The 284,286-nt window shown below is 48.6% G+C and overlaps 4 protein-coding genes across 9 annotated transcripts; all 4 read left to right on the forward strand.

Annotated features, from left to right (window-relative positions):
• Positions 1-14,185: 14,185 nt before the first annotated feature.
• TNIK (TRAF2 and NCK interacting kinase) lies at positions 14,186-179,675 on the forward strand. 5 transcript variants are annotated; one of them, XM_082320395.1, is made up of 32 exons: positions 14,186-14,400; positions 42,507-42,572; positions 101,778-101,834; positions 106,674-106,799; positions 115,061-115,171; positions 117,264-117,354; positions 118,718-118,848; positions 123,153-123,207; positions 124,041-124,119; positions 128,297-128,472; positions 130,136-130,202; positions 131,047-131,251; positions 140,187-140,297; positions 140,788-140,874; positions 142,034-142,234; positions 146,438-146,602; positions 148,411-148,650; positions 150,975-151,081; positions 153,794-153,957; positions 155,303-155,400; positions 159,677-159,861; positions 162,803-162,929; positions 165,153-165,317; positions 168,774-168,888; positions 169,451-169,621; positions 169,918-170,061; positions 171,607-171,741; positions 172,006-172,106; positions 173,609-173,758; positions 174,998-175,157; positions 176,014-176,153; positions 178,133-179,675. In XM_082320395.1, the coding sequence occupies exons 1-32, from the start codon at positions 14,344-14,346 to the stop codon at positions 178,214-178,216; spliced, it is 4,071 nt and encodes a 1,356-aa protein (XP_082176521.1). In that variant the 5' UTR covers positions 14,186-14,343; the 3' UTR covers positions 178,217-179,675. The 5 variants fall into 5 exon arrangements, with proteins under 5 accessions (XP_082176521.1, XP_082176522.1, XP_082176524.1 ...); XM_082320396.1 differs by having other exon boundaries at positions 140,190-140,297; XM_082320398.1 differs by lacking the exon at positions 165,153-165,317.
• A 5,967-nt stretch (positions 179,676-185,642) lies between these two features.
• On the forward strand, positions 185,643-195,761 carry SLC2A2 (solute carrier family 2 member 2; the record flags this gene model as incomplete). The annotated part of the gene is made up of 11 exons (XM_082319007.1): positions 185,643-185,675; positions 186,276-186,371; positions 186,893-187,167; positions 187,670-187,794; positions 188,557-188,672; positions 189,872-190,034; positions 190,900-191,087; positions 192,195-192,299; positions 194,180-194,281; positions 195,138-195,341; positions 195,549-195,761. The coding sequence occupies 11 exons, from the start codon at positions 185,643-185,645 to the stop codon at positions 195,759-195,761; spliced, it is 1,620 nt and encodes a 539-aa protein (XP_082175133.1).
• An 8,343-nt stretch (positions 195,762-204,104) lies between these two features.
• EIF5A2 (eukaryotic translation initiation factor 5A2) lies at positions 204,105-213,572 on the forward strand. 2 transcript variants are annotated; one of them, XM_082319890.1, is made up of 6 exons: positions 204,105-204,122; positions 204,365-204,555; positions 206,186-206,290; positions 207,888-208,019; positions 208,698-208,788; positions 213,487-213,572. In XM_082319890.1, exons 2-5 carry the CDS (start codon positions 204,391-204,393, stop codon positions 208,755-208,757), a joined length of 462 nt encoding a protein of 153 aa, XP_082176016.1. In that variant the 5' UTR covers positions 204,105-204,122; positions 204,365-204,390; the 3' UTR covers positions 208,758-208,788; positions 213,487-213,572. The 2 variants fall into 2 exon arrangements, with proteins under 2 accessions (XP_082176016.1, XP_082176017.1); XM_082319891.1 differs by lacking the exon at positions 213,487-213,572 and having other exon boundaries at positions 208,698-208,804.
• On the forward strand, positions 213,140-215,142 carry RPL22L1 (ribosomal protein L22 like 1). The gene is made up of 4 exons (XM_082319892.1): positions 213,140-213,174; positions 213,487-213,579; positions 213,984-214,105; positions 214,892-215,142. Exons 1-4 carry the CDS (start codon positions 213,166-213,168, stop codon positions 215,034-215,036), a joined length of 369 nt encoding a protein of 122 aa, XP_082176018.1. The 5' UTR covers positions 213,140-213,165; the 3' UTR covers positions 215,037-215,142.
• The last annotated feature ends 69,144 nt before the right edge of the window (positions 215,143-284,286 follow it).

Genomic DNA, 284,286 nt, shown 5'->3' on the forward strand with positions numbered 1-284,286 from the left:
TTGCTGGGGAGAAGAGACCGACCCCCACCTGGCTCCAGCCTCCTTTCAGGCAGTTGTAGAGAGCGATGAGGGCTCCCCTCAGCCTCCTCTTCTCCAGACCAAATCAACCCCAGCTCCCTCAGCCGCTCCTCCCCAGCCTTGTGCTCCAGACCCTTCACCAGCTTCGTTGCCCTTCTCTGGACACGCTCCAGCACCTCGATGTCCTTCTTGTAGTGAGGAGCCCAAAGCTGAACACGGCATTTGAGGTGCGGCCTCACCAGTGCCCAGTACAGGGGCACCATCACCGCCCTGGTCCTGCTGGCCACACTATTCCTGATACAAGCCAGGATGCCATCGGCCCTCTTGGCCACCTGAGCACACTGCTGGCTCATGTTCAGGCGGCTGTCAACCAGCACCCCCAGGTCCTTTTCCTCCAGGCAGCTCTCCAGCCACTCCTCCCCACGCCTGTAGCGTTGCATGGGGTTGTTGTGACCCAAGTGCAGGACCCGGCACTGAGCCTTGTTGACCCTCACACAGTTGGCCCTGGCCCATCGATCCAGCCTGGCCAGGTCCCTCTGCAGGCCTTCCTGCCCTCCAGCAGATCGACACTCCCACCCAACTTGGTGCCAACTTATCCCACAAAACAGGCAGAAAAGTATTTATGTTCTCTTCTCTGGGTTGCCTTCTTTATTTCATTCTTTACCAACCAAGCATACATTAAAGGACTCCAACCAAGCCTCAGTAGACTCACAGGCTGGCACGTGCAGGTTGTACATCCAAGGCAGAAATGGGAAAAGTATCCTTCAGGAGAGGACTCGGTGTGTTTGCCCAGCATTTTTTAATTCCAACTTGGAAGATGAGTCTGAGACTTCAGATTTTGGGGTCTTTTTACACTTTAGGATTTCATTTTTCAGACATGCTTCCTCTTGAAATAGATAAATGGTTCATGACAAAGTATAAAGCACTGTAACTTCATAAATATGACCTAGATACTGTATACAGAATTAGTAGGCATAGTTAATGGCTTGCTTTATACAGAAAAGCCCCATTTTGGCCAGTGTCGGACGTGGAACAGGGGAACTCTGGAAACGAAGGCAGCTGTAGCCACAAGCCACAGACCAGCACAGTACAGCAGCTGGAGGATGTTTGGCCTCGGGTGTCTCGTGTCCTCTACATGGAAAATCCCAGGTGAACCCCATCTGTGTGTTAGGATTGTGTATTGACCAGCACATACTGACTGGAAAGGGTATAGCAGATAGTGGTAAGAGAATTACATCATCTGGATGTAACCTGGGCATTTAATTACATGTAGAAATTTAAGCTATGTTTCCTTGGGGCCACACTAAAATGTGATTTCACTGATAGATCACTTAAATAACATTCAACCTAACTCCTCTCGTGCCTGCCACAGCCCGAGGAGAGCAGCCACCCTGCTGAGGCGAGTGTAGGGATGCTGTGCCAGCAGAGTAGGGATGCTGGGCTAAACTGAACTGCAGCCTACAGCCCCCTGGGGACCGCGTGTGGGATTCAAGTGCCCGTCTCTGCACCTGCTAGGACTCGACTTCCAATTTGGGTTAAACTTGCCATTGAGACAACGTTGGCTGCAGCTGGGGACACGTTGGGGACCTGGAGCCCTGCAATGCAGGAGCTCGGAGGACTTTTCCCGGGGCGCAGCTCCCCAGGTTGGTGGGGAGCCCCTGCTCCGCCTCGTCCTCTCCATCCCAGCCCTCGCCTGCGGCGCTGCCCAGGGGATGTAGATGGAGATCTCGGATGGAGGTGGCACCCGGAGGGACAAGCTGGAGGCCTGATGCTGCCCAGCAGAGACGCACAGGGCTCAGCAGCGATGCATCCCCAAGACGAGCTGGTGCATAGCGATGGATTAAACTCGTCTGACAAATCATTGCTGGAGAGAGATGCTTTTCGGTGCATCCAACTCCTCCCTGAAAACAAGGGCCGGTCCTCTAGAGGGTGCTGCGGGCTTAATGTGCTCACCCAAGAGAAAGATGGGTGCTCGCTTTACCGGCACCCCGGGGTGCTGGGTCCTGCCGTGCCTGCAGGACCCTACAGCCACAGCTCTGTGGGGAGGAGGTCGCAGCTACGGCACATAACCCCGTCAGGCTCCCTCCTCCACCGTGCCCCGACTCCCGTGGGAGCCCGGCCCTTCCTCTCCCAAAAAGATGCCACCCCCGTGGGGTGCACCCCCAAATGTGGCCTTGGCTGGCTGCACCAAAGACAGGCTGCTGCGGGGGCTCGCAGGCCAGCCCTTCCCTCCGAACGCTGTCACTGAGCCATTTTAAAATGAAATACCGTGTATACCTTGCCTGTTTGGGCTTACGTACATTCCCTGCCTAAAATGTGACTCCCAGAAGGCTGTATTAGCTCTCCAGCGACTCGCTGCAATTTATATCTCCACTTTGTTTCCTTGCAGACCGTATCTGTATGACATCAATTGTACTGGCTAAGAATGCTTACAAACCTGTTTCCTGCTGCAGGATGATCACATTATACACGATTACACACTCTAGGAATTTCTCCTGCGATCCAGCTGGGTGCGGGCTGGAGTGGCAGAGGAGCCGGAGCGTGTGTGGAATAATGAATCGTTCATTCAAACCTCCGTGCTGGCTTCAAGCTCTTGGGTTGTGCGAGCGTGTGGTGAGCTGCTCTAGCTGCTTATTACCCTAAAAAAAAAGCCTGAATCATCTAAATCATTTCAAATTTGGTTTCCACTGTGTCTGTATGCTTTCTGTGTCTTGCCATTTCATTATTAATATTTTTACCATATCAGAAAGGTTTATGAAGAATTTATTCAAAATGTCTCAGCAGGAGAAGTCTCCCTGCGCCGAGACGTGCTGTTTCAAACAGAGACTTTCTCAGCAGAAGCAAAATCCAGTTGTCCATGTCGACAATGTTCCTGTCCTCAGAACAGACTCAGACCAGTACCGCTTGTCCTGTGTTACTGGTGGTGATGGCAGCAGCACCAGCACTATTACGCATGTGCATTGCAGGACTGTGGTGCACCTCTCCAGGATCCCGGGCTGCTAAGGGACCTAAATCCACAGCATTTCCCTGCCCTGGAAATCTGACAGCCTTATGTAGGACAGAGCAGAGTGGAAACATGGATATGCTATTTGTCCTTGTGATGGGTAGGGTTCTCACGTGAGGCATTTTTTTCTATAAAGTAAACTGATGCTTTTCTTTGACCCGCTGTTGGATCCCTCTAGCAAAACCTGTGTTGTAGTGTCGTGTGAAGGACACTGCCTCGTGCACGGAGATGGTGAAACCCCTGTGAGGCACAGCAGGCAGCGGAGCACGAAGCCCATCAGGCCACGCTGACCGTCCCTGCAGTGCTGGGGCTGCAGCGTGGCGCGTTGCAACACCCTGCAAAACCAAACCTCCACCTTCCTCCTCCTCTTCCTCTTCCTGGCTGAGACGTGCCAGAAGCAGCTCTCCTGCCCTGCACTGCTCGCTTTGGCCTGGCGAAGCAGCCCCCTGCATGGCACCACATCAACCACTTCCCTGAAATCCAGCTATATTTTATTCACTGTTTCATCATTATCTGCCAGCTCAAAAGGCTGGAGCATATTTGTTAGCTAAAGATTTCCTTTTAGGGAGCTGGTGGCAGATTATCCTGGCTGTTTCTAACGATGTGTAATCTAAGCTGTCACCCATATTTCCAATATTTTACTTCTGGTAAGGCTACAGCAAGGCTGGAATGGAGCCGAGGTAGCAGGGAGCCCTCCTCACGCAGGATGGGATGCTCTCTTCGACCTGGGACCTCACGGATCACATCACCTCCACCCTCAGCTCACCTGAACTTGCCTTTAGTTTCTTCAGCCCTCCCAAGGATCATATTCTACTGCTTCCCTAGGGCTACAACTTTCAGTTGTTTATTTATTTTTAAATAAGAACTAAAAGTCGCGTATAGACATGCTGTTCCAGGATCTGCAAAGGTGCCGTATATAGTGAGAGTTGGGACAAAAATCAAGCACGCTGTCTCCGTCCCCTCCCCACAGTAACACCCAGACATGCCGCTTGGAGGAACCGTCCTTTCTGAACGGGCTCGGGCACTCTCCTTTTGTTCATAAATCTGCAAAAAAAAAAAATTAATATGAGATTTACTGGTACACAGGCTTTTTGCTAGTTTTCTGATTTCATCGTCCAGCTGTGTTTAGCAGGTGCCCAGCATCTTGTTGATAAAATTGGACATCTTCCAGTGCTATGTGAGATAATGTCACTCTGACCCTCTGTGCTTTTTCTTTCTGATGAAACGGCTACTGCTGTTGGTGGTTTCACTATGTTTAATCTGAACTCGGTATTAGGCTGACACGCTCGTTGTGCTCCCAAATTGCTTAATCTGCAATGTCAGGACCTGAAACAAAACACAGGCAATACTGGTAAGGGCAAACGTGGCTGTTTTGCACGCCTGGAAGAAACTGTTGTCTTACAGTTCTCTTACAGGTTTTTTTCATTATTCTTAATGGGTAATTTCAGGTCAGCTGCATCTCAGCTCTTACACTAGTACATGTTAGAGACAGAAAAGAAAGGAAAAACACAGCTGAAAGAGGGCCTGCGTGTTTCAGGAGCTCAAGTCCTATTCTCCAAAAGCAACCTTGGCTTTTGGCAGCCTAATTGCCATTGACTAGCAGTCAGGCTAGCTCTTAATGCTCAGTTTTGCTGAGGAAAAGGCTAATTCCTTTTCAGCAAACAGCCTGTGTCAGCTACGGCGCTTGCAAAACTCATACTTTGCTGTACATGTCATTTGGTGCTTCTGGGAGCGTGATTGCTCATAAAGTGCTAAATCCCCCACCTGCCTACGTAGCGGATAGTGGATTTTTCTGTTAGGATATGTCTAACTTGCTTCTTAAGATATTGTGTAAAGCACTGAAATCTTCTTTAACAGCTAAATAATCCAGAGAATTTTTGCAGAGAGGTCTCTTGCAGGGCTGTCGGCACCTCCCCTCCATGCATTTTGGCGAGGTGCTGCGATACGGAGGGGATTTATCCCTCTGGAGACATCTGCAGCTTGCTGTGGTCTTAAGGCTTGGGGATTTCACTAACAAACTTGAGCAATGAGTGTCTTTGGTTAGGTCCTGCCACTGATGACCAGCTGAAATCAGTCAAGCATTGCTTGTAGGAGATGAGCTTTAGTATTTAATCCTATGAATATTTCTTTCCGACTGACACTTGGGTCCTACTGATGTCTCTCCAGGTGGAAAGCTCCAGATGAATACCTATTTATTCACCCCCATTTGGGATGTGGAGGTGGTGGAGGGGGAGCAGGGCACATGGGATGGGGGAGCAAGGCGAGGGGCAGGGGCCGGAGGCGGCAGGGCAGGAGGGACTGGCGATGGGACCAGGGTGGGCAGCACTGGTGGGTTCACTGCATCTACCCACCATGTGCCAAGCGACCTCCGGACGATGCTGCTCACCACAGAATCCAGCTCAGCGTCTTCAAAATATCTCCACTGCACATCACTCTGGGTTGTCATCCCCGTCCGGCTTGTCTCACCGCCTCAGCCACCTCTGTGTCCCCCTGTTTACCTCCCCCTGCAGTGACAGCCCGAATGTGTGCCCTTAGCGGTCGCTCTGCACTTCTTCAGGGCAGACTCAGTCCATTCCCTCCTTCAGCAGTCAAGGCACACATGCAGATTTTTCCCTCTTCATTTTACTGATGTATTGGCTATTTTACAGCAACACCTCCTGACTTTATTTCATGCCGTGACTGGGCTGTCATTTATCGCAGGTAAGGGAAATTGCATGTTTTCAGCTCTCAGGACTCTTTCTCTTCCCGTTATTATTTCTTCATTGAGTGCATAGTGGATGTGTTATTAAAAGTCAAGTGGCCTGGAATGGATGGCAAGAAATGAATCCGTTTGGGAAGTATCCTCAGTTTCCCTCACGTTGCTGCCGCACCCTTCTCGCCAACCTTTCTTTCATGCGATGTAGCCAGGGCCCTCTCTCACTGAGATGGCAGAGCAGAGCCAGAGTGGGAGGACATGGGATGGGGCCAACAGCTGCTGTGTGCAGTCCGGTCCCGCTGCGGGTCCCAGCTCGCCCCACGTGGCAGCAGGACAGACTTCCCACCCCGGCGGCATTGCACAGCCCATCTCACAGCCAGCTGCGCTCACCCTCTGTCCATGCACAGGCCCATGGCGGAGGGGGACAACAGGACACAACTCAGCGCAATTCGGTTTGGTAAAGCAGGACATGGAGGTGGACCGAGACGCCAGCTCAATTTTACAGCCCCCTTGATGCGCACCAGGGAGGAGGACGCTTGCTGTCAAAACAGGTTTGATCTCATCCAGTAGACAAGGGCACAAAAATATCTCCTGCCTTTGCCACTGTCCCAAAGTTTTCAGAAGGCTCCTCAGCAGAGGCTGGTTTAGAAAAGCACCAGTAGTAGTGCAGTGTATGGACAAACACTGCGTTAACACAACAGTATCAAAAAAGTGGTCCTACCTCCAAACTCAACTATAAACTAGACATTTCAATGATGCAAACTTGACGTGACTTTTCAAAATGTTTTCTGTGAACAGAGCAAGGAGAGAAGCTCCCGGTGAACTGGTGTCTCAGCTCTCCGGAGCCTTGCACTGGACGTGGCTGGAGCACCGCTTTGACGGTGTCAGACAGTAACGATGGACAAAGAAGGCACTCTCCAGTTGCCGTCATCTGTGGTGCGTCTCTTCCCACTCATCAACGCGTGCTTTCAAGGGATTGATCTTGTAACCATTGGGGGGGCAAAGCTCCCGGTAACCTCTGGCAAGCTACAGTACTGCCAGTGCCAGGAGCCACAAACTGACAACCACAAACTTCTGAACCCCCCAGATTCACTAAGTATATAGTGTCACTTTTAAAAGTCTCTCTAACACGCGGGCTGCTTTGAGCCTGTAGGGGCCAGAATTTCAAAGGAAATTTTCCAGTTCATCCTTCCCACTCCAGCACTGGTGCACAGGGGAATTCAGGCTCGGTCACGTCTTTGTCATTTGGGGTTGATCTACCTTTCTTGCCAAGGTTTTTCTGACTCTCCTATTTAGTTCCCTGCTGATGGCTTCCTTGTTGTAACCTACGCGTCAGAGCCCAGACTGCGGGCGCAGTCTGGGCAGGGTTTCCCCCGGCTCCGAGGACTGGCCCACTCTTTTCTGCTCTCTTAACTGAAGATGGAGTCATTCCACTGAACATGCAGCACGCCTTTCATAGACATTTTCAAAACCACCTAGTTTCCTGCCTGGTGTTTTGGTAGTTTCTCAGAAATCACGTGTTGACACTAAAATCATCAACTTGTCTAAATATACCTGTTTTCTTTTGTTCTGTATATCCCTGAGCTGAACCAAGTGTTGACCATGCTTTTCCCATCCTGGATGTCACTTCATTTCCAGGTCTCTGCTGACCAGTGGGATGTTGCACAACTAGGTGACCCCTTCTCCCTTCTTCATGGGTTTGCCTCCTAGGACTACCTGACGCTTGTGTTTCAAGGACTTTTCCCCTGCTTTTAATAACTCAGAGTCCTGCTTGTCTGTCTTTGTGGCTTTCTGGAGGTATTTCTTGGTGGCGTGGTGTAATCTTCACGGCCCTTGAGGGTGTTAGCCACCCTTTTGTGCTACGTTTGCAGTTGCATTAACAGCATTAGTCATTAGGCCAAATGGCAGTGGTGAGGACGTGGCCATATTGGCCAGGGCTCTTGTCTGGCTCTTCACCTTTTCGGAGACTTTTCCATCTGTAGGTGATGTTAATGCCTTTAGCTGGGATTCGTAGGAGCGAAGGCTGTTGCATATTGCAGGCTGAAAAATGCCTTCTGAGGGTCACAAAACTGACGTTGAAGGAATTCTGCTGTTTCTGCAGAGTCTTCTGATGAGCTGTAAATCAGAGTATCTAAACTCTACAGGATCTCCTGGGCCTGAAGTCAGCCTTCACCCACTTCCCTGCCATGCAGCAGCATGCTGCAGAAGACCTTCCATACATAAAATCCAGACCCAAGCAGCTCCTTTCTGAGATGGTGAAGCAGTATTTTTGGGTGCTCTGATGATGATTTCATCTTTCAGCAAGTCAGAAAGTCCCTTGCTTTTGAAATTCTCCATCCATTTCATAAAAGTGCAGCATGTCTTGCCTTCCGTGAACATTTGGGTTAGCTTTTTTAAGCTTTTCCCTGTTATGACAGGACCTAGAAACCCTTTTTTTTTTTTTTTTTTTAAACCATTTTCATCTAATTCCAGGAAGAGTGCTTTCATACACTGCCACATCTCCGTGAAGGCATGAGGAAGTAAACACCTCTGAGCAAAGCCTCCCCAGAAAGGCAGCAGCAGTTGGCTCAAACCCTGTCTTCCTACTCAGGCACTAACACTTTAAGCACCACTCAGACGATTACTTTAAGTTGCTTTAAGTACCTCCAGTTGTTTTCTGACTCGCTTCTGCTTTGGTCATTGATGATGAGTGGGAAGCCTGAAATATCAGACTTGGAAAGTCTGTTCTGTGGTTTCACTTTTTTTTTTTTCTTTTGCCTATAAAAGACTTTTGCCTTTTGCAGGGCAAAATGATAAGTATTCAACATGCTTGCAAAAAGGCAGAAGCACAGTGCCTTTGTGGCTCTACCTTCTTTGCAGAACAACACATCTCACAAGCCATGGTGAAGACACCGATCGTTAAAAATAAATTAAAATCTGGAAAAAAGATACGTGCCAAGGAGGTTTTGTACCTGGATTGCCTCCAATCTCACAGGTCTCTGAACACCCTGTATGTTTGGCCACCGCCAAAGCCCTGTGGGACCTTTGTTGTCAGCACCTTTGCTAACTGCAATGCGCAGTTCCAGTTTTGTAACGCCTTTCCCGAGGAGAGATGTCGAACCCTACCCACACCTCAGGAGAGATTATCATTAAAAAAAAAACAAAACCAACCTCACTGTTCCTGAAATGTGTCTTAATTAACTCTCAGCAATTTGCATTTGACAAAAGATAGAGCCAGTTTCTCTTGTTCTACTGATTTATGCTTAATGCCAGATGGGGGTGGCTTCGGGTCAGGTGTTTCCCAGGCCTGGGGCTGCCTTTGGTCTGCAAGACAAGCCAAAAAAGAAGAGGGAAAGAGAAAGTCTAAATACTGGTTGTCTTAGGGTAGCTCAGCTCCAGACTGATCAGCATAAAAAACATATTGGGATGCTAAATAGTTTTGATAAAAGGCACTTGAAAAATGGAGCAGATGTTCCGCCCCGTGGACAGGGTTGTAAAGCAGGTATTTATGGGCAGAGGTCCCAGAGGACTTCCCTGCTGTGGCAGGTGGGTTCTGGAGAACGTCTCTGATCCAGCAGCTCCCGCGTTCCGGACCTTACGCTTACTGATGTTATCCCTGAGATCTCGGCAAAGAAAGGAGGAATTAGTATTCCTCTGTGGGAACGTGGTTTGCTGGGGGCAAGGCTGCATTAAGTTTTCTGCAAGCAGGGCAAAAATGGGATTTTGATTGGTTTCTAAACAGCCAGAATTGGCACATTTTAAATGACTATAAAAGACTTGACACCCTCCTGAAGAGCAGGGCTGCCCTTTGTTGTTTGTTTTTGTTTTTCTTCGCAGAAGAGGCACAAAGGAAAGAGGTTAATTGAGAAAACAAAGTTGTACATCGCTAGTGTGGCATGCTCTCAAATAGCGACATGGAAATGTATCGCCCAAATCAACAAGGCGTCAGGCCTCCGATGCTACAGCCGGGCTGATGGGAGACCAACAAAGGCATCAACGCCTGCTTGCATCTGCTGGGGAGGCACACACGTTATTGCGTACAGTTCTGCTTTACCTAAAAATTGCAACTTTTCATTTAAATTTTAGTATTCTAGTAAATAATACAGCAGCGCTTCAAAGGGCGCGGGCGCTTGCTACCCTGGAAAAGCCTCCTTTAACTCATGCGAGTCAGCTAGCCGGTCTGATCTACATAAACCAGAGAAGGGCACAGCAAGCAGTCCTGCTTCTTTTAGCACCTTGCTGGCCTTGCTGGGGGAGTGCTTCGAGGCCGTTGTCCCCTTGGTGACTTTGGCCCGTGGTGGCAGCCCTCAAGAGAAGGCAAATGCAACTGCAGCGGAAGGGGCATAAAGGAAACACAGTGCTGGCCCTCAGTGCCAAATATTTTGGGGAAGAACAGCAGCTTGGAGGGGTGCTGTGGGCGAGCTAAGCTCCTGGATGTGTACCATCCACCCTCTCTTTCTCTGCAGTGCCCCAGGACTTCGCTATTTAAATGCACCCTACTGTTCCCCGGGTATGAATCTGTGGAGGTAGGGTTTTTTTCCAAAGAGCCTTGCTGATTTTCCATTTTCTCCCCCATTGCGGTGATTACAGGGTTTTGTAGTTGAACAATGCTTAAGTGAGGGAGCGATTAACTATTTACAGGTTTTTTTTTTTAATATAGCTATAGGAAAAATCCTGGCAGCAGGGTTCACACACAGTCCTGCTCAGCTCCAAGGATGCGATGGAAAAACACTTCTCTCCCTGGAGAGGAGAAGAGCCCGTGTCAGCAAAAGGATGAGCAATCAGTAAGTGATAATGAATCAGTTAAAGTGCATTTGAGAAGATCAATAGATGCAGGTTAGGACACATGTAGCCATTCATTTCTGAGTGTCTTTTAACACAGCTGCATGTTATCATGTTAGCTTAAAACCCAATTATTATGCGTTTAATACAGTATTAATTTTTCAGCATCCTCCATTCAATTTGGGCAGAGTCCTTTAACTACTGCATTACACGGGCAAACACTGGGGTAAACCAGCCTGGACGTCGGGAACCAGAGAAATTACGCTGATGCCAGCCGTGGAGCCGAGTGGTCACAGAATTATTGGGAACAAGCGACCCACATGAGCTGGCGGAAAAAAATCATGCGACAGGGCCCAAAACAGGGCCTAAATGTGCTTTCTGGTTTGCTTCATTCCTTTTCTCACTCAGCTTTTGGAGAATGATCCAAAGCCCGAAGCACCTGAGGCCCTTGCAAACCAGCTGAGGCCTCATGTGTCGTTTAGATTTACTCATTCTGCATATACCCTCTCATGATATAATTAACAGTGATGTCACTGTTAGATAATTAAATGTAGTTTTATACAGAGGTCAAATGACCTGGATAGTTTATATGTGAGCCGATGCCCTTCAATGAATAAATCAAAAATACTGACGCTGACATTAGCCCCCCCACGGCCAACAGCCGAGCTTCGGTTCGTTAAGGTGCTCGCTGCTCACCGGGGCTGACCAAGGCTGGGCACTGCCACTCGGTAGGAAAACATGATATTTTCACATTTCTCCACCTTCCGATTGGGGATGAAATGGCAAAAAACCCGACGACTTGTCACAAAATGCTCCCAGCTTCTGCAGCAGTAGAAATGCCAGGTACGGAGCTGATGAGAGACACGGGCAGCCGAGCTAGGAGGGGATGTGCTCTTCTTCCATGGCTCTTGCTTCACGAAGGATGGGATGTGGCAGCTTAATGCCGTCGTTCGGCTCGGCAGCGCCATGCCCACGCTGCAGCTCACGTATAGCCGTGCCAGCGCTGCGACGCAGCCAGGAGCACGGGGCGCTCTGCGGTGAGACACAGCGGGGTCCAGCCGCCATTCCCGGGCGGGCCCCGCCAGGTGGAAACACAATTTCACGCTGAACTGACTCACAGCAAAATATTTTGGGCTGATTCAACTAGTTCTGTTTCGGGCCATAGTGATTCCAACTGCAAAATTTTGTTTAGATGCTTGAGGCAGAAAAACAGTCTACAGAAAGGCACAGATATACACCTGCTTGTAAAAAAAAAAATAAAGTAACACCTTGGAAACTGCATTTTCTACAGAAAAAGCTTCCTGTAGAGAATGATCTGCCCAGCTGTGGCTGTGGATGTCCTCCTGCAGCCTGCCCGGGCACCGGTACAGCCTGCACAGCAGCCCCAGCACCTCGGGCGGTCACGGCGCACGTGCCTCCCTGCCGAGAGCGCTCCTTTCCCCCGAGCAGCCTGCGAAGGACAGCCCTCCTTGGGATTTTCCTTTCACCTCCCGCTATCACGTTATGCATTTCTTATGTCAGCGATAACAGAAGGGTCCTCTACATTTTTACCATCTTGATAGACAGTGGATAGATCGTAATTAAATCACACTTTATCTTGGGATTTCTCATTCATGCTGAGGAGCAGGGCAATCCATCTATTTGCAGGATTGGGAGTATATTATTTATTTTTAAAAATCCTTATGCGTTTCATGAATAATCCCGTGTATTCTTGGGTGGAAAGCACATTAGAACAAGGCAGTGTCCTCTCTCATCCTGTTTGTTCTTCCCCTCTCTCCCCGAGAACAATGGAAGCAGGAGGAAGTCTCGCATTGGTCTGTTACCAGTTTCCAGGCAGTTTTGCTTCCAGCTTCCCAACTACGAGCAAAACATTGCAATACCTAGGTTTGAACAGACACAGACAATATCTGGTTTAAAAAAAACACCCCAGCACCACTAAATAGTCAGGAGGGTGCTCAGAGGCAACGAGACGGTCCCTGGTGTTTATTTGATTGAGTTTAGCATTTTGATCAAATTTTGAGGACTCGCGACTACGCGAGATATCGAGGAGTGATGATTTGTGGTTTGGGAAAAGGGGATAAATCCAGGCAGGCTGCCGTCCCCGCGGGCGCTGCGCAGCCCTGCGCGTCTCACCCGCGGCAGGCGCCTTCCGCTACCTGCCGCTTCAGCAGTTCATTACAAAAATAATAATAAAAAAATCACATTCTGCTGCGCCCTCGCAGCCCCGCGAGCCGAAACGCCGGCGCTGCCGCTCCCGTCCCCAGCCCCCAGCAGCCCTGCTGCCATCGGGACTAATAACGCTACTAAGGCAGCGATGCAGTCGCTCCGCTGCGGGCTATCCGGCGAGCGGAGGGCGGAGGCAACTGCGGCCCCGACTTCTGCAACCGCCTCGTCGGATCCTGTTGCTCCTGGGGAGGTTTCGGCAGCTCCTTTCTGGCCTTTTGTCCGTCTGTCCATCCCAGTCCAGCCCGGAGAGGCTGCACCTCCGGCACCAGCTACAGCACGCAGCCTCCCCACGACCGCATGATTGTTTGTAATACAATTTTGTATTTTTTTTTTTTTTTAAGCACATCTCCAACCAGAAAGCGTAAGAAAATCCCATCCGCCTGCCAATTGACTCATGTGTAGGGTTTCCGCTTCCCAGATCTGCATATTGTAAGCTCCTGACACAAGTTGATGTTGTAAGTACAGCTTCCATACGGTTCTCTCAAAGGCAACAGATTTTTTTATACATATATATTTATATATGGCACCTGGTTTGGCAGAAACCACATCCGAAAAAGGGAAATAAGGAAAACAGTAAAAGCTGAATCTACCTAGCTATTGCTGGCTTTGGAAGGGTTTTGGGCAATTCCAGAGGAAGCATAAATCTCTTATTCTTCCTCAGGAATGGCATAGGAGTCGATAGGGCTGGGATGGCTCCCGAGTGCCCAGGGAAGAAGCCACAAAACCAGATCTGGCATCTGGATCCAGCTGGACAAGGGCCACTCCTCGACCCGAGCATCCCCAGGTGCGCGGAGCAGACGGATGGCCGCTCCTTTGGCCCAAGCAAGACCAGGCCCTAGCGCTTCCCCGCACCCCGGCCTGGCCGAATTCGGGTTCGGCACCTGAAATTCGGCAACTTTTGCCACCGGATTTGACGGGCACAACTGCTCTGGCGCTGGGGTGGGGATCCAGGGAGCCTGGATTTTTCTGCCCGCGGTTTGTCGTGGGGGGGTGTGTGTCTATGTGCTGAATAAACCCGTCGGTGGGGCTTTGCGGTGAGGCGCGGCGGGGCGGGGAGCCCGCGGGAGACACTGCGGTTCTCACAGGCGTTCTCCTCGCTGCGCGACCCCTCGCCCCCAACCACCGCACCCCTCCGCAGGGTCCGGATGCCAGGAGCAAGCGGCCCGTGTGTGTGTGTGTGTGTGTGTGTGTGTGTGTCCCCGCGGGTGCCCGCGGGCCACCCCGGCTGCGGCGGCCGAGCCCCCGGCCGCCCTGAGGCAGCGCTGAGGGAGCGCCGCGGGGCGGGAAGGACGCGGGGGGGGGGGAATGCTCTGCCCGCCCCCCGCCCGCCCCCGCCCCCTGGCGGCGGGGCCCGGCGCCGCCCCCTCCCCGCGCCCTGACAGACAGCTCCGGCGGCGCGCTCGGCCGGGGAGGCGGCGATGCGATGCGGCGCCGCCGCCGCCATCCCGGCGCAGCCCGCGGCGTGCCCTGCCTGCCGGCAGCCCGCGGCCGCCCCTAGCCGCGCTGCGGGCGGAGGGGAAGCGGCAGGGGCAGGGGCGGCGGCGGCTTCTCCTTCCCGGCGCCCCGCATGAGGAGAGGCGTTAAATAGCGCCAGCGCCGCGGCGGCCGCCGCCACTGCCCGCTCGGTGGCGGCGGAAACATGGCGAGCGACTCCCCGGCGCGGAGCCTGGACGAGATCGACCTCTCGGCGCTGCGGGTGAGGCGCGGCTCGGGGCCCCGGGGGGGATGCGGGAGCGGCCCACCCCCCCCATCCATCCGTCCGTCTGTCCGTCCATCCATCCATCCATCCATCCCGGGGAGGAGGGGGGGGGCGCGGGGGCCGTGTGTGTGCATGCGTGGATGTATGTGTATGTGCACGCATGTAAATACCGAGATACAACCGTGTGCGTGCCTGTAGCCGTGTGTACGCATGTGTGTATGTATATATCTATAGATCATCCCTCTCTGCTGCGTGCCTGCGCGCAGGTCCCCCGGCGCGGCCGCGCAGGTGTGTGCACACACGCACGCCCCAGCCCCTGCGCGCCCCTGCCCGCGGCGGGGCCGCGGCTGCCCGGCCCCTCCGGGGACCCCGGGCATCGCCCCGGGCCGCCCCCCCCTGCAGCCGGGACCGCGGCGGGGCCCCCCCCGAGCCCCGCGTGTGGGCGCTCGCACGCCCCTGCGGCACGGACGGACGGACGGACGGATGGGGACCGCCGAGCCGGGGGCTGCTCGCCAGGCCCCGCTTTTCCACACCGGCACGGACCCCGCGGCGTTTGCATGCCCCTCCCGCCGTGCCCCTTCGCTCCGTCTCCTCCTCACCCCCCTTGGAAATGAAGCTCATCATGTACCCTTGAAATGTCGGGCTCCTCAAACGTGTCAGCCTCTGCGTGGGCTGGGGCCTGACGTCCCCCCCCGGTCTATTTTTCTTGTAACTTTCTTCCTTTTTCCCCCCCTTTCTTCATCCTTTTGGTCGTAAGGAACAGCTAGTTGGTACGGAGCGTGGGGAGGCATTTAGAGAAGCAGCATTTATTGGGGAGGCAACAGCGAGGCTGCTTCTCTCAACCTGCTGGCATAGATAAATAAATAAAATTAAGCAGAATCCGCTGAAGACTTGCACAAGTGTATTTTTAGAGATATTATTTGCTTCAGTGCAAAAAAAAAAAAAAAGAGAAAGAAGTCTATCTTTATTCACTTGCCCTACTTTCTTCCTGGTGAGTTTCTGGTTGATTAATAGTGTAAATGATTGCTCAGCAATACACCCTGTAGACGAGATTGGAGCGGGGGAACCATCCAGCTTAAAAACAGACCTGGAGCTCTTGTTTCCCCTGCTAGCTGGAAGGTGCCTTGGGAGAGAGGGTGCTGAAGCTGGTGGAGTTAATCCAGGAAAGCAGCATCATTTGTGGGGGGGAGGCCTCTCCTTCTCCCCACCGCCTGAAAATAAGATTTCTTTTTTTTTTTTAACATCTGCATTAGGAAGTTCATTTGAACTAGGGCAATATTTCTTTTTAAAACAGTATCCACACATGCTTAGTTGTTTGTTTTTTTTTTTTTTTTTTTTTTCTGTGTTTGTGGCTTTTTAATAGCAATGCACACCAGATACAGTCAGCGTTTTGTTTTCGCTTTAGGAGGAAATGTATATTCCCTCCATCCCCCTGAGACCCACCACCAGCGCCTGGTCTGTGAGCGGAGCGGTGCTGGATGTTTCAGGGTAACTGGAGACAAGGGGACCTGAAACCCCGACCGATGGGGGGGTGGGAGTGCAAAGCCGCATCCCCCTGCCCAGCCGTGTCCCCCTGCCCAGCAGTGGCTGCTCCGGCAGGACCCCGGGGACTGCAGGGGGGCTCCTGCCGCTTGGGCCTCTGCCCATTCTCAAGGGGAGAGACCTGCTACGGCGCTTTCCTGTAAATGATGAGAGATGTGTTGGTTTGTAAGTGAGACGGGAATAGGAGCTTAATTTGCCAAGGAATAGATCTTCTTCTAAACTAAGCTCTTTTAGCACTTAGAATAATTGTTAAAGGTCATAAATTCAGCAGATAGGGCAAGAAGCGTGAATCATTCCACGGGGTCTGAATCAGAAATCAATAGTAAATTTGCTGCCTGAGCACAAAGCATGGCAGGGAGGAGTAATTCCCCAAGCCTTGCAAAATTTCATTTATTAGAAAAGAAGTGTCACATTGCTGCGGGTTTGTAGATGAGTCTGGATGGAGGAGCCATTGCTCTTGTGCCTACGTGTTTGAAGGGGTGAGGGATGGCTGTGTGAAACGCTGGGAGCAGGTAGTGACTCAAAATCTGGCAGAGGGGATGATTTGTTCCCAGCAGTGGGGAAAGGAAACGCTTGGGCCGCTTATCTCCAAGTTTGAGTCACCGAAATGTTCCAGGAGGCTGGGTTTTATGAACAAGAAGCAAATGCATATATAAAAGGTGGACCTTTGACTGCCGGTTTGCCCTGTCCTTTGCTTTGGCTTCCCTACTTCTGTCACAAGGGAGGAAGGTGGATTTGCAGGACGAGAGCGTGCTGTCGAAGGCTGCGCACGGCTTGGCACAAGCAGAACCCTGCACACCGTCATGCATTTCAGCTTGCCTCTGCCCGCTAGCTTACAGGGAAGGATTTGTAGAGCCGGGCTGAAAGGTAACATAGGAGGTAGCAGGCGCTTCTGGTTTTGCCACACTAGAGTTTATCTTGGCCACGCAGTTGAGCTCCACCGCAGCAGTGCATCTGCTTGACGTGCTGGCGGCTGGGCCAGGAACAAAGCACTGAATTCTGATTAAAATGCACGGCCTGGTGCATCGAGTAAGCACACTTCGGGCTCTCTCCTGCCTTCTTTGCGACGTGTTTCTATCCATCATTGTGCACCGTGCTCATTGCCATGGTACCCAAGTGTCCCCGTGTTGGTGCAGAGGGCAGGGTCAAGCCTTCAACCTCAGAAGGATTCTTAAAATGGAGATCTTCTGGTGGTGGTGCTGGTAATGAGTATTGTTAATGTTGCAGAAAACTGTAATTTAAAATGATGAGGCCATTGAACAGGTAGTGCTGCATATTATACTGACAAGGGGATAAGATAAACTACATTATAATGTTCTTTTGTATGGGTTGGGAGATATTTTTGCTAGTCCACTCAGCATGTTTAATAGCCGACTGACCTGGCAGTGCTATTAGCAGAATAATGATTAACACAGGGATTTGCACAGGCTGTTGACAGGCGTGTTTGAGAAGCAGATTTTTGCAATAAAAGGAGAATGAGCATGAGGAGGGATGCAGTGGGCTATGCTCTCTGGTGGTAAATGCACAGCTGAATCCAATAGGAGAGCAAGCAGAAAGATGGGGCTGGGTTTTGGGGTTTTTTCCACCCTTTTTTTTTTTTTTTTTTTTTTTTTTGTCTCAGCAAATGCAAGAGCTTGTCATCTCTTGCTGAAGGCAGTGGCCTTGATCCTTCTAAAATATTCAGGTCAATAGCTTTTCCTCTGCTGCATCCATCTGCAGGGACGGGCCTCTGGCTGATGTACCGGCGATGGCAGTGGGCTCTTCTGCAGTAGCTGCCACAGCTGGAGGCATTTGGGACGCTTTGCAAGGTGTGTGGGAGGTGATAAAAGCTCTCTGGGAGGAAAACCGTTCTCGGGGAGCTGATAACACCCGGGGTGGGACCGGCTTGGGGCAAGGAGCCCCCCTGCTCACAGCTGCTCCTTGTCTGCTTGGCGAGGGGCTCGCTCTGGGCTCGGGTCCCAGCTGAAGGCTGGGGGCTTGAAAGGCTCACCTGGGTTGTAGGGCTTGGCTAAGGGCTTCCTGCAAGCCTGGGAATTTAGAAAGAGCCTTTTTTGGGGAAGGAGTAATTGTTTCCTTCTTGTACCTGGATGTTGCTTTTGTTTTGAACTCATTAACAAAACCCAAGCTTTTGTTATTTACTTTCGCAAAGTGCTGACTCTGCACTCTCTGGAAACTGGATCCTAAAATCGTTAGTTGTTTTAGAAATGCCTGGCCTTTAATGCTCAGGCTTGGAGAGGAGACGGCACAGAATTAAGGAGCCAGTGGGTATTAGCTGTTGCTGGGAAGAATTGGATGAAACCCAAAAATGTCACTACTCTTCCTTTAGCTTTGCTTTGTAGAGAAGTGAAGTTTCGGTGGCCATTTGTTTGCATTAGTTGATCATTGTCATTGAAGATAAAAGCTCTCATATTAAAAAAAAAAAAGAAAAACCCAAACCAAATAAACATACTGGCTTTGTCCTGTTTCCAGAACTTCATCAGTTTATGGCATATTTCAGCATCATTAAAGATTTAGGAGAAGTTCTAATGGGGGATAAGCACTGCAAGCTACCACTCAGGAGCATTATCCTGGCAAAGTTATGTTATGTTTCTTCTTCCAGCACCTTTTAAAAAACTCTGTAGCTCGACAGAATTTGGGCAGCTTTTGCAAAGGTCACCTTCTTCCTAAATAGAAAGAGGAACAAATTTGACTAGAGATGACTTCTGGAGATTAAAAAAAGACATGAAAAGCTTATTTATTTGTGCTGTGTTTTACATAATATGCTACCATGCAAAATTTGGGATGTATCTTCAATAAATGTATATATATAGCTGCAGTTCCTGAGGACGGACGCTGTTGGGGGTCTTCCATCAGGGACTTCATCTGTCCTCTTCTGGTGTGATTCAGTGCATGTGTAAGCTATGGACCGTGGCTGTGTCCATGTACTTTGTATATTTTTGAGCCTTTTTTTTCTTAACCATAAAACCTTGGCAGCACAATACTGGTCTCTGAATCATCCCAAAGGGATGACAATGTCCAACTCTAAGCCTTTTTTTTTTTCTGCATCTCTCTTCCATTCCTTGAGCCAGGAGTGCTGATAGTGGTGCAAACACTTATCTTCTACATGTGCATGTGTATTCTTGTGTGTGTGCTCATGAAAAGTTACAACAGAAACAAGGCTGTCTTCTGTCTAATCTTTCTGCGTGGTTTATTTTTTTCTTTTTTTCACCTTTTGGAGTTGTGCAGCCCAGGTGCTGCTCTTCTGCAGTTCTCCACGTCTCCTTCAGCGCTGGTGCTGTGGTTGTTCTTCCTCATCTTTGGACTTCTTCCACAAGGTGTTTATGGCGCTTTTAAAGGCATGGAGAGTCTCTCTGTTCTCAGTAGTGTTCCTGTGCTGGTCAGCTGTAAGAATTACTAATTTGGAGTGAATTTGTAGCGAAACATGTGCTTGAACAGGTTGATGTTGGAGCACAGGCGTTTTGTGGAATTGAGGTTTGAAGTGATTAAGTATTTGATTGGTGTGTATATTTAAAATAAAGCATCTGAATTTTAATCCATGCAAGAAGTAGTTAGAGGAGGCTTTTATCCTTGCTACGTGAAGGTAGTTTTTATCTGCCAGGCTCTAGTTAATGTAGTGGTACAGTTTGCACGGGGTGAGGCGGGAAATGGTTTCCATTTGATCTGTATGTAAATCTCCAGAAATGAATTACTCGGCTAAGGAAGAGGTGTCCTTGGAAGTCATCATTCACGTGGGGCCAGGTCACACGAAAGCTGCTGTCACCTCCTGGGCTCGGGCTCCGAGCTGCTCTCCGCAAACCCTTGCCTGACTCCTTCTAATGCACCCCCAGTCACTTTGCAAGGGTAATTATAGACATCAGCGGGAGTTCTCTGCCTCTGACCTGCAGACCAAGGACGGAGTATTGATCCCTGTCTCATTTCTTCATGCCTCAAATATAAATGGGGAGAATCCTGTTAGATTTCCCATGCTTCCCCCGGTAAAAAGTTACAAACAGGCAGAAGGGTGCATGGTGTGGAGGAACAGCATCGGTAAAAGCTGTCGTGCCTTGGGGTGGGGCAGATGGTGTTGAGGGTTCAAGACCTACCTCCTGAAGGCAGCTTCTCACCCAGGGTACCCGGGCAGGATACGTGCCATTTCCCCTCTTGCTGCCAGCTGCAAAGAGACCAGGAGCGTTGCGGGGTGATGCACAGACCCACGGCAGAGCTGTGCTGGGAGCTGGCACCGCTCCTCCTCCGGGGCTTTGGCTGGCTCTTCCTCCCCGCTGACAGCAGTTTTGGCCCTGGCTGCTCTGTGGGTGCCCTGCTCACCTGCGGGAAGCGTGGAACCTCCATCACACGAGGTTTGCTTTTGCTGATGCTCAGGCTTCTTCTTCGTTACCTTTCACACAGCCATTAAAGCAAGCTGCGGGTCGAAAACTACTAGCCTCGGTCATTGATAGCTCCATTAAATGAGAGGTTGTATTTCCCACTTATAAAGCCAGCAGGTTTGATTTCCTTCCCCCCCCCAGCCCCTCCTCCTGTCCCCTTTTGTTGCTTTGAACTGTGGCTGCACATTGAAACCGATGGGCTGTCTGCTCTGGGCTCAGGAAAACAATTTATGTAAGCAAGATTTGATGTTCTTCATGTAAATCGCTTATGATTTCTAAAGGAGGATTGTCTAACGAACACGGTCCCTGGGAAACTGAGACTCCCCCTCTCTCGGCGTTCCCCCTCCGCGGTGGTTTCAAGATGAGCTCTGCGAGGGCCAAGCATACCCCTCCCGCAGAGGGACGAGGATGCTCGGCACACAGGGCCCAGCCCTGGGGTGCTCCTGCACTGGCTTGTTAGTGAAAGGAGAGGAAAGCCACCAAGGTTGGGAAACACTGATAAGAAGTTTAGTTGGAACTCAGTTATATCTCTCTGCACGCCTGATTTTATTTTGTAATGGCAAATCAGAAAACCTTCCTCCCCTTTGATCAAGCATGTTGCTTTTCCACGTTAATTTTCTGCGGTGCTTGCCAGAAGTTCAAGGTGGTGTGTTGGTAGCAAATGATGGATGATTGTAATCAGGCGGGCAGCACTGGAGTATCCAGATACGCCTGGCGTTGCTGAGAACCGATGTTTCCTCCTTCCATCGTAGGTGAGCAAACAGCGTGTGCTGCCCCGAGCTCGGCTGCCGAGTTACCCCGCGTGCAGCAGAAGGCATGCACTTTGCTCTGCTGCAGATAACCAACTCTCCTCTGCTGCAGAAACCCTATTAGATATTAATGGCTTTGTGCAAACACCACCCTCTTGCCTGTAAGTGAGACCTGAGCGGTTCGCATGGCCCCGTCCTTCCTACATACACACTCAGGCTGAAAACAGCCGTGGCCTCTGGCGAGCGCAGTAGCTGCTTAGTTTGTGCAGCGGGCTGTGAACAGTGAGTTGCCCTTCTGAGTAAAGCCTTAGCAATCTGAGTTTAACATCCTCTTGGTTTTAAGCGCTGTCGCTGCAGCGAGGGTGGGTGGATGTGTGTCTGTTCTTGTGAGTGCACGTGTGGTTTCCAGCTTCGCAGTACGTGAAACCTTTTGTTACAGTTTTTGCTTGCTTCCTCCGGCAATGGTATTTCAGAGTGCAAAATGAAATAACTTGTTTCGCTCTCCTGAAAGCAACGCTTCTGAGAAGCCAAGGATATTGCATAGGATGCGTATTCCTTTAGAAACTAACAAAGAATCAAAAATTTAATTTAGGTGGCTGACACTTTCCCCCGCTTTTAAAAATTCTCTTTGCTCCTAATTTTGAAACTCAGCAGGAAAAAGCCTCCTGCCAGCTGAGTCATGTGTTTAGTGCATGACAGAAGTGGCTGTTTGGGACCGTGCCCTTAATCTGCTGGATGGAGACTTTAGGATGCATTGGAGGCGGTAGAGCCTTTGCCGAGGAAGAGATCGCACAGCTTGAATCTAATAAAATGTGTCTAATAACGGCTGTAGCATGCTAGAGAAATACAAGAGATCAAAGCTTCGGAGGCATTTATTTTCATAATTTGTGGGTCAGATCCCTGCAGGACTAATTGGGTGCTGTTTGATGTCCAGGCAGCAGTAGAAATCTCCCTGTAAATCGGAATATATTTGCCTCTTCCTTTCTCTTTTGTACACAAGCATAAAAGCTTGGTATGATTTTGAGATAAACTGGCAAAGGCGAAGGTACAGATCTTCTCCCTACCTCGCTGCCATCTTTCTTAGATGTATTAACACGATGGGCCATATAGCTGATACAGCGACCAAAACAACTGCATTTACCCAGTAGCTGGTGGTCCTTCTAATGTTGGTGCTCCAGAAGCACTAAACCTGCAGGTTATTGCCTACTGCGCTTCTGCTCCCCAAAGCATGAACCGAGATGAAACCAGAGAAGGAGTTTTGATGGTGCAGTTCGTAGGACCTCTCTGGTTGTGGCTCACTAGTCGTGATACCCAGGTGGTATCTCAGCTTTGCAGGTGGTCACCCCCGAAACACAGCAAGTCAGGAATGCTGTCTGCTTTGTGGGGGCACTTACAAAGTTCTTTTATATATATATATATATATATATATATATATATATATATATAAAAATAAAAAATATAAAATATATAAATATATATAAAAGAAATATATATAAAATATAAATGTAAAAGATATATGTATATATAATATAAATATATATTTATATATATAAAAAAATAAGTGTGGATCTAACTGTTCCCTCCTGAGTGGATTAGGACAGCATGGTGGGCTAGTGTGCCTGTGAATGGCACAGCCTGTGTCCTTGTACCTGGCACATAGACCTTCTTCAAAACACAGGCCAAAATTTTCCAAGCTACCCACCTAAATGGGAGATGCTGAATTAGGCATAGACCTGTTCTCGCATGTGAAACCTGGCTGGAAAGGAAGGGACAGTGTCCTTAAACTTGGTTTTTGTGTTGTATCCTCCCACTAAATACTCACGGTAGGTGCTCATGGGGGGCTTCTCTTGTGTGTCTGCGGATGCCACCATTTTGGGAGGAAAGAAAGATGGGTGTGCAAAGAAATTGTGTTCCTGGAGCAACACCAGAGGCCGAGGCAACAAAATTAAAAGGGCTTTAAATGCATTTTCTGGCTATGCAGACAGGCTGTCTTCACTGCAATAAATCTTCAGCCTTTACGTATTGATTAGCTTCAGTAAATAGTGTGATGACTCTGCTCTTCCCATTGCTATTCTGTGGGGATTGGTGTGTTAGTATGGCTGAAGAGGCTGTAATAGCTAAATGGGATTCCAGTAGTGAGAGCGGTTTACAAATGCTCTCCAAAGTGAACCTCGCAGCCAGTGTGACTGTGTTTGACTGCTATAAATATAAACAGAAAGTGTTCCACTGGTGACCGGGCTGGTAATGGCCGTGTTTTCTAATGGGAAAAACCATGTTCCCCAAGCCAGGCGCCCTGCAGTGACTGTGCCCTGCCCTGGCAGGGATGCTGTCTTCTCCTGGTTCACCGGTTGGGGAGCTGTGATGGGTACGTTGTGTGTGGGGTGAGTGAAGGGAGCAGGAATGATGGGGAGAGGCTGGCGTCACGTTGAAATGTGGGGCTGCTTGGCTAGAAAATGGAAATGGCTGAAAATGCCTCCTTTTCTACCCGCCCTGCTGATGGCTTGTAATAGTTTCTTCAGTATTCATGTGTAGCTGGGCATAGTTCAAAGTGATTTTGTTTGTTGGGCTTTGCCGTGGCTCTTGGGGGCAATGATGTGGTGTGGCAGCCTGGAGGAGGTTGTGTATGAGCACTGGGCAAGCCCCAGATCCTTGGAAAATCATCACGGTAAAGTATGAACAGAGCAGGAAGGTGGCAGGGGCAGCAGCTTGTTATCCCTGTGGAGCAGCACTGGGAGGAGGGATGGAGAGCTGCTTTAGATATTAGATGCCATAGCTGAAAACCCATCCAGAAGACATCCCACTGGCATGCCCAGGTTTTGTGACAACCTGTAACTATACTGTGGTGGAAAAGCTCTTCCAGAGGCAGTTTGGGCCATGAAGTGAAATCCCAGGTTGCTCCGGAGACAGTGGATGGAAAGATAGGATGGAGCAGATGTAAAATTTGCATAACAATATACCTTTAATTCAACCTGAAGGAAATAATTGAAGACTAGTTGTCGCTTATGATGGTGACCTCTGCCAAGATGACTCACGCTGCAATATAATATGAGTCACTTGTTAATGATGGCCTGTTAAGAAGAAAGTGCCAAATCCCCGTAACTTCTTCATTGTGTGATATAAAAGCCAGGATGAAGAAGGGTGTTCAGGATATTGTTGCCTAAAAATAGCTGATACTTAAGAGCACTGAAGCACCTTTACTTGGCTCTGGGGGACTCTAGCATGAAAAGGCAAAGGCCCTGAGCAGGAATACTACTTCTTTGGCCTCGGTTTGAGAGAGCCACACGACACACTTTGTACCTCTCCTCCCCAGCCTTCTGTGTTGACGTGATGTTGCCCAAGGGTGGGGACCCTGATAGCTTTCCTTCCTGCCAGACAGCTCCACTGGCCCGAGGGCAAGTGCCTGTTCATGGGAGGGAGGTGGGTAAGTGGTGAGTTTTGCAGCGAGCATGGAAAGCTGTGGCCAACTTTGCAACGGCTGCCCGGCAAGGGCTTAGCACGAGGAGTGAGGTCTTGGGAGCAGCCTGGCTCCCGGGGGGAAGCAGGAAGGTGGGAACAAGATCCTCCATGGCAATGCCCCTGGGGTGCCACTGATGGGGAGCCCTGGGCTGGAGACCTGCAGATGGGGGGCTGGGGGAGAGAGAGGCGAAGAGCTAACAGTCTGGCCATGTCGTCCCCTGCAGTGAGGGCTTTGCCAGGCACAACCTCTCTGTGAACTCCTCGCCTCTGACATCTGCCAAATGGGTGCAGGATGAGAAGTTTTTATGGCTGTAAGGAACCTGTGCTGCTCCTGCAGCAATTGGCTTGAGCACTCACTTGTTAATCATCTGCTAGCCATCTTAAATGCTTCCTTGTATTGAATGAGCGTTTTTCCTCCATAAATGAGGTTTTGCAATCCACAGAAGAAAGCGAGAGCCTGGTGTGAAGGTGCTTGTGACCAGGGGCAGGAGCTCACCAAGATGCGATAGGTGGACCAGCTCCTGGGCTCAGCCTGGGGGTCGGTGCCCCAGGCACGCTCTTCCCTGCCCTTCCACGTAGCAGGGGGGCGAGAGGAAGGTACGGCAGTGGAGCACCGTGCTCCTGGGAAAGGGTTTCTGACTTGTCAAAAGCCTGATGATTTTGTCTGTGGTCATGAAATCCTGTGAAGTCCTGACACCAGGAGTTGACTTGAGAGGGGGGTATTTTTTCCTAGATGTCATAATTGTAGAGAAGCATGGAAATAAGGCCTTCCTAAAAGGTCATAATCCAGAGGGCAAATAGAAGACTCCAAGTAGTTTATTGAAAATTCAGAAGAATAAATGATGATAAATGTGAGGCCTTGCTTTCTGTCTTCCCAGAGTGATGCACCACAACAGCCAGAGATCCCTGGGCTGCTTCTGCCATGCTTTCATTTTTTGGGTGAGAAGCTGTCTAATTCCACCGTCCCACACTGCTGCCACGTGCTTCAAGGTGTATCTTGCCCTCTGGACCTTGCCTGTTAGCAGTCCAGACCGGACCACCAGGTCCTGCTGCCTTACGCAGCACCGGTGTGGTCCTCAAGGAGACAGGAGGGTGGTGGTGAAGGGCTATGGAGGAAGGTTGAGGCTTGAGGAGATGAGAAGGGGTGGACCTGAAGAAGGAAAGCTTTGCACCCAGATGTTGCTGTCAAGGCAATCTGAGGCGACCAAAGGACATTGAATGTATGAGTGGTTGCATTGCAGAAGATTGATGTGTGGTACCTTAGGAATAGATCTCTCTGAGGGATGGAGGAACATCTCTTCCTGAAAAGAAACAGCCAGCACAGTGGGACCCAAATCTTCTACACGTCTTCATTTTGTCTCGCTCCTTTGATAATTATCATCCTCTTTAGCAAGTTCCCACCATTAGCGTAGCGGTCCTGCTGCTGTGGCAGCTCTCGGGAGCTCTCATCGTGCCTCTCTCTTCAGCGCCAGAGGGGACCCACAGTAAGGAAGTTTTTTACTCTTTGGTAGAGCAAACCAGTGCTGGGTGTCAGCTCCTCCTGGGGTGATCTCCAGACTGGCCCTTAGACCTGGGGGTGCCCCGAGAGGACCATCGTTTCTTTGCCATGAGTGGAGTTGGGGTTGCTGAGGTGGGGTAGAGCACTACAGGCTGAAGGGTGGCTGGGCTGCCTCTCCATCATGTCTCACACGTGTTGAGGCCTGGGAAGGCCAAATGTCCTGTACATGGAGACCTGCGCTTCCAAGGTGTACCGGCTCCCATCCTCTGAGAAGCGGGTGGAGTAAAAGCATTATGCTTTTGAATAGGCAAAGCCTTTATCATGTGGTTCAAAGGGAGGGATGCCTTGTAGGTGGACAGACCATACCCTTCCGCCCCCCCCCCCCCCCCCCCCCCAACCCAAACACGAAGCTGTGTGGTTGACAAGGGAGATGTTGGCATAAGTTAAAAGCTGGAGTCGCTTTCTCAAGACCCTTTCACAATAAGTTGTGGTTTTGCTTTTGCTGGTTGATGTGACCTCTTCCGTGCTGTTGGTGTAAAGCAAAGTGCCTGCACAGAGGAAGCGTCCTCGAGAGAAGATGCAAGAGCCCTGCTCATTATCAGAAATGAGTAAAACTGCTCCAAGCTAATCTGGCTGCCTAAAAATAGAAGTGGTGGTAGGGGGAGGGACCGTCTTCTGTGTTCGTTTGCCCTTGATTTTCATGACATTTTGCTGCTCCATATTATGTGTCTTGTAGGGGAGACTGTGTGTCCTGGTCACACTGGAGCAATTCACGAGAGCACATGCTCGTGTCAAAATCCATCGGGAAGGAGGGCTGAGAAGCTTGTTCAGGGTTTAGCAGTTAACTTGCAAAGTGCCGTTATTCAGGTTTATTCCCTCATTCTCGTGTTCCTCGCAGGTTCGCAGCCTTTCCCAGGTCTGAAGAAGTGACATGACTGGCGGCGAGGCTGTGGGGTGGGATGGATCCCTGGTGCTGCGAGGTGGCGGGAGCAGGGGGCATCCGTCGTGTGTGCACCTTGCCAAAGAGAGTCATGCCTCAGTTGAGGGTTGCAGCATCTACTTTGCAGTTAAGGGGGGGAAAAAAAAAAAGAAAAAAATCACTTATGAGACTTAATTGCTGTGTTATTGTTATTCAGCATTTAAAACCCAAGTTTCATAACTGCCTTGTGATATCAGCATTTATATTCTTTGTGAGTATTATGCAAGCAGCTCACCTTGTGATCATGAAATACTGAAATGTGCTTTCTAATGCTCACCCTCTGTTTCTCAATGACTCCATAAAACCTCTTCTGCTTTCCATTAATTATGGAACAATAGGACATTTTTCTCTTTTCTTTTAAAAAGAGCTAATCCTTTTTTTTTTTTTCTTTTTCTTCAAGTTCTTGGGCCAGCTGCTCCTCTGAGACATTTCTGTTCCATGTAGCTAGACCAGAGTGGACATACCGTTGGTCCATCACTGCACTGTCTTTTGCCACTCGGGTTTATGGACCCATCTGGGAGCAAAGGTCTTGCTGTGTTGGAGCGGTCCCAGCTGGTGCAGTGGCTGTTGTTGGCACTGGTGCGGTTGATGTCTGTGTTTTGGGTTTGTGCTGGAAACAGTGTTGATAATACAGGGATGTTTTCGTTCCTGCTGAGCAGTGCTGACACAGAGTCAAGGCCTTTTCTGCTCCTCACCCCACCCCACCAGCGAGCAGCCTGGGGGCACAAGGAGCTGGGAGGGGACACGGTTGGGACAGCTGACCCCAACCCAAAGGGATGTTCCATGCCGTATGGCATCATGCTCAGCACATAAAGCTGGGGGAAGAAGGAGGAAGGGAGGGACGTTTGGAGTGATGGCGTTTGTCTTCCCAAGTAACCATTATGCATTATGGAGCTCTGCTTCCCTAGAGATGGCTGAACACCTACCTGCCCATGGGAAGTAGGGAACGAATTCCTTGCTCTGCTTTGCTTGCATGTGTGTGGCTTTTGCTTTACCTATTAAACTGTGTCTTTATCTCAACCCATGAGTTTTCTCACTTTTACTCTTCCAGTTCTCTCCCCCGTCCCACCAGGGGAGGGTGAGCAAGTGGCTGTGTGGGGCTTAGTTGCTGTCTGGGGTTAAACCACAACATGGGGTCTCTGGATGCTTTGCTGGAAGAATCTCATGTGATTTCCTTGACTTGTAGAGACCCAGAATTTAATCTCTTCTCTGAGTCTTCTCAAAAAGAAAGGAATTGTTGGATTTTTTTTTTTTCTTCCTTGCAGAGGGAAAGGATTAAAATTTCTCTCTAAGCACAGGTGTGGAGTGCAGTGCGGTTCAGTTTGCCTGAATACCCTGAAGAGGATGCGTCTCCAGGCTCCGTGGCCAGTGGTGCTTCTCCACTCTTTCATACTTCGCTTTACATACACATCCGGAGATTCGTAACTCTTTTCAGATGCTAATGAGGAGTGTATAGATAAGATCCCCTGTGAGGAAAGGAATGCTAGGATAGGCTCATAGCAGGGGAAATCAAGGTGAGGAGGGGTCAAGTGTCTTCTCTAGATTCACTTACAGGCGATGCGGCCCTGGCAGAGTTGGGAGGAGAAGTCAAACCCTCTGACCTCTTGTCCTGTGCTTTAGCCATTAAGCTACGCTCTCCTAAGATTAGATAATGTGGTTTTGGTGTCTGCAAGACTTGATGAGCAAATTCCTTTGAATAAATGCTTTTCTTGTATACTCGCCAACACAGAGTGAGACTGGGGACATGAGGGAAGGGAAATAACTTGCAGGTGTCAATTTTCAGGAGGGAAATCAGATGGGGAGATAATACCCAACAGGTTAGACTTCTTGGACGAACTCGGTGAGGATCACATCCTGCATCTCTGCTTTAGAGTAAGGGATGTGGGGAAGCCAAGGTGCGACTGTGCTGCTGGCAGCCTGCCATGGGTTTCAGTATTACTGAACAATCTGGATCTCTGGCAATGGTGAGACGTGGTGCTGGAGTTTGTTTGGGCCATGGGAGAGATGCTAAAGTTAACGGGGTTAACTTTATGTCTGAATGTTGGGGTTCTTGATGGGTCTGGTTACAGAACTCTGAATTTTCTCACAGTGTGGATTGTAGTAGCACGGTACTCGCTGTCACCCCGACCAAAAACTCCCATCTTGGCTTCAGGGCACTTGCAATCTGGGGAAACACTGATAGCTGAACTGGTTTCCCAGCGTAATGAAATACTCCTTTCCAATACGTCAGGTCTTCAGAGAAGGAAAGGATTACAAGGGCATCTTGGTCTTGTAGTAATTTGTCTTCCTCACCGTAGCCTGGGGCTGTAAGGTGGACGAGAGCTCAGCTGAGCACGCACCGCCATTGCTTACAATAAAACTGCTGCAGCTGCCCTCCCCTCTGACCAGAAGAGACGGTGATGGGCCAGCCGGGTCTGCTGGGGGGGTGAGGTGATGCTGGGTGCTGCAGACAGCTCTCTGAGGATTTAGGGTGGCCGGGCAGAGTTGGTTGTGCTATTCGTTTTACTTTCTGAGACAGTGTGTTGTTGCTGAAACTCTTGCATGGATTTGATTTCTGGTTATGAGCACCCTTATCTGTTTCTGTAGCCATTAGCTCTTTGTCTTGCCCACGTGGGAAGCTGTAAGTTACTTCATGCGATAAGGCTTCTCTTATCAGCTCTGACGTTTATTGTCTAGAATTCAAATTATTCTAGGAGCTATAAAAAAGGGGATGGAGCCTGAGAATTACAGCTGAGAAGTTGTGTTCCTCTTCCCTGTGCAGACCAGAGAGATGGAAATGGAAAGTATGAGTCTCTCCATGCATCAAACTGGGGCTGAGTTCTTGGTCATGCATCATGTCTAGAAAGAAGCACGTGTCCTGGTATTTCTTTTCCTTTCCTTCCTTACTTTGTGCAGCATCATCAAAACACTCCTTTTGGCCTTTTAAACTCATCAGCCTGCTTGTGAAATGTTCAGAAAAGCTTGGGCTGAGTTTGCATCACTGGCAGTGGGTTGCATCCTTTCGGAGCGGCTTTGATCTTGCTTACTCGTGCTGAGTAATTTACACTCCTCTCACACGAGCAGCAGCTTCAATGGATATGCCGCCCTCTGAGAGTCTGGCCCTTGCAAGCTCTCTCAGTTTCTCCTAATGGTAAGCATTTAAATGGTATTAAAGCTGCTTATCCGAGTCTCGTGCTTTTTTAGAGTCATTAACACCTCTGCAAAGAAAGTGTAAAACTCTAGTAAGTCAGCTGGTGGCACTTTGCAATGGTTTGAATGGTTACCCGGAATGCGGGGAACAGAGGGGGTTGAGGATGGGTGCTGGTGGCGACTGCAGTGCCCATGGGTGGGGAGCTGGTGCTCCCATGCACGGTGGGGATCGCCCTCGGGAGGGGGTGTTCTCCTTCGGCCGGGGGTCAGGGATCCCTTCTGGGTGTCAGATCTGGCACCTCAGGTTTATATTGGTGGATCTCCATCCCCCCGTGATTCCCCAGGGGTCCGAAATGCCCGTCTCGCCATGTTTGCTCTATGTAGTTTAATGGCACGTTTTAAGTGATGTTAGCAATTTTCTTTTAAAGGTTCTGTGCTATTCTGTTACCTTTACAAGGAGACATTGATGTTGAAGGGTGATCTCACCATCAAGTCATCCAAAACCAAATGAAGCCGGCTGTGTTGTTCACCTTGAACGTTGTCCTGTGCAGCAACAGTGCCACAACGGTTTGATCTTCCTCGTGGCCGCTGAGAGGTCCCACTCTTGCTCTCGTCCCTTGCTCTGTTGAGCCAGTTGAGCTCTACACTGAATAACGGGAAATTATCATGACTAACCTTATGCTGGTAGAAAAACTAATAGAGGTGAATAATAGCACAAGAAACATGGAAATCAACATTTTTCTCCTTGGAGGCTGTAGATGTAATCCACTTAATATTCTGTGGAACGCAAGATTAATTTTCTTCAGCATAATGTATGTGAGGGCTTTTCTTTTTGGTTTGCTGGCAGAGGCATTGCTGCATTGCTAAAGCTGAGGGCAGGGGATCGGGGGGAGGGGGGAAGATGCTGACCCAACTTCCAGAGGATTCAGGAACAGTGAAATCTGGCTAGAGAAGATTAAACTTCTCCCTCGCTGGCAGGACTTTCCTGCAAGAAGTGTGGCTGGGACTGGGTGTCTCGCACTGGGATGGCCCCTGTTGTGTTTGCTCATCAGGCTTTGCTGCGTGATAGGGTATCTTTCCACTCTCTGGATATCTAAAATATTGGTGAATAGATCTGATTTGCTTGGACTGTGTGCGGAGGCTCTCCTGGTGGGCTCCCAGCACCGAGCCGGCGTCTGCGGCGTATGGAAACCAGCTCCCGCCTTGCGCTTGTCCTCCTTCGCAGCATACCTTTGCCGTGATTTAGACTTGCAAAGCTTTGTAGAGGTTCCTTTAAAATAATAATAATAAATCAAAACCCCTGTTCTTTTTCTTTCACAGAATGGAAAGAATGCAGTGACTTGCCAAGCTTAAAGAGGAGTAGATACAGCAGAAATAAATAAATTGAGCCCATTTATTTTAAGTTGATTAATCTGATATGTTCATAGTTTTCTAAAATAAAATCTAGCCCTGGAGGGTTTAGCAAATCAAACAACAATAACGGCAATTAATTTAGAAGCAGTTACGAATGTTTCCCATCCCCTTTTCGCATCCCTACACCCACATGATTAATCTCACCACTTACGACTGTGGGCCAAATCCTGCTTGGGGACGTGCAGTTGTCTCTCTTTGGGTTGGAGAGGGTGGACCTGAGCTTCCTCCGCGCCCAGGCATGGGGAAGGACCGTGGGCAGGGGTGCCATGGGCAGCTGGCGGCTGCTGGGCTCCTGGGGCACCTTGTGCCTGCAGGAGGGCTTGGTCTGCTGCTGGGTGGGATTTCTCTGTTGAAAATCCGAGTGCTATGGACTTCTCCACCTCCTTTGTTTTCCCATTGTGTACTGGTCTTCAGCAGGCTGGTGGTCTGTGGTCTTACAGGGCTTACTTTGCTGCTGTGTGCATGGTGTGTTAATGTTTCCAGCCTGCTTGTGAGAGCTAATAAATAAAACCGGAGCTCTAGCAAGAGCGTTTTGCTAGGCAGAGGCCAGATAATGTCACAGCTGGCTCCAGGGACCGGAGCTAGCAGAGAGCTCCCAAGGCAGGAGGTGTCACAGGGCTGTAATTTGATGGGGAGCTCAACCGATCCTGTAAAGCAAAAGGCGGTGGTTGGATTTACGGGGCATCATGGTGACTTGCAAAGCAAAACCAGTGCATCTTCCTAGGATGCCTGTGTGAGAAAGGGCCCTCTGCTTTGTCTTGGCTGAAGTGCTATCGTAATGCATATATCAAATGAACTAAACTAAATAATCCTTGCCCCCCACGCCAAGTCTAGTAACTTGGGGCATTGGGATTTGAAATAAAAAGCATATTCCTGAATTTACAAGAGTGTTTCACAATGTAAGAAGCCACCAAGAAATACAGAAGTCTTGCTATGGGAAATACTTTACGACCTGGCAAAAAATTATTGCAAATCATTTCAGCGACTGTGGATTGGCTCTGACTTTCAGACCGTTTTTTTGGCATGCATCAGGCAGGAGCTTGCTTTTTGCTGCAGGACCTTGTTTCCCCCCCCAGTTTAAGTGAGCGTCTGTCAAGACCAAACCTTCAGACTCCCTGCCGAGTCTGGCATTACTCAAGGCAGCCTGTGAAATGTAGGAAAAAGGTGAGAAACCTTCCCTCCCCCTTCCCCACAACTTGTTAACTCTTGGGTGAGAAAGGTCTTTCCAGATACGCAACATGCACATTAACATGTATTTGATATTCTTTTAAATAATTTTGCTGCTTTGTCAAGACAATTCTATGAAAAAATGTGTTTATAATGCACAGTTTAGGGAGCTCGTTGAGTATAGTTGTGTTTTTTTACAGTCTACTGGCTGCATCTTGCAGAGTTCCGCAACTAGTTGAATGCTCAATAATTCGATGTAATTTGCTCCCTGTTTTGTCCTTTTTTGAAACTATTGCTATGGAGAGTTATCTGATCCTCTCCTGCTAACCAGCCCTTGCAGAACCAACCGTAAGGAGCTGATGAAGAGTGATGGGCAGAGGGTAAACTCTTTGAAAAGCGCTAAACCAGCAGATAACTGCATCTCCAGATGATGTGTGAAAATTGGACCGGTGTGAGAAACTCAACTGAATCCAGCAGGAAGGTGATATTTCTCCAGGCACGTATATAGGGACTCTGCCTGGTTTCCAACAGAATATTAAAAAGCAATGGCAATCACTTTAAACTGGGATGTGGTGATTTCTGATGGGCAAGGCTCTCCACCCACGTTGTCTCTCTTAAGGCCAACGCCTAACTCCGGCTCCTGCTCTGTCCAGATGGCATGGAGGGTTCCCAGCAGCTCCACAAGACCAAGCCCTCCCAAGTGCCATATCTTTGGCTGTACCGCTCATCTGCTGCTGCGGGGTGAACGTGAATGGTCACAGCTCTGGCCCGGAGGCCTTTGCAGCTCTCCCTTGGCTTTACGTCTCTCTGAGGCTCCTTGGCGTGCATGCGTACGTGCCCAGTCTGCGTGTTGGTTGTTGCACAGCTCCCTGTTGTTGAAGGCTGTAGTCTGTAGGTTGTTGGTGCTGCAATTACACAACCGTTTCACTCCTGTCAACTTTTCCCTGGTCAGCTCAGCCCACGTCCTCAACCGTAACTGAAAAACAGACATAGAGTTGCAAAACCATCCTACTTTTAAAAAGCAAAGGGTTTTAAGATTGCCTTGCTTTTTTTGCTCCTAAATGCATCTGTAAGTGAGGCGTTCTCCCATTTTAAGGCATTCCTCTGGCCACAACTCTCACTACAAGGAAGGAGCAAGGCTGTCTTGTCTTGCCAAAGGCAATCCCAGATGGCTGTCCTCAGCAGCCTCCTGTGAGGGCTGCAGAAGCTGGGATGTCCAGTCTGCAGTGACTTGGAGAGGTGCAGGCTGGCTTCTGAGCCGTCACCCCTGCAGACATCCACAGACCAAACCACAGATGTGGCCTGCTGTTGGAGACTGAAGCTCTGCCTGGATGTGAGAGAGGGCTCTCTGCTTTCGGTGTGAGCTTGGCAGCAACCTTGCTTTTCAAAGTGTGCCTCTAGGAGTGGTGTGTTAAGAGGCTGTAGTTCCCAAAACAGCTGCTTTGGTAAGTAATTAAACCAGCTCCCCTGAGACCCCATAAACCTTTGACAGCATTTACTAGTAGGTAGCAATTTCAGCTTGATGCAAACATTTGCTGGCCAAGGTGAAACTCTTTATTTCTCAGAGGGATGAGATCTAAACATTTAGGAATAATATCTTATTGGTCTGAAACTGCAGATAAGTGACTATCAGTGAGGAGAGCGTCCAGCTGCTGTGCTCTAATTGATGTCTGCATCCGAAGAAGTGTGGTACAATACTAGTAGTGACTTTAGATCTTCTGGGGACTATAGATATGATTTATAATTGGCACTGTAGCTTTTTAGAGACACTGAGCTTAGCCAAGCCTTTTATATATTGTCCTGTTGAAGTTGTGTGCTTAAATTAGGCATATGTTGAAGTGGCTGATTGTACTAAGGCTGCATTCATCTAACACGGCGTTGAAAACCTCAGGGTTCACTTAGCAGTAGTGCTTTTGCTGGTGCTTCTGGACTGATTGACTTCTAACTCTTCTAGATGAACAGTCTTCTGTGAACTGAAGGAGGGCTTATCATACAACTGCAAACAATTCGTGGAGTCCCTCCTGGGGATCTAGGGGATGTACTGTAGAGCTTTAAAAATGAGAGAGGATTGTCTGATTTGGAAGGAGTCCAACTTCAGAGGAAGAATAAGTAGAATTGTATTGTCTTAAGGGTTATCGAATATCTCAGTCAGCATCTTCTTACCATGGTGAGACTCATGGAGGCCAGATGTTGATCTTCATTAGCTTCAAGTCAAAACTCATTGCCTCTTGCTTGAGTGACATCAGGATGAGACGGAGTCACCTTGTTGCTAGTGATGCTTAGGTCAGGCTTTTGAAGGAATGGGGCCGAGGCTTGGACCCTTCTTGTATTGATTAGTGTAAGTGTGTAGTTTGTGGATGGCTTTTCCTTAGACTGGGCTGCTCCAGCATGCTCTGTTGGGGAAGGTTAGCTTTATGTGTGTCAGTGCAGTCATGGCTGTCCTCTCCCGGCATCGCTACTGCATCTGTGGGACCCACTGTCTGCAGTGGTACAAATGCATCATTTTGGTTTGGAAAATCTTTGTTTCCAGGTCTGTATGCATTCCTTACTGGCTTGGAGCTCCCATGTTTCATATCTGTGGAGGGTGTACAGAATGGCTGCTTTATCTATTGACATGGTAGGAAGGAGAAACTAGGTCAGAAGAACTCTGATTTTGTGTATGCAGGTGCTAGTCTGTGAGCAGGGAATCTGGAAGAGGTCAATATATTGTAGCTTCAGTGGCTTGGCCTCAGCAGGACCAAGTGGGACTGGACTGCGTATGTGCGTGGGTTTTTTTTACTTTTCTTCCTTCAGTAGTGGTGTTGGCTATACCTTTGCTGGCTGGTGGCTACAAATCCCCACTTGCGTCTTAAATTGAACAGGTTATAGTTGAAGAAGTAATCCAGCTTTATTAAGTGAAAAGCCCAATATGGTGATTAGTTCTTATTTAATTTTGCTGTTGCCAAACTATAAGAACGTCTTAACATTTTGGAAAGGAAAGAGGTGCACGTGTGGTGACTGGAGCTTTACTGCAGCAAGAAGCTAGGGAGAGGGGTGCTGGAGACGCAGGAGAGTTGATTTATGGTTTGGGAAGAGGAGATGGGCAGAGCACAGAAGTGGCTCTCAGGGGCTGGAGGAACGGCTCCTTGTGAGATGCTGATGAGGAATGGTTCAAATAGGTTTGTAAACAGGCTTCTCTCAGCTGTCAAGTGGAGAAATTTTTCTCCTGTTAATAACTTAGCCTTGACAACAGTTTTTCTTATGCTGTATAGGAGTGTTGTTTCTTGACTAACATCTTCATTTAAGATACGGAGCTGGGTGTTTGGGGGTGAGGGAGGACAAACTGCTTCTTCAAAATGAAAACAAAACCCTCGACGAGTTCCTTATTACTCTTCCAAGTAGAGCAGCTTGTATTGCTTGAGTAGGCAGGAGGTGCAGTGGTAGATGGCATTGATGATAGCTTGTCTTGTGAGTCTCTGGATGGGTGGGCGAAGGAGGGGAAAAGTAGCAAAGCTAGGAGGAGAAGACGTGAGATTAAGCAATCCCCGTGAGGGCTGAATAGCACCTAGTAGTCCAGCGTGGTTCTGCTTCATTACTTGGCTTATAACTGAAGGAAAATATCTCAAAAATACCCATTGTCCTGGTTTTGGCAGCCTGTTGAGGTGTTTTTTGCACTGCTTTAATTAATGGGCAGGCTTAGGGTTCTGTCTGTGTGATGGGAAGGCAGTGTTTGAAGCTCAAAAAGGTAATGTCCCCAACCTCTTTTTCTGGAAGTTCCCAGTAGCTCGATCAATATCTTGTTGCCTTGGCCTCTGCCTTCTTGCTTTGCTTGCTGTTGTCTGCAGCTCTATTAGCAATCCTCTCCTGGCTTGTGCAGTCCATCTTCATATTACTCACAGGGCTGTTAACTACAACTGCCTTGGAGATGGAGACAACTAGTTGATTACTAAAAAGCAACTGTGTCTTCAAACCCCTCTGTTTTTCTGCGAACCACGTGCCATTTGGGGTAGCTTCCCCAAGGTGATCTGGACCTTGTTTTGTCAAATCATACAAGTGCTTCAATTCCTGCTGTAGAAGCCAGTGTAAAAAGTATGGCAAAATGGGTGAGTTGACGTGTCTTCAGAAGGAATAGCAGTTGACTTTGTAGAGCTTGAGGTTACTTGGGCCCTGATGCTTGGGAGATAGGCATGGCTGTCTGCAGAGCTTCTGACTTTGCTAACATGAAGGATGCCTTCACAGAGCGTGGCCCGGTTTGGGCATTTGGCCTTGGGAAACAGAATCTGGGCAAGTATATAGCATGTGAACTAAGGGCTTGATCCTTATAGTCGTTCCTCATAGTGACGTTTTGCATAATCAGAAATACCTTACCCTGATCACATTTTTACGTATTGAACTGTACTGCTGAAGGGCTTTTCTGTCTCCTGTATTCCTCGCAAAGCCTTTCTCACACTCTGAATTAATGATCTTCCTCTCCTGGTTGGAGCTTGGTGGGGTTAGAAGACTCGACTTTCCCCAGCCGGTTGTGTATGTACGCTACATCTCAAGACAACCACTTGTGTTGAGAGTGCTGCCCGCTGCCATCATGCCGAGCTGTGTGATGCTGGGTGGGATTACGGCTCTCCTGTGCTGTCTGCGTGCCATGGCATTGCCATTAATTTACAGGAGCCGAGTGTTTGGGAAGAATGACCCTTTGGTGCTTCCCAGTGCCAAAATCTCTCCTTGTGACTGCCAGGACTTGTCTAAGCAGAGGCACCTGCGCGCAGGCAGGGCTCACTGGGTCTGGTGTTGAGGGTCGTGAGTAAATGGCTTTGTAAGCCTGCTTTGGTTCTTAAGGATGCCTGATCAGTTTAATGGGATCTCCTGTTGAGGTTGTTTTATTACGGAGCTGTAAGGCAGAGGCTCATAAAATCCTGATGTTTGGGAACGTTAGTTGCACGGGCTTTAATCTCTTAGTGGAGATAAAAAAAAAAAACCCCTCTCCTAGTGCCATGGAGTTGCTTTAGCTAACTAGTGCCTGGGGATGCTCCTCTGTTACTGACCCATAACTGTGTGCTGCCTCCAGTTATTCAGTGTGTTTTCCTTCTCTGGGGTTATAACATTTGCTTAACGACTGGTTATCTCCATGATTTTTGGCTGGAAGTTGTCATTAGCTGCTCAGAATTGGGGGACTAAGTGCACAATGATTATAGAGGCTCTGATCTCTCATTTCCCCTCCTGTGCATTCACAGCAATTGTGGTTTAATTGGTGTGCCCCTCGGTTCCCCCAAGCATCTCTCCACTGTCTCCTCGTGTAACCCTTTCTGTTACATACCTTTTGTGTGGGCTGGAAGGGAGAAAAATGAGGATTCTTCAAGGAAAACAAGCAAGTTTGGTGTACAGACTGCGCATAAATGCTTCTTGTGTTTGGGGACTTGCATGGCCATATTTAAGGGCAACTAACTGGTGATGTACTAACTCAGTGGTCCCCGTAGCCAACACTGATACACACTTGCAGCCCTCAACCCTTAGCTGACTTAACCCTGGATATGGATATTATGCTCTAAATAGTCTCTTCAAGGGAAGTGTTGGCTCTTTTGTGCCTTGGACTCGTTGAGGCGTCGTGATGTAGGTGAGGACGTCTTTCAGCTTTAGTTCTGCGGGGTCTGGGTTAGGCGGAGCGGAGCGGTTTTAACCAGGAGCGTGCTCCTGCTGCGAGCCCCGCTGCTGCGTGCTCCACGCCGATAAGTCCTTCAAAAGAGATGCCTGTTTTATTGCTGAAATTTGGGTACATCCTGCTTTATCATCCACATACAGAAGTCCTTTTTCTGATAATGCAGCAGTTTTAAATATACTGTTTATCGAAATAAAGTGGGCTTTTTTTCCCCCCCCATGATACTGCTGGAAAAGATAATGCTCTTGCCTTGTTCTGTGTCTCAGACTGGTTTTAGCCACTGAGACTTTAGTACCGCGGATTTTCCTGGGAGGTGGGTGAGGAGCATAACAATTTCCCACTTGAATTTGAGCCTGTCCTGGCTGCAGCTGTGGAAGTAGGGCCAGATCCTGGCACGGGAGAGCTCGGGTGCCAGCCCGTCCCTGGCCAGAGGACCACCGGGTCTGCGCGGCCCTTGCCACAGGTGCCACTATGTAAAACATTTCTCATCCCATGAGCAGCTGAAAGATCCTCTTGTTGAGTGTTTCATTGCTCTATGAAGAGCCCCATCCTTGAGTTTGCTCCTGTGCCTTCTGGCACAAATCCCGAGTAACTCGTCCTCCTCAACGAGGCTTTGTGTGCCGTGGTGGGCGAGCGGCCGTGCTGGGGCCAGCGGCACCTTCATATGGAGGAAGGGCTCTCAGGGGAGCCCTGGTGCTACTACAACCGTGCAAATCTTTTTCTGCCTGAAGCTAATGTAGAGCTGAAAATTATTTGTGAGTTTGTCTTAAATACTGGTTCTTCCCCCCCCAGTGCATCTTCTTTTCCTAAACTAACAGATCACCTCAATTTTTTCCTTTTATTTATGGGCTTGTTATTTAGTCCGGATGTTTTCAGTTAAAAAAATAAAATAAATGCAGTTTGTGGAGACAGTCTGGGGCGTGGGAAGAGGCGGCTGCCGTAGCAGGAGGGTCACAGCCGCGCCGACCGCGCGTCCCCCCTCGATGGGGAAGAGGGCATCGGCAGGAGGTGGTCGGTGCCAGGCTGGAAGCAGCTGCCTGTAATGAGCTTTGAGGCCACCTCCAGCCAAGTGTAACGCAGCACGCTGCTGTCAGCCCTGATCTGCAGCGCAGGCTATATTTGGTCTGAGATTACTCCCTGCTTGGCCTGGATTGGTCCCCATCAGGGCTCTGCAGGGTGGATTTCTTTTCCCCTGGCTAACGTAAAAGCCCCCATACAGCGTGCCTCTGTATTTTCCTCCCTCGCTGCCCGCTCCAGCCTGCCCGAGCTGCTGTTGCTGCTCTCTGGTACCCTCCTGAAGCATCTCAACTGGGGCTTTGCAGGGTGCCCGGTGTAGGATGTCCTCCCCAGTACCAGGGACAGCCTGTTCCCCAGCAGCCATTAAGATGCAAAGCTCTTCTCCACGTAAGAGCCAGTCCAGGAGTGGAAAGAGGGATCTTTTTTTTTCCCCTCTGCTTGCCCCATCCTCTGCTGTGTGTTTTCTGGAAAGGCTGTTAACAACACATTACTCCTGGGCACAAAGAGTGGCTGTTGGGGAGCAGCGTTGTCCCTCCGACTGCCTGCGGCATGGGCCGAGGAGGGCAGCGTGGCTGGGAGGAGAGATCAGCTCGCTGCCGGCGCATTGCCGGCATTCCCGGCGTGTTGCCATGGCTGTGCTGCGATGGGGCGGCTTGTGCCAGCAGTCAGGGGAGAAGTGTCACTCAGCGCCGCGCTGCGAGATGCCCGGTTACCTTGGCGATGCTTCTGGAAGAACGTGGAGAGGAAACGGGATGGAGGGGGGACCTGCAGCAGAGAAATTGCTCGGTGGGTGGGAGCTGGAGCGGGAGCTGTGGGCGGTGGGAGCGGTGGGGGAAAGCCCTCCTGGTGCACGAGCTGCCCTGGGCTCGCACAAAGCTGCCCCGGCCAAAGCGGGGTGGTGGCAGCGGCGGCAGGCACGGGGCTGGTGGGTCTGCAACCGAGTGATGGATGGACTCGGGCGAACCTGGTGGAACCGCACCACGCCTGACGTTTGCACGCGCGAGAGGAGTGAGACGTGACCTGGAATGGTGGGAGGGGGTACTCTTTGGTTTGAGGATTTGTGGAAAGAGGTTGGAAAACATCTTGTGAAGAACAGTTCTCTTTATCAGAAATGGCCAGCTGCTTCCCTGGATGTTTCTCCAAACCTCCTGATCATCTGCCCCAGGCACAGCTTTCTTCTCCCTTAATCTCCTAGTGAATATTCAAAAATAGATATACTTGTAGCACTGGAAAAGCTTCTTCCAGAGCTGTTTCAGCACTGCAGAGAATAACCCTTAGGAAAGAAACTCAAAAAATAAGCAGCAGCTGCTGCCATGTTTCCCCCCTCCTTTCTCACCCAGTTTGTGGAAACCCAGCGTACCACTGGTTCCCTTTCCCATCCATTCGTGGCATTTCCCTACCTGGTACCAAGGCAGTAAAGCCACGAGACGTCTGCACCCGGCCGAGATGCTGGGTGCTAGAAACCTGTGGTGCCGTAGCTTCACCCGTGTTGCCCAGGTGTCCAGTTGAAGGTTTGTTGGGGTATATTTGCATCAAGGCAGACGTGTCTTCAGCGATCTCCAAGCCTTCTTCCAGAGCAGCTTCCCTGCCCTTTGCTGCAGATGGTACCACCAAAGGCTGAGCTTGGGCTCCCAGGGCCTTCCCGCACGGCAGCCCGAGGAGGCGGCATGTACAATGGAGAAACAGGCAGAAGCGGGATTCGGCATTTCTAAATGTATGGGGTGATCAGAGGGATCGCTGTGACCCTGGCATGGAGGTGTGCCGAACCCCAGCAGGTATGCGGCAGCGCACGTCCTGGGCTGGGCAGAAAGGTGCCCAAGTCACATCAAGGCTTGGACTAATTGACTTGCGGTGTTATTAATGTGTTGAACCTTGCTTCTCAGCTCCTCACAAAGACCCAGTGTTTGACTTTTGGACCCAGAAATCATTTTGAACTGATGTAGGCTTTGTAATGAATGAAACCTCTATGTCCGTACCACGGTGGTGGGTGTCCCTCTCCCGTCTCCCAAGGAGTGCTGCTGGCTGATCCTCCTTTGCCTGTTAATCGACCCGTCTGTATCCTCTCGGATCGCAACTGGCAGCCCTTTGCTCGCTGGGACACCGAGTTGTTCAGTAGCTCAAGTGACTCAAAACCCAGCAGGGAGGCTGGCGGTGCGGTGGGTGCTGGGGTCACCCGTGCCGTGGGTGGGTGGGTGCTGGGAGACCCCCGGGGTGCTGGGAAGCCTCTGTATCCGCCAGCTTCCAGCGGGATCGCGCTATCCGAAATTGGAGTGATGAGTATGGGAGAAGGAGGAGGAGCAGAAAAGTATAAATAAAGCTTCTGGAAGGGGAAAACCCACCAAGAGGAGAAAATAGCAGCGCTGGTTTATTCTTTCCCCACCCTCCCTCGTACCTCTTGGCTTGTATCGTCTTTTCACTGTGCCGGCGGGTGCGCTCCGGCTCTGCACGCGTGTGCGCTTGTGTGCGACTGCCCTTCCCCCAGCTGGGCACACACCGGGCGGACGGGGGGTCTGGGGACGGGTTTTGGTGCTTCGGTGTCACCTTCCAAATCCTTGTGTCCTCACATAGCGCTGCCCTAGATCTGCTCATCTCAGTTGACAAACCAGAACGTCCATGGCCAGGATGCACCAAACCAAAAATGACATTTAGGCCAGGTAACACTAATGCTGCTGACCTCAGGAATAAACCCTGTTTTAAGCCCCAAAGTGACATCCCACCAGTTAGCTTGTTTTATTCCAAAGCTGATGCATAAGAAAACCTAAGTTTTAATAGCAAAAAAACTGCTCTTGCATTTAAAACATACACTGAGCGTTCACAATTCAAGCAGATGACAGTCCGACGGGCCGGGGCTGGCTCACAGGCACCAGCGTGGTATCTCGCAGCCCAGATGCTGGAGGTGGGCAGCGCTGGGCAGAGCCGTGCTGCCAGCGGTGCTGCGGCTGCCTGCGCCGGCGGGGCTGCCACCAGGCAGGGCTGCCACCGGGCAGTGCCACGCTTCTCATCCTCACTGTACTGCTAATCCCTGGGCAGCCTGAAAAGCTTAAAACACTCAAAACGTTTGTCAGTGAAATGCTAATCTTTGTTGAATGTTTCTTTTTGCAGAAACCTGTAAGTATTGCTTATTAAATACATCTTTCTTTTTTTCTTCCTTTTCTCCTAGGATCCTGCAGGAATCTTTGAACTGGTGGAGCTTGTTGGCAATGGTACCTACGGGCAGGTCTATAAGGTAAGGGCTCTGCCCGAAGTGATCCCGTTTGCCTTGGCCATGTGTTGAACATGGCGCATCCCAGCACATCATCTTGGCTAAGTTTGACCTGTTTCAGGCCTGACAAGAAGCCTTGCTGAACTCCGGCTTTTTGGTCTTGTGTGCAAGTACCGTGTAGCACCCAGAGCTCTTATAATAAGCAATTCATATTAGTTCTGAAACTGTCACTAAAAAATAAATCGCCCTTTTTTTTTTTCTCTCCCCCCAGTTGCTTTTTATTGATTATATGATGAGAAGGGAGTGAAAAGTCTGCACTTTAATAGATAAATCTTGATCTCTTCTAAGAGCTGAGTTTATGGCTGCAATAGGCTGCCAAATGAGTTTGCTACAGTCTAGTGCTCTGCTCGCACGCAGGCTGCCTGCCACCCTTTCTACCGGCAGAAACCTGCTGCAGGAGAAAAAACACAACAGTCAATAGGCTTGCTTTAAATTTCTGTAAACATCTGGAAGCAGCTCTCCAGATGAGCATAGTGAGGGGGCTGTGGAGAACAGAATTTTAAACCCATGAACTTCTTTACCAGAATGTTTAAAATGTCTACCCTTGCTAAATTACATCACCTGTCCCAAACACCTCTTAGCTTGGGGGATTTCCCGAATTTGGCGTCTTGGTGGGGTTTTTCTGTGGCTGGTTCTTGTGTGGTTGGAGAGGGATTCAATTATTTCAAAGTCTGAATTTATCTGCACTTAGTATATTGGTGGGGAGATTGCACGGTTGCATGAGGAGTTCTCCAAATATTTCGGGTATGCTGGGAGACAATAGCTCCCCTGGGCCCCATTCTCCAAAAACTTCTGTATGCGTGGGCATAAGTTCTGTATATCTGTGTACTCGTGTGTGTGTGCGTGTGTGTGTGTGCACGCAGGGATCCTGTTTACCTGTCATGCCCATATTCTTTTTTGACTGTAGAAAATAATATATTCGTGTGCTCTGACTTGGTTGCTTGGAAGGCACAGCTCTTGCCTGTCACGCAGTAAAAGACAGCGAGCTGCCCCTGCTGAAGAGAAGAGAAAGGTGCTTAAAAAGCTACCTGTCAGGAAATATTTGTTCTGAATTCTGGTTTCCCCATCCTCCCGCTGCTGTAGGCTAATCCCGTCAGTATGAGAATCGAGGGATTGAAGTGAACCGAAGATGAACTGGAACTTCTGGAGTTTCAAATGTGTGAATTTTTGAACTGGAATAAGTTTAAAAAAAAAAAAAAAAAAAAAAAAAAAAAACACAACAAAAACAAAACAAAACAAAACAAAAAAAAGCCAACAAAAAACCAAAAACAAAACCAAAAAAAAAAACAACAAAGGAAAAAAAAAAACCCCACACCAAAACTGTTCTTATATTCTCGGTTATATTCCAGGGAACCTTCCGTCTGGTATTGGTTGTTTTTCCACCATGCGCTCCCTCCCTGCCATGGGAGCTCCCTTCTGAACTGTTTTTCTTCTCAGCTGCTAAAATAATGGTAGAGGGTGACCTAATTTTAACTGGTGCATATTTCTAACAATCAGTGGAAACTATGCGCCTTTAACGGCCTTTTGAAAGCGTCATGTTTTTGTGGAGAGCAGAAAAGGGAAATACGCTGGCTGGTGCTGGCGCTGCTGATTGGGTTTCCTCTTGCTGTGTTGGATTCTTTCGGTGCGTCTGTGTGTTACCTCAAAGGGGGGAAAAACCACCCAGAAACATCCACGTGTGGGCTTGCTGGGAGGTGAACATTTCTGTGTTCCCTTTTACTGCTGCTGTACAAGAAAAAACCCTCCTCTTAACTGTTTCCAACTTGCTGGAGTAATTGGATTGTCCTCGGTGTGATTCACTTGGTACCGGTGCCAGACGGGATGGTGATGGGGTGGGGAACACTGCTGTCCAAACCAAATTAGTAAGTATTGAGGTATGAGTTCAGGCTAAGACTGACTTCAGAGCTTGCTTAAACTGAAGTCTTGGAGTAGCACCCACTCTGTAAACAAAAGGAGACTTTGATATAAAGCATACACGACTGTGTATGGTGTCCCACCCTAAAACCTAGCGGGGAAATAAGATCTCTGCGAGTCTTTTCCTCCAGATACCACCGCTGTATTTATCTGTTGCAGCAAAACAAGTGGATCAACTTTCACGACACACAGACCTTCTGGCTCCCTTCTAAAACAGCCCTTAGAAGTGGTCCATACCTAGGAGCAGTGTCCTCTGTAATTAGATGCTTGTTCCACTGCCGTTTCAAACCCTTCTCAGCTGGGGCTGGGGTTTTCCCACCCCTCTGTGCTGGTGCTACCCGATGTGCACCATCGCTGTCCTCTGAGAGGCTGTGCATGCCTCTAGTTATATTTTTAGATGTGGAAGGAGTAATTCATTGTGGTGCCTGCTCTGGTGCTGGCTTCCTAGCCTGGGCTTTGCAGGTCCAACCCCTGTGCTCTCTGCCAGGTTATCTGGTGAGCATCACCTCCCCTTCACTGGTCCCTCTCCGAAGCAAGCAGAGCAGCTCTCCCATTGGGAAGAGGCAGAAGTGAGATGCTTATTGCAGGCAGCGGAGAGCATCTTATGTTTGCGTGCTGCAAGACTGTCGAAACAGGACTGTAGCCCTGATGTTTCCCCCAGAAAACCTGACTTAGCAGCCAGCTCTAACGCAAAATGGCATGCGCGTATTTGTGTTGGAGACTACAGGTGTCCTGGTGGTAACCAGCTGGGCTGCACAGGACCTGGAGGGACACGTGCAAGGTGCAAACCTCCCATTGATCCCATGGGATAAAGTGCATGGTTGTGTTGTTCTGGCGACTGAATGATATCGCAGCCTGACAGCGTGGGGAGCCTGAGGAAAGTCTGGTAGTACCACAGTAACAGGAGCCATCAGAGAGCAGTGGTTCATGGAGCCAACCTCAAGATCTGGTGTGTTGGAGAGGTTGGGGAGCCCCTGCCACAGCACATGCCTTCTCCTTGCTTGTAGGAGAAAAGAGCTATTGGCCAAGTACGGTGCACGTTAAGAGCTCCCAAAGGGAGTGCACCCTTCTGCCGAAGCACAGGCACCGGGATGAAGCTCGCTGCCAAGTTGCTTTGATCTTGCTTTCTGGGTCATGATTTGAAGATCCCTTTCAGGTGGTACACAATGCTTCTGGAAATCAAAGCCTTGTTCTCTGAGGCTTGTGCTCAGAGGCAAAGGTAACTTGTTTGGATTGATCTCTGTATTTTCAAGTAAAAGCCTTTTTTTTTTTTGCTCAGGACTGCAGGTTAAAACATCGTTGTGGTGCTTCCCAGCTCTGGCCATACCCCAGGGACACCTGAACGCTGCAGGAGCCCTCAGCAGCGACCTGCTCTGCTCGCTCTCCTCTAACCCCAACCGCAAGCTCTTCACTCTGGATAATTGCAGAGAGGAATAACATTCCTCGTTCGCTGCTTGACAATGTCTTGTGAATAGCTTGATTTTTATTTTAATGAGGGACCGCACTGGTGATGGTTTATCTCTCTAATTGAATCGGAAGCTTTTCTTTATTTTCTAATAATCCCGCATCTAATGTTACAGATTGTGAACTCTTTTTGATAAAAGACTGAGAGCTTGCTAGCTCCTGTGCCAGACCTTGTTGCAGTAGGGGATTTTTGTGTACTTGGATTTTCTCTTTTTTTTTTTTTTTTTTTTTATTTAAGGTGTTTAAAGAAATCGCTAACAGGAATACAATGAGTTGGACTTGGGGAATTGAGCCATTGCCTCAGTGTTTTTTAGCAGGTAGCTGATGGCTGAAAGCAAAACTGTAAACGTAAAAATCACTAAGACCCTTTAGAGCATTATCTAAAGTATGAGGAAACGCTGCTTTTATGTTCCAGAACATTATTATTACTGCTTATCTCTACTTTGCATTAGAGAGCAAGCAAAAAGTCCTTAAAATACTGTGTATGCTTAGATTGCCTGGATAAATCACAGCACCAGGGCCGCAACTGCTGGTGTGTCAAACACCAATAAATCCGTGGGTTGGAAGTAGAAGGACAGTAGGTTACTCAGAAATACCTTTCCAACAGATCGTTACAAAGCTGGGGGAAGACATGCAGCGGGCTCCTTATTGTACACTGAATAGGTTAAAAACCGAAGCAATCCCCTGGTGTTTTTAGAGCTGCTTAGCCATGGGCGTTCACACGCCGGCCCATGCACAGTGTCGCCAAAGCAGAATTTTGATGCAAGCCTTTACAGTAGTGAAAAAAACCAGCAGTAAACAGGTCAGATGGTAACCTTTGCTTCTTTCATCTTGTGCAGTTTTACAACATCTAACAGGGAAATAAATGATGTTGAGATTACATACTCACGTGCTTCTTCCCAACCATGCCAGGAGGACAACGGTCATTAATGCCAAGTGCTGCTTTGCCGAGTGCCCTGGGGATGCAGCTCTCCATTTACAGCTTTAGCAAGGCTTTATTTTACAGGGTACAAGATACAGTACTGTGGGCTAACTCCATAACTGCACAATAACTATTGATTGTTTAATTAGCTGGTAAATGCCATATAATCGCTAAGCCATTACGCAGCATTATTCTGCGCTCTCATTTAGAGCGTGTGGGATCTGCGAGCTGCAAGTCTCAGACCTGTGGCTCCCCAGGGAGCTCCTCCATCATCATCATCATCATCACAGGATGGGGCAGAGCAGGGGTCACCCCCCGGGAGCCACCTCGGGGTGCCACCAGCTGCCCCCAGGCAGGGCACCTGGCCACGGGCTGTCCCTCTCCCCTGCCAGCACAAGTCAGGCAGCCATTTGAAGAGGGCAGGGTTTTTGCAACGTCTGGGGTGCAATACATGGGGGAAAAGGCTGGAGAAATGCATCCCAAGGTCTTTTGTCAGGGTTTAGTTATTTATTACCCAGCTGGCACTTGCCAGAAGCCAGGACTGATCCACTTAGAGGCAAACCCCCCAGGTTTGACTCAGATGAAGATGTTGAGGTGTGTGGGTATGAGACAGTGAATAAAGCATTTGAAATCCACGGTCGCCTGTTGCTGGAGAGCTGGGAGCAGCAGGGCTGCTGGGACGCTTTGGTCCCTGAGTCAAACCCCTGAGAATGTCTCGGGCACAAGCCTGTTCTTGGTGACATTGTCCTGGAGTTTGCAGATGCCAAAGGAGGAGGGATAACGCGTGTCCTGCCCTCCTGGGTGCTGCTCGTGTGCTCCCCTGCACAGCAGCATCCTTCCTCGTGGCACCCCTGGGCATCCCACCGCTGCAGGCTGGTGGGGTAGCGGGTGAATATGCTAAAAAAAGGCTTTTAGAAGACTTTTTTTTCTTTCTTTTACATTTTTTTTTGGAGGGGAGGTATGAGAAAATAACTAATGTGCAGTCTGTGCCATGTTTAGCCTGCCTGAGGTCTGGCTCAGCCTGGCTGCTGCTGATCAAGCGCTGGGCCATTGCATCAGCCCTGGTAAGAAGAGAGACTCTGCAGGTTCCTGGGTCATTATTAGCAGTTCAGATAATTAGCCTGAGTCAAAAATGACATTAATTGTTTTTAATAATCAGTTATTTTATTGTCTCTCTTTCTGAAAGGCTGGTGGTCAATAGTTTGATAATTAATCACTGTTGCTTTTAGCCATGTGGAAGTCATTACCATGCTGCACACAATTAATATTTCCTGGGGATTGTTGCTGTAAAGAATTAATCTTAGTTTACATACACAGCTTTTATAGCTGAAGACTGACTGTTGGGCCTTGCTTGAGAGATGGGGCTGAATGCGTGCAAACCACGTGCGCTGCCTGCAGAGCGGGTCACGCTGCTGGCCACCCCGCGTCCAAACACCCGTCCTGCGGTGGTGGCTGCTGTGTGGTGGTCCTGAGCAGAGGGCACCTGGTGCTCGCTGTCACGGGAATTCAGAGCTCCATGGTCCTGCCATCTAAACAAACAGCTCTAACCCTAGATAGCCAGCTATTGCATTTGAAGGTGCATTGTAAGCATTTCCCTTTTCCCACCTTCTTGTTGTTTATAAAATGAACTGCGGTGTTGTGAGGCTGGGTGTGATGAGCCAGATAGGTTCTTCTAGCGTCGTATCCTTGGCTTTGGGTCCTTCTTTTTGGTTTCAGACTCTTCAGAGATTGCTTTTGCTGCATGGCAGGGCAGGCTGAGCGTAACCGCATGCGCCTGTATGTGTAAAGCCATCCCTCATCACAGTCTGATGGTCGCTGCGGACTGAGGCAAACACGAGGGGCTGGTACCTTCTGCTTTGGGTCGCTCCTCGGCTTTGCCCGTGATCTGGTGGTGTGCTAAGAGCCTGCTCCATAGGGCTGAGACAGAGAAGCACTGTGCCTCTGCCCCACTGGGGCAGCAAAGCAGTTAACCAGCGCCGAGCTGACCTGCCCCAGCCAGGGCTCTTCTTTCCACTGGGATGGTTTTGGTGGTGGCTGGGACCACTCACATCCACGTCCAGATACGGACCCGCGTGGGTGGGCACCGGCCGCCCGGCATCTTCAAGGTCGCATAAGGGCTGTGCGAGTGTGAATGGATTTACGAGACTTGCAAGCTGCTTCATAATCCTTCCGTATTACAAACACAGTATTAAATATTAAGCCATTGTTTCCGCTGGGATGGCTCCCTGTGCCGGCAGAGAGGATGGCGGTGCTGCCCTGCGAGGATGCTCGCCGGGGCGGGGGTCTCTGCTGCTCCCATAGGCACCGGCTCACGCTGGTGCTGGGCTTTTTATCAGCTCTTATTGGGTCGTGGGAAGGGGCTGGGCTGGCGCACTGGTATGTGATAACGCGTGCTGGCTTTATCAGAAGGAAAATGGGCAACCTCAATTTATCAGCTTCCCTATGATGTTAAAATATCTCTAGAAGAGAAGGTCCTTTCCTTGCTGACTCAAATGGGGGGGTGTATTTCTGAAATGGGGGCTTGTTTTTGCCATGCAGGCAAGGAAGTCTTAACTGGAAAATGCTTAAAATGATGTTTCTTTTTTTTTTTTTTTTTTTTAAAAAAAAAAAAGGCAAAAAAGCAAAAAAAAAAAAAAAAAAAGCTTTGTTACCAGAGCAACTAGTACATCTTGTGCTGCTTCATTTCTCTGAAACACAGAGAGAGCCCTCAGCCCTCCCTCCCTCCCCCCAAGAAACCAGCCCACACACACCTACGCACCAATATGTCACATTAACTTCGCTGCTTTCTGAATAATATAAGGGAAAGGTGCTTTTTACATTTCAATCCTATAGAACACAGGTTATAAAAGGTGATTAAAAATGTTCCTGTATTGTCTCCCTTTTAATCTCTATTCCCTTCCTCCCCCTCCCCCGGAGTTTGCAATGGGAAGGGGCAAGGTGAAGGTCAGGAGCAGATTAATGCATCTGTGAAGTGGCATTTGTCCACTCTCCCTTGTGTTGCTGGATGCTCTGCTTCTGTAAATACTGCAAAATTTGGCAGGATAAAAAAAAATCTGCAATGGCATGGGGGGGGGAAAAATCTGCCTTTGGAGATGGTAGGTCAATGGTGTGCTGCAGAGCGTGGGGGACGTGGTGGTGGGTCTTGCAGCACTGTTTGCGTGGGTGCCAGGCGTGGATAGGGATGGAGGGAGAGCCCTCCTCTTGAGTTGTGGGGATTAGAAGATGCTCTGTGCAAGCACCGGCTCTGCAGAGGTCACGAGCAAGCACCATTTCCAGTGACACCTTCTCCTGTCCCATGGGAATGACTAGGCTGGGAACTCAGGCCCGTCTTTTGTCCAGTCTTCTGTGAAGACACTTACAGTGGGCCAATTCACTGCTTGGCTGTACAGCCTGGTACCCATAGGTTACACGGTTGTGGACCGGCGCTGCTGGATGTGCGGCCTGTTTTATGCAAGCGGAACCACAGCAGGGCAGTCTGGGAAGGTGAGGACGTGGACGCACGTAGCTATATCTAATACTGAGGTCTGAGAAGACTCGCTGCCTAGAGGTCTCCAAGCTCCCCGGGAGAAATTGGTCCGCGTGAGTTTTCAGGCTGCTCTGTGCTTGCGTGGCTGCTCTTGAGGTTGCTCAAAGTCCCTTGACTTTGGTCAGGCTCTTTGGGTCTGCTCATGGTGATGTACCTGGGCATCCAGCTACCATCTGCATTGCTCAAGCTGCTGGCGGATGAGGGTGTGGGGGTAGCTGTTTAGAAAACAGCCAGCTTTTCAGAATCGGGGTTATTCCATGTGAAAGCATCACTCTTTCTTTTGGGAGGTGCAGCTTCTTGTCCTACTGACGCTTTCATTGCTCTGCTCACTGTAGTATCTTACAATAGTATGTAGTATGTTACAAGGGCGTGGTCATGGCCAGTGGTAAGCTATGGATGCTGTAAGGCTCCGGGTGGATTATAAAAAGCAGGTTAGGAGCATCTTGCTCTAAGTAGAAGCTGGTACCTGCTGATTTTTGTTGTTGTTGACTTATTTATAGTATTTAAGGAGTATTGGGTTCGTCTAGTGAATTGGAGCCTGATGCAGTGTACAGGAAGCCTAGGGCCAAGTTCTCGCTGTTATGGACTTCTCTGGTGACCTTTGCTAAATAAATCCTCTCTTCTCCTTTCCCATCCCTGTCTTCAACTCTCTCCCCATAAAATCAGAAACAGGGCTACGGCGGTGGTCTGGGGGCAGAGCTGGGAGCTGCTTGGTGGTACCAGCATTGGAAAGCCACCTGTGAGGAGACGGTGTGTTAGCTGCCCCTGCACCAACCTTTTGAAAACAAAAGGTTGGGGGTGAGGCTGGTTCCCAGAGGAGCAAGGTACAGCAGTGGTTAGCTGTTACTAGGTCAGCCGAGCCAAACAGCCTAAAGAAGCTCTGAAAAGTAGGTTTTGGAGCTGGGATGTATTCTGTTCCTCCTGGCTCTGAAGGTGCCACTCAGCTCAGAAGGTGGGAGAAGGCGTTTCTTGCTTGTCGTTTTTTATATCTTTTCAAATTTCAATGCAGCTTGACTTGCAGCTGACTCTGAAGACTTGAAGGCAAGCAATGCCTACGGGGAGTTGGTTGGAGCTCTGCATCTTCTTCTGGTTACGCTTTGAAGGCTCGCTGCAGAGAGAAGTGTCTCTCTCTCTTGAAATCTGCAGTTTATTCTTAGGTTTACCTGGGAAGCCCTTTACACTAATTACCTAAAGATGGAAAGTGCCAAGCAAACACAGCCTGCTTCCAAATGTTGTGGGTTTTTTCCTCCCCTCACATAAGAATGGCAGATTGGTGTAAATTTTTTTTTCTTGTTTAGGTCTTTACATTTTTTATGTGTTAAGTCTCTAAATTCTTGTGTTTGAATGTGCTCATGGAAGCGTGTGGCTAGGAGCCCAGCTCCATCCCCATGTCCCCACCATGCCACTGTTGTCCCCCAGCCCTCATCCCCCTCAGGTCCTCATGTAGTTGGCTGAGAAGGAGGTCAATTAGGGCTTCAAACTGCGCTGCAATCAGCTGGAGAGGGATGCGGGGGAACCGAGCCTTCACTAGCATGAGCTGTGGTGATCCAGCCCAGGGAGTCCTGTGTGGTATCACGAGCATGGCGAGGTGCCACGGCCACCCCTCTCCCTGTGCCCTGGTGGGGATGTGGGGCTCGGCACCTGCCCGTGGGTGCACGGCATCCCCGGCCGCGTGCTCGGTGCTGCACGTCCCGGGCAAGGGTGGCGTGCTAGGAGCTCACCGGTCCCTGCCAGCGGTCACCTACCCTGGGCTGGGTTGAGCTAGAGGCCTCTGTGTGATGTCCCGGGGGCAGGGCAGTGCGCTTAAAGTGGTGTTGGTACGTGCTCTTTTTTCATGCATCACCTTAGTTTTCCCGGGCAGAGGGGACATGAAGTACGGGATGCATCCAGGAGACTCAGCTGTGGTCCGCAGGTCTGCAAGAGGATGAGAAATGCAGGTGCTGGGTTGGGGCTGGTGGGCTTTCTCTTGGTGTGCGTTTCTGCTCAAGTGTGGCAGTTGGACTCAGGGGCTGTAGGAACCTTCTCGGTTGTTGGGTTACATCAGTTGCGTGGTTGGGGGGTTTCACCAAGGGTCACATCAGCATCGGCAGCAGGAGCACCCCGGAGGGGGAGGGATGCTGCTCTGCCTTGGTATCTCCTGTTTTATAGGGGCGCTTGCAACCTGTGGCAGTGAGTTTCCAAAATGAGTAGCCTTCTGCAGGTCTTTTTTTTTTTTTTTTTTTTTTTTTAAACCCACTGTGAAACTGAACCTGACAGCAAACGATATTGAAATGACCTGGACATGCAGGGGCAAAGAGGAACAGGGAGGTGATCTGGCACAATGTGTTTAAAAATGAGAGCTGTGGAAGGGAGGGAGTTGCATAAAGCACAGAGAATTGGATTTCAGATGTCCATAGTTAATTTTACAAAGCTGCCCACAAGCCCGGTCTGGAAGCCGTGTGCTGGCTTTGTTAGCTCTCCACGGGCATTAAAGATCAAGAGGCAGAAGCACCTTATCTGGGCAAGACCCATTAGCGCGACGTGCTTCTCGCACTGGAGGTGAGGCTTCACCTCGGCCGCAGGGAATGGGCGATGCACCGCGCTCCCGTCTGATCGCGTTTCAGTGGATGTTGCCTTAGCTTGATGTAATTCTTAATTTTTTTTTTTTCCAGCTAGTGCTGGGTGGGGATATTCTTTCAGTAAGTCTAGCTATTGGGTTCCAAATAAACAAATAGTGTTAGCTCGTTACAGTTCTTCTGCTCCCTTGAGAAATAGTTATTAACAGGGTCAGTGTGAAGAAATATATTTTATGTTTTTCTGCATGGTATCTAGATCAAATGAGATCAGGCTTGTACAGTAAAACATCTACATTAAAAATATTTAACTCGTGGATGCCTCCTGATTAGTTAAAAGGTGTGCTTGGTTCCTCACAGGTTGGCATTGTGTTTTACTTGAAATAACTGTTGGTGTGTGAACTTCGGGGTGGTTCCTCCATCTGGGCAAGCAACTTGGGGGTGTCTGCAGGGATTTCTGGTGGGAACCCCAAAATGATGGGATGGGATGGGAGCCTCTGCTGCTGAGCTCTCATCCGAGCTCCTCCTCCAGAAACACTGTCGTAATGGTAAGTGGCGGTCAGCGTGCCAGGCAGAGGGTTGAAAAGGAAAGCCTGGAGCTTGTTCCAAGGCTTCTACTTCTCCCTGTCCATTTATCCTTGATTTTCCCAGTGAGGGTGTAGCGCCCAGGGCGCTGGGCTGGCGGGGCTGTGTGCCTACAGGTGGGTCAGTGTCTTGTGTGGTAGTGCTGGTTTGCATTTAAAAGAAAATATATTTATAGGTGACTGTTGCTGAGGAGGGGTTGAATGTGTTAACCTCAATGACAAAGAAAACAAATTTAAGCAAATTTTTCTTTTAAACTTTTTCCTTTTAAACTCCACATGATGGATCTGTCCTCACAGAGCCAAGACTGAGGCATGGCCACGGAGAGCAGTACTGCACTTATCTCTGCTGTGTATTAAGCTGGTTTGCTTCACGCCAAGGAGCGGAAAGAAAAGCAAGTCACTGCAATGGGACGTTCATGGTAGCAGTCCCATTTTTGATGAATTGCTCAGGTCCCTGCCCACGTTTTCTGACACCGATATATCCACGTTCAGACCTACTAGGTTTAATCCTAATATTTCACCGCTTCTGTATGACAAAGAAAAAATCCTTATGAAGCATAGTGAGGAGTGGAACCTTCAATTTGTTGTGTGGTCTTCCACGTGCCGAGCAGCTGGTGGCACCTGTGGGAGTCAGCAGCACGGCGTGCCATCCCTGGCCTCCGGTAGCAGCATCCCTGGGCTCCGGCACGCTGCTGGTGCTGGTGCTGAGGTCCAGCGAGTGGAGGGGATGTGCTGGGGGGAGACCATCATCTCTCCTGACAGGGTCTCTGGGCTCAGCCCCACGTTGGCAGCCGTGAGATGCAAGACAGGGAGCCATTTAATCCTTCCAGCTTATTCTTTTTTTCCTGCTTTGCATCCCCATTTGAAAAGATGGGATGTTTCTGCTCCACCACATCTTGCAGTTGTTAAGTCTTTATGCTAATACTTTCCTTGGTGTTGCAATTTATCCCTGAGCAAAACCATTAGTTGGGAATATGATGTCTCATTAAGTGTCGAACTTGAGCATTCAGAAGCCTCCAGCCGACCTCCCCCTCCCCGCCTGGCGCATAAAAACCTCTTTAGAGTTGGAAGCTCTTACGGACAACATGAAAGGCTGGAAATGCATCTTTATGTTTTATGGAAGTAGAAATTCACATGTAAGCAGTGATCAGGGCTGAGGAAAAATTGCAAATACCACTGGACTTGCCATTAATCTCTTGTTTTGTTAGAGCAATTATGGTTATAGCCGAAGTCGGCAGTACTGCTGGTGCACCGTGGAAATGCCTTCGCGTTCTTGTGCTTCAGAGATTTTCTCTTTCACACTTTAATTCAGCAGGTCCAGGATTGAGGCCAAAGCTTTTCTTCTCTACATAACTAATAGAAAGACAGCCAATTCAGCAGAATTTCTGTAAATAGCCTGTTCTAGATGAATTGCGAATTGTGTATGTGAATGCCAATAGGGCTAATGCAAGGGGTAGTTCGCAAAAGAAAATGGAAACCTTGTGCAGGCTTCTGAAATGCAACATAAAATTGCACTTCTGGATTTTGCAAAAATCATGTTTGCTGTAGTCATGAACCTGACCAAAATGCAGAAGACCGAAGTCTTGATCCCTGGTGCTGAAGGGCAGCATCCAGTGGGTGAATCCCCCGAGTCGCACAGAAAATGCTTAGGATCTGCCTAAAATCCTATAGCAGCCAAGCAGTGAGCTGGTCCCTTGAACGTCTACCAAAAGGGGTTCTCCAGTATTTTATATATATATATATATATATTTTTTTTTTTTTTTTTTTTTTTTTTTAAATTGACGAACAACAGCATCTGTTGGGATAGAAGAGCCATGGCAGTCGCAGCATGGTTTGGGATGCTCTGCCTTTAGCATCCATGGAGTCGGGGGTTTCGGGGGGCGGTGGGTACCGCAGGGGAGCTGCTCGGCCGGGCGGTGGTCCGGGCCACAGCCCCCCGCAGCAGCGACCGCTGCCCATGGGGTTCAGCCCCCACGGGAACAGTTAGAGTCGAGGTCTGTCACCGTCTAGCCTTTAAAAGCTGGCATTGACGGGGCGGGTGGTTGCTTCACGCTGGCTGCCATGTAACTCCTCGGACTGTAAATGGATTTGCACGCACGCCGCTGTGCTGGCATGCTGGGTTGTGCAGGGCACGGCAGATTCAGGTTACAGCTTTCTGCTTGGGGAAGGGCACCGGGGACAGGGAGAGGCTTGCTCTTGAGCTCTGTGTGTGTCTTTGGCTGGGTTGACTTGGCCTCTCTGAATCGTTTGCATTTAGCTTTGCTGCAGCGTATGTACAGCGTATTTATTTGCCCTGGTTAAGCGCTACAACACTGTGCCAGGGCTGCACCTCCATCTTGCAGCCTTTTTCTCCCTTATGGCTAACTTTGGGGATTTGGGGTTTTTTTTTGTTTGTTTTTGCATCTGCCTGTATTAGCTGGAACTTGGCACAGGCAAGGAAAATTAGTGCCTTTCCCATGCTGTTCTGCAGCAGATGCAGGTTTGCGTGCAGAGCGGTGCCAGCAGCCAGCAAGGTCATGTAGCGAGGGACGTGGATTAGCCAAAGGGCTGATGGTAAGAGCACAGTTTTGGGCTAGCCCGTGTGACAAAGACGAGCCTTCTTCCTCCAAATCTGCCGCCTTTCTTCTAGAAAAAGCCCTAAACCTGTGATACGGTGCCTGGAGTCGTGTTTAGCAAGGACTCAGCATATCACCGGTTGGATTTAAATACAGTGGGGGAAGAGGTTGGCGTGGGGGCAGCGTGTGCGCCCGTCCCTCGCTCTGGCTGAGCCCCCGGCAGCGGGACGTGCCCGCTGGTGAGGGTCCGAGAAGCCCCAGCCGGGCTGCGAGGGCAGCCCGCGTCCCTGGGGAGGGGATGCGGCTCCCGGCGTACCTGCGGCAGCGTGCGCCTTAACCTCTGCGAATTACTGCCTTCAGCCCTGTTCCGATACTAGGGAATATCGCTTGGGTTGCCTGAGCCCGCGGATGAGTTGGCGTGGGGAGAAATCCAATGGCGGGGAAGAGCAAATGCTCTTGAAAGCTCCAGCATACACTCGGAGTGTTGGTTTTTTTTCTTTTTGTTCCCTTATTGGTGACCGTTCACAACCTATTTGGGAAGGCACTTGAGAAGAAATAAGCTAATTACATAATTTAATAAAAGATGTGAGAGCACCGATCTAAGCATGCCGGCAGTGTTGGAGGAGCTGGGGCTGCAGAACGTGACTTGCATTGCACAGGAGAGATTAATCACGTCGACTCCCGGGAGACAGGTCTGCTAGAAAGGTGGTTGTGTTGGATGCACTGTTCGTATCGTTAAAATTAGGCTGTGTATGAGAACTAATAAAAGCAGAAGAAAAGATTTCTAGCAGAAGGGATCAATAACTTGAAAGCATTCTAATTCAAAATTAGAAAAATGAGAACAGTTATGGGCAAGGAGAGTGTATTAATAAAGGAAAATGAGTATTTGTTATTCCTGGTGTGAAATGAGATAATTTAAGAGAAATGCTCTAAGTGCCTTTTGTCACAGTTAATGCCTTTTGTTAGATTTCCAAGCAAAATGGGGCCTGCGACTTTCAATTTCAGGGTTCTCAGATGATCAAAATACCGTGGGGCAGTCTGATCATCTCATACTTTACTGGAATGAGGTCATCAATAACTTTTGCCTGGGTGTGATTTACACAGTTGTCAGTGTCTGAATTGCCATAATATGTCTCTGCCTGGGGAAAATGCTGCATTCGGAGGAAAAAAAAAAAAAAAAACCACAACCAAACCCAAAGCAGGAGGTCTCTGGGTAGCTGGCTCACTGCTAATAATGGATACAGAAAAGTGATTACTTGTGATCCATTCAAATAGAAAGGCTCAGCCTCTAAAGCTGGAGGCATGGAAGCTGTTACAAGGTCAAGCAATGTCCTTTAAGGAGAAATAGGTGGCGAATACTGTCAGCTGCAGATAACACATCTGCAACATCATGAAAGGTACATCTGAAATTAAGATTAAAGGTGCTTTGCACTCATATGGAGAGGGGGGGAAAGAGAAGATAGAGGCGAAATCAGAAAAAAAGAGGATTAGCTTTTGGGGGGTGACAAGCGATAGCTCTGGCCAGGGAGAGATTTAAGCAGCAAAGTGCTTGGTAACCTGGGGAATTATCAAAGGTTTCTGCAGCTGCTTCCAGCCGATGGTCTTCAACAGCCCAAAATTCTTCGTGTCTGAACCTCTCTCTCACCCCATGCCTATGGATGTACGTGCACATGCAAAATCTCATCTGCAGCCCCATGTGTCAGGCTGGGAATCCGAAAACCAGAGGCCCTGGTCATCCACGCTTGCAGAAGTCTGCTTTCATTTTGGATGCCTTGGTTTACATTGAGGCAAAAAGGGATCTGACTGTCAGCTATGCTGGTAGACCTCTTTCTTTTGTTGACATGCGCTGCGGGTCAGGGCGCCGAGAGGTGCTGAAAACGAAATCCTCGTATCTTAGCAGATATTTTCAAAGTTTCTGCTTTGGTTAATGGGGCTAGGAAGCTTTGCTGAAGGTGCTGCAAGAGAAACTGGATCTCTTGACTGATGGATATGAGCCAAAATTAGCACTTCTTAATATTTTGAAGAGGGCGATATTGTAAGTTTTGTCAGTCCCACCATGCTGAGAAACCCCAGTTTGTGAAAATAGGTTTTGGCTACAACCTCTCTGAGGAGTAGAAAGGACTCAACCCTTTATAACTTCACAGGTGGGAAACTGGGATTCGTGTTCCCAACTTAGAGTGATCCCAAAGGAAAATACCTCCCCTGAAGCAGAACAAGCAAGGTCCAAAGGGTCTAATGTGCTTTTCCTCCACCTTGGGAAAACGCCACAGCCACTATGGGTTTTTCATTCAAATCGGACCCTTCAATGCAAATCTCATTCTTGCAAAAACTTCCAAAAGGTTTGAGGTTTATTCCGTAGTGGAAGAAAAACGCGTTTGCAAATCTCAAGCATTTGGGGGAACTGGTGGTGGTGTCCTGGGGTCAGCGGTACCCAGGACCGCACGTCTGCTTGCTTCCTCTGTGGCGAGATGCTTGCTGACGCCCAGTTCATCAGGTCCGTAAATACCCGGGCGTCTGGGAGACCTTGCTGGTGTCTGGTCCGCAGCTGACCTTTCATTTTGCTGGCAGAAAATGAAGATTAACCTTGAGATCAGCAGACGATAGTGAAGATTGCACACCCATGCTATAGGATAAAAATAGACACAGACACTGGAAAGGGGGAATATGGTATCTGTTAAAGATCATCTACGTGCTATTAACGTACCAGTGACCAGGCCTCATCCTGAGCATATGGAAGCTTTACCTGCATAAGAAAATTGTGTATGAACTCTAACGACCTGCCAGGTATCTGTCCTTCTTGTACATACATGGACCTTGCCTCCTCCATTTTCTTATCTGCCCAAACTAGTCTTATCAAAGGAGCATAGTGTTTAATTTGAGGCAAGTATCAGAAGAACAAGCTACTATGGTTTTCGGTAGTCTGGTACAAAATTCTTTCTGCATTTCTTGGCGCTTAGTTATTAATGAGGCATTTGTTCTGTTTGCTTAAAAACCTCCCAGCAGCTAGCACATGTGCGCTATGCAAATTATTTGTGGTCTGGTTAAATACTGTTTTTCTAGGAAGGGGAATAACTGAAATTAGTGGAGGAAAAATAAGTAACATTAACCCTCTGTAGGTTGTTCCCTCGCTAATTATTTTGGTTATTTGGCTCTTGTGGTTGAACTGAGCGTGCCACTGTTGATAACAGCGATCCGAGACCTCGGCTTGAATAGTCACGTATCCCTGAGTGCTTACTTTGGGTGGCAGTGGTCCAGAAAACTGCCAGCATCCTAATTAACACACTTTTTCAATGGACAATATTAATATTCATACTATTATACTGTAAAATGAGTAATTTGAATAGACAGAATGTCTTGCACTCTCTTGATCTCTTGTGGATTAACCTACAAAAGGCCATTGGCACTCATTCTTCCAGGCCTTAATGGGTACAAAGGCTTCTAATAAAATGGCGTGGAGCAGAGGTACCTACAAATGTGTAGCAAATATAATGCATCTGCTAGGGATGTTAGTATTTTGTTAGAGCGGCGAAGGAAAATATGAAGGGAAATGTTTGTAATAGATGAGCACCTCCGAATGATGGAGGAGTAGGGCAGCTCTCGGGGGTGACGGGTCCCACAACATCCATCTAAATGATGGCAGCCCAGCAGCGGTGATGCAGAAGTCCCCCAGCGGAGCAGGCACTTAGAGGAAAATAGTACTGAAAGGGAGAAGGCAAATATATGTTTGACTGGAAAACAAAAGACTTGGAAGGCTGGGCATGTTTTATTGATGCCCACCATTAGGGGCTCCTACAAGATGTACTACCAATTTTAACAAAAGGAATGGAAGTGCGGAAAATACTGTGAAAGAAAAGAGATTTCACCTGGAGGAAAAAGCAGAGGTGCAACTGAAGCAGAAAACACTGTATTTAGCAAATAGGTTAAGAGGCATGAGGGTTGCAGGATATGTTCGGGTAAGCACCAACTCGTGTACTAAAGTATGCAGGTTACTCGGTTCACCTGAGATATGGGCCCCGTACGTGCACAGCCGTCCTATAGCAGATACCCTCGGCCTCTCCCAAGGTCCGACTGACCTTGAGTCCTCAAGGAAGGAGAAACTGGCTTTGGGGTCAGTACTGAGGGGAAACCGCTGCTGAAAAAAAGACGAGTCTCAGCACATCTTCGGTTCAACATTTGGTACAGAACAGGCTGTTAGCTGGCGGGAATGAGCTTTCCAGTCGCTGCATCCTCTAAAGAGCCTTTGCTGGTGCGAATCGTGCAAAGGAAGGAGGCCCTTTTGGTAGCTGCAGATTTGGCTGTGGTCCCTGCAGGTCTTGAGATCCTACAGAGACGTTGGTCTGTCTTCAGCAGCGGAGGAGAAAGCCTACTTGAGTGCAGAATTGATGCTAACAAACTGTATTTTGACTAGCTCGGCGCAGGAACAAGATCACGTTTAACAGAATCGGGGGATGTTTTGAAGAATTGATAAAAGGGAGCTGAGTGAGGGGGCAGCTGTGGACACAGATTACCTGGGCCCAGCATGGTTTCTGGTGGCACCACACACAATCTGTGCATTCGCAGGGCCTGGCAGCGGCTGTGGTCTCTTACGGAGGATGCAAACATGTCTTAGATCTCAACAAGCAGAAGGCATCTGTGAAGAGCAGCATTTTTCTAAAGAGGAAGGTGACTGCACAGTGCTACGGGGTTCGCTGTTTAAAACGGTTTTAGTTCACTTTGTATGCAGGTAGCTTTGACTTCTGGATGAAAGCTTAACCATGGAAACCGTAGCTGCCAGTCGGAGCCGCAAACCTCTTTCTGCAGAGCCTGGCCTGACTCTGCTCTGCTGGTGGCATCTTTGTCTCTCTGGCCTGTATAGGCTGTTGGAATGGGACAAACCCCTTTTTCTGAAGGTAACTCATCAACCCCTCTGCCAGCAGCCGAGATGGGGAGACAGGGCTGAATTACCCAGTTGACTTTAGATGCTGGTGGTAAGACCGAAAGCATTTGTGTGTGTCTGCTTAGGCTATGTCCGTCAGATGTTCAAAGATTGGTGTCATCTGCTCTTTTCAAATAGCTTCAAATACCTCTTTTTATGGTATGTTCACAATGAACGCTTACCTTTAGTACCACCCATGAGCTCTTTCCATAAGCTGGGGTATGGTGGGTCCTATGCAAACACTGAACATGGATGATGTACACACCTTTGCCCTTTCAAACCCCGGCACGTTTGTGCATCCAACCGCAACACCCATGGCCATGTTAGCTGCCGCTTGGTCCACCGTGTCCCAGCTGGAGCGTGTCCCCAGCCTGCATCTTCATCAAATGTCATCCTGAGAAACGGTCTCATAGCACAAAGAGTTGCACTGAGCTATGGTATCTGGAGAGCGACGCTGTGAATCCGTTCCCATCAGCTCCTGGGTGGGCACATTCCCATAGATATCGGCAGGAGTGCCACAGCGGGGGCACTTACTCTTCCTGGCTCTGTGAACTTGGTTTAATATTAAAAAAAAAAAATCTGTAATAATTAAGGTGAAAGGAGAAGAAAAAGAATATCTTCTGCCTGTGCCAGAGGTTACTTGAGTCCCTGCACGAAGGAGCCCACTGGTGAGATTGGTGACATCCCGTTAGCCGGGAGCTAATGGAGGAATTAGAGGCTTTTAGAGCCTGAGTCAGTGTTGTGAATCAAACGCTGAAAACCTGGTTTGTTATTGCAGCTTTAAGAGAACTAGCAAATCTCCTTCAAGGAGTTCCTAGGATTGAATGAGTGGAACATAAAAGTCCACATCCCACATGCTTCTCCGCTGGGGCCGTGGGGGGCTTGCTGGGGCCAGGGCTGGCAGGCTCCCCCATCAGCCCTGACTTTCGCTCTCCGCAGCCCTTTCCCTTGAGCAGGAGATATTTTGGCTAGCAGTGAAACAGCCAGTGAGTCAAAAAAGGAGGAGGGGAAAAAAAAAAGAAAAAAAAAAAAAAACACCAAAGAAAAGAGAGAGGAATAATAATAAAAATAATACTCAAGCCAGTTAGAAGGGGAGGGAAGCGGGCAGCGAGTGGTGCAGAGCTGTGACTCACAGGCAGCTCCGCTCCCGACGCGTGCCGAGCCAAGCGAACGCAATACTGCAGCATCTCCGCTGATGGGCTTGGCAGCCTCCCGGCCGCCGGGGAGGCAGCGAGGCCGGCGGGCTGCGCCGCTTTCCCTGTCCCCTTCATCCCTCCTCCGCTCTCGGTTCCAGCCCGGTGTCTCCTGCCTGCAGCACAGGCACCGCGGGCCTGCCCGTGGGCGATGCCGGGATCAGCCCCTGCCTCCGCACGGAGGTCGCCCTTCGCTCCGGCTGCGGAGAGCGGTGAGATCGAGGAATGGTAATTGCGGCGCCGAAGCGAGGTGCCCGGTGCTGGATGGCACGGGTACCCTCCTGCTGGGTTCATGCACACGATAAGCTGAGCTGAGCTCCCTCGCTGCTTATCCCATCTGCCTGTGTCTTTGCTGCCAGAGTTCATAGAAGTACCGAAATCTATTTTCCTGCCGACACTCGCTGTCCTTATGCGTCCTCCTTTTGTGAAGCGCTTTCACTTTAATTGATTATTTTTTGGAACTTTTGGAAAAAGTCCCAAAGAAGGCCTTAAAATAGAGAAATCATGTAGGTTTAAATATTTTTGAGGAAGGCTGGGAAAATATTCTGTAGCCTGCTCCATGACCTTTTCATGTCTCCTAGGAGGCCAATAGCAACTTATTTTTCAATAATCCCCCAACTGCATTCAAAGTATGAAAAATACACATTTGTAAAACTGTGTATTTTGCTTCAAAGTGACATAAGTAAGTTAAGTCTTAAATGTACTGCCTGTTGGCAATGCAAGGCTGATGCCAGGAGGGCATTTGTGTCCATCAGAACACCAAGGCACAGGGCATGATTTTTTATTTTTATTTGATCTCCCTTATGAGAAGGCTAGGGTTAGCCAGGCCAGGCTTGAAGGTCAGTCTCAGCTCCGCCTAAAAGCTCGCATGGCATTTTATTCAGTTGAGCTTTAGAGGGTTTATTGCTTTGTTCTCTAGGCTCAAGCCAGAAATTATTTTCCCCCTTTTTGCAGGAAGGACATTTTCTCCCAGATCCTTTGCTTTGGTGTTGGGGGAAGGAAACTCTTCTGACCCAAAATATTCAAATGATGGTTTTCTGGTAGAAAGAACTTTTTTTTTTGGTTTTGGATTGTCCCAAAATGTGTATATAGTGCAAAACCTGTCTGGGAAACATGCACTGTTTTTGAGCTTTGGTTCCCATTCTGGGGTTTTGCTTTGTTTTTAGCGTGTCTCTGCAGCGGGAGCTGCTGCTGTTCCAGCTAGCTCTCCTCACTCGACATGAAGACAGTTAATGAGAGGTCTTCCAAGGCTCCCCTTTCTCAACCAAATGCCTTTTCCTGCCTCTGCGCCCTGGCCCGAGGTTAAGCATCTCTGCTCCTCCAGGAACACGGGATCGCCCTTTGCGGGAGCAGCTAATTGGCAGTGGCTGCGGAGGTGACAGTGCCCTTCGTCTGCCAGCCAGAGCAAAGCTGTTAGCCAGCGGTGTGACAGCACAGAAATGAACCGTTTATTTCCTAATTACTATTATTTTGGCAGATTCTTCTGACTTTCTGAAGGGCCTGTAACCGATCTCTGCCGCGGTGAGTTTGGCGAGCGGTGGCTCGCTCCAACCTCAGCTGCAGAGCCGCGTTCTCCCGGTACGGCATTCACAGCCTTTGCCAAAATACTGTTTCTGCTAATTTTGCATAATGCTGTCAGAGGTACTTGAAGCTGGGACTGGGCAGCCAGTGCAAACTGCAGCGGAGGGATCTGTGTGTTCATCCATCCTTCCCTGCCCCGCGGGATCCCCGGCTGCCCCGGGCAGCGCAGGGAATAGGGATGTGACATGCACCCTCTGGAATAGCTTATGTCAGGGTTGGCCTGTGAAAAATGTCGAAACGTATTATTTTGAACAGAATGAGGTATCTGCTTGCAAAGCAAACAACTTCTGTTGGTTAACTTGAGCTCCCCACAGGGTCACAGATTTTGGGCTGTGTAGAGGCGAGGCACCCAGCTTGCTTGGTGTTGCGGTAAGGAAAGGAGATCACCTCTGTGGTTATTTAACGATGACTGGCTCAAGCTCATCCATATTAGTTCCTAATACAGTTATTTACATGCTCAGCCCAAGCCTGTGAACAGCCCTTTTGAAATCAAATGGGGCTGCTTCTGTGTCTAAGGGTGAATATTGGGGAAGTGTTTTGTGCCTACGAGCCTGATCCAAGTTAACCATGCTTCCCTTTATTTTACTGGTCCTCACATGTTCAGGAGATAAAATTGTATTATGTTTTTCTCCCGTGAGACTGCATGGGTGTATAAGGCAGGGGCAGGCAGGTATAGATGCACCACAAAGAAGAAAGCCTCCTCCTTTGGCGGAGGCGGTGGCCGAGGAGATCCTGCAGCGCAGCAGGGAGAGGATGCTCGGGTCAAAATGGAAAATTACTTTCCATAGCATTTTATCTAAGATCCAGTCCCAGTTACTGCTCCGGGACTAGTTGAGTGTGATGCAAAACTAAAAGCTAGCAAATTGTTTCAAATTCCTTTTTTATTCTGGAGACAGGAGGGGGAAAAGAAAAAAGTCATTTTTAAGCTGTCAGGGCTGTATCAATTATCAGAGAGTGAGAGGGCGGGAGGGAGTGCTGCGTGGAAACCCTGGGGGCTTTGCTGCTGCTGGGGTGGTGTTACAGGGTCCTGGCCCCCTGCCCCGGGGTCGCATCCTGGCCTGTCAGAGCAAACGGGCACCGATGATGTTGTTCCTTCATAGGACAAGCAGGGATCCGTGGTGGCTGGGCACCTGCGAGGCCGGCAGCTGAGTCACGGCCGCAGCGAGGGGATGCTCGGGGAGCGGGGACCATCGCCCTCATCCCCGCCAGAGCATCCCTGCCCGCCCCGCAGGGCTTCGGGTGGGACCCGGTGGGTGTTTGAGGGTGGTGGAGGAGGTATTACCTCCAGCGATGAAGACTTTCTTCATTCCCGTCTTCTTTTGCTTCTGAAGCAGCATTTGCATTCGTATCCATTTTTTCCTTGGCTGCTGTGAGATTTGTGCCGAGGGGGCCTTTTTGGAGAATGTCTCTGACAGAAATGTGTTTTCTTATCCCTTGAAGCTGAAAGCCATAAAGAAAAGAATGACTTTAATGAACAGACCTTGCCGAATCACCACCTTGAAGTTCTAGCCGCTCATGTGAATCAAAACCTGCCGAAAGTAGGTCATATAGTAAAAATGAATTAAGTTTACTTCACATTTTATTGACTCTGCCAGTTTTTCATTCATACAGCCTTATAGTTAGCAATGTATCTTGTCTTTTTAATGCTAGGCTGAGGTAAAAGGGGAAAATACTGTTCTTTATTCCCTCCCTTTTACCTTGTATGTTTGAGGTAGTCAAGTGCATGATGGATGCCCTTCCTCTTTTCCCTGTTTATTTATTCTTTTATTCTCCTGCACCGAAGAACTGCTTAAGTGATGATCAAAACTCCCATGGTACGTTCACAAGTGGGAATTCAGCCTGGTCCCAAAAGTTTGTGCAACACCTAAATTCTGAAAGCTTCCGTGGAGGGTTGAAGTGGTGGTGTGGTGCCCGTCTGCAGGCAGATGGATGGCACTGCATCTCCTCCTTAGTGCCCCGCTCAGCCAGGGAAACACGCTTGGACCAAGGATGTTTGGGGTCTCCAACCCTATTTGTTGTGCTGTAATGTTGAGAAGACCCTGGGTGGCTGCACTGCGGTGGGCTGCGGGGGACGTTTGCGGGTCCAGAGGGTGCCAAGTTTTTTCAAAAGCAAGATTTTCTCCTTGCCCCTCATTTATGTGATTCACTTTAATTATCTGAGAAGAAGCACAAATGAAAATCCCTGTAGAAGCTTGTTGCATAGAGCTGCAGGTTGGACTCTGCTGCACGCAGGGGAGGAAGAGGGACCCAGCTGCGCAGCCACATTTGTGAAGGTTTTATCACCAACACAGCAGCCTGTTGCAATCCTGAGAGTTAACCTGGAGTTTTTAATTCATATTTGGGTTGCATTTATTATGCTATCACTAATTTAGCCCCTATGTGTTTGTTTTGGCAGCGTGGGCCTGCAGCAGCAGCGTGCTACTTCCCAGAAATCTCTGAGGATGGGGCGGGGGGGAGTTGGTGGTTTTGGGCACTGAATAGCTGAGTATTTGGGAATGTTAGGAGCAACACTGTATTAATTTTGCTAAAATATGGGACTTTTAAGACCAGTCTGGCTGGGTTTTGGATTGAATGCTGTCACTGTCCCCATACTGTTGACAGGACAAAGCTGGCTGGCTGCAGGCTTGGTGTGGGAGGTGCGTGTGCCGGGGGGGGTTCAGATAACCCCCGTGCCCTCTGTTTCATAGCTGCGTGACCAGATGAATTATCTTTTATTTCTAAGGTTAAATATAAGTCAGTGTGGCTGGCTTACAGCTGAGCAGTCCAAGGCCGGTGGGTAATGTGGGTGGGATAAGCACGTACAAGTGTGACTGTGGGACCCACAAGTGAGTCATTAGCTCAGACCCCAGTCAGATGAATTCAAAAGGACGTGCTACAAGGCCAGTTAGCAGGATATGTACATAAAGTAGCAAATAAAATGCATAAAATGGCAAATAAATCCTGGAAATGTCTAGATCTGACGTTTCTAAATGATCCAGTACCGACCCGTTGACTTCCAAATCCGGGGATTTTGAACCACATTCCCACGGCAGCGCACGGAGAAGGGAGGGATGGGAGTTGGGCTGGAAAAGCAGGGATGCAGTGGAGAGGATTTTCAGCATCCAAGCACCAGAGCCATGACTGTTGAGCTTTTTTTGGCATGCTACAGGGTAGATACTTGTACTCAGGGTGAACTGGTCAGATTCCTTCCCAAACAGCCCGGCTGGTCCAGTCCCTGTCCTTATCGCCGTAGGGCTGTTGCTCCTCAGACATGACTGGGTGGGAACACTCATGGACCAAGGCAGGAGGTCTGGTGAGACTCTTCAGTGGAAGGTCCTTAAATTGGGGTGGTTTTGGGATGCGCTGAGAGGGGGAGTGAAAACCACAGCAGGGTAACTAATTCTTCAAGAGATTTGTCCAGCATTCGAGATGAAATGCAATACATCTTGGAGAATGGGATTGAATGGCCAAGGCTGGTGGTGAACGAGGGGCAGTGAGGACAGTGACTCTGTGCTCAATACCCATTGCTAGCAGGGCTGGGGGCTGGTTATGCTGGTCATTTCTATCCCGTTTTAGAAGGTTGGAATTAGTTTCCATATCTTAAGGATGATGACAGAGGGCTCTAATGGTGGATGTTGTAGCCCTGAGATACTGCAGTGGAGATGAGGTGGGGTAGGTCTCAGCCTCCAGTGCCCGTGCGGTGGTAGGATGCCTCCTGGGCTTTTTAAGTGAGAATTAAATGTACTGATTAGGATTTGGGAGTGTAAACAAGGGGGTGCAGCTTCATAAGTTCATTTGACCATTTGGTTACAGCTTGCAGCAGCTTCTTTTGACATGACTTGCTGCACGCAGAGAGGATGTTTTTCTGGTGGGAAAGGAATAAAAGGGAACCGTAGGGCAGATGCTTGCCTGCTGTAAGCGAGGGCAGTCGCACTGGGCAGCGCCTCTCTGCCATCCTGCAGCTGGGGAGCTCGGTGCTTGAAACACGAAGGTGTAAGGGCTTTCCAGCAGCGGGGTTCCCTCCTTGTGAAATAGCTTTCTGGTTTTGTGAAATCCTGGATTTCGGGGCGGTCAGACCTAGCTTGTCATCTGGCAGATGATGGACTCCACCCGTTAATTTCTGCAACGTGGGCAGAGCTGCAGGTTGGGCACCTTATTCAGATCAAACTTTTAATTTTGGTGTAAAGCCTTCAAGCATCAGCGGTTCCACTGCTCTCCCATCAATCCCTGCTGGTGATTAATTACTCTCACTTAAAAATGATGCACCTTATTTCCCATTAGACTTTGTCCGTCTTCAGCTTGTAGTCGTTGGATGGTCTTCGTCTGCCATGTTCTGCCTCTTTCTGGTACTGTGATTTCTCCTGAAGTTTCTGCTGGAGTGAAACAATCTGGTCTCAGCTTTAGCAAGAGGCTGGGAGGAAGAGGATGGAGAGAAGGCAGGAACAGATCCTGTGGCTTTGTGCATGCGGTGTTCTTCATTTAAAAGATGTTTAAGGGAGACGTAATAACACACAGCACTGAGATTTTATCTTGTGTTTAGGATTTCTGTCTAGCTAATGGCAAAACTGTGAATGAGGGCAGCTTCTCTAATGATTGATGATTTTTTTCCCTGCCTTCCTCTCTCTTCTGCCTGCTGTAGATGGTACATACTTTAAGGGGGTGAAAAATCCCTACTGATAAATTAGGATTTGTTTTGCAACCTTCTCTCTGCAATTATAGCTAACTGCTTTGATCTCAGCTGAAGACCTTTATCCAATGACAGAATATAAATCTTCTCTACCTGTGGTTTCATAGTTTAAAGAAATAAAGCCAGAAACTGGGCAGGAGGAGAGAGTCCCCACTGGTACCCCTGTACCAGCCTGCCTGGGGAGGGCACAGCAGACAGTACAAGTAGCCTCTGTCCTTTTAATTACTGCTGGAGAATCCACACATTACCTAAAATCACAGCTTGAAAAAATTAAACTATTTAATCTTGCATAATACAATGTGACATACAGACGAAGGCCTGTAAGTAAACCACTATTCTACTCCAGAAAATACCTTCATTGACTGTTTTGTGAATAATAAATCTTTCATTTTCTCCAAGAAACAGTAATTACAGAATCTTCAGCTGTGATGGGTATCTCCTGCTGACAATAAATGTCTTGTCCTTCAGCACATCATCAGTATCTCGGTGATGGATGCTGGTGTGGACTACACTGTAGAGATATATAAAATACTGTCTGTAGTATGTACTGGCAGCCCTTTTTTTTTTTTTTAAGCCTTGTGAGTACAGATTGGGATGGTGCTCTGTGTATCCAGGAACATGTCTTGTTTGTCACACTTTCTTTTTTTAACAGTTCCAAGATATTTTTGCTGTCTGGCTCCTGGTTACTAGCAAGGAGCTCCAAGGAGATAAGCTCCACTCTTGGGTAGGTAGGAAGCTGCCTCAGCAGTCGCAGCAGAGAGGGATGACCTCTTTCGCTGCTTCACCAGCAAAATCAAAGCGGAAAACCAAGTTGGATCAATGGGAGCCGTAATTCAGTTTTGCAGCATGGAACTGGGTCACGGGGAAGCGCGGGCAGCTCGGAGGCTTCGCTGCTGCCTGCTACGGGGAGCCTGCCCGTGGGTTCAGCTCCAGTGCCCGGAGCCAGCTCAAGGTCATGTTCAACTGCCGTTCCCTTTCAACCCTGATGGGCACCGGCTGTCCTACAACGGGGATTGGTACGTGTAGCAGATGAGGAGATTAAAAAGGATTCGCCTTCAATATATGTCTTCATTAGGGCTAACATGGACGTTGCTGGAAGGCAAACGTGAAGTTTCTCTGGCGTAGGACCTACAGCTGGAGGCTTCAGCTCTGCTGCCCAAGCCGTCCCTGGGGATGATGGCTCTGCTGCATGTTGGCATGTATTTGGTTGCTGGTTATGAGAGATCTTGACTGCAGGTATCGTGGATCTAGCAGGACAACCGAGTGTCCCTGGAAGCAGCCAGGTATCGGGGGAACAGCCCAGCGTGACTGTCTCTCTGTAGCAACAGCCGAGGGCTGAACTTCTGCATGCGCCGTAGAAAGGCTTCTGCTGCTGAGTGTCTGCAATTTTAACACACAACGTTGGGTGGATTTTTTTTTTTTTTTTTTTTTAATCACTCTTATTCACGCAGGCTGTGTCCAGGCAGCGAGCTGTGCCGGGTGCTGGGGAGGATCCGCTCCCTGTCTCCTTGAGTGACAGCAGTTCTCCCATGACACTGCTTGACACTTCCAAAAGTTGTCTTCAGGGTTAGTTCCTGATAGAGACCCTTGTGATGAGCTGGTCTTGAGCAGAAACGGAAAAATAATTGTGACAAGGTCCAGATGAAAAAAGAAATGTTGGCAAAACCTTGCAAAGTGCAGGTTTTAAAAAGACACTCCTTCACCACCAGGCTTCAGCCCTGCTTCCAAACCGTCCACACACACCAGGGGCTCTCTGGCTTTAAAACTGGATTCCTCTTTTTGGAAGGAAAAAAAAGAAAAGAGTATTTCTGGATTCCAAATGCTTCTAATCTTTAACTTCTGAATGTACGTGGCTTTGAGATGAGCATAAAACCAGAAAGGATTTATAGAGAACTTCATCTTTCAGATACTCTGCTTGGGAAGAGCTGTGCAGCAGCGAGTCCCCCTTGGATGCTGGGCCAGGTACCCTGAAGAACAGGGGCCTCTGTGGTGGGGTTGTTTCGGCTGGGCGGATGGGGGCCGGCCTCGGTGACGGCTTGCCTGAGCTGGGTCTAATGCTGAGAAAGAGAAAAGGATAAAAGGTTGGAGCTAGATGGAGTCTGCATTTATTTTTAATTCTTAGAGTGGTTCTTGAGAAAATATTTCTTGAAAAAGATTGCAACCTTATTTAGGTGGCTGCAGGTCTGAATTCACTGACAATCCTGAGATTTTAATTTTTTTTTTTTTTTTTCTTTTCCCCCCAGCTTAACGTTTTATAATCCCACAGGGGTTTGGTGGCGGCAGAGAGGCTTGGCCTCTGTTTTGGGGAAGGCTCAGGTAGATCTGATTTTCTTGTAGTCTCATTAATTACAGACCCTCTTTGAATCACCTAGAATTCAGAGCAGATCAGGGTCAAGCTATCAGGTTGTTGCCTGCTTTGGCTGTCCCGTCGCAGCACAGGCTTTCCCCATGCAGGGTTCACGTGCTTGAGACTTGAAACCGTCTTGATAAACATTGGGAGATGTGTGTGCCTCCATCAGTGCTGCTGGCCAAGTCGTATCTGTGGTGCTGTAACTTTTAAAAAGACTGCGATGGGGCAAGCAGATGTTGTGCTTTGACCCTGGGGTTTTCTCTCTTCTGTTGCCTCCCTTCCAGGCTGCCATTAAACAACTGTGCAGAGGGCACACGGGGAACACGATATTGGTTTGAAGAGAGCATCAAAATAGGCGAATAGCCAACTTTTGTCTTTAATAGTAGCTGCATTTCTTGCTTCCCTTTCCTCTTGTAATGTATAGTTTCTCTGGTTTTTTTCTTCTTTCCTTTATTTATTTATTTTCATCTTTCCCTAACTGAAATTGCCCTAGTTATAGCTGTCAGGTTCTAGCTTTGCTGTGGTCTGATTTGACAGCCCTATTCCCTCTTAAAACTTGCAGACACGTGGTGACGTTTAACTTGCAGCATCCTCTGGTTGCTCTAGGCTGTCACAGCAAGATTAGAGTAATTCACGTGAAAGTAGAAAACCCAACTGCCTTCTAGGAGGAAAGCTGTACAGAATATGAAGCTGGAACAGGTTTTGCTGGAGAGCCAGAGCTCCTCTAGTTGTATTCCCGCGTTTAAGCCAACGCCAAGCGTACGCTGCGTCCTCCGGTATTAGCGGTGGTTTCGCGGTGTTCTGTGTCCGTCCTCTGCTTGTTTTCTGGAGGTGGAGTCAACTGGGCACCATTTCATTGCTGCTGGTTTAAATCCCAGGTTGAGCCATATTGTTCCTCGGAAATGAGCAGAAATAACGTGCTGAGATGACTGCCTAAATAATTTCCTCTCGGAGGAACGTTCTTTGTGCTCTCTCTGAAGCGATGATGAGGAAGGAGGTAGGACGCGTCTCCTACACAGCAGCATGTTGAAAACCATCTCCACTTCTTTTTCAGTGATACAAACAAATTTTGCGGGCCATCTGAATGTTCTGCTACCTCGTGTCCAGTGACTGATGTGGTCCGTTTCGTATTATCCAGTGTTTTTCTTCCTGTCTGGAGCAAAAACTGGCCTTGCCTTTGTGGCTGGTGACAGAGGAGCTCCCGGCATTTCCTGAGATGACTCATCTCTCGCCATGTTGATGCATTTGCGATGACTTTGGGCTCTGTGGTGGTTTGGTAATTAACTGGGCATCTTTCTGAAAGGGCTTTCACTAGTGACTCCTCGTGACTTTCTTTGCTGTTTAAGTCATTGAACTGCGGTGCTGAGAAACTGTTGTTTGTGGAAAATAGAGCTTTTGGGTTTTCCCTGCTGCAGGATTAGTCAGATAATGCCAAGTGGACTACAGCTTGAAAAGGGGGCAGATGTATGCGGTTAAAGCACAGGACTAAGATTGAAGAGCTGAATGTTTCTGCTGTGCCACGTGTTTTCGGTATGATCTGGCCTGTTGACCTCTCTGTCCCTCCCTTGGCTCATCGGTACCGTCAGCCCAACGGGAACATTGCTCACTTTATTACATTTCTTGGGTAATTGATGCCAAAACCGCATTTTCTAGTCTGTCCTCCTGTCTCCCCAGGGAGTTGGTGAACGGGCTTGTCAGCCTTGTGAAGCTCTGGGTGGGTCCTTGCTGTAGTACGTAGGGTCTGGTTAAGAAAGGGGTCATGGGGGACTCGGGTACTCGGCTGCAGGAGGGCTCCATGGGCATCGGTCCCCGCAGATGTGCGCATCGGTGCGGAGCAGCGTGCCTGCAGCTGAGGAGGAGCTCCACAGCCTTCACAGGGGTGTCGACAGCTCTGAGCGCTGCCTCTGGGTCTGCGTTTCGGAAGCATTTGCGGGAGATCACATCTCCCACGGAGAAGACTCAGTCGTGGACCCATTTTTGCCTGTGCAGATGGAAGGGTTGGGTCTAGCGAGCAAGTGTACTTGTTCCTGGGAAGGAGTAGAGTTTTGCTTCCATGAATGTATGGCACATGCCCCACCACGGGAGCAGGTTTAAAACCTGGGCAGCGTGGCAGTTTGTTGTTTGGGAATACACTTGGTTCTGGGAGCAGCCTTGTGCTCTTCTGTGAGCCATCCCGTAAAGGAAAGGGGAGGTCTGTGTGATAAAACGCCTTGATCTGGGTACTGGTGTTGCACTAATTACAATATGTAATACTCTGTTAGGGACCACATTACTCAGCCTCGCCGCAGCCCCGCAGGGAGAGCGCAGGAGAGGATGAGCAGGTAATGGATGACTGCGGTAGGAGCACAGTGAATTTAGCTGGAAGTGATCTGTGAAGCACCCTTTAAAAAATACTGGTGTGGATAGAAAGGCTTTGCAGCAGTTTTAAACTAAGTAGGGCCAGCGGGGTCAGAGCTGTCCCCGTGCCCCCCACAGCTTGTGGCATACACGTGTCACCAAGCTGGATCCTGCTCTGTACCTGTCTGCACCACAGGCTTCTTACTGTAAGAAAACCAGAGTCCTGTTTCTGTGCGGCTTTGAGAGATGCTATGTTTCTGACCAAATACCCAGGACCTAGCTGTGGTCTTCACAGAATGACTTTTGTACGGACAGTTTCCTGTCGACCTTGGCTGCACCACTATAAAAAAGCCGTGATTTTTACAAAGGCTGGAGTTCATGGAAATGATATGAAAATTCTATTTATTGTTAATACATGAAAACCCACGCTAAAGATGAAAACTCATCGTACGAACTGCTCTTTAAATTATAGCCATGTGGTGTTCGAAACATTCTGCTCAACCCTTTTAATTAAAGACTAAACTCTACGAGGCAACTGCTTTGCATCCCTCCCCTTATGCCCCCTTTCCTTCCTTGGCTGTTTGCTTAACACACATTCCCTCTGTTGGGATGAACGACTGAATTGTGCTGCTCCTTCCTCTCTCAAATGTCCAGGGGCATTATTTTCCAGAGAGACCATATGCCATAGTATGGGTTTGCTGTAGAAGCAGCGGGACTGCTGGTCCTTTTTCCCCAGTGAGCAGCAAAACCAAACAGGGACCATGCCCTGACCCACGGGTGGGTTCAGCCATGGCCAGGTGAGGTGTCACCCAAACCACTTTTTTAATTACATGTCCTGCTCTCCTTCCTTTGCTGCCAAACTGGTCGCTTTTGGGGCTGGAAGAACTGCTGGTGACCTCAGGGAATACCATCACAGCATTGTAGTGCTCCTGTTGTGCCAAAAGCATCCTCCTCTTTGATAGTCATTGCTCTTTGTGGGTTTTTTTCCTTGTCATGTCTAACGGTAGGGTTGTTAGTAGCGTTGTACGTTGTGGTGCCTCTCCAAGTGCTGACAGCATTGCTGCCGTGGGGTCCTTGCTGTCAGTGCTTGGAAAGCAATCAAAGGCTTTGATGTGTCAGGTCAGCTGAGCTCAGCGTAGCGTGAGGGTTCATTTGTGCCACCTAAATAAACAGTGTTTTACCCAGTCAGCTTTGCTTTTCCTGCCCGCTTTGAGAACAGCTAGGGACAGTGTCTCCGAGAACAAAAAGGCAGCAGAGATGCAGAGATGAATGAGTGACTTCTCTAACAGACAAGTGACCATCATGTTGCTGGTGCCCATGCCCCGTGCAAGTGGCAAAGCCCTGTCTGTGGTGTTTTCTTGTCCTTCTTAATCCCTTAATACCTGTTTTCTTCTTAATACCTTGGGAATGAATGGCATCAGTCCCAGGATGGAGGTTCAGACAAGAACCTCCTAAAAGATTGAGACCATTTTCTCTTCCAAGCACCGTGCATGTACACTAGCTGCTGCAGGAGTCAGGGGGCAAACTACTATAATGAAAAAAATGGCTCTAATGAACCGCTGTGTTCTTGCAGACTGTTACAGGAGAATCCCATTCAGCTGTGTATTTGCAAGAAATAGATGGGACCGTAAGTGGGATGGATGCTCTTATATCACACTGAAGGAGAGAGCAATCTCATACTTGCTGTTCAAAGAAGCGGGATGCACCTATATTACAGCAGCAAATTGAAAAGTGGTGGGTAGATTAGGTTTACCAGCCTGGAGAATGCCTCCTGGAATTCAGATACAGTCGTGCCAATAATAGAGCATTAAAATTTGATAGCTCTTGGTTTTATTGAAAGTCTGAATTTACAGCTAGTTACTGGAGCACGCGGGTGACCTGGTGGAGGTGGTGGAGACTGGTAGAGCGTCCACCAGCATCTCTGTGCTGCAGCGGCTTGTGTGCTGTGTTTGCAGAGCAGTGCTGTGCACTTGTGTGTGCTGGTGCTGCCCAAGGCTGTGCTGGTGCGGGCGGAGCAGCTCGGGGTGGGACCGCTATTGCCTCGTGGCTGGAGGTCTCCATCCCTCAGCGAGGAGGGATGACTTCTTAAACAAGCTACTGATGGTGAAATCCCAACCACTTTTGGAGTTTTGACCTCTAATTCATCATGTTGTGCATCATGCAGGGCGCTTCCCTCCTCTCATGTGGTTGAACCTCTCAGCTTTGCTTGGTGTCCTCGTCACTCGTGTGTTGGGGCTGTTTGACACAGCCGTTGACCTGGAGATGCCATGAGTGGCTTTCTGAGGCGCAGCATCCAAACATGAGGGCCAGGATCACATTTGAGGAGAGCCTTGCCCCTAACTGAGGGGCCTTCGCAGGCCATCGTGCCTTTGGAAGTACGGTCTTGTTGGTGCTCAGTGCTTTTCTTTTGTAGACCAATTCAAAATGAAGAGCAACACACATTGCTTTAACGAAGTCTCTGCTGATGCTTATGATGATACGAGGACCTCTTCGTGGTGGTGTGACACATAGGAGCCTTTGGGATATAGCTGTGGATCGGTAATCCTGTTGGATTTGGCTTTTTGCAGCCCCCATTCAAAGATATCATCCCCACTCTAAAAGACTTGAAAAAAGGAAAAATAAAATCCATAATGACCCTTGAGGGAATGGTGTGTGGAGGAGTTTTTGTCTCTGACAGCAGTTGAGCTTACTTCTGACTAGCTGGAGTTGGGACAGAGCCCTGCTCTCTCCCATGGGTCTGCTCTGGCAGCTGGGAGGTCATGGTCCATGGTGGCCCTGCCTTGCAGGGGGTTGGACCAGGTGGAGGTCCCTTCCAAACTATACCCTTATATGTTTAAAAAAGAAAAAAGTGAGGACGCTGTGGACAACGGCCAACCACCGGGAAGCGAAGGGAAGATCTCCATGTCACTCTGAGCACCGTCACCTTTTGCTGGCAGCGCCGGCCGGCCACCCGCCTTGGTTCAAGCCGCTGGTGTTTCCCGGACAGGACTGGAGGTGGGAGCCGCAGAGCTGACCAGGCACACCACATGCCTGCACTCAGCACAGATCATCCCGACCGCTCGCTTTGGAGGCTTTATTATTTTTAGATGAAGCAGGAGATGGGAATGTGCTGAGCCAGCTCCTAAGACCTGCCAAAAAAAGAACATCTTTCAGGACTTATTTTAACTTCCAGCCCTGTCTCGACACAAGAGTGATCTACCTGGAATTGATAAGTGATATTGTGTAGGGTCAATAAGGCTTTTGTAACACATCTGTAAGGTATGAAAAATATGAACTCTGTCAGAGCAAACATCAGGCTTAAAAAATAAAGGTGTTTTACACCCAGAAAAATCTAAGTACTAGATTTTTAGTACTTAGTACTAGTACTAAGTAAGTCTAAGGTACTTCTCATTGTTTAGGGATGAATTATGGCAGCTCTTTTTGCATTGGGGTTATTAGTGCTTAGTGCATGGCTGGGAGGCACACAGCCCTCTGAACGAGAAGAGCAGTGGAAAAAGCCAGAGCCCTGATGCACGGACAGGCGGAGCTGCTGGCTCTCACGTTCATGGGCTTGGGTGGGTTTTTTCGTCTGTGCTTCCCTCGGTTTCATGAGTTAAACTCATGAGTTGTTTCATGAGTTGTTCGGTGATGCTCTTCAGCTTTCCGAGCCCCGGCGATGCTTTGAAGGGGTCCCAGGTCCCGCGGCGGGAGCGCGGGGGGGACGCACAGGCAGCGACTGCAGGGCGGTCTGTGCGACACCAGGAGCGCCAGGCTGCCCCGGCGAGCCGCGCTGGGCACGGCGCGCACCTTCCAACGCGCTCTTTTATTCTTGGCCCTTGCAACCAGGAGATAAACTCGTGACTTATAGGGTAAAGACAAACACTAGAAGCACACCCTTGAGTTATCCTGTGTGACATTATTGCTGCGATGAAGTACCTTGCAAGGACGTTATCACAGCGTTTTGCTCCATTATAAGGACGGCAATAGAGGGCTGTGGAGGGATATGGCATTTTTGTGTTGCTCAGTGAGCTGAATAGGGCTAACTCATTTTTTTCCCAGACTGATAAGTTCCATTAAAAGTTTTCAAGACCTGTAAAATTAGGAGTAAATTAAAAATGTCTGGAACAGAGGTAGCTTTTCTGTGTAATCTTTTTGTGTACTTAATAAGCGAAATATTTGGAAGTGGTGTTTGTTGTAGCCATGACGAACCAGGGACAAAAGAAAAGCCAGGTTTGTAGTGAGAGGTAATGTCTTTTATTAAAACAGCCGGCAGAGCTGGAGAAGCTGCCTGAGCTTTAGGGCATGCTCAGTCCTTTCCTCAGTCTGGAAGAAGATGATGAAAATATTTTAAGCAGGCTGCTGACCGCGTTAGGCAGGATCTAAATCGGTGTCCCAGGGCGGTGATTTCGGTTGGAGTGGGAAAGGCTGGTCCATCTCCACGCAGGATGGATGGGATTTATCGGCCTCCGTAAGGAGGCCAGAGATCTTTGGATCAATGGCTGATGTGAAACCCACTGAGATCAACTGGAAGGCGTTAGTGGTCGCTTGGGTTTGGGGATGGAGCGTGGGCAGCTTATTTATGTCCCCGTCCGGCTGCTCCCGCAGCAGACAACTTGCAGGTGTCCCTGGGAGGGGGAGAGCTGGCTCAGCGAGCTTAGCTTTCTCCTTGGCTATCAGTGCTTCACTTCCATGAGTGAACATTTTCTGCCAGAAAAATGTTCCCAGCTATATTTTTTTTTTCCACTGGCTTTATGGAAACACTGTGCCTTTCTTCTCCTGGCGTCCCAGCTGGTGCCTGCCCTTCCTGCGCATACCAAGTCCTCCCTTCGTCACTGGTAGGGGCTGCTCAGATGCTCTTGGTCAAAACTGGTTTGCATTGGGGGGGGGGGGGGGGGGGAATGAATACACTTTTATGCAAATTACTAGTTTGTTTTCCCTGGAGAGGCTTGACTTTGTTTTTACATAGTTTCTAGGAAGGCAGTGTGTGCAGCCAAAACCCAGAGCCCGTAGGTGCCGCCCCGGTGGGACATGTCCTGCAGCCCGCCAGGGAGGACGGGCACCTGGCTCCCCGCAGCACCCTCCAGAGTGAAATATTCAGAATATTTTTAGTGAAATGTTCCAGGATTTAAATTTTTGGGGGAAATGAATCTGCAGGCAAGTTTTGGGGTGTTTTTTGGTTTTATGTTTTGGGGTTTTTTTTAAGCCATCTTTAGTCCATGCCAGCCTGGAATTGAGCGTGAAAGCGATGATATGCTTTTTAGCTGAATTTCCTAAAGAAATGAAGCTGCTGCAGCTTGCATGGCTATCAGTGAGACTCCTCCTCCATCTCCAAGTCACGGAGATTTCCAGCCTCCTGGCTGATCCCAGCCAGATTTGACAAAAGAGTAGAGGTCTCTGAGAAGGGCAGTTCCAGCAGATTTCCCAAGGACAGGTAATCAGAATAAACGAGAGGCCCTCGATGCTGCTGAGGGAACAGCTGCAAATACTAAACCCAATTAGGTTACTGAATATCAAAGAATTTATATTTATGAGTGGCAGAAAATAGGTTTCATAAACTGTGATGCTTGTTTCTCTTTACCTTTTTAAGGAACAGAATCACTCGTTTATAAAAGATGCTTAAAGGACTCTGCGTGCACCACTTATTTAACGGCTTGTAGTGAGCCTTGATGGGAAAGTGACCTAGTTCAAGTCCCCGGAGGCTACTGCAATAAAAATGATTATGAATAAAAATACTTTTATCGCCATATGGCAGTTTCAGGCATTGCACACATACATAGTCTGCGACTGGTTTGTCCAGAAATGGTGAGCTTTCTCTTAAATAAATCTATCTAGTGAAGGCAGAAGAGGAGGGGTTGCCATTATTAGTATTCTTCCCCGTGAACCGGCTGCAAAATCCTCGGTTGCTGGAAAGGGGAGGATGGGTTTTGTTGCGCAGGCTGCCCTGGATAATGTGCTTTGGGGAGCTGAAATCCTCCGATAGAACAGAATCCGTTTTGCAGGTGCAGAGCACTTTACTTTTTCCTTATAAGCCCAAGCAGAGATTTAATTGCTGCTCTTCACAAGTGCAAAACAAGAGAATGTAATAATTAGAGCTGTCAGGGTGTCCTTTCTTTTATGCTGATGCTGACATTAGCTGGTTTAAAGCCTATTTTTAACCTCTGCAGCATTGAAGACTTCCTGTGTATTTTCAGTCTGGCTTTATTTGTTTCAAACTTTGTAAATTTTAAGTAACCTAAACTGGAGGAGGTGGGGAGAAAGAGGAAAAACTGGACGGAAATAGGAAGGAAGGAGGAAAAATGAATGAAATTAAATGAAAAATATGTTGGTAAGTTATGTCCACTATACAGTGTGGGTTTTTTTTCTTTTTATGAGCCTGCAAAATTCCCTGTAACTGGAAGCTAAAAAATCTCAAAACATAAAGCACCGAGCGCCTGGTAAGATAAATATTGTGTTTAACGTACCTTCAGACAGTGCCTCGAGTACTGCAGGCAGCAAGAGGACCGTTGTTCTGCTTAAATAGTCATGGCTTCATCAAACTGCACCCCTGACCCCCCTGGGGGTTATCCTGATGAGCCAGCAGCCGGGATAGCACTGGTGGAAAGCAGGTAGGATGTGCAGTGCTGATTCAGCACTTTGTATGGGTTATATATATGTACATATATGTGTGGGTATATGTGTCTATATGTGCATAGTGAGTGTCAAGAGTGACCCACTGCTGCCCTGCAGCTTTACTGGGGTAACGGGGAACCGCTGGTTTTCACTGGGGACTGGAGAAGGCTGAGCTGGTGGAGATGCACCCCTGCAGGGTGCTGAGAACTTCGCCATGATGTAGTGAAGGGTTCCTCCTTATCCTGGATGGATAAACCCGAAGGCCACACTGAAGCTGGGACTTCTTGGGATGTCAGAAAGGTCACGGTCCTTTGGGGCTGGTTAACTACCTCCTTTAAACCGAGGCAAGGATGGAAGAATAGCGGTGCAGTTGTGTGGTCTCAGTCTCGCTGAATTAGTGCCAGAAGGAGTTGCTCAGACAGTCTTACCACATGGCTTTGCATATATAGGTGTTTTCTCTATCTAGCATTTAATTATACTTTTTTTTGGCACCTCTCAGTGCTGTCAGCAGTACCTGGAGGCTGCAGGGAGAGGTGGGGATGGTTGGCCGGTGGAGGACTCCTCTTGGACCCATCTGGCGGTAGGGTGGACCCTGCCACGTCACTGGGCAGGCGCTCAAATCTTGTGGCTGTAGCTGGAGAACCCCAGCAGAGGCAGTGGGAGTCTGCACGGTGGTGCGCGTTAGCCTGCTCAGTGAGGGACCATTTTACTGGAGAAATAAGAAGAGAGACAGTGGTGTTTGTGGCAGATTTATTATATTTTTTTAGAGTTTCTTGGCATGGATGGCTCATTCTCCGCTTGCCCTGCCAGCTCCTCGCAGATGGATTAGAGCGTCATCGTGCCACTGCTCCTGGCCCATTTCTCGTGGAAGGTATTGACATCCAAAATACGGATTTCTAATCCTACAATTGAAACCTGCTCTTTCATAACACGAAATCAGTTAGTTAATCTCCAAATAGTTCCCCAGCCCCTCGTTAGTCGCTTTGTGCTATTACGTTCTCAGCAAAACCTTTATCCAGGCATTAAAGCATGAATGTTAAATACGCCCGCTGTTTCCCTAAGCCAGCTCTGAACCTGCAGACCCCAAAGAAGGGTGGGGTGGCAAAGGACGGAGCTTTCTGCGGGCGAAGTGACCCCTGCTGGGCTCAGCACTGGGGACTGGTGGCTTCACCTTCTTCTCAAAGCCTGTTGGTGTGTGCTGTTAGACCCGGTGATCCTGACTTTCCTCTTACATGGGGGAAAGCAAGGCACTGGAGTCACTGAGAAGCAGTGGTGTAAATCAGACCTGAGAACTGGGGTCGAAAACTTATTCCCTTCAGGCTGGCCAAGCTGTAATTTGTATTTTGTAACCGCAGTTAAAGCAGAACCAGGCTCTCCCCGTAATGAGCTCAGTTACTTGTCCATCATGAGTGCCGTGTTTCTAGACACTCTTGAGTTTTGGTTGGTTTTGTTATTAACTTCTTCTGAAAGACCAAACTAGGACTGTGCTATTAAGATTACTAAGATTATTAAGATTTTTTTTTTTTAATCCCTCCTGCAGTAATCAGGAACCAAATGGGCATTTCTGCAAGCACCAGAACTAATAAACCTGGTTTCCTTTGTATTTATGTCTCTTGGTTGATTGAGTACTTCCCTAATTAAATTAGGATTCTATTATGTCTGCTTATACCTATAGTTTCTCCCTCCTATTACTTTTCTGGCAACATAGCGGCTGCTATAATTGACTGGAGAAAGGGGCCGACGGGATTAAAAGCTGTTGGAGATAAACCTCATGAATGGCTGCGTCCAGCATCCTTTGCCACCCAGCTGCCTGTTTCCATGAAGTTGGTAGAAAATAATTATCTTTGATGTCTTTGAAGCTACCTAATAGCATTAAAACTCACAAGCACGCACACATGCATGCACCCATCCACGTGAGTCAGATCTTTGGGTCATCTTGTTGCTAAGGAAGCTGGGGTAAAATGGTAGAGGGATGGTGTGTTTTTAGTCCAAGCACTGAGGATTTTGGGTTGTGTGCTTTGCTTCGGAAAGCAAAGAATGTGTGTGGTCAGCACGTTGAAGTGTGGTTTGGCAGTCGTGAAGTGGCACGGTGCTTTATGCACTTGTGCTTTAATAGCATTGTATGTAAGGGAAATCAGCTTACAAGTGAACGCTGAGGGGTTTTTTTGTGTAAGCACCAGCTTCCCAAATGTGGTCTGAGCGCTGGGGTAAACCTCACTGTTTTGGGGGCAGGCAGGAGGTGGTCGCGCCTGTGTGAAAGCAAAGCTGCTTCTCTGGGAGTGCCACGGCATAGACGTCAATAGGAATAAATAGCGTCTCCTAGCCCCCTGGAAGGTGCTTCGTTTGTCAGCCCCGCTGCCCTCGTCCCCACCTGAGAAGGGGTGACACCCTCTGAGCAGGAGACCCTCCAGCCTGAGCCTCCGGGGTCTCTCCACGTTGGACCGTACGGGATCTCGATGTGCATTTCGGGAGCCCTTGCCCCGAGGGGAGAGCTTTCAGTAGAAGTGTGCCTGATACAAGAGCGTGGGGGCTCTGTCCTGTAATAGGGTCAAGAAGGCAAGTTAGTAGGTTGAAGGGTAGTGTGAGGTATTCCTCCGTATGTTACAGAAATCCTGGAATGATTGTAATTCTTGCTGGAAATCAGTCTTCAGTCTGAAATGCTGGGGCAGGCTTGGTGGTTTAGAAAAGATGGGAAAATCGAGATCTTTGCATGGCAGATACCCACGTTCATATAATGACCTGGCTTAAGAGATGGCAGCAATGCTCAGTTAACCTTTTTTTTTAAAAAACAAAGAAACAAACAAAAAAACAAAACCACAAGGGTGCAGAGATATCCTTAGGACTGCAGTAAAAAGTGAGTTACCTGAGAAATGTGGATCTTTATATCTGCATATACGGCAAGATGGGGGAACTGCTTATTACAGGTATGGCGGCATGGCCCGGTCCTACAAAACTAATTGCATAAATAGAAAATGTTCTCTGCCCGCTTTTTTGCCCTTTCTTAAAAGTATATATATTCTTCTACAGAATGGGATAATTTTGCAGCCTTGGAATTGCCATTTGTTCATTTCTCATTAACTAAATTAGATGTACTGTTGCTTTTCTGAATTATTCTCTTTCATTCTGCATGCTCTTAGGTGCTTTTAGTTTTAATTTATGTTGTGTCCAGGTGCCACAATTAGAGAAGTATGGGTGGGGGAGAGGAGGAATCCTCCCATCAGCCCCATCCCTGAACCCCTCCTTGAGATGAAACCATGGGGTGAGTGGCTTTGACCAAGTCCTCCGGCATCCTTCTCGGATAGATACTTTACCAGGTGGATACCTGGTATCGGAGGGAGACCTCACCATCCTTACCAGGACTGCAGTGGAAGAGGAAACGGGGAAAAGCGAGAAGGGGAGGAAAATGGAAAGGATGAAAATAAAGGGGAGAGAGGAGGAAGGCAACAAGGAGGCAGCGGGGTCTCATGAGGCTTCGAAAGCTGGAGGCAAGCAGCCGTCAGACAATGCCACAGGAAGCCTGAACTTGTATTTTTAGGGACACGTGGTTTTATACTTTACTGTAAATAATGGGTTTGGGGGAGGAACGGGAGAAATGACTGGTCTTCCTGCTACCTGCTCCACTAGGCTTTGTTTCACTTCTGTTTTCCTTCCTCCCAACCTCAGCATTTGCAGAGCCAGGGGCGTTAGCATCCTCCCACCCCATCACTCCTGGCACTGGTCCCCAGCGCAGCAGAGTGTTTCAAGGTGGCAGCGAGCCGGGGAGCCACCACGTACTGCGTGGGGTGGGCGCGGACCCAGCCTATCTCCTGGAAAACTGGCTTAGTCAGTTGTTTAATAGTGATTTACCAGACTGGCAGCCTCTTGACCCAGGACCAGGTTTGCTGTATGTCAGAAGATCTTTCCTTTATGTTCCTAAGTCAGTGTTTGCATTTCAAGCGACTCTCACCTCGGAGCGGAAGAGCAACGGGTGGTTAATCCAGTTTGCATAAAATTGTTCAGGAAAGCAGGGGGCTTGTGGTGTTTGGAAGGACAGCTGTATTTTTGACCTGTGCACTAAGCTTTCAGAAGGAGAAATTATTTCGGATTTCCTCGAAGTGTTTTCAAGCTGTCCAGGAGTTTCACGGGAGATCAGGTGGTTCTTTTCTGTTGTTACATCAGGTGTTTTTCACTTCTTCTTTCTGACTTACTTTTTAGCAGAACTGGGACATATTTACATTAAACCACAACATTGTGCGTTACTGATAGTTTTGTTGAGGCAGGTTTTAAGAGCGCTTTTAAAAGACTCTTTCCCCCTCAGCATTTAAGACAGGACTATGAGGATGACTTTAATTTATCATCAGCATAAGCCTTTTCAGGAGGGATGGGACCATCGTTTCAGAGCACGTTAAGAGGCTGCTACAGATGGCATGTCCTGAGCAGGTCTAAGGAGCTTTTCCCAGTCTGCAAGAGCTGCTGAAATCTCTTATTCTTAACAACTACCCTCCACGACCATGAAACCCAACTCCCCGTCAGCCTTTCCCGCAGGGAACAGCCTGACTTGGCCAACATTCAGGTCAACTTAGTGGTGACCGACCTCTTCAGGTGGATCTACACTTACACGGAGGCGGTTTATCCCCTCTGTGTTGCCATTTATCTTCAGGGCAGGTTTTATTTGCTGAGTCCCATTTCTTTCTGGTCTATCACATTAATGCATTGAGATCCCATGGAGACAAGGAAAGATATTGCAACAGAAATTTTGGGGGATGCGCGTGGGGTGAATAGGGACTACATTTATTAAAATCTCTGGTTCTTCTTTCTTTGAAAGGTACTGGGAACAGCAGCCTTCAGGGAATACTTCAGCTTGTTTCTTCCAGAGATGGGTAGGAATTTGGAAATCTGAAAGAGGGAAACAAAATGTGAAAAGCTTAAAAAAGAAGAAAAGAAAAAAGAAAGTTGTAGCACAGGTACCTAATCCAGTCCAGAGATGTGTGTTTCAGAAGTTTTGACAAGGGCTCATTCTTTTGTCTGAAATTACTCATCTTCCTCCTTTGTTTAGAGCGCTGGGGGCTCACGGCTTGTAGGCAGCGCTGATGAGTTGTGGCTTCTGCAGTCATCTCCTGCGCAGTCGGTGGTGCTGCTCGTATTGCTAGTGACTTCACTCCTCGGTCGCATCACCGCTGTCAGCATTAACCGCAATTATTCACTTGTAATTAAATAGCCAGGATGGATTTGTAACGGCGTTGTGGGCTCTCTGGAGTGAGCTTGGTTGGAGGCAACATCTAGAGAAGTTACGCTGGGGTCAGCAAGCCTCCCCGAGTGAAAGGCAGGAGCGGGGGCCTGGAAAGGAGGGCCTGAATTAGGGGAAATGTCTGTCCTAGGTGTGCTTTTTCCCAGCTAAAAGGTTCTCTCCACACTTCCATGTTTCATTTGTGAGAATTAGCTTTATGCAACTTTTAAATCCCTCCAACAGTGGGAAGGGGAGGGAGGAGGTTTAAAGGCCAGACTGGTGGGTGCCAAGCCAAGCGTTGAGGAGTGCTTACATCTATGCTGGCGGGACTTGGAAAGCCGTTTTGTTTAGGGTCGGTGATGGTGATGGTGATAGTGGTACCATGAACATTTGCAGGTGGGGAGACTGCTACATCACCCACGCATAAAGTGGCCCAAAACTTTGCAGCGGTTAATTAACCTCTTCTGTACTGACCTGAGAGCTGTCAGTCTGAGGAAGAAGTGTGAAAACCCAGTGCTCAGTAGGGATGGCTGGTCTCTGCTCAACACGTGCTGCCCATTTGCTGTGGTCTTGATTTCCATCAGGAGATGCTCGATTGAGAAGTCTTCCTCCTGGTGTCTTGCCTCTTGAGGGTGGTGACCTGAATGCAGGCAAGCTGGGTGCTGGGAGGGAACAAAAATGACCTGTCACATTTGTTTTCTTGTCTGTCCCCTCCACTGTCTAGTCTTCCATTTTTGTATGATTAAGTGAATGACCGATGGACTTTAGGGTTATGTTGGTCTTCTCTACCGTACCCTGAACACGGGTTCTATCTTGCAAGTCTGATACTCGAACGGCACTCGGGTCTGACTCTCTTTGGGCACAGCCCTGCAGTACTTGGACGGTGGCAGAAGTCTGCCTCCCTGCCCATTTGCCTGTGCTGCACTTTGCATGTTAAAAACATGTATTCCTATTCAGCATGGACTCATCTCTGTGGTATAGTATGACCCTCTTTTGGAGGAGCTGTTTTGTTCAAAGGGATCTGCATGCTCTTTTGTGATGTGAGGGAAGGAACATCTTTCACCTCTCTGGAGGATCCAGGTTGTACAAGTGCACCCTGGAGAACAGGAGAAGAATGACCCCATGTAGAGACACATCCAGAGGTTTAAGTTCGCAGCCGCCCGGTGCCTTTGCTGTAAATGTCCTCTGCTTCTCACAGCACTGCTCCTGTCTGAGCAAATGTAGCCCTGGCATTTCATTACCCTCGTGGAGTCTCCCAGCTACCTTCACCTGCCTGGGAGTCCCCATCAGAGGGTCACCTCTTGCAGAAGCCATCACTCTGAGGAGCACCAGGACACACCATCTCTGCCTCATCTCACCCCCTCGCCCGCATGATTACTCAAACAACAAAAAAAAAATGGGCCAGGCACATCTTGCAGCTCCCTGAGGGAAATGTGACGCCTGTGGAAATATTAGAAATTAAATCCCAGGGTGATATTCCTGCGGCTGGTGTGTCCTGCTGAGCTACAGTGGTGGGAGGGGTGAGAAATACCAGGCGGTTTGACAAGGCAGTTTTCTGCTCTGAAGGCAAAGGGGCAGATTACATTTATGATGGTATTTATACAAAAAACCACGTGTTTTGATGAGCTTCATGTTATTTTTATGGGCATTTTAATGCCGGTTTTAAAGGCTAACAGCACAGTTTGGGTTCTGGTTGGTTTTAAGGGCGTGCCAGTTTGGTTACAGCTGACATGGTGGCTTAGTCCTTGAAGACCAGGGAGACCGTGTGGAAAATAATCTGTTGTCTTGTGCCAGGTAAGATGCAGCACACAGCAGTAAAACCCTCTGTCTGCAAAGGACTGGATTGCTGCTGCCAGCCCCAGGGGAGCAGGGATGCAGGGATGCGGGGTGGCTCAGTGCTGCCCAGGGTGCTGCCATCCCCTGCGCCTCCCTCCTTCCCTTGGTGGTCCAGGGGGGCTTCAGCACCCCATTTCCATGTGGCTCACCGCCTGCCTCATGGCTTCCCGATGGGGTAGACCAGTAGTAAATGAATGCCTTGGTTATGGGTTGGGTTGCGAGGAGGTGGCTCGGAGGAGGGGGGCTTTCCTTGGTGTCTGTATGGGAATGCTGCCTTTGATCTGGTAGATGAGCGCCTGTCATCTCCTGAGCCCTCTCTGCATCTCTGTCTGGGCTTGGCACCGCACGCCATGCCGGGGAGCGTGGGATGAGCGATGGAGCCCTTGCATCTTCCTCAGCGCCGGTGTCAGCACCAGCCCCCTGGGCTGACGTGGGGATGGTCAAGTGGAGGGTGAGGCTGTTGAGAAAAGCAAGCGAGATTCATACAAGGCAGCGTTTGGGCTGCTGTAGGGGATGGAGAAACTGGAGAGGAGAGCCAGGTCCTCAGCAGTGGTTTGCTGGTGGGTTGCAAGGTAGTTCCCATCTCTTCTCATCTTTTGCAATTGGCTTGAGTTGATCTTGGGATCCCCTTGGGTTTGGGGAAGGACCCCAGAAACGAAGGTGCCCTGAATTACCCCTCCCCAGTCCCCTTTCTGCCTCCAGCTCGGCCTTTCTGATCCTTTCTGCAGGCAGGGGCCCTTGCTTGGTGTTTTCTTTGGAGATGCCGAAGACCAGCCGATCCTTGGATCTAAACAGGAGGGAGCCAAGTCTCTTGCATTCACCGCGGCACTGGCACCCTCGCTGGGCTTGCTGGCTGTTTGCATTGAGGGTTTTAATCTGACCCTTGCCAGGTCCTGTGGGAAAACCCTTTCACTCTGTGACAAGGCTTCTGTTTTTAAAATCATTAGCAAAAACATGGTTTCCCTGTTTGCGAAGCCACCTCCTCCAGCACACAGAGGGGTTTGGTCCTTTGCTCTCATGGGCTGCTCATGTCCCCTCTGATGATGCCCAGAAATTAGGTGATAATAACTTCATTTTATCTTTTGCTCTTCATTTTTAAGCAAACCTTCCCCTAATCTTCGATAAATGCTGGCAGCTGACCGTGTGCCATTAGGAAACAGAGCTCCGCTGGCAGAGCTGTCTGAGGCCAGGGCTGAAGCCTGCAGAAGCCTGAGTCATCTCGTAAAGAAGATCAGCTTTTAATTACAATTTCCAGTGCGCTTTTTAAGCAGTCTTGTGGAAATGCTGTGTAGGAGCATTTGAATTACAAATGTAAAGAAATTGTGTGCCTTTTTCTTTTTTTTTTCCTTTTTTTTTTTTTTTTGTAAGGCTGCTGGGAAAATGAAAGCTCTCTGCTATATAAAAAAAAAAATAATTAAGAATTTATAGAGCGCTTTTGTTTGAAGGTGCAAATCAGGGCCCTAATGCAGCTTATGGCTGTGTGAGGAGCAGCTCCTTTTATTCGCAAACGTGCTTCTATGTCTAGGCAAGGCTTTGGAGGCTTTTTGCAATATAGCATCAAGCATTGCATCATCTTTATGGGGTAGCTACAGTATTATTTTACCCCTTTTATTGGGGGACAAAGTTGAACGGCGAAGAGCCTGGTGTCTCGCCCAAGGTCGAGTGCAGTTGGTGGGGATCCAGGAATAGCGCCCAGCTGCTCGGCACGGCCTTGGCCCCGCTTCCCGGGAAGTCGGCCCACGCCGCGCATCGCCGGCTGCGCTTTCTCTCCTTCCTTGGAGTTTAAGACTCCGCAGCGTACTTAAAAATCAACATTAGCTTAATCAAGGATCTAATATAAGGGGAATTTATACATCCTGTTAAGTGTATCAGAACTTACCCCCAGCTGTGGGGATTTGAAGGAGTGGGCAAATTGGCAAGGTTGGGGGGTTTTTTTTGTTTGGGGTTTTTTTTTTTTTTTTTTTTTTTCCCCCCTGGAAAAATGCAGGGAGGTCTTTCCCCGCTCCTGTGTCGTGGTGGACTTTTACATGCTGCCTGTACCTGCTCCGTCACAGATGCCCAGACCCTGAATACCAAGCAGCAAAACCAAACTGCGGTTCTGTCCTGCAGCCAGCTCTTGCCGCTGGGAAAGATCTTGAATTTTTAATATGAATTTGCCTGTAAGATATTGGTGGCTTTTAGTCCTTAGCCAGCATCGATCCTGCTGGGAAAGGGTTAAAAGCGCCGGAGGGGTGGCACCTTATCCTGGCCTTAGGGGATGGGGCAGTGGGTGGCCTGAGCTGCCTTTAGGTAGGAGCAGGAAGCAGCCCGTCCAGAGGGATGCTTATAAAGCAATATCTTATCATTTTCTTTCTCTCAGTACAGCTGAAATTGCAGGTTCGTGGTTTGATTCGATGCAGCGCCTGGCCTTGGGTCCTTCCTGACGCGCCTACAGCACGGCATAGCCCGTCTGAGGTTTGGATTAGCTGTGGATGAGGTTTCACGCCGAGCCTTTCAGATTTCCACTAAGATCTTTATCCAGTGGAATAAAAGGCCATCACCCCCTGCCCATATGTGTTCTCCCTGCAAAGCTGCAGGCAGCCTCCGAGCTGCCCACGTTCTGGCAGGCGCCCTGCCTGCAGGCAGCTTTTCGGGCTGCTTTGAGAGCTTTTTTGTTTGCTTTGTTTCACTTTGCAAATAACAGTGAGTAAAATCCATAGCCTTCAGACGGTTCCTTTAAACTGTACAGCATCGATTTGTGTCTATACATGTTCTTTTTCTGTAAATAGGACCCTTAATGGCTAGATAGCCCTCCTGTGATGATAACCACATCAGACAGTGGCTGCAGTGGCTGGAGTCCCTTAATTACCAAATAGCGACGTGCTGTGCCGGTGCTGAGCTGGTCCCTTGTGTCCCCGAGCGCTGAAGGTAGCAGGGACACTCGGTCCTTTCTGGCCTCCTCCCACTCGTTCCTGAGCCGTATTGTTCCTGTCTAATCACTGGTACCGTTCCCATGCAATCCCTGGTACCGGTTTAACCTTCCCCTGCTAATCCCAAGTCCTCCTCCTCTCCTCCCTGCTTTCAAATCTCTGGCTAAAGCCCCCCGCTCGGCTGTGCTGCCTGCTGCGAGGCTGGATGGGGATCGTGTGTGGGGCTAGAGGGGATCTTTTGCTTTGCGCGGTCTTTTAGGGCTCCCTCCTTTCCTAGAGGAGCCCTCGCACCCCCGTTTCTCCATTTTGCAGAGAAATGAGGACTGCTGGGCGCCGGGTGTCCCAGGAGGAGGGTCCTCTGCCAAGCAAGGGCAGCACAGCGTTGCCCTCGGGTGCGGTGAGGTCCGTTTTGCAGGTCTGTTGGGGAAGGCAGGGAAAGGCAGTGATCTGGCTGCCTTATTTCTTAACAGAAAAGCTTTGCCTAGCCAATGTAAGGGTAGGAAATTCCTGCTTGAGAGAGGAGGCTCGGAAAGTGGGAAGCTATGAAAGCAATGCAATTTAATCTGCTGATAAACTCAGTTGATCCTAACCTGCAAGGCTGGCTTAGAAGGTGAGCCACAGTGGGGCTGTTCGGCAGCAGAGTCAGAAATCCCATCTTTATCCCAGACAAAGCAGCAAATGCACACGTGACATACGTAAAGCAAATATAAGGATAAAGGGTCTACATGTAATTTCTTGGACTCCCTTTTCCAATAAGCGGTTCTAAAAATTTGCTACCCAATACTTGACTTGCTTAAAGCAGCGGACAGCATGAAAGTCTTGATGTAGCTGTGTACAGATGAATTAGTGTGTATATCACATACTATTGCTCTAGGCATGGCTGGGTCTTTTAAATCAGTAGAACATAGGCGCTGCAAAATGTTTATTGACTACTGACACTAAGTGACTTGGAGTAGGATAGGATGGACAGTAAGTTGTCAAGGCTGCTCAGGGCAGACAAAAACCCTGGAGGCAACTCTGGATAAAAGAGAGTGTGAAGCCCAGCTGTTTTCAAGTACGTGAGGTCTAAAATTGATATTTGAGCTGGCATAGATAGAAACGTGCAACACGGGGTCTGCAGTATCTTGAGTTACAAAGTCACTGGGCTTTAGGGGAGCATGTCAGCCCTCTGTAGCACTAGGTGTGGGGTTACTTATGTCATTCTTATGCTTATTTTCCTAACGCTAAGACCTAACTCACCCCAAGCGGTATACGTGAAAGCTTCTGGCAGCTGTGGCATTTTATCCTGAGCCCCATGAAACATAAGTACCTTTATCATCTTGGTCTTGTTACTTCTACCACTCTGAGACAGGGACTTGGAGCCTTGCTTACGAGTGATGAATGTATGAAGCCTGAATGTACGAATGGGCTCAGATGCCGGTCAGCCTTGCCACATGGTTGGGAATCAAGGTGGTTAGACCTGAACCGATCCAAGTGTTAGCAGGACTGGAGAGACTTGAGGAGTGAGGCAGTGGAAGGGTTGTAAGGATGGCTTGCTTAGAAATTGGTTCAAGGTACCAGACAAATGTCCTGGTTCCTGCTGTGCAGGTTCAGCCATTGCCAGCAATGGGACTGGACCTCCGAAGTTCAGCCCAAATTTCTGCTGGATTTGGGGCGTTAGGGTTGGTGCACAGAAGAACCTGGTGGGTTTGTGTTCAGGCTCCTTCTTGCAAGCTGAGAGACGTGGGGCAGGTGGGGGTGAAAGAGGTGAGAGCCCCATTTAACTGCCTCGATAACCCCTGCTGAAGTGTCTGGTTATCAGATCTGGAGAGATCCGAGGTGGGACCCCAGGAGCTCATCCTGGGTCATCGTGTCTGCAGAGAAACATACGGCCATGGGGGGCTGTGGGGCAGCATACACAGCTGTACCGTGCTGTGAGCTGAGATAAAAGAAATACTGTCCTGCAGTTATATGGAGAAACAGAGGGAATGGGAAAAACTTGGGCTGGGAAAGCAGGCTGGGCTGCTCGGTCAGCTTGGGTAATTCACGTGGACATGGACACGGTTGTTTTATGCCATAGGCAATTCAATGAAATGCAATGGAAGCCTTTCATGGAAAACCATCGACAGCCATAGAGTTAAATTTCCTGGACAGAAAGTCACTAAGAAGATTTGGGCTTTCCTTCATACACAGTTTTCCTTACACAGGGACAAAAATAAAAATAAAAAATTACTCAATCAGCTTTAGCTAACGGATACCTCAGTGTTACCTGGCTCCCCTGTGGCTGTCTCCTGCCACCAGTGCCGCCCGTCCCCGCTGCCGGAGGGGATGCTGAGCACTCAGGTTCACGGGAGGTGGTTCTCCTCGCTGTTTGTTGGTTGAACAGCCACCTTGCACTTTACATGCCACCTCCAAAATTGGATCTTGCTACTATGAAACTAGAGCCGAAGTCAAGCAGATGGCACTGAAGAGGTGTTTCAAGAAACCACATTTCCATCAGCATGTGTAGTGTTTTTTCCGCAAGGGCCATTTTTTTAACTCAGCTGCAGTTTGCAAGACAGTTACTGATTCAGGGCATGGATTAAAGGTGAGACTTCACGTGTTGAAATGCAGTGGATTAATGCGTGGCACAGATAAATGGGGTACCAAAAGCCTGAGGAGACTGAGAGGTACCTGCTTCTCTCCAGTGTTCTGGGATGAATTGCCATGGGAGGCAGCAGCACACCTTTGCAGGAATTAAGCCCTGTCTGCCCTGCAGCAGGGAGCACGTTAGGAGCAATCTGTTTTGAAGGGACCTTTTTTTTTTTTTTTTTTCCCTACAAATACAGAAGAAACAGCAGCAGCCCTGCCAAAGCACATTGCGTGGTGGAGACCTTGCTTGGTGCCCCTGAGCTCTGGACACAGCGGCTTGCTGTCATCCCGAAGCAGATAGTCTGAGGTCATGAGCAGCCCCAGTAATTACAGGGAAGGGCTTAGAGAGCTCCCTTGGTGCCCTGGGACGTCTGTTCCCGTATCCTGCGCACAGCCAGCTTCACTTGTGATGGGAACTGGTGTCCTGAAGCTGGTGGGCTCATCCTGGATTTTGCATTTGAATGTCGAAACCGGTGTGGTTGTGGCTGCGATAAAGCCAAGGTACCCTGGGACCATGCAGAAATGTTGGCTGTGGGGCAAACTGGGTTGCATACAGCAAAAACACATGGAAATCAGGGTCTGCCTGGTGTTTGGAGATGTGAAAGGTCTCCACTGCAGTCCAGACCTGGCCAGGTTTGTGGTGGTCCCCTGCCACATGTCAAGCAGCAAGGGTCTGGAGGACGGTGTCAGCTGGTGGGATAGCCTGGCCCATCAGAGGAGGCTGTGTCTTTCTTGGGCCACCTTCAAGAGCCAAGCGTCTCCCTTTAGAGGACTGGGTGGTCCCGGCACACGTGGGCAGCACGGTTCCCCTCACGGCTCAGTGCTTCCCGCTGGAAGGAGCAACATGGTGCTGCTATCAGAGACGCGGCCTGTGTGAAAGGGTGCCTTGTGGGTCTCCTAAAAGGAGATTTAATTTTAGTTATGAATACTGCAGCATTGAATAGGCAGTGATGTGAAACAGAAGCACAGTGGGGGTGTTAAGGGGTGGTAATAACATGGCTGTCATGAACTAATGTTATTGGGAACAGACTGTACTGCTTTCTTTTAGCTGCAAAATTGTGTATTTGCAGAGAAGCAGAGGAGCCGGGGGCAAAGGGAGGACGGGCTGTGCAGGAGGGCATGGAGCACCCCCAGGGACCGGCTGCTGCCCTCCCTACCCCGGGGGGCTGCAGGCGATGGGTGGATTGCCCTTGGCAGAGCGCCGGGGGGATTGCCCCCGCGCTGGCAGCTGCTGTCCCAGACCTGCGTGTGCTGGGGGTGCCGGAGCAAAGAGCAAAGCTCGCCAAGGGCCTAGGAAAGTTGCAAGGGGTCCAGAGGTAACTGGCAGCATCCCTTTCCTCCTGCATACCACTGGTGCCCTGTTGAATCCTGCTGCCTTCAGCGTGGGACCAGCTCTGGGAGTATTTTCCTAAGGCACGGTTTGTCCTTCTGTTTTTTTATACATTGCTCTTTGTCAGGAACATCTCTCCTTAGTCCGTTGGTGCCTCAGGTTTCCATAGGCTGCTCCTTAAACCCACTTTCAGTGTATTTGCTGTCTGTTATGGATCTCTGTATCTGTCTGCTCCATGGCATTACGCTCAGTCCACTCATCTTCCAGACTAGACCTTCCCTTGTTGAGGCTTTGACCTCATTTTAGGAGAGCAATGGTGGTTCCTGTGTCCTGGGAAAGCCCTGCCAGATGCAGAAACGTCTTGAAATCGGGTCTGCCGCAAGGTTTCCTGTGACCGTGAAGCACAGCTCTTCAAAACCTACAGCTTCAAACACTTGTGGCCAAAATCTGTGCACGGTCCTTTGTGTGAGTGTGAAGCAGATACACAACCCCCATTGCCAGTTTGCTGGTATTAAATGGTGGCAATGCCGCAGGCTGGGGGGAAGCCCGTTGTAACCAGTGGTTTTCCCTGGGTGGGAATTAGAAGGGGTGCAACCCACATCTAGAGGAACAGTCTACAGAAACTTCTGGAAGGATTTGGGATCTCTGATGCTGACTGAGGACCTTTTACGCCAGTGGTTTTATCCAGGGAAGAAGGAAACCTCTCAGTTCTTCCTGAGCTTGAGGAGGGCTGCTGTCTCCACTCTCCTTCGAGCTACAAGAGAGATGGGGGATGGCATAAGTGCAAGCATTGGTGTAAGGGATGTGTTTCCCTTATATATAAAGGGAATATAAAGTTATAGTCCTGCTCACCTATGTGCTATAGTGAGTGTTATTTCTGGAGATGAATAATATGCTAATTTAACAATTTAGCTTGTTAATCTAATAATCCTGCCTTCTTTACTTCATGTCAGACCTATTGTGGAGCTGCAGTAATGGAATTGCAGCTCTCCCAGCTGCACGGCCCCGATCAGAGCTTGGATTGATACAGAGGATTAGAAATATTTCAGTCCAAAGGTCGGCTTTGTTCAGTCAACACAGAGCATTAGCTTGGCCCTGTGCAATTAGAGACGTCTGTGCTGGGAGAGGATTTATGCCTTTCCAAAGGGAAGCTCTGGTTGCTCAATCCAAACTGAAGTGTTAATGAAAATGCCCAACTGAGGAGAACCAAAAAAAAAAAATCCACTCTATTTATTTTTGTTTCTCTTTTGAGTTTTTTGAATGTTTTGCAAGGTTTTACTTCTTAAAATGTTGGAAGAGATGACAGATGTGAGGAAGGATTGGCTATAAGTAAAACTTGTGCTTGTCCTGCTCAGTGAAGGTCTTCTGCTCTCTGAAAGCACCCCAAGGTAAAGAGCCGTGCTCGAGCGAGCAGCCAGCTTTCTGCAGGAGAGCTCAGGAGGACAGAGGAGCAACTCTGGAAGCATCACCTGGCCAGCAAATGAGATGTCAAGTGATTGGCTCCACCTTTTTATCTTTTTCATAGATTTTCCATTTCTGGTGTCAAAGTGTTGGAGTTTCAGGCATGCCGTGTACATGGGAGGATGCCGTTTGCAGAGTGTGTTGAAGCCTGGGGGGAACAGAGGGTGTTTTAGGTAGTCCCATAAGCAAGTGGAGTTTGCCCTAAGTGGAAAGAAACTGCATCAAGTCCGTCGTGTCCTTTAGTGCCTTGGGGCAGGGGGGTTGCTCTGAAGCTCTTGCGAAGCTGCTTGTGAACCCGTGAAATGATGGAGAGGTGGACATGCGTGCCGTTGGAGGGAAATGCACTGCCGTCATCGTCGTGCTGTTTCTCTCAAAAAGGGCTGCGCAAGCTCCCGCTGGAGAGGGCAGAGGTTTTGCTGCAACGTTTGGCTGAAAGGCAGCGAGATGGGGCTGAGTCCAGGCCAGGGTGAGGACCTGGTCCCCAGTCTGCAGGGCTGTCCTGAGCCCCCGCTGCCTTGAAATCCCCCTGCCAGCAGCTGGGGTTAAGTGCAGGCAGGAACAATAAGGTTTGGCCCACGATTGCTGTGTTTTAATCAAACAGATATTTTACTCTTTGTTAAAATAAACATTTTTCCCATCCTATTGTATGACTCACTTCTTATGCTGACCTGATATTTAGAGTATCTGATGTTTTAATTACCTTCTCAGAGACATGGTTTTATTTCAGATACATTTGAAGAGATGTGTAAACCAAGTGCAAAGCCAGAGTACATCGTTTATAAAAACAGCTTCTTTTAGAGATTGCTGAATTTTCACATTAGGATAAGCCTGTTTTTCCATCAGTAAGTATTTTAGCCCCTTTAAACTAATTGGAAGGGGGTTTTTTGGCGCCCTCAGGATTGTTTTCAATGTGAAACAAAGTACATAAACGTGCCTATACTCCGTAAAAGCTGAGGACAAATCACACTGGGTGCTAGAAAATGGTCTAATTTACTGCAGGATGGCAATTTGGAAAGCAAAGTTTCTTCTCCCAGGAAAAATTGGATGCAATTTTCAGTGCATTAGTGCTAAAGTGCCTTCATGCTAAAAATCTTGGACCGAGTCCCTGAATTGCCTTGAACTACGGGAAAACAAGGAACCTGCAGGACCTGGAGCAGAGACCTGCGTGAAGTCCTGGCCCATCCCAGGAGAGCTCCGCTGCAGAAGGTCTGGGATGCCGAAACAGAACCGGAGATGAGACTCAACAGTGAACACCTTGATGGTGTGTCTGCAGAAGTAGGGCTTGACAAAGAGTTTGTCGTAGGTAGCACGTATCAAAAATGATATGTTAACGTCAAAAAATGAACTGCTGATTTCTCACCTGGCAAAATCTCTGGTGTCCCACGCCGTTCCTGTTGTAGGAAGAATATGTGTGTGCTGGAGTTGGTGGTGTTGAGGATGTGCTGTCTAACAACATGGTTTAGAGGCAGGAGTTGGCCAGTAGAAAGGGCAGTCGTTGCGTTGCTGGCATCAGCTTGGTATTTTAACTGCAACAAAAATGTCATAGAAGAAAATTAGCTGGGAGGCTTCTGTCCTGCCAAAGTGGTAATATTTGGACTTTTATGAGACTTCTTGTTATTTGTCTGAGTTTACTGAGATTTCTGTATGAAATGGAGTGTTCCTCAGGTTATACTGGCCCCAGCAAAGCTGACCATGTTGAAATATCTGCAGTGCCTTGCAAGAGCACCCTAATCCCACTTATTTAATATTTACGTGTTGCATGACTAAGGGCATTGCAAAAAGGCTGGTTCCCAAGTGGTTTGCTTTAAAGTATCAGACCTGCAACAGGGTTACTCCGTGAAATGCCTGCTATGGGGATTATGTATACCTGGGGGGTTGGAGGCTGGGTGCCCTGGTTGAGAGGTTTAAGAGATGATGCTCTGCCCGGCTGAAGGAAATGGGAGCTCTGCATTTCTCAAAAGAATGACAATTCTGGTTGTGTCCCGCTGGTTGCTCCAGGTGGTGGGTCATGTATTTTGTTGAACAAGCAGGAGTAGACAGCAGAAGTTAAGTAAATGCAGTGGAATACATTTCTGGGTACAGAAATTGCAGTTTTTGCTTAAAGGTGAAATCCATGCATGTGCAAGCAAAATTTTAAAAAGCAACAATCAATCATTGTCCTGTCCTTAAAATGTGGACTTGAATTTTGGGCCAGAATATGCAGGTTTTGTGTACAAGGGCTGATACTGAGGCCGGGGTTTATTTGTTTAGTAAATACAATGCCTGAATGCATCAATTGAGGTTTAAAGGCGTTTACCAATGTTCCCATCGTGTGCTGGTCCATTATGCTTTATGGAGTGTGAGGACTACAACCTTTGAAGAAAAACTTGTGGTGCCTGCTTCGTTCGCAGAAATCAGCGTGAATACTTGACACTATCAAGTTAGTGATAGTTGATACAACAGTTTGAGAGTAATTAGGAGCGTGAATTTATGCCCAGATGGATGTTTGTTTAAAAACTGCGGCAGCTTTGAAGTTCACGCTTGAATAATCTTGAGGCTGAAATGTGGGTTTATACCCAAGTGAACCTTGACAGCAAATCTGGAGAGGGGAAAAATGCTTTAGTAGCTCTGATTTCTTCCTATTTGTTTTACGCCGTCGCAGCCATCATGGCGTCTGTAACGGTGCCGAATTTATGAAGATGAAAGCAGATCTTGCAGTTGAGCCAGGGCGTCATGCAGCCAGATGCAAAACCTGCTTTGGGGAAAGGATCAGGGAGGTGTTGGAGGATATTTGTGTATTTGAGACCTCCAAGAGCTGTACCCCAGGTGATGCTGGCGGTGGTCCTTCAAACCTTGTGGTGCTGACTGTGAACAGCCAATGTGGGGTGGTGAAAGTGCCTCCTGGAAAGATCTTCTCCTCCCTCTCCTTGAACTTCTGGGGTGTTCAATCGCCACCCTGTGTGAGTGGGGAGGAAGAGGAGGGTAAACCCATGCTTATACCCAAAGCAAAGGCAATGGCATGCAGGAGCTTGAGCCCCAGGGCAGGATGGGGCTGGCGGCACCACATTTCGGATGCTGGGATGTCGTGGCAGCTTGGGCTTTGGGAGGATGCCGGTCCTCTTGCATCTCTCACTCTTATGTACGAGCAGCTGCAAGCAGCTCACCCACCACCGACAAGCAGAAAAATCCTGAACAATGCCAGGAGACAAAGAAGGCGAGAAGACAAAATGTTACAGATCGCTAAAGAGCAGCTCAGCTCCTTTTCCGCAGGCAGACAGACGACCGAGGGCTGTTGGCATAGATTATTCAGCAGGCAGGAGGCGAGGAGGGCGCGGGGGGCAAGGGGGGCTGCAATGATTGCTGCTCCCCTCCGGCTTCCTTCGCTCCGGTCACCAGAAATGTCGGTGGCAGTGTGGTCTGAAGGCTCAGAAGTGACTGTCTTACCTGGAAGGGTCTCATCCTCCTGAACGCTTTGCCTCCAGGCATCTGCACCCTCTCCAGCATCCCCAGGGTGCGCTCCCAAGTACGGGGGCACCAAAAAGGAGGAATTTTGAAAAAGCAGAGAATTTCTGTTGAAATTCTGAGTAGGCACCTGCAATTTTACCTGGTTCGACCCACATTTTTGCTGTTGGGGAAACAGAAGCGACCCCAGGAGCAGGAGTTGGGCTCGGTCATTGTGTGGTTTTGCAGTTGAGGCCCCTGCTCTGGCGAGGGTTTAAAGGCAAAAAAACCAGCAAGTTTTGATGGGTGGAGGACACGCAGGAGTTAAAAGCGTATTGCAACAGGGGCTTTCTGGTGCTTTTCTTGGTCTTGCTGCCCCAATCCCCATTTGTAGCTTCTTAACAGCATTGCAGGGTTCACACTGGAGAATTTAGCGCTTCCCAGTCATTAATTAACAATTTCAGCTTGCCTTGGCTTTGGCAGAAATGGCTCTGCTGCCTGGTCCATCCCAGTTCCTTTGGAAAGGCTGCAGGGACGCAGGCGCTCCCGGTCCAGCTTCCAGCCTTTGGGCACGGGCACTGAATTCTGCATGGCCAACGCGCAGGCGGTGGTTAGTGGCTAACGCCATCGAAAGGGCTTGTTGCTGCCGTGACATCTTTTAATGTGGACAGGTTGGATGCTAATTTTATTCCTGTATTGCATCTATCACTTTCAGTCCTCAGTGTCTTTCTCCAGCCTGTCTGTACCTGTATTGCAAAACCAAGGATGCCTGCAGTAGGGTGAAAATCAACCGGTCTTCTAAACTGTGTTTGATGGTTTCACTGCAAGTATCAATGCTGAGCACTAGGTATGTTGAATTAAAAGGGACAGTTAACCGGTGAGGAAATGCCTGGTTTCCCTGGATGGAGCTGGAAATCTGCCAGGATGAAGCTCAACAATCCATTGCTGCAAACAAACTATACGAAAAGCAAATCTTTGCTCTAAAGTTCCAAGGCTAAATGCTTATTGGTTCTACTTTGCCTGATTTTTGCATGACTAAGTGTCCCTCATAGCTTACGTTAACATACATTTCGAAGCGGTTTATTTTGTTTTGCTAAATGTTCACACAATATTAAGGTCTTACCTTCATCCGTAAATACTTGGGAGGGGTACGGGGCGGTGGCAGATCCCTGGGAGCAGGACGGTGTGGGCACGCAGGGCTCCTTTTCCCCTTGGCCGGTATTGGAGGTAGGCAGCAGCGCTCCACCGCAGCAAGGCTGGGGCATTTCCTTAAAATACAAAATGAGGTGGTGATATGTCAGATGAAGGCGGGTACAACTAGCAAATACATGCCTTGAAATTCCCCAACTTTCATCCCCATCTCCCTCCTCCGCTTCGTGGAAGATGCAGTGTGCCATGGTTGTGTCCAAGCGTATCTCTTGCTGGTGGTTTGTTGGCTTTAATTAAAGAGTCGGTAAATGTGGGGGCTTCCTGGCCAAGCAAACAAGGATGAATTTAGGAAGGGGAGGATTTGTTTTTGCACATCACGCTGTCTAAATAGATGGTGTCTAGCAATGCACCCCTCCTTCCCGACGGCCACATCCAGGGGATGCTTCAGCCACAGCCTGATGCTGCTGGGCTGTGTTTTATTCTATTATTTTTTGTGTTGCACAATTTAAAATAAAGCTTTCTTTCTGTTGTTGGAACATGCAATTGCTCAGGACATATAAATTGTGTTAATAAATGAGCGAGGAGCCCTGGTGGGTGAATTGGCTTCCTGGTGAAGTCATAAATTTGGAGAGGATGATGCCACCTTGCTCCACAGCCGGCGCGTGGGTTTGCTTCCCAACGCCGTGCCTGGAAACCCGAGGGGCCGGGGAAAAGTCCCTATGCCTGGTAATTTGGGGTTCCTGCTGGAGGTGAGATGGTGTGAAAAACCCATCTCCAGCCTGCAGGAGCGCTGGGAAACCTGGGCACAAACGCCAGCTCATCAGCAAGCACACTGGTGGGGGGGCCGGAGCAGCCTGCAATTTAGGGAACGCTCATATTTTTCCCTGTTTCTGCCCTGCTGCAGCTTGTCCCCTCTCAGCCTCTGCTCCTCCTTGTGCCCTTGGTGCGTTAATTATCAGCGCTGCAGGGCAGGAGCTGCTGTTCCCTGTGTGTCCTCCACACCGTATCTCTGTGATGGGGCCTTGGGCTGCTCCTGTAGTAAGAAGTGACTGGGAAAACAGGGATGCTTCCCCTTGCCTCCCGGCTCTCCTGCCGGGATCAGCATCAGCTGCTTTTCCTGGAGAAGAAGCATCTTTTCCGCTGACTCTGCCCGGTTTGTAAGCAGAGCATGTGCCCTCAAGTGGAGGGGGGGGGGATGTTTTGGTATGAGCAATTTTGATATGATGTTGGGTGATCTGTTTCTTGGGAGAGGAGGAAAGGCTGGGAATTGGCTTGCTTGATAGCAGTTGTGTTGGTTTTAAGACCCTATCAACAGTTAGGGCTCTTTCATAGTTTTCCCTGTTGTCTCCAGGCATTTTTCCATTAGGATTAACGTAGTCAAGCACTACGCAACAAGCAGTTTATTGCAGTGATTTGCTAATTTTTCAGTTGCTGCAAAGCGAGGAGGCCGTATGTGTCAAGGGGCTTGTTTCTGCACTGGCTCTCGAGCATCTCCTCTAGATGCACGCTCCCTGCTTGTGCCAGCGCTGAAGATGGGTTCGCTTCCACAGCCAAGAAGCAAATCTGCTTTTAAAAACCTGTCTAGCCTGCTAAGCAAGGCTTTGCAAAATAAATAAATTAGTGGACAGAAGGTATAACGGTGCCCTGCAGGCTAGGAGTCCCTGGGGTGTCCCCAGGTCTGTGAGAGCTGGGGCTCGGACACGAGGGGACCGAAGTCGGTGCCGTGTGGGTACCGCAGCCAGCACATTGCCATCATCACAGCTCCAGCAGACCGCTTCCAGCCGAGTCATGCTCTGTGCTCAGGAGAGGCCCCGGGCTGGTTTTTTTTTTTGCATGGCTGAGCATTAAAGGATATTTCCAGCACTTGTTTGCCAGGAAAATACAGCATTGAAGGCCTTTTACTAATTAATTGTAATGGCAGGAGGAAGGGGAGGGAATTGCTTTCCCATCGTGGCTGCTGTGAAGATGCTCTTGAAAAAGCAAAAAAAAAAAAATGCGCAGATGCTGCCAGGACGAGGAGATTGTTGAAGAATATTGTTCACTGGAAGGAAAACATTGCCACCGAGCAAAACCAAACAAACTTCTCCCTTTTCTTTTGCAGGGTCGTCATGTTAAGACAGGCCAGCTTGCTGCTATTAAGGTTATGGACGTCACCGGGGTAATGTATCCTCCTCCTCCTGCATCCTTAAGTTACAGATAAGAGGGGAAAGGGGACGGGGTGTGATAACATGTGGGGGCTGGTGGAAGGCTTGTATTCCTGGGAAGCAAATCCCCTTTGCCTTAATGTGAAATGTGCCATTAAGAGGTTTTGGGTTTAATAAATGTGTGAGAGAAAAATAAATCTGGAAGAGTTTTAGAGATTAAGTAATTTTACGGTGAAACAAAGCAGCATCCACTTCCAGCAGCGGCTCTTTTGAATGTGTTAATAAATTCTGAAGAAAATTGGAGCAACAGAATCATGTATTCATAACACATTTCGTTTTTTCCAAATCCGTGTTTTTCACTGGAAAAGCTTTTGTTCGCCAAAACTATGTGCAGGTATTGTTATGAATAACTCTACTAGGCAAGTTAAATTACTCCTGTGCATCCTGTTGATACAGAGGAAAAAATGCACCACCCTGGTCTCAGAAATGTGACTCTTTGGAAACTGATATCATACTAAGAAAACCAAGAATTTACAACTTATTAAATGAATAACAGGATATAGGGAAAAAATGGTTTCACCATTTCCCAATGGCCAGAGAAGAAAAAATGGGTGGAATTGCTATGATCCCTAAAAACCTAACAGATGTGTTTAGGAGGGTCACCTGAAAATGCTTTTTCTTGAATAAATTTTTCTGAAGTGCAGTATGATACCTCCCAAAGTTCCTGCTTACAAAAACAACACCAGCTTTGGGAGCAAGAATGTGTTTTATTGTGGTTTTTGTTTTGGTGTTGTTTTTTTTTTTTCCTCTGGAATAACATATTTCAAAATTTAGGACTTGGTCCCAATCTACCCACCTTATTTTTGAATTAATGTTTTTAATTAGCTTTCAGGAGTTCAGCACGTACGGAATTGACTCACTGTGAAAGCAGTCAGCTGGCCTCAGGAGTATGTTTTGAAATACCTTAGATGTTGTGGTGTGGTATTAATATCTACGGGACCTTCATCCAGGGTCTTTTTTGTGCTAACAGGTGAAATGATGCATGGAAATTAGCCAGTAAATGTGAATGAGGTTTGTTTTCCTTTACTTGCAATATCTACAAGTGCCGTTTATCTAGTTCTCGTAGGAAGCAGGCTGTAAGGGAATAGGTAGACCCACGAAAGATAACCCCATGGCATAAATGGCAGTGAGATTCCCATGGGATGAAGTCTGAGGTCACAACAAATTTAAGCTGAGAAATTAGACTATTACTTTGAGGCCAAACAGGGGCTTGAGTCTACAATTAGTTCAGTGGTTTTAAAATACAGTCACTTCCAAGCAAAGATGTTGGAGAAAAGTAGCCCAGATCTGATCCTGCCCGATAATATTTTCCTGCCCAACTAGTATTTTCAGCCACATCTTTAAGTAGGTGTTCCTGATCTATGCCTTTACCTTCCTAAGCAGGGTCTCACGTGGGGTCTCTGAATGTCCAAGGTAGTAAATCAGATATTTGGCATGGGATGTGTTATTTCGATCTTTAAATATTTTCCCCTTAAGCTGCTTTTAGCCATATTAAAACACATCGGCTATTTTTCTTTTAATATATAACGTGCAAATTTTTGAAGTCAGTCCTCTAAAAAAACCCCCTAACCAAACTTCTGCTCTCTGCCCCTTCTCCCTACCCCACTGAATACCCTGTGTGGTGGCTTCTCAGCCTCGGGTGACCCCAATACTGCATGAGTGGAGAAGTAGCTACCTAGCAGGCGGTAGCAGGATCGGTGGAGGTGCAGAGGTGAGACCCCCATGGCCTCTGAAGGGATGCCACCGGCCCTTAGCCACCGACAGAAGGCTGCTCGGGGAGCAGGACCAGGCTTGGGCAGGACGGGCAATGACCACAGTGAAGACAGAGCAAACGTGTGACGTGGTAGGGGACTGACTGTGCTTCATAGCTGTTGATGGTGAAGTCAGATCTAGAGCCATGTCCTCCAGCCACCGCAGGAGTGGTCCCGGGAATCACTTCTGGAATCATTTCTAAAGCTGGTCCCTGAATTGTGCCTACAGCCACGTTTGGCACCTGGTCCAGGCTCAGCGCAAAGGCTGCTGGTGAAAACCCAAACGTATCCACTCCAATCCTTCACCACCTCCTGACACGCACTGATTTCACTGATGCCGCTGCTTCATTTTGTCCAGTTCTTCCCATCCCACCCTTTTTTCCAGCATGTCCCTGATGACTACGTGTCTCAGAAGCCTACAGAGAACAGAACTAGTGTGCTCATCCCAACCATAGGTGTCATGGAGGAAGTTTTTAGAGTGTAAAGCCCCCACGCGCTAAGTGAGCTCCCAGCCAGCGTCTCATCCCAACCACGTGCCTTGCACTAAACCCCCAAAGGCTCCTGACAACGATGCTTTAACTCATCTATGCTCTCGCTAATTATCTGTTAGGGAAGATGGCAGCATAGAGGCCCTCAAATTACAGCACTTCATCAGTTTGGGCAGCAACTATCTCTGAATTAAGAATTTGGATTAATTTTCCAGGGGCTGGTCCTGCTGCATGCCCTACTTCCAGCAATTGATGTAATAGAATTGATTGATGGAGGCAAAGCGTGGCAGGAAAACCTGGTCTGTGGGTTTTGTCAGTTTTGGGGTTGGAGTAGTTACAGCAGCTCGCGATGATAATTCATTTTTCTTCCCTCTCGCTGGATTTCGTGGTGTGATTGCTGGCGATAGTCCTGCTTGGAGCAGGGGGTTGGGCTGGAGACCCCTGAGCCTGGCCATGCAGACGTGTCCTCAGGTGCCACCCATAGTTCTGATATTTTGGGGTTCCCCCCCCCCCGGTTTGAATGCTTCAGCCTAAAGAGGGACTCGAGATAAAACCTTAGGCCAAGCGTCCCTGTGGCTTATCTCCATATTTCCAAGAGAGCCAGGTGTGATGTGGGGGACGACTGAAGAGCTGGCTAGAGGTAGTCAGGGAGCTGGTGGGGTTTTGCACTGGCCGCTCCTCCTTGCTCCCAGCACCGTTGAGCATCCAGCTGGTTTTTTTGTTGCAAAAGGCTTCAATAAAAAAAAAATTCTGGGGCCTGATAAACTAAGTGTTATATTCCCTGGTTTCCTGGGCAAATGAAAACAAGCAAAGTTGTGTTGACTGCTTGAAGAAAAGAGGTGATAAAGGTCTTTGAGAATAGTCCCCCGCTTTTCCTTGTAACATTTGGGCCCGTTCCTCATCCTCTTTGGTGCTTATGCTCTCCATGTTCTTACCAAAGATAAAATTGGAGGTTGTTTATACAAGCTTCACCTAGCTGCTTCTTTTATTTGTTCCTCCTGTCCTCATCTTCACTGTTCTTCCCTGAAGACTGTAGTCATTAAATCACTTTCCGTGGTAGTTTGGGAAGAAAGCCGTGTTTCTGTCTGTGCTGCGTGACACCTGGTCAGGGAGCATCGCTCTTCAAGACGAGCTGCTCCTGCAGCTTCGCTGTTTGCCAAGATGTCTTGTCTTTTGCTGGTTTGTAAAACTGAAGTCAGGATGAAGTAGGTGAGGGACACAAGGGTGATAAAGAAGAATAAAGAAGTAACAGCCCTTCTGGTCCTTTTATAATAAAGCTTATCTACATCAAGGCACTAACTGCCGCTCAACAGCCCGTGGAATTACAGTGGGCTGCAATTCGGTCAGCTTAAAATAAAACCAGGGCATGTTTGATGGTTGTGAAAGCAAAGAGGTAGGACATCAGAACAGGTATCGGTGCAGTTCCCCTGCCTCGGCTGCTTCAGCTATTGCAGCTTTGCAGACAGGACAGAGAGGGGCCGTGACAGCCCACGGGAATGGTGCTTGTCACCGGGACCGAGTTAGTCTGGCAGAGAGGTTGTGAACAGGCAGCGTCTGCCTGCTCCCTGCGTGGTGCCGCTGCACCGCCAGTAACACCCGGTGTCCCCAGATGTCCGGCGGTCCTTCCAGGGTGGGCAGGAGCGGTGTGTCGGCCGGCTGGGATGCACAGTGCAGGGGCACTTCTGCCATGCAACGGTTTCTAGAAAACCATCCTCCTGGGCCTTCGATGGGTCTAGGAGCGTGTGCTGAGGCTTTAGTGGGGTAACGCAAGTGTTGGTACGCTTCAGAGCGACGTGATACTGATGTAAATTATGATATGAATTATTAAAGGAATTAGTTTGAAAAGATGGAGGAATGTCTAAACCACTGAAAACACGTAATTTAGCTGTGACGCCAAAGTTTGGCACTGGTGGCCCTCTGGATGTAGAGCGTGTCTCCACGGGAAGACTCGGTTCCTGGCCAGACCTTGCCTCACTCCCACCCTGCAGATCGGTGCCCTTGGCCAGCCCCGTTTACGCCTGCGGCGTGTGCGGGTATTCGGCTCCTCGGGAGGTTCCCGGCGTCTCCGCTCCCCCTCATGCCGCGGGGTTTGAAGCAGCACACAGGGGTGCTGGGTCATTAACCCACGCGAGAGGGCTGCTGCCTGCCCTTAAACTCTGCCAGCACCTTCAGGATCCCGGTCTGGAGGAGACACCATGATCATTTCTGATTTCTGCACCCCCTGAAGATCTGTCCGGTTCAGGGTTCAGAAATGTGATAGGCAATGGGGCAAAGCATGTGTTTTCTCCAGTTCCACTCATGCTTTTTAGTTTAACTCGTTAGCTGGGTTTTAGTTTAACCCATTAGTCTCCAGTCCAGGCTGCAGGCTCCCAGGGCTCCGGTATCAGTTCCATGCTGCAAAAAGTGGCTGTAAAAAACGGTGCAAGGAAACATAGGCGAGGTCGGTCAGGAATGGGGTGCATGGAAGCTCACCCATGTACAAAGAGCAATGGGAGCCTGTGAAGTGCAGTTTCTTAGTGTCTCTGCATTTGTTTTTGTTTTCGCCTCATCCCAGGATGAAGAGGAAGAGATCAAACAAGAAATTAACATGCTGAAGAAGTATTCCCACCACCGAAATATCGCTACGTATTATGGTGCTTTTATTAAAAAGAACCCACCAGGAATGGATGATCAGCTCTGGGTAAGTTACCTTCTTTTCTTTAAACTAACTGGGGTTTGACACAAATGATTTACTCCGTGTTGTCCTCTTACCACCACCTATATTGCACAAAACGCCTTATTTTGCATCTATCTTTTTTGAAGTAATGGCTTTGAAAAGGCTCTTTCTGTGCTGCAAAATGCTTCTTCATTTTGGTATAAAATCTTTGCAGACTGATGATAAAACCATTTTTATTCTGAATTGTCACTAACAACATCTTTGTTACAATATTCAATTGAAAATTATTCCGTCCTATGAAAATAAATGCATCAAAAACACCAGTTGGAGGGAGCCGGGAGCGTTGCTGGGAAGATGGAGGCTGGGCGGGGGATGCTGGGCACGCGTGATTCCTGCCAGCTCTCGGCACTGCTTCTCGTGCTTCATGTTCCCTAGAGCCAGTGCAGGCGAATAAAGCGGGGGGGACGGTGAAGGGCAGGCAGGAAGGTCTGTGGCTGTTCAGCCATTTCGGTGAAGATCGCCTCGTCTTGCTGAAGGGCTGCAAGCTGCTTTGCCTCTCCATAAATCCTTGCCTGCCTCCTCCCGCTGCTTCCCTTGCCAGTGGCTTCTCGGTTATTAATTCGGCATTTCCAGACCACGGAGGATAGAGTTTAAATCCACTGTCTGTCTCCGGAGACAGCCGGAGCGTCGGAGCCCACCTCCTCGCTGGCAGCTGATGCTCACGGGGGCCAGGCAGGGCAGCAGGCACCACGGGTCAGGGCTCCGGGCGCTGCTGTTAAAGGGGATGAAAAATTAATTAAAGTTACTGTGCTGTATTCTGAGCTCAACTGTGCTGATCTAAGCCTGTGGAGCAACAGCCTTCAGTGCCACTGGGTGTCTGACCAGATGTTCGAGACCCCGCTTTCATTAGGGCAGCGTTGAAGAGAAGCCTACGTTTGAGTTATCTTAAATTATAATGACCTGGATGTTGTCCTGTTATCTAAATAACATTTATTTCCTCACAATCTTGTACATCCAGTCAGTTCTGGGTTATCCATGGGTGGTTTCCAAAGTTTTTCTGTGCCTGAACAAGATTGCTAGAGCCTAATTTTTCAGGGGTAACAAATATCTGTGGTTCAGCTGGGAGACCGTGGAGATGCTGAAGAGCAGCAGAACATCCTTTCCTTTACTTTCTGGATAATCTAGGCTTTATTTTAGCAAAAGGCTCAGTGGCTTCAGCTGTTTGCCCCTGTGTCCACATGTCAGAGCATCGGGGGGTTGTGGGAACCGGGGGGTTTCAGAGGACTTTCCTCCTGGGACAGAAATGGAGCTGGCAGGCTTCTGCGCTGCTTTGCTACCCGAGACTTTGTGGTACAGTGAATTATTGGGAAGACTTGGGGGCTTGGACTCCAGGGGCTTTTTTTACTTGGGTGTTGGGGTTATTTTTGGTGGGAACTCTCAAAAAACATGTTCTTTGCAGCTGGCCTGGGATTCAGCGAGGAGAAAGCTGTCAAGCTGAGAAATGCCTTTTCATCCCGTGAAATTCCATTTGGCTTTAGCTGGTTTATAATCTGTTTAAAAAAAAAAAAAAAAAAAGTAAAACAGGCATTTCCCCTTGTGCTGCTGGAGTGCCTGGGGGGAAAAAAAACCCACTGACTGTGTGCCGAACCCCTCCCCGGCGCTGGGCTCTGCCCAGGGCCTTTACGCTGCTTGGGTCTGGAGTTAGCACGGTCTGAACAGGGAAGAAAGTTTTTGTTTCTTTCCTCCAGGTCCAGTGCAGAGAGCTATTGGCATATAAGTGTTAATAAAACAATGTTTTTTACATGATTTGCCCAGCCAGAGCAGCCCAAACTTGCAAAAAGAAAAGCTCAGTAGAAAACTCCTTGGATTAAGAGAGGCTCTTTCATCAATCCCCATCATCATGAAGCAGCAGAGGATGCTGTACGTGCTCTGTCACCTTCAGATGGCCAAAGTCAGGAGGAGAACCTGGGCTTTCCCCCGGCGGGTCACCCAGCCGTGCAAGGGGAGGAGGTGTTCATCACCCAGCCGTGCTGCTTGTCCCTTGCTCCCTGGGAAAGGCAGGCTGGATAATCTAAATTCCCTTCCAGACCAGCTAACTCTCCTCTCAATTTTGGGGCCTTTCTCATGGGCTAGTGAAAAAAAAAAAATGTTGCAAAAGCTGCTTTCCTTGCACTGATGAAGAGTGCTGGGGTGTGAGGTTTTTTTAAGTCTATGCCCGGCGCTGAGGCTGGTGGAAGTATTCACAGGAAAGCTCTCCGGCCAGGGAGGAGAGGTCTGCTGGTGTCGCTGTGTTAAATAGCTGTTGTTTCGGGATCTGATTGAATTAGGGCTTGCGTGAACTCTATCAGTCTTGCCGTGCAGATAAAGGCTTGTTTATTTTTCATTGGCCCTTTGTTGAAATAAAACGGTTTCTGATAATGCCCAAGTAATTCTTTTTATCGACATTCGGGAGGCTGATACGGAAATAAAAAACAGGGAGCTCTTTCAGTGGAGATTAAGATCTCTCGGAGACGCGGCAGGCTTCTGACATGAAGTATTGTCATCGTTTCTGCCGCGGTGGTGAGCAGGTCTGTCGGTGCTGCTGCTCCATTCGATAGCAGCCACTCGCTCTGAAAGACGAGCTTACTAAACCAGTGAGTTTTCCTGAAATTAAAGAGCTTTGTGGAGGGTATTTTAGCAGGTGACAATGGAGATATGCATCACAAATCTTGTAAATTAGGAAAAAAAGGAAGTAAAAATCATAGGGACAACCTTTATGGAATATTTAAAAAAAAATTAAAAAATAGGAGGTAGGGTTATTCCAGTGTTGGATAAAGTGTTGCTTTCTGGGGGTGCTGTGGTCCTTCGGGAGGGATTGTGCCCATCTCTAACCGAGACAAGGGGGTCCTGGCCGGGGCAGCCTGTGGTGCAAGGGGGCAAAGAGAGGGTGGGCTGCAGAAACTGGGGAGATGACCCAGGGGATGGTGAGGACCCAGTTGATCAGTTAACTGCTGCTTCTTGGAGTTAAACTCATTAAATTCCCCTCGCACATCGCAGATCTGAGGTATAGGTTACCAGGCTGCGTGTAACCCGGGGGCGGGGGGTGTGTTTTGAGATTTTTGGGTGGTTTTTTTGGTGGTGGAAGATGGGGCATTCATTAGGAAGTGTGCACTTGATGGGGGAGGTGACCCCATCCCAAAGGACCCCCTCCCCAACACATCATCAACGGCTGCTGAAAGTTGCAGGCTCTCTGCTTCGTTCCCGTACCTTGACAGACCCTGTGCATCCACAGGGCAATAGGGCTGCTACCGTGCTGCATGTAGCCATCCACGGTGCGCTGAAGCCATCAACGGAGAAGCCCCGCCGTGTGTGGGCAGCGGGCAGAGGGGGGTTTGCAGAGCGCGGGGGCTGAGCGGTGGCTGGCAGCAGCCCAGGGCAGAGCCGGAGCCCACCCAGGGCAGAGCCCACGCCGGGGGTCCCCGGGGAGCGGCGGCGCTGGCTGCCGATGGATGGCTGCTATGGCAACCCTGCCTGTGCCCGGAGCTGCATCTGTCATGAAGCGGGGAAGATCGCTAGCAGGCTGGTTGCCAAATACCTGCTCGTGGTGAGCAGGGACAGGGCCCCCACAGGGACAGAGCCGGTGAGGCGGCCTCCGGTGCATCCTTCGCGGTGGGTGATCAGTTTTGGGGAAGAAGGAATTAGGGTGATTTAGGGCCAGAGGCTATGTCAGGATGGCACCGCTGCAGCCGTGCAACACGCAGGGCTGTCGCCGTGTAGTTCTAATGCACTTTTTCACCGTGTCGAGCCCATTGAGTCGCTGCAGGGTGGTACGAACGGAGTCACACCAGGGGTCTGGAGAGCAAAAACGGGGGCAGTTGAGGCTCTGTTGAAAATGGAGCACAAGCCATCGAAGCACTGGGTTGCACCTGTGCAGCTCGGGGCAGGATTGCTCTTAACCTGCTTGTAGGCACTGAAGAATAGTTTTGGGCAGTTGCTGCTACCTCGCATCACAGGAATTAAATCATTAAACATTTGAGAGGGGACGGTTTTCGGTTGAGCTGTAATTCTTTCTAGTCCCTTCAAGCCCTGCGGTCCGGGGGAAGCGGGGCTGCTCCTCGGGCCCCCAACTGAGAGCCTGGGGTTAGCAGAGATGCTTTCTGCTGCTGTCTGGCTGAGTAAGCCAATGCTATTTCATTCTCACTCCTCTTCAAAGCGATGTCAGTGCTGTAAACACTGCAAGGCTGCAAGCCCAGCTCCTTTCGCTGCCGTCCCTAAGCCCAAAGCTTTCAGCCTGCTCAGGACCCGTGGTGACAGCTGCCCGCCGGCTCCCTAAGGAGCAGGAATTGCTTGGCTGGCCTCGAAGCGCAGGGCAGGCAAGTCATTTATTTATGAACGTGTGCGAGAGCAGTTTGATGCTGCCGTCGGAGAGGGGAGAGCAGAACAGCGCTGGCCCCGCTGCTCCCACCCAGGCGTGCTGCTGCAGCATCGCAGCCTGCTCCCGCCGTAGCACCAACACAGGCAATTAAAACCTGTGCTTATCTTGCTACAGAATATTTTAGTCACTGCTTAATACCAATTCTATCAATATTTCCGTTTCTGAAATGGGCATCAGCTTTGCTGATCCACCAAGTGAAGGTTTTTTTAACGCTCCATCACTGGCTCCAGGCGCCACGATGTGTGTGATGAGGGACCCTTCTGCAAGGGAGCCAGGCTGTGGGGTGGGATGGGAGGCTTGGGTGGCCTGGGCATACAGGACTGCATTGCACCCGGGTTCTGTTTACACACGCAGCAAGAAGAAGGATTTCCAGCAGCATTTAGCCTGGGGGTGTTGTGAGCTTGTTTTCTGTAACAGAGAAGTCAAATTGTTTGTGGGGTGAAGAACAGGAATACAGAAGGCTTTGGCTTGCAGAATAAAGGAGTTGGATGATTTTGGGGGGTTCCTCTGGACAAGGTGGAACAGTTCACTATCAGATGGTTTGGGGTTTCTGTACTGGGGATGCTCAGGTTTGAGCCCTTCCAGGTAATGTACAGCAGCAATGGGAGCAGAGGTCTTACTGGCCGTTCCCAAACTGGGGAAGGTGGTGGTTGATTTGAAAGCTGTGAAGACTCTTTAAACAAAAAATTTGTGAGACAGCAGGACACAGAGATTTACAGCTGCTCCTTCTGAATTTGCCTTGCTTATGAAGTTTGCTGTCACTCCGATATGAAGAGCTAAGTGAATGCTAAATGAACTGTATTTAAAAATACTTCCTCAATAAATGGCCTTGCAAATTAGATTTCAGAAGACGATCTTACCTTTAGCCCATCTTGATGATAATTTTAATTATGGTTAATAAAAATTCAATCTGCGTTTCAAGTTTATTGTCTTACCCCATCATGACTTCATCCTTTAACAAGATTGGTAACGATGCAAGTGTGTGCAGGGCACAGCACTCACCGAGAGGCGTGGGACTGGTGAGTAAGTATCTTAGTATTGAAGCCTTTCCTGAGTATACTAAGCTCTGTCCTAAAATCAGCTGAAACTTTTATTCCCTTTTCTCCTGGAAGGCTGTTTGTTGGTTACCCACCTAAATATACCTATAGGGTATTGATATATTGATACTATGCCCGTATCTACTTTGTTCTTCTCCCTCTCTGGTGCTTACCAGTCCACACTGTTGACGGTATACACTCATATCCCATAGCCATCCATCCCCTGGCTGGCTGAACAAGTCCTCGGGTCCTCTGAGAAGACCTGTTCATCGTCCCGTACCTGCCTCGGTGTGCGTTTCTTGTTCTTGGGCTCTGTCGCCCAGCAGGACACGCGGTGGTGAGGTCTCGCCTGGCCTGTTGGTGTGACTCCTTAGCCGTCATCTGTTTCTCCTCTCTTTGGAGGCTGCATTGTGTGAGCTGTAGTTGGGACTTCTGTAGCACCCTTCCATCAGAGGATCAAAGGGATCGCAGTGCCGCTAAGCGCCGCAGCAGCATGCCGCCAGCTTTCCTCCCGTTCCATCCGCACCTTCTGGGAACGGTGTTCTTTCACGTCGGGTGTCCATCAGCTCTCCGTTGCGGACAGGGATACTCGGGCAGCCTCGTCATCTTTCTGCTGCTCGGTTTCTTGGAGAACTCGTGGCAGAGCTTTTGGGAAGTGCCTCACTGTTAGCAGCACGTGCGCGCTGCTGAGCCCCCCGGCCCCTGCCCACCTGGACCTGGAGCCTGTCGGTACTGCCAGCGAGCCGCTGGTGCTGGATATCCTCCTGTGGATGGTACGGGACTGTGCAGCTCTTAAAAGTCCAGTGGGAAATATTCCCCATAGGAGTTTCTCTCCCTCCCTTTCTCTTTTCCCTCTCTTTGTTTTTTCTTTAATATCCAGGAGATTTCACAATTACAGATTTGGGATACATCAGCAGGTGGCCGTATTATTCACCTCCTCGTGCAAAATTAATCTTTGCTCTATGGAAATTCAAGGACAGGATAAAGGACTGAGTGAGCTGCCAACCCCATAAAGATAATCTGGCAAATTAATGGATGGACTTTGTACTTTTAATGGGATTTCTTCCATCTTCTTTTAAGCGTTGTGACTGCCGTACATAGCACAGCGTGCCCTTCCTCCTGCTCCAAACCCTGGTGAGAGCCTGTGGATGAGTTTCCGTGGAGGGGGACTGGAGCGGGTCAGCCTTTTGGGTTGCAAAGTGTTCGTGGCTGGCTCGGCTATCCAGGGTTTTCCTTTCCACGCTTGCTGCCGTGGTATCCCAAACGTTCATTTAATCAGAAACACGTGCAGACGCTCACACGTGTCAATCGTCCAAAGGGAAGAAAGAGAGGAAAAGCAACTTTGAAACCACTTGTTCCATTGTTCCCCATCCAGTGAGCAATGAGTAACCCGTGAGTCGGGCCGTGTCCCAGTGACCCAGCTGGATTGCTGGTCTCCTGCTGGGGTGGAAGAGCTGCAGGCGCGGCGTTCCTTGCCTTTGCACAGGACGGACTTTGGCCAGTCACGCGTCTCTTTCTTGAAGCCAGTTTCCTGACGTAACAGGGATATACAAAGAATTTTTCAACTGTCAGCTTAGGAAGAGAAGAGAAACTTAATATCAAAACTAAAGATAGGAGCATGGTCAAAGCCAATTAAGGTATAGTCTGCTCAAGTACTTTATTGAACCTGAAGGTTTATAGCAGTACTCTGGATTTTATGATCGTTTATTTATGATAGTCTTTTAAATCACTGCGTTTGATCAATTTGGTTAGAAGTAACCCTTCTGCTGTTTCTTTCTCTTCTGCTCTTGGCCCATGCTTTTAATAACGTGATGTCACTTGCTTGGAGAACATTAAATGCCATGTAAGCTTCATGTGATAAGAAACTTGAAACACGCACATTGAAGAATCTGGCAAGGCACAACTTGTAAGGGAATATCTTAGTAGCAGGCTGATCTAATTGGAAAACGTGGTTCACATCTGAGAGGAACACTTCTGCAGGTCTTGGAGGAGGCTCGTTGCATACGCGGGCTGTGCTCGCTTTCTGGAGCACGCTGGCAGCTCCTGCACACCCCAGGGATCCGTGATGTCCCTGGGAGCAGACTCGCATCCTGTGCTATTTTTATAAGGTTTATTTCACAGTTGCTCAATGACAAGATTAGGTTTGGGCCTGGGTTAGATCATTGTACTTCTATATTTGATATTATGAAACTTTGTAAGTGGTACAAGCAGTTTTGCCCAGTCTCGTTTGAACCGACCCAAGCAGTAAGACTCCAGCTGCAGCTGCACAGCAAGCTGCCCCTCAAGGAAGGTTTCCTGCTCAAAAAGGTGGTCAGAAGCAAAGACCTCCTGGTAAAAAAAAATTCGAGAAGTGTACCTGGTTTTTAACGTTGTAGGAAGCTTTCAAACATCTGTCTTGTCTTCACATTTTCAGAGTTGAAGAACTTACATGCAAGAGGTAGAGTTTTGCTTATATTGCTGTTAATACTAAAAATTGATACTAAACATTGGTCATAAGTATAAAGTAGGGTGTGTAGCGGTGGGGTCTGAGATTTCAAGGTTTCCAATTTCCTCTGCTGATTTTCAGCACTGGACTGATTCCTGTCTCTTGTTCCCATCTTTCTGGAGAGCAACAAGTCTTTCAAGCCTTCCAGTGTTTTATTGTTTCATTTTTATAACAAAAAACACATGGAAGAAAAGCTGATAGGTTCAAGATTATGTCCCAGTGGCTCTGCGTAACACTGCGGTGGCCCCACGGCTGCGTTGCCAGCGTCGGGGTCCTACCCTGGAGCCGGGCAGCTCGGAGGACGCTGTCGGTGTCATTGCAGTAATTGCGTTTTTGTTCCGTTTGGCAGCTGGTGATGGAGTTCTGTGGCGCGGGCTCCGTCACCGACCTCATCAAGAACACGAAGGGGAACACCTTGAAGGAGGAGTGGATCGCCTACATCTGCAGAGAGATTTTACGGGTACGTGTCCAGAGGGAGCTAAATGTTGGGGGTGCTGGAGTATCGCACTCGGTGCTCGGCGGACACGGAAAGCCTTTGGCTCTGCAGGCTTCGTGGCTGCCACGCTGCCATGGGCTGGGTCCTCTTCAGTGCCGGTAGGCATGAATGATTCATGTGCTTGTATGATGCATAATAAATAAGCCCTATTTAAGGCCCTTTAGCTCTGTTAGTTCCCTGACTTTTAACACTCTTTTTCCTTCAACAAAAACATAATTTCCTTTAGTATTAATAGGGCAAAGATTTATTTACATTAGAATTATATTTTCAATTAACAGAAAGGCGAGGACTAATAAAGTCAGTGGAAAGAATCTTCATGATTAAAAAGCACCCCAGGTTTTATTAAATACACGTCTCTGGCTTTAATGAGGATGCTGCAGCTTTTATACCCACAAGACAAATGTTAGACTGGAATGTCTTAAAATGAGCTGCGCCAGAGTTTCATGTACTGGGAGGTGGCAGCTTCAGCAAAGGCTTGCTTGCATTTTGCACAACTGAGGTCAGATGATGTGATCGTCAGGGTTGCTTCGACATTGAACTCTATCGCTCCGTGAACCGAGATTTTGTTCAGGAGAAAACAGAAAAATTGGGCGTGTGAAGGAAAACTGTAAAAGAGCCATTCAGAGAAAACAAGGCAAAATGACTGCTCCAAAAGGCCAAGTCTGAGGCTCGCTGGTGTCCAGGGGTGACACAGCACTTCTCAGTTGACCCTGAATGCCACTGTCCGCCTCGACACGATGTGCAGAAGACGCTGGCGCTGTATCTCATCAGCTGTTGTACAGACACTGGTTTCAGTGCCAGGAAACCACAGTTATATGGGCTTATTTTAAATGTCTGAGCTCTGTGAGCCTACTTCTTAAAATAGAACCCAGCCACTGACTCATGTCCCAGGGCCACCATCGCGTGTCATTGCTCGCGTTTTGGCCACGTGTTGGGGCGGTTGGTTGGTGACCTCCGCGGGGCTTCAGGTGATGAGAGGCTCCCACCTTTCATGCTGCAGAAGGTGGCTCATTCTTGGTTCAGACATTGAGGACCGATTGTAATTCTAACACAACACTCGATCCTGTGCTGTTAAAGGACTTCTCGAAATTCAATGAATTTTTTGCTTTGCCTCCAGTGCACGAAAGGTGCCTCTAACCAGGTATAACATGCCTAAAAAAGGGCTCCCATACAGATATAATCTATTCCACGGTGTTGTCCTAAGGTAACAAGCGTAAAATGACTAATAACTACCAGTACTGATAGCAGAAATTACTTTCTTCCTCAAGTATGAATCTTTAATGTGAAATGTAAACCTAATGCAAAATTAGTTTTTGAAGTAATCCATGGTTTTACTAAGCTGGCAGTATAGGTGGATGTTATTTTGAAACTGAAATAATAAGTGAATGAAATAAAAATGTAGGCTACAAAAAGAAATTAATGAGCTAATAAAAAAGCACAACAGAAAAGCTAGTTTACCTTTAGTCTGTGAGACAGGCTTTTAATTTGAGCTATATCTCCATTAGGGATATGTACAAGTTATAATATTTGTATTTGCATGGTAGCTTTTTTAATATAGGTTTATCAGTCTATTGAAGTCCTGTTTATTGGACTGATATAACAAGAGAATTGTTTTCTTCAGTTTCTGGATGATGGAAATACAGAAAGGAGACAAAACCATTCTATTGTTTCTGCCACAGAAGTGGCTCCCTAAGGCAAGGGAGCACATGGGGGAAAATATGTCTAGAGATACGGAGGAATTTGGGTTAATATGGGTTCCCGCAGAAACTGAAAGGTTGGTTTTAATCCCTGTGGAATTGGTGGTTCCTGTCTCGTGCTATGGAGAGCACCCACTGCAGCACGTAGAGCCCGTCGGTGGGCGTCTCGCTTGCCGGGCATGTCCTCCCAGCCTGTGACATAGGACAGTGTTTTGAACACACGACAAACAAAAGCGTTCTCAAGTGCTTAACTCCAACTGTGAATCTTTCATTTCTGGAGCGTAATTGGTTGAGGAGGAATGTCAGAAAATAACGTATTTTGAACTTGGATTCCTCTAACCTGTCTCTGAATTCTCTAGGGCTTGAGTCATCTACACCAGCACAAAGTAATTCATCGAGACATCAAGGGACAGAATGTATTGCTGACGGAAAATGCAGAAGTTAAACTAGGTAAGAGCGGGTTAGAGCTCTTGGAAACTGCAAGCGGGCTGGCTGGAGCGAAGCAGCAAAACTGATTTGTACATGACTTGGAGAAAAGGGATGGGTAGTAAGAGCTACTCCGTGTTTTTTCTTGTGCCAGCCTCAATAACATGACCTTGGGTGTTGACCAAGTGCCATGCAATAAACTGCCGGTGGTTGATGGCCAAGTTCTGCACGCAAAGATGTAGTTGCAGTTGTGTTTCTGTTGAGACAGGTAGTTTGGGTGGCTCTGCCATCAGATACAGGTTAAGCAATCAAGACTGTTTTTTTTCATGCTCTGGATTGAAAACTAGCCTCTGTATCGCCAGCCATTATCAAAGGCTGTTCCCTCACACCTTCATAGTACTGTCCTACAGGATCATAGTTCATTCATTTTAGTGTCACATAATCCAGATTTTTTTCCAAGCCAACCTGTTGGAGAGAGCTTAATTTGCAAGAACTACTCTGAATTTCATATGTGATGTTAGTCACCCTGGAGAAGACCAGGCATTCACGTGAAGATCACCTGGAAGACAGCAGATCAGCAGAGATGACGTGCTGATATCCTCAGTTGTCCAGCACCAATGTTATTAAGGCTGTCTTTGTGTGTTTTAATTTATGCTAGCGATGAAAGATCCCTTGCACTGGTAAAGTGAGGTGCAAGCCTTGTTTTCCCATGTCTCTCCTCTGTCTTTACAGCAGAATAAAACCCCAGCTGAACAGATGGCACCACCAGCTCGTTTGTCTTTACGCTGGTGAAGATTCCCCTCCAAGGGGAAATTCTCCAGGGCAAATCTCCAACCACTGTGTTGCGCAAAGTGAACTTAGTCGACCATAGAGTATTCTCTCATTGATTTGATTTCATCAGGTTTTGCTTCATTTTGCAGCTCTCTGCTTGACATTTCCCTATGGGCCTTTGTCCTTGGCCCTTAGTTCCTTAAGTCTTTTGCATTTCTGCCATTTCCAGCAAGAGTTTAGGTAGAAAAATGAGGCTTCTACCAATATTTGGCAGGCTTTAATTCAAACGAGAAAGCATAGAACAAAGGCTGCTGCTTATTCATGTTGCTAACCCTGTTTCTCATTAGTATGAGGAGCTGTGATTTCTTTTCATTGCCTCCTGGCAAGGAGGAAAAGGCACAGGGTTTCTTACAAAACCTGGACATCAGATGATCAGGTTCGTCCTTGACTGACCTCTGTTGATCCCAGCAGAGATCAAACACGAATATCTCTGGCCTCATCTTTCCTGACTGTGCAGAGAAGTTGGTCTGAATGAATTTAATGTTTTACAGCCAGCAGAAGAGTTGCTCAGGTTTTCTCTGACCTTACCATGCCCTGTTGTCTCTCTGATCCACAGTGGATTTTGGTGTCAGCGCTCAGCTGGACAGAACGGTGGGCAGGAGAAACACCTTCATTGGAACGCCTTACTGGATGGCCCCCGAGGTCATTGCCTGCGATGAAAATCCCGATGCCACTTATGATTTCAAGGTACCTAAACGAGCATCTTCCTACTCTTTTATACATCATTACAGATGTAATATTTGCAAAGTCTAGTGCGTTCACCAATAGCATACGCAAGGAGTTAAAGCAGCACTTACCAGTGCTTGCAGTGAGAGTTGTGATCATAAACATCTGAAGAAGGTGCTTGGTATGATCTCAGATTTTATGCCCCAGTACCACGAACTTGAGCACTCAGGAATTCAGTATATTCTTGCAGCTTTGCAGAATATGTTGACAGGCGGTGTACTCTCCTCCTGCTGTTGGATTTTGAGATGCCAGTTCAGGTCCAACGTGAATCTTTGTTGTGCTGTTCACGTATACAAATTTACTGTGAAGAAGTCTTTCCCCATGCTGGGAAAGGTGTCAGACGGAGGCTTCCTACCTGCTAGCCCGCTTTTCAGTGCCGCGTGTTTAAATACTACAGTCAAACATGCCGTATTTGCTCTGTTCACTCTGGAGAGAAGTCAGGTCAGGTTTAGAAAGGGCAAAATCACATCTTCTGGCCTGCAGGCTGGTGTTCGCAGGGAGATCTGAAGGCTGCCACACAATCAGACGTTTGGGGGGCTGACCTACTTTTTGCATGTCTCTCTTGCCTGTTTGAGGTTTATTTTTGGATCGGTGATAGCACAACATTGCTGCTGAGTTATAACGTGGCACAGAGCCCCGTGCCACGCCACGGGTCAGCAGGAGGGTTATGAGTCCCACCTGCCCATTCAAAACTACTGTGAGGTCCGATGTTTAAAGCAAGGAGAGCTTAATATATTTTATCCTGTTTTTGCCTTACTGCAAGTTTCTGGACACACATCTGTAGAAATGTCCCTTGGTTTTTGTCCCTTGCTTTTTTGAAGCATCCAGAACTTGAATTTCTAGGACTCTGAGACCCTCTGGTGTGGAGCTAGGTAGCTGCTTTCTAATGGTAGGACGCTGCAATATAATAGTGCAACAGCCCACCATCGTGGTACGATTTGGGGGGCAATTACCAGTCACTCAGAGAAATTGTTGAGAGATGAAGGATGTAAAGTAACCAAGCGATGCTTCGGTATTGCAGCTCTTTTAAGTGCATCAGTCAACTTTTGAACTGATGGTTTTCCAGGGAGCAGCTCTCCAGTCCGAGTTCAGACTCCGGGTTACGTAAATCGTTAATGATAAGGACACGTAGAAATAGTTTAATCTGCAATTACTTAATTCTCTTTGATTAACCAATTACAACAGGCACTCCCTCAACTCTGCTGATGGCAGCGCTTCGTAGCAGGGCTGCAGCCCGCGCTAGCTGCTCTCGCCGCTTCTCCACTGACAGCCGCCTGGCTCTGACGGCGCAACGCTCTAATTAATCGCAGCTTTTTATTATTATTTTCTTAAAAAAAGGACTGATATCTTCATAGGCTACTTTTTACCCACAGAAATCCCTGTGGTTTTTTTTTCCTCTTTCCAGAATAACTAGGGCACTTAATATGCCATTGACTGACGCACAAGCGCCAGGACCAGAATCCCTCTATTGTCCCTGAGGATCAAATGCTCGTAGCGAGCCGGGCGTTTGCATCTCTGAAGTTGGCATTGATTGTTTTCCCTTGGCTGGGGGTGTGAAACAGGCGGCTGATTGCTGCCGACACGCTTATTGCAGGGTGTTTTCGGAGCTCGTGGTGATGTGGGAGCCACTGCACATTAGTCCATACCCTGGATCACATCCCTGCACCTGATGCTTTTGCTTTGAAGTAAGGGGAAAAAAAATGTAAATTACTTTTTTTTTTTTTTTTTAAGGGATGCAAATCAGATGCTCTCAGGTTTAGCTGACTGGCTTGAAATAGTGAGTACAAAAGATGAGATTTATAGGGTGAAAAAAGGAATCCTCGCAGGCTTAATCTGTTGGACAAAAAGCCTCTGATCTCACTGTTTTCTTAGCCAGAAAGAGATGCCTCTGTAATCTATGGAAGGAGGCAGTAAATACCTCCTCACAAAAATAAACCACTTTAAAAAAGAACAAATAGAAACCCCACATTGTTGAGGTTATTTGTTGTTTTTTCCCCCAGCCCGTCTTCCTTTTTTCTTTAGAGATATCTTGTCAATAAGCTTAGAATCAAAAGAGGGGGGAAAAAAAGGAAGCTTGCTTCCTTCCGAAGACAATGCAAATATATTAGCTCAGCGTCTTTTTGCTGGGTGGACTGAAAAGCTTTTCAGACTCAAAAATAAAAACCACACACACAAAAATAAACCCCCTTGAATTCCAGATCATTATAAAATGTGCGCTTCCCGCTGAGTTTTCTGCTTTCTCTGGGAGACTTAGAGAGGTGATAATCCCTTTCTATATTGCTCCAGCTTTAAGATCACTTGGCATCTTGCATATAATACTGGGCACCTCAATATGGAAAGACACACTAGGAATTTGGAGGGAGTTCAGCGGCAACCCAAAGGGAAGGGGTCATGTGTGCTGAATCATGTGGAAAGACTGCGATAATTAAGTATGCGGCAGAAATCCCAGCTGAACAGAAACAAAGAATGGATGAGACTGTCCTGCGAAAGGGCTGGAAATAAGATTTGAGAGAGAATTTTTAAGCAGGTACAAAGATAGGTAGCAAGGACGGCATTTTTTAGGGGAGAACTTGAGTTACAAATGAGGAAAAGTGCCTTGAAATTGAAAATCCAAGTTTTCTTTCCTGGATGGATTATGTGAGAAGGTGCCTGTGGTCCCTAGAGGCTCTCTCTAGCTCTGGCTGAGCTTTTGGGGCTCTGTGCTGGGAAAAACATCCTTTCTGGGATTTACTTGCTAAATTGGAGGTTTATAGGCTTGAGGCAGTTTGGAAAGGGCAGCTCTTGAAATGGAGAGCAGAAAACTGAAGTGGGACCGCAGGGACATGGCAGATGGGGCGAAGGGAGAGCAAGACGTGAGAGCTGGAGGTGCAGGAGGAAGGATGGAGGGCAGAGTCCATCCCTTCCACCCTGAGATGTACCTATTTACAACATTTACTCGTTTTGATGTGCTAACTGGAGTTTAGCTGGTCTCCAGCAAACATGAGCTGCAGCTACATAGCATCAGGCTTGTTCTGGTCCCCAGTGCGCCTGCGGCTTCTGCCCTTGCCGTTGCCGCCCTCCCATCTCAGGCAGCTCTCTCCATCCCCCTGCAGATGTGGCAGAGGCTGAGCTTGAGATGAAGGCACCAAAATTAGTCTGGGTCCTGGTCCCAGTGCAATGGGTACTGGGTTGTGAATCATTAGCAGCCCTATACACAGTGTCCAGAATAATGAATTAGCCGCCTTCTGCCAAAAAAAACCCCAAGTTGCGGCAGTGCTGTTAGGGGAGGTGCTCGTTTTCTCTCGCTGGGCACGTACTGTCTCTGCCTCGGCTGCTGTCCAGGAGAGCCGAGCCCTCCTTTGGGGCTCGTTACCAGATCTAGAGGTGCAGCCACAGCTCATCAGTGATGTCGGGGTGGGGAGGAGGCGCGGGAGGCGAGCTCACCACTGCTCTCTGGCAGGGAGCTGGGGATACAAATGTCCCTGTTTGCAAGGGAGAAAATGGAAGGAAGAGTGATACAAGTATGAAATCAAAGAGTTTTCCAAATAGATGCGTACTCTGTGCTCTGATCATTCAGGAGACTCAACCAACCACGTGGGCTGAGCAGGGCTTGGGAACAGGGTAAATGAAAGTGCCCATTTCCCCTTCCACTGGTGAAACGCTGCTTTTCAGGCTTCCATTTAACGAGCAGTCCATAATACGAGAGTCTCCCGAGGTATCTCAAGATACTTCATGTTTTTAATCTATTCCAGGCAGCCTGTTTTCTGTGGAGCTGTATCAAATCCATGGATGTATCACCCAGCTTTAAGCAGGGAGCCAGCAGCCAGGTTTGCTGCTTACCCCAGCCGTGAAGCTGGGGATTAGTTTGTTACCAGCTAATCCGGGAGCTGAGGCTTCGGTCGTTACTGCACAGGGCTCGTTAAGAAGCCCTCACCAGGGGGACCTTCAGGTCGTCAGCATCTCCCCAGGCAGTGTCCTCACCATGGCTGCTGGGAGCGGGTCCCCAGCGAGGTGCTCGTGTTCCACACCGAAAATGCCTTGAAGGTTTTGAAATAAATCTTAGGATAAACAGCAGGTTTGGGAGTCTCTTCTAAAGCCCCAACACATGGCAGGAGGATGAGACAAGCTCCCAAGGTGTGGGTCCGGGGGCTTGCAGGGGGCATGGAGACCCAGCTCGTGGGGCTGAGCCCACTGGGCTGGGAGAGCTACGCTTCCCCCCTCGCCCAGTGCCTGCCGCTGTGATGATGCTCCCCTGCATCACATATGTCCCTCTCTTTCTTTTACAGAGCGACTTGTGGTCTTTGGGGATAACAGCCATTGAGATGGCGGAAGGCGCTCCCCGTAAGTAGATGCATCGCTCTGCTTTAATTAACCCTGGGTTGTTACGTGCTGGGGTTTGCTGAGCACCAGCCAGTGCTTGGTTCTGTGCAAGAAACGCCATGCAAAGGTTTTCCCAAGCAACCTGGGCTTGCTGAGATGGAGCTCACAGGGTCCATGGGGACAAAGCTGCCAGGGCAGCGTGGCCCAGGGGACAGGATGGCCAGCGAGCCAAGGCACACGACCCTGTGTGACTCCTGTCACGCCACTTAAGCACTCTGGAACTCAGTTTCCTCAAATAAAATACATATGAAGAAGAGGTGTAGGATTTGAAGTAGGTAAAACACTGCTCCTCAGCACTGGTATTTTGCTGACGTCCACGGTGGCTCAGATAGTGGCACGCTGGGTTCAGCTGGTGCTTCTGCAGGGGTCATACTGCCACGGTTTTTCAGCATTATCCTGGGTCCGTCCTTGCATGCTGGTAAATGCAAGTAAAGGAACCAGAGCGTAGCGGCACGTGGTGCAGCCGTACCGTGCTCTGGGCCCGTTGCTGCAGGGCGCTGGGGACACACGGCTGCAGGAGCTCAGGTGTCCCCAGCCAGCCCCTGCCGCTGAGCCCAGCGGTGCTGGGGACACGCACGCTGCTTGGCTGGGGACATCGGCTCTCACCTGAGCTCCAGGCTGCTGCCAGGCCAGGGTCTGCAGTGGATTGTCGCTGCAACTCCTCCTGCCCTGCACGTCTTGTAGCTTCAGAGGAAACTTGGGTCTCCCCAGTTGGGCGTGTGGACTCTTTAGGAACCCTGGGGGGGTCTGCAAGATGCTGTGCCATATTTAATGCCTCTTCTTGCACATTGCAGCTCTCTGTGACATGCACCCCATGAGAGCCCTCTTCCTCATCCCCCGCAACCCAGCCCCGAGGTTGAAATCAAAGAAGTGGTGAGTCTCTTTCTCAGTCTTCAACGTGTAAAAATGTTTCTGGAGCAACTTGTTTCTGCAGCCCGGGCGCGCTGGGGATTTGGTGTTTATATAGCTTCAGGGGGTGGTGATGGTCTGGTGAGTGCAGGTTTGGGTCTTGATCTTCTTTGGAGAGGCAGTTTGGCCTGAAGGAGTCGTGCACCGTGGGATGGAGAGCTTCCTAGGTAGGCAGAGAGGGGAACGCTCTCTAACGCTGCCATTTCACAGCACGGAGTCGGCTTTTCCAAGGCGGTTTGTGCAGCCTGAAGCCAGATGACACTTCGCTTGGCTCCCATTTCTTTCCAGTCAGGTTCCGTTTTCAAGTGGAAACATGTATCCAGGCCAAAAAAGGATAGTTTATCTTGAAGGCTCAGGAATGCGGAGATTTGTACTTAGTTTGGGCTTTATTTTAAAATTTTGCAGGAAAAAATACATCACTGTTTTGAAAAAAAACAGGGCATGCCAATAAAAACCCGTAGGAAAAATATTCCTGAAGCCCAGCAGATGTTGTTTTGTTACTGTATGTTCTGTACCAACGGAGCTGGAGTCCTTAAAAACACTCATCTTTGGTTTGGGCTGTTTGCCTGCCCCAGGTTCAGTAGTGGCTTGGTCAGAAAAGATCTACCAGATGTTAGAGAGGCAGCACTGCCCCTTAGTCCTAGATAGGCTGAGCTCACAGGGGGAAGTTTTGCCTTGTTCCTTGAAATTATGCTTATTATCTTGTTGAAGAGACACAAAAAAAGGAGAAGAGTAATTGCTAGGTATTGAAAACACTTTGTGGCAAAGCAGCAGGTATTTTGTTGCTGGGAGAGGAGCAGGAGGGGCTTGGAGTCCTCTGCATCGGATGCATGGTGTTGGGGTTTTAGGACCAGCCCCCTAAAAACTCACCCAGGCTTTGACAGGAGGCATCTTGATTTTGTCAGCCCGATCATCAGCTGCTTCAGTACCAAACCAGGAGGAGAGGGACCTTTCCCGGCTGGCTCTGCAGAGGGTGTCAAAGATGCTCTCTCTCCTTGCACAGCCTTTTGAGGATACCATTAGTCAGTTGAGAAAATAGTTTATACGCTTGTTTTCTGCCAGATCACCAGTCTCCTACCTCATTATCCTCACTGCTATGGCACAAAATGGATTGTAAGACTTTAGAGTTTATTTTTCATATAAAAGTGCTGTTTATTTCCCTATCTATCTCCTTAAGGTAAAAGCTGAGCTGGGGTGAAAGTTGTATTTTAATCCCTGCTCTGAGATAGCGGGATGTGCTTTGTGCAAGCTGGGGTGTTGCTTGGCACCACCTTCCCCTGACACGGCTGGTGGCTCTCTCAGGTTTGCACGTCTCATGGTGGTGAACCATGGTGGTGTCTGTCCAGGGTCGGCTGGTCTGTCCAGGGCTGTGCTCTGCCCACGCCAGGGATGGCTTCCCAGCTGCTTTGAGAAAGGGATCACTTTGGAACTCGTGGTTTAATGAAGCTCCAGCTTTGAACCCCTCCAGGGGAGCGTGGTGCTCACCTGGCCTCTGCTACCCCTCCGTGAGCAAGCAGGGATCTCTGGTCTCCAGCAGAGCTGGGACACGTGTACCCCAGGCAGCTCAAACCTATATCCATCTTCCAAGCTTTCATTGCAATGAGAAACTCCAAAGGACCCAGATGAAGCTCCAAGTAAGTACGACTCCACCGATTCCTTAAAAGCAATTTTTTTTCAGCATTTTCAGTGGGACACTGGACAAAATTGCAGTCCCTGGCTCGTTTGTCAGCTGGAGGTTTTGGGCCTGGCCAGAAGGGGTCCCAGAGTGTTGCAAGCCCGACCCAAGAAGACTGGAGATATTTAACCAGGCATTCACAGCGGTTCTCTCACAGTCAGTGGTATTCACAAGCACAGATCACAAGAGAAAAATAAAATGATGAAAGGTTCAACTTGAACCTTGGGTTCATCCTTGCTTCTGTGTGCAGCAACACATGAAAGTACATCAAGTGGGCAGACCATCTTTTTTCTTACATGAAAGAAATAGTGAAGTGACTCCAGCACCTTTAAGGGTAAGTCACGGAAGGCCAGGAGGGAAAGCAGGCACAGGAGCTGGCCCAAATTGAAAATCCTAGAGAGGAAAATACTTTTGTTGCTTACTAAATCCTTGAACGTGCTTTTAAAATAGTGCTGTGTTCCTATGAAATTAAAGAGTCTTTGGTATCATTGTCTTTCCCAATGAAAACTAGACAGCAACAAAGCTTTATTTTCCTCTTCCCATGTTCCAAAGATAAAACGAACTTGAACTTTAGTGATGTCGTTCCCATAAACACTCCTTAGCCCTGCCTTATAAGAGATGACAAAACCTCTTTGTTAATGAGGTGACATTTACACTGTGATACCACTCTTCATCCAAGCAGCTGCAAAGACTTTGCAAACATTGATTTAAGCTTTACAAACCCCAGGAGCTGGAGGAGCGCGTGGTTCGTGAAGACGGGCTGACCTGCGCCCAGGGAGGGGATGAGACGTGTGACGGTGTCCTCCTGGATCAGAGCCAGGGAGAAAGCCCTTGTCTTCTGCTCCAGCCCTGGTGAAGGCTGAACTGTGCCACTGGTCAGGCTTGCTTCATTGGAGAGGAAGATTTCAGGAAAACCAGAGGCATGAGCTGGTCCCTCTCCATAGCTGCTCAGGCAGCTTGGGGGTGCAAAGGTGTCTTAGGGCATTGCAGGGCACTGGGACCCCCATCCCCAAGACACGGGCAAACCCATCGCTTACTGGAGGATAACTTTTTAACTACTTCAGCTCGACCGTATTTGTGGGTGCTCTGGACCACACACCCACGACCGGAGTCTCTCCAGCTTCACACCAACAGGGGAGAATCGTATTTTAGAAGCAGATTTTTTTTGAGCATCGTGTGGATTGTCCCTTCTGGAATACACTGAGACACGAGGTTTCTTGGGGCAAGGTGGGGAAGGAAGATTTGCTCATTAATAAAGCTGGAGGGAGGATTTAATTGGATCTAGTAGCGTATGTTATTTTTGCATCTCAATTTGTATGGATTAGCACTTAAAAGATAAATCACTTTTAGTCTGACAGCTTAAAAGTAAAATCCCTGAAAGCTTATTGTTTTACTTCTAATGCAATTCTGTAGTATCTGTTGGCTTCTGACATTAATTTACACTCATTTTCCTATTTGCTAAAGCAACATAGAGTATAGTGGTCTGACAACATCTTTCTTTCTTCTAAATCCCTGTTCTCTTGGGTTTATAATGTGGTGAAATTAGTTCCAGGAAAACTTTTGATATGCAACGCTTGAGACTAAGAGAAATGTGTTTATTAATGATTTGGCTGAAATTGTTTTAGGTGAGATTGAATTTAACTGTTTGCGGGAAGGCAGGCTGTGAGGAGGGGCTGGGCTCTGCCACCCGCAGCCACGTTCCCACCTTGGCCCAAGCCCTGCTGCCCAAGAGTACATCCCATTCACCTGGGTCCGTGACTGGCGGAACTGGGACACGGTGGCCCCCAGGGACTGGTGGGTCAGTAATGCTCTGGGGCTCACCCTGAGAGAGCAGGGAACGGCTGCAGGCAGCGAGCATCACCCAGAGGTTGCCTGATCTTTAACAAGTCATGTAATGTTGGGTGGTTAAATCTAAAAAAACCATCAACCTAGCTTGTCCCACTCATCTTCAGGAAGGTACATCTCTTGAAACACTGCCCAGGGCCACAAAATATGTAAACAATCCATTAAGGAATTGCATTTATATCTTTATGTGTTGTCTCTCATTTCTACCTGCACTTTCACGGGGCAAAGAGAAGGGAGGAGGAACACTTCCTTGCATTTTCTTGGTTGCCACTGATGACACTTGGCTTTGGTGATTCCCCGGTCATACTGATGGTTCCCAGCTTTCTCCAGACTCAGCAGAATGGTGGTTTCTCGTAGTTGCACCAGGAACGCGTAGATGGGAGTGTGCACGGGAAGAATAGGAGAGGATAAAGTGAGAGAGGGCACATGTGATGGTGCTGCTTTGAGACCATGCTAAGCATCAACAGAGAAGTCACATGAATCCGCTTGGAAGGCTGCATCTGAGCAAGAACTGTGTAGCAGCCAAACAATCTCAAATACCCACAGGTTTCTCGCTTTCTAATACAAGAATCAATATAGTTACCTCTTTTTTCAATACCTTCCTTTTGTGTCCTGGGCCAGGTCTAAAAAGTTTCAGTCCTTCATTGAGAGCTGCCTAGTGAAGAATCACAGCCAGAGACCAACCACGGAGCAGCTGATGAAGCACCCCTTCATCCGAGACCAGCCCAACGAAAGGCAGGTCCGCATCCAGCTCAAGGACCACATTGACAGGACTAAAAAGAAGCGAGGCGAGAAAGGTTAGTGGAGAAGGGAGAAACGTTAGTGGCGAAGCAGTGCTCTGGGCAATCCTTGACCTCTGCCACATGCTTGGAGATCCCTAGGGCAGACCAAGGCGCGTCCGTGTGGGCAAAACATATGGGTGAAAGAAGGAAGGCAAAGAGGACTGGGTTGCTCATGGTCTCAGTACCAGTTTCCCCTATTCAGATGGCTAAGTTTGTTCGCAAACTGGTCGAGTGAAATAGGTGTGGTCCTTCTGTGTGACCACGCTTCTTATGGTTTTGAGGTCAGATCATTTTGTTTGGTTTGGTTCCTCTCAGTCATTGAAACGAAAATAAATATCCATAACAAACCAAGCAGTGTTCATACAGTGCCTACAGGTGATTGTCATTAGAGCTAAGCAGTGGTTTTAAATCTTTTTTTTTTTTTTTTCTGGTGAAAAATGGGTGTCTTTTTTTTGTCCAAGTGGTAATTTCCACATGGAACATTTAAGCTTTGATTCATTAAAATGTGTGTATAAAATTTACATCTGCATATATACGTACTGGCATGTGGGAGGGAGAAGCTGCTAAGCTGAATTTTTCCCAGCTCACATATTTCATGCCAAGTCCGTTGATCTACATGACATTCATGCTGTACCAGCGATGAGCAGGCTTGTGCAAACGAACATCTAGATAAGACCCTTGCCCCAAAGCAATTCCGTTGACTAGGAATAACCTATTAAACTGAATGTTTTCAGAGAACTCTCCAGGCCCTATCAAAGTCCTCTGAAAGGAAGATCAGATAGCCGAAGAAACTTGTTAAAGTATTCAGCTGCTTCTGAACCGAATTTTAATTTGAAAGCTCATTTGTATAATCCAGCAAATTAATATGTTGCTATTTCTCTTCTTATTGGTAGAGGTATTAATTTTTCATGCATACCTTCTAGCCCCTTGTAATAGATTTCACTACAATCAAAACAATAAAATGGGATCCCAGTGAAGTATTAAATGTGTTTCGTCTGGCAAATGAAGGTTGGACCCTAGAGATGGAGAGTAGTTGGATAAATTCAAGCCTTTCTTTTTCTGTCATTCCCTTCATCTGATAAAGATGATATCCCAATAGACATCACAGCATGTAGCACAACATTGCAGTTGGGCTTTTACGTAGATGTCTTCATTGCCTGGAAAATAGGTGGGTTTGCATAGGTAGGGCATATGCTTGGAGAGGGAGGAGTTGGTTCCTTCAGAGCTATAGTTGAATCCCACCTTCCAGTGCCTGTGGCTTCAATAGCTTGTGGTGCACCTCCCTTTGAAGAACCCTCCTGAAGAAGGGGGTCATTTGCTGTCACATGGGGATAAATTCTTATTTTATGGACACCCCCCATCTTTACACTGAGTGTCTTCGGTTGTCGGGGCCGTTGCCTGCTGTGCTGGTGCTGCCCGCGGCGCTGCGGCCGGGACTGCAGCCCTCTTCCCGGCCAGCACGGGTGTGCAAGGTCCCAGCACCCAGGGAGACCGCCCATGCTTCCCTGGCCTTGCAGCCCCCCGTAAAAATAGAAAATGGAGAGAAATAATGCTGCTTATTCTTTGTCATGCGAGAAAAAGAGAGTTGTCTGTTCTGCCTTCAGAGCTCTGGGGTTTTCAACCACTGGAAAGACAAATGAGTCCAGCAAAGGGCACTGATGAGCAATTCTGTTCGTAGATGAGACAGAGTACGAGTACAGTGGAAGTGAGGAGGAGGAGGAGGAAAATGACTCTGGAGAGCCCAGGTAAGAATCAGCATTTCATTTCTGCCCTTATATCTCTTTAACTCTGTAAAATTGGCTTGGATTACAGGCTTCTATGAACTAGAGATGAAGAAAGGACAGTTTGAGCACTCAGTCCCATTCCCTGGCAGAACAGAGTATATTCCCTCTGCTAGATGGTGTGTGGGCATAAACTGATGCTACAGGCCACCTTGGCCAAAAGCTGGGGAAAAAGACCCAGGTACCCCATTGCCTGTGGGATCCGCAGCGCGGTGGGGTGCTCTCATGGGAATGTGGGTATTTAGATGTGGAAAAAATGTGAGGCGAAATTAAAGAAGACTCTTCAAAATGCGGTTCCTTACATCTAAGTGTAACTCCCGATTTCCATGTAACTTTTACCATGAAACCTCCCTGGTGCTGCTGCAGGCACGGTAGGGCTGGAACTTTCTTTCTTTGATGACATTTTTCAGAGCCGTTGTAATTAGTATCAAGTTATTCCATTATTTCACTGTGATAATGTAGTATTTTAATAGCTGGCAGTGATTCATGCTAAATGTGCTTTGTGAACAGCTAAATATAGTGTGTGCCACTGCAGCACAAGAGGCTTTGGTTAGAAACTTAATGTAAAGGAAACCTTTGGCAAATAAATTGTTGGTGAGCTGTGAGCAGAGCACTGTCTGCTGCCCTGCCCCGACATTTGTGGTCCCCCCATCCCTCCATCCGCTGCTGCCTAAGCTCTGTCGGGTGTTGGGATGCCATTGGGATGAAGGGGAGAGGAGCCATGGCAGAAAATCACACCGAACTTCCCCTGGCAAGAGGTTTAAGGATGTGGGGAGGGGATCTTCTCTGATGCTTCTCTCTCATGCAGCTCCATCCTAAACCTGCCCGGGGAGTCGACGCTGAGACGGGATTTCTTGAGGCTGCAGCTGGCGAACAAGGAGCGGTCGGAGGCGCTGCGCCGGCAGCAGCTGGAGCAGCAGCAGCGGGAGAACGAGGAGCACAAGCGGCAGTTGCTGGCCGAGCGGCAGAAGCGGATCGAGGAGCAGAAGGAGCAGAGGCGAAGGCTGGAGGAGGTAACTGGCCAGAGCCAAGCAATGGGCTGGCAAAGGCCATTTTGGGGCGGAACAGCGGGATTTCTGGTAGCAGGTTCCAAGTGACTGTTCTCAGCCTGGTTTAAGAAGATCATGTCCTAACCTCTCTAGTCGATAACCCCAAATGTTTTATTGTACCAGACAAACCCCCACTCATGCTTTTTGATACCAGCCTCCAGCCACTCTCCTCACCATAGTCAGTGTTGCCAACTCTTGTGAAGGTAATAGAGCTGGTTTGCTATAAATAAACCCTTGAAATACCAAACTTGAAAGGATCCCTGGAACTACTGAGCAGAGTTAGCCCATTATTGGGGTGATAGCTGTATTCAGTCAAGGTGGGCAAAACTCTTACTCATCCAAGCATCTGTCAAGTTCATTATCCTTATTTGCTGCTGTGGACTGTTATAGTTGAGAAGAAGCTGAATAGCTCCATTTGCCCTTTCCCCAGATCCATGTGCCACTTGTGTCCCCTTTAATCCCCAATTTCAACTTTAGTCCTTCCAGTCCCTGCCAATTACAATTTCTCTTGCAGGGGAGGGGCAGATGCCTGCCTGACTTGTGCAATGATCCATATGTGCCCCGAAGCATAAGATTTCATTACCCTTGTCTTAACATACCAGCTACAAATGTGATCGGTCATAAAATTATCCACCCCATTTAAAATCCAGCTGCAGGATTTGACCGGGTGACTTTGGGTGTCCATGAGTTGCACAGCCTGGCTGCATTCTCTGTATGAAGCATTCGCTTTTTGGTTTAGCTCTCAGTTCCTGGATTGCAGAAGTACACCAAAGAATAAGGGGGGATTTCTCCTGTTTTGGGGATTTTGATGTGGTTTTGCACAAAGAAACCCATTCCCTCACACTGCAAGTGTCTCACTGAAGGGTTCATACCTTAAGGGTAATTAAATTAGCTTTCCGAAGAAGTCACTGATATGTCTGAAAAAAGGACTTGCAGTAAATGGGTTATTAGAGCAGCCACCCCCTTAATTTGTGTGAGCCAGAGTTCTCTTGTATTTAACCTGACTCTGGGTGTGCTGGGTAATGCCCCCAGGCCAGGGGCGCAGACGGGAAGGAATTTCAGGCAGCTGATGGTGAGGATGATGGTGATGGTAGGGCCCCTCTTCGAGGTGGTCCTCTGAGGCCCTCTGAGGCAAAAACCAACATGGGCAAATGCCAGGCAAAGCGTTTTTTCAGTCTGGTAAATATGTAGGTCTGTCGTGTGGTCAGAGCGCAGAGCATCGCATGGCCAATACATTGTAGGTCAGGCTTTGCTTGCGTCCTGCGCCCTTCCCAAAGCCGGCGAGCTGCTTTGAGAGGATGGGGTTTGCACAAAGACGCACCCCAAAGTCCCCTGCCCCAGCAGATCTGAGGACTGTCGTAAGGAAGCCTGGCTGTGCCTTTGTCCCAGTCTGCTTGCTGCAAGCGGTACAGGAGCAGAACAACAGCAGAATAAAGGCAGACACCAGATTAGCTGCAATCCTGTAATGAATACAATGCTTGCTGCTGTATTAATATGTTCTCTTCACATAGAAGAAAATTGTTCTCTCTCTTTGCCGCTTCCCAGGCAGGTTTTGAATGGAGGACTAATCCCCTTGCTAAGCTGGCGAGCGCTGCCCTGAGCTACAGAGGCGCTGCCTTGCAGGGCTCGGCTGTGCGCAGCCCCGCCAGGCTCTGCCGGTCCCCCTGTCCCTTCTCCCATCTCATTCCAAGCTAATGTCACCGTAGCCAGGATTTAAAATCAATGCCTCTGGTTCTGGTGGCTCTAACAGCCCCCCTGGGCTCTTCACCCACTCTTCTTCCCAGCTGCCTTACAGTTTTCAGACCTGAATTGAAAGGGAGAGATGTGCTGGGGCAAAGCCAGCGCAGAGGCGTTTTCATGCTCCTGCCACATCAGAGAAGTGGGGAAAGACAGTGGGACTGTAACCGAGGGGCATCCTCTGCCCGCCCCGGCGTGGGGCCACCGGTGTGATCAGCCCCGTGGGCTCAGCCAGGATTAGGGCGGAGTGCGCAGCTGCGTGCTGGCCCCAGCATCTTCTTGGGTGCCCATCTCCTCAGGTCTGTCTAGCCAGGTTTAGCCTCACCTGCATCTCCAGCCACAGAGTAAAATGAGCTCTCCTCTCTATTAGGTACCATTTGCGTGGTGAGCAAGAAACACAGCCGAGTTGCTGTGGTGAGGATTAAAGCAGGAGTCCTTGAAGAGGTACAAACCTTCTGTTGCAAATGAGGGACGCTCCGCAGCATGGCTGGCTGTGGCTTTGCCAGCTGCAAGGTGTCGTGTATATGCCGTGGGCTGCTGTAGGAAAACCAGGAAAATAGTGGAGGCAGAGATTAGCAAACAGAAAGTTTTGTCACTCCTGCAGGGAGTGGGATAGAGGAGCCTCACAAGCGGCTTTCAGCATCCTCCCCTTGAGCTTCCTGCTCCTGGAGGAGCCCCAGCGTCCGTGGGATGGATGGAGGGATGCTGCCTCTGCCCGGGTACACGGGAAGGGGTTTGCACCCCCAGGCTGTCCCACTGTTTCTAGCACAGCCAGCCAGCGGTGCATATAGTTTGGTCTTCTTCCCATGTATTTTGGGGCAGGAAGCATCTGATGGCCAGGCAGAGGTACCAAACCGGCTGTCACAGCCGTGCTGAGTTCGATATCGCTGCCCGGAGGCACCCAGCACACTCCATCTATGTCACTGCGGTTTCGCTCCAGAGAGCAGCGCTGCTCCAGCTCTCCTGCCCATCGCAACAGCATCCAAGCCCTTCAGCAGCAGCCAGGGTGTTGCCTTTTGGCCTCTCTGCGTTTTCTTACGCTAGCTTTGCAATAACTTCAGTCGTTGCCTCTTGGCTCTGGACTTATTTTGGTTAATGGGAACGTGGTTTCTTCCGTGCTTCTTTATGGTCTGACTAAGATGGGGTGTGCCTCCAATAGGCAGCAGTGTACCAGCAGATCTCTGGGAGGAGAGACCAGTGGAAGACTCAGATTACTGTATTTTCAAAAGAAAGTTGACCTTTAAAATCCAATAGAGCGTCAGGGACAAATAAACACTTGGAGCTGCTGGCTTTTGGGGCTCCTAAGTCAGCCTGTTTAGTAGTGCCAGGCATATTACTGCGTTTATAGAAAGAGCTCTGACTCATAATAAGACGCCGTGAAGGTGGCCAGGCTGAGCGAGCACATCGGCCAGGCCCCAGCGCGGCACCAAAAGGATTTGCTTCGGAGGATGCCAAGCTCAAAAATGCCTGGAGTTAATTTGTACTGGAGATGCACAGCAAAAGAGCTGGAGAAGGGCTGTTAGTGGGATAACTGGTCCATTCCTCTGTCAGAGCAGACCTTCAGTAGATTTTCTTGTGGTTTTCCAGTCTTGTTTTTAAATACTGCCAGGGATAGGGCTCCCACCATTTCTGTTCTCCCACCCAGCAGAGCTCATAATGAAGGAATCCCATTTTTTCTCTCATCTTGATCTTCCTAAATGAGGATTTCTGAACCTCTCACAAAATACCTCTCGTTTTAGGGCCTTTTTGGGGAAATCCGCCATCTCCTAATGTTGCTCTAGCAGTAACACTGAATGCATATATAGAAGGGTCAGGTAAGGAAATCTGCTGGTGGTGTCCTGATGCACCTCATGCTGCCCCCGAGACCTGCTGCCATCCTTAGCGTGCCTCCTTGCATCTGTCGGACACTTGAATCTCCTTTTTCGACAGCTGACCAGTTTCCTTCTTTAAAGCTGAATCTTCTTCCAGGCAGCCGGAGAGATTCAGATTTGCAGCTGTCTTTAATTGCGGTGAAAGTAAAAATCCCCCAGCTAGCTTTGAAACCGGGACTTTCATGGGAGTAGAGTTGCAGCTTTGTTTTCCCTCGTGCAGAAAGTTGGTCTCGTGAATTCAAAATGTGCACCAGAACTAACTGCAAAAAAAAAAAAAAGTAGAGAATTAAGGATCAATAGATCGAATAGCACTAGGGAAGATATTTGTGTAATGCAGAAGGGCAAATAGGCTTAAATATATTTTAATTTTTCCCTATATATACATATATTAGAGATATGTAGTTCCCTAATAAACCCTCCATTTGTTGCTGGCACAGAATGAGCCTTGCTGCACCAGTTTAGCCACCAAAACTCCAGCTGAGCTGTAGGAATAACACATCTCCCGGTCAGGAGCATGGGGGATCCTGCGAGACAAATCTCTGTGCAGCCCCCTTGGCAGCAGTGGGCAGATGTAGTCAGGGACGGGTTTACATAACCTCATTTTTCTGCCACGTTGTGGGTTTTTTTCCTTTCTAGGTATAAAAGAAAGGTCAGATCTTTACAGGGAACATACAAGGCAAATCTAGGCATCTTGCTTTTTGCCTGTCAGGTTTCATTCAGTGCAGTTATAGAGCTGGATGTTCAGGGGATAAAAAATTACTGCAGCTTCTTTATATGTTAACCAGCAGAAGACACGTCTACTGGAAGCTCTTATAAAGCAATGCAAAAAAAATACCAGCAATTAATTATAGATAAACTTAGGTTAGCTAAAACGGTGGTTGTTATTTTCTTCTGCATATGCAGGTGTCATATAGCTTGTAGGAACATTTTCATTACGATGACAGCCTCCTCGCAGTAATGTGGTACCTGGGGGCACTGCAGTGGTCCCAGCAGCAGTCCTGTACCCGTTTCCAAGGAGAGCTGCATTACAGCAGCTCCTGTAGTGCAGGTATGTGCTAAGCCTTACGTCTTTCTAGTTTTTCCTTGGTTAGAAAGCATGTAGAACTCAGTTTCCGAAGCATGAGCCTCTTCCTGCATGGAGCATCCCTCCATGAGGATCCCGACTAAAAGCTCCTGCGATGGTTCAGAGCGTATCAGATCCCCGTTTGCCATGCTGGGAAGTTCTGACCCAGTTTCTCTACCAGTGGGAAACACCTCTCCGTGCTCCAGTGCTCGGTGTGTCAGGGAAGATGATGTTCCAGCCACAGTCACTCTTTCCCTGGTGGCTCAGATAAATGAGCCTGTCACAACAACGCAACCACCTAGAATATTTGTTTTCATTTGTCACTTGGAATTCCTCTTCCACTTCTTTGCTGGGTCATGCTCGTGTTTGGAAGCAGCAGCCAAGGTTTCCAGGAGCCTCTTCTTGCAAGTGTTGGTGCCTCTCCGAGCTCGCCGGGGTCACGGGGCAGCTCCAGCTCGCCCCTCGCTCATAGTCCTAAATGCGTCTGATCTAGCAAAGTGAGCTTGCTCCTTTGAAGTCCTTGTTTCATGCCAGGCCTCCAAGGGCCTTCCCACCAGAGGTTTTGCCTTCGTGTGTCTTCCCTCATCAATATTTAAAACCTGTCATTTCTAGTGCAGCGCAAATAGGATCCCATTCTGGCTTACAAGCAGCTACATATAGCTTTACCTGCAGAGTTATATAAATGCAGTCCTAATTAATTAGCGCTCTTGCCTTGCATGAATAATAGATCTGGATAGTGTAAATACACACAGTAGTTTCAGGCTTGGAGAAACGTGGGAAGTATGCGTTCGCAGTGGGAGAGGGAGGGCAGAAAACGGAGAAAAGGAGGCAAATAAAGAGAGATCTTTGAATCTCTCAGGTGTTTTGGGTTTTTTTTGCTTTCCACATGCAGTTTTCAGCTGGATCGCACTGAGCTCAATCCCGACTTTAAACAGGGTTCCCGTCATCCCGGTGCTGTTTGGCACCGGCGTGAGCAGAGGCAGAGGGGAGATGGATGCGTTGCTGGAGGCTTTGCCCACCGCAGTGCCAGGTTCTCTCCAGATGTTTGCCAGCTGCCGAAGCAGGGCCGTACGGGGAAGGCAGCTGAGCATGCCGGGAGGCTGTGCCGCAGCCGATTCAGCCCCGCCACGCTCAGACAGCGATGCAGTGTTTGGCTGAAGGTGCTCGTAATGCGACCGTGACAAATGACTTGCTTATAATGTGACCTGACAAAAACGCTCTTGAGCTGGAGGGAAGCTCTGTACTCTTGGCCTCAATAAATGTATATATTTCATCCTGCTTACAGCCTCAGCCCGAAGAGCCTGGCTGCAGCAGGGTGCAGAGGTCCTTTAAATATGCAGAAGAGCATCAGGCCTGGCTTTGAAAGAAAACTGTGCCGGGGGGGCTCAGTTCCCAGCTCCTGGGGTTAAATAGGCTTTTTGGTGTGGAAACGGTGCCCTGGAAGGATGGTGGTACACAGCTCCCGCCCTGGCAAAACCACTTTTGTCTCCTTCCTTGGAAGGGTTTGGCTTTGTTTGCCTGCCGGATTGGCGATAAAGGCCAATTGGGTGATTTTTAGTTAAGAAATAGCTGTGGCATTCAGGGCCTTGCCTCCTGCCAGCCAAACCCAGCCTACACAAGCATTATGTGCTTTATTCAGCAGCATGCTATTTTAACTAAGAAAACAACATTAAAACCAACCCCAAACGCAGAGTGGTACACATGATGATTGGAAGCTCAGGGTAACGTGTATTCAACCCGTTAGTCAAAAGATCCGTGCTCCTGAGTGCACAGGAGCAGTGACCATCACCAACAGCGCTCATCTAAGGAGGTCAGGGAGCGCTGGCGAAGCCAAGAAATCCCATGTATTACCATTACTGCTGCAGAGTTACCATGTCCCGGTGGCGTATCCTCTGCAATTTCTAGTATGGAGTTCAAAAAAATACAAACAGCCCTACGTTTGCGTTGCGCGCGGCGAGGACAGGCGTACGCACAGAGTAACACATGCATCCCCGGCTTACGTGGGCAGTGCGAGTGACTGCGCCTGGCGTGGGACACGCCGGAGTCTGGAGCTGGCAGGTTATTTCAGGTTGGATGCGGTTTTCCTTCCCTGAGGCGAGTGGAACAGCACTGATAAATATGGCTATAGGTGGCACTAAAGCGGTGCTGCGGCTCGAACGTTACGCTGGGGGAAATCGGCAGAATCCTTGTGCGGGGTGGCTGTGGATGTTACCTCTGGATGAGGGGACAGCAGCAAGACGGGCAGCGGCTCCTCCCTGTATTGAAATGTGGGGGTGTCTTTAAATGTTTGTTAAAATACCTATATATCTGTCTATAGATGTATCTAGAGGTATCTATCTATAAAGATACCTACAGATATTTTTCTCTAGGGAGATAGATAGAGATGTATAATAGAATATAGAGTAGAATATAGAATAGATATATAATAAAATTATAATATCTATAATGGATATCTAAGAGAGTAGATCTATCTATTAGATAGATATCTATTATAAATATACATATATATTAGAGGTGGACCTATTGTATTAGATAGATAGGTATCTATCTATTAGATAGATGTCTGTTATAAATATATATATTAGAGATGGATCTATTGTATTAGATAGATATCTGTTATAAATATATATATCAGAGATAGATCTATTGTATTAGGTATCTATTATAGAGATAGATCTATATATCTCTATAGATAGATACCTATAATAGGGATAGATATCTATATAGACGAAATCTAGATAGATATCTTTTATAGAGATAGATCTAGAGCATATCTATAATATCGATATAATATCTCTATAGATAGATACGTATAATAGGGATAGATATCTATATAGAAAATATTTTCTATATAGATATCTATCTATAGATAGATATAGATATCAAATACAGTGCAGGTTTACTGCAGAGCAGCAGTTTAAAGCGGATGCATCTTTGTCTCCGGATAGCTCAGCCAGCTCCTTGGGCAGAGCCGCCGTAGTCAGCCGCCAGCTCCAGCCCTCCACGTGATTTGGCTAACGGACGGCATTGCCAGCCCCTCCGGTGCCTGCCTCCCCACTGCAGTCAGCTCAGCCGCTGTGTGTCGGCAACGGGGAAGAAAAAAAGGGAGAAAAAAGGACCAGGTTTATGCTTCAGCAGGTTGCCTCCCCATTAGCGCTGCACGCATGTTGCTGCACCCAGCGCATGATGGAGCGATGGCAGGCTGCAGAGCCCCGGTAGCCAATATTGGCATTTGAGTGCCCTCTGCCGATGCGCCGGCTGCGGGGCTGCGGTGCGGAGCAGCCTGCGGCCCCTCTGCTTCATGGCAGAGTATTGCAGCAGTTTGCTGCAAGCCCCTGCTCCCCAGGACGGGAGAGCAGGGTGGTGCAGGTAGCTGGAGAAGTTACGTTGGGTTAAAAGCAGGGGGTGCGGGGGCTGCGGGTGTCACCTGGGTGCCCAGCACACCCTGGGTGGCTCACAGCAGGCTGTAGGTGTCACCTGGGTGCCCAGCACACCCTGGGTGGCTCACAGCAGGCTGTAGGTCATCGTCACCGCAGAACGCCCTGGGTTGCTGTTGGCAAAGATGCTACAGAGCTGAAGCAAGCAGGGACACAACCCCAGAGGCAGAGGGCAGGGGTGGCCTGAGGGCGGCAGGGGCAGCCCCTCCACCCTGCTCATGTTGTGTTTCAAAAAGGAAAAACCCTTGGATTTGGGGTCTTCCGTGTTAGCTTCTGGTCTCGGCAAACGTAAGAAGGACATGTTTCCCTCTCGGTGGGCAGTAGCTCCCCCAGCACCCTCCCTCATCCTCACGGGTGGGTTTGGGGCCGAGACATGAGGTCCCCATAAGCGATGGGCTCGTGCGGCTCCTGGGGTGAGACCCCCTGCGTCCGGGGCCTGATTAACCCACCAGTTGGGCACACTGGTAAGTGGGGGCCACGCAATGCCCACGTGGCTTCACGTGCAAGTGGGACAAGAAATGGGGTTGCCTGCATGGTCTGGTGCTGGCCGGGGGGATGCTGTGAGTTCTCCGTAGCCAGTGCTGGGCATGGGAGCATGTGAGGATGAGGTGGGTTCAACAAGCCCCTCTACCACCCCAAAGGGACCTGCCTGCCGGCAGGGCATCTCCTCGGGCAGGCGGGAGCACTGCGGGTCACTGGGTGAGGTGGCTCCCCAAAAACTGTGAGAAAAAGGACTTTGAGCTCCCGGGGAGAGGAGCGGGGGTGCTGACCTGTGCCTCCTGCCCCCACAGCAGCAGAGGCGGGAGAAGGAGCTGCGGAAGCAGCAGGAGCGGGAGCAGCGGCGGCACTACGAGGAGCAGATGCGGCGGGAGGAGGAGCGGCGGCGCGCAGAGCACGAGCAGGTAACCCGGCAGGAGCAGGGCGATCGCCTTCAGTGCAGATTCCTCTTCCTCTAATCAGAGATTTTTCTTGTAAACACTCATATTTTTTGCCACTTGAGAGCAAATTGCTTAATTGTTAACACCGCGTGTGTCGCTTTCCACCGCCGTCATTTATTTCCATGTGGATCCACTTGCTGGCCCGCAGGTGTGGAGACACTTGATGCAGGTTTTTCCCACCTGCTGGTTCCCGGGGTGGGGTTCTGTGGTGTTCCCAGTTAATGTTTGCCATTTCCTAGTGGTTTTCCCCCTTTACCCTCGGAAGTCCCTTGTAGAGTGATGGATGCCCCAGGCTCTTTGGGCAGGGATGGAGGGTGCCCGGGCTGATTGATCGGTGTCAGCTCTTGGGCGGGATGGATGCGGGTGCCCGCCTCATTCTTCTTTCTCTTGGGAAATACTGTCTCTTTTACCTTCTCTCTCTTTTTCCTTTGATCCTTGCTGCCCATGCCTCCAGGAGTACATCAGGCGACAGTTAGAGGAGGAGCAGAGACAGTTAGAGATCCTGCAGCAGCAGTTGTTGCAGGAGCAAGCGCTACTTCTGGTAAATAGGAGGCCCCGGCCACGCTTGCCGCTTTCTGCCTGTGTCGCATCCGCATGTGCCCACGTACACCCACGTCCCCCGAGTGCCTCCTGCCGTGCCGAGACGTGGGGGACGCCGTGGCCGCGAGCATGCCTCGATTCCCCCGCCGCCGCTTCGGGCCGGGTCCCCTCGCGGTGCACGCCTCTCTCGTTGCATCCCTTCCGCGGCATCAGCATGCTTGTACCTTCCTGAGGGGAGCGGCCCTCTCCGTTGCCGCGTAATTTCGAAGGCTGCTGGCAGCATGTTGGAGCGTGGTCGAGCTGTCGCGTGCCTGCACCCGGCAAACCCACCCTGCCGTGTGGGTTTTCATATTCTGAGTGAAGGCTTTTGTTTTAATTTCCTCACAGGAACGCTGTATATTCCCTCTCGTGCTCTTTGCATTCTAGATGTCCTCTTTTTTTAATTTAATTTATTTTTGAGTTTTTTAATGCTGTTAGCTGTTACTGTCACTGCGTTTTCTTTTAATCCACAGGGATTATTCTTTTTCTCTCTTGTTATTAATTTTATTTAGGGAAAAGAAAATCCCTCGCACAAGCCCTGGCCTTTTAAAAAAGGCCCTTTCAAAATTATTTGCTCATTAAACCTCACAGAGCTGTAGGGATTCAGAAAGATCATACAGCTGGCTCAGCTGTGCGGCCCTTCCCACGAACAATAAATTTGTCCTACAGAGGACTTGGCTTCGGTTGGGTTTTGGCTGACCCGGTGATGTTTGGCACCTTATCGGATTGATGCTTTGTTCTTCCCATCCAGAAAAATCTGGGCGAAGTCAATGGTAACTCCTAAGGGAATGTCTGAGCCCTGGGGGGGGTCTCACAGTGTTTCCCTGGCGAGGCAGCGCTGGCACCCCCTGATCCCGATGGACAGGGCAGTTCACCGGCCGCAAAGTCCCGACGCCGGGGTCACAACTCTGAATTTGCTGGCTCTGTCCTCCCAAACGTCTCTCCTCCAGGATGCTTTACAGCTCCGTCCCCAAAGTCTTTCAAATCAATGAGCTTTGCCAGAAAACAGCCTTTCAGATACTCAGGCTCAATTTTCCACCCAAACAGATAAATCTGCGGTTTGCAGCCCTGCGTTTACAGGCTGGCCGGGCACCCGTGTCACTGTGTTTTCTTCTGGGTAGGAGTATAAGCGCAAGCAGCTGGAGGAGCAGCGGCAAGCGGAGAGGCTGCAGAGGCAGCTCCAGCAGGAGCGGGACTACCTGGTCTCCCTGCAGCAGCAGCAGCAGCAGCAGCGGCAGGACCAGAGGCCGGCAGAGAAGAAACCCCTCTACCATTACAAAGAAGGGATAAATGCCAGCGAGAAACCAGCATGGGCCAAGGAGGTAGGCAAGAACAAGGAGCATGGTGGTGCTTGTCTGCATCCGCAGGGCTGGACACGCAGGTTGGTCTGAAATATATACAGCAGATTGCGCTCTGCTGGATCAGCCTCCAGCAGATGCCATTAGCTGTGCTGGAAACACTCCCAGTTCAATGCAATGTGTTGGCGTCTGCATGTATGTTTGTGCAAGGAAAGAGGTTTTTCCATGAGGGCATGCAAGGAGGAGGATGGATCCCTCCTGGAGGGGTTCAGCCATAGCTGGGGACTTTTGGGCATGCCAGGAGCTCCTGATGCTCCTTCCTGGCACATCCACAAGTCTGCTGGGGTCAGGGGCGAATGCCGAGGGCGGTTGTACAGGGTTCCTTGCTGAGCGCTAATTCAGTTCCTCATAATCAAACGAGGACCAGACAGCTTTTCCTCCCATGCTCAGGGCTGTATCTCTTGGGGTTGCTGCTCTTTCATGATTTTCAGGAAGGCAAGCCACATTGCCCATTTTCTTTTTCTCTCCAGCAAAAAGAGGGAATTGTTGTAACAATTGTGAGATCTTGAATATTAATTATTGCCTGGCTGAATAGTCTTAAAAAGACGAAGACATGCATTGTCTGCGGTGCGGTTTCAGGATTATGCGCAAACTCTTTCCCCTTAATCTCTTTGTGGTGGCTCCAGTAAGACTGGTGCCCACTCTTGCTATTAATTTTTCTAACGTTCTTTGTGTTTAGTTGGTTTAATTTTGTAACCCTGCTCCTGGGCAGAAAGATCTTTTAATAACTCTCCTATTCTTCCCCTGCTGCCAAATGTCTGGCACCCTTTAGTCCTGGCAGAGATGCAATGTGCATCCAACACATAGCTGTCTCCTGGTCTTTCCTCTTGACAACCCTCAGCTGCATCCACAATACCCGCAAGCATCAAATGCTTAAGAAATTCAATCAGCTATCCGTTGCTAAGCAAAGGCCAATAATACGAACAGTTCAGAGATATATGTGCATGTCAAAAACTCTTTTCACCTCTTTATACTCCCTTGGGTTTCTCCTTTCCCTTCTGATTAGTCTTCAGAGTCTTTTGGTGGCGATGTGCCAGCCAACATTATTTTCGTAGAGTTGCAGCGTCGTTCTCCAGCCCTTCCAGTGGAAGAAGCGGTTTGGTAGGTGGGTCTGCAGATGAGATGTTCCAGATGTGCTGAGCCGCCTCTGACGGGAGAGGCTTCCACTTTGGTGGTGCCTCTGCAGCTTTCTGCAGAACCGCGTCTTGAGAGCAGCAGTTTGATGTACTGCCTTGACACAACGCCCTTGGGAACTTCCCAAAACTACTCCTCTTGCCTCCATCCCCTGTTTTATCTATTGCATAGTCCCACTTTTAGCACAGTTCATCTACTTTGCTGCAAATATTGAAGTACCACCCTTGCTGGCTGTACGGATAGACTTGCGCTGATACTTAATCAGCCTTCCATGGTTCTTGCTATAGTTTAGCAATTTCCATACCCAACCCGTGCGTGCTAATTTAACAGAAATACTGACACTTTGTTTTCCTTTGGGAACAAGGAAGAGACAAGTCTGGTGCTCAGCCTACAATTTCTGGAGGCTCTGCAGAGCTTATTGGGATATTTCCTGAGGATTTTGCATGATGTCCCGTGCCGTCCTTGTTTTTATGCTCCTTGATAGGTCTCAAGTCTTCTCTCTGAGGAGCTTGATCACCACAGCTGAGTTCTCCTTGTGCCATGCCCCTCTCTGCTTTTCATACCTCTCCTTTATGCACTTATTTTCCCACCGCACACATGGTGACTCCCAGACCCTGAAGATGTGGGGCAAAGCATAAAGGTGAGGCTGTGCCACTCACGTCGCGGTTGTGTCCCTGCGGCCCCTCATCAAGGGACTGGCCTGTTGGTGAAGACAAAGCTCTGGGTTAGGAGCCAGGCTGTACTGCCTCTTTCATAGCTTCCCTGGAGCCAGACAAGGATTTCTCTTTTTTATGCTAAACAAAACAGTCTGATCAAATAGTCGTACCAACAGGCATGGATGCACATCCCCATCTGCTGTCCCTTCTACTCATCTTCTTGGGAGTGAAGGGTTATGTCAGGGGAAGTTAGCTTGGGATGTAGCTTGGGTGCTGTCCCAGACCTGCCCTGTTTGCCCAGGCACATCCCTTCTTAGAATCAAGGACTAGCTGGGCCTTTTGGGACATCATGTTGGGACCCTCTGACGATCCAGCCAGGGACGTGGCATTAGCACTCGAAGCAGCAGTACTGTAATTAGCAGCTCTCTCCATTACTGACTCTTCTGTTATGGACCAGGATTTGCTAACAAAGTGATGCAGATAGCCAGGTCTAACTTCTCAGTGACAGAGAAGCTTGGTCAGCTGAAGGATGGGTTTGGGCAGGTCTATGCCATATGCGACTATGTATAAAGGAGGGATGGGTTTAATCGGACGTTTTCCATGCGGTGGCCGGGCCCTGCGGTGCTTTCCTGCAGCTCCGAGCTTCCCAGGGGCTCGGGGCTCAGCTGTGCGTCATGAGCCGTGCTGCAGCAGCCAACGCGCGCATCGGCTCCTCCTTCAGTCCCCGTGGCTTTTATCCTTCTCTCGCTTTGAAGTGATGTATAAAAACATTAGCAGCGTTCCACTGGGACCTGCACAGAAGCTGCTAGGGATGTTTCCCATTTGAGGGGAACCTTGAGTTCAATTAGAGATGGCTGGAACCAGAGCAATGATGAATTCCTGCAGGGTTTTGCTGCTTTTTCCCCCTCTCTGCTTAATGGTGGAGTCAGCAAGGCTCTATGAAGTACAGCTGGAGAGTGCCAAGAGCATCCTCTGCTGTGCTGGTGCAACAAAATGCTAGCAAGGAGATGCTGGCAGTGGGAAAACCAAGTGCTTTTCTCCTTCCCGGTACACAGACATCCCCATTTCATCACTCTCCTGCCTTCTCCTCCACGCAAGCTTTGAAGTCCTCCGTAATCAGCTGCGCATTACGGCTTGGCAGCGTGCCGGAGAGCGCCTGCAAGCAGCCGGAGGACTCGGCAGCAGCACCGTCTCTGCCTGCTGTTCGTGCCAAGGCTTGGCTGATAAGGAGATGTACTGGACCGGGCCTGCAACCCAGCGCTCATGCTGCTGCTCCCTTGTTCAGAGAGAGTTCTCCTTCCCATCCTTGCGTCCGCTCCTGTGGGCATCGCTGAACTGAGCTCTGCATGGCCTCTGCTAGCTGGCGGGCAGCACCTGGCGAAGTTGTGACGCCCTCTTGGGACACAGCAGTGGCCCAGGTGGTCCCTCAGGAACTAGAAAGGAAAGAGTCCTTAACACGTATTGCTTACCCAAATTTTACTCTGGCTCCTGCTCAGTATCTGAAAGAGGAAAAGATTAATTTTTATTAGTATGATTCTTTTGTTTCGTGAGTATTTATTTACTTAAGGAAGAGCTGTGATTCTTTCCAAGCAAACCTGTTTTAAGGATTGCCTTTTAACTTGACGTTGTAGATGGTGGAATCAAGACATGCTAAGGGTATTTAACACATTAATGATACGTCAATTAAAATATACGTCAGATCTCGAGGTATCAGAAATTCTGCATAGCATATGCTGCATGAATATCAATGCATACAGTCTAACTGCAGGGGCGCCCAGATCGCACGTATGCCTGGGCTAGCTGAAACCACTGTATTTTGATCAAGGGTAACTGAAAGCAGTGGGCTTTGGGTTTATTTCTGTATCAGCAATAGAGATTTTTCTCCTTGCGTACATGACAAGGTGCCAGACTCGCTAAACCTAGATCAAAGCCAGCCATTTTCTGGCTGCCATGTTTATTCTTTTATTCAGATCAAACAAAAGCACTCCTCGTGGTGTTTGTAGTAGTGAAGGAAAAGGGTCCCCTTGCTTAAAGATACATTTGAGAAGAAGCGAGAGCTTCTCAGGAGTCATCTTCTAGAAACACCTTTCTGAGGCATGTTGCCTTTTCTTTATTTTTCCATTTCATATTCGGAAATTAATTGGGCGCATAAATACAGATAATCCTTTCGGTGTCTTTAAAATGCATTTGTTGCACAATCTGCTGGGTAACTTGGATTCCATGATTGTACAATATATATGATATACCTAAAGAGAAAAGAGCTTCCTATAGATATAGATATCTCTCTCCATATATATATATGTGTATGCAGACCCTGGTTTTCAATTGGAAATGGCCTTTTCTGGGGCGTTCACCCACTCTCCCCGTCTCGCCGCAGGTGGAGGAGCGCTCCCGGCTCAATCGCCAGAGCTCGCCGGCCATGCCCCATAAGGTGGCCAACAGGATTTCTGACCCCAACCTGCCTCCTCGGTCGGAGTCTTTCAGCATTAGCGGTGTGCAGCCGGCCCGGACCCCACCCCTGCTCCGACCCGTGGACCCGCAGGTAATGGTGCTTCCCCCGGCAGGCTCACCTACTGGAGCCAGGATGCTGGGCGTGCTGGTAAGATAACAAGAGCGGATTAGAGGGAAATAGTGTCTTGCTCCCTGGTTTCTCAGCCTTAAGCATATTCGTGAGTAAGAGCAGCATCTACATTCATGAGTGGATTCCTCTTGTCACCTCCATGTGTTAGAAACATCACGCTGGTTTATACCTTCCTTTGAAGCATCACGTACTGGTTACTGCCAGAAACAAACTGGAGGACTGAGAGGAACCGCTGGTCGGGTCCAGTGCCGCAGTTGCTCTGTTCCTCTTTGGATCTGGTTTATGTAAAGGTCTAAAAAAAAAACCACAGCGCCTGGTACAAAAGACCCGGGACGCTTTGATGCTGAGGATCATCAGAAAGAGGTTTTGCTTTCTTTGCTGCTTTAATTCAAGGTTTTGTTTTGGTTTTCCATTGAGTTGACATCAGTCACAAACACATCTGGAGAGGGCATAGATCACCATGACCATCTAAAAATTCCTCCCAGCCACGAGGTCTGTAAGTACTCTGCCACCAAGAGCCCTGCACCGAGTGTCAGTGCTGGCTCTGGTCCAGCCCCGGGAGGTGCTCCCGCAGATCCGCAGACTCCAGCGGGGATTTCAGAGGGAAGTACAAAGCCTTTGCTCCATGTCCACGTGGGCTTTCTATGGGGAAATGCACCAACTAAGTGCCATCCATGTGTGGTATGAACAGCACGATGCCAGCTTTAAACAAAATACATGCAGAAAAGCCCTTAAACAGCTCTTTTTCCCCAATGTACATGGTCTATATACATTGGGAAGTGGGTAAAACTCCACTTCACTGTAATCTCTCTGATTGACCAAATACTTTTCAGTGACCTTTTTGACAACCTGTATTGTCAACACCTGCAAAGACTTTTGTTTGGCAGTAAAATACTAATGAAAAGGTTGTTTGAAACCCGGAGACCCATGTAGTTGTATGCATACAGATGCATATTCACGTGATACGTGTACATGTGTGCATAGAAGTGTATGTAGAAATGTCAAATAAAAGTTACAACCCCACTGTATCAAAGAAGTGCAGCTTCACAGGGTCCTGGGAAGAAGCTCTGATTTCACAAACTCTAACTTTGTGAATTTCTCCGATTTCCCAAAACAGATGTCAGTATTCCTTTCACTCCTAACCCTTAGATCTATAGGATTGATCCATGGGATAGGGGCTCCATAGACCTATAGAAACTCATGCCTCAAGATATTTTTTTTAAGCCATCTATGCCTCAGAATTCCTGATGATTTTTTTTAATTAATTATTATTTATTATCGTTTCCTTCTTTTTTTCATTTTTAACAAGGAAAATCCATGCCAAACCTCATTAGCAGAACCTTGGAGGTGCAGGCGTAGGAGCTGGAAATGCGGCCAGCGGCAGGCAGAGCCTGGGGCGGGCACGGCGCGTGCGGGAGCTGGCAGGAGGGAGCCTGCCCCTGCTCCTGGGGTGGTACCCACGGGGCTGTCGGCACGAGCCGCATCACCCTGCGCACGCAGGAGCGGTCAGGACCGAAGCGTGACACTGCCTGATTTTAAAAGGCTGAGCTGTGCGAGCGTGATTTTTAGTAGATCTTGCGTTGAAGCGCTAGAAGTCAGAAGTTCCTGAAACTGAGGCAGTGCTGATCTCAAACCGAGGGGGCTTTTTAGTGCATCCGAAGTGCTAATCAAAAATTTTTTTTTTAAATCAAATTTTTAAATATATTTTTTTATTCTTTTTTTTTTTTTTCCATTTTGTACTGATAGTTCTGTTTTGACTTGGTGCTTAGATTCCACATCTGGTCACTGTGAAATCCCAAGGAAGCTCCTTGTCTGGGTCTCAGTCACTGCATGAACAGCCTGCAAAGGGACTGGCTGGGTTTCAGGAGGTTCTGACGGTGACCTCTCACCGCACTGAGATGCCAAGGCAGAACTCGGACCCCACCTCAGAAAACCCTCCTCTGCCCCCTCGCATTGAAAAGTTTGACCGAAGTTCTTGGTTACGGCAGGAGGAAGACATTCCACCAAAGGTAACACTATCGCTCCTCACTTTCAGCACGTCAAAGAGGCGATCCCGGAGCTCAGTCCCCGCGGGACGGTGCTGTGCTCAGCACCTCTGGCAAAGCAGAGCGGGCAGGACCGAGCCCACCCCCGTGGCTCCGCGGCGGGTACCGACCTGCCGGGGGGCTGCATTTCCCAAGGCAGGTTTTGCACGAGATGCTGGGAGCCGCTCTCGGGTGAACACACGGGGCTGCAAAACAGTGTTACCCTCCAGCAAGGACAGTTCTCGAGCCCAGACAGAGGCCAAAGCAAATTAATTTCTCCTTTCCCTAGGATAAAAAACAACCTTCTGTTTAAATAGAATTATAGGAACATAAAATTTGTCATACTCAATAAGACGGGTCCTTTTTAGTCCGGTACCGTGCCTCCAGTTGCAATCAATATTTGATGGAAGACTTGTAAAGGCTCCAGCAGCTTTATACCTTCATTGACATTTTGGCAGCGTGTGGCAGTACCTCTTTAATTAAGACTCTTTTGGACGAATATTTCGATCGCGTTGTTTATACACCTTCATTTTGGAAGAATTATAACTTGACCATTAAGGTTCTTCTTACAGTGAATCAGCGCTCCGCCTGGGAGGATTTTTACAGAGAAAAAAATGATTACAAATTGATTAGTGACAGTGAGGCAGTATTTGTCGCTGACTGAGAGGCAGTATTTCTATGTATAAACAAAGTAAATGACTTGCCTTTTAAGAGCAAAACAGCCGCTACGAGGTAAGCCTCCCTGTGCAAGCGATCTATGGTGGCATGTCACATATATTAATAATAATTCTATTTCTGCTACCGCCAAGTGATAAGAGACGTTGGTGCTTACTTAAGAGGAAAAGCAAGCCAACTGCTCCTGGAGTTGTTCATGTGCTTCGCTCCTCAGTAGTGCAGAAGGGTGGCTGCCTGGTTTTAACCCAATTTTGAGAAATCCCTTGCAATTTAAGGTTGGCTTTTGCCTTGAGTCCTTTGAGAAGGGCATCTCTTAACTGCAGTGATGTGCTACCCAGTGAGACCATGGCACCTGCTCCGGGGTAAAAAGCTGTTTTCCAGCACGATGGAGTATTTTCCCCCTCGACTGAGGGAACACGAGCTGTGGAAGGGAGATCACATTTCAGGCCGTCATGTCGGCAGTAATACCCACGAGGAGTCCGACCACGTTTTACTGCCCGAAGTGGGTTTGATGTGTCTGTAAGCGGGAACGAAAGGACTGCCCCGTGAGGCAGGGCCGGCTGTCTCTGTGGTCCGGGGTCTTGTTTCTGCCAGTGCTTACAGCTGGATGCTTCAGAGGAAGGTAAAAAAATCCCCAAGTCCCAACTGCAGAGTACCCTACCCGGAGGGGGGATTGCTCTTTAATGAGACAAGCTGTAGCTAGCGATGCCGCAGAATATAAAGCGCTCTCGCTCTCTAAATCTCTTTATCTTCCCTAACATAACTGCATGTTTATTCTCAAAAAAAAAAAAAATGCCTAATCCTTTTTTTGCTAATCCCACCAAGCCCTTGGCCTCTCTGTTATCTGGTGCAAGGCATTGCACGGTGAGTATCTCGTGCCTCTCCACGCCAGCCTGCGCTCCCGGGGAGCGAGACCACTGTGCCTGCGGCCGCACGGCGATGCCCGTGCTCCCACGGGACGAGGCCGGGCTGCGGGGTTACCCGCCGTAGCACCTGTAGGCTGCCGCTGGTTTCTGCTGGCGGTGTTGGTGGTGAGCCGTCCTGCCGGCAGCGGGGTTTTGGCAGCGGCATCCGAAGCTCAACAAAGGTCATAGGGTTTGATTGCGAGTGTTAGGTGGTTCAGTCTGGATCTTTCCACTGTCAATCCTCTTGTTTGTCCACCAGTCGACACCTTCTCTCTGCTGGTGCGTGTTGTATCTGAACTAGAGATGCTAAAAACTCCACCGTGGCTGCTGAAATGCACTTTAGTCTGAATTTTACCTTATAAAATACTTTTCTGGGTTTTGTTGGATTTAGATTATATATATGTGTGTGCATACATTCAGCTTTTGAAAAAGTGAATGCCCTGTTTGATGGTAGCCGGGCTGCTCTGTGTGCTGCTCCGGGCTCCTCTGCCGGGAGCTCCCTGACCGCACCTTTGCAGCTCGTTTCTGTCTCACACTCAGGTGATTCCTTCTAAAAGCCAAGACCTTTGTATTTTTCAATTGCTATAAATATTGCATATCTCTCAGTAGGAAATGAATTGTAAGTCAAGTTTTCAGGCAGTGCTGAAAGGTGATCTCTGAGATGTGCCACCGGCCGCCTGACGTGCTGGGGCAGACTCGGTGACGGCGAATATCTCCCTTCCTTTCCAGGTGCCTCAACGAACCACTTCCATATCCCCTGCTCTGGCAAGGAAGAACTCCCCAGGGAATGGCAGCGCCCTGGGGCCCCGGCTGGGCTCCCAGCCCATTCGGGCAAGGTACGGACACCGAGGGGGACGGGCAGGAGTGATCCCAGGGTGCTACTGCCTGCGCTCCTCCTGGCATCGCCCAGCTGGGGAGCCCGAACGCGGGCTGGGGGTTAGCCCTGCTTTTGCTCACTCGTAACAACACGAGATTTGCAATGCTTCTCTTGTCGCTGGGATGAACTAGTTTTGCATTCGTTAGTATTCTGTAACGACAGCAAAGGCCATGAGCGCTTGGATCCCTGGAGGTTTTGCTCCCTGGGCTTAATACGTTCCTGGGCATTGCAGAATTTCGAGGGGGATGCTGCATCTGCTGCTGTGGGGTCAAACAGGAATTTGGGCGCTCCCTTTAGTGGAATTAGGTTCTGGTTTTCCCAGTGTCACTTCTTGCCTATAAGGGGGTCCATGTAAGCCAGTGGGGAGATCTCAGTGATACATACCATACATTTCCTACCGTCAGAGCAGCTTTTCACAGATAACGAGCAAGGAATGTGCTGGGGGACAGACACTGATACAGCTTGGTGAGATCTTCCTTAGATGTAGATCAAGGATTAAATTCCTTTCAGCTTCCTAGGACTAGGGCCTTTAGCTTAGCCAGATCGAGCTCTCCGGCACAGCGGTGTGCAGGGTGCGCTTGTAGCACCCTGAGGAAGGATGCTGCACCACATCTGCCATCTGCCATGCCAGAGCTATCCGTGGGCATGTTTAAAACAAGCAGGGAAGCTGGCGGGCTCTGCTCAGAGCCAGATGAAAAAAACGTGGCTTAGTTGTGCGAGAGCTTGTCTCTGGTTTGCAGAGCCTCGTGGGCAGATCTAGAAACTCAGACAGGCAAATCTCAGGGTAAATACGTGTTCCACGCAGCCTTCCGTGGTGGAGCTCCTTGGTTTCTTCTCTTGCCTTGTCCTTTTAGGGTGAGGTCAAAAAGCGAACACCGGGATGTTCGTAGCCATGTGCTGTCACCAGTTTTCAGCATACGCCTTTCTTTCCAGCTCAGTGCCCCAACCATGCATCAGCAAACTCATGTACAGCAGGCAGCAGCTTCGAGTAGCTGGCAGGGGTAGCAGAAGGAGCAGGAATCTTTATTGTTGTTGTTTTTTAAATTAGACAAAAAGCATGCATATCGTGGTTAGTTCCTCTTTATTGCTCAAGGCTGAAGCATTTTGAGTTCTTGAAAATGTTGTTCTTTTATTTAGCTGTTGCTTGAAGGACAATTTAAAATGCAGAGGGGTGTTGGACTGCATGGTCCTAGTAAGTGATAGTATTGAAAATAAAAAGGATAATGGGAGTCTGTGGGATTCAAGTTGAAGGTTGCCCAGTGTCTCCTTCAGCCTCCTGGTCCCAGTCCTGGTCGGTAGAGGTAAATTTATTAGTACTATTTTATTCAAATACATTTCATGAATTAATTTAGCTAAGGACATGTCAGCTGTACAGCATGAGCTGGAGTCCTTCAGTTTGATGAAAACTGGAAATGATTAGGATGCTACCATGTCCATTAAACTAAGTATTCGGTGAAATGGTTTCACATTTCATTTCCCTCACAGTAATGTAGCATTTCTCCAGTTTTCCTTTTTAACCACCTCTCCTATTAGTTCTTGATTCTTCCCGTGCATAAATGTAAATATGATTAAAATATGCTTTCTTTTATTTGTTACGCTATTGTAAGAAATGAGGGGATGTTCCCTTGCACAGAGAAAGTTACTGTCTTGCTCTCATCATTTTAATACCCGCCTGCGTCAATGCAAGACAACACTAGGCAGTGGTTTCTGATGATAGCAATGCCAAGCAGCGTCCAAACGATTCTGCCAACAACCCCATTACAGCAACGGGCCTTTGCGCAATTGGCACCTTTGTGGTCGTTCTCCGAGGGACACGGCCTGCGCGCCCTGCGCACCTTGCGCTTCGCATGCACGCCCTCCAATTGCACATCATTTTTATGTACGCAAGGTCCTAATTAGACTTGCTGGAGAAAGCTTTCTATACATTTTTGACAGGACTTTGAATAATAAGATCACTTAACAGGAATATTGTATAAAACCAAACTGCATAACTCTGCATTGAACATGTCTTCTGATGTCATATCAGTGCCAAATAAGAATTAATTTCCTACAGGCTTCTGATACTCCGAGAGATATTAGTCACTCTTTGTGTATCAAGGATGCTTTTTATTCTAGATGTATGTATGTTCACAAGGGTGAAAGAAATCAAGGAAAAGTGGATATCTTACGCAAGTTTGAAGTGAAGCCATGAAAATTGGGAAGTGTGATTAAGTGGCAAAAGTGATCTGCAGCCTTGCTGCAAACTTGAGATCCTTTCTTCGCTGAAATATGTCTAACAGCAATTTGCAGATTCCTGCTTTTATGATGAATATTGGTGTTTAATTCAGATAACTCCAGCATTGCGTATCTACAGGCTGAAGGGGAGTTTTGAGCAAAGAGTCTTAATTTTTGCCGAATTTGGCAAAATAAGAGTAGAAAGCTGCTCTAGCCAGTTTTTCATCATGGTTGTGGTCGGCCTCCGTAAAGATGTTGAGTGCCTAATTCAGCTCCCATGGATTCGGTGGGGCTTGCAGGCTCAGTAGCTTCAGAAGAGAAGACCCCAGCCCTGTCTTCTCCAGCAGAGGAGGTGTCTCCTCCCCTTCCGACTGTCCCTGTCACTGTGGGAAGGATCTGGAGCCCCGGAGGTGCCTGCAGCACCATCCGATGGTGCCCCTGTCTTGTGCTCCCGCAGCAACCCGGACCTGAGGCGGACGGAGCCCATCGTGGAGAGCCCGCTGCAGAGGACCAGCAGCGGCAGCTCCTCCAGCTCCAGCACTCCCAGCTCCCAGCCCAGCTCCCAGGGCGGGTCCCAGCCCGGCTCCCAGGCTGGCTCCAGTGAGCGCAACAGAGTCAGAGGTGAGGTTCTCGAAAACATCCCTTAGCACCGGGCGTGCTTTCTGAGGCTTGTTTGATACGCAGGAAGGGCAAGAGGCCTGTGATCTCAGGTATGTTTTTTTTTAAAGAATTAAAAAGTCAAAGGATTCATCATTTCTGACGTACTTGTGCGACCAGCTGGCCTCCTTGCAAACAGAGATGCCGACGCTCCCTTTTGCCTGGATGCTGGTGTAGGATGCCCATGGCAGCGTGCGCTGCTCCCGCGCTCTACTGAAGCGTCGCAGTGCCAAGTGGCTTACACAAAAGGAGATGGGGGTTATGCTGTAGGGTAAAAAAAAAAAGAATAGCAGCATGCTTCCTATCTTCATTGACCCAAGCTCGCTTCTGTGGTGCTTTCTTTGGGATTGTGTTTCACTTTGGGTGGGTATCTCTTTTTTCCTTTTTTCCCCCGAACTTCATCTTTGTGCAAAGCCTGAGATGGGAGCAGAGGAGTGAATTAGCCCGTAAGAAGCTTTCTCTAAAATGCTTTCACCAGGCAGCCGTGCATACGCTGGGTTTATGTTGCTAGCCGAATTGTTTCCTCTCATCTTAGAGCCACTCTTAAAGATATTCCGTTCCCCCGTTTAGTTGCCGTAGGAGTTGCTAAAGCACAGAGAGCCCATACATCTGCATTTCTGGCACAGCCCCGCAGTATAAATCCCCAGGGCTGAAGCACATTAAAACAAATGCTGCCTCCATGCTCTGAATTTTTTATGACTTGGCCGTAAGATGACGTGTCTGTTGTTGAAATCATCACTTCTCTAGGTAGTCAATAAAAGCAGTTTATCAGCAATTGTCCTTTTTGGTTTGGTTTTGTATTTACTAATGAGGAATCCTGTGACAAATAATGTCCTAGCAATGTCAGATGCTGCAGAGCTTTTAATTTATCACATGCCCTGCACTTTTGCAGAGTGAATTTGTTTCTTTAGTAGAAAAAAGGGCAGCCACACTGCGAGAAGGCTGTCGGTGGAGGCTGGGCTGGACTATGGTTTCTGTCGCTCTGTGGAGGGACACTCCATGTAGTCAAGTAGAGAGGAGCAGGAGGATTTTTCGAGACAACAGAAGCAAAACGTAGTGGAACTTTATTAGTTGCACAGAAGTTACCTATTTACGGGGTATCCAGTCCTGAGCCTGGGATGTTCTCGTCTGTTTTCACCACTGTCTTCCTGCGCTTCATGGGCAAATAGCTGGGGAAGGGGCTGCCAGTGCCCCGGCGCGAGGGGGGGACGATGAAGCCCCCCACACCCACCCATCCCAGGCGATGGGATGCAGTGACGGCTTTCAGCAGCGTTTTAATTCCCGCTCTCCCCGCTTGCCTTTCACCCAGGGAACGCCAAGCCTGAAGGCTCCCCTGTGCTCTCCCACGAGCCCACCAAGGTAAAGCAGGAAGACAACAGGGACGTGACGCGACCGAGCCGGCCCGCTGTGAGTCTGAAATTATTTCCCATGGGAACGTTGCCAGCCGGCTTGGCCACGTTTCCCTTCGGTGCAGTAGCACAACCGCGGGGACCCCAAAAAAGAGGCTAGTACCATTGCTCCTCCAGCAGAGAGACTGGAAAGCGGTGGTACAGCGAGAGCCCGTGGGAGATTTGAATGCTTAAGAGAGTGCATGAGTTTTTATCAGGAGCCCAAGTCTAGGGGAAAGCACTTAAGCCTGTGTTTTCACGTGAAGCAGATGCTTAAGGGCTTTGCTAGCTTGGGCGCGGTGGTTGCCGATGGCACATTGTTGTGTTCCGTGCTGCATGTCCCCCGCAGCAGCCTGGCGGAGGGATGCTCTGCTCGGGAAGGCTGGGCGACCGGCCCCCGACAGCCTTCACAGCTTAAAACCAAACCTGGTAGTGGTTTCTGTACACTCCCGTTTTATTATTCTGAGCAAAATCTCATCCGAAGTGTTTCCTCCTGGTGTAATGCTGTTGATGTTTGTATTTTAAAACTGCAGAGTCAGCCTAATAACAAAATGAATTTCCACTGCTTCTCTTTTTTAATGTGTATTAATGTTTTGTTGATGTTGGTTTTTTTCTCTACACTCCACAGCGTTGAGCTAACAATTCTAATTTTATTTCTAACCTGCTTGCCCTTCCTCTGGCTTTTTCCTGTCCCGATCTGTTTCCTCTGATGCTGATTATTCTTCCTTTACCCACAGAGCTATAAGAAAGCTATAGATGAGGTTAGTGATATCTTTTCTCAGTGGGTCATACCTATGCAAGGTTGACTAGTTAGCGCTTAATATCGAACCGGGTTTTCTTAGTGCTGACATTGAAAAAGGTGGCGATGCAATCTTGGGTCAGATGGGAGACCGAACGATTGGTTTCGGCGCAGGGAGCCTGCCCACGGGGAGGGGAGCGGTGCTGCCGGTGTGTTCTGCTCAGCCGTGGGCTGCCCGAAACCCGCTGGCCAGCCCACTTGCATGGAGGCCGTGGCAAGAAGCACCCCAACTTTCAGGCACGGAGCAAAGGGTGCTGCCGTTGTTCGGCGTATTTGAAAGAAAGAGCGAGAGCGGAGGTTCTCGTGCTGGCGGTGGTGGTCCAGGCAGCCTGCACCGCTCACCACATTCTGCTCCCAGCTACAGCCCCCGGCCGCCCACTGATTTCAGTGGGGCCATCAAGCGCTATTTCAAATGCATTTTAAGCCTAATAATTCGAACGAAGGCGCTTGGCAAATAAAGGAAAACAGAGCAGTGGAATACAGTGGGTAATTCATTCTCATGGACCAGACCATCAGCTGTAAAGCCAGAGTCAGCGGAGCCCTCTTGGGTGTTGATGGGCAATGCTAGTCTTCGTCCATCCTCTTAAAAAAGTGAGAGTCCTGAATTACACCTTTTTCACCATACAATAGCATTTTGAAAGTGTGCGCATCTGGCGATGGTGAGTGTTTAAATGTTCATGGGAAGAGACCGAACGTTCCCGATTGAGCATCTAACTTGCCTCACACGTGCATTGCGGCGCGCTCGCTGCGCACACTGGTAACTGCGGGGCTGCAATGGAAAGCACCGGCATCAGCAGCCTCTCCTGCAGCCTCGCTCCTCTAAAGATAGAAGATGTGAAAGAAGGAAGATGTGCTGGTTAGTTAACTTGTTCTCTTGGATAAAACACAAGCAATGCATTTTGTTTAATGAGGTGCTTTGTTAAGAAAAAAGCACATAAATCAGTGTCTAAATAGAGGCAGCATGTGTGTGCTAAATTCAGGTTCGATGAGCTATGTGATTTTTGGAAACCAATCTGACTTGATTCCAGCAAATATTAAATCTCCAGAAGTCTTTGTAATTAAAAGTAATTAAAGAGCACTGATACTGCTAACTTATGTATTGTGTCACCCTCAGTAATAACATTTCAAACACATGTGGAACTACAGAGCGCTTTCTTTCTACTTGTCAGATTGTTTTTGGTCCAAGAGCAACTCAGTGAAGCCGTTTAATCCTACAAAGTGCTCATTACTTAGAGAAAATGATAGCATCAAAGAATTAACCATCCCGAGGCAAAGCTTTAACTAGGAAATAGGAGTTATCTGATGATATTGTCTGGGAGCATTATTGCTGTTATAACTTCCAAATTAGTTATTAAAAACTAATTAAGCTGATTTTTAAAATACTTGACTATCTTCTAGTGATGACCAAAGAAGGCTGATAGGGTGCCTTGAAGCACATTAGACATGGAAGGTGCAAAAAAGAAGTAATTTTCACAGTCCATCGCTGTGACAGAGAAGGGTTTAGTGCTAGTCCTGCGCTGCAGGAATTTCAGCTGCAATTTTAAGAGGCTCTTATGCGGTCGTAAAGTCCTTTTCAAAGTTGAGAAAGCTCTAATCCAACTCAAAGGCAAGTGCTCAATAAAGAGCGTATTTTATACTCTAAATGGAAAGCATTGTTAAGCTGTTCAAATTTTCATTGATTCTTATTTAGGAAAAGAAACAATCATATCATAGAAGCTGCTGCAGCGCTAATTAAAATAATTTGTTGTCATGACTGCAGATTTGACGGCGTTTCAATCGCAAACATGTTGGCATTGAAAGTAAACTCTTGTAAAACCACATTCTCTCCTTAACCCTGGTAAAGAGCCTTTCTTTAAAGGTATAGAGAGCGTTTGGATTTGGAGAGGGACATGTAACACCCATCGCAGGGATTGATCTTTTTGTTAAAAAACTAGCTTTCTTTGGTATACAAATATTGACGGGTCTGATGCAAAGCCCTGTGATGTCCGTGGGCGTCTCTGGCTGTACGTCAGAGGGCAGGCAGGGCAGGCAGGGCAGGCAGGCAGGGCAGGCAGGGCAGACCTGGGAGCAGAATGTGCGGCTGTCCACCGGTGGGAACCCGCCGGGAGGTGTGGGTCACCAATAACCAAAGTACCAATTGCTTGCAAAATATTCCTGCTTCACGATTAAAAAAATAAACTGGGTTTGCATCTCAGCCATAGAAGTTTTCCATCATTTTCTCCACGTGTCGACGGGATAGATTTTAAGAGCTCCCTTTGCAACCATAATTAATATTGCCGTAGTCGCCCTGCTGGAACGGTAAACTGGAAATGCAGTAAATGAGAGTATGGCCGTAAGACAATTGTGGAATTTAGTCTTTTTCAATGAGTTTCTTTCTCCCTAATCCTTTATCTCTGACCGAATGCACTGATGCCTACCTCGGTCACTAATATAGGGAGAAATGGTAAGACTGACAATTGCGATGCTTTGTTCGTCATGTGCATGTCTTGTGCAACAGAGTTCTCTAACCCATTCTAATTCGAGCTCTCATGCTTTTCTGCCCTACTGCTTCCCCCTGCATTGCTATAAAAGCATGTAAGATAACAAAAAGTCTCTTTTCTACACGGTGCCTGCCATGTTCCTTGTTTTGAAATAGCAGTGTCTATTTTATATGACTGTCGGGTCTGAGGCCTCATCAAAGTCATGGTAAACTGAAAAATTATTACTAGGCTTTGGGACTGCTCCTATCTTTTTTCTTGTTTCAAGGCTTTTTTATTTTTTTTGCCCTTAGCTTGTAGGCTGCCACATTTCACATAAAGTGCTTAATGGGTCCCGCTGAGGGATTTTTTTGTTTTGTTTTGGGCTTTTTTTTTTTTTTTTTTTGATCGTGTGGCTGACTCAGAGCTGTGACTCCAAAGTCTGGCTGAGCCGGGCGCTTCTCCTCGTGCTCCTCACCGCCTCTCGGCAGCCGCCCGACGGCCCAGACTGACCACGGAAGCAGCTCTTGATGTGGGGGTTGCACCACTCCATGGGAGATGCTGTCATTGCTTCCTTCCCAGATGCATTTATTACAGAATAAATACAATTACGGGGTCTCTTTGAGAAGTTTGAAAGAAGAGAAAACCCTGCAGGAGAAATTCTCTGAGCCAATCTTTGAAATGACGTTTTCCAGTTTACTATGATGGTGACTGAACTTCACCTTTTCCAACAAATATAATTTTGTCGTGTATATACATATAAGTGTGTGTATATATATGCACATACACGTTCCAAACAGAAAAAGAAGAGGTTGGCTATTGATTTTTCAGTGAGCATAAATCAGTTTTGTTTTGTTTAATAAATGCTACATGCTACAAACATTGTCTTACATTCGTCTCATGTTTGTAACGACTCTGTAAAGCTATTTCTTGTTGCTCGTGCTGTTAGCATTGGCTTTTGAAGAGATGTATGTGACATTCTCCTCGCTTTAAATATAATAACCATCGCTTTCTTGTTTTCTTGCCCCCATCCCCTTTAGGATCTGACGGCCTTAGCCAAAGAGTTGAGGGAGCTGCGCATCGAAGAAACCAATCGCCCCCTGAAGAAGGTGACAGACTACTCCTCCTCCAGCGAGGAGTCGGAAAGCAGCGAGGAGGAGGAGGAGGACGGGGAAAACGAGACACACGATGGGACTGTGCCTGTCAGTGACATCCCACGGCTTATGTAAGAAGCACTTTCTTTTGGGGGGCAAACCGTGAAAGCGCGGTGTGTCTTGGTCTGGAGGAGCCATAGCTGTGATACGGGACACGTCCAAAGCGTGTCAGTGTTCGGTGGCTGGCACTGGGAACGGCGTCACAGTTGCCAGGGATAGTTTACTCAGATGGGTCTTTTTCCTGGTCTAAACTAGAGATACTTAATGGGAAAAATGGAATTATTTCCACTGCACATTCAGCGAACTTGGACTCCAAGCTGATGGACCTGTTCCTGCTGATGAGCAAGGCGGGTTTTTGGCCAGAGTGGACAGGCCTGACTTCATCCCCACCTTGGGTCCTGCCCACAGGGTTGGCGTGCTCAAGCTCTGCCTGCTCTTCAGCCTGGTCATGCCCCAAATCAAGCCACACAGAAGCGCAGTACTTGGAGGCCTGCCCAGTGCCAACTGTTAGAGCCAGGGTTATAATAATCCTGAATCTCTGACTTTTGTCCTTGGCTCAGTCAGTGTGCAAGCAGCAAAACATGGTGGGCTAAAACATTGAAATGAAAAAGTCAGCAGACTGTACTATTGCATCCCCATTATAGGTCATGGGAACTTGTGCTTTTGAGTATCTCTCGATGAGGGAGGAGGGCAGCATAGCTTCAACACACACAAAACAGCTGCCACCATGCAGAGTGAGCTCCTGGAGCATCCCTGCCCGGGCTCCCTACCCGGTGCTTTGCAGGGGAGTTTCTGGGGGCTCTCCGCCTGGAATGGGGTCTGACTCCTGCCCCTTTGAATTCGCAGAGGAGGTGTGGGAAGGCTTTAGGGGATTATTTGCATCTTAATCAGTTCATTTCCATTCTTCCTGCTAAGTGAATTATTAGTCGATATAGGTGTACCTGGCTTCGTAGTGGTGGGGCGTGGAGCAGCAGAGAAGCCCTCCGGGTGGCAAGGAGACCCAGGGGGTCCCTGTTATGCAGAGTGCCAAGCTGCTGGGTTGGAGCTTCCTTCCAGCAGAAAAAGAAAAATCAGAGCTCTTGGAATTTGTTGGAGGAAGTCAGGAGACAGAGGGATGCAGCAGTCGGATGGGCATTCACACATGCAAGAAGGGGCCTCAGGCTGCTCGCAGACGAGGAGTTTAATCAGGAGTGGTTACTCTGTGCTGACATCCTTCCACCAAACACCTTGGCATTTGACGCAGCAATTTTCAGTGGATAAAGTATCTCACTGAATGCTTTGCAGCCAGACGTGTCGGACTAAAGGAACCTTAACTCAAGCTCAGACTAGATATAGTTGGGCATTTTTCTATGAAAGCTTTATTTTTCCTGCATTCAGTGTTTTTCCATTAGAAACCAGGGCCAAGAGAGCTCATCTCATCTTCTCTTGCACCTTCCGAGTGATCTTTGTGTAACCCATTTTTAAACTTCCCTGGGCATCCTCCCTGAGCGCTGGGCTGCTCTTCGTTCTGGTTCTGCCCCGGTCTCTCCTGCTGTGGCATAAGCCCATCCGTCTCTTTGTGTCCCAGTGGATAGGAGGGACTGTTTGCTCCTTCCATCTCTACAGATACCTCTTCTACGTCTGAAGACTGTGATGACTCCCTTCACCTCCCTCTTCTCTAGGCTATACAAGCCAATTCTTGCTCGTGTCCAGGGATTTCTTGAAGGGTGACACTGAAATTTGGGACCTCGGGGCTACCACAGCCATTCATTCACTCGCCGTATGGTCTCAAAATTAACATAACCTCCTTTACCTCTGGTTTCTTATTTCTGAAACTGGAATAATGGTGTTATTTTCTCATCCTTTGATGGTATCGAAGTGCTAATGGTAGGAAGGAGGTGCAAGCTCCTCATGTGAAAGGTACGGCAGCAGTATGGCACGCCGTTGTTTGGAGTGCTTGGGTGATGCCCGTCCAGTCGTACGTTTGCTACGGTGCAGGCAAGGATCCATCATCGAGCCAGTCCCACCTTGGGGTCCCCGGGGTTCACATCTCGCGTTGGACCAGTAAGGCCCTTGATTAATGCAGGCTTGCTTTGGCTTTTCACATTACCAGGCTCCCTTGGGAGCCTCTGGGCACTGACAAGTAGGTGTGCATGGGGATGACGTGTTAAAGAGTGAATTACTTCGTATCTCATGATGGAAAGCAACCAGTCTGTATGGCTTTTAAATGCAAAGTAACAGGTCACATCAGCAATGTCTTCATAAGCACCATTGACATTTTCCGGCGCACAGGCAGGGCTGGGTAATCCAGAGGCTTTTCGTCATTTGCTTTTGGATTCATTTGAATTATATTTAAGCAGCTGGTCTGCTAAGAATGTAATAATAAAGTAACGGTGGCTCCTCACCACCTGCGACATCCGCTCTCAGGCAGTCCTAAAATTTAATGTGTTTGAGAATAAATTCCAGCCTCCCTCTTGACATAGGAGCACAGAAATAAACTCAAGGCGAAATCATGGCTTAGGGCTACATTTTCACCTGGAACACAGCAGAGAGCTACAGGACACAGCTTGTCCTCCTGCCCAGGCTCCCCCCAAACCCCATCCCCTCCCTTGTTGTCTTTTGTCATCAGATGCTCTGATGCACTGTGCCCTTTTCAGGGGTTGAGATGGGGAATAAAGGGAGTGAATTATTCTTTTTAAACTTTCTTAAGTAGGAAAAATGATGTAAGGTAGAGCGGGACTGCAACTCCACGTTACCTTTTTGGCAGTGCTCTTCTCAGGGCACCTTGGGACGACAACGGCCCTTCTCTTTGGTCCCCATGCTCTGTCTGTGGTGTGTCAGCCTGACCCTGCTGCTGTATTTCTGACAACATAAATAATTTCCCTGTACATTTAAGTGGATATATTTTTCTAATTTTTCTTCCTGTGAGATACAAAGCCTTACCCTTATTGAAATAATACTGTATTAGAGGATTTTTCATCTAGTTTAGCGAAGGAAATATTCATCATTAATGCTTTTCTGTTCTGTCCTCAGACCAACAGGAATTCCTGGAAGCAATGAGCCGTACAACCTGGGAATGGTGACAACCCATGGGCTAGAGACTTCCCATGCAGATACGTTTAGCAATATTTCAAGGGAAGGGACTTTAATGGTGAGGGAGGTAAGTTGTAAAACAAATATTTCCGTGGAGCATCTTCAGGAGGTTTTGCCCATGTAAGCACAAAAACTAACGGTGCTGTGTGTCCGGAACACAAAATGACGGAGTAAATTGTGCTCCTTAGCGCTCTCGTTAATACAATTTACACTCGGAGCAAATGTGACAAGTGCAAATGTTTCTCAGAACTACAAACAGCAGTGAATAGTCATGCCAGGGCATAGCGGGGAGAATGCTCATACAAATGACTCTGTAATCCCACAATAGCTCCAGGCAACAGAAGTTATCTTCAATTTACAGCATTTAGTTAATACACTTGGAACCTGGCCCAAAGTTTCCCCTCTTCTTCCCAACCTTTGCCACCGTGTAGCCGTCAGAGGCGTGCAGTGTTTGTAGGGCGTTTGGAGACTTTTACCAGGGGCTGGTCCTGCTTACAGCGAGCCAGCTGCGGCAGGCACTGGGCATCCCACACGGATGTGATTCCCAGTCCCCAGCTCCGGCATTGCAGAGGGGAGGCTGCGGCGGGAGCAATCCTGATGGATGGTACTGCAGGAATGAGGCAGAGGAAGGCTGTGGAAGGTCTCCCCCGGTGTTTCTCAGTTTCCCGGTTGCTGAAACATGCTGGCGATGCTGCTGGAAACGCAGATGGGTAGCAGGTCTCCTGGTGAGGGTGCAGAAGGCTCTGGCAGTTAGTAAACAGGGCAGTCACTCTCCTGCCGGCATGTAAAGGAGGTGGGTGAGAGAGGAGAAGGAGGGAGGGGAGATTGGAGTCATCAATCATAAAGGACAAATGTTTAGATCAAATGCAAGCTAGGCTTGAGCAGCATTTTAATTCTTAATTCTGTTTATATAAGATACTTGCATATGAAGGGAAAAAATATGAATGCAACTTTGAAAGAGAGGAAGGAGTTGGCAATAGAAGTGGCAGCATATTTGCTGCCTTCCTCCACAAGTTTTGGAGCTGGGCAGCAATGCACAGCCCACCGAACCCCTCACTGGCGTGGAGCTGCTGAGAGCAGGGATCCCCGCAGCCTGGGCAGCCCTCTGCGCGCCCCTGTAGCAGGGAGGGTGATGCGGTTGAGCAGGAGGACAAGTCACTGCTGTAACAGCAGCCGTTTCTGAAATGAGCTTGGTGTTAGGCATCACAACTGTAAAACACGTGCTGCGCCAGCAAAGCCATTCGAGAAAACAGAGATGCAGAAGGGTTTAAAAGCCACGGGTGAGACAAGCAGCTGGGAAACCCCTTTGGGAGGCGGGAGCGTGATAAGAAACCCAAACTGCAGTCTCGTGGTGGGCGCTTACTGTTTGCTGCCCACCACCGCCGTAGCCATCAGAGCACAGACTCCCTGAGGCCAGCGGGCTTTGGGCAAAGGGCTTGTCGCTCTTTGGCGGGACGGCAAGGTGGTTGGAGGTGACGGTAATGAGTGAGCAAAAGATAAATGTTGTCAGGCCTGGTCAGAAACTTGGTGAGCCTGTTGAGAGGGAGTTTTCCACTAATCCCGGTAAATGGGCGAGTCTCCGTAACGATCTCGTTGATGTGCTCCAGGTAGGTGGGATTCATCAAAATGGCAAATATCTCAAAACGATAGGCAGGGAAGGGAGAAATTTCCCAGCACCTGCCTTGCATGAGGTGGGGATGGAGAGGAAGGGGAGCTGCGGGGGGGCCCCGGGAACCTTGTGCGCAGAGCGAGATGCCCGTCGTTCTGCCGATGTCCTGCCGATGCTGCCGCTGTTCACTGCTGGTTTGGGTTACAGAAACATGCGACAGGGGCTGTGTTGGCATTTGCAGTCAGGCTACTCGCTGCCGTAGCTGTGCAAAGCCGTTAAGGCTAATGCTGATCGAGGGGTCAGATTCTGCTGTCGCCGTGGCCGGTGGCCGCGTGGGAGGAGAGCTGGCCATGGGGTTTGCACCCATGGTGGCAAGAGCAGAATCTGCCCTACGTTCCTTGTCTCAAAATGATGGTGATCAGGCTTCTCTCGCTGTAACGTGGCTAATGACTCTGCATTGACTTTGTGATTAATCCTGTCTTTACTCCTCCCGGGGTGGGGGGGTTGGTTTGCTGCTTGCCAGATTGCATGGGGATGGAAACAGAGAGGGTCCTTCTCCCGCGCTTGCTCTGGGAACTGGGGGACTGCCAACGACTTGGTTTTGTTTGGGTTTTTTTCTCTTCTTTTTCTCCTTTTTTTCCCCCCCCTTCTCTTTCTTCCTCATGCCTTGTGTCTCTGCAGACCTCTGGTGAAAAAAAGCGTTCTGGCCACGCAGCCAGCAATGGCTTTGCAGGTCACATCAATCTCCCTGACCTGGTGCAGCAAAGCCACTCGCCTGCGGGCACGCCGACCGAGGCCCTGGGGCGAGTCTCCACGCATGCGCAGGACATGGACTCGGTGCCTGAAGTAGGTGGTGGGGGGCTCCTCTTTCTCCTTTGCATCGCTTGAGACAAGTATTAACATCTCTGCCCCGCAAAGGGGCTTTCCTGCTTTCCTCCCTGGCTTTCTTGGCTCTTCTCTCTCTTTGTTTCTGGTCCATGTGGGTGAGTGTAGTGGAAATACAAGGGAATCTGATGGGTTATTGCTATGGCTGATGGTAGAAATTTATATTAGGTCTTCTCTCAAGCCCACCAGCTGGAGTTTTGGTGGTGATGACTTGAATGCTGCCAACTGATGTGAAAGTCCCCATTTTTTTTTTTTTTTTTAATTCACTTGAAAATAAGAGAAAATTGTGAGAGCCAGAGATGCCATTAACTTCAACTGGGCCCAGCTTCCACCTGTGCGATCTCTGATACTTAACGTGACTCAAAAGGCTAGCAAAAACCAAAGTCAACAAAATTCTGGGTAGTTCTTCAGACTAGCAAAAATCTGCACGCCTTTAAAATTGTGTGTTTCCAGTCATGGCAAAGTATTTCTCCCTGGTAGCTGTTTTACAGGGACACAACTGAACAATAACTTTGTATAAGGTGTAAAAAGTCCTGGGAAGTACAAGATGTGACACATAAACCCAGGGAACTGGTGTTTCTTGCTTACCGTCACTAGCTGTGGGAACCAGGCACAGTTCTCTGTTTTCCCATGAAAAATCAACCCATTTGGTGCTAAATAAGCTATTTTATTTAATTTTTCTCTTTTCATTTTGTTGGTTATACATCAAAAGTTCTGTCATCGTATTCTCTTTCATAGAAATGATGTACTCGTTTTACCATTTACTTTTACTAGCAGTGTAAAAACAAAAATTGCTTGGAATTGGGCATTGATAAAATGTAAGAACAGATGGTGCGTGACTTGACCTCAAGGTTTTATCCATTTCCTCGTTGCCTTTAAAAGCGGTGATGAGAAAGTTGATCCTGAAAGTAACACCTTCCGCGGTCACCCTGGGACTGCTTCAACGCAGGCAGACAGTATGCAAGGACTGGGTTTAAATATATTCATTTATAGAATACCAACCAAGAAGATCTTTTCCATTTCTAAAACTACGTTTTTAGGGCTGACTGAGCCGGGAGTGGGCGTAAGTGGAAACTTGGGGATTTAGTTTGCAGGCTTCCAGGTGACTCATGGTGCTGCGAGCAAAAAGAAGGGAGCAAGCACGACCTCAGCCTGCAGCTTGATGCTGTCCCCATAGGCCACCACGGAGGTTCATAGGCAGTTGAACAGGACCTGGAGGAAGACGAGGTCTTAATATTTAAATAAGGGACTTGGAAGTTATTAAAATGCCAGTTTTTAGGAAAACAGCTGAATCTGAGCAAAGAACAGAAATGCTCGGTGTGTTGGAATGAGGGGTTTCTTCGTAATGCATCTGTCGGAAAGCACCTGGCTCTCAGCTGGAAAGCATCCCTGTAAATACTGAATTTTTCCCCCTCCTTGAATTGTTGGTGCTTTAGGGAAAAGACATCCAGCACAAGAAAAAAATGTGTATTTCTCGGATATGAAAGAAGCCCAAAGTAGCAAGTTTCTCTTACATGCGCACACAAATACCATGGCATACTGCGTATGTAAATGTGATATCTGTTCCTGCAGCCTTCCCTGCCGCAGGCTGTTAACTCCTTCCATGGGTCTCGGTTACCACGTACTTTTTGGAAATCCGTCCCATTTCTATGGAAACAGGCGGGCTGTCGGGGACATAGAGACAGGAGGGAAGCGGGATGCGCAGCGTGGTTTTGGCAGGCGCGGGGCACGGATGCCGGCTCGCCCATGGATGCCAGCCCCAAAACGCTTGGAAAGTTTTTGTTCCTAAACCTTTTTGTCACCGGCCGGAGGACAGGTACGAGCCCAGCCCGGTTTTGGTACAGATGTGCCGGGGCGGTGGTGTTCCCGCGGCGCGGGCTTGTCCCCATGGCAGTCGTCCATCCAGGGGCAGCGGCGGTGGCGTTGGGCACAGGGAGCAGCCGGGGCTCTGGTGACTCGGTGGTGTGAAAACTGAGGAAAATTTATTTTAGGGAAGGAAAATGTGAGCAGTACTGTTGCTGCAGAAGGACTTGGGTTTTGCTGCTGTTACAGCTCTTAACGGAGATCATACATAAAGCGTATCCTGGGTAAATACTGGAGTAGGAAAAATAAGCTGCTCAACGAAGGGGAAAAATCACATCACTTTGATTCCCAAGGCAAGGATTTCCTTTTGCCTGGAGAAGGTCTTAGCCCCGTTTTCTGCCTTAACAAAGCAATGGCTTTAAAGAGAAAGCAACGTGATGCTGCAGTTTATTCCTCTCCCAATTCCCTTAGCAAAGTATTGGCTCTGACTATCCCTGCAATACCTTCAGGTTGGGTTTTGTTAGCTTAGAAATGGCCCTTAGGCGATTTAAAACACTGTATTGGAATTGCAAGCGGCCTGTACGTGATGTCCCCGTGAGGTGTGCTGAAGACCAGACTTTGGGGGGGATGGAGCAATGGGGGGGATGCCGTCTTCTGATCAGCCTGAGTATCCGAGGCATTTTGAAACACCCCCTGTTGAAAAGCTCTCCCTAAAGCGTCGCACAGCTCAGCCCAAGCCTTCCCCATCTCCAGCACTTCAGATCCTCCCAAAACCAGAGCAGCCAGGCGTACTGAGGGGCATTGCTCCTGCCTCAGCGATAGGTGTGAGGACCAGCAATAACAGCCCAGCAGACAAAAAATAGGCACTTGGCTGAAGAGCTGACTTTTCCCGCTTTCCCAGAGGCATCAGTGCTTTGGGCTTAGCCCAGCAAACCCCTACATAACGGGCAGCAAAAGCAGAGCGGTATTACGGCTGTACGAGCTCTCCTGCCTATGCTTTACAGGTCCTGAGATAGATTTCCATGCTCTGTCGAAATAAATTCTTTGCTCAGACTGTGCTAGTTAGCATTTGGCTTTGGCACAAGGAAAGCAACAGTCCCACCTTTTCCAGCTCTGAATTACTGTGGTGGACGCGGGTCCATCTCAGCTGCCCCGTGCCGGGGCTTTCCAGGGGCTGCCGGCACCCTCCTGCCAGCCTCGGCTGCAAGGTGGGAGAGTGGGAAAAGCAAACCCTGGCCTGCCTGACATCCCAGAGCCGGCTTCTGAGGCAGGTGTGTTACAGGCAGACGAGCTGGTTTTTACCTGCATTGACTTTTGCCTCTGGCCCTGCGGCTTCTCCGCTAACCGGTCTCGTGGCTGTGCTGTGCTTCTGCCTGCGAGACGAGAGCAGAGCCGGCCCCTGCTCCTCTCGTTTTCTGTTGCTCATGGACACTCACAAATCCAATTTAATGTTTTTCCTGATTAGTTATGGGGGAGGAAGAGCAAATGTTCATAGAGGGCTCAAACAGGGACAGGCACGGGGTCTGCTAATTAGGAAGTCTTACATAGACACACATACACAAAATTATTGTTATTTCAGTGCTCTGAGCTCTCTCTTTGCTGTTTGTTTTCCAGTACGGTATGGGGAGTAGCACCAAAGCCTCTTTCACCCCCTTTGTGGACACCAGAGTGTATCAGACCTCGCCTACTGATGAAGATGAAGATGAGGACGAAGAATCATCTGCTACTGGTAGGAGGCAATGGGGCCAGTTTGAGAGGGGAGGGCCTCGTGGAAACCAGGTCGTGGAGCCTGAATAACCCCACTGAACCTCTTCTACATTTCACTCCCTCTTGTCCAAACATTGCTCATGTCTGCATCCTTGTGCTCTCCAGTTTCCACCAGTGAAATGCCACCAGAAAGGTCCAGGAGAAAGCAGGGAACAGCAGAAATCCACCCACCCATCTCTCTGCCAGGAGAAATGTTCCTGGCAGAACTGGGAGGTGATAATCGCTCCAAAAAGCTGGCAGTCATTGAAAATGGCTGGATAGGGGCAGGCAGGCAGCAAATAATGCTGGTCAGCTCGGTAGGCAGGGCTGGAGGTCTGGGGACATCACCTGCTGATGGGTTTGGTGTTGGTTCCAACCCACGAGAAAATCCTGATGATCCCTCTTCGAACCAATAGCTCATAACATAGGGATGACATCAGAAAATAAACCTAGTATGGTCTTCCTATTAAAAAAAAAAACCTGACAGAAGAGGTACATACAATTAATCCATCACACCTCGCTGTTTTGTTGTGTTTCCTTGCAAGCCCTGTTCACCAGCGAGCTGCTCAGACAGGAGCAGGCCAAGCTGAACGAAGCCCGGAAGATCTCGGTGGTGAACGTCAACCCCACCAACATCCGTCCCCACAGCGACACCCCGGAGATCCGGAAATACAAGAAGCGCTTCAACTCGGAGATACTCTGTGCTGCTTTATGGGGTAAGCCCCGTATCGCACCGTGCCCTCAGCAAAGCTCTCCAGAACGTGTGGCTGGCGATGAAATGTGAATGTGTCATTGCAGAACTGAGCCCTTGCCTCTGGTTGTCCCCTTCTGCATCCTGGGCAAGGCTAATGTCCCCAAGTCCCTGCGCTGTAAGAGTGACTCTTTGTGTTCGTGGGAAGTTCACAGCCTTAGCTGGGATCGGTCACTCTCTCGGTGGTAGCAGAGACGAGCTCGGGGTGTTGTCCTTGGGAGCAGCCATGGCTCCCGGTGCCCATTGCTCTCTCCTCTTCAGGTGTGAATCTGCTGGTGGGCACAGAAAATGGCCTGATGCTGCTGGATCGAAGTGGACAAGGGAAGGTCTACAACCTAATCAACAGACGGCGATTTCAACAGATGGACGTACTCGAGGGTCTTAACGTCCTCGTGACAATATCAGGTCTGCCTCTCGTGCTCTCACCCCATCGTTAACCTTCTTGGCCGTATTCTCAAGCGGTTCCAGCTCAGACAAAACCTGCCCAAAACCTGTCAGAGGGAAGCTCCCAGGAGAGGTTGGAGGTGGTTTATTCCAGAGTCAAAGGCGTGAGATCTGCAAGAATGCCTCCAAGAGCAATTTGCTCCCATCGCCTGCTGGCTCTGCTTCATCTGCAATGCTCCATCCTCCTTTAGCAGGGAAGGGAAGGTGCAGGGTACAGGCAGATACCCCAGCAAGGCGGGCAGGCATGGCTTGAGGGGGCAGCGAGCTCTGCTTTTCGGTCTGCTTGGCTCTAGCCAAAGGAGGCATGAACCGTGGCTTCAGGACTCCAGCTCAGAGCATGGCTGTGCTCGGGGTGCCCCAAGCATTGTGAGGGTCACAGGCTTGTCACCGTCCCCAGGTTCGGCTGGGAGCTCCAGAGCTCCCCAGTCAGTCTCATGGGGTGATTTCTGGCAAAAAAGCAAAAACTCTGTAGTCCAGTCTCCCAGGAGGGTGCCCAGCATCCTCCCTGCAGAGCAGCCCCGGGAAGCACACGGGTGGCGGAGCTGGGGCAGAGCCTTCTCCTGCTGATACGTGCCCTGCAAAGCTCACAGAGGACAGCAAGAGAAATGCTCATTAGGAAGATTGCTTGGTATCATCCTTCTGTTTACTTTTGTGTTGTTGAACACCCCTCTGGGCTCACTCTGCATTCGCTGTCCAATACCTGCTCCCTCCATTCAGATAGGGCTCTTTAAAAATGCTGCTTTGTCATCTGCCTTGCTCTGCAGCTCCCCTCGGGTTTTGGGGATACAGCTGTAGGAAGAAGAGGTGGAAGATGAATGGGGGGGTGGCACTCCCCAGGGACCACCAGCCCCTGGGTACTTGTGGAAACCCAGGAGCAGACAGAGCCCCTGGTTTCTGGTTTGGGTACTCTCCCACCAGCCTCAGTGCAAGCTCTGTCCTCTCCCCGTAGCGGGGGCTTTGCAGCAGCCGGGAGGTTTTTAGCCAGATCGCAGCCATCCAAGAGGCGTGCAGAAATTTGGCAGCCCCTCAGCATTGCAGAGCCCAGCACCGGGCTCGTCGGCAAATAGCGCTGCCTGTTGCAGACCGAGGAGCTCGTGTCTCAGCTCCAGGGTGGAATTAATGTCGTACGAAGGAGAAGAGAGGGAAAGAAACCAGGTAGTTGAGTGGTAAGAGAGCTGGGGTCACAGCCCCGCTGTGCCCGACTGTCTCTGTGTGAACGCTGATTAATGGGAAGAGGAACATTTCCAGCCTGCGGTGAGCGAGAGCCTGGCTCTTGCAGCATCCACCTGCAGTCTGGGAGACAGACGTCTGCGCTCTGCTTTCCATACCTTTTTTCCCAAGGAAAGAAAAAAACAAAAACAAAACCACAACTGAATTACTGTTTTCAACTTCATTGTTAAACAAACTTCAATTTTATCATCTTGTGAGTGAAAATAAGCACTGAAATCTCAAGGTTTCCCACGCGCACGTGCACTGCTCTGACAGGGAGGCTTCCTTTGCCAACAGGAAAGAAGAACAAGCTGCGCGTGTACTATCTCTCCTGGCTGAGAAACAGGATTTTACACAATGACCCTGAAGTGGAGAAGAAGCAAGGCTGGATCACGGTCGGGGACCTGGAGGGATGCATCCACTACAAAGTCGGTGAGTGGCTTCTCCAGAAAAAAATGTCTGGAAGGATGCATTTTTGTTCTCTAGTCTTAGATCTGACCTGACAGTTTCTCTTAAAAGTACGGGTAGACCACAGGCACAAAGAAATTTGGTATTCATCTGTATGTATTAGGTGGACAGTTTACCAAATGAGAACCAACAGAGGGATAACCCGAGAAGCTGTTCCTGGAGACGAGCTATTCAGTCTTGTTGAAAAGAAAGTGAATGTTTTTAAAATCGGTTTTATTTTTATTCTAGTGAAATATGAAAGAATCAAGTTCTTGGTGATTGCCTTAAAGAATGCTGTAGAGATCTACGCTTGGGCTCCTAAACCATATCACAAGTTTATGGCATTTAAGGTATGTTTATCTTTTAACCAAAATACACCCTGTAATTGTATATATGTGAGACTTCTGTACTATGCAGAGCAGAGGAGTGTCTTGCTTATGTAGCTGCACTCCTCGGGATGCCTGGCAGGCATGGGAGATGGGATGCATTCTGGCTGGAGAGATGGGATACATTCTGCTTATGACTAGCCAATTAAGCATTAATATTAGCTTATGCTGGCAGGCTTTACTTGGGCAGTTTGCAGAAAGCTGACCAAATGTCCGTGAGTAAAATTGAGTTGGGTTTTTTGGTGGTGGAGGGGTTGTGTGTTGTTTTTTTTTTTTTTTTAACTTCTGCCTAATTTTTCATATATAGTATGAAAACAGGTTGGCATTATTTTCCATTTTTATTTTGCAAGGTCCTCTCCCCCTCTGCAGTGTGGATTCTGTTTCAAGACAGAAAAGCCAGGAGAATGACCCACTCTTTCTCTTTCTCTTTTTCTCTCTCTTTTCATCTCCCTCAGTTTCTTTCAGTGAGACCTTTCTCCTCTATAACCTGCCAATGGGTATTTTGTACTTAGTACTTTAGAGCACTTTTCATCCTAAGCTCTGTGCAGAGACAAGTCGCAAGGGGCAATGCCTTTTGGAGACATTCATGCTGAGTAATCTCATTTTGCATCCTTCTAGCACAAATGGGCTTATTCAGTATTAGGTCACATTTGCTTTTTCTGAACAAAAGCCAGAATAAATGGGCTCAGTGACATGGAGAGCTCAGCAGCATTAAAATAGCTTGGGATCCAGCCTCCGCCGGCTCTGGTGAGGATGCTGGTTAGTGCTCCTGGTGCTGCTTCTGCAGTCTGCGGGGGCTGAGCATCCTTTCCTTGCCTCGTAGGCAGGGATCTGTCGGGACGGTGCAAATACCACCCGCTGATTTTCCCTGTCAGGAGTCAGAGCCCTTTTCTCTCCCCGGGGGTGTTTCACCCTCCTGCTGAGGACCTAAGCCATGGAGAGATACTTTGTCCTGGATCGGTCCGTGCCAGGGAACTGGTCCCAGCCTGCATCCAGCAGGTCAGATGGAACAGGGATAAGTAGGTCTTTGCTAATCTGACTCATTTCAGCTGCCCAACCCAGAGTGGTGATCCCTGCCGAGAGGGGAGGTGGGTGGTCACAGCTCTCTGCAGACTTTGATCTTATTACCCTGAGTAGCACCGGCATCAGGGGGTCCCCGAACGCTGGCTGTATGCACGCTCGTGTAAAATTGAGCTGTCGCCTTCCTTTAAAGACCAAATCCTCAGGCTGGGCTCCTGGGGCAAAAGAGCTGTGCTTGGCAAGGGTGAGCGCTTATCTGCTGGGATGGCTGGAGCGAGCGGGTAACACCCTCTGGGGCATCTGACATAGGAACAGAGAGACAGGAGTATAAATAACCACATATGTAGAAGGAAACAGTCAAACAAATATGATTTCAAAACCATATCGGGCTGCTGCTATGGGGATTTGTCAGTTTTCTGTGATACTCACTGAAGGGATTATAAAAGTCTTTTGCAGATCTCCAGCACAAGCCGTTGCTCGTGGATCTTACTGTAGAAGAGGGTCAGAGACTCAAGGTTATCTTTGGATCACACACTGGTTTCCATGTGATTGATGTAGATTCTGGGAACTCTTACGATATCTACATACCATCTCACGTGAGTACCCGGCGGGGTGCTGCTGCACGACTAACGCGGGTCACCGTTTGGACGGGCCCTGGGTGGCTCAGGTGACGTCTTGCCATGGGTATGACATCATCCGGTGCCATCTTCATTGATATTCGCTTAAAGAGGAATCAGAGGTATCACATACTTCATGTTCATTATTTGCACAGGCTATTGCTGTCCTCGTGCCCGAGCAGTCAGGTTTAAGGTTGCTATGTCCCACGGAAAGGAGAATCCGTCCATACGCTGCATGGAGCAGTAACGGAGCTCTCTGTAGGGCAAGATACCATGAAGCCTGGTTCTTGGTTGTTGGACAACATAGACCCACCAAGAGCTGGATGCCCAGCACGCTGTCCTGTTGCATGGTGTCCCAGATGTGCTCACCAACACTTGCTTGTTCCCGCTGAGGCAGTGCGGTTTACCCAGATGAGGGTTGCGGAATTCGGGTAGCCCAAATCTCAGTACGCCTGCTGCTCAAACTCCCAAACCCCCTGACAGCAGGGACTCACCACAGGACCTCTCTCAGGTCCATCAGCTATTTGAAGAGAGAACCAGTGCTACAAAAAATACTACAGATGAGGATTTTCTTGTTGGCCCATTTAAGCTCCATCCTTGCTGTTGGCCCAAGCAGCATGAGAAACTGGTCTAGGAGAAACTGGGTCGCTAATCAAATCCAGGAACTGCTGAATCTGATCTGAGCAGCAGAGCCTCCTCTGCGAGAGCTGGCAAGAAGCCTAGGGAGAAATACTGGGGCAGTTTGGGATGGTTTTGTTGTCTTAGCTATGGAAGGGCAGACATGGATGGAAAGTCACTGTACCTGCCCTTGGAGCTAGAGACTGATTGCTGAAAAAAATGGGAATATTTCTTCCCCAGGGCTACCTGTAAAATTCTGGGTTTATTTTCCTTAATTTGAATAGAAGATGGATTCATCAGTCAGCAGTCACTTATTTGTGTTACAGCTGTCAGTCTTGGGGGCGTATATGTTGTGATCGCTCTGTAATTGCTGAACCTGTTTATCCTTGATGTATCAGACAGCTTTGATGGTAGGGTAAACATGACAGTTTATTCCCCTTCATGCTTATCTCTGAAAGCCAATGCCTGCTTGTTGAATCGAGGGAGGGTTTTGTTCTCAGGCTGGTTTGGGGTTTTGTTTTTCTAAGGCTCTGCTCCCTTCCCCCTACCCCTTCCTGCATTCAATGTAATTCTGACTTTTGGGGTTTATTTTAACTGCAGATTCAGGGCAATATTACTCCTCACGCCATTGTCATCCTGCCTAAAACAGACGGGATGGAGATGCTTGTGTGCTATGAGGATGAAGGCGTCTATGTGAACACCTATGGACGGATAACTAAAGATGTGGTGCTCCAGTGGGGAGAAATGCCTACTTCTGTGGGTAGGTCAACCCATCCTCTTCACCTGCATAAAACACAAATGACAAGATGAGGAGTCGGGGATGCTGAGACGGAGTCATTTGGGCTTTTGTTTATCAAAGGAGATTTCTCTCAGCCAGATAAGAGATGCAATTGCTAAATTTCTACAATTTGTAGTAATTTGTAGCAAGTGACTTCTTGAAGATTTGAGCTCTTGGTTCTTCTTAAGTGTAAGTATAAGGTAATATAAGCTGTTGCACTGGTGGGATGCTGTGTTGAGTGGAAGAGGGGCTGAGTGCAGAGCTGGGAGCACTTGGGTTGCTCTTCTGGCTCTGCTGTTGCTCAGCTCCATGACCCATGGAGGCAAGCCTGAAAGGAGATTGTAGCAAGGTGGGGGTCGGTCTCTTCACCCCAGTGACAAGCGATAGGACGAGAGGAAACGGCCTCAAGCTGCGCCAGGGGAGGTTTAGGTTGGATATTAGGAAAAACTTCTTCACAGCAGGGGTTGTCAGGCACTGGACCAGGCTGCCCAGGGACGTGGTTGAGTCTCCATCCCTGGAGGTATTTAAAAGACGGGTAGATGTGGCGCTTAGGGACATCGTTTAGTGGTGGGCTTGGCAGTGATAGGTTAATGTTTGGACTTGATGATCTTAAAGGTCTTTTCCAACTTAAATGATTCTATGATTGTATGATTCTATGAAAAGTGCTATGTAGAGGCTATTATCCCTGCGGGCACACGCCTGGCCGCCTCCGGCTGTCACAGCTCTGCCATTGATCTACAGAAGCTTTGAATAACAGCTGATGAGAGCTTTTCTGCCTGTTGCGTAATATCTAGCTCAACACACTTTGTAACACCTACCAAACGCTTCCTTTTGACAGCCTACATTCATTCCAATCAAATAATGGGCTGGGGAGAGAAAGCTATTGAAATCCGGTCAGTGGAGACGGGACATTTGGATGGAGTATTTATGCACAAGCGAGCTCAAAGGTTAAAGTTTCTATGTGAAAGAAATGATAAGGTAAGTCCACTTCACAGCTTGTATCCATGCTTTAAGCTCCAGCCAGCTACTTTTAGACTTTAAGTCTTGTTTCTCTTGAGGTTAATAATTAATTTGAAGGTCCTGTTTAATAAGCAGTGCCCATAAACCCACTCCCCATTAATTCTCTCCAGTGGATGCAGGCCTCAGCCTGTGGTGGGAAAAGATCTGCAAGATCTTTCCCCCCCCCCCCCCCCCCCCTTCCCAAGGAAAAGATCTGCAAGATCGTGTTAGGTTAATGGTTGGACTTGATCTTAAAGGTCTTCTCCAACGTAAACGATTCTTGATTCTATGATCTCTTCCACCTCAAGCTGAGATCTGCGTTGACTTGGCTTGACTTTCTCCCAAGTCTTGCATCTCAACATTAACTATTGAGGCTGCCACGTAAACTCTGCAAAAGCTGAGAAATGGTAGCACTAAGGATGTGTAAGTGACCCTGATTTGAGCTCTGGTGCAGAGACATTTTTACTTTTGTGATCTTAAAACTGTTTTCTCCCTGGAGCCCCATCTTTTTCTGAGGACAGCATTGATAAATACTGCTCTGGAAGGGGCATGGGGAATGCGGCTGTCGTGTAGATGACCCCTGCCACGGGTGTTGCTGATGGGCAAGGGGCGCAGGGACTAAGGAAAGGAGAAATTGCTGGAGGAAAAGGAATATTTGCATGGAAGGTGGTTGAGTGCCAAGGTCTCTTTCTGCTATTGGTATTTCCTCATCTCGCAAGGTTTCACCAAGATAAATCGGGACCACGCAGCAGGGAGTTCTTCTGTAACGAGCACAAAACACGTGAAGAAACCGATTGCTCTGTCCCCAGAGCAGGGTTAATAACATGCAGTAAATAAGGTTTGAGACCACCATCGGTTTATTGAACAGCTGCTCATTAGTTGAGCATTGCCCTGCCTGTTGCATGGAGTTAGGCTGGAGCTCTGCAGAAAAAACGTGTCCTAACCTTGCAATGGTGTATACCATGGGAAGCCACCCAAGAAGCTGAGTTTAAGTTGCCCACATACCCCTACTTTGCTTTTTTCTACCTTTTGAGTACTTGACTCTGCAGGTTTCATATTTTTTATATGTTTTTTTGAAAGGGTTGTTCTTCTGGTTTGCTCCTATTGATTTTCTTTCCTTTTCTAAGAAAACTGGGAAAAAACCCACCTCAATCTTTCTAAAATACTGGAACCAACTGATCACTGGTGGGTTTGAAATCATAAATACAGATGTTTCTCTTTCTGGAGAAATGGTTAACAATTAAAGTTGTGTGAAGACTGAATAATTTTTGCTTTTAAAAAGGACAGAGGCTTCAGATTGTCCCCTTAAATATCTGCAGATTATAACTTACTTTTTAGGACTTTCTTGGGGGTCAAATGCTGGTGGATCCAGACAGAAGCACCGAAAGGTTTATTCTTCATAGAGAGTCCTGTGCTTTGAGCATATTGAAGGAAAGTAGTTTTCCCAAGCTTTATTTTCCGAAACAGCTGAAATACCAGGACTAACTTTTCCAGAAAAAACTATTTCAGACTCCCATGCCAGGATATTGATCCAAATGGTTAACCTTTAGCAAGATCCAAACCACTGACAGCAGTCTTATTAATATTGCATAATAAATGGTGCCGTGGCAGTAAAATGTGATAAACTTGGTATTTTGAAGACATTCCAAACCTTGCTCTCTTTGGTAGTGATAGCAAGGGAGGTTTTATTACCGTGTTTACTAATAAGTGGTTCAGTTTGATCCGAATCTTGCAGGGGTTATCTCCGGCCCCTGAGCTCCACGGAAAACTGAGAACCGGGCAATGGCTCTGCGTAAAATTTCGGCCGTCAGCTGGAGAAAAGGAGCGGGGAGGGAGGCTTAGGCAGAGGAAAGCACGGGGTGTGGGGCAGCTCCTGCTTTCCTCGCTCACTGGGACAATTAACAGACTTTTTCTTATAATAATAAAATTATTAATAAGGTTTTTTTGCTTCCAAACAGGTATTTTTTGCATCGGTGAGATCCGGAGGAAGCAGCCAAGTGTTTTTCATGACCCTCAACAGAAACTCCATGATGAACTGGTAACAGAGGAGCACTTGGCGCTCACCGCCATGGCATTATTCCTAATTTAAAGGACATTAAACACGTGGACTAACACTGTAGAGGCAGATGCGGAGGGCCCCGAGGAACACCGCTCCCCACGCTCCCCCGGCACCGTCGGCCCCGGGGCGGGGGCTGCGGGCAGGGATGGACTTTCGCGCTTGGACCCCCCGAGGTCTCCTGATTACGCTGTGTTATAGTGGGTTATGAGTTTTCCTTTTTTTTTTTTTTTTTTTTAATTTTACTTTTTCTTTGTCCCCTACTTTGTAAGAACGGGGAAAGAAACAGTGTCAAAAAGTCTGTTTTTAATTCTGTCTGCCTGCTAGCATCAAATATATAGTATGTTGTAAAGTTACCAATTAAATCTGGTGAGAGACAGCACAATAAATGTACCTTTTATCTTTGTGATGAAGGCCATAACCGTATAGCTGGGTAATTTTAGAAATCTTTTGCCTTCACCAACATTACATGTTGCTTTTGGCAGCAACGGCTTAACGGATTTTTAAAGAAGAGAAAAAATAATAGGTTTTTTTTCCCCTCTTTTGGGAAATGGATTTTAAATGGCTAAACTACTAGCCTTAGACTAATAAAAATCAGCTACCATTTTTGTCAAGTCTGTCAATCCATATTTCTATATGGATCTTCACATAATGGTGTGTCTTGATAGGGACAGAGGTGCCATTTGTTGTTGCCCCGGAGGTGCCCGCCTGCCCCGGGGCTTGGCCGTGGGCGCTGGGACGGGGGATCGGAGGAGGAGAGGACGGCGGAGCAGAGCGGTCGGAGGAGCCCCGTGCTTGCCCCCGAGGCGGGATTTGCGGCCGCAGACGGCTCCCGGGATGCCGCGGGTGCCGGACCCCGATGCCGAAGCTGGCGCGAGCCGTGGGCGCTCGTCCCCCCCGAGCCCGGAGCCGGGCACTGGCGTGCGGAGGCAGCCGGCGTGGGGACGGGGACCACGAAATGAGCTGCCCGTCCCCCGCGTTGCTGGATTGGGCTTGTAAAGAGCTTAAAAAATATATATATGTGTGGTTTCTTCGGCCGAGGGGCTGAATCGCTACTCGTTTTCCGCCCCCTCCGCTCCCTAGGAATTACCCAACATACAGTGAAAGACAACATCTGTGCCGAACCGTGTGTGTGTGTTTAGTTCAGGTTGAATCGTGTCCCTATAAACTCTGCTCAGTTGATTTCAGTTTTCAGTGCGTATCTGGGGTTTTCTTTCTCAGTAGCTGCAAGCATGGCCGCCTGTGGTGTTGGGGTGTCGCATAACAAGGTCTGTGTTGCTGGTTTTAACCTACCTCGTTTCGGTTGGGGTTTGATTTTTGGTTTGGTTTATTTTTTTTTTCCGTTCCGCTGTCGATCACAGCGCTGTTACTTCCAGCGACATATAGAGAGCTTAACTGGCAATCTTGGTGTACTCAGTAACGATGGCTTTATTAAAAAATGATTAAATCAACAGGACTTGGTCAAACTTGAATCTTTATCAAGGGTAAGAGGCGATGCAGGGTGGCGGGGACGGGACGGGATGGGCCACCCTCGCCCGAAGCATCCCGCGGGCAAGGCGTCGCGGTTCGGTACCGGCAGGGATTGCCGGCGGCGGGACTCCCGGCGGGACGCGGCGTCCGGAGGCGCTTTGCAGGTGCTGCCTTCACCCGCCGGGCATCGGGCACCTTCCCCCTGCGCCGGTGCAGCCCGGCTCAGCGCCCTGCAAAGCGCAGGGACGCCCGTAAGGCCCCAATACTGGAACTGAAACCCCACGCACGTCCCATCACAGACACTGATTGCCGCCAGCTCTTGTTGGTTAAAATATAAATAAAATAAAACCCAGGGCTTTTTACTAAGTTATGTTGCAAACCGAAAACTTGGGGTTGGTTTGGTTTTTTTTACTCCCCCTTGAAGTGACAAATACACAGCTTTGGATGGTTATTTTTTTTTATTGTGGGTTTTTGGGTACAGTGACAAAATAGAAGGGAATCATTGTGCTTAAACATAAGGTAGTTCGTGAATGTATTTTTTAAAATCTTAAAGTCATTTGAAACAAAAAGCGTAAGAAACCAATATTAACGCAGTCTTGTCTCCAGAGTGCGTACATGGAGATATCATAGAGCAACCGCATTTCTGGTGCCAATAAAACACAAAACTATAACGTTAAGCCATGCTTTTTGTATTTTTGGAAATAAAACCTTAACCGTTAGCAGGTTGTGGAGGCAAAGCGGCTTCCCAGGGCTCGGAGTCGCGATGCCCTCTGCCTGGCGGGCCTCGGGAAGGCGGCGGGTTCGGGCAGGAGGAGCGCGGGGGGACAGGGCAGCGAGCAGCGGCTGAGGGGGGTCTCGATGGACCGGCACCACCTGGAAACTTCTGCTCTTCTACAAAATCAACCCAGGATTATTATAAAGACACGCTTTCCCCGCCAAATATTCATAGCTTTGATTTGCTTGTCTTCAGTTGTAAGTAAAATATGCTTGTGGTTGATCAATGCTATCAGAAACGACTTGATTTTAGTGTTTAAAGAAATAAAACCTGGGGCTCTTCTTAACACCCTGTTTCTGGGAGTTTTTACCCGGGAAATGAAACTGTTCCCCGTTCAGCTGAGCAGTGCTGCAGGACAGAGAGAAATACCATCTGCACATGCAGGAGTCACTCGAGCCCACTGCAGATTCAATTATTTACAGAGTTGCTGTGAAATATTGCGTGAACTTCAGGGACAAGTCGTACCCCCCCGGGTAAATGAAAGAAAAGCCCCAAGAGCTGGCGTGAGGCCGTGCTCGGCCGCGGGGTTACCCCCCAGCACGCTGCGGGCGCCGGGGGGATGCTGGGCGCCGCGGCCGAGGTAGAGGGTGCTCGGAGGGAAGGCTGTAGCAGCTGCTCGTGGGAGCTGAATGTGCGTTCAGAATGATTATCAAATGGCGTTTTTCCTGTTGCGAGATGGTTTCGGGGCTGATCATATGTATTTTGGGACAGAAGGGGGATGCTTGAGGTGTCCCTGGCCCCGGCCCCCGGGCTGGGCTGCTTGCTGGTACAGTTGACGTTGCGGTGCTGCGATCCCTTCTCTCGACCTGAGCCCGCGCAGGTCCCTTGCTGCTCGTGCGATGATTTGCGCGGTGACGCTGTGTAACTGGGGACAACGTGAGCATCGCGGAGGCCAGCCGCGAGCAGCAGCGGGTGTGAAGGATGATAAGCCACCCGCCTGGGGACACGGCTCCTCCGAGGAGATCCAGCAGAGATGTTCTCGGCAATCGGGATGCGGTTCAAGGCGTAGGATGCCCTCTGTACATCTGTTTACTGCCCTGCCTACCGCTGCAGAGCTGCCGTGTCCCATCTTAGCTGTCGCAACGTACTGCAGAAGAGATTTGCTGGGTTTGCTTCCCAGTTTTTCTTTTCTGGGAGATGCTGCACCACCTGGAGCTGGGAGGAGTGGGAAGGGCCCCATTAAACGCCCCTGGTTTCATGCCACTAGTTTTTGCTGGAAGAGTACAAGGCCAGCACACCAATATCTTTACAACTTTGCTGTAAATGCACCAAATTCCCCCTCTCAAATGTGTCTTGTCGGCCTGAAGCCCCTGTCCTGCGGGAGGCCCCAGCGCCGCTGCCTGCCCCGGCTGCTGTGCGTATGGAGAGAAAAAATGACCATGTATCGTGGTTTTTTTGTGCCAGCCGCCCGTGTGCCTCATCAGCCTGCTCTTGCCTGGAGAGCCACAACCTTCTTGTCTGGATCTTCCTTCTTTTTCCTTTTTGTTTCAGTTTATGTTTTGGCTATTTCCCTTTTTTTTAACATCAAAGCTGCCTCTGGATGACCCAAAGGCGGTAAGATGAGCATGCAGATTACCCCGGCCGCAGAGAAAGCCTCGCTGTCCTTATGGAGTCTTTAAATTACTTCCACTGATGTGACACCATCTTCAGTTCTTCAAAAGCAAAGCCCAACCATAAACTTCAACCCATTGCTTTTATTGCATATCGTTATATTTAGCAACACCAATGATAGCAGGCAATAGAGCATGGCAATTCTGCATGACAATAGCATTATATGTAGTTCTTACACTTTATTAATAAGTAACATGCTTGGCAAGAATGAAAGCACTGTTGTTTGCAAATAACGTAGCAGAAACGTCATGCTACAAGGTGCCGTCACCCAGGGTTGAGGGGCTGGATGCTGTTTAGGATTCCTGGCATTTACGTACTTTGCGCACTCGGGCAATGAGAAGCTAGGGGAGCAGTTTGGAGCAGCTTCTTGCCGGGAGCCCTGGAGTAAAGCCGCAAAACCCTACGGCACTGGCCAAAGCACTAACGGGGGTGCGGCGTGTCCTGCTGTAAGCAGTGAAATGGGTATTTCTGCAGCGCTTTACCTGGGAACGGCAGCCATGCCCTCGGGCTGGGTCGCTGGACCACGGCGCATGGAGACCCACGTCTGTCATCTGCGTGTTTCACCTCTGCATCACGCCACGTTCCCCGAATAGCTGTGGGCTGGGTCTACCTGGCCGAGCTGCTCTGCTTGCCCTGGCAAGCAAAGCCCTGGGCATGCAAGCCACATGAAGCACACGTGCTCGTTACCCTCAGACGTTCTCAAAAATCATCCGAACGTGGGCAAGAGAAAGTACAAACAAGCTCCAGGCTGGCGAAGCCGGGGTCCTAGCGGCGAAGATGAGGATGGCAGGGCTGGCCCTGCAGGGAAGATACCCACGGGCCAGCTGCCATCTCCCCTTTGCCCTTTTCATCTCTGTGCCCTAGGCCAAATCAGTTAACTGCCGCCCGGCATGGGACGGGTCGGCATTGCTCCCGAGCTGTGCTGTGTCGATACCTGCGCCCTACGGTCTGCGGTCCCACAACCAGCCATCAAACGCACGAGAGATGAGATGGGCTGATTGTTCATCCTGGCAGTCAGGCACGCTGTTCTAGCATGTAGGAGTGTTGTGCTTCAGTTTTCCAGCTTCCCTTTGGGAAGTGACTGCAGCGGGAGGCAGGTTTACACATCAGCCTTTCCCATCCGTGAGCCTCCGCGAGCTGGCCTCTGCGAACCGGCACATCCACATCCAGACCCCCGCTCAGAAAACCAGAGGGGCTTGAATCTGTTGGTGTCCCTGAGACCTAAATACCTGCTTGAACTGCCCGGGGGCAAGGCTCTGCGGAGTGTCCTGCAGCCTGGCCGGCATCAGCTGGGGGCTGTACACAAGAAGCGAGGCAGCCCTGGGCACCAGCTCACAGCACCCAGCCCGGCAGGGAGGGCCAGAGGGGCCGGGAAGGGATGGGAGAGCCCCGGGATAACTTCATGCCTTTTGCCAGCAGACCTGGCCAAGGGAGGCGGGTGGCTGTGGGGCTTCCAGCCTTTGCATCCAAGGTTTCCAGCCTTTGTATCCATGGAAGTCGCCAGGCTGCTCCTGGGGAGGTGACTAACGCTCGCCCATGCCTCCCCACCGCGGCCCCAGCCGCTCCGCACGCCCTCCCCGGGAAGCGGGATTAAGGGAGGGTTCTGCTCTGTAAGCAGCAGCGGGGAGGACGCGACGGGCTACGAGCCACGGCAAGGCCACCCTGCTCTCCCCGGTCGGTACGTAATGGCTTCCACCCCCTCCAACTGCCTCCGGTAGGCTGGGAAGAGTAGGGGGGGAAAGCATCATCCCAGGCACCCGCCATGGGATGGGGATCCCGGAGGGGGACATCGGTCCTGGCCAGGAGTGTCCCAGTGCCCGAGGGTTTCAGTTTGGGACATTTGGTCAGGGCTCTCATTTTTTTTCTGATTCAAACTTGAGCAGCCTGTTAATTGTCTAATCCTGCCAGCCCCCCGCGTGGAGGCATTTAACCCCAACGCAAAGAAACGGTGCTTGTAAATGCCTGGGTATCCACGCACAGCGAGCAAACAAGCGTGATGGGCAAAGATCTCAGCTGGAAGGACAAATATTGGGGAAAACTTCAAAAAGCTCAGCCTGAGGGCCCTCCCCCTTGCAGCGACACCAGACGGAGAGGGGAGTGCAGGTGCCCGGGCTGGAATCGATGCCTGCATTAATGCAATGAACTTTTCTCCTCCAGTTAAAGTTTTACTTTACTGGAGGAGACCAGTGCAAAGATTAGTGGTCTTAGGCTCATCTCTTTTTTCCCTCTTCCTCTGCAGGAAGTACATTTCGTGCCCATGTGAAGCCTGGCTGACTGAGAGCATCATCCAATGAGTCGCCATAACTTGGCTGCTGGACCCGTCAGGATGCTTATCTGGAAGGTAATGCCAATCTGCTTCCATGCTTATCTCGAAGGTAAAAGCATTCATCAGCATTAATCACCTGCTCGGCTGATTCAGCCGCTGGCATTCAGCTGTTGGCATGTCTCCTACGGGTGCCGTCACCCGCCCTGGCCCTACAGCTCCTCCGGCTGACGATGTCCAAGCGAGACCAGCTCAGACCAGCTTTTGCAGGTGTGCAAAGTTCAGGACTACTGAGCCAGCCAAGCCAAAGGACTGCGATATTTGGCAGCATCAGCAATATTTGCTAGCATCGGCAATATCTGCTAGCATCGGCAATATTTGACAGCATCAGCAACATTTGACAGCATCAGCAATATTTGCTAGCATCGGCAATATTTGCTAGCATCGGCAATATTTGTCCGCGCAGCAATCAGCTGGTGGTGGCGAAAGGCTCTGTGTTCACGCCATTGTGGGCTTTTTAACAAAAATGTGTGTTATTGTAATATTCTGGGTCATTTTTCTATGTTGTATCTCCATATGCACATACAGCCGTCTCCTCTGAATGCTCAGGATGCATACGTACAGGTGAGTACTAGCATTACAGCGACGTGTTGAGGGGCCTGTGTGCGTGCAGGTACGTATAGAGAGACTGTATACATCTGTATTTATAGATGTTTGGCTGTGTATGGCATGTACACACATAAATATATTTTAAAGCAGGTGCCAAGTGCTAGCTAAATAAAACAGTCATCTTCTAGATTCTTTGCTACATAGGCTGGAAAGGTTTCTTCTTGCTCGTTCAGCAAGAGGTTTGTAATGAGGCACATAAACCCAGCAGAAGCTAGGAAAGGTGCTGAACATCTCGAAATAGGCTGTAGCACGTTCCCAAGTCCCCGGCATGTCACATCGCAGACTGTTCGAGTGAGGGACAGCCCCAAACCAGCCTTCCAGCTGGATCATTTGAATCTCCCAGGTCGGCTCTATGTCTTTGCGGGCCTCCCGTTGTTTCATCTGTCCCCCCAAATACAGGGATTGGTAGCGGCTGCTCTGAGCCGAGCAGTGGCCAGATAACGCATGGAAGGCTTGGGTTTCTCATTAACTCCAGAGTTGATATAGTCCCATCTCTCGGAGCACCAGCCAGTTTTACTGCCTCCATCCCAGCCCTGCTGTGCCTCCTTCCCTGCCCAAGCTCTCACCTCGCTCCGCAGCCCAGGACAGCGGCCGCTCCCGGGAGGACAGCGGAGGAGCTGCGAGATGGACACGAAAAGCAAAATGCAGTCGGAGAAGGTAACCGTGGCTCGGTGGTATTTTTGCACTACAATTTCTGCAGGAGCCCAGCAATGAGCAATGGCATTTATTGCTCGCCAAGACCAAAACCAACAAAAAAACCTCACCTCCCCTAATTAATTGCTCTTTGATGTCTGCATAATGAGTGCAGGGGCAAAGGGGTCAAGGGATTATTTTTTTATTTTTAAGAGCTCCATCAACTCATCAGATAATTTTAACTGTGATGGAAGGAAATAACACTCGAAACAGCACTGCTGAAAAACACCATTTTGATCACTTTTTCCTAGCTGTTCTGCTTCAGCGGTGGTGCTGCCCGCGCGCTGGGGATGGGGCAGGGCACGTTGCTGCGCTGCGAGCCCCCGGGGCGAGGACGGGCAGCGCAGTAGGGAGAGCTCCGGCACAGATTGCTCTCTGCCCACCCCCAGGGGCTCTCCCTTCTCCTTTGGAGCCAGCCAAAGTGCCTGGGCTGCTGCAGCAGCGTCCCTGGGTGCTGCTGTCCTGGGCAGCGGGGGTCCCCTGGGACAGGGATGGGGCGCAGCCCCCCGGGTTTGGGCAGGGCTAGGACAGCGGGGTAAGGCTGTTCTCTGCTTCCTCCCCCAGCACCTCACAGGAACGCTGATCCTCTCCGTCTTCACCGCGGTGTTGGGCTTCTTCCAGTATGGCTACAGCCTGGGTGTCATTAACGCCCCCCAGAAGGTAAGGTGAGCCCCCCAAGCCGTGCACGGCCAAGGAACAAGGGCTTCAGGGCAGCCAGGGCTGGCTTGTCCCTTGCAGAAGCCCTCAGGAGGGCTCGGTCCTTTCCCTAGGCGCCATCTCCCGCAGTTCAAAGCCCCCACGATAAGGCAGCGGGGTGAGAAAACAGCGAGGACCCCCCACTGCCACCCCGGCAGTGAAAGGAGCGGGGCTCCGCACATCATGGTGCCGTCCCCACTGCAACACGGTCCCTGTGCCCAGACCGGGGGACAACACCTCTCCGCAGGTGCCAAATCCGGGCACCGCGCTCACCCCGTCCCCAGGAGCGGCGTTGGACGAGGGGGGATGCTCTGCGGTCCCTCCCCGCTGGAGGGCTGGGTGCTGGGGAGCTGTGGGGGACCCCAAGATTTCACCCCTGCAGAGTCTGTGAAAAGCTTTTCCTGGGGCAGAAAAAAAACCAAAACAGGGTTTGGGAGTGGTTATAGGTTTGAGCTGACGGCGTTTTTCCTCTTTGCCCGTCACAGGTGATAGAAGCCCACTACGGGCACGTGCTGGGCATCGCTCCCCTGGACAGACATGCCACCAACGCCTCCGGGGAGGATGGCACCGTCCCTGTCCCTGGCACGGAGCCCTGGGGTGGCACCGAGGGCACGCTCGCACCCCCGGCCGACACCGGCGAGGATCTCGCCGCCTCCCCGCACATCCTCACCATGTACTGGTCCCTCTCCGTCTCCGTGTTCGCCGTCGGCGGCATGGTCTCCTCCTTCACCGTGGGGTGGATCGGCGACCGGCTGGGGCGGTGAGAGGACCTTGTGTGCTGTGGCTCGCATGCCACAGCCCGAGCCTTTTTGTTTGATTTTTTCCCCCAGAACCATTTCCTCCCCATAGAAATGCAATTGGCGTTATTTTCCCCAATTTAATGAAAAAAACCCCTCAAACCTCCAAAATACTGTTCCAGCCATCACAGAGGTCTGGCTTATTAAAATCCTCAATTACAAATCAGACGTTTTATTGCAACTTGCAGCACTTCAGACACGCAGCTGATGAGCAGCCGTGATTAACTTCCAAATTCCCCCTTTTCTTTCCACAGCAAAAGAGAGAGGAGGGCACCTTGCACAGGATATATAATACACTTTTAGGTACTCTGATTGCACCCCTGCCTGATATTTTTCAGTGCCTAGGATCATTATTTTTTCCCCCGTAGTGCTGAGTCAGTCACTTAATAGCTCTGACTGCATGTCATGACGGCTGCTTTGGCTGAGAGCGGTGCCAGAACGAGCTGTGCTGCTGCTGCCTTGCAGGGTGAAAGCCATGCTGGTGGTGAACGTCCTCTCCATCGCGGGGAACCTCCTCATGGGGCTGGCGAAATTCGGGCCGTCTCACATGCTCATCATCGCCGGGAGAGCAATCACGGGGCTGTACTGCGGTAAGTCCACTGCGAACCAGCCCCTGGGTGGGTGCTGGCTGCTCCAGGGCTGCAGTTAAGCGTTTCCTATAATTTTTAATCTTTTTTTAGTTCAGAAGGGGCTTCACAGGGGGGAGTTTCCCTTTTCTCCCTATGTCTGGCCTTCTCAATCCAGGATCTTTCCCAGAAGCATTTGGGTTGGCTCGATCATGAAATCAGTTTATTTTACATACCCTAGAAAGGAGCGAGTCCCTCCTCTGTATTTCAAGGCTCGATCTCCGTGGTGGCTGTTGTCACAGTGTGCTCTTAGCCATGCAGTTTATCCCGTTCCCCAGACAACAGTACTATCTAGCAGAGAGTACAGGAGCACTGTACATACCATAAGACAGTAGGCAAACAATATGGAATTACATTAGAATTAGCTTAGAAATAACAGCTCCTTATCACTGTTGCTGATATGCAAATATGATACTCCACTCTGAAGGTTCAAGGCAAGGTTTAAGAAAGCTCTTTGCTCTGTGATAACTTCTGCCAACGGACAATCTCTGCTCCATGCTCGTATGTAGGTGTCCAAGTGTAAAGGCTTCCCGGCCTGGGGCTCTGGATCCGGGGATATCCGAGCATCTTGCAGGGTGCGGGTGGTTCCCAGCCAGGCACGAGGGACTTGGTGGGATGTGGGATGCAGCACACGGGCTCCATCCTCCTTTCCCGCTTGGGAAGCGGTTTCTGCTGGTTGCTGAGCTGTGGTCTAGAAGAGGTGACGCCCATGTGTGCTCGGTGCAGGGCTCTCCTCCGGACTCGTGCCCATGTACGTCAGCGAGGTCTCTCCCACGGCCCTTCGAGGAGCGCTGGGGACATTGCACCAGCTTGCTATCGTCACGGGTATCCTCATCAGCCAGGTAAGAAGGAAAGCGCATGAGTCCAGAGAGGGTATTTCAGAGATTAGGGATACCCCGGTGATATGCTGAGGTATCACTCATCATTCCACCCCAAAACTGAAGGAGACTGGGAAGCAATCTGCTCTAATGGGGCTAAACTCCTACCTTGAGTCAGAGGTGTCCTTAACAAAGATGACTTCCCATGAACTAAAAAGTACTTCTGCAAACAATTTCTGCACTCCCCTGCAAAGTTTTTGTATGCATCTCATCAGAGTCCGGCTGGATCCTCAACATGAGGTCCCTCATAGTCAGGTGTGCAAAAATGGCTTCATCAGAGAAGCAGGGAGTCCAACATCCCCATCAGCATTTCCCACCACGGCAGGAGTCCCAGCTACGTGACAGGCTGGCACATAAATGTATCGAGAACCAACACATCCAGAAAAACTTAGCGTAACCATAAAGTTCATCTAATCTGACTTAGCCAAAGACTATGGACAGACCATGGGGAAAAATGCCCGCAAGGTAGGTCCTGTCGGCTTCACTGGCTGTGGGGATACAAAAAATGCTTTGCAAATTATGGAAGGGAAAAGGTCGCAAGTACTCACAACCCCTCTGGAGCACCTTTTTCAGTGCCACAATCACACACTGAAGCAAAGCTCAGGTTAGCCTATTTGCTGAGCCTCGCGCTGCGCTGCAGCCCCAGTGCTCGGGCTCTGCTGGTTAGCGGCCGGGCAGCTGGGGCATCCCACGCTGCGTGAGCCTCCAGCCAAGCTCTGCACCTTTGTGGAGCTGCTTAGGTCACATATGCCCATAAAAACCATACCCTAAAAAAAGAGGAGAGCAGGGTCTGAAGCAGAAACATTTCATCAGCATGCCTGTATTTGCTGAGCTGTTTATGCAGAGGTTCTGGCCAGGCACAGGTCTCCTGCTGGTGGCACGTCCCAAGGAAGACCGAGTCAGCCCGGGGTGGGGAGCAGGCTTGCAGTGGTTTGTCTCACAGCACCTGTAAGCCAAAGTCACGCTCATGACATTTAAGCCATCTGTTCATTCCCTCCTTGCAAATGTGCAGCACAAGTAAAGAAATCAAATTGTTAGGACTAAGAATTGGTATTTGCTTCTAGTTTTCCTCCAGGTTGTTGCTTTGAAATGCCATAGTGGTCAATCGCTTTCTTTCTCCAGGGTGCAAAATAAGCCATTCAAACATGCTTCAATTCTTCCAGGTCCTCGGACTAGATTTTCTCCTGGGCAACGACGAGCTGTGGCCCCTGCTCCTTGGTCTGTCCGGTGTGGCTGCCCTCCTGCAGTTCTTCCTGCTCTTACTGTGCCCCGAGAGCCCCCGATACCTTTACATCAAACTGGGGAAGGTGGAGGAAGCTAAAAAGAGTAAGACACACATTCTGGGCTTGTCTGGAGTTGTTTTTATACTACACATAGCATGAAACACAGAAGGAAAAGCCCGGCTGAGGGCTCACACGTGTAACTGGGTATAGTTGCTCCATCCCACGCAGCACGTTTGCAGGAGGGATTTCGGACACCTGCAAACAGCCACTGCCTAAGGCACGCTCGCCTCTATGTCGCTGCGGGTGGCGTGAACATTAGCACGTTACTCCTTTCCATCAGAGAGATGGCATCTAGCAGATGCCACCCCCGCAAAAGCCCCGTTCAGTTGGAAGGCTTTTCAGCCAGATCTAAAATCTTCTGGGGGACAGCTGATCTCTCTAGCCTTGGTGCTATTTTCAACCACACAGCAAATCCACAGCGGTTACCGCAACCGCATATACATCTTCCAGCGTGGCCCTCCTTAGCTGCTTCCAGCGGTCTCCACGCAGAGTAAGAGCAGTCAATGGTAGGACATAGCTGAAACTGAGGTGAGAACCCAGGATCGAGTAGAACAGAGTATGTCCACGTGCCTGGGGGCAGAGATGCATGCCCGTGCCCTGAGCTGCCAAAGTATGAATTAGCTCTGGACCAGAAACTATTGAGATATGTTTGCATGGGACTAATAAGCATTGCTGAGGGATGAGGCTTGAGTGTGGTGTCCCAGAGCTTTCGCAGAACTAATGTGCTGCTGCCCCTCGCCAAGCAGACACACCTTTGATCCTTGGTGTGCCACAGGAGTCCTCAGAGCAAGAGGACACTACTGTCCATGTGGCTGGCTTACCCTCAGTTTTGGCTAGAGAGATTCTTGTCCTTCTTCTCCTCCTTATCTACCGTTGAAAATAAAATGTTGATCTTTTTTTTTCTTAAGGTTTGAAGAGGCTCAGAGGAAACTGTGACCCGATGAAAGAGATTGCTGAGATGGAAAAGGAAAAGCAAGAAGCTGCTAGTGAAAAGAAAGTCTCCATAAGGCAGCTTTTCACCTCTTTGAAGTATAGGCAGGCTGTCATCGTGGCGCTGATGGTGCAGATATCTCAGCAGTTCTCAGGAATCAACGCGGTGAGTCTCCCAAAAACATTTGCCTTTGAAGAAATCCATGCTGAGCGTGAAAAGGCAATGCTGGCTCCGTCCAAGCCACGTAGGGGTGAAGAGAAGGCTTTCCCGTGACTGCAGTGGGCTCCTCGGCCACCACCATCAGTATTGAAGGTGGACCTCACCGCCGAGCCGGGCTGCGGGAAGGCGGGGGGGGGAGAAGGGTGCGAGGGAGTTCAGCATGAAACCAGCTGGCACGGCGAGGCCACACGGAGCTCTCCCATCACCCTCCTCATACCCGAGTTCGTCAGCAGTTTGCTCTCTTTAATGACCGCCCGCTCACCCCAGGAACCACATAATCACCATCTTTTACCTATTTTTAGCTAAACAGCTTTTACAGCACCTCCTGGGATACCAGAAATTACCATTTTCTATCTAGAAGCATGGAGCCTCGTTTTCAAAAGTGGCTAAGACTCAAATTTTTGAAAGTCTGGTGGCAACTTTACAAAGGTTGAGGCCTCTGTCCCACCGTTTTTCAAAACTCTAGGAGCATTTCCGCATCGCAAGGCGGAGCGGCATGCAGGGATGCCCCGGCTGAGCAGGGAATGAGCTGGGGATGAGCGGCCCCACAGAGCCCGGCTGCCCCAGCTCGATGCTGTGCCCAGCCCCATCCACCAGCCGTGGGCTCAGCTACCCATTGACCTCCTGCCCTTAACTTCCACGAGACAGAAATCAGCTTATGCTTTGAGAGAAGGGAGAAATTCGAGTCATTTCAATGTAGCGAGACTCTTAAAATTCGTTTAAAACTCAGTCATTTGACTTCATATTTGTCTCCAGCTCTTGGTGCTGGTGATCTGGCTTTCAAGATTAAACATGGGACTACACGGACGAAAACAGTTTTAAATGTGCAAATGCAGTAGCTCAGGAGGGGAATTTCAATGCGATTTTTAACTCCCTCAGGCTCCTTTGAAAGTTTCAGCTTTAATTATTATAACAAGCCATTAAAAAGTTGAAAAACTAATCATAATTAAACTGCTGCACATCTCAGCCAAGCAAGAGCAACTCTTCCCTCAAGAGAACAAAAAGTTCCACCAGCCCTGTTGCCTAATCCTTCTTCCTAATGTATTTTGATAGATCTTTTACTACTCTACAAACATTTTCGAGAGAGCTGGAGTTGACCAACCAGTTTACGCAACCATTGGCGTTGGAGTGGTGAACACAGTCTTCACAGTTATCTCCGTAAGTAAATACTTCTGTCCCCCCAGACTACAAAAACAAGCAAGCTACAACATGGTTTTGAAACATGATTTTATCCTAGAGCTGGGGCTGACCCTGCACACCTTACTCATGGGAAAAATCATTCCGTGGGCAAGTCTCGTTTGAAAAATCGAGCCTTGAAATACAACCCGTTGCTATCAAAGAGCACTGCTAAATGCCTCATGAGTGAAAACTGCACCACCGTGTTCAGGGAAGCTCTGGTAGCTCAGCATCTCCCCCAAAATAAAGGTTGCCTTCGAGACTGAAATTCTGCAGGTCCTGTTCTCCTGAGGGAGCAGGCAGGGGACCGGGGTTGCGATGGGGAAGCCAGCAGCTCACAATCTCCCTCTTGCCTGTTATCTTTCAAATTGTTTTATGTATGTACATAGCACCTGCATGAGTGATATCCAAAGGCTGTTCCAGGGTAATAAAAGTAATCTAGCACCTACCCTCCTCGTATCTATGCAGAGCGCCGTAGCAATAAAAGGGTGGATCCATTTTCACAGCCTTTCCCTCCATTCATCTCTCTCCTGAGAGTATTAACACAGTTCCAATCAGCGGGCAATTATTTTTTTTAATGTGGTCGTTAATATAAGAAGATCAGGAAATGCCAAGCCCATTTTCCTCACGTCTCTAGAGAGACTTAGGGAGCAAAGGACTGTTGCCCACCACGAAGCAGGACTAGCACAGTAGAAATACACAGCTCTAAGAGATCTTAGTCCAGCGTGCATGAGAGAGGAGGTCTTGGGGTGAACCTGCTTTAGAGGAGTCCATCACAGATCCCATACAGAGGAGAAACCATGTTGTTTATTGTGAAACGAGGCACGGAGGTGTGTGGCTGGAAGAGGTTCTTCTCCAGCTTGGAGGGTCTCTGGCAGTTCAATCTCTGTCCCAGGGCTGCGGTACTTGCAGCCTGGGGCATTTGCTCTTTGCTTCTTTTGGCCATGAGCACTTAAAAATTACCTGCATCTGTCAATAAATGACAGACTCTGATCGAAAGGCAGAAGCACTGACAGACGGATGGACCTTGGCAAGGGGAGAAGGGAGCGCAGAGGCTCACCCTCTGCAGCTTCACGAGTTAGCAGGATGAACTGCCTCCAGCAAAAGAGATGGTCTCCTGGAAGCATAAATCATTTGCTGGAATGGCAGGAAAGGCTGAGCTGATGGCCAAAGGTGTCCTTTCAAGCAGAGGGGAAGGAGCAGGCAGCCTCAGAGGCTAGCGCATGGTATCTTTGGGCAGGCCAGATGCACTGTCCTCTGGAGTTACCTACATCTCCTCATGGGTGAAGGGATTAGTACAGACTTAGATCTTGAAAGCTGGGTGAGATGACTGGAGTCCACCAAGAGGAGCTGGGAAGGAGCAAGCTAAGCCTTGGGGCTATCGGGAAGCAAAAGGAATCTGGGAGCCATTGAAGGAAAAATCCTGGTTCCAGCTGCTACACAACCATCCCTGCCCTAGGACAGGCAAGGTGATGTGACTTGAATCATGCTACATTTTGAAGGCTACTTCCAAACTAATGCAAACCTAGTAAGTTTGTTCTTCCTGAAAAAAAAAAGAGAGAGAAAAAAAGTCCATAGTCAGCAATACATGTGTAGGAGTGGTGGGAAGTCCTGAGAGCTTGGAAGCACATGAGCTCTGAGTTTGCCTTGCCCTTGCAGGGCAACTGTTCAGTCTGGCTCCCTGACAGCCACCGGCAGAGTTTCTGACACTTGCAAACCTGCACATAAATCTCTACCACGAGAGCTAAAAGGGCAAGAGTGCGGTGTGGTAGCGGTAACAGGCTGCTCATTGCTAACGGACCTGATCGAACCTCCTGAGAGTGGCGGTGCTGGAGACTGAGCTGCTGCACGTGTTTCTGCAGGTCTTTCTGGTGGAGAAGGCAGGCAGGCGGTCCCTGTTCCTGGCTGGTTTGATGGGCATGTTAATAAGCGCCGTGGCCATGACGGTTGGACTTGCGCTCCTGGTAAGGATTTCTTTCCATTTTTTCTCGAATTCTTCGCATTTTCATCTCAAAGAAGTTCAGAAAACATTTGTCCTTACAAGGGACAGTTCACAGTGGCCATAGCTGGAGCCGTCTCTGGTTATAGCAGTGCCTGAGGATGTTGCGCTCTTTGGCCCCTAAGATACCCCAATGCTGCTAGAAAGGACGGGTGTCCCCTGTCCCCTCCCTGAGCCCGCTGACAACCTCGGCTCCTTACACGGCAACTGTGCTATTCCCACGGCATCCTACTATGGCTGCTAAGAAAACCCAGGCCATATCTCCACGTACAAGCGCTGTGTGCTCTAAACCCTCAACCTGCGTCTCCATGGCTTGGTGAAGGGATGCTAGACTAGCATCTTGTCATAGAAAAAGGGACAAATTGTTCCTCCCAACACCCAGGAGAGGGATCAGGCTGTGAGACATGGGGCAGAACAGGCAGAGGATGGAGCCAGCCCCCATCAAAGTCAGTCCAAACCACTGGTGCAAGCTCCTGTCAAGATGTAAAACCAAATACAGGGTGCCCCCCTTTACTGAACACCCTGGTTATTAAAGACAACACCATTTTGCCTCTTCCTGGCCAGGCTGCAGGCAAGGAGAGGGCTCGAACGTACAGCTGAGCTGCTAGCTGCGAGCGCCAACATCCCTCTGCAAGCGGCAACACTGGCACCACAGGCCCATCCAGCACCTGGCACAAGAGTTTAGAGCTCTAATTATGTGTGTCCAGTCCCCACTTGTCTGAATAGAAAGAAATTTCTGAAAAAGAAGCCTAATTAAAATAATTAGTGATAATTAATGAGAGTCATGTTGAGATTGTAACACTGAGCGCACCCTCTTGCAGAGCCAGTTTGCCTGGATGAGCTATGTCAGCATGGTCGCGATCTTCCTCTTCGTCATCTTCTTTGAAGTTGGGCCCGGGCCCATCCCCTGGTTCATCGTAGCCGAACTCTTCAGCCAAGGCCCGCGCCCCGCCGCCATTGCCGTCGCCGGCTTCTGCAACTGGGCCTGCAACTTCATCGTGGGAATGTGTTTCCAGTACATAGCGGTAAGAAATCCCTCTAAAACTGTACAAATAAATGACTGGCACGACTCCACTGCTGGGCTCCCGAAGCAGCTCAGCGGGACGTGCACGTGCCTCCCAGATCTCCATCTCTAAGCCCTGCAGGGCACCCCAACCACCCAGGGTAGGAAGGGGGAGACATCGCTGCGGCGCTGATGGTGGTGTCCCCTGTTCTCACTTCCCCCACTGCAGGATCTGTGTGGACCGTACGTGTTTGTGATCTTTGCGGCTCTGCTTCTCGTCTTCTTTCTGTTTGCGTACCTCAAAGTACCGGAGACAAAAGGAAAGTCCTTTGAGGAGATCGCAGCTGTGTTCCGCCGCAAGAAGTTCCTGGCCAAAGCCATGACTGAGCTGGAAGACCTGCAAGGCAGCGACATGGCCACACACCCAGAAAGGAGGGACTGAGCATGGACCTCCTTCAGGCACCGCGGGAAGAACATTGGGCAAAAGTCTCATTTCACAAAAACCTTGCAGCTGGCAGACGGGGAGGACCCATCCGTTGGGTGCCTTCTGGCTGCTGCGGCTCACACCTCCGAGCCACAGGTGCTAACCTGTCATTTTACTCTGAAATACTTGGTACAACTGGGCCGCCGGGAAAGCCAGGGAAAGGATGGGAGGAATACGTTACATGTGTGTCTCCATGGAAGAGCCCGGTGGGACGATGATCTTACTAGCTGGCAAAGCATTACATGGAGCAGGGTCATCACTCAGCTGGAATGAAGGAAAGAGGGGTCGGCTGATGGTGTAGCCTCATGTTTTCACCTTTTTGTCCCATTCTTGCTGCTTCCTTCTGCCTTGAGAAACCAACTGCTAGTGCAGCTGTGCCACCAACACACAGCACTGATCGCCCGAGGTGCTACGGAAAACAGACTGGGCAAACTCCCCCTTCCTCTTGCCTGTGCAGAGGAAGAAGGTGGATCCCACCTGAATCGGTTGAGACGCACCTCGCTTGCTTTGCTATCCGTGTGTTATGGAAATGCTGTCCAATCTCATAAGGATTTCTCAAGTCACAACATTTTCTAGGAGAATCTTAGAAACTCTGGCTGGGCTGATGTGTATTTTTTTTCCTTGTGTTTCAGCCAGGCTATTTACCTCCTCTTTCCTCCTAGGAAGCCTTTCCTCCCTCCTTTATCCCTGCTGCAGCACAAGACACGGCACATCATTGACCACACAACGCGCCCGGGCACTCCTGGCCCCCAGCTCAGGAGACTCGAGTCCTGCTGCCATCCCTCCCATGGTGTCACCATCGCCGGGTCACCTCCCCTCGCTGCCCCACCTTCCCCACCCTCTGCGTTCGCCTTCCCTTCCTTTCATACAATGCTTAGACCCACACGCGCCAGCGTCAGCCGAGGCCTCGGGCTGCCCGTACCGTAACAAGTAATGGCAACCCAAAGGGAAATGGGTATTGCAGCATTAACTGGAAGATGCCCCACTGATCCGACCCTCACTTTGCACCACTTACGGTTTTGCTGGCTGGATGTGCTTCAGCCAAGGTAGTGTGCAAGCAGGAGGTTGTGTTGTTTGTGCCCGTTTTGCTTCTTTAGGAGATACTTTTATGCGACAAAATCAAACTGCAAGGATTTTTCTTCCTTTTTGGGGGGATATGTTGGAATCATTGTAAAAACCTGCTCTCTCTTTGCTTGACTTTTAAGATTTGCATGTTCCTTGTTGTGATACCAGGTTACTTTCTAGCTACTTTCTCAGGATAGAAACCCATTATTTATTTAGAGATGAAACACCAGCATTGCTCGGTCACTGCGAGCTCATTGCAGCTGAAGCAGTGACCATAATGTAACAGAGGATCAAGCATAATGAAAAGCATGAGAATAGATGGGCCAAGGAGGATCATGGGCTGCTGACATGGGTTTGGTTTTAGGGAAGGTTCATGCTCCTTTCCATGTGCCTGAACTTCTTTCCTTTGTAGACTTCAGTCTCTTGGTATTAAGACCCTAAAGCAAATTCCAGGTGACTGGAAGTGTAGCCACGAGGTCCACTGGGACAAGCGTCTGGCCCCGGTATGTGCACTGAAGCAATACGATTGCACCAAAGGCTTTCCTGGAGTGACTGCTGGGATTTAACCAGAGGAGAACTGGGTCAATGCTGTTGTGCTACAGCGGTGTGGGACCTGGGACGGACATGGGGCGTGTGGGAACCAGGACCCTGGTTGCGGTGCACAGAAGAGAGCAGCAGAGCTGGGGCGCAGGCTCTGGGTCGAACCGTCAGTCTGTCTGCTGCAAACAGGTCTCCCCAGGTGAGACTAGCTGAGACGGCAGGCTCAGAAGATCGCCATGGTGTCTACTGCAGTTAGTTAAATATTATAATGGGTCGTCTGAATGTAAAAAAAGGGAAAAAAAAGAGATGGGTTCTTGCCTTCAGCAATGTGATCTATGTCTGTTACATAAAAGTGACAATGAACAACATCTACGGCATGTGTTGGCTTGCGCTGTTCTGGTTTTTTCCCCTCTGTACATCTCAGACATATGTCCAGCTCCAGACGGGAGGTATTTTCCTGGCAGGACACATTTGCTCCATGGGTGGTAATTGCTGTGCAAGCCCTCAGCTAAGTCCCTTTGAAATGGATGGTCCAGAGATGAGACTTCGGGGTTGGGAGGCAGCCCTGGGGCCGGTGGGAGCTGGCTCTGCGTTGGGATGAACCCTCGCTGGAGGCGTGCCGGTGTCTAACCCCAGCCGTCCCCACCGCCCACCTGTAAAAGCCCATGTAAAGAGCACCTCTGCTTGCACAGACACTGCTGCAGATTAAAACTTGGTGCTGGGGCCTCTCTAGGCACGATAGGCAGGAGGAGCTTTTGGGGAGAGATGGAGTTCAAAGCAGATTTGCCCCTGCTCTGAGGGCAGAGCCAGGCTGGGTTCCCTCCAGGAACGGGAGGGTGGGACAGCAGAGGCTGGGTGGCAGGGAGGGTGCTGGCACTGGGGTCCCAGACATCCCCGCTCGGTCCTTGTGAGCCGGCTAGTCTGTACAAACACAACTGCTCAAGCTACAGCCGCACAACAGCCATACTGGTGGTTTAACACGAGAAAGGCTGTCCAAAACTGCTCGCTAAACGTCTGCTGAGCTTTGTCCTCATGCCTGAGGGGCATCAGTCAGTGACACTGCCAGTAACTCAGCAGTGAGGGGTCATTTATTTAGCAACATTGAGCAGCCGGTCTTTGTTTTCCTGTGTGTTACTGGGTAAATGATAACAGAAAGCCCGATCCAATTGCTGTAGTGCAGCACCTACGTTATTTTAACGAAGCCCACAACATTAACATTACCCATAGCTGTATCCCTGAAGATCTGCCTGGGGATTCAGAGGCACTTAAGTAAAATCGGTCGGTGCCGAGTTTCAGGTTGTGCTTCCTTGCAGCAGCTGCTGCATGTAAGGGAAGTCAGTCTTCTCCTTCCAGGCTGGGACCTCCCACTGGGGACCCTCTCTGACCTTCTTGAGCCACAACTGGACAACACGCCCTCACGCATTTTACTGTTGTAATTTCATTTCTTTGTATATTCCCCTGGAGATGATGCTTTGCTCACCCTGGGATGTTTCACGTCGATTCCGCTAACGGTTGCAGCGGGGCGGGCTGCAGCCTGGGACAGGGCGTGCGGAGCTTGGCGCTGCCGAAGGCTGCGGCAACCCTTGTCCTCACCAGGGCTGCGGCGGACCGATTAAGCCGACACGCTGGGCTGAACTATCACAAGTGCACTTTTACCATGTATGCCGACACAGGAGGGGGGTCATACGAGTTGGTTACATCTGCAGATGTGTTTACTTTTGTGTTGTCGCATCAGGCGGGTAATTAAGACTGCGCACTTTATCTGTCCTTGCTACAGGCAAGTTCCAGTTGAAACCTGTTCTTGAGACAGATTGTAGAATCATTGTTTTTATCTCTCAGCGTTACAGTTTTACCAAGTTGCTAATCATTAAGAAAATTTAAAAGACCGGGTCATATTTATTAGCTAAATGGTCATTGCGCTTTAGTTAACATGCGAAATATGTTCCCATACTGTGGCTGGCTAATAATGCAGTATAATTAATAATCCCTGAGAAAGCATCTTGTCAGCAAGAGATTTGAGAGTGTTTTCCTAATGTGCTGAGATGACAGCCATTAAGACTTCGCTGGTGTGTCAGATAAATGGCCAACATTATCTAGTTTCCCACTCTCTAGGCATAATTTTAAAATTAGTTTGACTTCCCTAATCCAATAAACTCAGGATGTTTGGCCCCATTAACACTTTCCACGCTAATTTATCACAGATTTTTCTGCCTCACTTCAACTTGTTGTTCATCACTGAGAAGCGCTACCCTCCATCTCCCGAGTCAAACAGCTGATGAGGACGAAGCTGAAGCGAGTACCACATCTGCAGGGGCCAGGCCTTTGAGGTACGATGCGTTTTCCGACGTGCTCAATGTCCTTATCTTTCACTGAGATCTATGAGACCTGAGGAATTACAAGGCAGGACATCATGTCTGGATCCAGCAGCACACGTAACCGTGAGATTTAATCTAACTGAGCCTACGCTCAAGTGTTTCGCTAAATCCTGAAGCAACGCTGGCAAATTTTACCCAGAGGCTCAGCCTGAATAGCTGTGCTGAAAGGGGAGGAATCTCCTCCCCAGCAGGGTGGCGATAAATCCTGGCTGTAGACGAGCAGTCCTTAAATGTAGATACAACTGCAGACCCGAGGCTTGGGCAGTGCCTGGTGGTTTTGCCTCCCTGTATTCTGTTCAGGAGAGTGAGCGGCTCTCGTGACTATGAAAAGCACCAGGGCCCGCCGGTCACGGGTGGGATATCGCTGGTTTAGCACTGTCGCAGCCCCGGGGAGGAGGGAACAGCCGGAGTTACTACCTGCTTTCCCTCTTCCTAGTGGGAGTCACCGGTGGTTCCCGCTAGCTCAATGTCCCTGCACTGTCACCGCTTGCCTCTGACCCCCAGCCTGCGCCCAGGGTAATTCCCTGGGTAATTCAGACAGCACGGCTGTCTGCGCACACCTCATCCGACCACGTTTGTCCGGCTGGGCGGTTGTGTGGACCACCTGAAAGGTAAGGGTGACCACGGAGCAGGCAGAGGCAGTACTGCAGTAGTTTTTTAAGCGTCCCAGGGCATGCAGCCCCTAATAATTGTAGGAAGCATCCCAGAATCCCATTCTCGAGGCCGATGCAAATGCAAGGTGAGTCACTGGCACTGCATTCATTCTTCGTAGGAAGCAGAAGGTGAACGGCAAGATTAAAGCGGTGCCTGGAGCAGAGCGCGGTGCCTCCGGCAAAGTCGCTGCAGAGGTTCTTTAATTGGGTTCACGCTACACGGAGAGATTGTACGTAGGAGCTCAGAGGGTCTGCCGAGCACGGCACTGTCCCGTGGAGGTGGGGATCACCGGTCCCCAGCCTCTCTCATGCCCTCCTGCTCGAGGCTGCGCCCAGAAGCCGGCGTGAACCCTCACCCCAGCAGTCAGGACGCGTTGGTGGGATCCCAGGTAAGACAGCTCAGCAGTTGAGAGACGCTTGCTCAAGTTGGAGTAGGGTTGTTGACACTGCTTTGCTCATGACTCGTTATTTCTAATCTTGTGACCTTGCTGAATGAGCCTCCCTCTGCTTTCGTCCTTTCGTGCCTTCCCTCTGCCCCGTCCTGAGGGACGGGATGGCATCCAGAGGGACCTGGGCAGGCTGGAGAGGTGGGCCTGCGTGAACCTCATGGGGTTCAACAAGGACAAGTACAGCGTCCTGCACCTGGGTGGGGGCAATCCCTGGTATCAGTACAGGCTGGGGGATGAAGGGATGGAGAGCAGCCCTGAGGAGAAGGACTTGGGGGTGCTGGGGGATGAAAAGCCGGACATGAGCCGGCAATGTGCGCTCGCAGCCCAGAAAGCCAAGCGTCTCCTGGGCTGCATCCCCCGCAGCGTGGGCAGCGGGGCGAGGGAGGGGATTCTGCCCCTCTGCTCCGCTCTGGGCAGACCCCCCCGGAGCCCTGCGTCCAGCTCGGGGGTCCTCAGCACGGGAAGGACGTGGAGCTATTGGAGAGGGTCCAGAGGAGGGCACAGAAACGGTCAGAGGGATGGAGCACCTCTGCTGTGAGGACAGGCTGAGAGCTGGGGGTGTTCAGCCTGAAGAGAAGGCTGCGGGGAGACCTTATTGCGGCCTTGCAGTGCTTAAAGGGGGCCGACAAGAAAGATGGGGACAGACTTTTTAGCAGGGCCAATAGCGATAGGACAAGGGGTGATGGTTTTAAATTAAAAGAGGGGAGATTCAGACTGGATATAAGGAAGAAATTTTTTACAGTGAGGGTGGTGAAACACTGGAATGGGTTTCCCAAGGGGGTGGGAGATGCCCCATCCTTGGAAACACTCAAGGCCAGGCTGGATGGGGCTCTGAGCGACCTGATCTGGTTGAAGATGTCCCTGCCCGTGGCAGGGGGATGGACTGGATGGCCTTGAAAGGTCCCTTCCATCCCAAAGCGTTCTGTGATTCTATGCTTTCCCATGGTGCTCTCCCAGCGCTGAGGGGAGCAAGGCTGGGTAAACTGCTCTGCGACGGGCCCTCCCTCGGCTAGCCCCCAGGGCTTTCCTCCAGCACCCTCTTCCGTCCCCCGAGCCGCCAGGCCACCACCCCTGGGTCTCCCAGGACGTGGCTGCCCTCCTTGATGTTCCCCAGAGAGCTTGCTCCCAGAAGCGAGCGATGCGGCAGGCAAGCGGCTGGAGCTTGATAGCGTACGGAGTCTACTGGAAAGAAAAGACGTGTGTGTGACCCAGCTGTGCAACACTCTACACACATGCACAAAAGGAAATACATTTAAACGTGAAAGGCCGTGGTGTTTACAAATACGCTTTGAAATCGAATTGCTATTGTTGTATAGAGAAGTGGGATAATCACATTAGTGCTACACAGAAACACATTTTAGAAAATAAACGTTGATCCAGACAAAGGAACGACGCCTGCAAGCAATGACTGATGGAGCAGAGTTCCAATTTTTTTTATTGAATCTCTGATAAAGGCTGCCTTGGAATATTTATTTTGTGTCTCAAAAATAAATATCATCTACAGCTGCACTTCAGCAAAAAGACTTGGTTTAGTACAGAAGATCTCTCAAGTCATCCAAAATGAGTCTGTTAATTGTGGAAAATCAACCAAATTTGTAATCTGATACTTGAGGAAAGAAATTATCATTAGCGCTTAGCCCCAGGCTGCCCTGGTTTGGGCTCGGAACAGTTGGTAGCTCTCTCACAAAGTATTTTATTAAAAGAAAAAAAAACCTAGAGCACGTGCAACTAGGCATACACTCGCAGGTAAACAAACACACGCTGCACATGTAAAAACACTTAACAGAATGCCCCAGACCCTGCTTATCAACTGACACAGAAGGAAAATGGGCAGTTCCCCAGGGTAACGCGTATCATCTCTGGAGCGGGCTGGGTGAGGTGGCATCCACCAAAACCCCGGTAACACGAGAGCCACCATCTTGACCCGCTGGAGCATTATAAAGGGGCCCCGTGTAAATGAAAGCCAAACCTATGTCCTTGGGTACACGCTGTACAATTTGGAGTGGGATCTATGTAACCAAGGGCAGGACCACAGGCAAACAGATCACACAGATCAATGTGAATTAAATAAAAGATCCCTTAGAAACCATTTAAAAATGTGGCTTTAAAACCAGCTCCTGTAGCCACCCCATTAGAACAGAGACAATAAACTCGGGGCAGGAAACACAGGACGGCACACGGCAGCCCCCGGCGCTGATGGCAGAGGCCAGCTCTGACAGCGCTGCCGCACACGCCTCCGAATTTCTGCGTTTTTCTGTTTGTCTGGTGATTAAGGTAGGCGATCGGCGCGGCGCCAGGCCCCATCCACTGGCAGCTCCACAGAATGGTCTTCGGGTGAATTCGGTCAAGCAGGTGAAGGTATTACGGCATCGGACTCGGGGAGTTTTAACAAGAATACCCATTTGGGCTCGTTTTTGCTGGCGGTCCACCTGCCTGGGCTGGTGGCCGCGCTCCCCCGCCAGCCCTCTCCTCGGGCAGCGCGGGGGGGCTGCCGGTGGCTAACGGGGGCCGCGCCGCCAGCGATGCGGGTGTGGGGTAGGGCACGGAGCCAGCTAAATCTCATGTCCGTTCATGAATCCAAGCTTTCACCATGGCTTCCAGGCAGCTTCGGGGCCTTTTGACTGATTACCGTGCACTTGCAAAACGCTCTTGCTTCTGATTATTCTGACAGGGGAAACGTTAAGCGGACACAGGAGCTGTGTGTTGACAGTTAACCACATCTCACAGGGAAGCCGCATCCCGCCAGGCCTTGGGGACACCCATTTCTTTTCCGATTCGTTGGGAAAAAAAAAAAAAAAAAAGTGTTTTTTCGGCCGGGAAGCCGGCTGACCGCGCTCCTCAGGGGGCGGCCGGCAGAGGCGCCAAGATGGCGGCGGGGGGGGGGGGGGGGGTAAGGGGTTGCCTCGGTAGCAATGGCGCCGGCGCCGCGCGATTGGCGTGTGCGCGCGCTGAGCCCAACGGCGCTCCGTAGGCGCCGGGGTGGGGGAAGGCGGGAGGCGCCCCCGACACGTGACCAGCGGGCGGGCGGAGGGGGAGGGCGGGAGGGGGGAGCCGCGGGCCAATCAGCGCGGCGGGCGGCGGAAGCGGGAGGGCGGGGCGGGGCGTGGCGCGGTGCGCGCGCTCCCCGCCGCCTCCCCCCCCCCCCCCCCTTCCCGCCGCAGTGGTCGGGCGCGTGTGCGCGGCGCCGTGCCCCGCCGTGCCCCCGCCCCGCCCCGGCTCCCCGGCCGCCCTCGCAAGGTAAGGGGGGGCCGCGGCGGGAGCGGGGCCGGGGGTGAGGGGGGGGGGTGAGGGGAGGCAGCCCCGGGGGCGGGCGGCGGCACGTGGCGGCTCCCCGCCCGCCGGGCACGTGTGGCGGAGCCAGGCGGGCACGCCCCGGGGCGCCGCCATCGCGCTGCCCCCGCCGCGGAGGGGTGGCTGGGGTCCCCCCGGCCCTTCCCGCCGGCGGGGCTCCGAGCCGACGCTCTCTCGCTTGCCTGCAGCCCCCCCCCCCGCCTCCCCCAGCGCCATGGCCGACGAGCTCGACTTCACCACGGGCGATGCCGGCGCCTCCTTCACCTACCCCATGCAGTGCTCGGCCCTGCGGAAGAACGGCTTCGTGGTGCTCAAGGGCCGCCCCTGCAAGATCGTGGAGATGTCCACCTCCAAGACGGGCAAGCACGGCCACGCCAAGGTGAGCGGCCCCGGGCGGGCTCCGCAAGCCGCGGGCAGCGTGTGCTCCTGCGGCTCTCGGGCCTCCGGAGGCACCGCTGCCGGCCGGGCGAGTGGGGGGGGGGGGGGGAAGGCCGGGCGAGTGGGGGGGGGGGGGGGAAGGCCGGGCGAGTGTGGGGGGGGGGGAAAGGCCGGGCGAGTTGGGGGGGGGAAGGGCCGGGCGAGTTGGGGGGGGGGGAAGGCGAGCGAGTTGAGGGGGGGGGGGAAAGGCCGGGCGAGTGGGGGGGGAAGGCGGGCGAGCGGGAAGGCTGCAGCGTTCCGTTTGGCAGAGCGTTGTGCGTCCTTCCTTCGCTCTTCTCACAGCAGCGTCTCCCGTGTCTCTGCACTCCCGAGTTTGCTCAAGGGCTTCCAGTAATGTAAAAGAGAAAGGATTGAGGGCAGGGGGTTGGCTTGGGGGTTTTTTTCCCTCCCAACTTGTTAAAAAGCTTTAAGGCTGATAGTGATAAAACCTGTTTCTGTAGCGGGCGTAGAGTAAGTTCTGGAAGGGGGGCTGGTGTAGTCACCGGGGCGTGGTTGGGTGTTGCCGTCGCTACCCACCGAAGCACTTTGGTGGCTGCCGGTGCTAGCGGGCCGTCACCCTCGCCCCGCTCGACTCGGGCGCTTCCTAGCAGTGCCCGCGTTCTTTTACGTAATCTGGGAGAGCTCGGCGGGCAGCCGTTGCCTCTCCGGGCCTGCTCTGGCCCTGTTTGGCTGGCTTGCCTCGCTGCTGCTTTCCTTTTTTTCAGCACTGAGTACCTTCCCCCTCCCGCGTCCCAGCAGGGACGTTCTTAGGCTGCTGTCTGAGGCTGCAGTCCTGCTGCCTAAGCAGTGGGCTTACGCAGCTGTCCAGGGCTTGGACCAAGGCTAGGTTTCATTCATTCGACGACGCTTTATGGTGGGTGTGTTAGAGACAGATCTGCTACAAGCATGGATTAATTAGAGTTGTAAGTTTCCGCAACCTTGTATGATACATGTAGGTGGGTGACGTATTTAGGATTTGTCAAAACTAGAGTATACCAAGCCTTTGGCAGGTTTTTTTTTTTTCCTTTCTCCCTCCCCTTGCTTTTTTTTATGGCTTGTTTTATTAGGCAGATCCAGTTTTCTTAAATACTGAAACAGGTGTGAGAATGAAAGGACCTGAGAAGAGCAGGCTATGAACGGGTAATCCGAGCGCTAGCTGCAGCGGACAGCTGCTGCTAGCATAAAGAGAGGTGGGAGCTGCTTTCATCTCTGTGCATGACCACCTCTTCTTTTCCACTTAACCTTCACGTTGTCACTGACACTGTTGTGTTTCTCAGAACAGCTAGAACTTGAAGTAAACGTTTTCTTAACCGCTGCATACTCCGAGCTCTAGCTTGCTGCTGTAAAATGACAGAAGGCTATGGAGGATAACAGTGGCTGGTCTTCGTTCTCACGTAGTGTGCTGTGAAAGGGCGTGAGAGGCCTTCTCTCGGCACTTGAGCCGCTTTCATACCGCCAGCAAAGGGCCTAGGCAGAATCTGGTATTACACGTGATCTCTTAGAAAACTGCGTGCAACCAGCAATACCGATGGCAATGGCATCTTGCTTCTCTAGGACCAACAGTAACTGATGTTATTTTTCTTCTCTTCTAGGTCCACTTGGTTGGTATTGATATCTTCACTGGTAAAAAATATGAAGATATTTGCCCTTCAACTCATAACATGGATGTTCCAAATATCAAGAGGAATGATTACCAGGTGAGTTAACGGTCATTGTGTCCTCCCACACATTAAGAGGCTTTATACTCCGAATACCACAGGTAAACTCACTTCATCCCCAAACTTGCCTCTCAATTAATAAAGTACTGTCGTCAGAATTAATGGAACTTGCCTGTCTAGGCATGACATTGCTGAACTTACAGCATTTACTGAGTTGTTAAAACTGTCGGAGCTCACTGCTTACTGTACAAACAACCCCAGGTTGTAGTGGCAATCTTTAGAAATGACAGGTAATAGATGTAATTCAGAACCCTGGTTTTTCTAGCTCGTGTTGTAAGGTCACTTCTTTATTCTTTGCGATACTGGCATCGTTTAGAATATGAAGAGAGGTTATCCCTGCTGCAAGTTATTATTAGTTAAAGGGTAATCAAGATTTCACTTAAAGTAAATTTGAATCTAAGCATATATTGTCATTTATAATTTCACCCTTACATAGGGTAGATGAATCAACAAGACAGTCTTAAACTGCATTCGATGCCGATTCTAACTTGCTACAGTGCTTTCTGCTCCTTGTGTGGAAGCTGGCTTTAGTTGATCTCAAGTAATTTTGATGCTCCTGAGCTCTGCTCTGAAATATATGTACGGAGGGAACTTGGCAGGCTTCTGTAACTTCTGTGGTGCCTTCTGTGATATGAGTAGCGAGCGCTTAAAAGCAGGTGAGCACAACTCCGGTTCTGAGTTGTAACGTGTCAGCTGTCTTCCCATTGTCTTGGGCACAGTTCTGGTCAGGAACTGGTACATCCACATCAGTTGGAAAGCTGCAATTGGTTGGCAAAGCCAAAGTTCAGAGTCTTGGCGACTCTTCAGGACAGCTGGTGTTGTTGGAATAAAGTGTGACTAGCCTGTCTTAGGGCTCAGACCTTCCAAGAGATTCTTAATGCTATCTTGGTGATCTTTCTCTTGTGTTCTTGGGTCCTTATTGCTACTGAAATTCTTGCTGTTTACCAGACTTGTTAGGGCTGCCTTTTAGGTTTGCTGTTAATGCGTTCCAAGTTCCCTAACCTGCTGTGTCAAGAGAGCTGTTCCCCTTAGCTCAGGCTTTCGGTTAGGCTGAAAACAGGCATTATAAAAGTGGTCCAGAGCTTGGTGAATGTTCCCCAATTTATTCATTAGCCTTTAATGTAAATGATAGTACCTCATTGTACAAATGAAGGTATAGAAGTGTACGGTTCAACCGTTGTGTGGTTTGTACACTTGGTAAAAGCAATGCTGGTCAGCGACCGCCATTCCGGTTATTGTTTCTAATTCAGAGATGTAAAAAGCCGAAGCAGTGACCTGGAAGCAGTACATTTTCTAAATCACAAGGATGGGTTTTGCAGTGCCCCACATGCTAGGAAGTAACCAGCAGGGTTCTCGTGGTTCTTGATAGCAGGCTGGCTTTTGCTGCGGTTGTCCTAACTCTCAGCCCTCTAAACTGTTGTTAAAAATGGACTTAAATTAGATTCTTAACTATTACAAACACAGTACTTAAGAGTGGATGTAATGGGTAGAGTTCGCTGCCGTCTGTTTGTCTTCAGCTACTGCCCGCTAGTGACTACTGATATTGAACTTCCTAAAAGTGAACTTCTCTTCACAGCTGATAGGTATTCAGGATGGGTATCTCTCCCTGCTGACAGAAAGTGGTGAAGTTCGTGAGGATCTAAAGTTGCCAGAAGGGGATCTTGGCAAAGAAATAGAAGGAAAATTCAATGCCAATGAAGATGTGCAGGTAAGTATAGAGGGCAGACAAGCAGAGTTATGGTTAATTCCACTTGATTATACAACGAAGAAGTCTTATTCTGATACTGACCATTTGTATCTCTCTGTGAAGAGCGGGTTAGAAGCACGGGAACTGGTCCTTTGAGATGCAGGAGGGCTTTTGTATTGGAGCACTCAATATGGCACTGAAGCCCGGCTCAGTTGACCGGAAGGTGATATGGGTCTCTCTCAAATGCCTGGATAAATCCTAACAGTGCTGTCCGCACGGTGTGGCTTGGAGCCTCCAGGCTTTCTTAATCGGGACCAAGTGTAGAGTTTTGTGATGCAGCCTGAGCAGTCTAATTTGCGAAGTTAGCAAACCCGTCTGCAAGTAGCTCTGCAGACTGCAGTCCGTACTGGGCCACGCCAGTTGCCAGTTTGGCTCTATTGCAGGAGCTTGTTCGTCTTCCCGTCTTGTACGAACCTCAAGCTGCCAGCCAAGGCAACGTGGCAAAGAGAAGGCAGCAGAAGAGTAAATCGGTGGGAAGGGCAAATATTGTGGAAATTCTTCTGATGACTGAATTTTACCAGCTTCAACTTTTTTCTTCTCAAGAGAGATGGGATAGATATTAAAATGTGAAAGTCTGTAACTTCTAGGAGTGCTTCCTCTGGCGTGGGTTGGAGCTCACCTATCTGTCTTTTCTTCCAGATATCCGTCATAAGTGCAATGAATGAAGAATGTGCTGTAGCCATAAAGCCTTGCAAATAAAGAGGATCGCCAGGCTCGGGCAACTGCTCAGGTCTGGACAAACCACAGATCTATAAATTTGGTTCTTATTGTCACCAAAGCTCTGGCCTTCACAAGCAACCTCATTTCTTTTTTGAATTGTTAATAAGCCGTGCTGGATTCTGGATTAGTGTTGCAGGCTAACTGGCAGTTTTCAAAATCACTGAGATTTTAATTCCTTAATTGTAACTATTTTAACATTCCTGTGGGTTTCAGCTATGGATCTAAGAAACCAATCAGGTGTTACTAGTGGATATATTTTTATTTGCTTGAGCAAAACAGTGTTTGTCTGTATGAACAGACAAAATACAGTATTCAGGGGCTTTTAGATAAGCTGGTAGGTATCTAGGATTATAAAGTGACCTAGAGCACAAATAGTATTTTTCTTGACATGTTTAGGTAGAACTGACAATAAAAGTAGCCTTTTTTTTTTTTTTTTTTTTTTTTTTTTTAAAGCTTAAGTATTTTGTGGATTGGGACTCTTGCAGAACTGTAGGTGCCAATCGCAACTTTTAGACCAAGAAACTCAAGTGATCAAAAATGCCAGCTGGCTTCACCAAGCCCCAGTGGCCATGTGCAACTTAACTGTATTACCTCTGTATTCTTCTTTGCCAACTTGTTGGCTTATTGTAACGATAAAATGGTGTCAAAGCCTACCTGTGGTTTAGGCAGGCAGTTGGAATATTGGGTAGGTAAGACGTAGATAGGTCAAGGGGACACAAAGGTGAGAATGGATGTTAAAGCTATAGACTTTCACTCGAGGCCTTTGTCAGACTTGAAAAATAAAATAGAAAAACGCAGTTCAATTGCTTTCCTCTATTGTATTTATCTTAAACTATAAAAGGGTGACAAAATCCATGGGAATCTGTTGCAGTGCTTCCAGCTTTAGGTTTTAATCTTCAGGTTCAGACCATATTTTTGTAGCACAGGGACCACATCTTTTTCAAAAAGTGGGACAAACTGTAGCATTAAGCCTAAACTAAATGCATGTGATTCTTTTTAAAAAAATAAAACTATTGTATTTTCAAAATATAGACTTGACAGACAATACTGAACAACCATGGCTTAACTATAAAAGTAAATAAATTGCAACATAGTTATGAAAGCTAGCTCCTCTCCAAGGGAGTTCTGAGTCATTGAAACACGCGTGCATGCCTCTAACTATTTAGTAGCTTAACAGGCAAACCCAAGGCTTCACGGAACTAGTCATGGAAGGATGACTAGCCTGTTCCTGTTTAAGGCGTTCAACTTGAATTCTAAAACTTGGTGACTCTTCATGAGTGGGAAACTTCCTTAGTCCGTGGCTCAGACCTCTCTTCACAGTTGATAAGTTGTTTCAGGAACTTGCCTTAAGCTTCAGTGGCTGTTGGCTAATGGAGGACAACTTGTAAACAGGAGGCACGCTGCCCTGGACAGCACGCACAATTCACACTCTGTTGGCAGCAAGAGTCGGACTTCACACTGCTGTTAACTGCTTAAAGTGTTTTCAGCTTAATACTATGTACTCTCTCGTCGCCAAAGGGCTCATGGCAACTGTCCCGAACTGCCCTCGTACGTACTGTGGCAGGGCTTAGCCGATCTCGGAGGTCTGAGGTAGATGGCAAACCCATGCGTTTTCCATAGACTTCTCATGACAGGGAGAGCAGTACGGTGAAGGTAAAGACAGCAATAAATCTACTCTGGTAATAAAGCACAGTTACCTGGGACACCTGGCAGAAGTAGGATACTGCCCCTCGCTCTTGCCTAGCACAATACACATTGCAGGGGAACTCTATAAAATAGCACCTTGACTGAAATGGCAAAACCGCTTTTTAAAAAAAGCGGTAGGTGCAAGAGATGGAAATGCATTCAGAATAGTTGTGAAGTGCGTGCTTAACGGTTCAGGCTAGTCGCACTATGCTCCTTTCTGCCTCTCCATCGAGCTGGTACCCGAGAGACGGGCTTTGTTGGCTTTGGAGGTGACTGTGAAAGCACTGATGATGGTCTCGACAGCAAGCTGAGCTTTGTGATGTCAAAAGGGAAGTCATAGGTTGCTATGTCAAACTCGTGCAAGTTCTAATGCTATCACCGCATTAAAAATACTTCTAATATGCTTGAAAACTACAAGACTTGGATTTGTCCTTGTTCTGGTAGTGCTTTAGTCTGCTTTCAGGTGCCTGTCTGTCCTGTAAGACCTTGTGGGAAGACAGGTATTTGACGCCACTGTCCCACAGTCTAAGCATTTACTTAGACTGTAAGCTCTCTGGGACAAGGGCTGGTTTTTGTCCTGTCCCTGCAAGCGGGGTCCTGGTCTGACTGGAGTTTTCAGGTACTACAGCAATCTAAAGACAGAGGTTTTATGACCTCCAGCTTGCTGGAAGAGCCCTCCTTGGGACATATGGATGTCCTTCTATTGCAACCTTCAGTTCTGCAAGATTTCAGTGATTAAGTACTTCATTATAGGTTTGTTCTTATATACTCAGTTGTCTTTTGTGAAGCACTTCGAACACTATGGAAGTGCAGAGCATTGGCTCGTCATGCATGAAGTTTCCCATAGGTAATACGTAAGCATGAGTCTTAAGCATAATCGCCAAGTTTCGGTAGGGTTAAAAGTTACTTCTAAATTAGAACATGTATTTGAGGCATTTTTTCCAAAGTAAGATGTTTCAGTTTACTGTCAGAATCGTTTGCAACAAACTTTCTTTGTGATCGATAGTCCGTATAGATGCGTATTTTTAAGATCCCTAACCAAATGCTTAGGGAAATTCTCCTTTCATAGCTTTACTTTAAAACAAATCTTACCAATTTATGTGTTCTGTAGTACTGTCTTAACACTTAAATTGTGTCAAAACCGAAAATGATAAACTTCTAATAGCTGATGCAATTGCTTAGAGTAAAGGCTGTGAAAAGCAGGAGGTGAAGAAAAGTATTTCCACTCCAAATAATGCATTTTTTTTATGGCTCCAATTCATTGAGTTTCTCTTACAGAATTCTCTTACAGAATTCTCACAGAATTGGAAAGACTGCAGTGTTTCCTGCCTCAAATGTTGGCAAATAATACTTTAAGATTTCAATAGATCCTTCTAATTTTTGCTTATAATGGTGGTTTTTCAACTAGGCTCTTGCTAGTTGAGCCATGTTCTCAGGGCTGTTTTTTTTAAGAAGTTAGCTGAATTTCATTGTTTTAATGTAACTGCTTTCAAGCTTCTTGCAGGTTTTTCTAATCCACAATGTACCCAGAAATGGTGCACAGTCTGTAGTTTCACAGGTAATTTTACATAATCTGTAAAGAAGTCAAACTTGTTGACAGTTCAGACTCTTATGGTTACTGCAGGTCAGTCTCACAGAATTCAAAATTCAATAAATCCCACTTTTTTTTTGGTTGAGTAATTAGAATGTAGTTTGTTACAGTAGAACTAAACTTCAGGAAAAACAGAAAAAGACCTTGTTAAGGATATTTTGAGTATCTCGCTTATACACTGAGAATGTTAATGAAGGCGTAGATCCTGGAGGCGTTGTGGTGGGAGCGTGGTGGAGGTTCAGCACGGTACGCCGGGAGCATCAGAAGTCCCTCCAGTATCTGCAGCCTGGCCCTGCAGTATTTGGCATCTGAGAGTAACTTGGTTTGTGAACTTTAAAACGAAACGTTTGCTATGTAGCGCTGTATCGCAGAAACCCCTATTCTCAGTTGTCCTGTGCTGTATGTTGTAAGCGTAACTGGTGTTCGGCGCGGCTTTCAAAACGCGGGGGAATGAGGAATGATGGTGATGACTTGTTTTACTGATGATAGCAAAAACCAAACCCTGTAACTTGTGTGAGCCGGGAACGCTGGTCCTCCTCGCGGTTCAAACCTGTATCTGTTTCGGAAGCTGTATTAACACCGTGCAAACGATGCGGGGAAAGATGTAAATGTGTGTTTTGCTCCAGAAACAATAAAGATGTCAGTGCTGTGGGGAGCTGGGTGCTGGTTAAGATGACAGGGACGGCTGGAGAGGCTCTAACGCCTGGGTGAGGTTGCTGGAGGGATCTGCCAGCCCCAGCTCTGACAGGACGGCTGCTCGCCGGGCGTTCGCTGCCCCGCTCTCAGCCGGCCCCCTCAGAAACACTTCACCGCTAGAGCGGCGCGGCCTGCCGCTTGTACGAAAGCAAGAGGAAACGCTTGCCTTCCTGTCCAACAGAAATAGAAATCAGACGATAAAGTTAAATAAAAAGGTGACTCATTCATGCTAAAGACGTGTGGCGCCTCCCTCTGTCTCGGCGACAACATGGCCGCCGCCAGGCCGGCCAGCCCCCCAGCGTGCCCGCGCAGGCCCGCCCCGCGCGCCTGCGTGATGGCGTCACGGCCGGGGTATAAAAGCGCGGCGTGGCCCGCGCCGTTCCCTTTCTTCCTGCGGGAGCGCCGGGCCGCAGCATGGCGCCGGTGAGGGGGCCGCGGCGGGGCGGGGGCCGGGGCAGCGGGCGGCCTTCCCGCAGCCGGGGGCCAGCGGGCCTCGAGTGGGTGGCGGCCGGGGCCGGGGCCGGGGCCGGGGCCGGGGCCGGGGCCGGGGCCGGGGCCGGGGCCTGGCCGAGCCGAGCTGTCTGCGGTGAGCATCGCTCTCCAGGCGGTGTCGGTCTGGGCCTCCGCCGTGTCCCCCTTCGCCCTAATCAGTGTTTTTCGGGTGTGGGTTGTTAATGTTAACGTTGGGTTTTTTTTGTTTGTTTGTTTGTTTTGGTTTTTTTTTTGGTGTTTTAGCAAAAGGACAGAAAATCTAAAAAGTCAACCTGGAAGTTTTGCCTTGACTTGACCCATCCTGTGGAAGATGGAATTTTTGATTCTGGGAATTTTGTAAGTCGTGGTTTTGCTCATACTTCTCTTGCGTAGCGTAACGACAGCCTTAGTACGGTACGACAGCTGAATGACAACGGAGAAGTTACATTTCAAACTAGTAAAATCAACAGCTGTTTTTCAAATTGTCAGCAGTTTTTGAAAGTCTCTTGGGTTTAGATGTCTTTTATAGACAAGACGGTTCATACCTGTCCGTGAATAGAACTGCTTTAAATCGAATCCTGTTCTAGCACGGGGGTGATTTTTTTAATTACACACTGTAAAATCTTACTGCATTGTGAATACTTGCTATCAGGACATAAGTAAATGGTGATTTTTAATATTGCTCTATGGCTAGGGTCCCTTCCCTAGTTCATACCTAGGGTGCCATTCCCTAGTGTTCTATTTCTTTAATGTTGAAACAGGAACAGTTCCTAAAGGAGAAGGTTAAGGTCAACGGAAAAACTGGAAACTTGGGCAACACCGTTCACATTGAACGTCTGAAGAACAAGATCACAGTGACATCCGAGAAGCAATTTTCTAAAAGGTTGGCATAGGTTCCCTTCTGTTGTACTTGCGATAGTGGATTTTGAGCAGTCGTATGTTGAACGTGATGACTTCTGATACATATAGAGGAGGTGTCATCGCTAACCTTCGTAGCACTTACAAATATTAGTGAAAGATGTAATTCAAACAAATCTATAATATTAGATATTTTTTAAAATTGCTTTTTAAAGCACAGAACTTGATCGCAAATTAATGCTTCCTCTAGTATAAACATAGTAATACAGAGATGCTTTATATAGGTTGTTAGAAGTATATCAAGGAAAGAGACGCTTTAAAAAGTCATGCTGAATTCACGTCACAGGCGGCTGTTTCATTACTTAAGTGGTTGTATTAAAGTGTCTGTGTACGCAATACGTGTTGTTGCGAAAGAACCCCTTAAGTCAAATGAAGCCTTAAACTGCTCGGTGCGTTAGGGCATGCAGCAGGTGAGTGCGCTGCTCAGAGGTGCGGTTCCTTCCCAGCATCCCCCCTTCATTTGCTGATACAGGTGCACCAATATTTATTGCGTTAGACCAAGGTTTAGAACCACTCCTCAATGCTTTTGAGTTACTGGCATTGTGCTACGTAGTCAAAAAGTGTCAAATAATAAATTCTTATGTATCTGGAATGAAAATGTAATTTTATTACCTGTTACGTATGATAATTTTTTAGTTCTGGATAGAATTAGTGGGGCGTTGCCCTGCTAGGGCCGTGCCTTGGGTGGAGTGCAGACAGCAGTATGCGTTGTTAAATGAGAAGGTTCTAACCTATAATTACTGTTTTTAAGGTACCTAAAATACCTCACAAAGAAGTACCTCAAGAAGAACAACCTGCGTGACTGGCTTCGCGTCGTTGCGTCTGACAAGGAGACGTACGAACTACGCTACTTCCAAATCAGTCAAGATGAAGAAGGATCGGAGTCTGAGGAATAATTGACGCTTAGCTTTATACTCAGTACAGCGTACAAAAAGACTAGAACATCTATTTATAAGAACACTTAACTTATTGGTGAATAAAGATTTTGTACCCTGTTCGACAGAGCGTGGTTAGTTTTCTAGCTTTTTTCTTAAATTTAATTAAAAACCATCACGGGGAATCATTTGATTTGCAGTTTTCCTTCCGTTGCTAGAAATCAGAGCTGTTCAACGTGGCATCAGTGGGAGTCCAAGTAGAGAAGAACTGAGCCCTTTGCCCAATACATAAGTAGGACAGTTACATCCGTGTTTAATTATATTTTTACAAATAATGCTAGAGCTCTTTGTGACTAAAAGTACCAGCTCCTTCTGCTAACTTATGTGGAGCTAATGATGTAATTTTTAATAAAAGTTTAGTTATTTAGTTAAAAATCAGGCTTACATATTTTAAAAGAGATTTTATTTCTGTGTGATTTATCCAAATCATTAATTGGTTGTAGTATTCCTGTGTGTAACCCCAAGTCAAAGTGGAGGATAACAAAAAGATGTGTTAGCCAGGTTTACGTTAGATCGACCAGGAGGCAGAGGCGAATCTTGTGGCCAGCGTCCAGCTAAAACAACTTAAAGGAAGGAGTGAGATGTGCCTTCGTGTTGACAGTGACTGAATCCCACGAAAGCCATACAGGTGTTTCTACTTTTACGATGGTGTATTTATTTATGGTTCTTGTATTTGACTTCTGGGATTATTTCTGTAATGGAAGTATTACTTCAGTACAAGTGGCGGGTTCTACGTTGAAACACAGATCACTCCAGATCCTATAAACCACTTCTTTTGTTCATGTAATATCAAGAGAAATTTGATCAGTTTTCACGATGAAAAAGTGGTATTTGTGAGCGTGCAGCTGCGGTAACTGCTGCACGCGTATGCGTTTCAGTACCGTGTTCTGCCAAGCCGGTGATAGACTCTGCGTGTGATTAATTAGAATATTTGCTCTCTGGTTCCAGTGCAATGGTGAACTCTGGAATTGGTAATGCTGTTTGTGTTCAATATCATAAAACAGGGATGCCTGTAGGCTCTGATACTGAACTTTCTGTGCTTGAACAAATCTGCTAGTTTAGGCTGAAGTGTGCCTACTAAATTGTTTAATTTCCTGCTGTTTTTTTTTTTTATTATTATTATTTCAGCATTGTTTTGGCTGGCAAACCTCTGAGGCAGGCTATTAAGAGAGCTGCCAAACACAAAGCGATGCGTTAGCAGTCGCGTGACACCCACTTGTGCTGCCGAAATCGAAATGAAAAGCGCAGAAGGGGAGACGAATGTTGTCGGCAGCCTGGGGGCCTCGTTTGTCATTTTGGGGTTCGCCCGAGCGGCTGTTCCTGGGAGAGGAGAGGAAGCAGCAGGGGCACAGCAGCCACCTGGGTCATCGCTGCTGGGTCGATTTGTTTCGTTTTGCTGTTTCAGAACTGGCAAAAGGAAGGGAGCAGCGTCTGTAACTGGCTGCGAGGCTCAGGATTATTTCCTAGCTCACGTATGTTGAGTTTTATATGCTTCTGTGGAAATAACATAGAGCGCCTGAAGTCCTGCCCCTGATCTAGGGCACTGGATAATGCCAGAGTGCTGCCCTGGAATCGCCCGTTTGAGACAAACCAGGCAGTTTTGAAGGAATGATTAAAGGTGGCTGGGTTCTTCCTTTTCCAGAAAGCCAGGAGGTTGCTAATGCTTTCTGAAAGCGGTTACAGTGTTGGTAGTTAACGCTGTGTTGAACAAGCAACACTTTTTCACAGTAAAGCTGCAAATATTTGAAAACCTCTGGTCTGTTTTTGCTGCACTGGAGTTAAGCAAAGGGCATGGCTAACAGTTGTACATCAATCAAAATATATCCATCCCCGCCTGTGTTTTCAGAGTTGTGCTTTTATGTGACAGTACATCCTTTATGCTGCCACAACAAAACCGTTCTGATTAAATGGAACAAGCTCAAACACAACCAGAGCTAACAGGATCACGCTGCCGCCTTATCGTTCTTTTTAAAGCAGGCTGGCAGCGACACGTGTAGCCGTGTCGCCTAGCAGATACAGATTGTCATTAGTCAAAAGACAGGAAAACAAGGCCTGGGATTTCAAGCAAAGCCACTGATTCCATAGCTGGGTTTGGAGGAAAACTGCCAAAGTGCTCGTGTGAGTTGTATTACCCGCTGAGCTTCACGGCAGTGAGGATGGAGCCTACAAATTCCTTGAAAACACGTTAAACTTTGAAAAAACAAAATTCCAACTTTCTGATGAGTATGGCTCTAGAGTGCTTAATATATTTAGGAAAATTCTCCTTTAGATAGCAGCCAGAAATTTTTGGTTTATCCTTGCGTTGCTGCCCCAGCTCTGCTGGCCGTACCCGTGCAGCTTTCTCGTGCGGTTACCAGCTTTGTTGGGTCAGCGGGATCAGTCAAAGCGCATATATGTGTGTTACAGTAGAAACTACAAAGAAGGGGGGTTAAATTTAAATGGAGTGTTTATAGTAAGATTGTTAAAGTTTCATGGAGAAAAATAGCTGGAGTACAGAGATGAGAAGCTGACCTTAGGCAAAGCTACAGAAAAAGGGCGATTCTTCCATAATGTCACGTATTTCACAGCCGAAGAGGCCAGGTGTAATGCAGGTGGCAGGCAGGAAACAGCCTGTTATTGCTCACATAAGGTAATTAATACGAATTATCCAGATTAGAATGGAAGCGAGCTTTTTTAAAAGCCACGGGTCAGCGTTTCTTGGATCTTTGGTGGGGTCTAGCTCATTGAGAGGGCAGCTCTGCTGTGCCAGGAGCTACCAGGTACCTTCATCGGGGCAGCTGGCACGGCAATTGTTTTTTTCCAACTAGAATCTGCTGTAAAATAACCAGTTTCGTTCATCTTTGTTTTGAAAGTTAAAAGATCCCGAACAGCTTGAAAACGGACAGGATTGCCTGGCGGAATTTTCCATATTTAGTGCTGGACAAGAGCCCAGAAAAGCCCCGCTCGAGGGAGGGACGGGCTCTCCTCGGGGCTGCAGGGACGCGCGCTCCTGCGGCAGCCAGGTGATGAAGCTGCTGGGAAAAATAATGCGCTCACAGCAGGAAAATTTCGCAGGTGAGCGGGGCTGCTGCCAAGTTTGGTCCCCGTGGCTCCACAGTAACACGCTCAGGTCTCGGACAATGCTCAAGGTGCTTTAGGATTTCCAGAAGGGATAAGCATGAAATCCAGCAGCAGCGAGTGCTTTGGGAGTACCGCTTTGCCTCCGCCCAGCTGAGATCCCCAGTTCATTAAGCCAGAAGTTTAATTTGGAAAGAGGAATAATCGCTGCAAAGCACCAATTGCACTGGTAGTGCAGCAGATGGGCCAGGGCCAGCGCCTGTGAGCTCGGGGCTCGGAGGGCAATGGCACCGTAACTCTTACAAGGCTTTAATATAGCCAAAATCATATAGATAATATATTTTTTTCCTTCCCCCTTTCATTTTTCAATAAATATTTCTCCCTCTCATTTCTCAAAAATGTTTTTGCTGCTCTCTTCCAAATAAAAATCAGTTTATGAGAGACCTCCCACACATGGAAAATTTCAGTGTCTGGCAAATAAAAAAAAAAAAATAATAAAAAAAAAGAGATTTATAAGCGCAAGAGCTACATGGCTGTTGCCAGAGCAGCAGTAGCAGCACCACATAGGCTATTTATGTGTGAGCATACAGCGATATTATATTTCTGCACCATCAGTCGTCTCTATCACCTCTACTGCAGCAAGACTCTCACTGGCTTCCATTAAAAAAAAGAACAACAAATCCCACAGGGTTTCGCCAGTCTTCACCACCACTTGTAAAAGTTGCTTCTAAAGGCGTAACCGTACGCTTTCTGTCCGCTTGCCCTTCTGGCCTGTAGCCCCATCAGAAAACAGCTTTATCATATACCCAAAACTAGTAAGATCATAAAGAAAGAGGTAAATAATAGCAGGAAATATCTGAAAAATGTGTCAGGGTACTAATGTATAAACTAGACCCAGCATGTGGCAGGTATTAAAGGAGGCACAGACTCAACATATTCACATAACAGCACAAAGTAATTAGAAACAGAGAGGCCCATGGAAAAATAAATACTCGCTAATAGCTTCAATGTACCCAACAGCAGGAAACGAGCTGCAGTGGTGGGAGTGATCGGATTACACCAAATATAGAAAAAAACAAGGAAAAATTGTTGTTTCTTTTTAAAGACAAAAACAAAATGAAGGCTTCTTATCGGTCAGATCAGAAGGGATCGAATAGCTCCTTGTCCTGCCCATGTCGTGATGCCCCATCGGGTTACCACCCCGGCCCGGTGCCCCGGTCCCCCGACCAGCCCCATTGCCCCTGCCCGTCAGCCCTTGCAGCAGCACACAAATATTGGTTTGAAAATTGCTTGGCTTGCATGGAAGCGAGTGGTTTTTTCCTGCCGATGCCCCGGGATGGTCAGCGGCGGGCAGCAGGGGGGCATCCATTGCCTTTGGAGGCCTTTTCCACCTTCCCACTGATGTTATTAATTCTCACAGCCCGTGCTTCCCACTTAGGGCATCAAAATATGGTTTATTTTATATAGGTACATTTGATATTGAAAGGAGCGTCTTTGTCCCATGGACTTTATTAGCTGTGTCAGGTGAAGCGTCCTGGCACGATCCCAATCCCACAAGCAAGGGGCTGTGATTCCCTTTAGCAGGTCAGGACTTCATTCCTGCTGATGCCTGTCACAAGGACCACTCTGAGCAATAAAGAGGCACAGAAGCTGTGACTCAATTCAGTGTCACCAAAGCCAGGAGAAGGAGAAACAAGGAATAAGTCAGAGGCACCAAGGAAGCTCCCTGGGACAAGTCGGCAGGGACTTGTGTAAGCACCATCCTCTTTCAGCATCCAGATCCCCCAGGCACGTCCTGCTGCTAGCCTCCGGATCGCTGCCCAGCTGTCCCGCGGACATGTGAACATCTAAATTCTCGCAGCACGTACATTTTTGGTAGGATGCTGGCATAGAACCACTTTTAGGCTTGCCCTGGCACTGCGGCTGCTATTTGAGTCCCAACTCATGCTAAAGCTCCTGCCTGAAATGCGTTTGCAGAGCACAAACCATAGGTGGGAGAGGTGGCCTGGGGATAACTGGGCCAAGTGGCTAAAACATGCCCCAAACGGCCTTCAAGCAGGATCCTATAAAGCCCTGAGGGAGGGGTTGAGGGGTGGGGAGGTGTTTCCATGACCCCGCCAGGCCTGGAAACTGCCCTTAGCAGCTTTTTGTACCTGAATCCCTTTGCTCTGGGGACTAATACACTCACAAAGCACCAAAGAGCCACCAGCTGGGCAAGATTTTCCATTGCTGTCCATCCATGCTGGATTTAAATGAGCAAAAAAGAGAGAAATGCTTTAATATTCTATCAAACAGATCTTTTTTTAAGTAGTTTTGGCAAGACAATTCAACCCTTCCCCTCCCCACAACAGCAAGTATTAAGCATGATTTAAGTCTCAGTTTTGTTATCATGTTCTTACCATCAGGTTAGGGTTTCGGTAGGGATTTTAAACAGGAACGTGGGACGTCGGGCATTTTTTTCAGCAGCCCATTGCCCACACAGTGGCACCGATGTTCCCTGCGCGCTGACGGGATGCGCTGAGCCCAGCCTCTGGGTGCCAAAGCCAACAAAGGCATGAGCATCTTCTTAATCGCTGGCACATGGGGCAGGGAGAAGAAAGACGGCACTGAATAATAAATATAGTAAGGTGCACAAACAGCAGAATTGAAAGCAAATAACTAAAATGCTTTGGTTTGATGCAGAAGGGCAAGATGCTTCTGGGTGCAGTGCTGCTGCCAGCTCCAGAGGGGGAGCCCCCAGCTGCCCCCCCGCTCCTCAGCCAGGACAGATAAGGGATAAGGGGGTGTTCAGCCATCCCTGTTCCCAACTCGGTAACATTTTCCAGCAAAACTGCATTCGTCAGTCCCCCTGCCAGCTCATTTAGAAAATATTTACACTGTTGGAAGATAACAGCCCTGCGATAGGGGTAGTTTTTGCTGACATAGTGGGCTGGGAGCTTCCACGCTTCTCCCCAGCGGTGGTTTCAGGGCTCTTTCTCCTGCCCTAGCCTGGGATGCTGAGACCCCCGGGGGCAGGGTAAAGACCCTCCCCGTGGCCCCCAGCTGCAATGGGGCTTGGCGTGGGGCTGGCAGAAATAACTCGCAGAGCCTGGGGTGGTCAGCAAGAGGCAGCTCAACCAGGGCGATCAGTGCGAAGCCCAAAGCAGGAGGGTCCTGCCGTCGCGCCTTGCTGTGCAGCACCCACCATATGCTCCGGGGACCCACGTCTTCCCCCACGGGCAGGTTTTGGGGCAGATTGGTATATGCTGGCAGCAGGGATCGAGCCTTCTTTTCTCTGGATAGCCTCAGGAACACAGGACCAGGGACACTGCTGCAGAGCATCCCAGGGAGCATTAACCCTCTGGAGGTGACGGGTGTGCTGCCACAGCTTCTGCACTGCTATATGGGTGTTTCTGTGACAAACTATATTGGAGCTGAAAAATACTAATGAAAACCAAACACAGGAGCCCCATCATTACGGCAGTTTTGCTATTAAATTTAAATTGCCCCAGGGTTTGCTTTCAGGCCTGCCAGACCCCGCCGACCCAGCTCTTCGCTAGCAGTGCTGTGGCAGCAAAGTGGTCGAGAAACATAGAAGGGCACCAAAATTTGTGTTATTGGCTTAAAAGTCGTGAAGTTGAGTAATGAATTCTTTTCTACTCCTCTGCAGTTTAAGGAGTAGTATTTCCTAACTCTTCTTGGCAAGAGAGTTAGAAATTAATTTGCTTTTTAAAAGAAAGTTTCAGGAAATTGCGTGATGCCAAGGGCTGCAGTTTTAAGCTAAATACATGGAAAAAGCTGTAGTGGGTCTGACCGAAGGTCCCGGACCCCAGCGCCCTCCCTTCAGCGGGGTCAGGAATAGGAGGCAGCACCAGCCATACCCACCAGATTGCAGCAGCTCGTGCTTAGGGACTTTCCAAGCCAGAGCTGGTATCCGTGTGTTCAATAATCCTCGCTAGATTCCTTTCCTACCATAAATTTGTCCAATTATTTCTCCAAACACCAGTTCTTGCCAGGCTTGCAGTTATACAAAAGCAGGAGTACATCTGCCAACCCAGCAGAAGATGGAGCCAAATAAAGCAGGCATGTTCTGAAGCAGAGATGAGCGCTGCTCTGCTAGGCGGAGGGATGACCAGGGAGGAGGGTTATCTGGCTCCCACTGCATCCCTCTGCTCCTCCTCCATGGGAAAAAGCACACCCATTCATTAAAGGAGAATTAAAAGGAGTGCCCCACTTGAGGCACAAAAATGGAGCGGTTTGCCCACCTCCCACTTGCTGCAGCCCACTCGGCTCTTTGGAGAGGAAAAACCCCTTAATTAATTAATTTTTGCACAGGAGCAATCCCAGCCCAAGTGCATGTGCAGAGCCCTGCACAGGGCATGAACGTGACCATGGCACAGCTATATAAAAACACATATATGTTTTATAGAATTATTATATATAATAGCTATTATTTATAATAACATGTAATATATATATAAATTATACATATCATGTATAAATAAAATATGTATATGTATATGTGTGTGTATATATATATACACACATATATATATGTGTGTGTATATATATATATACACATATATATATGTGTGTGTATATATATGTATAAAACCCACGTATAATCCCCAGGGAAAGGACCTCTCAGAGAGCAGGGAGGACGGCAGCAGGGTGCAGACAGCACTGCACTGCATTTGAGCTTGCAATGAGCGCTGAGCCCACCACACAGCTCCAAACATTGTCAGGGTATCGCCATAATTACACGCTACGGCCACAGAAGTATAACCGTGGTTATATATTTGGTGGCAATCCCAAGCACCGCAGCTGGAGTCTGGAGGTACCTGGGGTCCGGGACGAGCCGTATGCACTTGGAGGTTAGCAGGCAGAGGAAATCTGGTTTTTCTCACTGGCTTCTGACCTTCAAACCCACCCTGGAAAGCTCAGGAGGGCTCTTTTCCTCTCCCTTCAAACATAATAGAGAGGCACAAAGCGACCGATGTTTTTGCAGGTGCAGAATTATCTGTTGGGAGAGCAAACTGCAGAGGTTGTGATATAAAGCTGCAACTTTTCTGCTCACCTTTAGCAGGAGCCTGTTTCTAACATCAGCCCAGTGATCAAAAAATCAATAAGGCCCATGAAATCAGAAACCAGGCAAAAAAACCCAGCTTTTGTTCCAGCACATTTGGGGGGGTGGGGGGGGGGTGGGGGGGGGCTTCTCTGAAGCTCCTTACAAAGCGATGCCGTTAGCAGGGTTGCCCTGGGAGGGGTGCGCAGCACGGGCTGCCTCCCTCCCCGCAGCACGGACGCTCTTTGCCGGGGTGGGATTGCTGGGACCTGGGGCAGAAAGAGCATTTTGCTGCTGTACACAAAACCTCTGGGGAGAGCTCTGCTTGCTCGTTGAGAAGTCATTGCTGTCACTTGCCGAATTCCTTTGGGTTTCTCATGTTGTACACAGCGAAGTAAAAAGGGTCATGATTATAAGAATATTTATGTGTGTTATATTGAGCTTTGCTAAGCCCAGAAGCAGCTGGGACACCTAATTCCCTTTAAAACAAATAGCATTCGTGTGCCAACCCCCCCAAGATAGTTTTGCAAATGGACCTTACAGGTATGAGCTCAAAAACTGAGTCCTCCAGGGCAGGTGCAGCCAGCACCATTACCCTGCCCTGGGGAAAGAAGGAAAGGAGCAGCGTTTGCAGCCTAAGTGCTGATCTTAGACTAGGATGGGACTGACGGAGGGATGAGTGAACACTGGGGTGCAGTTAAGGTTCCCCCCCCAGTTTGCCCATCGCTCTTCTCCTTACCAGACAGCTCCTGGAGCCACCAAGGTTTAAGGTGCAGTCCTTGAAGACGTGCTGGTTTGCAGGAAAATGCCTTGCTGGAAGGCAGGGGCAGGGGTGGCAGGGCTGGCTACCCACCCTGAGCAGCATAACCCCGGTCTGGGCTGCAAACCGAGCAAGCTGATGGTGAACTGGTCACAACCAACCTGTGGAGCAAGAATTAGTTGCTGAAATGCTTGAGTGAATGATACCAAAGCAATGCACTTGGAGAGCTGCAATGGGCAGTCCATATGAGGCAACAAGGGCTGTTAATTCATTATGTACCTCCACATTTGGGACAGCTCTGTGGTTTATCTTTTAATTTGAAATTCACTGCACGAATGTTTATCTGAACTTAGAAGCAGAGGTTAGGCAACACTGCACTCATTTTTCACAAACCTTCCCCAGGGTGTGACCACATATCCGATCCATTGCTCCTGTCAGGGTGTGACAACGGGAAAGCTCACTTGTAAATGTAAAACTCATCAGCAAACTCCACCTCGGTTGCACAGGGGGAAGATCACATTTTGTCCCAAATAGCTGCAGCCGTGTCCTGCCCAGGACCCCCCACTGCAGGCAGGAGATGACCCAAATCGCCCGACTCCAGCCTGGATGGGCAGCAGCAGCCATGGGCTGATGGTCCAGGCTTGGCCCCACCAGCAGCTGAGATCCAGGACACCTTGTCCTCACTCATGTTGCTACTCAGCTGCACCAAAATATTGTCTCGGGTCACACCGGGACACTGATGGAGATGAGACACTGACTGCGACACTTGGGGCCAGCCGAGCACAGTTGCTCTCATGTTCTGCCATCAAACCTACCAAAAGCATAGGATGGGCTTGAAATGTGCAGGAATGGTCCGCAATCAGACCAGTAAAATGAAACTGCAAAGAGCACGAGGTTTCGCCAGCAATAAAATACCATTTGCAATAACAGCACGTGCACCAGGAAGCTCCCTGCACTGGTCAAAAGTAATTACAATTAAATTGGTTATTCTCAGGTAACTGGTGGATTGGGTAGATCAGTACTAAAAAATTAGGGCTTGATCAACCTAAATGAAAATTTCTTTCCTTTTTTGGATCCTAAATGTCAGCTGGAAAGCACACAGCTGTGACAATGTCTTGCCAATGAGCACAGAAAGATGCCCGGGTTTTCCATGGCATGTTCACCTGCAATTGCAAGTCAGATGATGCATGGTACATTCCAAAATGGATTGATTGATGCAGATATTTGGAATTTGATGATAAATTGGAAACCTTTTATCATTTCAACTAGAACTGGCCTACAAAAAAACTATAATAATAATGCTCATGCCTTATTACAGAGTCTCTATGTAAAGCACCATAGTGACATGGTCTGTGCTCAGATCTACTTGACCGCCTGCCAGAGAGCCAGAGCGGAGGGACAAGGTCCTTGGCTGGGAAACCAGTGCGGCACCGCCGTGCCAGCTGCCTGCCCAGGTTTTAAGCATTCCTCATGACTGATCACTCTAGACTTTTAACAATAAAATGAAAAGCCAGGGAAAAGATCCACGTCTTGCAGCAAGGAGCAGTACGATGACTGCCACGCAAATGTCCATGCATGGTGTCTGGGGAAAACTCTGAACTGACACTTGAAGTGAGCACTTGGATTAAAACCAAGGCCCATGGGCATGCAAGGCAAGAAGCTTGTAAGGCTGTGCCAACCCACCCTGACCTAAGTAACCACTGAAGGCTCTTCTTCGTCCTTTAGCAATCAGCTCTGTGAGTTTTAGATGTTATTGCACCTCTTGCAGTGCCCGCGTGGTGCTGAGCCAGGGCCAGGAGTGCGTACAGCTCTGCAAGGCAGGCGTCCCGCTGGGTTGCATGCAGCAGAATTATTTTAGGTTCTGTAACACTGCCTTGCAAATAATCGGAAATTTGAGTTTAGTAATTAAAAGTCCTAAGGTGAATCCAGGATTATGGAAAAGAGCTGCTTGCCCAGCTGGTGCACAATATTCCAGACGTGCACAACATACTTTTTCAGCTGCGTGCATTATCCATAACCAATTTTACATTTCCCTGGGTTTTTTTCTCAACTAACTTCAAGAATTAACATGTTGGTATGCGCATACACATCCACTTGTACTTTCAGATTCCTCCTTTGCTCCTGTTTCTAAGGAAGTGCATTGATTTCACCATCTAGATATTATTTACAATACCTTGAAGCCCAAGTATTGAAGCTAAAATGCTTCAGGACCCTACTATTAATGAGATCACACTTTGATTCATTGCAGATGCAAAAATACTGACTAAATGAAAACAATAGGCAAGTGAGAAGCAGAGCTAGGATGCAAGTTAGCATCCACATCACGGGATGTTGGTCTATTAACCATGACAGCCCAGACTGACACAGGCAGAACCACAGTTACTTTATGCCAAGCCTTTAAAAACCAGAATCACATGGAAGAGATGAGGTATGGTAAAGCTAGATCCCAAGTGAAGCTGGAAACTCATAGTCTAGATCCGAGCAAAATGCTTACTGAGAAAAAGCTGATGGGATGCCCCAACTCACTTGCTGAAGTAGCTGCCCGAAAGTATTGCGTTTATGGGAAAGCGCGTTAGCGCAGCCCAGGAGCAAACGATGGATCTCCAGGACTAAGAGCTGGAAGGGGAATTGTTGACAGACTATTTCGTGGCTGATTAACCAAAATCTAAACATTTCTTGGAAACCCTCAATTTTGCTGAAATGTTTACATAAATCAGGGAGGTTTCCTCCCATATCTATTTCCCTGGGCAGTTTATCTCACTGATTGGAAATTACTATTTTTCCTAAAATTTTAAGCACCCAGCAGACACAGGAGTCTTCCCAAGGCAGCTCTTGGGGACAAAGAGGAGGCAAGGGAAGAACTGTGACCTGGAGAGGCTGGTCTGCACCTCAGTAGTCCACTAGACTCAAATACCCAGCCAGGATAACGCACGGGAGTTTTGTTGTCATGTTTTGGCAGACTAATTAAATACCTTGAAAAAGCCATGCAGCCACAATCAGGTCACATCAGCTCTGTTTGCCACCTCGCCAGCAGAGACCCCTTGCCCATGTGCCATTCTGTGCCAGGTGCTGCCTAAAAGCAAGCACAGATGCCAAAAGATGCTTCATCATCTACTGATAGGCAGTTCTTGCGTCCCTGCCATCTCTTCACTACCACAGCCCAGCGTACGGGACGAACACAACGCTGCGGTATCACGCTACGGTGGCAACAAACCCCCCTGACTCTGGTGGACATCAGCCTTGAGGGCAGCACATATTTGCTTTGCAGAGATACCCAAGAGCAGGGTCTCGTGTCCAGAGCCCGGTCCTTCCAAGGCGGTGCAGGGGCTTCCTTGCACGGCCCCGTGGTCATGCAGGAGGCCCCGTGTCCAGCAAATGCCATCACATCCAGCTCCATGCCTGGAGCTTCCAAGATGCACCAAGATGCACCCCTTGACTTTGTGCTAGGAAATAGTTAAACACCAGCTTTTGTTTTCAGTAGGGATATTTAAAATATTATAATGAACTTACGTTGGTTAACCCTTTCCCTGAATGAACTTCCTAAGCCTGGTTGGGCCCCGTCACAGGAAGGTAAAGCGTGGCATGGAAAGGTCTGTGTGATACCCACAGATACGCCTGGATATAGCACTCCATATGCAGCCATACACAGGTTTCATTGCTAGAAACAGAATACGTTAAATCTGTTTCTCTAACCTATGTGCTCACCACTGAAAAAGATGATTATGTCTCTCTCCTTTGATCCTGAATCCAAGGGACCAGGATGAATGAAAGATGGTTGATCATCCAGCAGATAAAAATTCCTAATGACCGTTGTACCTCTGTGACTCTCTTCAAGGTCTCCGCCAGCAGAATTTAGGTGGATGCATTAACATGTACAAACAAAAACGCACCGTGAATTAAGCAGCGTTGCCCTGATGAGGGATTATTTGCTGTAATTTGTTTTGCAGGCACTTAGCAAAAGCTGAACTGGGAGAAATGGGGAGAGCGCCCTGCAAAATGATAAGAAAATGGAGCCTCTGGTAGCCATCTCAGAAGATGCATGCTTTTAATACAATTAGAGCGTGGAGTGGATGATCGACCCTGGTCCTGAAGTAGCCAAACACTAGCTGTGTGTTTTTATGCTCTGAGAGAAGTACCAATGTGTCCGCGCTTCTTATGTCTTCTGCCAGCCAGGGAGTGCAATGCAAAACCAAAGGGCAAAGATGACCACCCTCTGCCAGCAGCCAACTGTGCCCAGTGCCATAAGGGAGCTCTCCTGTGGTCCCCTGCACCCAGCTCAGCCCTGGTGCTGTGCATCCCCAAGGGAACCTGCCCCACGGCTGAAACTCGCTCGCCATCACCAGCCCCAGCGGTGGGAATACTCACGTTGGTCTGGAGCCAGCCAGCTCTCCATGCCTGACCCAGGCACGTGTGTCTGAGCCCATCGAGTTCAGGAAAATGCATCTGCCTGGGCACGAGGGCTTGCCTGCAGGTGGAATTATTCCTTAATAGCCATTCTGATCAAAACCCTTTCTCAAAAAAAGACTTGTTCCAAAATAGCTTAATCTGTGTGCAATCTATTTGGACAGATTGCTCTTGGACAGGCTGTGTAGCCAGGAGCTGACCTGCCGTGCCCGACTTCCCCGACAGTGCCAGCTGCAGCTCATCTCCTTGTGCCCGCAGCATCCAGGGCTTAGCCAGCCCCATTGACGACAGCCCCGTGCACCACCGGTGAGGGCAGCTTTGCACCGTGATATCCCCAGGGAAGGGAGGGTCCTGCGGCAGGAGAACCCTTCTTGGCTGACCGCAAGCCAGGAGCCCACCAGAGACACCTCCAGCACATCAACCACCACCCAACACCTACAGTGGAGCACCTGAGCTGCAGTGAGCACTCAAATGCTTTGGAGTGAAATGAGCTATAAAAACCCATAAGAAAGACAAAATTTGCAGGAGTCTGGACACACCACACTGTGCTGGAGGAAGGAGAGCATCTTTAGCACAGCCTCCACCACCTCCATCCCCATCTCAGCCGTGTCAGTGGTTAAAGCTGAAGGTCTGAGCACAATCTGTTCCACAAGCAACTGGAAAATACATTGCAGCTGTGATGAAAATGGATTTTTCTTTTCTTCTTCACCTACTGTGAAATATGAATTGGGAATTCATTAGCTATGAGCTGCTGCAAAATAATGTTGCTCTTAAAATATTCAGTAGTCTCCTGGCTCCAAAGGACCTTGGTTAACTACAGACAGAGCAGAGGGGGTTTTCATTTTTTAAAATGTCCTGGAAAGGATCATTAGAAATTACTTACAGTTTCTTTCAGAGGCTTTTTTATTTCCCTTTGCAGACTCGAAGCAGAGATGTGGAGACTGAATCTGCAGTAGCGTTGAGTCATGAGGGAGAGGGTGCCACAGGCAGAAGGAAAAGCACTGGGGAAAGCGAGTTGTGGCTGTGACTTAGCAACATCCCATCGCCCTCCTGCAGGATACTCAGCAGCTTTAGATGCAACGAGCAGCATCGGTCCTTGGGACCTGCTCAGGTTCCTGCAGGGCCACCCAAGGGCCAGTTAGACCCAAGACTGCGTGAGGACAGGCACATGCAGCCTGGATGTTGTCAGAGGTGCGGGACCATTGCCCTGGGTGGGGAGCTGTGCGTGCCCCCAGATGGGCTGTGCTCCATCACCGCAACATCTGAGCGAGGTTTTGGAGGTTCAGGGTCCACCAAGATCTACCAGCGATGGGCATGGGCAGTAGGAGTGGGATGGGTGAAGAGGATCTGGGACTTCAAAGCCTTCTTGCTAGTAGAAGAGTTTGGTCTCCATGGCCTCAGCAATACTTGATATTCCTGCCAAGAAATCACTCATCATGCTTAATTCTGCTTTTCAAGCAAATGATGAACAGTCCTGCTACTCCAAGTTCTACTCAGAGACTGGTCTAAGTCACTAAATATAGATGGCTATACATCTATCTGCTCTGCCCAAAGCTGGGGCACGGTCTGGCTCCGTGGTCAGGTCCCAGCTATGTTTTGGTTCCAAACATCCCAAAACCCCCAGGAGAACCAGCTCCACAGCTTTGGCTTAGGCCTCTCACAGTCACCGTGCTAAAGATCTGCCGGAATTGTTATCCGGAGAGCTCGGTGGACCCGATGGGCATGCTTCCAACATCATCATACTGCTGTAATTAAACAGCTGTACGATGAAGTGGACCATGCAGGAGTAACTCAACACCACCAGAGCCAAAGCAGCCTTTGAAGTCAGCACTTATCGCCTCTATCCACCACCCGCACAACTGAACCTTTTTTTTCAACAAAACAGTGGATGCCAACACAAACAGAATATTCCCCACGCTCCTCTGTTAATCATTGAACAAACCCACTACAAAGGCAACCCCAAGGCCTTGTGCTAAGCGGGGACGGGGACGCGCTGGGGCACGCAGGCGCTCGGAGGCGGCAGGGCTGTGCTCGGGAATGGCTGTGCTGTGCTCTGCAAATGAAGGGATGCAACGGCTGTCCAGACAGACGGACACAGAGGTCCTCCAGTGTGCTGAGCTGGGCAGGATACTCCCCTGCCCCGGCCTGTCCACCTCCCCACCGCGTTTCTTCTAACAGGTTTTGCCAGTGTTGTTCCAAATTTGGCATGGCAGTAGCGCTCCCAGAGTGTTGCATTTGCTCAGATTTCAAGAAAGCGGTGACTAAACCAATGTCCTGGTTTCCGCTGGGGTAGAGTTAATTTTCTCCCTAGTAGCTGGTGTAGTGCTATGTTTTGCATTTTGTATGAGAATAATGCTGATGACCCACTGATGTTCTAGTTGTTGCTAAGCAGTGCTTACACCAGTCAAGGACTTTTCAGCTTCCCGTGCCCTGCCCGGTGCACAAGAAGCTGGGAGGGGGCACAGCCAGGACAGCTGACCCAGGCTGGCCAAAGGGCTATTCCATACCATATGGCGTCATGCCCAGTATAGAAACTGGGGGAGTTGGCCGGGGGGCAGCAATCACTGCTCAGGAATGGGCTGGGCATCGGTCAGCGGGTGGTGAGCAATTGTATCATATATCACTTGCTTTGTATATTATTATTGTATTATTATTATTTTATAATCATTATTATTATGATTACTACTACTATTACTACTATTCTATTTTATTTTACTTCAATTATTAAATTGTTCTTATCTCAACCCACGAGTTTTCTCACTTTTACTCTTCCGATTCTCTCCCCCATCCCACCGGGAGGGAGTGAGCGAGCGGCTGGGTGGGGCTTAGTTGCCGGCTGGGGTGAAACCATGACAATCAAGAAGGAAAATGGGGAGAGGCGAGAGCACCTCCTGGCCAACCTGGCCCCATGGCACCAGGGGACATGGCAGGAGCACCAGGGACCCATGGAGACTCCTGGGGACTTGGGGAGGGAGAGATGGCAGGGCAGGAGAGGGGACCCACGGACCAGGCAAACTGCAAGTTGTCAGCTCGGCTGCTCGCAGAACAATTTTTTTCAAGGGCTTTGAACAAAAACTCAGAGGAGTAACACCACGATTTCACAAGTACCTAAAAGAGGAGCTGTAATCTCCTTTCTCCTGGCTGCAGGCAAATTGATTTTCCTTAAGGTTTAGAAGCCAAAGAGCTCCAAATGTCCAACACCTCTCGGCAAGCAAGAAGCCGCAGGCTGAGAATTAGGAAGAAGAAACGTGTGAGGTCTTCTTCAAAGCCAGAAACATCTTCAAAGCTGTAAAGACAAGATCTCCTTGAGCAAAAGAGTCACTCCCACCTCCGCTGTCACTTACCTGACCTTTTTGTTTGGCAAAACTTTGCCGACTGGAGAGCTGATAAAATTCACATGATAAGACATGCCTGGTGGAAAATCCTTGCTTACAGGTTTTTGGTAGAAACAATATGCTTCCCCCCCAAAAAGTTTGAAACCAACCAATTAAAAAGAAGTTTTAAATTAATTCAAAAGCAATTTGCATTTTGGTTTTTAAATATTTTTCAGCTCTTTCCAAATGGAAAATACCAAAATAAGATGGTAATTCATATCATTATAGGTATTTATTTCTGCTGGCATGGTACCTTCATGCCAGTCTTTTGAAAATGGTGAATAAATCTCTGCCTGGAGAACTTACAGTGAAGAAAAGGAGAACCTAAAGCAAAAACTGACAGCAGATAACAATAAAAACAGCAATTACTATTTTTTTTTTAGAACTGACATTTTCCTGTGAAAATGTGAAGTGAAAAAATGTCTTTTTCAGTGGGAAAGCAACTCAAGAAATTCAGTCCCTGCCAAGAAGCCGTCCCACCCGCCCCGGAGCAGGGCCACAGGCTTTGCAGCAGGCGGAGGTGAGCTGAGCGCCGTGATGCTCAGCCACCCAGCCAAGCTCTGCTGCCTCCCCCTCCCTTCTAAACACTCGCTGCCCTCCAGAGAGGCTTTGTTTTTTTCTTCTTTTCTTCTTCTTATTTGCATTTGCCTGGGGCTTACCTCCCAGAAGGACTTATATTTTACACCCGCATGCTGATAGCTATTCAAGTCCCATCAGGCTCTTCCCTGCCCGCATCCATCGCGTCTCCATCAAGGCCATCCTCACTCACCCTGCAGTGCTCCAAGGTTTCTCTGAGCTCTCCGAAGCCCCAGCACTAACACCCTGCTCTGCACCCAGCTTTCCTGCAAGGCTTTTCTCCAGGTTGTTTCCCCGCCGCCCTTTGCCATCACTGTTTGATTCAGTTTTCCCAGTGGTTTCACTCAGATGCAAAATGCTTAATTTCCCACCCACCCTGTGCACCCACCCACCCACTGCCCCTTCGGGTATCCTCCCTCCGGCTATCATGCCTCTCCAGTAATGAAGAACTGGCATATTTTAAATGAAAACCATCTCCCTCATATATATTCATAGCCACCAACCATGGCAGATGCTGCATCTCTCAATGTATTCAGCGAAGGGAAAGTCTCAGCAGCAGCTTTGACTCCCCAGGTGCCAGCGCAGAGGTGCCTCCTCCCGCTCGCTGGCCCCGGCGAAGAGGAATGATTGATTTTACAGCATCACAGCCAGATCTGCAGTCACAGATGACAGCTCTGGGGAAGGTTTTACTGCTGACTCCTCGTAAGCTTTGAAAGATCTGTAGTAATTATTTTTCCTTAAGAAAATAGATGAGTTAATCCTTCTGCTAGGGTTGCAGTTTGTTTTCCTAAAACTGGTGTTTTCAAATGATTTCAGAAAGCAAGTAAGACTGCCTAGCACGATTTCTCAAAATCATTCCCAGTCATGTATTTCAAACACTCCATCAGATTTTCAGAAGAAAATAGATCAGATTTCTGAAGTGCCTAGTGGGTGCTGCCGGCTGCTAGAGAAAATGGGGACGTTGTCTTGGTGCCTCAAAGGAAAGCTGCAGATTTTGCAGAGACCTAACGCATCAGAGATGGATGCCAAATACGTGCTCTCCCCGAGTTTTAGCTGCATTTTCTTTTCTGAAATGATCCATTTATAGCTTCAAATATGAAATATGGATAAATCCAGGAAAGAGAACAGGAGAATCCAAAACTGGATGAAGCATCATGCCATGGTTCCCATGCGCAGCCATGCTCCTGATGCCAACAAACCAGCTCTGAGGCTCAGGAAAACACCTGCAAATGCTAAATTTTGGCCTCATGACACAACTAAGAAGGTTTGGTGAAGGGGTTTGATGACAGCTAAGGAAAACGCTTACCTCTTCAGATGGAAATGCCTTCTGTGAAAGGCACTGTAGAAGTAGCTCTCACAAAAAATCCTTCCAGTTTCATACAATTTAGTGTAAATTAGTTTAATCAGTGGCAATTAGTCAGAAATGCAACCCGAAAGACCTCTAACCTTTGAAAGTCAGGCTTGGACATCAGCAATGCTGATGGCTCTTCTTTGCAACTGCTCTGCAGATAATCAAACGGGCTAACCTCCTCTCTGTGGTTATACATATATAACCCCACATTTAGAAAGCAGTTTATTTATTTAAGCTTCTCTGACTTTACAAGCACTTACGTTTGGCAGGGGAAATCGTGGTCAAGCTAAAACCAGCCGAGGTTTGCTCAGTGGCTCCACGTGGCAGCGTTTCACCCGCTGAGAAGAGATAAACTGGGATGGGTGATCAGGCTCCTGGTCGGGTTCTTCGTTTATGGATTTAATCATTTTATTGCCTAAAATAAGACAGTACAACTTTATGAGGAGACTAGAGAAGTTTGGCTTATTTAGCTGAAAAAAAAAATAGCAGGTTGAGAGAGGATGAAACTGCTGTTTATAAGTATATAAGGGGTAACAGCAGGAGAAGAAAACAATTAAGCTAACAACACAAGAACTAGTGAGAATGAGCTGGCCATAAATAATTTAGGATGGAAATGAGAAGAAGGTTCACACCATCAAAGGAAATCTCCATAAAAACATTAATTCTTGCCTCCAATTAGTCTAAAATATCACGGGGGGGTTGGTATATTTTCAAGCCATGACCTGAATGCTGAGCACTGGAGGAGGACATACCCCAGAGACACTCCGGTCCCGTCTGAGCCTCGTCTGCGGTAGCAAAGGCTGGATGCAGCGCTGGGGACCCTCCCTGGGAAGGGGCAGCCACGTCGGGGCAGGTACCAGCCGGAGAGTGAAAAATTATTGACATTTCATTCTGAAAGCTTTCAAAGACACTGAAAGGCACACACCTGGATTGCTTTCTCTGTGTTAAACAACAGAAGTCTGTTTGCCAATAAACAGGAGCTGGGAAATATTTATATGTGTTTTACAACATATGTCCTGGCATTTCTTTTGTTTCCCTTTTCCACCCCAATTTTACTGTCCCTTCTGTTGACACTGTGTTTTACCATCAGGGGCCCATGCTGGCAGCAGAAATGAATTTGTACCTCTACCTTTTGTATGTAAATCAGGGTCTAAACTTTTGGCTCAGGTTTTTCTGTAATTTATCCTCTACTCTGGCAAGCGAAGTTCCTCAATGCAGTAATGCAGCTATTTAAGACAAAACAAGCTGTCACCAGCACAAAGGAGACTCGGACACCTCTGATATTTCTTGAGCAGGTCCCTATTTTGATGGTGGCTCAGTCCACCAAGAGCCAAATCATTAACGCATCTGAGCCCCCAGCCTCCCGCTTCGAGCTCCGGGGGTGGCCGGACCCCCAGCACACCAGCGAATGCCCCGGGCAGGATCAGACCCCAGCATGGTCTGGCAGTGAATGGCAGCAACAGGGTAAAAGCCTATTTATACAAGGCAGCAAGTACACAAGCACGGCCCCACACACAAATATACGTACTATGGACTAATGGACAGTCTTGGGGAAGAAATGGCCAACATCCTTGGCTCCTCTTACTTCATGATTTCTTTATCAATCACTAACATTAAGGATCCTCAGGCATTTTGTAGGATGCCTGAGGGCAAATTACAGGATAGTCAGAGTAAAAATAAGTTTGTTAAATAAACTATTATTTTCTTAAACTGTGCCTTATGAAAAGAAATGTCTCTGTGAAATTTTAATAAGGCAGCACTGTGGCCCTCATCTAAATCCAGGGTCAGGGCATGGGAAAGACTGGGGTGGCCAACTACAGTCTGAGGCTAATTTAAATGCCAAAAATGGAAGAAAGTGCTTGGCAATGAAGGGTTCATTAGTATTAACTCACTCTCACCATCCTGAAAGCAGGCAATGCTGATGACCTGCGATCGTCTGACCAGAAAAGATTTCTAGAAAGCAAAAAAATAAGAATAATTGGCAGGCAGAGGGTGGTTTTGAGCAATGTCCCTTCTGCTATAGCACTGTGGGCACGACGTTGTCCCCTCCCGGCAGCAGCAGGCTTGAAGGCATCCCCGTCGCTCCCAGGGGTCTGGATCCTATCGGAGGCATTAACAGATACGTCCCCTTTGGCTCTTCAGAAAATACAGCATCTGAGGGACAACCGGCAACCTGCAATATATTCCCAAGCTGGTTGATTGTAATTCCTTGAACTTGCAGAGCATCTTTAATTGCAGCACTCATCAAAGCAGTTTTTAGATGTTAATTCTCACAAAGCCCTTGTAAGGCTGTTACACCCAGAGAACGTGAAGCCGGCAGAGATTAACTGATTAGCACAGGGTATGTCACGGCTCAGCAGAAAAAGCCCTGCTCTGCCCCAGCTCAGCCATGTTGTTATTTTATAGCAAAAAAATGCAAAACCACACCAGGCTAGGCCTGGAAGTCTCTGCTCTGGCAGAAAGTGCTGAGAACCAGGCTTTGCTATGCCGCAGGCTCATGGGTACCCAGCATCGCTGCCTGCAGCTCCCACCCATCTCCCTGCTCCAGGGTGGGTCATCGCAGAAGGCAAAGATGCAGCGCAGGATGGAAAAACCCAGCTGGAAAGGTTTGGAGCTCGCCGTGACTCTTTCTGAGGTGGTTTGGTCCTAACAAGTCCTAACAGCCAGCTCCTGGTTTGGTCCTAACGGGTAACGGTGACCCTTTGGGTGTCCCTAAGGACCTGGGGGTCCCCCTGGGCATACCCTCCCCTCCTTACCACCACCATGAACTCCCCTCTAAAGCCAGATCTCCCCAGATACGCCCACCAGCTTCTCCACACAGAAAACATGGCACGATCAGATTTCTCTACAGCCATCCCAAATCTTTCCTCTTTTAGCCACCCCACACCCAGAAGGGTAAGGGCTGCAGGGCACGTTCCCGCTTCCACCTGCCACTCAGCAGATGAAGCACTGATGTTTGACCATGGAACTTTCACTGATGATAAATCCCTCCCCACACACCCAAATCATCCTTTAACGAGCTGCTACAGATCTGCCCCTGTCCAGGGTCAGCCAGAGAACTTAATTAATTATGAGCTTGGCTCCTTCATCCACTTTGATGGAGGACCTGGCCCGTAGAAATACCAGGCTTGCCTAGCTCAACATACCCCATATCAACAAGAACACTCTGCGCAGCGCTTTCTGTCCCTCTTGCCTGAACAAGAAACATTTCTGTGCAAGCCAGGCGATGTGTCCAGGAGAGGCGGTTCCAGCCCGGAGATAACACGGATACAGCCGCCTCTGTTCCCTGGGAAATCTGCTGACGGGGGAGAGGGTCTCACTTGGGGGAGCTGCTGCTTGTGGTCATTCAAACTGATGTTGCTGGTTATTTGATATGAGGCGGTGTGGGCCCGGCTTGCTTTCCCAGCGTGCAGGACAAGCGAGGCTGCAGGGAGTCAGCGTTTTGTATCGCTCCACGCAGAGTTTATCTAAGGAAAAGGCACCAAGGACGGGCTGCAGACACACAGTGGATGGCGGGAGGAGAAAAGCCAAGCACAATGATATCATAAAATGCTCCCTGAGTCATTAGCTACGACTCATATCTTTCCTCGGGCTAAAGAGACAAGGGGTTGCAAATAGACGCCATGGATAAATGCCAGGAGAAAAAGAGTTTCAATTTTACTGATGAGGCTATTGCTGATTAACTACTTTGCAGCTTGGTCTGTACCGAGGGCTGGATTTGGACACAAAAATCCTTAAATTGTTTCCACTTCAAGTGTGGGCAGCCAGGGAACCATAAACTGCACAGCAGAGATCTCCTCCCCCTCCGAGTCCATAGTGCCCTGATGCTGGCTGGTGTCTCTCAGGGTTGAGACTGAAGGGTTAGAAACGCACCCACTGGGGTAGGTAGCGAAAAGGCATACGTTACATGTATGTTGTTGTCTGTTGACAGGAGCTAATTAGTGCTATAAATACATCCTCCTTCTGAAGATATCTGTACTGATTAATGATTTTTCATAGCTAAATGGTTTTGACAGGTTTTCAGGATAATGAAAATCTGTTTAACTAAGGAGTAAATACATTTGTGTGGATTGAGGACAGAAGAGTGAGGATGCTATCTTCAAGATGAGCTCCTCTGCAAACTCAAAAATTGAAAATTCCAGAACCCATCAAGGAATGAACAATAAAGCAGTAAATAATGAAAGTAATAATCCATAGAGCAAAATGCTGCATTTCCTCTCCGAAACGGCCCCAGCGCCCAGCTTGCTGTGCTACGCTACCTGAACACACTTTCTGCTAACACACATCTTCCCTCCCGCAGAGCAACGCTGGCTCGTGGATGCTCCTTAGGTATCACACACCGTGACTTGCTCTCCAAATCATTTTCCCTCAGCATTGCTTAGCAACTCATTTCTGATTATCAATAACTCCAAGCAGTTCATCCTAATGACCATGCTGTGCTTTTTTTTCTTTTTTTCTTTTTTTTTTGAGCTCTTACCGTGCTGCTTCTTCCAGTGAGGAACGGCAAGCAGCAGCAGTTCGAAAGCTCTGGGCAGGGACCACGGTCTCTGCAGGTCAACTTGTTCCCTGCTCTCCTTGCCATGAGCGTGGACCTGCAGGATGCTCCTGGGCAGCCAGCACAGCTCCCCTGGCCCAAAGCACCCAAAAGGCTCCACACTCCTGTAGGACTCTTCCTTTGCATCGCTCCATCGTGACTTATCCAAATCTCTTCATAATTTTTAAAAATTATTTGAGCACTACATGCCAAAATGCCTCGCTCCCTTGCTGGTGATTCCCTTGCAGAATGAGATTGCTCTGTCTGATGCGCCCACCCAGCCCTAGGCATTGGGAGAGCAGCCCTGCAGTTCTATGCTACCACAGGCATTAATTAAGGTGCACATGCAAATTATGCTGGAGGATTGTGTGAGAAGAGACTGTCATCCAAAACAGAAGGAGAAGTAGGAGATGTCTCTAATTACATGCATTTATTCCATCAAAGTGTGCTTCTGGTCAGATCATTAGCTGCAAAGAGCCACTCAGACTGCAGTCTAATATTCAGAGGCTTCAAATGTCTCATGCCTTCTCATGCCAGAGGAATATTTCAGCTCCTGCATCAATCTCTCTTTCACTTTCCTCATCACCACCACAATGACAAGTCCCTTTTCATGGCTTGTAGCATCTTGCCAGATTCCTCAGGCAGAAAATTTCCCTTTCTGAGTTACTGTAGAATATCACAGGCTGCAAAGCAGCCAAAGCCTCCCCCAGCTTCCCAACTTGCTGTACAGTTTTACAAAATCTTTGTCCCAGCCTGAGGACAGAACTGCAGCTCCATAAACAGCATAAACATCAGGAGATGTCTGCTAAACCCTGCACTTCACAGGCTACAGATGAGTTTATCTGTATGCTGCTGGTCAAAGGTGTGGTATCTGCATGGGCCAAGGCAGCTCATGAGTGCTGTTCCCTCAGCTACTGAGTTAAGGAGCCCATATGGCAATGTAGGTCTTATTTAGGTAGCCTCCAGGCAAACGTGTGCAGGACAGAATTGTGCCTCCAGACAGACCAAAAGCTGAATTTCAGGATGGATCTAGGGTCCTCTGAAATGTGGAGACACCCTGAAAGAGATCATCTCCATCCTGAGACTCTGGACTTCTCTGAAGCTCAGAGTTTGCACACAAACCTATTGCTAATACTTTATTTTACTGGGACAAACAGATAAAAACAAACCAACCCTACTTATTTTTGAATGACTCTACCTGAAACCCACAGGGATGCAGTAGATGAAGCCTGACTTTCCTGAGCGGGAAGGTCACGGCATCAAGTGAGCGAGGGCTACCCCAGCACCACCATCCCACCCGCGTTGTGGGACCCTGCTCCAGGCTGGGCGGCCCCATCATCACACGGGAGCCTGTGCCAAACTGCACAATAATTGCTTGTTTAATGCAAAACCAGTGGCACACAGCTGATAAAATAACTCTGGGAGCTTCCACACAGCCCAGCATCGCATGACTTGCGTGATTAAAGCTAGAGATTTCCTTCCTGTATGCGATCTGGCTCCACTGTGGCATTAAAATCAGTATATAACACGAAGCGGGGGGTGGGGGGACTCGGCAGCACAGCAGGGACCCTCGGCGGGACAGCCACACGCCAACACCGGCAGCTGCTGGTGCTTCCCTGCCCAGCCTTGACCTGCACCATCGTTTAGCGGGCAGTGATTCCTAGGCAGGATCTAGTTGTACCATTTGGAGCAAATGACTTGGTTTTCTTGGTTTTGTCAACCTGTAACACCAGCTTCTTGTCTCTATCACGGAGCTGTTTTGAAGAGGAAGGCAAGAGAAAGGACTCTCAGGGAATACAAGGAGGAGTTCAGTACCCACCTCCCAGTGCTACTCAAGTATAGCTGGCATCTAAAGACAGCAGAACAGAGGAAAATAACTGAAATAAAGCTGTTATCCCTTTCTCCTTTAAATGGCATCCTTCTTCATCTTTTTTTCTGTTTTTGCATGTGGAATCTAAAGAAGATGGGGAGCAGCATGACATTAAACCCCTGTATGTGCTCACCTAACCGCATGCATCTACCTTGCAGCAGTGACCACATCATCCCGGCTGGCAGCGAGCAACAGGTCACAGCCTGTTCCAGGTGACAAACACCAACCCCTAGAGAAAGGGGCCAAAATACGGGTAGAAAGCTGCAGCCATTTGGTGAGTAGCTGCAGTTTGTGGTTATTTCAGTTAATAAAATTGTAATCCTCTCAATGACTGGTCCAAAAATAGGTTACGATTTTGGAGAGAGATGAAAAGCATTCATCCTGCTTCTGAGGTTGTTCCCTGCCCCGCAGCTCTGCTTTCCAAAATAACGAGCTTTGCTGGCAATGCGTGGCTGCAAATGCTCAGCTCGAAGGTAATTAGGGCAGGAGATAAATATGCACGGTGGCCATCGGTTCCCTGCCGTCAGGGGCATCTTGGGACAACACATCTTTTAGTGTAAAAATATTACTGCAATCTCTCCGATCTGCAGCTTAATGTAATAACGTCTCTCTCGAGCAGAGCACTGGCAGATGCACAGCAGCTAAATGGATTTTGCAGGCTGAACCAGCCACCCAAACAGCAGAAGGGAAAAGCAAAGTCTCCTCCAGTGCCATGGGACGGGCGGGGAAGCCGGCAGAGCCCAGCCCGGGAGGCTGGAGGTGGATGGGGAGCCTCGGTGGTCCCCGCTCCCTCAATCCCGCACCCTTGGGTGGGCGTCCCCGGCCCCTCTGCAGCACAGCGAGCCAGGAGCTGCCTCCCTTGTTCAGCCTGAGCTCATCTGCTTGATGGCAGACAAAATATAATGGAAATGCTTTGCACTGATGAATTTATTTTAAATTTCTACAAATTGAGTAAACTCTAACAGGATGAAGAGCATGAACTAAACCTGGACACACAGGATATTTCATCATCACAGCATTTCCTACATGTGGAGAGCCCAAATGCAGACCCTGCACCCCAGCTGCCCTTCGAACCAGGCTGTGCAAGAGCTGGACCTGTGTTTCACCCTTCTCATTGCCTCAGGCTTGAAATGGCTCGTCCAGTTTAAGGCCAGAGGATTGCTAAAGGCTTTATGGCAAGCAAAGAGTATCTTAGAGAGACTATGAAAATATTAGTAACAGCATTATCCTAAAATGTTAAACACATTAGCTAATTAAATCATACAATGGGGTAAGAATATATTTTAAATGTAAGCTGTATGGCAGTGCCTGGATTCCCAAGGCAGTACATCTTTTCCAGTCTCAAAACGAAACCTTTCTACAGTAGATGTTGGCATCAGCACAGAACTTAAGACTATTTAAACTGCTGTTAAAAGCTTCCCATATTCCCCCCTCCAAACACCTACCAGCTTTTGCATATTAATTGGGGCCCATCACGACACGAGACAGATGTGTTTCACTTCTGGTCTTCAAAGCAGGCACATGTTGTTCAGACACAAAATTAAAAAGGAAACCTGAAAGCTGCCAGTATTTCAACAGACACTGAAACGAGGAGAGATCACTGGAGAGGCTGAAGAGTTGCGTCCCATGCAAAAAAATTAAGCAAGAGCAGGAGCAGCAGCTGACGGGTACAGAATAGCGACATAGAAAACTGCATTTGGAGCCAGTTTAGGGCACCGAGTAGAGAAAACACACTTCTAACTGTGAACAGGAAACTCTTCCATCCCCTTTTCTCCATTTTCTCTATTAAAATTATTTTCTCCAAGAGCTGCAGAGGTTACAGGCACAGCCATGTTTTGGGCATCTCTCCCACCGTTGGCATCTCACTTACTTACCCAAGCATGGAGGGGCTACTTTCTAGTTTTTCAGAATCCCTTTGTGAGTCTAATTAAAGCTTTCCATTTTGTTAATGCGAGTAGCAGAGCTGCTAGTTAACTGCTGAAAATTATACTGAGGATGCAGTATCTGCTGTGCAGCTACCTCAGTGCTCATCAGCTTCCCAGGGTGACTGCGGTAGGGGTGAGGCAGCAGCAGAGACACAGAGAGGATGGAAAAAAAAAAAAAATCCAGCAACTTTTGCAAACACTAGTGGCTTGGGAGTGTCTCTAACCTGAATTTCACAGGAAAGAATTAAAAAAAAAAAAAAAAAAATATATATATATAAATTGGATATCCAAAGTAGAGCGCAACCCAACCCAAACCCACCAAGCACTATCCTCTCTTTGCATCCTCTCCAAATGCGGGGGGACCACTTCCATTTTTTTCTAATTCCCCTGCAATTCTTTTTTCTTAAAAATGAATAAAGAAAAAGCAATATCAGATGCTCTCCCTCTTTGCTAAAAGCACTTTTAGTTCCCCCTCCTCTCCAATGTGAGGTGGTGAAAGAGGGGAACACTTGTTTAAATGACACTTTATATGCCATGAGAGCCATCCTGTCTGTGCAAGTAATCCTGAAACCCTGGGACCAGGATTCTTTATTTCTGATGCAAGGGATCGTTCAATAACAAGATCCCTGTGGGAGTATAGGAAACACACACCAGTTCCCTGTGGAGTACAGGAAAACGTGCAATGGCAAATGGCCCCTCAAAATATGCCGCATTTGTATGATTTGTGGTAATTTTCTGTTTTATGGTCTTAACTGGACTTGGTCACCAGGAGAGGAGAGGGGTCAGGGGTAGCGAATGGCACACGAAGAACTGTTGCTCGAGGAACATTTCGGGGAGAGCTGCAGTCAGGCTGGGGGAGGCTTTTAATTAAGCCATATCCCTAAAAGGCTCTTCTTGATGAAATGCCAAAAGTTGGAGCACCAGATAATGAAACAAGCGATTCAGGCGAGATGTACATCATCTAAGCAATGGAAACGACTTAATAAACTGCCCTTAACTCATTAACAGAGCTACTGAGATATCTGCAAGCAGAAAAGGTGATTGCACAAAAATTCTGGTTTTTCTTTTCTCCTAGCTCCTGGAAATCCCCGTGCAGCCTCCCTTGCAGCACAAAGGACCAAACCTCCTTCTTGCTCCTTGGAGACTGCCCCGCTGCTAGGCAGGCTGACCCTTGCTGCCAGGATGAAGCCTTGCCTTCGGGAGATTTGTTTCCTCGTGCTCCTTTGCGGGTACATTTCACAGGAGCTTTGAAGAAAAAATTAGAAAATCTGACCATGGCTAGTTAAATAATATCCACCTGAGCAGGAACATGGCCACTCCACCGCATCCCTCCGTAACTCCCAAAGAAACCCAGACGCTGCAGATGAGTCCGCATGGTGACACTTCCCTCCTCTGGGGACCCAGGGCTTCAGGATGGTCTTCCAAAGCCAAAGAAAGCCTTTTCCTACGCGTGGCTTAGCTGAGGGTTTTAAACACACTATTCAGTTGGCTTCAACTGTTGTTGCTGAGCTATTACATGTTGTTTATGCTTTGCCCACTAAGTGGAGCTGGGGACTCTCCCATGCTTCCCCTCCTGGGATGGTGCCAGCACATTTATTTTCATTCCCAAGCGAAGAGGCAGGGTCATCTGCCGGCAATGTGGCTGCAGCTCACGCAGACCCACGCTGGCCCACGGCTTGCCCACGGGCAGGCAAAGGTAATGGTACATCACTTGCTTGATGTACCCCCACCCCATAAGCTTGGGGTCTTTCCCCATTTTCTGTAAAGAAGACGTGGTTTTGAACCCAACCAATGTAGCCCTGGGCAAGTGAGCATGTGAACGTCCACACTTTTGGAGGATGAAAGTAAAGCAGAGTTTCCTGCTTTAACACTTTCCTGCTTCAGGTTTTTTTTCACAAATTCCATTAATTAACCTTTCCAATATCTACAGGTACTGAAACTTTTCAGGAACCTCCTCATCACTTGGTCCTCTGTTGTGTTTTAAACCTGTTTTATATAAACCACCTAAAAATACCTGTAATATGATATGGAACGTCAGCTAGAAAAATATTCCTATTATCTGCCATGAAGATTAATTCAACAATTAAGGCAGACTATTTGCTTTGCTAGAGACCATCCAACACCCATGCAAGTTCATACATTCCCAGAGAGACATCCCTGGGAATTTGGGAAAGCAGCTGACGATTAATTCATCCGTGCACCACCACCTTTCCTGCTGCCAAAGATCACGTCAGAAATAACCTCAGAGGAGAACAAAGCGTGTCCCTAGAGAAAATAGAGGACATGGAAATAAACCAGGATAAAATTACAGCTTTACAAAATTCATTGCATTATCCTGCAATGGAAAGATAATTAGGAAATTGGTTTTGTACTAATGATTCATATCTAGCCGGGCAGGAGCTCTGTCAGGAACATGACTTTAATTTAACCTGATCCTGCAGTACCAAAACATGGTTTGCAATATTTTTATGCCCAGGAATCAGATACTCGCAGGGCGCTGCCTCTCCCCGCCCCTTCTCCCCAAATCACCGTCTCAGACAAGGGCATTTGGAAATTACCTGCGCATCATGAACAGCAGCTAATTGTTCTTAATGTTGTTTGCAATGATGCAGGTTCAAACTGAAAGAGTTGGGATAGTGAGATGATTTTCCATGAACGTGATTATGAATTTTGAGACTCAATTTATTACAACATGGTCATCTAATTCAGGCTGGATAAAATCCATAAGATGACTGGAACCTCATACTGAGACTGGTCCACAAGATGCTCCTACCTGGAGCAGTCTCTGAAAAATATCTCTGATGTTACTTTAGGTGTTGGAGTTTCCTCCTGGATGTCCCTTTCCTGCCAGTCAAGCTTGTAGGAAAAGTTCAAGCATTTCTACTCAGTTATAACAAACCTTGCCCTATATTAAAGTAATAATTGCATGCAAATTACATCAGCACATTTACAAATTATTATTTCAGACAACATTGTCAAACAAATGTATTTATGCAGCATATATGTCTTATGGTTGCCTCTACAAGGGTTTTCTTTGCAGAAAAAGTATTTGGTTGACAAAAATTTACAATTCCTCATGGAAACGTTGTCCATGGAAACCATACTATTGATATGCGATGAGACAGAAATGTGTTACCCATCACTGCATAGTAATCTGTGGATGAGCAGTACATGGAGTAGATTGATATCTAGTTTTTCAGTTTATGAAACAAAGTCTACTTGTTTTTCAGTGATCGCTATACAGTTATATGGCAAACGAGTTCTTTTTAGTGTGTAATGAATTTAATGAATTTAGAAGTATTTAATGAATAGTACATTTCATCTTTTCCCCTTTCTTTGCATCCCAGACTTGAGAGTGATTCGATATCTCTTCCAAATTTATAATGGAAGCATCCTTTTCAATAGTGGTCTGGACCAGCACACAGGGCATAAGGATTGCCTTGGAGGAAAGCAAGGTCCGCATAAATCAGGTCTGTCCTAAAATGTAAGAGACATATACTGAATATTATGTACTTAAGTAAACTAAAATGAGAAATATCCTTGTAGTCAGTTCCTTTTAATCTAAGAAAGGGAAACAGCTTTCATAGCATGGAAAATTTGTTAATATATTGAAACATATTGTCATTATTGCTTTATTGCCAGTTATCACAGGGTTCTTATCAGCACATCCACTTGGTAAACGAATAAACCCTTTCACGACGCAGCTCTGGCACAAATGCTAACCGCAGGCTGGGATGAGAGAGCAGAGCTCCAGGCAAGGCAGAGGATGCCCGTCCTGCCCAGCAGGCAGGCGCCCAGCTGGGCGGCACTGCCGTCCTTGGAGGCTTCACGCAAAGCAGAGAGATTTGGTGATTTAAAGACAAACAGGACCATGTCCACCTACTAAGCCCTTGACCTGCCCATTCCAGCCAAAACCACGGCAGGAGCCGGTGTCACACCAACCACTGCTGGGGGGGACCGAGGGGGGACCCACACTCCCGGCTCTGCTCCCAGGGCACTAATGTGGCTCTTCGCCTCCACCAGAGATGCACAAGTGTGTTACTGGGTAGGATTTAGCTTTCAGGGCTTCATTCAGTGAGTGTCTCACTCCTGAGTAGACTTTACACATTACCAAGATAAAGCACTTAAATACTGATGAGAGAGTCACAGTATATAAATGTCCTGCTGGTGGTGGTGGGCTGTATTTTGGTGAATATATGGGAGAAACGTCTACGTGCACTTCTAAGATACCTGAAGGGGATCCTCCCAGTTAAATCTATGCCTTTTTCACTCACACGCACACATATAAAAACATAACACCGGTCTAAACTTTCACTGTGAAGTCAGTTCTGTGCCAAGTGACTGAAAAAACCCTTTACTGCACCAATTTCCTAATTGTTTACATGCAGACTGGTGCTACCTTTCCTGTTAGATAGGGTTCCCATAGCAACGTTACTTTTATCACAGAAGAGGATTCACCAGATTAAACCAGACGCCTTCAGGTAATTAAAATACATGAAATTTCTTTGTTATTTACATTTCTGCTAGCGAGGAACCACAATACTCAATTCAAACCAGGATGCTGAGGATCTTTGCGACCGAACAAACAAGAAATAAAGCTGTCAGTGTTTGTCTAGTACAAAAAGGGGACTTGCCAGCTGCAGGAGGCATTGCACACAAAAAGCCTCCCAGTTTGGAGCATGCAATGCAGAGAAGGGCAGGCTGTGCAACCTGGTATTTGCATTCACAGCCGGTGCCAGAAGACTGGGATGAATGGCCTGGTTTATTTTCTAGAGAGGCAGTTTTCAAGAGAAGACATAATGCATTGGATGCATAAGAGCTTTAACCCTGGTGTCCTGGTCTGCATGATGGCGAGGGCTGCATTTGAACATGGTCACCTGTTTCCCAGGTGATTTCAGCTGGGCATAGCATTTGCCACCTCCGTCTTGCAAGGCATCAAACCTCCAGTTTACTAGAGGCTGTGCAAAACTCATTCTTCCCGAGATGAGTTTGAGTTCCCATTAGAAGAGCCCAAAGATCCAAACCGGTGCATCTAATCCTTTCCATCTTTGTCCCAAAAGTTTGCATTTTGGATTTTGCTTTGCCCCCTTAGCACTTGGAGAGGGAGGGTGCAGGGCTCACTCCCAGCTTTACCCTTGCGATGCTTGTGGCTGCTCCAGCCTGTCGCAGGTGAAGGCAAACGCAGGATTCAGTCTCTCCTGTAAGATGGCAGGGATCGGAGCAGCTCTGGGAGTGCTACTGCTGGAGTTGGAGCAAGAAAGGAAGCTTAGCAGGGAAAGTCAGATCTGGAAAAGCAACCTTCCTCTGGGCACTGAAGGACATTTTGCACAGAGAGGGGGTTTCTTTCTTCTGGTTGATGTGGCCATCAGGTAAGAGCTGGGAGGTTGGAAGCAGGCCCTGGTCCTGTGTGACCAGAGAACCCAGCCAGTAAAAGGGCTTTGCCTAGAGGGCTGAAATAAACCTCTTGTTCCCCTCCATGGTGGTAACAGTGAAGACGGGGTCGTTCAGAAAGCTGGATTTCAAGCTGCTTCACTGTGTAGCTAGATTCAACGCCATAGCATTTTTGTACAGCTTCCAGAAAAGTGAAGTGCAGAAGGCTCTTCTTGAATTAAATCTGTCCTTGGTGTATTTTAAGATCTTTATTTCTAATTAACTTTCCATTTGAGCGGCTGCTACGGAAAGTTTTCTTGTTTGGAAGTATCGGGAATATTAAATACAGTGTTGTTCTTAACTGTGTGCCTAACTACACCAGTTCTTATTTACTCCACAGCTAGAGACTGGAGGAGCAAGGACTTAAGTCACACTGTATAAGAGGCAACTTTGACTTTAACAGCAGAGACAGTTTGGGCTTCCAGCCTTCTTCATCCCTACTTTGAGATATAGTGTTTCAGCAGAGGTTTAGCATTTGTTGCCTAACCCTTGGCAAGCCCTGACTCCTCCCAGCAGCTACCACTACACAGACCACTGGTGGATGAAAACAAAAAGGCATTTAAATGCAGATAGGAGTGTCCTCACCCTTTTCTCTGAGCTTCTTAACAGTTTCTCATGAAGATGAACAGAGCAGCTCACCCCCTCAGAAGTGAGATTAGTGGTCCTCACGATCCATGAAGACCCACCATACAGAGTCACATTTCAAGCTTCTTTGCCAGACATTATAACTAGGAACTTTTTGCTAAAGTTACAAAAGAAGAGCTAACTTCCATTTTTTGGTATCAAACACCATTTCCAACTTCTCATGACGTGGAACTGCAATTAAAACCTGACTGCTCTGGTGACACACAGAAGAGAGTAACATGCAGCTGAAAGTACGCCAGCCCCTGGAAGTCCAGTTTAGCCCCTGGAAGGCCAATCTAATGCTGTCACAGATATTTGCATTGTAAATGGCCCGTGAAGCCCATATGTGACATCGCTGTGGCCTTGCAGTGTTCTTTTTATTGTCCTGGCGTGTCTTCAAAAAGATACATTTGTTTTGGGGAAGACAAAATGGAAATAAATTTTAATGAAAAATGAGTACAGAAGTGATTACACAGAAGGAAATTAAACCAACAGTGTTATGTCTGGCAAGTCTCCTCCACCCTTTGAATAAGCTGGTTCTCCCTTGATTAAAAAAACCAAACAAACAAAAACCACAGAGAACTGGAAGACAGGACAGCATCCATAAAACAAAGTTATAACCCCAGCCAACACCCTTCATTCATCTGGGGAAAATGTTGATTTGGGGTTATTTGGAGCAAGTTTAGATGCTACGATGGAACTTTAATGATGCTGACATGGCAGACTAGCCCAGTGGGCTACTTAGAGACTGCTTGCAAGGGCCTTGGGTTCACACTGACCAGTGATCTCTTTATGGGGAATCTATCTATTCCTTATTGCAGCCTGAGCTGCAGACTAAACCTAACACCAAAGCAAATGACTCATATAAAAAGAGGGCAGCCTACAGGCTCAGATGACCACATAAATATGGTTCTGACCTCATAAAACATTTCTAAATGAACAGAAAGGAATATGATACTCTGCATTTGGAGAATGATGAGAATGCCTGGAACTGCATGTTCAGTTCTTCGCTGCCCTAAGACCTTTGGCTCATCCGTAAATCCTCCGAGCCAGCTCTGATGACTTTTCGCTCTCTTACAGCAGCATCACATAAGTTAATGTCCAGTAGCTCCAACCTGTAGTTATGACAAAAATAAGACTACACCTTCCTACAGACTTCGAGCACGGGATGCTCACAGACCCACTCAGACTCACAAGAAGTGTTTGATCTCTGGTCTGGAGGGTAAATTAACCAGCTGTCTTTGTGCAGAAGAAACCATGTGTGCCCACGCTTCAGTGGTGACGTGGCCATGGAGACAGTAACCCCACCGAGGGGCACTAATCAGCCTCTGATCTGTGAACCTCTTCCAGTTCTTCCTAAAGTGTTAATCTACCTAAGGGCTCAACCTTGCCAATCTTTACAACGCAAACCTTACCTGCTTGGAGATACTTGGATTAAAACCTCAAACCACTTATTTTCTAGACATTAAATTTTAGTATAAAATTGCAAACCCCATTGTGAAAACTACCCATTCCCTACAATAGCTGAGCAATGCGCACTAGTGTTGCTGGCACACGTTCCTGCCAGGCTACACCTAATCATTGTACGCTGAGCTGTGGCACAACTACAAAAGCAGGAATTAACAGATCATAAGCGTGTTCAGCTGGGAACTTACTGAGAACAGCAGCCATAAAACATACCATTGTCAGAGCATTTGGAAGAGGAGATGCCTGTACTCTGGTGGTCCTCCAGCAGCACATTACTGCTGCCTAGGTCATCTTTGGCCTTCAGTACACTTTGCCCCAAGCATCGCTCCCAGCCCTGTCCTTGCGTTCATCTCTGCTTGGGCAAAGGGCAGATGTAGGGTGCTTCATGTCATAACACCACAAGACATGGCTGCCCAAAAGGTTCCTGTCTAGTCTAAGACCTCATTCAGGTTCTCAGCAGCCAACGAGGGATGGTAGCACTTCCCGAGGACAATGCATCTCACCTGCCCCAGCCATCTGCCCTACACTGGCCTGAACTCCAAGGATCCCACGGAAATATCTTGGATTAGACATGACTTATGGAGTGATTCAGGCACCTGAACATAAGTGTCCAGTGACTCAGCTCTTAATTGATTTACTGGTCATAGCCTATCTGGTAAAAGGTAATGTGAAGGTCATTTTGATGAAATGAAACAGGCGTCTTTCTAAGGATGGTTACTAGCTTTGACGCTTCCCTATAAATTTTCTTGTTTTGGAAAATGCAGTGACAACGTACAGTATCTTTGAAATAAAGCCTGACTCATTTATCCATACGAGCATGACGATCAGAGGCAGGGGGGCAAAACAGAGTGATTTCTTACTCTGCCTTAGCATCTCCTTTGCGCTTCGGCATGGCTGCTTTAGTCCTGTTATCCTGCTTCTCATGCCCATGGTTTGTGTGCCTTCGTGCTCTCCTCTTGGACTGCCTGCACGGCAGCTGCCTTATTTAAATTGTTTTTCAAATCATACAGTTTCTCACCTTCCTCAACAAGGGAGGCTGTTCCCTACCTGGAAAGAGATGTCCATTATAATTAAGCAGCAGCAGAGAGGAAACCCCAGGATAATTTGGTGTTATCTTGCAGCAAGCAACATCACTGTCAGCCAGCAAAACATCACAGCGGTCCTGAACACATTACAATTTTTTTTTTTTTTAAATTAAATCTGGACTCAAACCATCAATGCCCCAATTCTGAAAGAAACCCCTATAAACAACAATTCAACTGGACCTTTGCTGAGAGACAACTAATTTTATGCTTCATCAGAAAGAACACATTTCATTCCCAAGAATAATTTTAGTCCTGTTCCTAATTCACATGCCTTAACACTCCGAAGTGAGTAGAGTTGTACAACATGAAGTAATCAAGTTTAAGCACTGTACGTAACGCTCAGCAGTTTCTGCCCAAGGCAGAAATACCCTCAAATTTGTTAGCAGGGTTGCGCTTTTGAGATTATCTGTCGATTTTCCGTTGACAAAAATATTTCCTTTATTCCCATGGTATTTGCCCATATGATATGTATACATGATATGTATTCCCTGGAATACCAAAAGAAAGACGACAATAAAGAGGCTGCCTTCATAACCCTTCATACAGAACTTATGGTTTGTATGAGGCCCTCTGAGCCTTTTTTGCTTGGCTTTTTGACTGATCTGAAATAATTTACTTTGAGGCAAATCCAGAAGTCTTTATTGAGGCAAAGATTCATTGCCTCCAAATGACCAAATCTTGAAAGAATCCTCAGTTTGCAGTAAGCAAACCGTCAATTCAATCAGGCTCCCTCTCTGCTGATAAATTAAATATGCTTGGGACCATTCTCTCAGTTATAGGCCAGCTGGCACAGGATGACCCATGCCCATAATGCTTAACTCTCTCAACCTGCAAAACAACAAGGTTGTGTGCAAATCGCCTACAAGAATTGTCGACCCATACTGACTTCTGCACCATGCCCAGGAAGCGCTGCCTGGCACGGGCCAAAAGCAGGCCATGGACGGCTCTATCAAGGACTGACCTTCTGCACCACAGAATGCGACTCCAAACTCCTTGAACATGAGGACAAATGTAGCCTCAAAGTCCAACTTGGATCAACACTTGTTGCTAAATTTGCATGGTCCTTAATCAGGGAAACTATCACTGAATCCAAATGCAAAAAGTGAGCCAAGGCTTCTGAGTTTTGCAAAATATTACACTCTTTGCATTAATCGTGGAAGCTTGAACTTGCAAAGTTTTCCAGTTATAATACCGCCTTGATGCAGTTGATAGGAAAACCTGATTAATTCTTGTACAATCCACCGTGTTACTCTATTTCTTCTCTTAATCCCTCATGGATAAGAGTGAGAGGAAGCATGAACAGAGGAGGATAAATTGACACTGACTATTGACAAAACAATGTTGCGAAATAATCCAGCTCATTCAATATGTTCGGTATTGAACATATTGCTGCCCCTGAGCAGCAGCAGCAAGGGAGATCCGGGCTTTGGCTGCCTTGGCACTGCATAGAAACCGTGGCGTGATGCCTTGCTCTGCTTGCCTCCTCCTCCTCGGGCACAGGTCTTGTGTAAGGAATGACTAATGCCACATTCAATTTCTTTAATACGGTTTTGCATTCTCTATACTGCAACGGAGATCTATATTTGAGTCTGAACAGGGACAACCTGTACTGAAGAGATGAGAAGGACAGCCAAAGCTAGAGGGACTCTTGGGCTCACCACCAGTCATAGGCTTCTTGCTGGTGGCTCAGAAGTCATCATCCCTGAAGGGCACCACAGTCCTGTTCAAGGGAGCGCTGTTAATTTAAATCAATTGTTTTGAAGTATTCACCTCTTGCTCCAGCATCTGCTCCCTTCAGAGATCTCACAACACCACCAAGGGGAGCATTAAACACAGACCCAGAGCTGCACTTTGCAATGTAACCTCTATTTAGCTCCTTTCCTCTGGTTCTCTTCTTGTGCATCTAGCCCATCACTTCTCCAGGCCAAGCACTATGTTAAAGGATGTCTCAAAACCTCTGAAGATGGCTTTTCTTCTCTATTGCTCAAAGTACTTCAAAAAACATTAAATAACTTCTATTGTCCACGTGATACAGGCAATGTTGTACCATCTGCATTTCATGTTCAGGGAAAGAGAGGCAGAGAAGACTGACGTACCTGAGGAAAGGCTATCAAATTAAATGGAGCAATGGAAAAAAGCTATCCTGTAACCAACAGTTTGTATTTCTACAGAGTTGAGGATGATATGAATGTGAAACCACTTGATCAAAGAAAAATTTCCAGGCCATTGTACAGCCAATTGGGTTTTTCTTGTGCACTGAGCTGTTTCCCAGTTCCTAAAGACATTTAACCTGCAAGCACTACTGCAGCAGCCTCAACAGAGGAGCTGAAATTTGTGTGCAGGTGCATTAAACGCCCATCTGAGGCTTCATGGATGTTCCCTGCCCTCCCACGCAGCCCACGGGCACGTGCCCTGGGCCTGGCACAGCTCTGCACGTCCCGCAGGGACTGGGAAGGCAGACTGCACAGGTCTCTTATGGACGGAGATTAGCTTTCCCCATGTTTGCTGCACTTGTTGTACATTCTGGTCTGCAGCACAAGCAAAATGGGAAAACAGGGAGCACACCCCCCTTCACCAGGCGGAGGTGTCCATTGGCATGAGCTTGCTGCAGGGATGAGACCGTAGCTCCATCATGATTTGGCCGGAGTACAGAAAATGGAGTCAGGGAAATGGCCACGGTAGTTTGGGATAACAAGTGTCCTAATATCCCAATTTACCAAAGCTGATGAGATGTTTCACCCACGCTCTCAGCTCCACAAAGCAAATGCTGCTCTGTGGCTGAGGCACAAAGAGCAGCAGTTCAATCCCTCACCCTCAGACACTATCATCACCATGGGATTACACAGTGTGTGCTCCAACTTCAGGATTAAAATGAGAAACTCATCTACGCCCAGCTCTTTTCAAACTTAAGAGGGGGGGAAAAAAAAAAAAAAAAAAGACATTATGGAACAGCAGGCTGGGCTGGGAGAGCCACAAGTAATAATTTCTGACCCCATGCTGATGCTGTTAGTTATGAGAAAATGGTTTATTCTCTCCTCCTTTATCTATTTTAAGTTCTTTAGAGTTCTTCACCCCTATCACAGAAACTCCGAGTTATATTACCATCCTCCAAAACAGTCTCCTTGCAGCACAGCACGGTGTTACAAGCACCATGCAACAGTTCTGTGCGCATACAGAGCAGGCAAGAGGCTGGTAGAGGCATTAGCAGAGCTTTGGCCAGGGCTGGCCTTGTTTGCAAGGCCTGAGATATTCTGCATTGACATCAGTCAGGTCTTTTACAACGCAAAATTGAAAGAGAAAAGTAAAGAAAAGAAATAATTGCACCAGGAGTCAGGAAAAACATCTACTGTAACTCCAGGGGAAAAGAGCGAGGCAGTGAAATATTCCATCCCACTGCTCAAAAGGAAAGTATTGACTGCTTCTGAGAACAAAACTATTATTATCACTAAATTCATATTATTATTTTGGGATGTTAAGTCCATACTCAAAAAGTGTCTCTGACAAGAATCCAGTGGACTGCTAAGGGAGCGATTAGAGCAGCAAAGTGTTTTGGAAAATGCCCTGTACCATCTGCCAGTCCTGCATAGCTTTCCAGCATTTAGATATCACTCATACTTGTCCATCTGCAAGCACACTGCCTTGCCTCCAACCGCCCCATAAATATTTCTTGGTTTCTACTGCCCTACAGTCCTTCTGCATTTATAGTTACTCCTCCTGATTCAGGTACATGCAATTATCTCCAATGGATCACCAAGCCATAAGGTAGTGTCAACACTCCCCCAGCCACCTCCAAACCATCACCTGAATAACCTCAGGGCAACAAATCCACCATGTTGCTCTCTTCTGATCACTTTACATTTGTTGTCCACGTAGCCCCATGCCACAGTCTGCCCAACGTAGCCTTTGCCAAAGCCCGCAGGATGGTCACAGTAATCAGCCAGGAGATGCTGCAGATAACCCCTGCTACCATCAGTAGGAATTGCAGTGCTTTATTTGTCAGGGGTTTTGTTCTTGTGGAGAGCTGGCAGTCGGTGACACCCACTTGCAGGAAAGCTTTAGGGCAAGTCACCCACCAGGTGACAGGCACAGAGTCTTTTCACTCAAAGTCATCCTTGAAAGACACCCCCCAGCCCTCCTGTCCCAAACCTGTGGTTCCATACAGGACTTCAGCTCCAGTGCTACCCAGCAAGGCCCCTTTACCTGCATGAAGGGACTCTCAGCACAGCCCTGACAGGCTGAGGGATTCATCCAGCAGAGAATTGAATGGGGATGGGAAGTAAAGCAATTGCGTTAGACAAGAAAGACAAATTTTTCTTATTTTTTTCTAGTGCACTCAATATAAAAAAGTAACCGCAAGGAGACACTATGGACGAGCGATAGGTTAGCAGCTTAGCAGTATCTCCAGAAGAAATTCTGTATAATTTTCTTTTGCTCTCGAGAGCTGTGATGGATGAGCTCAGCATTCACACCTTCCTGCTGTTAAACAGAGCTGATTGTCACCGAGCTCGCTCCTCGTTTGCCTTGACCTTTCAGGAAGGAACAGGATGAATCTCCACAAGGTTTCACAGCAGGCTTTGCAATCACTCAGAGTTGCCAGTCTCCCTCCAAACACCCCACAGCCAGGTCAGCACAACCCAAGGGATGGGCATCACTGCACGATCACCTGAAGTCACTGTCTGTACCTCTGTGAGCAAGGTGGAGTCCCACCACCATCAGGCTCCAGGGCCCTAGTCACAGCCTTGCACATGAGACAGGAGGCCAGTGATCTCTTTCTAACACAGAAATGTTCGGTTGAAAAACACAGCTGGCAAAAATCACAGAGGAAGGTGAGCGTTAAAGATCCAGGCAAGAAAAAGCAACGTGAAGTTGTTACTCCCTAACAGAAAACCTGAAAATGGGACAAAACACATCCCAGTGCTCTGCTATTACACAGTGCAAATAAATTGTTTCTGCAAGAGAAATAGTTTGGGGTTTTCTTTTCAGCCAACAAAAAGCAGAGCAGGAACTAATCAAATTCAGTGTTCTTCAGCAATTTAAGGCTAATTTCTCCTGCTCCAATGTTGTTTCAATCATTTGAAAACAAAAGTGAAACCTTTAACACGTATCTTGCTTTTCTTGTAAATGTTTGAAAGAGGGTCTCAGCTCAGTACATCAGTATCATTCCACAAGCGTTACTGAGTTCATCTCCAAAAGCCTCTTGGAAGTAATTGAGCAGAAGGTTGGTCATAAAAGCAGGTGGCTATAAAGATGGTGGAACAGAGCTGAAGGTCTGGGTGGGGCCGGGTCTGGACCTCGCTTGGTTGTGCATCCCCAGAACAAAGTGTTGGCTGTTCACTTGTTCCTTGCTGACCTTGATGCAACAAACACGCTGGTTGCTTTTGCTGCTGGAAAAAGCGTGGCACCCCCTGCCAGCCGCAGGCTGCGGGCAGGGACCAGATATGTTCAGCTTAGGGAAAAGCAAGAAGAGATTTTTAAAGTGCTACTTAATCAAATTCACTAAGCAATGTGGTAATTTAACTCCGGGTTTAGGTTTATTTATTTATTACTTCCAATCTGTACTTATCACTTCTCTTTCCTTAATTTCTACTCTCTATTTGGCTGAAGTTTACTCTCTCTGGACCACAGATCAACCTCCCAGGGATAAGCAAGGCAGTGGAAAACACGCATCCAGATCCAGGTCAAGATTTTGCATACTGAAAAGCTTTGGGAGATTTTATACAAGCACAACATTTTTAGATTATATCTCAAGTGCACAGTTTGGACCTACCTTCCCCTTAGCTCATCCACTGGGCGCACAGGTGAGAGTTCAGGGACAGCATTCATTAAATATTAAAAAAAGAAAAGAAACGGTGCAAGATGCTGGAAATGCTGAACCTAGGAGGGGAAGAAAAACTGAACCAACACTGTTCTGCCCAGAAGCGATTTACCAGTGAGTGACTAGCACATGCTTGGTTTTTTGTTTGTGGGTTTTGGGGGTTTTTTTTGTTTGTTGGTTTGGTTTTTTTGGGTTTTTTTTTTGATTTTATAGATTTGCTCCTTGCCATTAAGTGTTACTTGCACTGCCTAAAATTAACTTTTTTTGCCAGCTCCTCCTCCATGACCTCCTTCCTCCCAGAGAAACAAAGCCATGGTGGATAAAAGCACTGCAGATTTACTAGGTAATTGAAATCATCACAGAAAATAGTGGCTTGCGCTCTAGACTTTACCTTCACAGCATCAAAGACATGAATATTTACTGCATTAAAAAAAGTGAGCTTAAAAATAAATTTACATCTCGGACTAGATATGGCTTTTTTAAAACGCAAGTCAACCCTTGCTCATGATGGTGCTGGGCTGGCTCTGAGGGGGCTCTGACCTGGCTGTAATGATGCAGTTTTTCTTCTACAGTTACAAATGGACCACAGCTCCCCTCTGGGAAGATCCCCACTATTAAAAAAAAGAAAAAAAAAAGATAAGAAGAGTTGATGAACCTCTGTCAGGTTCCTGAGTGCCAACAGAAGTGCAAACTTGAGCCATTTCTTGAGGCAGATTTGATGATGGCAATACCTACCCCCTAAGAAATTAGCTGAGCTGTATCCCTTCCCGTAGCACATTTTATGCCGACCACAAAAGGGAACATTTGCTTACAAAGCAATTGTTTTAAAGCCAAGTCCTGACTTTTTAATTTATTGAATATTTGTTCCCCTTGACTGAAACTTCAGCAGTCTTTCCCTGCCAGAGCTAATATTTTAAATCGTGTATTTTAACATCATTTGCATAACTTCTTCAAAACATGTTATCACTATCCACGTCCTCCTATTTTACATCCTGCCTAATCCCAAGGTCAAGGAACTCAATAGGAGCCCCTTGATTTTTCTGGGCTTTGGACAAGAATTTACAGACCCCACAAGAGAAGTCTGCCAGCGATGTGCTGCATTCACCACGGGCTCTCGCCTCTCTCCTGCGTACACTGGACACTTGACAGCGGGACCGCTCTTGGTTTGTTTTTATTCACTCTGTGCCATGTATTTTAAACTTTTATCCTGGCTCAAAAAGCCAACAGTTATACTAGCAACATTCTTTTGTAAGGCCTTTCACGGCTACAACAAAGTCCTCAGTCAAAACCTGAGTAACAGCTAAAATCAGTCTTTTCTAAAACATTATTTTCCATAGGACTAAAGATGTTATGGAGAAGATGTCCACAAGCACAACAGCCTTCCTGCTCAAAAAGCTGCAAGAAATTAAGACTATGCAAGCAGGAGGCACTCACCCGTGAGCCGCAAAAGCAGAGACATGCCAAGAGGGATCCTGACCTGAAGCTTGGTAGAGTTAATGGAAATGCTCCGCCTGGCTCCTCTGAGCCAAAGCCCATCCTGGCTCAGAGCAAGAGGGTCTCATCCTGACCCTGCTCTGTCAAAACCCAAGGGGCTCTTCTGCACCCTTCCACATAACCTGGGCTTTCTCCTCCTGCTTACCCCCAGGACTTTTGGACAAGAGCACACTTGCCATTACATCTTTGCTAAGGTAGGTCAAGGTGAAAGAGAGATAAGAACATGGCCATTTTGCATGCTTCAAACATCACTTCCACGTAGGCATTTATCTTTCAGTATTGTCATTATGAAAAAGGTGGTTTTCTTGCATGTCTACTGTCCACACAACCCAATAGCAATGTTTATCAAGATGCCAGATTGACTTATTTTGGTTTTATGAGGTGCTCTGTTGCAATCTGCTCTATAAATAACACAGTTTTTAATTAAAGATCTATAAGCAGATGGTTGACAAGAGTAGTTACCACTAGTGGCAGGTATATATGAAGCTATTTTGTACGCCATGTTACACAATGACAATTGACTCGTAGGATCTATTATTCAATGGTTCTACACTGTCCTTGCGCTCCCTCCACATCTCCCGGTATTCAGTTCAAGATAGGAACAGGACTGAGACCATTTCCCATCAGCAGCCAAACAGCCCCTGTTTGACAACCAACCTGATACAAAACTACTGGCGATTCCGCTTCTATATTAGTGCACAAAAATTGTTTTTCATCAGTGATAGTTTTTGGACAGCTAATCCAGGAGTTGCCTTCTGAGTCACATCCCACCTCCCATACAGGAGGGTGCTATGAGCCCAGCCCAAAGGGAAGCCCACCACTCCCTAGGTGCCCTTTGTTTGGTAGGGTCTCTAGCCTGTCTGGAGCAATTTCTCCAAGAGAGGATTATTGACTCAGAGTTGCATCATCCGTGGGAAGCAGCAATCTGACATGATTTAGAGGAGAAGAATACAACACCCAGCTGAAAGAGCAAGGAAAGTTAAGGTGTGAGCAGACTAAATACATTGAATGAACTGGAAACCAACAGCAATACAAGGGACAAAAATAAATAAAATTAAAATCCTCTTTATGCTCTCAATAAAACAACTGCAGTACACTTAGGGTTTTACTTGTTTTTCCCCACATTTCTGACTGCTATCATCATCTTTAACGCTTGTAAAGAAAATAAGTCTCATAGATAGCATTTTTGTTCCTCTAAATCAAGACATTTAGAATTGAAACTCAGAAGGAGAGATTTGCTGCAAGCCCTCACAGGCCCACACCTACCATGCTGCTGGACAAGTGCAGCTCTCGATGTCCTGCTGGGACAGCACCAGTCTGCAGCTGCACACAGGGAGGTCTCCTCTGCTGCTTCCCTGGGACTTGGTTGTCTCCTGCACACCTCTCTTGGGGTGGCACCTACAGCTGGGTGAAACATCACCTCCTGATGGGGTAAGGTGCAACCCCAGCAGCAAAGCAGGCAGCCACAAAGCACAAAGGCTCATCAGGCCGGTTCTTTCATGTGTGTCTCCTATTTAAGCACTGATCAGCCCAAATCCTGTTTCACTAGCTTGATTTGAAAAATTGCAGGTCAGAGCTATTGGGCTGCAGGCTGTGTGCTTGCATGCAGCGTGTTTGCTTTTTCCCAGCGCTGCCTGGAAATACCTCCATGCTCTTGCTGCAGAAAGCTGACAAGGATTTTGTTAACAGCAAACTATTTTTCCCACTCCTTTAAACTGAGCAGGAAGATTTTCTTTTATTTTCTCTCCATCACAATCAACTTGATGGTAATTTGTACCTCTCAGATCAGCTGCCCCATATTTACTGTGTTTACCCAGCTCAAGCAGTGGGTGGGTGGGATTGCTGTAGGAAGCTGTGGACCCTCCACCAGCGTGATTCAGCCCAGCTGAGCCGACTTGCGAGGCCGTCGGCTGATTCCTGCCAGCTGAGCCTCTGCCTTTGCCTCCTGTGACTCATCCTCCTCCGAATTAAACAAAGAGCCCCCAGACTGCAGGCTGAGTCACGGCTGCTTTGAAGGTGGGAGTGGGGTGGCTTTTGTGTCACCCCCTCCCTGCCTTGGGTGGGAGTGCTGGGGAGGAGGTTGTCTTTGCAGCAGTGAACCTCGAGCTCTAAAAATAATAGTGGGAGGAACAAGAAAGGCCTCTGAGAACAAGATCCCCCTTTTTCAGTTGCCTCCTGTAATAGCACTTCAGTCTGCTTCTGCAGGGGCAAGAGGGGACGGTGGATGTGTGATGAAGGGGATGACCGAGTTCCCGAGGACTGTAATTACCCAGGATTAAAATGCACAGCTCTGCAGTTACATTTTTGACAGAAAATTACAACCTCAACAGGGGGAAATGTTGGGAAAGGGCACCAATAAAGCGGAACAAGCAAGGCAAATTCAGCTCTGATTTAAGCACGTATGGCTTTGCCGATGAATTTGGCCACTTGGCACCCATCAAGAGCTATATATTACCCAGCAGTCCTTCCCACCAGAGACAAGATCACAAATTTCCTTAGAGATGGCATGGCTCTGGCTCTAGGTTTCTGCTTCATTGTCGTGTATGGATTTCTTCCCTCCCCACAGATGTCCACTGCTTCTCCTGTGGAGAGGAGCCCACCATGGGTTCCCCGGCCCGGCACAAGCTGCTGGGGCCATCACTCCCCTCCTGCTCTCCCCCGGCTGACAGCAACCTAGGCTGCCCACCCCCTGCTGTCTGCCTTCAAAATCATTAATTATCATACGGAAGAACATCTTCTTCAAGGGTACAATGTCAAACAACTCTTCAATTTAAGTGCTCATTTGTTTTCATCAATCCACACCCGAGCTGCCGTGCCACTGTGCAACGAGACCAACCAGTAGTATTCCACTTGGGAATATACTCAGACTTGGAAATACTCAGACAATCCACTGTCCGCAGGAAATAATATCTTATAAGTCGTGGAAAACCCAGAAAAAAATGGAGGATTGACTTGGATAAGCACCATGAATAGGGACTTGGTAGGGGCTATCGCTGGTTATCTTTGAGAAACCCGTCAGGCTGAACGTCTGCATTTCCAAGTAGGACTAAGCCATCCATCAGGAGATTGGGTTTGCTCAGATCTTGCTTTAACATTCAGTTTATTCAGACTAATTTAGCGTCATTTGGAGAGTTGTAAATGAACTGTTACTTGCTCTGTGTCAACAAAACACTGGGGTTTCTTGCTTAAAAAAAAAAAAGGAAAGCACACATCTTGCCAAGCCAATGTTCCTTGTTCACCATCTCCCTCTCCAAAAACCAGCTGGTGGAGAGCGACCTGGGACGAGTCACCCACGAGCGGCTGGTGATGCTCCGCAACACCCCCAGACTCGTGCCAAGCAGGAAAAGGCAAATTACTCTGCTAAACAGCTATTTCCAGAGTGGAGAGTGGAAAGTGGGAAGAGTGAAACACCCAGTAAACCGCATCTTCCTGCGTCCCCTCCTGTATGCTTCAACACCAGAAACTTCATAGAAAGCCCAGGACGAACGGGCTTTGTGGTTTGGTGTGGGCACAAGATGATAAAAATTGCCTGCAAGCATGCACATCTACAGTGTATTTAAGGAGCCGATGTTGGTGGGTACTGCGTGCCCCATGTGTGGCACAGAGCTTCAAGCAGCTCTGCTCCCCGGAGAATGGGAAAGGAAAGTAGGAATTCAAGCTGGGTGAAGCCTGTTTATACATACGTTAGTCAGCAGGGTGGGAGGGGGGGTTAAATAACTGTTACACACTATAATATGTGCTATCCTACAGCAAAATTTCATAACCTGTAACTCTCCTTACTCCTATCAGTGCAATAAAAACACCCCAGGAAATCCCGTAATGCTAAAATTAACGGCCAAGTCTCCATTCAGATCTCAAACTAGAAATAATCCTGTATCAGCACAATAAAGTTGTTAATAGAAGGCCAATTTTAATTTCTCCTTAAAGCATAGATCTGCTACAAAAAGCCTATTGGTTTTAATCCCTTCTGCTGCCTTTGGTACTCTTGTTCCTCCTGCCTGAGCGCAGCCCTGCCATCCAGGCAGGTCCCCGCTGTCCCCTGGGGTGACCGGCGCCACTGCAGAGGAGCAGCTTCTGGGTCAGCAGCAACTGGTTGCCATTTCCATGAAGCAATAAGAAACTGGGATTAAAACCATATTTATTAGACCGGTGGGAAAATACTGAAGCGTTAGCATTTTTTCATTGCTTGTGATACTGCGTATGTATGAGATGATGATGAACGCTAAACAGAGGGCTTTTCCTCCTTCCCTGTGTAGCTCTACACGATTCCTCCACTGCTTAGGTTTGTTTGCTTGCTTTCTCATGCTCCTGAATGGTTAAAAACTGCCTGCTGTTAGCTTTGCCCACCCCATAAAGCCCCCAGCCCATGCCGTGTATCCTGAACCTGGCTGGGGCACCTGGGGCCCCTGTTGTCCCCAAGGGAGGCCACTGAGCTGCAGCACATCTCCTTTCCCTGCCGCAGAGGCAGCGAGCCCGCAGCCCTGGCTCGTGGCTCGATGCAGGTTGTCAAAATGCAGTTCAAATATTGTATTTTTCGCAGGCCAAGACAAACACAATACCTGAACAAGAAGACTCTGGATAAGGGCGACCACACTCGGTGGATCCAGGAGGTAAATGCCATCTCCAGCGCTGGGTGGTGAGGACCACTGAAGACTTACACCCTCCTCAAGGAGCTGGAGAGGGGGTGGAAGGGGGGGTTTCCCTCGCCTCCTCCCCTGCCTGCACTAGGAGTAATTTTCTAACCAGCAATTGTATATGCCATGAGAAACGTGATTGAATCAGATGCCTCAGAGTCCTTGCTAATCTCTGGTCTTATAAACCAAGAAGGTAAATATAGATCAGTTATTGCCCGGGTTTATCAGGGTGTATTTTAGCAGAAGTTGGGCTGTTGATGCTTTATGTGGACGGCGAGGACGCACCTAGCATTAATCTGGTTTGTCTAATTGATGTGTTTGTTTCTCTTTTGCTGTACTGGATACATTAAGAAATTACTCATTCACTCCTCCTGGTTTTTAATTGACATTTACTTCGCTGTACCCAAAAGCAAGAAACAAAGCAAACCTCTTCACTCCCCTGTGCGCTCTGCACAGAGGAGATGGCACCAGCTCCTTCTTCAGCACTCGTTTCCAGCTCCATTCAGTGCTGGTTTCAGGAGACTGAAAACATCACCTCAGATTAGGTAAACCTTTCCATAAAAGCCATTAGCTCCTCTGTGGAAAAGCCCAGCGGATTTTTCCGTGAGATGTAATTTTTAAAAGCCTGTCTTTATACATGTGCAAGGTTAAAGGCCAGGAAAATAACAATTAAAAAAAAATAAAAGCAAAATGGGTCAAAGTAAACAGCATTTCACTTATGTACAATCCTCCTGATTTCAAGAGCTACATTATCTCAATACCTGGCCCACTCCAAAACCCATTCCTCAAAATGTGTATTTTTTAGCATTAGATCTAACTGAATTAGAAGCAATACTATTATTTGGCTTGCATTCTGGATCGATCTTTTTTTCTATCTACATACTAGTGGAAAAACTTATTTTTTTCCTCAACTTTCCAATCCTTTCCCTGCCTTGTAAGAGCAGAATCTTCTTGCATACTAGCCGGCACGTCAGTGATGAAAAACACGCTGTCCTAATATCCTCCCCCAGCACTGCAGAAGCTTGCTTGAAACCTATTTACTGCCAGGATGTGCATATTAATGTCTTGTCTTATTTGCCTCGACAAACAGAAAGGAGGCTATTTTAAGTTACTAGAAGATACACAAACTAATCGAAAAGCCAGTCTTCATTTTCTAGAGAAGCCATCTGGTTCATCATCCTCCTTTTACATTATTTTTAAAGCACCTTTGGGGTACTCTTATGGACAGCACACCCCCACGTATCAAAGGAGGGTCGTTAGAGGATGGTTGCCCCGTGCCATGGGTACCTACGCCAGAGGCCTGACACACAGCAAGTCATTGCACCAAAGCAGCGGAGCCGGCAGCTGTGCAGCTACAGATCCCATTAGCAGCTCGTAAGCGAGCCGGGACCCTGATCGCTGATAATGATATAATGAATACCAAATTAAAACCTAAAACTATGCTACCACAGGCTACGATCTTATCGACCTCCCCGGAAAGCTGAGCTGCACCAGGCCCTGTGGTTCTTGAATAGGAGAGTTCAACTAATAGGCTGCAGGTAATTCAATCCGTGCCGCTCTGCTCTTTCAAGCAGCACTCAGCCAAGGCTGCATTACGATATTAAATCCATGGTGACTTCAGAGGTGTAGGCTTTGGCTCATCGTCCTTCAGCTGAGATACAAAATGAGGTTGAACAGACCTGGAATGACCTAGACGAAATATCTTGGCTGAGCTTCAACTGAGAAATTGCATTTACTCCAAGGGAAACTGCACTATGGTTTCATTTGGGTAACGTTTTCGCCTTCAGTGCCGGCCCTTCCCAACACTGCCCTTTGGCTTTAGCAGTAAGAAATCATCGGGGAATAGTAGATCAATAGAAATGTCAGTGACAACAAACTATCAGATCAATATAGTCCTCTTTTTTTCTGCAGTGCCGCCAGTTTTGGAGCAGATGCGCAGTGCTCTCCTGCTGAATTCCTGATGCCACTGAGTTTCAGTCCATGGGATGTTCACAAACCTTTCCTTTCCTGCAAGGCCTTCTCCTGGGATGATAGCGGTTATTCTGGACACGCAAAAAGCTACACTTTTGTGAAAAACAAACAACAGACAATAAACCCTCTTATTTGCATGCAAAGCAAATGCACTCGCACAAACAGCAGCCTCTCTTCAAACCCTGGGATGGGCAAAGCCCTGTCCATTATTAGCAGCAAGATGGATAAATAAATCAAGCAGCCAGTTAAAATGCCAAGGAAGCATTCACATCTTTTTCTTCTTTTTCCCCCCAGAAAAAACATTTGGGTTTTGGTTTTTTTTTTATTCAAGCAGAAATACTTCAGTCTCTGGGTAAAATTTGGCAAGTAAATGCTAAAATACTCTGAAGACCACTAATTTTAACCTGGCGCTCTCAGCAGTAGCGTGTAAGCTATTTGTGTACAAACCCAAACCAAACACTGTGGCCTAAGGCTGTTTTTACCGAGAACAACAGAAACAGCTTCTCCTGTGCGTGGGCAGCCTAGCAGAGAGTAAGCTGGACCTGTCGCCGTAGCGTGTTGCGGTGGGGACAGACGGCTCGCGGATGCTCCCCAGCCCTGTGTGCAGCACAGGGGGTACCACTGCCCACCAAAGCCCCGCTCTGCCAGCCCTCTACAGCAAGATGAAGGTGATGGGGAGCTGAAATGAGTCCAGGATGGGGGCCATGAGAGGCAATAAGGGAAAGCGTTGGAGATCAAACACAGCCTGGTGTGTACAACATCATAGCAGAGCAAGTCAGCCCCAGAACAAGAAGGCCTTGCAGCAACACATCTTTCCTGCCCCCTGCTCTTTGCAGGTGAACTGGGCTATGAGATGGGTCCTCTTGCCAAAGTCTTGCCCTCAAAGCACTAGCACACTTTTAATAAAACCATTTACAGCACCTTTAAAAAGAAAAAATGTTCTCTCTCAGCTCTTTACGGATAGTTTCTGCCTAAAACTAGCCCAGCATGGCTCCTGCTAGAACCACAGCTTTATCAAGATGAGTAGGTGGCTACACCGAGAAATCTTCAGCTTGAGAGGCATCTCTCTAGAGGGCACGTGAGGGGTGGCAAACACTGCGACATACCGCTCCACATTAAGCACTGAGCCGCCAGAATGGGGCATTGCCGACAGATACAGACTACGTGTTGCACATGGCATCAATCCCAAGGTGGCTGGCAGCTTTTGGAGAGCTTAAAGATATCAAGTAGGTGCTGCTCTTCTGGAGAGCACTCAACGGGAATCAAACTCATTCCTAACACAGTCAGAGATGTTAGCCAGTGGTGACTCTACATCCAGAGTCATGTCCTGCGTGTGGTCTGCCAATAAATCCATCGAACGTCCCTGCGCTGGTATCATTTTTGTGCTATGGTGCTTTACGTCACTCTCGGAACAGATAACTAAGACCAAATCCTGCCACCAGCTGCACCCTTGTTACTTTACCTGAAATCCAGAAGATCTAAATCCACTTGCAGGACAGTGGGAAATGATACTCAGCAATGTATCAAGTTTCACTCAATGAAGACATAATCGTCACGGCATACGTGGTGTGACCTGGAGGGACAGGTTGCACTTACCGGCTACGCGGTGACCCAAAGCATTAATGTTGAACCATAGACGAAGAAAATGAGAAGGCAACAAACACACTTCTGCCTGGTTTTTGTTGTTAAAAGCAGTCTTCTTGGATAAGAAAAAAACAGTGTGTGGTCCTTTAAATAGCGCAGCAGCCTCCAAACACTGAATCATTTAATCCCCTCTCGCTGGCTCCTGCTTTAACCCAGCCTCCCCCAAAAGCACAGCCCGGCTGCAGCCCCAGTCCCAGCACGGGAAGGGGAGCCCCACCGGCGACTGCAGCTCCCTGTCCCCAAGGTGGGGTGTCCCCACATGGATCCCCCACCCCATGCAGCCCCTGACCCCATCACACGGGTGTTTATCTGCCCGTGGCCAAGGTTAATACAGCTATTTTGGTACCAGTGGGAGCTCCGCGTTGGGGACAGTGATGGCACAACCGAAGGGCATCGTTTCTTTTGCCAGTACCAGCGACAGCCTCCAGCCAGGGGAGAGGCCACAGCTCATGCTGGAACTGGGCTTGGGCTGTACGTTTGCATACGGCTCTGAAAGGGATTTCTTTAATGCTCTGCCACCCCATCTCTATCTGAATGGGGAACATGTCTGATGGATGTGTTATCCGTCTTCTCCGCTCAACCTGGCATGGAGGATATGGAGCAAGAAAGAAAGAGGCTGGAAGAAATCTTAGCTAGATAAAATCAAATGGCAAAGCATCCCCAGGCTTCTCTGTGCTGGGATTTTACCCCAATTTCTGTTTATACCCACACACCACTGAGATTATCCTTCCACACAGGGGGGAAGCGCCCTGATACGGGTTTATGAGAAACATCCACACAACTGTTTTCTTGTAATCTGGCCAAGATGCTGCTTAGCAGGGCAGAATAACCCTTTCCATTGCCCTAAGCAGAAATTAAGCCCATGGCCAGTTCCACTACAGACAAGTAACTTAAATAATGAAGCCAGTGCCCTGTGAGTGCTGGGCTCATTCCCTGCCCAGGTGCATCAAGGCTGCCATCCCTGTGCATCAGGGTAAGATCTCAGGGGGTCAGGGAGGTCCAGCTCGCCACTCCAGGCATCTTCTTTTACCTGCCCGGCGAATTGCATCTGCCCAGGTGAACTGCCCCAGTGAGGTCAGGGTCCCATAAAGCACGCAGAGACAGTCCCTCACCCAAAGAAATCACAGCCTATGCAGCCAACACACCCACTGAGATGGGGCAATGTTTTCACTGTCATTTCACAGCATTAGGACTGCAAAGAACAATGAAGCTCGCCCAGGAAACCTGTTGCAGAGCTGGTAACTTGAGTGAGGTTTTCTAAGTCTTGAGTTGGGGCTTTAATTACAGGGCTATCCTTCCTCACGCTGGTATTCATCGTACCGCCCGTCACCAAAAGGAGATGAGACAGCAAGATTAATCCCTCTTCTTATCCTCCTGCATTAATGCCTCCATCACTTTGACCCCTGTAGGGTCCTCACTGAGGTTCCAACTGATGGAAAACTAAGAAAATATGGCCAAGCATTCTGGCCACATTTCTAAAAATACTGGCACTTCTGCAGGGCTCCATCTGGTCTCTGCTCAGAGACACCATCAAATGAACTTTTCACTGGATGTCCAGGAGATACGGCTGTTCAGTGAGTTATCTTGTGATGCCCCAGTCTAAATTGGAGCACGAACACTTGCCGAAGCCATGGACATGAGTTATCGGGCACGCAGAGCAAGCAGGTGGAGGGCTACCCAGCTCCCACCACTGCGTCCCAACGGCTGCTTAATGGGATGTCCCTGTAAGCAGCCTGGTGCTTGCAGACAAAAGTGGTGCTTTTCTATGAAATACCGATCTTCCCTAAGAGCTAGCTGACACTCCTCAACCACATTCACTAAATGATAAGATGGAGGCTGTGCCTTCAGCCCTGCTGATCTAACAGTAGCTGCCAGCGCACACGGACATGGAAATGGCAAGGGAAAAATGCAATGGCTTCTCGGTGGAGTTCGGGAGTGAACATGTGAAAATACACAATAATTTTCAATTCTCATGCCAATTTCAAATGCAATTTCTGACTGGAATTTGATCTTATTCCAAAATATTTTCTCTTCTACAACTTAATTTGATTCAAGTAGGTTTTTATTTGGAAACATAACCCAAATCAGTGCGTCTTTGCAAAACCAACAAAAATGTGATGGGGTGACCAAGCGCACAGGTCGGGAGCCCAGCATAAATCCAAAGGGAACCCAAGCTATTTCCCTTGAACAGCCAATTAGTCCGTTTTGATGATGTCAAAACATTTTGAGAAATGGCACTAAGGAAAACTCAGCAAAACAAAGGAATTAGCAATGAACCTTTCCTTTCTGAGAAGGTTTCACGAAGGGAAAGAGGGCCCACGAGGTGAGGATGCTGGAAGCCCTAGAGGAACTTGGAGGCCAGCAGGCCAAGATTGTATTGACTGTCCTAATAGATCTGTAGACAAAGAAATAGCCCAGAAAACTGCAGGAACCATGGTATTTAAATGGCACAATTAATTAGTCACGGATGAGACAAGTATGAGGGGATTAAGAATGAGGTAAACAAACATTTTGATAAAAGGAAGAAAGAAAATCAATCGGGCGGCTTTTGCCTGTGTGTATTCAGTCACAAAAAAGAAAGTTATGTCCCATGAAATTGGAAAGGCCATATTTGATGCTGATAAGCAGAACAGCTGAGATAATGAGATAGCAGCTGGTGGAGATCCCTGCTATAAGGTGTTTTTGAGGCCAAAGCCTTGGTCGAATTCAAAACAGGATTAAGTATTTAAATGACTAGTCAGACGGCCACTTGCTGTTACCAAAAAATGGGCAGAAATTATTTTGATCTAGAAACTAGGCAGTGCCTGGGGACAGAGGAAATTCTGCTGCAAAAGTATCATTGTGTGCTTGGCTGCTAGGGGAAATTCCACCCTAATCTGAGGGTGACCTTGCTGATGGGACTTGTCTAGAGGGTACCTTGGCCTCATCCAGTTCTTTATCCAGATGACAGACTCGCATTGAATCAACTCGGAGAGCACCATTAGAGGGGCAGCTGCAGAAATTCATCTTCCTACAAGATTGGAAGTTACAAAACTCACGAAAACAGGGTAAGGATTAATGAGAAAGAGCTTAAGTGAGCCTCTGAGAAAACATTCGCGGCTGTTATTACTCAAGGTGGTGGCAGGGTGTTTCGGGTAGCTAACTGTAGGTACCACTGGATAAAACAGAGGCAAGCATATAAGTAGCCCAAGGTTGGACTGCAACAGGGTCTGGAAAACTATTATACAGCAAAGTCTGGAGCGAGAGGTCTGAGCAGTAGCGGGCAGGTGGAAGGGAGGGATGATACGGTGGTACCACACGATGATTTATACAGACTTGGGTGCTACAAGTATTTGCTCAGAGGACACAAAAGCCCCTCTCTGCTGATACCAACCAAACTGCAACGGGCCAGATGTGCCGATAGCAGCAGCCTGTGGGTCAGCCCTCAGGGCGTGCAATCCCACGCTCTGGTACGCCAGCCCCGAGGAGTCATTCGACTCGAATGACTCGACCCACACACACAGGTAAGTCCCATTAAAACTTGGCCACACTGACAATCGTTTCAGAAACACACACCCCTCCGTGTCCTTTCCTCACGCGCTGCTTTCACCCACTGCAAAACAAGATGCGATAGCAAATGGAGAAGCTTTTCTCTTTTGCTGAGATTTAGTCAAAGGGAAGCTCCTGAGATCAGCCATCCGCAGCTGCGTCTGGCGTCCACAGACTGAGCAAAAGCAGCTGGGGGAAGCCAGTGAACGAGAAGAGAAACAACAACCAAATGGGAAGCATGGGGACTACAGACAGGGACAGGAGAGCAGCTGCAGCTGTGAGTGTTGCTTTCAGGGAATGAAAGAATATGGAAAAGAATAAAACCAGGGTTTCAAAACTGCTGGTTGTGAGGAGGGTAATCAGCTGGCTGCACTTTGGCTCCAGCGAGGCTTTTTCTGCTGTGCGCTGTATGGTGTGATGTGCGCTGGCCGGAGCGGCAGGAAGGGAACGGAGCATCGTGTCATCCCGGGATGACACCTTCTGCTGACCAGCAATAACCTGGGAGCAGTCTTTTCTGCTCTTGTTTGGGAAGAGAGGGGCTGCAAAGAGACTGCTGTGAGAGAGAGAAGAGAGGGAGGTAGAGCTGAGCTGGAGAGAGGAAGGAGCCTGGTAAGAAATTGGGAAAATGATGGCACTCATCTGGAGAGCCACGAAAAATATCACAGAAATGAGGGATGAAAAGGAAATCAGAGCTGACATGTGGTCCTCTATCCCGTGCAGGGTGGTGGACATCCTGGCCAGGCTTATCTGTGCAGCGTTGCTGCCTGTAGGTCCCCAGAAGGTCACCGCCACTGACGCGGTTCCTGCCGGGGTCACTCACATCAGGCCAACATTGGCTTCCCGAACTGACCCGAAGCTGAAGGATCACACCTTTCATTTTCATCAGCAGACTTTTATTTCAGTGTTTAGAGAACGAATAGCTTCTCTCCACTCGAGGTGCACCCCGCATCTGGGAATGGGTCCTGTTAGAAGTTACAGCATGAAGCTGTAATGGAGGCTGAAATCTGACCCTCGCCAGACATCAGTGGAGATGAAACCATTTTGGATTTGATGTCAAAATGGTAAGAATACAGATACAGAGAGGGAGTGCTTCTAGAGGGAACCAAACAGCAAGAATCAAGAAATAAAAATGTGATAAGGAAAAATAAGGAGTAATCTTGAACATGAATTCCAGCTACCCTCAAAAGCAGCTATGGATATAAAATATAAAATATATCCTGCACCTGATATCTAACTCCTCCCAGCCGGGCCACGCAGAGGGCTGGACAACGTGGCACACCGCAATACATGAGGCATTATTTTAGTCCTAATTCTGCCTGTTCCGGGATTACAGTATTAGCACCCAAATCTCACAGCGCGGCTCAAGGAGAAAAGAAAGGGGGGGCTCGCCACCCTCTGTCCCTGGGGTGAGGAAAACCCAGCTCTGGAGGAGGCAGCCAGCAGAGTTATTTTTCAGCAGCCGGGCAACCTGGGGGAGGCCGCCCGCAGCCCTCGGGACACCTGGGCGGGCAGAGAGGACTCGACGGGTGGGAGGTCTCCCGGCCCCGGCCCGGCCCGGCTCGGCTCGGCCCCTGGGCATTGCCGGGCGGTGACATGCGGCAGGCGGGCAGAGCGCAGGGAGGGGGAAGCGCTGAATAATTGAGGAGCTGCAGCGCCCTCCTCCATCCCTCCCTCCCTCCTCCATCCCTCCCTCCTCCCTCCTCCCTCCCTCCCTCCGCCCTCCGCCCTGCCTGCGCGGCCGGGAGCCGGGGCCGGCGGTGCCCAGCGCAGCCCCCCCCCGCCGGCTGCAGCAGCGCAGCCGCCCCCGCCGGGCTGCGCGCCCGAGGAGGCTCCGCAGCATCGCCCGCCCGCTGCCCTCCGCGCCCGGCGGTGAGTGCCCCGCACCGCCGGGGAGGGGAAGGGAAGGGGGACGGAGGAGGGGGTGGAGGGGGGGGAAGGCGCTGCCGCCCTCCTGCCCGCGGGGAGCGGCTCGGAGCCTCTCGGGGGGCCCGGCTCCCCGCCCGGCAGAGGTCTGGCCCGGCGCCCCGCGGGGGAGGGTGGCCGTGGACCCCCCACCCACGCACGCAGGGCCGGGTCCTGCCCCGCTGGGGGCCGCCGCGGCAAGGGGACCCCAGCCCGCTTGGGGGGGTCCCACTTCCCCGGGCAGGCTGCGGCCCCGTGTTTACAAAGTGTCGGGCACTCACCGGAGGGGAGGCGGGAGGGGGGGCGGGCGGTCAGGGCTGACGGGCCGGGATTGATAGGAAACGGGGGAAAACAGAGTGAGAGGAGAAACGCGGGTGGCCTGAGGGAAGGGACGGCTCCGGCGACAGGTTACGGAGAGGGGAGGGCTGACCCTGCGGGCGGGGGGGCGGCGGCCAGAAAAGGAGTCGGAGCAGGAGAGAAGCCGCGGGGGAGGCGGCGCGGAGGCGCCGGCAGCGGGGCCCGGAGCGCGGCGGGGCCGGGCGCTGTCCGCGGTGCTGAAGCCCCGGCGGGGCGGCCCCGGGCCCCGCCGAGCCTCCCCCGGCCCCGCCGAGCCTTCCCCGGTCCCGCCGAGCCTCCCCCAGCCCCGCCGAGCCTCCCCCAGCCCCGCCGAGCCTCCCCCAGCCCCGCCGAGCCTCCCCCGGCCCCGCCGAGCCTCCCCCAGCCCCGCCGAGCCTCCCCCGGCCCCGCCGAGGCGGCTGGCCCCGGCTGACGGCTCCGTCCTCCCGCCGGCGCCTGCAAAACTCCCTCTGACTTAGCTCCTGGTCATGGAGTTAGCTTCCTTTTTACGTCACCCCCGACTCGGTGCTGTTTATCGATTCCACACGGGTATGTTCAAATTACCTAATCCCAGCCGTCTGCCCGCCTCAGCCCCGGGTAGGTGTGCTTCAGCATCACTGTATTGAAAATCCTAATCTCTTTTCTCAGAATTGCCTTCCAGCTCAGGTTTTGTGGCCTATTAAACGCTAGTTTATACAGATCGACTTAGTGCTTTCCTGTCACAGGCTGTACCTGGTGCGCTCTAACAGAGGGCTTCCTAAATCAACACAGACCCCGGGGAGAAGTAGGCAGCAGTACGAGGCTGGTCGACCCCAGAGAAGACTTTCAGCTCAAAAGGGCCATGTCTGATTTAATCTAGCATATTAACTAATTAATCCTCCCAGTGTCCCTAAGTAGTAGGCAAGTACATTTTAGCATGCCAAGGCATTTGTTTAATTGCCCAAAAGCTGTCATGAGACTGAAAATCTGATTGCTAAAGATATTTACATGTGTTCATTTTATTGGTACACATTGCTAAGGCGTATGACTTACCGTAGTTGAACAACATATTGTAAACAAACAAAAAACCTCAAACAAGCCAAAACCAACACTAGAGTGAAAAGTTACCTAGATTAAACTGACTGATTATCTGTTCTTAAAACGCACTGCTCCATGGGGAGTCCTTGTTGTATGAGACCAGAGAAGTAAGGGGTTCCTGCAGGGATCCAAGGCCCAAGAGCCATTTCCCATTTTCATCTGCCAAAGGTGCTGAACTTTGCCAACAAAACAAAGACTGATGAGCAGTAAATGATGCCGACAAAGAATCTCGGGTCCTCTCAAAGTAAAGCCAAACGTACAGTACATATCTGAGAAGACAGGATGGAGGCAATATCTGCAACAGGACAAGCTGTTGAACAAGACCAAGGGAAAAAAAAGCCTTGTTCAACTGCTATTCAGTATGGGGAGATGTAGGAAGGAAATTTTACCTCAGCCCTTGGAAACTGAGACTGCTAGAATACAGCAGACATCAACAAAAATGACAATAAAATTGGAAGTTAAAAAAAAAAAATAAAGAAAGGAAAGCCAAAACCTGTCAAGGACCAGAGAAAGGCCCTTGCAGTGGAGGAACTACAGCACCTGAGCAACTCACTTCATTAAAAAGAAGGGTGGGAGGTGAGTTGATTCTTGAATTTAAGAGCCTGTACAGAAATAAATTCCTAGGCACTGAGTTATTCGTCTGTCTGCCAAAGAAAGGCACAACATGAACCGGTGCCGAGATGCTAAAGCCAAAACATTCTGATTTAAGTGAGAGATCGCATTTTTGAACAGTGGAGGGCTGATGACCTGATGAAGGAGCTATCAGAAAACCTGCTGGATTCTCCATCTGTTTATGTCAAGACTTGATGTCCTCCCAAAAGATGCAACTTAGCCAAAGCAAGTCATTGGGCTCCCTGCAGGAGTAATTGCCTGGAAGCTAATGGCCTGCAATTCAGACAAAATGAACTCGGTGGACTTAATGGTACCTTTAATCCTTAATTCCCCAAGTTAGGCACAGGGATGTATGGCTTTGCTCCCAGGTGCCCCAGCCTCCCCTCTAGAGAAGTGCAACGTTCCCAGCAGGTGGGATTTTTGACCACATACTGAAAGCAGAACAAATGACTGACCAACTTATATATTGAGTCTCCCAGTTTTCCAACTTGTTCCATTAATTAACTCTCCCTAAAAAGAATCTCTTTCTTTGTGCATGTTGCAGTAAAGGGAAGCAGTTCAAAATAGAAATCTTTCTCCTTAGGGAGTCAGTCATGACTCCCATGTCAAGACATATCTTACCCTTCTCTAATTTTTTAGGATCATATGAAAATGATGAAAATTCATTCTTTATGAAACTTCAGAGTCTCAGATGGGATCGTATCAGGAAGGATTCCAGCCCAAAGTATTTTAAAGGATATATTTATAGGCTGACTTGACACTACTTGCTTCTTGAGCACAAGGCAGTCTGTTTTCTCAGTTCTGAAATCACACACATATAATAAGATTTCATCCATCTTCCCTTGAAGGCAACAGGAGTTTTTCTAGAAAATTCAATGAGAACAGGATAACCTCTCGATGGCTGAACTAATGGTTTTCCTGTGAAGCCCTGCAACATTCAAGCAAACAGGATAGCAAGAACTTACACAAACATAAATACAATCCTAGGCTCTTCATGAAAAAAAAAAAAAAGGATAACAGAGTAGTCTGTAACAGAACATACTTAGTCCCTCAGACTTATTAGCCCCCAAATAATCAAAATTTTGCTTTCAGAGCAACTGAGGTATTAAGATCACCATAATGTAAATGTTTAAGCAACATGTTGTTGTTTGGATTATTAAGACATTTTAAAAATAAGAATGTAAGAATGTAAAAAAGAATCAAATACTTCTTCATCCATGTGTGGCAGTGAGATCCCTATGTCACACAAAAAAACATTAGCGGGTGGGTAGCATTTGTGTATTTCACATTGATTAATTTTTTTTTTTTTTTAAACAAATCACTCCCAGATTGGCACGCTCTATAAAATATAAAGCCATGGCTGGGCCTGAACTTGTCATTCTTGTGAGAGACAGTGGATCTAGGGATGCAAAAGGATCCAGAGGCAAGAAATAGAGTAGGTATTTTTAAGCTGCTTCCTATGGATATGAAAACCTGGCCAGAGTCTCACCTTGGTCCGGGGTGAGTCTGCTGGCTGCCATGGTGTAAATGGGAGCAGACTCTAACTCAGATCCACGAGCCACAGAGATTCCTAAAACGTTTTTTGTTTACAAGTGATGAGATGTAGCTAAGCTGTGGTTGTCAGCTGGAAACTGCCTTCTAGTACTGAGCAATTTTTCTCTTGTATATCTTTCCTTGGCTCATGGAATAGCAGCCCTGCGTCTAGACTATGCGGTCATCGGCATGGGGCTGGGAGCTCCAGCTAGCGTTGATGCTCCCACCACAGCCTTTCTGTCACCAGGCTGGAACATCCCTAGGAGAAAACTATTTTTTTCCCCGCAATAAAACTGTCAGAGTGAAGCCCAGGCACTTATGAAACAAAAACCAGCGAGGTAGAGCCGTGCAGCACGTGACTCTATTGTTTCTGTTCCTCTGCATGGTGACTGTATCAATAATTTACTGAAATACATGATACCATAAATTAAATCTACCTGGCAGGTGAAGAGCAGAAGAGCTTTTGCGGTGCAGGTTTTTCAAGCACCACGTCCTGATTCTGAGAGGACAGAGTTACAGGATCAAGTGGTTTGCTGCCTGTGGGGAAATGGGTTACTGCTGTCATGCCACAAGCATCGAAATGTCTATAAAGCCAAATGTGTGGGTTTGAGGGCAGCCCCTCTCAGCAGCCACTGACTCTTGCTTGTTGGTGACCATGACCTAAGTTGGTAGCTTTGTCCGCTCCTCCTGCAGGTTCTCAGCTCCCTGAGTGCAGGCTGGGTCTTACTCAATGAAGTTTTTTAAACCTGAGGATGGAGACACCCCCTTGTGCTGAGACACCATTTGCCCATCTGGGCATGTTCCATCCACAGCAGCACAATTAAAACTTAGCTTTAAATGTGTGGTTGAGCATCATTGAACCAGGTCTTAATGATGGATCTGTTGAGTCGTACTAAATGAGCAGATGCTCTGTGGTGCTCAGCAATGCCAGGGTGGCCTCCAGGTAGGATTTGGATCCCGTAGTCTGGTAGTGAAGGAAATGTATGCTTCTCCTGCCTGTCCTTCATCCTTGGCTGGAAACAGGCAGAAAGCATTGGCGGCAGGTCTCGTGCCGCTCCAGCCCCGCAGCGAGGCGCTCGGGAAGCATCTGGGTATGCCAGTGCCTTGTCTAAGGCACCTGGGCAACAGCAGGTGTGTTCCACTCATTAACCGGCTGTGGAAGCAACAGGGACCAGGAGATGTGCAATTAATAACCAGGGTCACCAGCTCTGCACAAAGTAAATTAAGACAGAAAGAAGGAATATGTCAAGTTCCTTTGGCTGAAAGCTCCGACACAAGCAAGAACGACAGCAATAATATTTCAGCAACTCTACTTTCTGTTCTTAATTGCATGTGGGCATACCAGTCAAGTTACGCTTGCCAGGCAGGGCAGCTCACCATGGGGAGACTCTGCTTACTGTAGCTGGGAGACAACAGATGTGTTGCCTCAGTGAAAGAGATTGGGTTTTGGGGTCTCACCGGTAAGGGAGGCTAAGAGCAAGAATGCAGCTAGGTACCAGGGCTTCAATGCAAGCAAATTTTAAGCTCAAGGTAATTGTGTTGGCTCGTGCTGATTCCCTTGCTACACAAGGACATCTCCAGGCAGTGCGTGCACATCACTCAGGAATATTATAATACCCTAATTTTTATGCTATTAGCATTTTTAAGAACATCTAATTCTTCATGTAATTCGGCTTCACTAGTACCATCCTAGATGCTGATTTAATCTTACATGTGCATTCGTAACTCACTTACTGGGAAATGTCAAAAAGCCCTCATGCTACAACGCCAAGTATTACTCACGCTACACACCGCTTAGGTGTTGCGGTGCATTTGCCTGGCTGATGATGATAAATGACTAAACACAGAAACTCTATTCTAAATCATCTTCTTTGATCAACTTGTGCTCACATTACTCATATAATCGGTTGTGTTGAAATGCAGGAGGATTACTCATGTAAGGCAAGGATTTTTTGTCCCAGTGAATAATAAGAATAAGCAGCCAAACATGTAATAAAAGCAGCAGGAGCTGCTATTCACTTCCTTGGAAGTGCGTTGAATCTACCTCACACTTCTGTTGAGGAATTTAGTGACACAGGCTACAACCAGCCAAATCACCCCGCAGCTCTAGGCTCCCTTTTTCATATGCAAAAAAACCCCATTGATTTGCATATACTACTATCGCTTCTTCTGGAGCCTTTAGTAGGCTCGGGATTGAAGAATGTGTCTTTCCAGCTTCTTCTGAGGAAAGTATTTCTTTGAGAACCTCTCCTGCATTAATTAGCTGATAGCCAAAATCATGGAAACGGGGCAGCGAGGCATAATCAATTACACTTGTATAACCGCTGATGGAACACGATAACTAATTAATGAGACCGTGCACACCTACAAAAGAGAAACACATTTGAAAACCAGCAAGAGCTGAACTGTGTTTGTAAGCCCAATGTGTTTACAGCGTACGAGACCAGTTCAGACTCCTACTAAAATATTACAGAAAGCCAGAAAGACTGCTGGTAAGCAAGAGTCGGTGTTGAGAGGAAAAAACCTATTTCTTAGTGGGGAATAAAGGAATCTATAAAACCAGCAATCTTCAAAATAAAAATAGAGGCTTAAAAATAGTGAGTTTTCATGTCCTGTGTTTGATATGCAGGTCATTTTTTTTCTGGTTTGCATAACAAAGCCAAAGTGTTAAATCCATACTTTACTGAAAAATTTAATTTGTGATTTTGCCACTGAAATTCAGAACGCTACCCAGAAATGAAATAAGTTGTCATAATGATGCATCAGCCCGAGTCTCACAACAGTAAAAATCCATTTTGTTTAGAGAGCTCCACACATTAATAAATAACCCAGTCTGAATTATGTCAAATGAAAAAAGCTCTCGTGGCTGGCCTGGAGCAAATGGTAATGACTTTCATTCTGCAGTGTAAAAGTATAGATCCACAGAGGAAAGAAAAAGAAAGCACAACGCAGTAATCACAGAGATTTCCTCCTGCATGTTGTTAGAGCAAAGACTGTTTTTAAATGAGTATAATTCTAGAAGAGACTGTATGGTAATCCGGGTCTAAACATTTCAGTGATACAAAGGCAGCCCTTGTCCACTCCGACAGTGAGATTCGTTACAGAAAACGTGTATCTCATCAAAGCAGTAATTACTGAAAGTAGAACCCATTACCTCAAAAATAGGAAAAAGCCCAGAGCTGCAAATGCAAGGCAACCACTCTGCTGATGCCAACAGCAATCCTACAGCTAGAACAATATCTACCTAGCGTTGCAAACAGGCCACTCGCTGTCATCTGGAGAAGATACCATACTAGCAGGGAGATGCCTTTGTCCCCTTGTGACAGCTCAGGGTGTGGAGCTGCTGCTGTTAAAACCAGAGGGAAGGTTGCAGAAGTACGTGCCAGCACCTGAGATGAATCTCGCTTCCTGGGCACCCAGCTCGCAGCGTTTTAAATGCTTGGATTTCAGAGGTCAGCACATTAGTCCTTGAAACAGTCTGAGCACCCAGACCTGTGAGCACAGCTTCCTTTAGGAGTTTCATTTGTTCGATCATGCCATGGCTCGTGACTGCAGAAGGATGGGGGAGGCTGTATCTGATAGCCATGAGCACTGGTATAAATGTCTGCACTTCAAATGCAAAGTCACGCGGCTGCCACAAATGAGTGCTTAAAGGTGCATAGAGCCACAAGGGTCCTTCTGCAGGTGACCATGGGCTGGTACAAAAGCAATATTGTTTTCAAGGTACAGCTAGGGGAATGTTAATAGTTTTTAGCATGGTATCTCTTCTGCTTCCTTAGAAAACCCAACTGAATTAACCACTCATGCACTTCTGTAAGGTAGCTACTTTCTCCGTTTTACTGACGGAGGAACAAATTTACTAATTTCATGTGGTTTCATCACAGGGAACCTGTCAGAGCAGTTCCAAGAAGCTCCTGGTTCCCCATCTCCTGCTCAGTTCACCCATCTATTGATTTGTCATTTCCCTGCATTAGCAGGGATCATTACATTTTTTAAAGCTTTTACTTTTCCATCTCAAGACAACAATGACAAACTAGACCTTTTTGAAAATGTGCAAATTGATTATACCTCTTTCTCCGCAATTCTCTCTCTTTTCTTTTTTTCCTGGTGATTAAATAGCTTATTTGCAAACACAAATGGAGCACTTCATGCATATTGCATTACTTACAGCTCAGCACTCCCAGACTGTTGTATCTGTCATAAGTACCCTGCACTTAGTCCTACACCACTCTTCACCATGAGGAATCATTGGTACCCAAGCAAAAAAGGCAGAAAACAAGGGGAAAACCAAAATGCCAGGCATAGGACTGCCTTCTACAGGCACAAGGGAGAAGAACAGCAGAAGACCTGGTGTCCTGGGGAGGTGGATTTACTGTCCATGGGGAGGAGATGCACCTGCAGGGATGCCCATGAGCATCTCGGGAAGGGCGAATGGTGCATTTGGGTTTCCATCCCCTGCAGGCTATAAGAGCTATAGGTGCTACCTGCAAATGCATCCGGCCTCTAGGAAGGAGGAAAACACCGATCCCTCCAGCCCCAGAGCTGTTTCTCACTAGCCTGATGCTCCAGAGGATCCCAAGGGACCCTGACAGCCTGGACCAACTGCTTGTGAGGCTGGCATGTAATTAACCCCGGCAAAGTTTAGAACAACCTAATATCAAGGGATCTTCTGGCCTTCACCGTGACCAGCTCCAATTTCACCTCTGAATGTGTCACCTCAGCTCCCACCTATTCCTCATCCAGGCAGGAAGATGAGCACTCAGCCACCTAAACCATTTCATTGCTCGCCTTCATGGACACGGTGCCCAAAGATCGGTGCTCAAATATTGAATTAGCCATTTGGCTTAGGAATTGGGACCCAGCAGCTGCAAGACAGAAAGGAGATTTGACATCTCTCCCCTCATCTTTCCCTCTGCCTTTTCCCCAGTTATTCAGGCAGCCCAGTCTCTCCCCAGAGATGACGAGGGTAAACCAGCACACCGTATCGCCCCTCTGAAGGCTGGAGAGGGGCAAAAAGGGTAATCTCTATGTACATGCTAATTATTTTACTGGATTACATGTCTATGCTCTTTAGACTCTTTCTTGCACTAGAGACTAGAATACAAAATTTAAGGACTCCTGGGGGCTGGCTCTGGATGCGTGGCACCCTTGCCTTATGTCTTTCATCAAGTTAAATATTTCCTCTTTTATTTTGCTTGTTTGTCAAAAGAAGATAATGATGCTTAGCCATTTTACAGCAGTGCCAACATTGGTAAAGCACTTAAAGTAACAGAGTTGGAAGTAACACAGAAAAGTGCTGTTCAACCCCTCCGCTTCCATTTTGCTATGAAGACACAAAAAAAAAATACCTGAACCGATTTTTTTGTTGATGCAACACAGAAAGTTGGTCTTAAGCCTGAAACATATCACTAGTTTAATTCAGCGAGAATTTTAGTTTAAATTAACCACAGCTCCACTTGAATTACTCAAGTAGAGGTAAAACTGGAAGGATTAAAAATAAAAGAGCCCCAAATTAACAGCAAAGGCACTAAGCCAGATTGCTGAAGCTGGACCCATGTGAGCGGCGCCGGGACCAGCAGGGACCAGCCCTCACTCTCGGCTCCGTGCCTGGCTTCCAAATCCCTCTAAGGAGGGCTGCTGATGGAGGCAGAGCCAGCTTTTACAGCGGCAGCCCAGCTGGGGATCAACAATGTAAAAACAAGCACACAAAACTCCAAATCAAATCGCATTCGCAATGAAAACATTAACGTGACGAGCAGCCCCGGCAGAAGGCATCCCTCTGGTTGGCGGCCGCCGGAGCTGCTGCCTGACTCCCGCCGCGCCGCATCGCGCCGCTGACGTCATTCCTCTGCCTGCTGGAAGAGCTGTAATGAAATTCAGTGTCTTGTGTCTCTTCATACGAGTCCGCCTCACCGTTACCGAGCTAGCAATTAAAAGAAAAAGGAGAGGAGGAGCAGGGAAGTCAGGCTAGCTCATTTCTTCCTCTTTCTCCTGTCCTTCGTCTGGGATCGCAGAGGCTTTGCTGCCAGGAGCTGCTTCTAACATCCCCTTGAGCTGCCGCTCGCATCCTCTTGAGCCCTTGGGGCTGAAGCCCACTGCATGCAGCCCCTAGGCAGAGCGGGCAGGGGGTCTGAGGACTGTTGCTCCTGCACTGTAAACATCTGTATTACTGTTTCTGACGTCCACAGCAGGCACCGCCTCGGGGTTTGATGGGAATCTGCTTCAGTCCTGCATTTCTGGGGCACATGTCCCCTGGGCAGGGAGGAAGGAGCTTTCCCCATAAAAACCTCTGCAGTAAGCTGGGTGCTGCTGTCCCGGTCCAGGGCCATCCTGACCCTGGTGCTGCCAGGGCGTCAGCAAGTTTTCCTCTATAATAATTACTTCTGTGAGCCATGAAAACCAGAAGAAATCCAAGCTTTGCATCTTACTGTGTGCCCCTGCCTGGCTTTTTATCAATGCACCAACAGGAGCTCTCTTTTTCCATTTATCACCATCAGTGTTCTGTTTCTTGTTGCTTTCCCAGCATTTTTTAGTAGAGGTCTTTGCTTAAGGATACCTCTATAGACTTCTGGATGGAGGGGAGTCATTAACAGAAAAATCAAATAAGCCATCCCAAAGCACAGACAAGGCATGGGGCAGCTTGTTTGGAGAAGATGGAGCTGTGGGGAGTGACGAGGACGGGCGATGCCGGGGGCTGCAGGGCGCCGCGCTGCGTCTCACCAGCACGGGGCAGCCAGCAGAAAGCAGCTTTACATCAGGAATCATTCAGCACCAAGCCAGACACTAAGAAAGATCCGTGCCTGTAAATACCTAGGCCTCTCCTCTCGACTTGATTGCTGTTTTAGTTAATTTACCCTAATGAAAAAGAGTGTTTCGGTACAAACAGCGGTTGCTAACAAGCGTGCGGCGGCAGCAGCAAGTGCCAGCCGGTGAGGCGGCAGCCGGGGAAAACCAACCCAGACTGCCTGATGATGGAGAGACACACAGCTCCAAAACCCGGCTGCAGCTCCCCGAGTCGGGCTTGCCCTCTCCGAGCCACAGCTCCCTTGAGCTTCCTGGGTTTGCAATGAAGAGAGCAGATCAAAACCACAAGTAAAAACTCTCCTTCCCTCTCAGTGTGCTTCTAGCTAGCCAAGGTTAGTGGAGCAGAGCAGAAACGAACCATCTCTGCTCCATGCAAATGGTTGCCATCCATGAGATATTTTTTATGGCTCTAAGTGGAGTGAAAGGATGTTTTCCAAGCTACAGAGCAGCAATATGCTGATCTCGCTTCAACATCTGGAACAGTTTCGAATGATTGCTTTAATTTAATATAGTGGCAATTATAGAGTTATTTTGTTTCAGATGTTTTGGAGTTTTTTTTTCCCCTTGGTGACTCAGAAGGGGTTGTATGAATCCCAGGACTACTCTGGGCTGCCCCATGGCAATGGGCAGCCACACAGGCGTACCCGGCCCCAGCCTGGCTCCGGGCAGCTGGAACAGCTCAACAGCCTAAATCCAGGCACATCACAGATCCACCAGCCAGTTCCTCCTTTAAATTTAAACCATTTAAAATATTTAAGTTTTTCATTATTTTAGCAGTTAAAATTATCCCTGGACAAGACTGCCGTGTCTTCCTTTGAGGTTCTTTGCAAAAAGTGAGAAAGTCATTTCTGTACCCTGATGTGCCTTGAGAGTGAACTGGGCTGTCTGAATCAGTCATCCAGTCTGGGATCAAGTCTCCAGTCTGGGAGATGCGCTGATTTTGCCGGTGTGGATGTGGATCCCTCCAGCGAGACTTGAGCATATGCCACCCTTCCCAAACCCTTCATCGGCCACCCACGGACACCACAGACAAGATGATGAAAAACTGCTGATCTCAAACATCATCAGTCCCAACCCCCTTAAAACACAGGGCTGCTCTGCCCATGCTAAAGCACAAAGCTGGTGATGGGACCAAGGACCAGCTCGCAGCCTCGGCATCTCCATCCCGCGCCATCCTACCTCTTCTGGTAGCCCAGCGGCTCCGCTGTGGTAAGCACGGCCTTCACAAAAACATCTAGAAATGGTATAAAGACAGCAAGAAACACAAATCAGCTCTTCCTGGTGTTCATCTCTTCCCACGGTCAACCACCCAACTTTTATTTGTCCAGTCTCAACTTCCAGCCGTTAATTCTCATTATGCTTTTCCTTACAAGAGTTAAGAGCTGACTCTTCAGTATCTATTATTTTCACCTTGCAACGGGTTTTTGCCGTGAGTAAACCAAGGATGGGCTCACTTGGGAAAGATATTTTCTTACAGCACAAACTACATGAGAAAATTCCTCAGAGATAAGGGCGTCTAGATTGTAACAGTTCAAAAACCAGATGGATCTTCTGCCCAGTTTCTTGGCTAGTTTAAATCAATTTGGTGCAAACCTAAGCATAGCAACCTCAGTCTTTCAAACTCAACTAGGAGTATCCATGAAGTCCCAGTAAGGAAAATAATTAAGTAAAGGATAGGAAGTGGTTGGGTGAAGTGCAGCAAGACCTCTTTGCCAGCCTGTGCTTCAGAGATGCTGTGCTTTGGACAAAAGGAGGATGAATTTTGGGTGGTGATCGCTTTGGTTAGAGAAGTTATTTCCTCCGTGGCCAAAACACAGCCCTGGCAAAGCAGAGCCACCCTGGAAGCACCAGCACATGGGCACGCTGCCCCAAGGGCTGCTCTGCCTTGTCCCAACTGGTGCAGACCCACCAAGCTCTGGCTCAGCTGCCCCTTTCCAACACAAACCTTCAGTTAAACCAGAAAGTAAAGCCTAACCTGAGATCCAGCCCATGCCACAAACCAGCTGACTCCTCATGCAACCCAGAAGCCAAACCCAGTTTTTATTCTCAACCCAAAGATGCACATTTGCTCAAGAGCAGTGACAATTTTTCCTTATTATTATTCTTAGCTAGAACATCCAGCCTTTCAGGTTGTGGTTGCTCGAGGTAAAAAAACAGGACAATTTGAACTGTGATCAACCAAAACATGAAATAAATGCTGTGTTTTATTTAATAAACTCCAGCAACACAAGGCTGCCTGGTAGACACAATGTAATTTGTTCTGTATGTAAAGATGGAAAAATAATTGTTTTGTCTTCAAGGCAATTAAAAAAAAAAAAAGTTTTCTGTATTAACAGGAAGAAAGCTGCCAGGCTAAAATT

Source organism: Platalea leucorodia (assembly GCF_965183815.1).
Source record: "Platalea leucorodia genome assembly, chromosome: 8".
Lineage (NCBI taxonomy): Eukaryota > Metazoa > Chordata > Aves > Pelecaniformes > Threskiornithidae > Platalea > Platalea leucorodia.

What these genes read in the sequence shown, in the direction of transcription:
- TNIK (XM_082320395.1), top strand. Translation starts at nt 14,344, where the DNA reads ATGGCGAGCGACTCCCCGGCGCGGAGCCTGGACGAGATCGACCTCTCG. An exon ending in AAATGCAGAAGTTAAACTAG is followed by an intron (nt 117,355 to 118,717) that starts GTAAGAGCGGGT and finishes TCTGATCCACAG; the next exon opens with TGGATTTTGGTGTCAGCGCT. An exon ending in CGCGACCGAGCCGGCCCGCT is followed by an intron (nt 155,401 to 159,676) that starts GTGAGTCTGAAA and finishes CATCCCCTTTAG; the next exon opens with GATCTGACGGCCTTAGCCAA.
- EIF5A2 (XM_082319890.1), top strand. Translation starts at nt 204,391, where the DNA reads ATGGCCGACGAGCTCGACTTCACCACGGGCGATGCCGGCGCCTCCTTC. An exon ending in TCAAGAGGAATGATTACCAG is followed by an intron (nt 206,291 to 207,887) that starts GTGAGTTAACGG and finishes TTCTCTTCACAG; the next exon opens with CTGATAGGTATTCAGGATGG. An exon ending in ATGCCAATGAAGATGTGCAG is followed by an intron (nt 208,020 to 208,697) that starts GTAAGTATAGAG and finishes CTTTTCTTCCAG; the next exon opens with ATATCCGTCATAAGTGCAAT.
- RPL22L1 (XM_082319892.1), top strand. An exon ending in TTTTTGATTCTGGGAATTTT is followed by an intron (nt 213,580 to 213,983) that starts GTAAGTCGTGGT and finishes ATGTTGAAACAG; the next exon opens with GAACAGTTCCTAAAGGAGAA. An exon ending in GAGAAGCAATTTTCTAAAAG is followed by an intron (nt 214,106 to 214,891) that starts GTTGGCATAGGT and finishes ACTGTTTTTAAG; the next exon opens with GTACCTAAAATACCTCACAA.